Raw genomic sequence first — 288,358 nt, 5'->3', positions numbered from 1 at the left:
TTGAAATGACAGATATTAATTGGTCATAGGACAACCATGAGACACAGTGTAGTACAGCAATAAAAGAGGCATATGTAATCCTACAATATATCAAGCTAGATAGCAAAGTGTTAATATTATTGCAAAAGATACTGAAGAGACATTGCTTAAAATTTCTAGGGTCACTTCTGATCACTCACAATCAACAAAGATGTATTCAAACACGGGGAGATCATATGGGAAAGTGAATAATCTACTTAGTAGGAGCAACTAAGAAGCAAGGATAAAACTGCTGTTCACAGTCACATCATAAACATAGATACCATGTACGGAAAGATCCAACTAAGTTAATGGACAAAGTTAATACAGAAGAAATGCAAAGAAACTGGTACTGATAAGTAAGGGTTTAAAATTAGAGCAAGCTTCTAGAACACCCATCAGGGAGGACTCTTATAGGCAAACAACCTAATATTTTAAAAAGCTCAATATGTTTAAGAAAAGAATTGGAGATTGTAGCTTTTTTATAAGCCCCAAGATTGGATTCTGAGAGCTAGGAAGTCCTTTCCAACCCCCACACCATGTTGCTACACTGGGGTGGAAGAAGCAACATAAATTACACTAAATACAAAAGAATCTTATGTTATGTTAAAGAAACACTTAGCTTGTAAAATAAAATGAAGAAGTTCAAAAGTCAACATTCCTTCATGTGTATGTTTCCCAGTATGTTAATTGTGTTCTTTTTTAAGTTCATAAATGAAATAAAATTATGTATAAGTGTCATACCTTTGATTTTCTTTCCTAAGAATCAAAGACCAGGTCCGGGAAGATCATTTGCATGCCAGTGCAAGGCATAACAAGCCATAAAATAGTACCTACGCTGTATAAATAACCTCACCTGAAGCCCTTCACAGAACTCTGTATGCTTTACTTGTCCACCCAGGCTGGCCATACTGGTGTGAACTCCCCAGAAGAGCAGAGGGAAGGATACCCAGTTGGACTCAGCAGTAATGACGGTTCCCTAGGGTGCTCTAGGAGGGGCACCAAACTTCTGAAGAAGAAGTTTCATAGGGGAACAGTTTGTCCAAGTTTGGTGGCCACGGATGCCAAATTGTATTTTAAGACCAAGGGCTCCAATCTGTGTGCTCTCATAACAGAAAGCAGCAGTGGCTTCAACCTCTCCTGGACCTCTAAGCAGGAGGAAGAGGGTGCTGTGTCCTCTGCTTCCTCATCCTCTCTCCCTTCTCTGCTCCTGCCTCAAGCTAAACACACACAGGCACATTACGAGGTTTTGCGGTAGCAGTTCAGCATCCTGTCCAAACTTCTTGTTCCCAAAGTCCTTTCAGAAAACATCTTTCAGGCTAGTCAGAAATATTCCTGAGGCAGGATTCAGTCTGGTGGCTGCATCTTGGACCATGCACAACCAGATCATGTCAATCATTTAAAAAGCAGATCCTGAAGTCCATACTCATACCAAACATCTGCATGACCTAGTGAGAGCTCTAGGTGTCTGTAAAGATGCTGGAATCAGAGGGATGAAGGAAGATGTGACTGAAAGTTTTAACAGGATTATTTTACTTGCTGGCCAATTTTTTAAAGATATAAAAATTGGAAGTATAAAATCAGGGGTCTCATAACCACACGAGAAAAAGAAGAAGATATGTCCTATTAATTGCTGTTTCAATTAACAGTCTTCCTCATTTCACATGAGACAAGTTATAAAAACAAATAATTAACTCATAATAAATACTGAACTTTCAAAAAAGCACTTCAAGTCTGGGACTGCTCTTTTCCACCTCTGTAGCTTAATGATTTTTAAAATCTCCTAAAATAGAAACTGTACCTAACATAGCCAGGCTCTAATACAAGCTTTTGCAATATGATTTACTATGGAAATATTGTTGGTAGCATCCAACGGTCAGTCCCCTTACAAATGTCTTGTGTTCGTGTGTCTATGTCTTTGTCTTCTGCTTGTGTTCCTTGGTGTTGTGCTTCAGAGCTGTTCTATCTGCTGCCATCTCCTTTGTCTGTTGTTATCAAGAATCATTCATTAGTTTTAATTTTTTTGTACACTGTTCTGCTTTCACATGGTGTACAATCTTTATTTACGAAGAGATTTTACATAAAGTATATATGTGAAAACATCTCACCTTGCTGAGGACATAATTTAGTATTTTTTGCAATAATTTCCTTAGCTTATCAATTCCCATTCAGTGAGCAAGCTTTTGTCCCCCTGAAACTAATCAGAACTTTATGACTGAGCTCAGTGGGAACTTACTGTTGACCTAAATAGACACAGAATCATCCTCTGTAAAGGATAATTAGTCAAGGTAAGTGTACGAGACCAAGCACTACTACGTGATTTCTTCTACCAAGTGTGAGTAGTGTGTTTCAGTGTATTTGTTTCTAATATTCAGAAAGGACATTATTTTAGAATCATTGCGTAGGACAGGATCTGATTACAATAACTGTTTGGGCTGCCCAATGTACTATTTTACTGACACAGTATAATCATGCCACAAACTATTGTTAGAAACTTGTTAAATACAGTCCTCTACATTCAAATATCTTTTTCTTATGACATATTAGCATAATATTTATTCACTTAACTGTGGCAAAACCTTAAAATCCGATTCACAGACCAGGCCTCACTGGTTAAGCATTTTACATGGAATAAAAACATGATAGCTGACCCAAACACCTTATCAATTACATGGATGTTGCACAGGAGAAACTCATGGGAGAAAAAGGGACAAGGCTGATCAAAGGCATTTTTCCCAGCACACCAGATGCCTAACTATTCTTAACAGAATAACTTATTTTTCTGTTTCCTTGGTGTTAACTGATTTTTAACCATTTCCATTCTCACATATATGAAAAAAAATATGACTGTGTGGCTAATCAGGAGCCTACTAAAAATGTTTAATCAGAGCTCATGAATTATAGTGTTTCAAGAGTACTTCAGACAATTTCATATTTATGAATTCTCCTTTCTATTTTACTGTTTTCTGGGTTCATTATTATATTGCAGGTCACTTGCTAGTGGTGGCATAGAATAAGCATACTATAATGTCTAATTGTGGCTGTTCGTGCCTGACTGGCTTGGTTTGATATATCCATGATCTATCTATCATAATTTTGTGATGTGAGGCACAGAAGTATTATGCAACGTTGCTAGAGTCAGGCTGCATGTTAACGTTCGCTAAACATGACTGAGCACCCTTCCCTCACCTGTCCCGAGTTAAAATGGAATTGAGCTCGCTGATGTGCATTGGTTTCAGGGAACACCTTTTGCTTGTTTGTTCTTTCAGACGCTGCCACTCTTTACCACTCCAGCAATGCTCAGTGAAATACCTATCCTTTTATCTAGCTTTGATAAGTGGAAACTTATGCTAGCTGACATTCATTTGGCACTATAACATTCAGTTTCTTAGCCCACTGCATTTACTGAGGCCCCTTTGCAGCCACATCTCCAATAATTTTACCTCTCGCATAAAAGCAAATAGAAGGTTGGCTGCACTTCTTACAATCTACTCTAATTTTATTGACCTCTTTCATTCAACACTACAGTAACCAAATTCTGCCTTCAGTCAGGCCACTGTGTCTGCCCCCACCACACATTTGCTAAATTTTCAGATATGCACATCACGTTTTCTCCCTTCACGTTCATCCAGCGTGAGGAGAGCCTCCTATAAGTTTCATAAACTTGTTAGCCTCTTTACGTCCTTTCTCACGATACCTACAAAACACTTGGCAATCATCAGGCTGCTGACGGTTTAAGAATATAATTTTACCATTTTAGAGTATTCCCCTATCTGTCTGCATTTATTTGCAGTTTCCAAATTCACATAAGGCAGGAATCTCTTTTTTTCTTTTTTTTTTTTCCCCACCCAATGCTTACACAGCAAGTAGAACCATGAAGCTCTGGTTCAAAAAAAGCAGTAATATGCTGCTAAGCAAATAACTACTATTCAGAGGAAGACAAGAGGAGAGAGGCAGAGATAAGGAACTGGCAGAGATTTCTTCTTCTGAACTTCTTCCCCATTCGCCTAGGGAAGGAATAAGAGCATAAAACTGCATGCATTTATTAAATTAGAGCTGTGATTTCAATTAGGCCTGTGCAACTGAACCTACATGTAATTGCTTGCAATCAAACAATGTAAAGAACTGTACAAAAGTGCATTTTCTGTTCAGGTATGTGAGTTCATACATAAAGTGTTCAAATGGATATATTCATATGCAAGACCAGCATTTACTTGCATAAATACCTGACTCATAATCTATTTTACAAAGTACAAAAATTTAGGGTAAAATTTTTCAAGTAAACAGTTCTTGAGGCCTCTGAATAGGTCACCAGATGCTTGCAGAATAGGTTAAACAGTTTAAACAGTTAAACATCCTATTGGTAAAACTTGGTTCAAAAGTTGGCAAAACTACTTGCCTCTGCAATCTATGCTGAATTATCGTTATTTTAATAATTGTTGCAAACTACATATAGACTGCAGATCTCCTAGGAATCAAGTCTTGAACTATAAAAAAAAAATCAAAAGTTATAGTGAAATTGATTGCCCTTCTTTCCAATTGCTCCTATGGCTAACTTGGAAAAATATCTAGCTAACTACGTCAGTTCCCAGAGCTAATGTGCCTTATGTGAAAATGTCACACAAAACCCATCATCGCTGTCACAAACTGAATTTCTGGCTCAATAGATGCTCCCTCTATTAAGCATACGTTTTCTTTATATTTTAAGTCTTTTGAGGCACATTAAGCATTCACATACGCCAGACTAATTTTGATCACAAAATGCCAGCGGAACATCACTGTGCAGTCCTTTCCTTGTTTTCTGTCTGCTAGGTGCAAAAATGTTTGTATTTCTATGCCAAATTCTAATGGAATAGATGATACCGGGGGAAAGGGGCTTAGTAACGTAGCAGCTGTATTGGAAAAGAAAAAATCGTAATTTGCCTAACGCAGGCCGCTACGATGGTGCTACGCAAGTGCTGCAGGCACACAGGAGTTTTCAGGAAATCAAGTGACAGCGCATATTTTCGCTGCAGCGCAGCGCGGCGCCGAGCGGGCAGCGACAGAGCGGGACGGCGGCGGCCGCGCGCACCCGCTGCGCGCTCCCACGCGCGGCGTCCGCCCCCGTCAGCAGCGCGCCGCGGGGCCCGCGCCCGCCCTTACCTCAGGTGCAGGTAGTGCACCAGCCTCGCCACCACCGTCACCATCCTCCCGCCGCGCCAGGGCACCCGCGGCGAGGCGGGCGAGGACCCCGGGGCGGGGGCGAGGCCTCCTCCGCGGCTGCTCCTCCCTGCCTGCCGCCCTTGTGCCCGCAGGGCGGCAGCGGCGCCCTCGGCCCCGAGGCGAGCGCTGACCCGCCCGCGCCGCTCCGCGGAGGCGCCGCCGAGGCGGGAGACCCGCCCGGCCGAGGGCGGAGCCGCCGCCGCCCTCCCGCGGGGCCCGGCCGCGCTTCGACCCCTGCCCCGGCGGTGCCCGCCGCGTTTGGGGCGCATCTCTGTTGCGGGGAGCCCCCCCTTCCCCGGGGTGTCCCCCCCCCCCCCGGGAGCCGCGTCCCCCTCCGCCCTGTGCCCCCGGGGGCGGCGGCCGTTGGGTCCTGCTGGGCTCGGGGGCAGGCCAAGCCCCGCGGCGGCGGCCGTTGGCGCGTGGGGGCCGCAGGCCGCGGTGGGAATGGCCCACGCCGGTGGGGAGCCGTCACCGCTCCTGTGGGTGGCACAAGTGAAGCCGGCATCGCACCCGCGCTTCGCGGGGGCTGTCGAGCTGGCAAGAGTCCGGCCAAGAGCGGCGAGGGCGGCTCCAGGGCGGGAGAGCTGCTGCGCCGGGCGAGATCGCAGCCGTCAACCGGCTTGGCCGCCGTGGTGCGGTGGTTTGGCGGTGGCGCGAAGCGCCTGCACAGGAAGACCGGCGATGGCAAAGAGGGCTTTCATCTGCCAAAGACGGAGCAAGAGCCAAAGGACTGATGCAGAAGCTAGGCAAATTCAGACTGGGAACAGTAAAACATGTCTTTCTTACAACAATAAGGGTAATGAAACACTGAAACAATTCACATAAGGCAGTAACAGATTTTGTATCTCTTTAAATTTTAGATCAACAGTGGATGCCTTCCTAATTTAAATCATATGTAACTTATCTTTATATGTGTATAACTGGGGTTATTGAGAGCATTCAGTGGTCTTTATTACACTGAAGATCAGACCTGGTGATTACAGAGCAGGTGATCAAAATGGTAACTGCAGGTTCTCAAATCTATAAACTTTACTTGGTTCCTGCTGCTCTCCAAGTTAAGCATATCCCTTCAGCCTTACTCTCCCCTTCTTCTGCATCCATCCTAGGCGCTGAACCAGACAACTATCTTGAGAAAGTAGCGCGTGCCGGTGTAGTTCAAAGATGATCATAATGCGCATGTTAAGTAGTAAAAGGGAAGGTTGCAAACAACTACATGTTCCATATTTTCTGACTCAGAATGTTTGACTTAGAATAATGACTTATTCTAATGAAGCATTTCACTGTGTTGGTAACATTCAAATTACAGATATTCTAGAAACAGAGAAGCCTCAGAACATAAAATGTTACTAGTTCACCTGAAAGTAGTTTGGGACCATGGAGAGCTTAGAAATAAGTAGTCCCACAAAGACAAAACTGAAGTATTTGACATAAATTAGAAGACTGTACCTGCAAGTTGTTATTCACTCACAGTGCCCTTTTGAAGTAAAGTGGCTACTGTAAATTGCACTGCAATTTTGCTAGGAAGAACTAGTCTCAATAAGCAATAAGAATTTTAGCTCAGTTTGTGGTTTGTTGTGGTCTATAATCTCTTTTGTCTGTGCCTTTTTGACAATATCACACTTGAGAGAAAAGAGTATTTAGTCTATGTTCATAAATCGGAATATAAAGATTCTGTAAACATGTAAGAGTTCATGTAGATACAGTTATAATAGTTTCTTTTAATGGCTAATATTGTTGTTTGTAATATTTTTGGCCAATCCTGTATGCTTTATATCCCAGATCCTCAAGCTTGTTCTTTTCATTTATGTCACATTTTACTCTCTCTAATTCTTTCTATGCTTTCTGTATTTCTCAGTCTGTGAGAAAATATGTGCCCTTCATTATGCTAACTTCATTTGCTCTCATACTCTTTGCTGCTCTAAACTGCTCTAAACAATTCTTGTCCATCTGTGGAGCAAAGGTGGAGTTTCTCCTCTAGCAGGTCTAACGTAGCAGGTCTAACAAGGTCTTCTTTTTTCTACTCAGTCATCTTCCTTTTCATCTTCATATTTGTTCTTAAAATTTACCATTTCTCACTAGCTAATATTTACTTGCTAATCTGGGCTGCTATTTATTCACATAATAAATTTGTTCTACAAAAATCTTTAAAAATTACGAAGTAGATGTCATCTAACAAATCTATTATTATAAACTAAAGTACTTGTTCATAATACAGAAGAACATATGAATTGTCTTATTAGACTAAAAATTGATTTGACTTACTCAAAATTTTTGATTTTTTTTTCCCTGTAGAAATTTAAACATTGCATGAAACAAAAATCTGGAAAATCTGCTTTACAATTTCTAAATGGACTTATCAAAATGTTTTATTCTGGTACGGTCTGGTGGTTTTGTTTCATTGCATTGTTTGACTTTTTTTTTTTTTACATTATGTTTTGGTGTAATTGGCGGTAATTTGGTGTAATCAACAGGATAACATATGTGTTTTGATAATGTTCTGTCAACAAATCTCAACAAAAAGAATGTTTTTCCTTGAAACATTTAGGTTTTGTGCAATCAGCTTTTTCTGGCAGAAAGCTATCCATCAGAAAGTTTTTACTCATTCTAAGAACTGAAAATTTAGCCCACTATTTTCACCATGCTAGTGATAAAAGCAAACCTTTTCAGAATAAGGTACTTGGTCACAAATAGTGGACAAATGAGGAAAAAGCTGCTGGAAAGGGGAAATTAATTCTTAATCCTATTAGTTAATAGATGGCTTATTCCCTACTGTATCATTGTATGTTCTTTTTTTTTTTTTTTACAGTATTTGATTGATTTAATATAATTGTATGTTTTCACATTCTTACATTTTCAGCATGCAGTCTTCCCTGTGGTGTATACAAATTGGCAAACTATCACTAAAGTCAGGAGTAGTGTAGTTAAAACAGAAGAAGATCAGTGTAATTGGTGTAATTATTGGTAAAGAATTTGAGAATGAGCCACTGTCTTTTGAAGTCACAGCTTTGGCTGCACAGGATAGCCTCAGGAAAGGATTCGAATAGGCTCCACGGAGTGAAGAGTGAAGAGGTACAGTCCATATAAATATATTCTTCATCAAAATATCCTGTAGTATCGTCGGAAGAGTTCACTGTCTCTAAAATGGATCATGTGATTAAGTGTCAGGAGAATATATGAGCTATCAAATGTCTTGAGCATATCATGTTCTAATACATGAAGGAATCCAGTTCCGGCTAGAGAATTGTGTTCATAATTTAACACAATCTGTAGACAGAACTCTAGAGACTGGGCAAAAGAAGAGTCCAGTGACACACCGAGTTGTGTTCTGTAGCTTGAAACAATGTGCATTTAGAGGCTTGTGGTCTGTAGCAACAGTTTTCATTATGAGCTCTAGCATTTATGTGAGATTTAGTCTCAATATTTTTGAAATATACAGATTTTTTTGATGGAGAAAGCAGATTTGAGAACAGAAGCACATGACAAATTAATAATATTAGCAAGTTTCTCACTGCAACCTCAGAAAGAACAATTATGGTTGCAATCAAATCATGGATCTATGGCATTTCTACTGATGGCAGGAGATACATAATCTAGTAAAGGTAGCAACAGTTAAATGGCAAGTTTTTTAATCTGTTCATACATTGGTCAGTATCATGGACAATATTTATGCATATTCAGTCATATGTTAAATGTATGTTAGATGCATTTTATAATTTGCTTTCCTTAATTAATTTCCTTAATTATTTCACATTTTAAAAGGAGATTACTATTCTAAAGATATGCGCCTTTCTAATATTCTCACCAGCTCTGCATGTGTTTTAGTTAAGAATATGTGGAACAATATATTTCCTGTACTGTTTCTATACAAACTATGATTGTTTGAAATGTGTTAGTCTGTCGTTTCTTTGTTGGTTGTTAGTTGTTATTTTTGTCTTATTTACCTCCAAAGCCAACCAGAATCAATATGAAAAGGACACTCTTAACGCTTACCCATAACATTTATTTTCATAGAAAAAGGTACTTTGCATTAAAAAAAAGTGCAGCTTCAAGGTAACAGCAAGACATCAATTTTCTGTGTTAGAAATTAACATAATGTTTTACATAATGATCCTCTTTGCTGATCATTAAAATAACATAGTTACCTCGGCAACTGGAACATTTTGCAAATGTTATCTAGTGATGCATAACATATTCTAAAAATATATACAACAATATAAGGTATGAAACATCATTGTTTGGGGAAAAATTTAAATATTTTTTCAATTAAAATACCTTCTTATCTAAGCAGATTTTTATGAGAAAATTTCGGTTTCATCCAACTTTCAGTTTTTAATCAAAACTGATTTTATTTGCTCAAAACCTGAAGACCTCATATTGTTTCATTTCCTGACGATAGAAAACAGTAGTTGGTTTTCAATTGCAGCTTGAATTTTTCTTTAAATGTTTCCCTGGAAAATGGTTGGGAAATAGAATGTATTTCTAAATCAAGGTTAATGATTGCATGCTTAAAAACCTTCTGGAAAATGGGGCACACCAAATATTTGACTAATGAATTAGATCTAGAGAGTTCACTGCTTTAAATCTGAATATAACCATTATCATTACAGCTCTCTCATCCTCTTCATGTTGGTACTCTTATGAGTCTAACCTAGATAACTGAAATGTAATGTAACTGAAATGAACAGTCATCAAGACTCTTGACCTTTTTTCTTTTTTCAAGGAAAACTCATTTAACCATGTTCACAGTTCGTTTTGGCTGCCTTCAAGCTAGTTTTTCTGTGTAAATGATTTACTGATTTTTTTTTCCAGGACCTAGTTACCAACACAGCATCTCCCGTCAGAGAGGAAGATAGCTCCCAGCTAGGTAAGTTGGTTCATATCCTACAAACTCTTTTTCATTCTTCCTGGAACACATTCTTCCATCTGCCTTTGCCACTTGCTGGCTGCCCTTCCTTCTCTTGGGACTGTACTAAGGAATACTCCCCTGTATTCGCTACAAGTTACAGTGAAGTGGTGTTAAAACAACTCCTTAGAATTCAGCTTAATTTTAAATGCTAGATGCAAATTAATACAAGTGATTTCCTTTTGAATTTGCCTTTTTAATTTAACTGATATTTGCAATTTTTGCATTTACTACCATTTGAGATATCAAACACACCAATCTTATTCATCCTTCTTAAAGGTACATCTCTGTTCGGGTCCCCATCCCAACTCAAGGTTTCCAAAGTGAATCAAATCATACTTTTTCTATGTATTTTGAAAGCTGCTGATGTAGATTTAATTTCAGTGCAAAGGTATCCAAAGACTGCTATGAAAGTGGTAAGTCTTTATATAGTTGAGCATTTTTCCATCCCCCACATTTTATTTAAACACTTCTCCTTTTGCAGCTGAAAACCTGGTGACAAGTTAGCTCAGAAAGAGGGTCTGGGTACATTTGAATGGGCCTTGGATACAATATTCCTCCAGTAGAGATAATGGATCTTTGCTATGGGAAGCAGGGATGGACCTATGCTTGCAAACCATTTTGAAAAACAACAGAAAGTGTCTCACATTAGGATTTCTTTTCATTGGAAAACATGAAACAATGAAGTCTAGGCGGTGAATATCTTTGACTTAGGAGAGTGGCAGCAAGAGACTGAAAGTACCTCTGCATATTTCTCACAGGCTGCAGTTTCCATCACTGTGCTTGTATTTGATTGCAACTGTTTCTAGAAGCAGATAACCTTAAAAGATTGGGACCAGGGCCTTTCCTCAGGTTCTGGTTGTCCATCATTCGGGTCCTAGTATTGCATCCCAGATCCCCAGTCCAAGTCAATGCCAGCTACAGCTGCATGTCAGGATGACATCCATACTTACATCTTTCCCACCTTTTATCCTTGTTTGTTAGCAGAGGAAACCCAAGCATATGAGCAGGAAGACAACTGCAAGGTAGTCATTTGGCCCCCTGAATTGGAGAATTGATGGGGTAGGGTTTAAGTCAGTCACTTAGCCTGCCTGCCCTACAACACAGCTATAATTATCCAGGTGTGTCTGAAGAGGGACTCGCCATTCTAAGAGGATCCATATTCTTTTTCCTGAGCAGAGGAGAGGCTGGGACACAGGGCTGTGTCTTAAAATCATAGTCTAGCACTAAAAGGTTTAAAGCCAATAATAAAGGTATTAATTACATCATCAAATTTTATAGCCATTGCTAAGACCTTTATCCTCTCTGACATCTAATGAAAGAGTGCATGCTGTCTGGGGCTGCGATTAGCTCACAGAAAGGAGAGATTAGAGTATTAGCCATTACTGGGCGGATGGATCATTACATGGGATCTTGAGCCAAGAAATATTCTAAGTAAGGTTCATTTGGAAGATACAAAATATTTAAATAAAGCTTTAAATACCTGTGGAGATTAACAAGGACCTAACTTTATGGTGTGGCAGCATACATACCAGACAGTGGAATGAAGAATGCGTAGGGCATTCACATCTTTCCTCTGTTTAACAAACCTCACTTGGTCAGGATGGCTATTTCCAGACAAGAGTCTGTGGACCACAGAAATCCTGTGCATAAATATCCAGTTAGGGGACTGCAAACTCAGGTGACTCATCTGCTTGTTGCTGTTTATCTAGTATTATTCATACTGTTTTCCATATTTATTGGTGCAGCAGTTGTTGGTATTTTTAGCAGTACAGAAATAACAAGTACTGTAGGTTTTTTGTTTTGCTTGCTTTTTTAAATTTGGATACAAAGCTAAAGTCTTAAATATTGGAGCTGGAAATGTTGGTCTAGCAGTTTAAAGAGGTGGACAAATGATGGGTTTAGTCTGAATAACCTGTTCTTTACTTCACTAGGAAATTATAAGTATTTAAGTTTATATTTTCAGGAAAATTCCAACTAAAAATTGTTACATTGTCTGTACTGCATCGTTTGATATTTGGCTGTTTTTTTACATGGTTGAGTCAGTTTGTTGGTTGCAGAACACATTTCTGAAGTGATTTGCACTTTGACATTACATTGAAGGTAGCGCCGCTAGTATAGGGATCTATACTTAGAGTCTTCAAAAAATGTATTTCACTCACATTCTTTATTGTGAGTAAGACACTACACCATTTGGAAAAAGAATGAACACAGAGCCATTTAGAGAGAGTGCTGAATTGAGAACTATAATCTGCCCCAGTAAATGGCTGGATATGATGAAAGGGAATGCAGGTCTCTGAAAAGAAGGTTTAAAATGACTCTAAATATGGTATTGTTATGGTATGACATTTGTGTACTGTTCCATTGATTTCTATACCTAATGTTTGCAACTTCTAAATTTCTGCCTGTCAGAGCTGAAGTGGGTAAATATCTGCCTGTAATAAAGGTTTTCTAGACCCTCTATGCTCCCAGTGATACCTGTGCAAACTCGTGACTGCTAAACTGTGTCAAAAGGGATTAGATAATTTAACACCGAACCCACACCAACTCGTCTAGGCAGTATTCCTATACCTGCTTGAGTCAGAAAGCAAACAATTCTGAAAGTCCTGGTCTGGGACTGCAGGCATAAAGTTGCAAATTACAGAGATCACCTTTCCCTGAATCATATATACATGTGCGGGCTTAGATAAAAACATAGCAGGACCAAGAAAAATAGATCATGACGTATAACTTGCACTCAAGTTGTGTGCTTCCAGCATGACAGATTCAGTCTGCAGGTGTTTTTCTTCTTTCACTGGTCTTGTCTGTCCCTGTCTTCTCCTTTCCTGCTTTCACTGTTCCTTTCTTCAAACACGCTTTTTTATGTCCCAGTTGTTACTTCCCCATTTGCTTTTTACCTTCAGTAGTGGTCTTTCCTTGTAGTCTTTGGCAATTCTGTTGTGAAACATACAGAATGTTCTTCTTTGCCTCCTGCAGCTCTTCTTTCCCACTTGTGTCTTGACTATTGCCAATTGATCACATCCAGCTTGCTCAAGTGGATCACTTATTGTTCCAGAAATAGGCAGGTTTATAATTTTGAAAGGTACCATTTGGGTGTATTACATAGAAATCAGTCAGCACTGGATATTACCTCTTAGGCCTTCTAACCAAGTAAAGCCCATGTAGATATGGCTTAAATTGCTTACATGATGTAAATGTATTTGTATAATATGAAATTTGGCCACACTTTAAACATTATTTTTAATATTTGTCATTGATGCTCAACATAAAAGTAAGGGAAAAGATGAAAAAACAGAAATAATGCTGAAACTGTCACATCATTTCTTATCTGAAAGTTTGCGTTAAAAGTCTAATGACTTTTTATCAGAATGACTAAGGTTTTTCATCCTCCACAGAGTTCTTACTGTGATTGTTTTTCTAGCACTGGCCTAGTTGTACATGCTTTAGAGAAATCCTGGGGATAAAGAACACTTCATATTAGTTTAAAAGTATTTCTTACTGCTGATTTAAGATTGTAAATAGACAACAAAAGTTAAAAATGTCAGGACTGGACAACAGAACTATTGCAAGCTGCAGCTAGGCTGACACCCTTAGTATAAAAGCCTGTCATTTCCAAAATAGAAACTTGTTCCACCTATGGATTAACTTTGTATCTAATCCACTAATGTTCTGTGCCACATGGCACACTACCCACACACAAATTACATATGGACTAATAGATACATGAATTAACTTTAAACGGTATTTATTTCCCATGCATTTTTAACATAGTTCTGAACTGAAACAAATCCGGAAGAAATATGCAAACATCTTTCAAACACATAATATCAGTCAATTATTTGCACGCTAATATTTATGGAGATACAAATCCAGCAAACTAAAAATTGTCCATGGTTCAATCCAATGATCAGTGCGGGTCAGTTAATTGATTCTGCAGAATTGCCTCTGTTGACTTCAGTAGACAATGTATTATACTTCATTTGCTTTTATTGAACTTAAAGTCTCAGTCTATTCAATGTTTTTGATTTACATGCCCAATTTGTCTCTAAAATTACTTATCTAACATTCATGAGAGACAAACTCATACTTTAAGGAGTCTTCTGAAATGCGCTTCTCACTGTGTATTTTAAGTATTGGAACTTACATGAAATTATAAAAAGTTGCAATTAATTTTGAAATCTTTGATTAGATCAATAGGAGACAGATTCTTCAGAGGCATTATCTGTTGAGTAAGAATAAGGCAAATCCAATGTTTAGCACTCTTGTGCAAACATCAATCCAGTCTTGCTCTTCCACACAAACTACAGCTGAAATCCAATCGCTAGCATTGTATTTAAGATGAAATTGCTGTCTAGCAATTTTGCTATTTATTATAGTTAAATAGATAAAGAGGCGCTTCAAGTCACTAGTGTGTGTGTGCGTGTGTTTTTAATTACCACAATCTATAGACTAGCTCTTTGGGATTGACCATATGCAGCTGGGGGAGAAAGAAAGGGATATGTGAAAAAGTGTCTGTAAGCAACATTTGCACTTCCTCATTCTGGCACAGTCAGATCATAAATGGATCATTAATGAACATTAGAATAGCCTGAAGCTATTGTAGCAAAAAACTTGTCTGTACCATCCCTGGAAGCTGGGGGAATCAACCAAACATTGCTGATTGTTAGTCTGCCTGCTCTTGTCTTAGGCATCTTCTAGGTTGGGAGCTTTAAGATGGAGAGACATAGAGAGCTACACAGTATTCAAGGATTCTTCTTTGCTGGGGGTTGCTAGTAAAAACTGCTTTAAAGCTACAGTGATTTATACCAGCTAGGGTGACTTTAAAGTTTCTTTTTGCAGCCCTTGTGAGAGACCAGATTCCAGCTAAAGTTACAGTCAGCAGCTCATAAAGTACAATAGTTAAAAAGCACTCTGAAATCACTAACTTCAAACCTGTTTTTTCTCTTCCTTTTAGGTTTTTGCAAGAGTGCTGCATCATTGCTCTTGTCCTTATGGCTTACTTGTTTTTAAGAAACAGACAGTATATGTAGTTATTTGCTTAATGGAAAATGTACATGCAAACAGCTAAAAGTGATTACATTGATTTTATAAGCAAATGTAAGCTACAAAAGGTCCAGTAAGCTAAATATTACTCTTACAGTTAGACAGTGGCTTGCTTTGTTTCAATTATGTTGTTAATTAAATCATAGAAATGATATAAATATAAATGCAAGTTCAAATTGTGCTTTTTCAAAAATCATCAAGAACCGGGTAAATGAAGTTGTCTTTGAACAAACAGTATGCCAAAATCTGTCCTCCACAAATCATTGAAATTACGCCAGATCCTGAAAGGAAATACATGACTGTTCTGTATTAAGTTATATAGTGGAATACAAATGTTATGGTAATTTAAGCAGTACTTCTTTTCTATGAAACTTTAAGCAGTACTTCTTTTTATCTTTGATTTTTAAAAAGTAGCCTGTCTCCTTATACTTTTTGCCCCAGCCTTTAGCCAGTTATGAAAGTATAGGTTCCAATTCATGCAAAACCACTTTCAGGACAGGGAATTTGTTTGCCTGTCTCCATCATTTAGGAATTTACTACAGCTGGCAATCCTTGTTATTCGCCATAAAAGAAAGAATGACATCATTTTCTCCTTTAACTATTTCCCAAGATAATATATTCCAGCACAGGGACATACTTTTAATTTTACAGAAAATTAAACATTCAAAAGTATAGGTTTGCCATTCACTCAAAAGGATATATGATGGCTAGGATTTATCTCATCTGTCATAGATGGCTGCATATAATGTTGACACAAATTGCCTCTGAAGGTGCCTATTTCTCTCCATTGATTATAAAGGGTACCGAGGATGACTGGTTTGGACAACTGTCTTTTTGATACCTGAATTAGGTGAGACAGATAGTTTGATTAGGCAGGACTTAAATGTGGCTTATTTCAACTACATAAGCAAATCTGCTTTTTGTTAGGAAAATTAACATGAGTAAATTGAGTACATTCTGGTCCTAAAATAGAAGAATGATTAAGGCAAGTCAAATGTTAGCCCTGACTTACTGGCCTGTGCCCTTAAAAGAAGGATAACTCAAAAGCATATATTTCTTCTTTAAATATTGACAATTCTCAAAGTATTGAGACTAGAGACTAATTTTATACATAGTCTAACAATTTAAATTTTAAAGAATTTGATTATACCTAATGCCAGCCACCAATGTAACATCAGAGGGAATTCAGACATAACTGGAAGGAGAGGAAAAGAACTGTTAAGTTTTTAAACATTAAGAAGGAATATATGCAAACATTACATTACATTGTAAAATATCTACTTGGTTATACTTTATAAATTATGTACTTTATGTTTACTGAAATTACAAACTCATATTTAGGTCCTGAGCTTTCATAAGAAATTGTGCTCTTTACTGTCTCTGGCATAACTTCTCATGGGAACTGGGGAATCCCTTTCTACCTAAACTGCTAAAACAGAAATGGACAAAGCATTAAAAAAGAAAGATGAATTATTATGTAGTAGGGAGGTAGCCCTAATTTGTTAGTGGTGTCTTTCCTATTCCTGAATTCTAGAATAAGATTACTAATGTTACTCTTATAGGAGAAAAAGATCCCCACACAGCTCTGGCAGGAATAGGGTTAAAATATATTTCCTAATCAGCCATAGCAGCATTCTGTTAAACAGCATGAGAGGAGGGGGAAGGTTACCAGGTGCTGACAAAAACTGATGATGAGATTTGTTTACAGCAGCCAAAAAATTTTTTTTCTCCTTTGGGCAAAGGGGAAGAGTTTCAGAAAAAAAGTACTTCAATAGATAAAATGCTTTATTTTCCTCAATGAGGTTTAGTTGGAGTGATCTAACTTAAACAGTTTGAATGGGCTTTGCTGAAGCAAGTCTCATTTTTACTCCGAACTACAGCTGAGGTATTATGAGTGGGCATTAAAGTGTCAGGACATGGACAACTATTAATTTCTTGTTTTAGAGAAGAACATGCCTCTCAAATGTTGAAGTTGTATCTAGGCTGGATCTTTTAGACATTTACTGTCTTATTACAAACTAAAACTCTTAAATTTTTATAAGAAAATTATATTTTTTTAATTCTACAACAGAGTAGTGTTTTACATGGCAGAATTTAAACATGTGCATGAGTCAAATGGATGAAAAATTGAGATACATTAAGTTTATTTGAGAAAAATGGTAAGGTTAGTCCAGTAATATAGTAGATGAATTATAGGTGATTGGTCTCTTTAATTTACAGTACTGTACATATATTTAGCAGTAAACCTACTTACCAACTGAAGTTATGATGATATGAATAATAGTAACTGTTACAGCATAATCCCAAACCCACTCTTCCACAACCAGGGCAAACAGCAGACCACAGATGAAGAAAGTTATTTCCAATGATATTAGAAGAACTGTAAATGAAAATAGGGTATTCATACCAAGCACAGATTCATGATGCTTATTCTCATATTCAGAAGTAATGGCAATAGGAAGTTAAAATCTCTTGAGGTAAAGTAGGTTATTTTTGACAAGATCAAATATTGCACTAACGTTTTCATTATAAAGCTGGTTTCTAATTTTACTGCAGAAATCTGCATGGGTTGTATCCTGATTTGTTTATAGCTTTAAAATATTCCATATTTTATGCAAAAACATGAAGATTACCAGGATGATGCCCAGTGCTATATATATAACCTAGAGGAGAAATGTCATGGAAATTTTACATAAGAGCCTGTCCATGCTCTTTGCATATGACATTAAACAGGCATGGCTGATCAAACCTAGATCAGTTTTTTTTCTTCCAAAATGTAATTGTGTGGTTAAGGGGTTATGTCCAAAAAAAATTTATCATGTTCTCCCTGCCCTTTTCATTGCATCATATGTATTTATATATGTATGTATGTATGTATGTATGTGTCTATTCTGGAAGGAGAGGGGGATGAGGAAACGATGTAAAGGAGTGAGTGCAGAAAAGACATGCATGGAGAAATGGAGCAGAGAACCTACAAGGAGAGCTTATGTCATCCATATGGATATCGTTATGTAAAAAAGAAGTCTGGCTTTTCTCAGCGCTGATAGCATAGCTAGCACAACTGCTGTACTGTCACTGTCATGTGCCTGACATTTAGCCACTATCTCTGTGTTATGTTAAACCATGAATGGGGACTACCTGCAAAGTGATAATACCTAAATTACACTTCCAGAAGAGACTATGACTATGTATAAGGTATCTGGTCAACCAAGTTCCTCCTCTTAGCGATGAAAGAGCCCATTTCTATCCCCACTACCGCACCGTCTCTGGAACATAATGATCCCTACTGTGCCATCAGCCTGTAATGACAGCCTCCCACTGATGCTGGGCATAATTCTGGAAAAGTTATGGCACAGTCAAGCCATGCCTCCTAGTGAAAACAGTCTAGAAAGGCATAGAGCAGCTAAACTGGGAAGGGTGAGGAACCTCATCGGGGTGTTTTATGAGGTGTATTCTTTGACAATGCGATAGACTGGTGCTTAGCTTTCAGCTTGTTTCCTTGCTAGTATGGATAATGGAATCAAACACTTTTAGGGTAAAGTTTGGTTATTTGGTCAAAAGTATTATACTATGTGGCTACCTGAGATAGCAGGGGCCTGAATGGAAGACACATAAGGTCCATTCTGTCTATAGTCCTGAATTCTTGTGATCAACAGCTTATATAACAGACCATAATTATGCCTTTGTAATTCATAGAATTTTCAATACAAATACATTTTGTTCTTCTTTTTAAAATAGAGGCATATAAAAGTTGCACACTGAATTATTTATTTTTCTACTGTTGCAGTAACATAATACCTAAGATTACCTCAGCTGAGAGTAGAGAGAACATTATTATTTTTTCACTGTATTTAATTTATACATCTGGCAGCAGTTTGTGCATTTAAAAGTTATTTTCTTTATAGAGTCAGTTAGTTAGTTCCCACTGTTCTTTATGTGGATCTTTCACCCAGCAGTTTGAAAAAAAATTTTAAAAAAAGAAACAGATAACTGTAAAACCACAGGAGGTTAGGAAATCAGAAGACACTTTAAAAAATGTAATGCTTGACAATGCATTTAATTAATTTTTTTAGTTTACTAGCTTTTGTGATGATAATATCCCTTTAAATTTTGCCAATAATTTTATAATTTAGTGAGTATGCTTAGTGTAGACAGATGGTCTACAATCTTTTCTACAAAATTGGGCCAGTAACAGAACCTCAATTCTGACCTGAGACTTCCATTTTTATGTTGAGGTCATCTTTTAAAGACATAATTCTATTTTTCACAGGCATGAATGAGACCCTTGAGTAAGCTAATTCTCATTTGCAGCGTATTGTAGAGATCTTACTTCTATCTTGGTGTCCACTGACTTTAAACAAACTTTTTCTAGTTCTGTATTTTATCTCTGAAAAGAGATGACTAGAATTGCAAACCAATTTTCTCATTTATTAACTGTTTTAAAATTTTGATGAGGTACATCAAAATGTGATTTTGATTTAGACTGAAAGTGGCCGTGGCAGTTTTGCGTTGTCTTAAGAACAATGTTATACTGCAATAGTGATCTAAGGGGAGCATAATTACTGTAATTCCATTATTAACTAAATATACTTGCACCTGCAAATATGGGTCCTACACCTGCAAATTTTTGTGTGCATCCTGCAAGATTCCATGCTGTATTTCCACTGAGATCAATGAAATTGAGCTGACTTTGATTGCATTTGAAGTCTTGATGTTTTACAGGACTTCTTGTCCATGTTTATCAAAAATAGGTTTAAAATGGAAAAATGAAGACTGAGATGATGAAATATTCAAAAAAAAATATATTAATTCGGAAACAAATTTATGAAAAGCAGCCCTGCATAAAAGGAGTTATAGAATATAGGGAACTGGGTACAATTTTTCACTGTATTAGGATGGCAAGCAGAAATTAAAGACTGCATATAGTGAAGCATTATATCAAAGCCAAAAAAGCCAGTGTTTGTTTCTTTGACTGGTGATACCATATTTGCAACTGGAATGAATTTAAGACAAAATAAGTAAGAACCGGTAGGACTGATTTCTGAAGAACAGTAAAAGGAATCACATATGTGTAAGTTGGTTACATGGACCAAGGTAGGGGAAATAACAATTGGATATTCATAACAAAAAAGGAAGAGGAAATATTTGGAGAACAATTAAAACTAATGGAAGGAAACAAGAAAAAACAATGTTTCAAAAATCATTTCTGTTTTGCAAAGTTTTAAAGAGATCTGATCTTTTTATTTATTTACTATTATTCAAGAATTCTTATCAAAATCCATTACTGAGTAGTTCCGTGCCCTCATCATGGTTGGGAATTTTGAGGATAAAGTTGGGTAATATTCTTGACAAATGATTCAAAGTTGCTGAATTTAAAAAAAAGAAAGTAAAGGTATAGAGTAAACTTAAAAAAAATCATCATTTTCAAATAAAACTAGGTTTCCAGCCAGGACTGGAGTAAAAAAGGTAACACTTAAGCCAGTTCTAAAGTGTAATTTCCGTTTTGATTTAGTTTGTTGTATACTGGTAAAAGCTGACCCACCAAACACTAATGAAAAAAAAAGAGCCTTTATTCAAGGATGCAGTGCCTGAAAAGGGCTATAGATGGACAACAACTCAGGCTAGCTCATTTTCATGAGCTGCTCTTGCAATGCTGTGATACACAATAAGCCCTTAAGGCTTTGATTTTTAAGGTGGAAGAATATGAATAGAAATAGGAAGTATTACCCCTAAATGCAGCATTGGGAAGATAAAGTGGCATCCAGTTTGAAGTCTTTTTTAGGTATGTTAAGAAACGAAGATGGTGCAGAGAAGAGCCGCAAAAGAGAGTTGCTGGCTAGAAGTTTCTTTTTTCACTAGCACTACAGCTCTAAAGAGGTCAATCGGTTTAGCTCTGAGGACTGATTTGATTATGATGGATAAGTACCTTCACAGGCAGAAAATACCAGGTACTTAAGGGCTCTTTAACCTATCAGAAAAGCCACAAGAGGTAAATGACTGGAAGCTATAGCTAGACAAATTCAAAAGATAAGTAAAGGACATTTTTAACAGTGAAGGCAATTACCCAATGGAACAAATTACCTTTGGAATTAACAGATTCTTCAAAGCAAGACCAGATGCCTCTCTGGATAAGGCTTCTCTCCAATGTATCTAATGCTCACTTCTGGTCTTGGTTCTTTGAATGGTTGGATGTAGATAATACATTTACAGAACAGTCCTACACTGACAGAAGCTAGCAAACTACTTTTCCGTAATTTTTATATTGCTGATTACTGATAAGTAAATGTGCATCACTACATCCATCTCCCACAACTGCCAGGGGCTTTGGTTTCTATCGCAATAGGAGAGAAATCCATCATGCCTGTACAAATTGATCTTTGTCAATAAGTAAATGTTCATCACAGTCTCCTATTCTGCTTTTCTTTCCCTACACCAAAACAAAGCAAAATAAAAAAACTAAGAATGATTAATCTCTCTTTGACCAGCTTGGTCTGAGGGGTAAATACAGCTTTTCCATTTCTACTTTTTTGTCTTATTCTAAATGAAGATTGGTCAAATAACCCATTTGATTGATTCTTTTCCATACTGTACCCAATGGCCACTTTAATGTTCATTGACTACAATGTCATGTGCAAGTCCAGTAGCCATGATACACTTCCTCCACCCCTCCTCCCCCCTGGCCCGGATGTACATCTAAACATTGCAAGTTTAATCTTTGGCACATTTTTGGTAAGAATCATTTTCTTTCAGTTTTTCCAAACAGATGCACATTTCATGGAACTCTCCTTTATCTGCTGCCCCTCCTTTAAGTCTTATCTACTCTAGATGTAGATTTGTACTGTAATTAAAAAAGATGAGAGGGGACCGAAGTGAAAATAACAGACCTGAAGGAAGGCTGTGAGCTGATGGCCTGCTGACCTTTAATTACAGTAGGTGAATTCCTGGCCTCCCTTGAAGTCAGTGACAAACTTTCATTAACTTCAAAGGACCAAGATTTTTCCCCTTGTACCCAGAATATTCTTAGGCCCTGTCTTAGGGATGTAGTGATGTATTAGCTATAACATACTTCGCTTAGTCAAGTAAGCTAAAGAAATGCATGCAACCCAGTGCTAAAAATATGCTGGTAAAAGAACAACATGAAAATTAAAAACCTTTGAAATTTTTCCGGTTGTATTCTACTTCATTTTCATTTGACCTTTCCCCTGAAATTTAAATGTATATTTTTTAAAATTTCAAAATACATTTAATTCTCCCTTCTTTTTCCTTTTTAACCCCTCAAAGATTTCAGTGTGAAAAACACAAGTTAAAAACTACAGGGTAATCTATTATATATTAAAATAAAGGAAGAATTTTAGGACTACACTGTTGTCCTCAAATTTAGGATTTTATTAGACACTTCTAAGGATTCAATCTCATAAATGGAACTACATTATATAGTTTGAAATCCTTTATATAAGATGTACTCTGCAGTACTTAACTACCAGCACTATAGTAAGAGGTGCCTTTTTATTTCATTATTTAGGAAGAGAACATAGAAGAATATTTTGTAAGAATGAATGCAACTGCTTTTTCAAGATCCACAGGAGCTGTCTAATACGCTAAATACTATCCAGTGACATACAGTGCTATACAAACTCAATTCCCTTTACCCTGGTTTCAGCAGTTTTGACCTTGAGAGCCATGGACACATGATGAGTAAAGGAAGTGATGTTGCTATATTCCTAATGCCAGTATCAGCAAGAAGAAGCAGCTGTTTTTCACCCCAAAAGTACCCTTATAGGTGAGTTTAGGACAGAGAGAGGCAAGTTTATTGGATTAAACTGAACTGAGACAGAAGCCTTCTGCAAGCCAACTGTAAGCTGCTGAAGACAAAATAGAAAATCCTACCAGCTCATTAAATGTTCATACTTGGGTTAACTACAGTCAGGCAAAGCATATCAATAATATAACTTGACCATTTAGAGACTATGAATAATATTTTCTGCCTTCCACTAACATAATCTGTGCAAGTATCATTAGTTTTTTATGTCTTTTTAATTGTACAAAATTAATGTTATCTGCTTTAAAACATAGTCTGTGCTCAGCAAACAAGAGTTTTGGCTCATGGATTGGATAATTCCAGATTGTAAATATTGTCAGGGAAATTAGTGGTAGTATTGTGTAAAATTCCTTCTTGTACAGAATGCTAGCACAAAAATTTGTGCATCAGTTAAGACCTATTCTGAGGGCTGTCTACCCCAAAATATCAGCTGAAAATAACCATGACCTAAAATTAATTCACATAAACTTTTTCAGTAACTACAAGTAGCAAGATAATTAGTAATGAATTGCATTAATCTAAGACCTTTGTTAAGCTTAGCAACAGTTTGCATTCACTAATTTGTTCACAAAGAGTCAATTTAACCAAAGTTAGAGGCCAGAACTAAAGTCACCACGTCTGACTGAAATGTAATGTAAACTGTAGGCATGGATTTATTGGAGAGACTAAGAGGTTCGTCCCATTTCTATTGCAAAGCTGTAAATTTTAAATATGCTAAGAAAAAGGATAATGCTTCTGTAGTATCCTTGCTTCCAGTATGAAAGCAACAGAATTGTGATAACAGGGATCAGGAGCAAATCAAAACTGGGAGGGGCGGAAACTGTGTGTGATCCAAAATACTGACTACATCACTTAGTAGTGAATGTTAGTGGAAGAGGTGTTGTGTTGCTGGTAGCAAAATATTGAGATAATGGAATAACCACTTTTGGTATCTCTTATTTTCTCTCTTTGAATTCTTCTCCACTAATTCAGCTATAGAATATATGACAACCACTGTTCAGCAGCAGAAGGCAGAAGACCTGTTTTAATTCACATTAAAATAAATGATCTATTTTGGTTTCAGCTAGCCCTAATTTTAAATATAGACTGTTTTCTGAAGCATTAGGCTACAGATTGTAAGGATATGAGGCAAAACTCCATTACTTTTGAACCCATAGAATGTGTGCTGTTCTGCTTTATGGAAACACCCAGGAAACAGTTACATTGGTAATATATAGATACCTTAACCTCACATGTTTGAGAATGGTTAATAAATACCTTTATTTGGGATGCAGCTGTACCTATGCATGTTCTTCATATCGTTATGTATATACAAGACTTAATAAATGGTGACAAAAGCACAGCTGCAGACAATTACATAAAAACAACTGGAATGGAGAACAGCCACAGAGGCCTTTGAAAGTGGAATTAAGGGCATTTGTATAGGGCAATATCTCTTTTAAGTAACTGATGTCCCATAATGGCACTTAGCACTACCCAGACACTAGCCAGTTCATATCTGCTGCCTGAACCAAAACAAAAAGTCAATTTGTAATAACGAACTATGAGAAATTTTAATGAAAGCTTCATGCTTAGTTTGCTACCTAAACTTATTACTTATGGGCTTTTTTTAGAATGTTCCCATTTAAGCCCACAATTTATGATGTAGTCTAATGGCATTACAAAAATAATTAATAATAATTTGTAGAACGATATTACATGAATATCTGTCATGGAAGATACTACATGATTTGTGTTGCTGTTATGCTGATTGTGTGCTCTCCAGCACACTATGCCCTAAGATAACCCCAGAGCCCCACATTTGTTAAGTAATTCTAAAAGACTTAAAAGACATAAAATCAGGGAAATGATTAAAACTCAAAATATATTGGTTCATTATCCTGGAATCTTTAAGAAAATAAAAAGATCAGCCGAATGGATGCAGTCTACATTCTGTGATGATAAATTCTTAGTTCACTGAAGGGTGATGACATCAAAACATGTGTACTCTGTCTCCATCTGCTGATAGGGAGGAACTATACTTAAATAGTGTACTAGCACAGAAGGGCTTGGAAAAAAAAATATTAGCCAATATTTTTGTTCTTTAACTACAGTGACTGTAAGCCTCTGTCAATGAAGTGGAGAGAACTTGATGAAAATGCATTTTTTTCAAAGAAAAAAGCATTACATTTTATTTGACTCTAGAATGCGTTATAACTTTAGCAAGTATAGCCTAACTGTAGCCTATGAAAGACACAGCCCATACATATTTTGATGCTGATCCTACATGCATTGTATATCCTTAATATGACAGCTTGGCTCTCATATAGGAGGAGACAGAATTCTGGTATGTCTGGCCTGTACCTCCATGAGAATTAAAGCAAGGAGGTTTTTTCCATCTTTAACCTGCATTGCAGGTGGATATATTTTAAGGGACTGGAAATCTGAGAATTAAGTGGAAGCAGGAATGTTCTTTTGATGAATCGATCTGCTAGTGCCAAGTTTTGTTGGATTGCTCTTAACAATTTGCTTTTGCCTCATTCCTGATAATATCATATAAAAGAGCTTTCAATATAATGGATTAAATAAGAGGTAAATTTTCTGAACTTTCAGCTCCTGAAAAGTTGTCTCCTTGGATTTTGATGTAAAAACTCATGAACTCTAAAATGTTCATGGTATTAAAAGAATTAAATTTAGCTCAAAAATGTTATCATTCTTTATCATTTGCAAATGGCATATGAATTGGATTCTTTTAGAGATAATTAACCCCAATAAGCTATTTGTATCTAAGGAGTTGGCTTAATTAATAGCAAAACCAGTAAACAACATCTTTTGTTTTGTTAACTGGCACTGCTGGTTTTGTGAACAATTTAAATGTAGAGCCTGAAAGTATTGGCAGAGGAACCAATTTAATAGGCTTTATTTATTTAAACATAGAAATTAATTTTATTGTTTGTGAATGGTGTGGGATTAATAGAACTGGAAATTAAGTCTTCTGTTTATCCAGAGAAAAGATATAACACAATTGCAGTAATGTAAACTTTCCACCCTGGCCTTACTATATGTCTAAAAACCAAGTTTAATTATCTGTATTTAAAAAATCAATATTTGGCCTTTCTGCTGAGAAGCCTAATGCACTAATTAGCACAAGCCCAAATTTTGAAGATATTCTGGCAACTCTGCTGGTGTTAGTGGGAATTTTTCATGACTGCAATAAAGCACTGAAAAAAATCTTTAAGTTTAGGCCCACAAAAACTGAGGAGTGGATTGCCAAATTGTTGCTACCAAACCTGTTTTTCTGTCATTTGAAAGAGTTTTTAAAAAAACAAAATCTAGCTGAGAGGACATAATGGGTGATTTTGGAATGGTCGAACAGTTTATGGGATTCTATTTTGTAACTGATTCAAGTATTAATTTTATGTTTATACATGTGCCCAGACACCTCTGAAGTAGACAAAGCTTTAAAGCAAACAAAATCAATATAAAGCCTTGAACATAAAGACGAAAAGTTCAAATCCATTCTGGGCTGGAAGAAATCCTCTGCAGTTGTCTCATGTTAAGTGAAAGCTGCTACCACGGGATAACAATATACTATGTGTATACTAGTAAAATAAGTGCTGGGAATGCTCCTGGGCCAAATGACATGAAATGATTAGTGTCTATTCTACAAAATTCTCTTAATCTCCAAAACAGGGTGGCCGCATGCAAACGGCCTATTAGGAATAATCTCTGGACTGTGCTAGCTCCTGTATCAGGCCTAAAAATTGTTTGAAATAGTGCTAGTTGGCATGGACAAGAATCTTTCTAGCAACTATTCTGTGGCTTAATTCTACATACAATCCCATTTCTGTGCCCAAGAATGTTCCCAGGCACTGCTGAATTTATTGGGATAGATGTAGCTGTAGAGTCTATATGAAATGACCTAAGGTCTCATCTTCGTTCGTAGCATGCAGGTGTCCCCAGCACAGTAGTACCTTGCACTAATTAACCACCTCTTCCTGGCACTCTCAGAAGAGATATCAGAATTTATTGGGCATGGAAGCTGAACTCCTTTCTCATTCCTAGAAGTGTATCTTCTGATTAAAGGGCTGATTCAAGCACTGGCAAGGTAATAGAAAGAAATTTGCACTGCCAATACCTATCATAAACGTGTTAATATAGTGCTGGGCGACTGCTGGAGGGAAGACTTTTTGGAAAGAATGCCAGGTGAGTTCCGTATTAACATGTTTCCCTTTGCTCTCCTAAGTGGGAATCTAAATAAACTGACCTAAGTTCTTTTAAATTGTGTTCTTAGGATTATGGAGAAGGTTATTGTGCATATGTTTTGTCCTGTTCATGTAGTATGCTTTTGCTGTTTATAGGTATTTAAGGAAAGTGATTGTTTTAAAAACAGCAAGACTGTGAGCAAAAGATGCCTCTGTAGAGGAGGCAGGATAAAGTATGTCTTTTCTTATTAGCTTGAAAAGTGTTACAATTAATGATTTTTGTTATTTATATTCTTTAGTTTGAACTCATTGTTTTAATGTGAGAAAATATAGAAATTATAAAACTGAACTGATATAGAATAAACCCCATCCAGGATGAATTCTCATCTACAAAGTTTTTTCATTTACATTTATTTTTTACATTCATAACTGCACTGCCTGTACCTAGAAAACAAAAATATGTGGTGTTGAAACAACAGTGTTATTTACATTCTTGGGTTCAGTGTGTTTGAAAATGATTGTAAAGATGGTGCAGGGACATTGTCCATTTTCCAGAGAAAAACCTCCTCCATTGACAAGTAAAGAGATATTTTTCCCAACTTTTCACTCCGAAAGCAATTTGGAAATTTAAAGTCAAGTACTGCAATACAACAGAGGGTGTCTGCTCTCAGTTACACCTGTTGCACTCCATTATCTTCTGTTCTGCCCTAATTACATGTATACAAACTCAGTCACTTGACCTTGTTGACCCTGTCATTAGAACTTTAATTAACTCTTGTGACCATGATTCATGGCCCAGAACAGAGTGTAGGTCACTGTATCATAGCTATGCTGGCAACAGGGACAAAAATCTATTTTTCATGGAATTAAGCCTTTGTCAGTGATCACCGAATAAGAGGCTGAATACAGACACATTCAGTAACTCAATGAAACCTCTACGTATATTTATGTTTTTGACTAATACAGTGTAAACACACATGTTATTAAGCTCAGAAACCTGACATATTCTCTCAGCTAAACAATTTTTTCTTTATTGCTCCTCTGACATTAGATCCAACTGATCTTTGTCAGGAAAACAAAAAAAATTTTTTTTATGATATCTCTAAAATGTATTTCAACAGCTCTTTAGTACAGCTCCAGTTTGATAGAATTCATTATTGACTGGCTTTCCACAGTAAAAAAGCTAATGACATCCTAATACGAATTTCAGCAACATAAATCTTCTCTGAATCCAATTTGTTACATCACATTGCTAAGTTTTCAGTTTCTCTGGGATTCCTCTGCCAAGTAAGGGTACTTCCAATATTGGTGGACCTGTGGTCCTTTCCGACCTTTTGTCACCCTTTGTTTCCTGTCATTCACTGAGATCAGCTACTGCTAGGTATTTGGCATGTCTTCTAGAGTAGTTGACATCCATTGGCTCTCAGGTATTTCATCTCCATGATTATGGAGTTGGCTCCCAGTAGAATTTAGACATGCAGGACTCGTTTCTTTTTACTGTTTTCGAAGTAGGACTAGGGACATTGTATCCTGACATTGGTTTTAATGTTTTCTAAACTTACTATGAAACTTACAGAGCTATTTGTGCAGAAGGGAGATCAGAAGTCCTTGCCACTTGGAATTTGAAGCTATGAGCCGTTTAGCTGTATTATAAGATAACAGCATTCCCCTACGTCAGATACATTTCCTATGTCATGACACATATGGTAATAATAGTGAAGCAATAAATACTATAGTAACAAAGATCATTTAAGTGCTATAAGTAGATAAGTCTCCAGTCACTCTTAAGAATAGCCAAATTAGCATTAAAAGTAGAGAAAAGAAACACAGTTACATAAGTGCATAAGTGCTACCAGGCTATCCATCACCAAAATACATCTTTTTTGCATTTGCTGAGCAGATCTAGTAGCTGCTTTGGGTTATGAAGTATGGAATGTGGTTGCTAGCTGTGACTGTTCTTTCTATTAGTAACTCATAACCTTAATACAAACAATCTGACTTGGCCATGTCTTTGCTTTTCCCACATGAGCTGCTTCTCTTGCAGTCATTGAGGCTACTCAGGTAGGGCCACAGTTCTGCCATGTAAAAATTTTCAGTGATGGAAGTGCTTTTCTGTTAATCCCAGAGAGACTGGCAGGACAGGGAGATGTGTGAATTAAAAGATAGGTAACCATCATTATTCTGGTCCATCTTCTTTGATGCAAAATGCTACAGGTGATATATATCCAGCCAGTCTGCACAGAAAGTGTTACCGCACAAATGTTTTTGTGTTAGATAGTCAGCTTGAGTCAAGAAACTTTTTCTGTTTGATTATACAATGCTGCTATGAAAATGCTGGGTAAACAAAGAAAGTTACTCTTGTAGGCTTTGAAATAATTTTTACATAATAGTCAATATCTTTATACACCTCAGATGATTGAATACACATTGATTTTTAAAATAACATACAGTTTCAAATTACTGTCTGTGTTCAAAATAGTTGCCACTAGATGGCAAACTGATTGTATGCAGACTTCTACACAAAGGAAATGTATCTACTGTTTGCTAGGTGACCAGCTGAAGATATTGCATCAAATTTATCCTTCCATGATTCCGTTGAAACCCATGGAATTATACCAGAGAAAGATATGGTTCTTCAACCTTAGGTACTGAAAGCACTTACAGTAAGTAAATATCATATTTATTGCTGTTTGCTTGTATAAATCGCATCTGTTATACTGAATCTTTTAACTTCACATCATATAGCAAAAATGCAAGATTTTAGGCCCGTCATTCAGCTTTAGGTACCAGATATGTTCCATGATACTTAAGAAGTAGTGAGAGACACATACTGACAAAGACAAAAGAGACTTGAAAATTCGAATCATATTTTACATGTGCCCGGTTCTACAGGGCGCATGTAAATGCACACATTTTACAGGGTCCAGTCCTTCAAGTGCCACAGATCTCTGATCTAGAGAGCTTTGCATCTGCCAGTCCACACAGAGCCTCAGCTATAGTCAGGACCTTTTATAATGTAATCCTTTCCTTTCCCTTCATAATTTGCAATAATGGATGGCTTTTCTAAGTAGATGCTGCAAATTTCCATTCAGAAGTGCTATTTGTGGTCACTTTTTAAAACACATTAATCTACTCAAGATCTTGTCTGTATCAGTTCCACAACAGTGCCACTTTACTGTTGTTACCAATACGCAAGAAAATATATTATGATCCTATATTAAAAATAATTGGCATAGGCCTTAGTTCCGGTAGTATAATTTTCTATTGTGCATTGGCTTGACAACACTGATAAGAAAAAATCAGAGATCCCTTTTAAAAGCAGAAGTAAGACATAAATAAATATCTTGCTTGCCGTAATTGTACTTTCTTACATTAACAGAGATACAGAAATGTAATGATATCTCTACTGTGACATTAACTACTGTTGATATCTATCTTTAATTAGTTTCCATTTGGGATCTGAGTTTTCACTTGAGTCCTAACCCTGGTTACTGTGTGAATTAGTGTGTTTCAGATTCAGCAGTTCTTGGAGGCAAAGGATCAGCAGTTGTGCCATCATTTTCTTATGGAAATAGGCTTGCAATTCTGTTATGGGATATATTTTTGACACTCTTTTAGCTTCCTGATAGTATGCCATCAAGAAGAAAATTGAGGTTCAGGTGCTGATTTAATTTCTATTGGTGTTGCAAACTGACAATGTTTAAATCTGTGCAGAAGACTTAAGACACTTATCAGAACTCCAAGCAAGATTCACTCTAAGATGATGTACTTTAATACAGCTCCTGAGAAAAAAAATATAGTAGGTCCATGGGGCTGTAGGTGTGCAGTTCCCTCTGGCTTTACTAAGTCTGTGTCTAGTGAACTACAGGTACTCTCTGTCCCCATCCTTCACAGGCGTCAAGCATATTGTAGGCCATGCCCTCAGCATGCTTATAAAACTTACCGCTGTGCAGTAAAACAATCATTACAATTAGATCTCATGTGTAGGGCCATTAGTTATTCACCAGCAAGAGTCAGTAAGGCTGTTTTCTGCCTCATGAGCAATTAGCAACATGTAAGCAAGTTATTCCAAGGTTTTTAATATTCCTCTGAAATACCAGAGACCAGGTACAGCTAGATAAGGGACCTCACACAGAATGAACTAATGCTTTCAGGTGGTGCAGAGGATCTTTCCTTTTAGATTCCCAATTAATGTGTCCTTCTCACATATTCAGATTTTCACTGATTGCCAGATTTGGGCATGGAAAGAAATTTTCTCCACATCAGATTTGCAAAGTACTTGCGAGGACTTTTCCTTCCTCTGTAGTGTAGTTCGTCTTCTAGGATGACATCACCAATTGACTCTTCTGCTCTGGTTGCGACCTTGGACGTGGGTGTCACCTTAGGTGTCCTGTTATCTGACACTGTGACTAAAGAATCTCTTATTCTTCTGTGCATTGAAACCTTATTCATCTAACTGAATAGCTTAATACTGAACGTAATACAGTAAGAAATCTGGGTAAAACCTAATAGTTTGTATTACACTGGAGATAAGACTGCAGGATCTAATAGCTCCTTTTGATTGCAGCCTGTGAAAACATAAAAAATTACACCTGTTAAAACTTGCATGTTTCCCTTATTAGAATGTTGAAACCAATGTTTTCAGATTTTTTGGCCAAAAATCTGGACCATGGATCTGAATAAACACTCATGGCTTTTTCCTTGAAAAGTGAACTACTCATAAAAATTCAGCCTCTTTATAGGTTTCTCTCTCATGCAGGAAGTAAGGGGATCCAGTTCTTACATTAAATTCTCTCGTTATGGTTTCAAGGGACTCTTTTAATTAAAATTAAACAAACATCTAAAAGATATTGAGTGTCTCAGTTTATAATATCTCCTGATCTTATTTTCAATACAAGACATGGTCCTGCTTACAGAATTGCTTACAGAAGACTTATGTAATATTTTGGATCAGTAATCTAAATGCAAAAACATTCTCATGGCCTGGAAGGCTGATGTCATTTTTCTGTAAAGAGTTGCTAACTTTTCCTATGACCAGAAAGTGTACATATATTGACATGTACATTTAAAATAGCAAAAAACAGTTATTATTAAATGAACTTTTTAGAAGGGAAAGAATTGTTGTGTTAAAAGTCATGTTAAAAGAACAGAACATGGGCTCTGGAGTTTGCTTGTTTCTCTGACAGACTTTATTTGTGGAATTCAGGAGGCCTCAACCTTCCTGTGCATCTGTAGGTAGTCTTCAGTTAAGAGGGGGAATAATACTCTCTCTATTCTCTCTCTGTCTACTACAAAGTGATTTGGAAGTTTGCTTCAGGGAGAATTGATATTAGACCCTTTAATGCAAGGTGCCAAAGTATGCATGTCTGAAACAGAAAAAAAAATAGCACATATTCAGCAAATGTAGGGATGGAACAGGTTCTAGTTTAAGTTTTCAGTTCTCAGTACTTTGAGAAAAACTACATTTAAATTTTGTTCTGCCATCTCCAGTCCTGACATTAGTGAATTTGATTATTTTCTTTTAATTATAAGATCATGAGCTGTAAACATCACTCCAAGATTAGGAGTGCCCTCTGAGTTTGATTTTAGCTGAACGAAGCATACTGATGTTTTTCCCTGTGTAACCCTTTGCTTTCGGCCTTTTAGCCTGGGAAGTGACATAGCGTTAGTGGCAAGGTGTTCTGCTATTAGGCTCTCAGATGAGTATGTACTACCTATCTGAGTCACTAAAAGATATAAAACACTCTTCTGAGCTTCATCCTCCTACACTACTACAGAAAAATCTTCCTTTTCTATCCCAGCTTTTTGGCTCTGTATCTTCCTACATTAGCTGTCATTTAATAAACTCTACTTGCGTATCTAAGAATCACAGTCTGGATTTTCTGAATTTGAAAATAAAATGAATGCAACACTTCAGACTATTATTCCACTGAAATTAATTTGTCTACAAGATATTTTACTGTAACTCCAAACTGTTCTTTGGTTTCTATCCAAAAGTGGAGGTTCTGTTTTAGTTACAAAGCTGACTACGTAGGATTTAATTCAGTAAATACAAGCTACAATGATTTTCTCATTCCATTACTATTGTTCTTTTCTCCTTATGCATTTAATTCAAGAACCTAGTTGACCCCTTGTGTGAGATGAATCACAAGCTAATCAGAAAAGTGCCAGAAGCCCTGTACAATTGAGCTGAATGTTCAAGTTAAAACAGACAAATAAGTGTAGTTTTGCTTAAATAACATAACTGTTTGTTGAGGTATTCAACTTGAAATGAAATAACCAACTTAAAATATGTTTCTCTATTTTGAGGGACACCTGGACCCAAAGAACAATTTGAGGTGAGAAACATTATCTGTGTTCTAGAATGGGAAAGCGATAGCTTAAAGTCAAAAATATTTTGAAATATTCAGTGTTCAGTTCAAGGTGCCAAGGACCTGGCTTTTCAAGTCACTGTGTCTGAAGCATAGTTCCAGCTGAATTCATATGCAGCTGTGATTAGTCAACACTATTTCAAAATAGATCTCAGATCTCAGGTAGGCACTTTGAAAAGATGTAATTAGTGACCATCTGGAAAAGTTAGATTAAAATTATTTGTTCAGTGTCATATGAGAACTCTTCCAAAGGCAAAGATAGAATCTAATTTTCAGCATCTCCATTCAACTAGCTTTCCTTCTGGCAATACATTGCTTAATACCTTTCACACCTTCTGATTGCTAGAGCCAATGAAGCAGAAGTTTTGTAATCTCCTTCAATTTATAATCCTGTGGAAACCCAGAGGAGATTTCTTAATGGGATTCACTGAGTAAGGGTGAGTTTCTGTAGAAGAAATAGTGTATTATCATGCCATAATAGTGTATCATCAGGCTTGTGCCCAAGGGTTCAGATTAGGGTTTCAAAGACAGTATTACTGTTGGCATTTCCTATGTGTTAAATGCTTGACATTGCAACTTTAAAATGTTGCTTTAATGTTCTGTTTGACTCTTATTCACAATCTTCTTTACCCCTTTTACCATATCCCCAATTCCTGACTTGTCACCTAACCAAATTCAGCTTCCACTTATCAGCTCCTAGACTTCCAGTTAGTCCTCTTGCACTATCTATAATCCCTGCTTTAGCTGGTCTTCAGTTTCAACCCCACTCCCTGAAATGCTCATCTAAACATCCTCTTTCTCTTCACAAGCCTATTTGTCCTGGTCTCTTTGCTCAGCTAATCTCAGTTCTCTTCCTTCGTCTGTTTTAATTGTTTGTCCTTCTCTAAGCCTGTTCTTTCACACAAGCTCTCAGTCCCTGTCTCTTGCATATACACATGGCAATTGACAGTCCCAATCTCTATCTCATCATATTTCTTCCATTTCTTTCTCCCTGTATATACTCACCAACTCCTAAATTAGTCCTTTGTCCACACTGCATTCAGATTAATTTGTTTTCACTTCTGCATTCTGTCAACAGAAAGGCCCCTGAGAAGTGCTGGAAGTACACTTTGTGGTGCTTGGCCTAACACAGTGTAGAGCTGTAATCAAAGGAAGAATTACATTTGTGTGGCCCTGAGTATGTCCATAGCAGACAAACTCTTCAGATTTCTCAGCTAAATCTCTAGCAAGTCTTTTATGAACACTTGCAAAATAGAATTTTTCAAATTTGGGTAGATTTTTAGAAGGACAGCAGAAATATTTCCCTAGCACAAAGCCCTCATTCCTGCCAAATTTAATATTTTTACTCCAATCATTGCAGGCAGTAAAACTTTTAAAATAAAAAAAACACAATGTTTTCAACATGGGCAACATAACACACTTTTTGTCTAGCCTTGTTCTTATAAAGGCCTAAATTATCTTATCTGTGAAATTAAAAAGCAAACAAGAAAATAATCAGTCTAAGGAAAGCATCTGGCAAGAAAATTTTCAGCCCAAAACCTATTTGGCAAAGTTACAAGCAACTGAAAGTAGGATCTTAGAGTGAGAAATGTTAGGACATCTTAATTATAGACTGTGCTATCATATCGAATCATAATATCTACAGTTACAAACACTGTGCGTTAATCTGTCTCTAGTGGAATAACTTCTAAGGTGCCAAACCTCAAGGAACTTCAAGCTTTGTGTTTATAAAGGTGAAGAGTATTCAAACAAAAGTGTATGCATAAAAATATTCTTTCAAATGTATATTGCCATTCTCACAGAATTGCTCAAGCCTAAGGCTTGCCTTTCCATTAGTTTGCAAAATTACAAAGCATATGCGATACATGGGAGAATACGTTATATATTCCATACTTATATACATAATAAGGTTGCCCTCTATTTTAATTTAGAGTGTTCTTCACTCACCCAACTCCATGTTCCTTTGCAGTTACTCAATTCCAGACAGGTCAGATTTCAGAGGTTTTTTCAGTTTTCAGTCTATAGATAAGAACAAAAAATTATCATCTTGATAAAATGTTACGTTTTCTCACCTTGAAGATCAGAATTGCCAATTGTTAAGCTATTTTTTAACTCAATATATCTGAACATGATAATTCAAAATTTCAAATAAGCTAATGACTCCCACCTCCAGTGTATGTTATTGTAAAATGTCCCACTTGACTCCTTCTCCTATGGTGCCACCGGAGAGCTAGCTGGAGGCTCACCAAGAAGAGCTCACTGCTCAGGGTCTGCTGAGTCCAAGAGCACCAAGACTTCATGTACCTTAGATCTGTGGACACTAATACTCTGTTTTACTTCTTGCTGGTAAGAGAACAAGTGATTCAAGTCCTCACAGTCAACACAGTGTGAGTTTGGATTGCCAGAGGGGAGAGGAGGATGTTCTGATTTCCCAGGAAGGAATTATTTTTGTCAGCTGGCATTTCAAGAACTATTTTTTTGTTCATCGCTCCACTTGCTGAGAATAATTACTTAGCAGATAATCTGCAGTGCAAAAGCTAGGCTCAGAAGTCAAAAAGAGAAGTCTTTGAAAGCATTACTTATTCCCCCAATTCCAGTGAGCTACTGGCCATTTGTGGCTCACAGGGGCTTTTATACATGAATGACAGAGACTTCTTAAATTTGCTATTTAAGACTATAGCTGCTATAAGTTCTCCTCCAGTTATGTCAGTATCAGAGTGAATGGGGTGTATGACTGGGGACAGGAGCTGTCACTGGAGCTCAAGAAATCTCCCAGCTGTGCATTCCAGAGGAACCTCAGCTGCTCTTATATGCTGCACAGTTGTGCAAAGTCACTGCAAGTTCAGTTGCCTAGGCTGGCATATCACTGTATTGCCAGCACTGGGTGTGCTTTTAAGGATGACAAGCAAAGGAACATTTGAGCTGACACAGAGCCCCAGAATGTTTGGAAGCTGAGAAAAGATAGGGCCAAGGAAATGAAATTTTATTTTGTGATCTGCAGCTGAATGTCCCTGCTGTTAAATGGCCATCTTTAAAGAAAAAAAAACTTTGCAAACATCTATCTGAGACCTTGATTAAGAACTGAGCAATTGAATTCCTCTCTTCTGCAATTGAAAACTGTGCTTTAGAACAAAATTTCCTCTGTTTTCCAGTTGCTAGATATAGGATTAATTGCAGGTAAATTTTAAATTAGTGCAGTGAACGTTATACCCTGGTAAACTGAATCTTCCAATAGAATTCTTACTTTGCTTACAGCTTACTTTTTGAAATATTTCCTTTTAGAAAGTTGTAAATTAAGACTTTGCAAAGCTTTTGAGTCCAGCAGGAAAGATATACATAAGAAGAGGTGAATCTGTACTGTTCACTGCAAGCATTCTATAGAGAGGGCTACACTCAGCAGACTAATTATTACTGTCACTTGTTTTAGATGCTTTAATTTACATAGCTTCCTTTTTGTCATATATATCAGTCTTTTCTGATGAAAAGTTGCCCAGTCTATGTGCAAAATGAAAAATATTACTTTTTCTTAACATTCATAATATTAGAGGCATTTTCACCTCCTGAAGTTCCAATGCATAAACACAAGATCCACTAATCGCAGTAAGTTTTCGCTCCAGAATCATTCGATTATTTTCAGAGATGGGCAAAATTTTCAAAATGGTCTAAAAGATTCACAAGCTTAGTTGCCACTGGGAATTAATGTCCTATTGGCTTCAGTGGGCTTTTGACTGACCAGTCATTGGGCTGGTTTGTATGTACATTTTATCTTCTAATTTTTAATTTCTCTTAACTTCAAACACATGTATAATGACCACAATGCTGCAATCGCACACAAAAACACGTAGAGAACAAAGCACATTGTTCAAGGCATTGATGTTCTCTTGTATATAGCATTACCCTTACTTCAGAAAGTCAAAATTGTTATCTGACACATTAGGGCATCTGAAATGCTGTGATGATTTACGGTTCTTTACAGGGATACGTGGACCATCTGATCATATGTGCTAGCTGGAGAACTCATCATTCATTATGCAGATTTCATCTCAAATTTCTATTGTAGATTTCTTGAATTCAGTCCATGTTAGAATAGCATCCAGCAAAAACTGCTTTGATGGTTCTTCAATAACCAGTGCAATATGACCTTGTAGTCTTGATTAACTTTCAGAGCACTGGACTCTATATCACAGAGAACACTTAGTTATTGCTCTTATTGACAGACTCAGCTGAGACACGCTTGAGTCAATGCTCCCTGAAATGGAGCTATCTTTCAGCTAAGCTCAAGTGGCAACTGGAACCTAAGTTTGCCTAAAGTGGCTACTTCTGCATCAGTGTTAAAGGTACAGTGGCTAACCAGGGCAAAAAATGTATTTGCCCTTTCTACACTGTACTTGATCTGTTAGATTTATATTTTGCCGGTTAAGCAGCCAGATCTATGTGTATATGTCTGCTTCAGAAACATACACCCATATCTTATAAACCGTATATGACAGCTGAACAGGTGGCAAATGCAACAAGGTTAGAAATGATTTTCATTCTAAAGCCCTATTTTCAGTCCTTCATTACTTATTGAAATATTTTAAGCTGAAATTTTCCATGCTTAGCTACTGTCAGCATTTATTTTTTCACCTATAAGAATATTAGAGAGATACAGTCTCTCTGTTACTAAAGAATTCTTGCCATATTTAAAAAAATCTAAAAAATAATGTTATAGACAATACAGCTAAGAATTAAAGGTAGAAATTGGCATGGAAATATTCATTACTTCGAAGTAGATCATGGTCTTATCTGGAGGAAAATTAATTCTGAATTAGCTAGCCTGTAAGCATTTGTAAGTTGGCTTTTGAGCACCAGGATTGGTAGCTAAAGAAAGGTGTTCTTATTATATATGTGCTATTGGTTTGGGAACTGATTTTGCATGGTAAAACTAGTCTGTGAGTATTGTGAAATATCAAATTTTCACAGTTGCTATCTCATACTTCTGGCTTTTAGCTTTAAAGAGAGCGAGAACTTCAATTATTTGGAGTATACAGTGGCAGGTCATGCATTTGTAAGCTGTGCAAGAGGGGTGGGGACAAGAGTTGTAAATGCACATTGGTTTGAATTCCAGCTGTGCACCTACCTTGTCTGTGATGCACATATGCATGCGTCTGCTTCTATAAGCGTGTCTTGACATATTAGCTATTACAGCTGGAGAAGCAGCATGTGCAGTAAGTTTATATAATGTTTCCTATCCTATTCAAATCTGCAGCTGCAGATTCCCTGATGTGTGCAGAACTGTGCTCACTACAGCTCTATTCTGATAGGTTGTAGTAATGTAAACAAAACTGTACAGTACTGTGGCCTATTTGAGAAATAATAAATCATGATTTTACTTAACACTATTTTTTTGTATGCAGCTACTTTTGCTCTGATTTTGCTCAGTCTTCTGGTGCAAATACAGATCATGATATTCAGAACTGGATATCCATCTTCTCTGCAGAATGGCATTGTACCAGAAAGGCAAAATATTCATATTCTGGCTCACATGCATGTAAACCACCACATTGCAGAGCTCCATGGAAGAATAATGTAGACCAAATATTATATGGCTTTGTTTGAATAAATGCATTTACATAGGTGCTTTCTACTTTAGGGAAATTATACAATAAATACCATTTTATTATAATGTGATCCTGTTGTTATAGATGTGGGTCAGTCTATTTTTATGGGTACTTATATAACTCAATTATTTGTTCCCAGCTGAAACTTGGCTTAGATTCCACAGAGAAGAGCAATCCTTGCAAAAGGATTGATTCAGTCTTTCAATACATGCGTGCGTGTCTGTGTCTGTGTCTGTGTGCGTGTCTGTGTATATATATATAAAACAACTATAATTTTAGACTCTTCTTCCTCATTCAGATATATTTAGGTAATAGCTCTTTTTCATTGGATGGATGCTCAGAGCTACCTCATCCTAGACAGGTAGAGTCAGAAATATTATGAATGGAAAGAGAACATCATCATCATGCAGGAGGCAGATTTTGCCAAAAGTTGCTAGACTGAAAACTGTAGTTCAGGTATTCACATAGTCTATAATGTTAGACATGTAGCTAAATTCACAGTGTAGTTAATTAAAAGCAATAAACTTCTCATTTATATGTTTGAATCCCACTCTAGAGAGCGTTCTTCACTTCACTGACGTTTATAAAAAGCCTCAGCTCCAAATTCTGCATGTAACAGAGATGCCTGAAGTTAGCTGTTGTGAATACATGAGGTCTGTGCAATAATGGTATCCTTGTACATCATTATCACAGGTGTCAATGTGATTACTTTTGTGAATAAAATAAGAATATGCATGGCGTTTTCAGGGCAATCAAATATTTATGAAATTACTAGTTACTTCTATGCTTGCCCAGATTAGTGATGAAAGGGGAAGATATTTTCTCCTTGGTGCCAGAAAAGTCCATTGCCCTTTTTTAGCCAAAAATCTTGAAGTTCTTCTGTGCTTTCTTGGATGCTTACAAATTTACCTGTTCCCTGAGAATTTGCCAACACCCCCAAATATAGTATTTGGGCACTGGAAATGCAAAAGTCTTTCAATTTTAACTTAAAATTTTCCAGTTTATATATTTGGATGTTAGGTAAATTAGGGTAGATATATAATGCTTTCTAGTATGGTATTATAATATTGTATGGTTGGTTTTCACATGCCACAACATCTTCTTTTTAAAATTTAAGCCACAGAGGTTTTTCAGCTTGCAAAGAATTCAGTGTGGGGTAAGAAGCTAGGAGTACTCAATGTAAGTGTTAAGTAAAGCTTGCCACAGAACATATGAAATTGAACTTGGTTAAGCAAAAGTGTCTTTACTAAAGTTCAGTTCCTCCTGAACACTTAGTATACACCAGTTCTCATATCACTGGACACTGTAATCAAATCATGTTGTGGCAAACTGTAAATGTAAACCAACGTAATGAGTGGATTCTTGCAGGAACAATGATGCCTGTACACACTGCTAACTACTACTACTAACATAACGGTTTTGTACTCGGAGCAAAAAGAATACCTTACCTGCTTTGTTCTGGTAGCCAGGAGACTGAATTCTCCATTCAGATGCATTTTTCAGACCTTGAAATCTATGGCAATAATTATTTTTCTAAGAATACTAGTTCACATTCTTCATTGTTTTCTAGATAATAAATGATATTTGGGCAAATTGATTTCATAGAATGACACATTGCTTAGAAGTCAAGAATGAAAACTCCCTTTTACTTAAGTGAGGCCATTATTTACATTCACATATTTCAATGCATGATAGCAGGTATATGGCAACAATGCACACTCTTCCAGCCTGGGAATTGTAAGAGTAGACTCCACAAGGTCTGATGACTCAGGACTGGTGACAATGGAATATGAATTTCTCTCATTCTGAGTAATCCATTCGTTGTCGGTCTCAGAAACAGGCCCCATCAATGTTTTCAAATTTGAAAACAGGCTGCATTAATGCGTAGCGGAATGCTATTGCTGCCTGTCCATGTCATATGACATCACTGGGAAAATGTTATAAAGGAAGTACTTCTTGTTGTTCTACTTTGGATGTTGGGTCTAACAGCTAACAGATGATGCTTTCTCTATCGCTTTTATTGCAATCACATTTTGCAGGTCCAGTGGATACCTGTTTTGCTGAAACCCTAACTCTGAAATCCCATGTAAGGAAAACCTCTTATCAATGTCCAAAAAAAGCTTAATCCAGTGTTTGCTACAGCCTAGCTGCACTTCTGTTTTCCTTCTACTGTTTTTGGTGTTTAGGCTTTTGCTTTACCCACTCTGAGGAGAAATCTGTTCACTTAGACTAAGACCTGTGATTTATCACATGTACATCAACCATTTATTGCCTTTTAGGTGTAATCTGTTTTACGTCATCAATACCTTTCTAAAACAGAGTAGTTTATTTACTAGTTGGAACAAACTATTAGGTAAAAAGGATTGAAAATAACAGGAAAAAAATCTGCATGTATACTTAAGGTCATCTGATCTTATGTCTAGTGCAAGTAAAATTCACGATCCTCTTTATCTACTGCTGGACCAATTTATATTTTTCTAGAAACGTCCACATGTGGTTGTGGGTCACTAAGTCATGTGTGTTAGAGTCATGTGGCTCTAAAAACTACTCTATTGCTCCCCACGGAGAGCAAGTTAGAGCTAATGCTCCCCTTGCCAACGTCTCAGACCCAGAGGGTGAGCCATTCATTTCTAGCTATTTTTCAGGAGCAGGGGTAGATCTAGAAGCTAACAACAATTATTAAAATAACCCCTTCATTTGTTGCATATTACAGCAGAATGTTTTCTGTGTAAGGACCGCAGGCTGCAACCCATACTCATTCAGCTTCTCTACCAAAGAATGCTGCTTGCTCCTGTGCTGCAGCAACTTTCCTTCCTTGCACATATTTAAAAATACAGTCTTAGTTCTCAAAGTGACTACTAATTTTTGCATGGCAAGTCTTGAGTATCCAGCTTGTGAACAGACTTGCCAGTGTAGTGTTCTGCTACAAAGCAGTTGTAATCTTATAGCTGGAGGCAAAGCTTTTTGCTAAAGGGAAACGATAGTGGCCCTTATAGGCAGCATGTGCCTGCTCACCTTAGAAAACAGCACACAGGAACAGAGCTCCACACTGAAAAGTGCCTTGTGGTGATCGCCCTCTTCCCCACCCAAAGTAGGATGTTGCTCATTACTGCCCCTTCAAACCTCATCTCCTAAACTGCATTTTTAAAGATCACAATTCTCCTGCTATTACAGATTTTCCTGACACAGGTTCCCCCCCTTCCTTCCCCCTTTCCTTTCTTGCCCCACACACTCTATTTGCCCCTTTCCCTACCACTTGTCCTCCTCTGTGTTAGGTTTCTCTTTTACTACTCCCCACCTATTCCCTTCTCACAGGACCTTTATTCTTACTGACTTCTTTTGGCCTGTCATCTATACTAAATTGTGCAATCTCTTTACTGTACCTTTGTACCCCTCCTCCCTACCACCCTAGACTATCCCTTCCTCAGGTCTACCTGCTCTCTTCTGCTTCCTTCTACTGATTCAAGCTTTTGCCAGCTCTTCAAGCCCTTGCTAAATGCCCAACCTGCGTGTCCAAGCTTCTTAACTTCAGCCTTCTCCTGGCTCAAGAGTCCTCATCAATATTCCTGTTGTAGGTCTAATTTCCATTTGACCAACTCTTGCAAAAGATTTTTTCTGCTTTTATATCTCATTAATCTAATCTAGTGCTTCCCAAACTTTTCAGAGGCAACACTGCTCTGGTGTCACTTCTGAACTCATGATTCCATAATTTCTGTATCTGCCTTTGAATTTCTTTGAACACCACTAGCAGAAATCTTTGCGATCTTTGCAGTCTTTGCAATCTTGATGAAATCAACACCTACTTTAGAATGTATTTAAACTCCTAGTCTCTAGACACTGGCTCTCCAAGGCTGCATCTAGAGTGAGTGCAGGTGCATATTGGGCTAAAACCTGGCTGGAGAACACTGCAGTTTCTTTTGAGTACTCATGCTCAAGTTTCCTTCCCAGGGAAAAAGACTGTTGCATGCCTGAGTCGCACTCTGCTATGGGATTGGCATTTGGCCAGGGCACACACTCAGATTTGGGAGATAGTAAGTACTACTAGTTCTCCACTTTAGTGTGGTTTCTGAATAACACTGAAAATTATTCTGGGATTAGTGGTAAAGAAAACAACCTACTGTCCTTGAATCTTCCACATCAGGTTTCTGTTGATAGTGGACCAGTCTTCATTTCTTCATGCCTGTGGGGCCACCAAGTGCCATGGAGAGGAGAGAGCACTTTTCAGCGGAACTGGAATTGCCAGGCATTGCAGTTTGCCTGTTTTTCTTAATAGAGAGGCAAGGCACATCACTGTCCCTCCTTATCCCCAATTTCTTAAAACTTCGGCACCTCTATTTTCCTGGCTTAAAGTTTTCCACAGTATAATATACAACAAGTTTTTGCCAGTGGTTATCCTCAAGCCTTCCTGGTTTGGGTCAGGAAAGAATCGTGTGGCAGACTGATGACTGTTTCACTGTTGAGAAAGGACACACAATGAGCTGCATGGGTTGCTAGAAGAAGGGCAATAAGAAAGCACGTGCTGACTATTTATGTAAAAAGAGGCCATCTTAAGGCATCTTAGTCTGCATTCCAAAGATCAAGACACCAAAAGTTGTAAGTAATTTGGTAAAATGTAAATAACGATCCTCTTTTTCTCAGTTCATTTTTAGATATTTGCTGAGGAGCCATTAGATCAGATGACAGTATAAGCCTTACGTGCAATTTTAATCTGTAATGTAAGTTTCTTTCCTTTCACCATCTTGAATGGTATTTAAGATTTTGGATTTGGAAGCCATGTGCATGGATGTTCATGCACATGCTCTTAGAAGAATAATCAGTATTTGGCTACAGCACAAACACCTATTCAATGAGTTACAAGAATATTCACAGAGAGACCAAATTTAGCTACTCCAAAAACTGTCATTAAACATACTGCCAAAATCATATTAAACGCCATACTTACATACAGAAAACAAGTGCTCAAAATTCTCTGTCTTTGGAATACAGATGGAATTCTTGTGTTATATAAAATGGTAACAGAAATATGTTCAACAAGCATATTTAAATAATGTTTAATGTATTTTTACTCAATAAATTTTTATTGACAAAATAATGGGTTTATTACACACCACGAGCTGCCAGAATACGATTAGGGCAAGGATCGAAGAAGAGATAGAGAACAGAAAGAATGTTTATTAATTTCCCAGGTCTTTTTACTTTAATCAGAGAGCCATCCATTTGAAACCACTGATCCAGTAAAATAGCTATGCTGCAGTTCAGATACTTGGTTTCAGTTCTGACTTCCAATACCTATCCTTCAAAGAGCTTTTTAACCTGTATAGTTAGTTTTTGTTAGGGGCTACACTCCTATGACTTCTGTAAATAGATTAGGTGGATTAGAATATAACAGTTTCTTACGAATTTTACGTTTCCCTTCAAGATTTTTGAAGGAAAAGGGACAAAACCTTCCAAGCATAAATAAAATATGGCAGATAACTCATCATTTGTATTCTTTGCATAGATTAGTTAGAAATGCATCATCCTAACAGACTATGTACACCCTCCCCCAAAACCTCAACGTCATCTGGAGAAATAAGCAGTACAGGTTCAGAGTCTTAAAGAGTGTTTTAAATACTACCAAATTCTGTCATTCTTTAAACACCTTCTGCAGAACCCAGCTAATTTAATGCTACAATAGAATAATCTAGTTATTTGGCAACTATCTGCATAAAAACATTTCAATAACATTGGGAAATGATTTTCAGAAAAGCACTGAATGACTTCAGTTGCAGTTTCTTCTTTGTTTCTAACCCATAAATTTCCTCAACTAAGACTTCACTGTATGAAAGTAGGAATTTTCTCATCCTTTACTATTTTTTGGATCTGTGTTTTAGAACAGTTTAAATGTATGTTATTGCTAATTATTACAATTAGGTTAATATTGTTTTCTGTAATTAGTTTGTCAGGAACATATGTTCATTGATGGAAACTGCTGCCTATATGCACTGACATTTGAGTTGAATGGGCGTAAGAAATGTTAATTGTAAAATAACTATTATGTTTTACACTTAGGCACCAATCCTGCAAACACATACACATGAGCTTGGTTTTACTGTTGTAAGAAAAACAAATTTAAATAAATAGAAATTCTCAAGAGAGTACAGTAAAAGTAAAGTCACGTCTAAACTATTTGAGCGTGTGCATGGCTTAAGGAATGAGAGTTGTCAAGTTTGATTCTTAAATATTTTAATACATATTCTTAAATAAAAACTTTAGTAAATGGAAGCTGAGACTGGGAAGTCCCCCTGTCAAACAAGGACTGCCTCTCTCTATAGTGTGTCTAGTATGACACTGTCCCAGCCATTGGGATACTACTGTAATACAATATATTCGCAATAGTAAAATGATTGTATTTGCTCTTTTGTATAAACATTTTCATTTTTCTGACTTTGTAGGTGAGCATTTTTGTCATGTATTTATTTCTGTTAAAATTTAGTGCTAATATTTATTCCTGGTTATATTTATTATTATTCCTTTCCAATAATTTGGGCCCTAAGTTTTCACTGTAATTGTAGAAGGCAATGCGTATAAAATCAAAGGAAAGTTTGGATGTTGATCAGTCACTGGGATTAACAACAGATAGATAAAATGTGAGGGTTATTTTAAGACATACATAGTAACATACCAAACTATTAACAATTGAAAATTCACTTTGCTAATTTTTGCCTTAAGGACAGAATCATCTTAGGGAGATATTCTTTGTTCTGAAAAAGTATTTATGGTTAGCATAATTAACATTATATTCTGTGTTTTTTTATATAAAGTGTATATTCAAGTGTTTATATATGTATGTTGAAAGTATCGCGTACCCTGTTGATTGCAATGCTCCTTCCTCCCTCGTGCCCAGTCTAGCTAGGCCTTGTGTATTTTGTTTAATGTTGTTCTGCATAGCAGACCTCCTTGTAGGTGAAGGAAGTCCACCCTAGTCAATCCCATAAAATAAGAAGGGCCTTCAGTTTTTATTATTTTCTGAAGTGAAAGAAAATAATTGCTAAAAATAGCTTTTTTCTTTGTGAATACAGAGGAACAACAGCAAGAACTTAGGCAGGTGGCACGTATGAAATTACTTGTAAATTGTAAACTGGCTAGGCTTTAAATTAGATGAGGAGGCCCACTGTAAGGAATATTTAAGTGCTGAATTAACCGTATTTTTCTCGAGTGCAGAATGAGCCTGGTTCTGCACTTGCCTCCGTCAGGTCTCAGACCTTACCAGTGTGCAAAATCTCACTGAAAGTTGCAAAGGTCCTCTCCTCTCAAGCAGCCTGCGAGATCAGCACTTTAATGACTGGCGCATACCTGTCATACTCTACTGTACTGAGGGCTATAGGGTTTTTATTTAATTGATGGGGGCCCACGGCCGTGCTTAGGATCCCCGCCAGTCTCCCAGTGCCCATCGCGCTGGTTTCACCTGGTGGGACTGCTTATGAGCAGACCCTTCACGCTGAGAGCGAAAAGCGCGACGTATTATTTTTGCGAGAAAAATAATAGATCCCCCCTCCCTAAAAAAAAAAAAAAAAAAAAGCGCGAGGCTGCTGCATACGTCTTCCTTATTATTCCTCCAGCGTCGGCACGAAATCGGGGGGAGATGCTGCACCTCCGACGGAGCTGTTGTTGGCGGGTGTGTTTTTTGGTAGCGGCGGCGATGGGGATTATTATTATTGCCGCCGCCGCCGCCGCCGCCGCCGCCGCGGCCGGTTCCCAGCGGCAGCGCGGGCGCGGGGGGGAAGAGCGAGACGCGGCGGCGGCGGCGGCGGCGGCGGCGGCAGCAGTTTCCCCTTTCCCCAGCCCTGCCTCGGCGGGCGCATGCTCACTTGTGCCCGCAGCCCTGGACCATATTTGTCAGGACTACTCGAGAGACGGAGAAAAAGAGAGAGAGGATTTTGGGGGGGTAAGGAGCGGCTGGTTCCGATCTGATCCGCAACCCGCTTAGGGAGCTGCCATGGGAAAGGCTGGTGATGGTTTTTGGTCCCCCCCCCCCGCTAGGTGCAGATGAAAGTTAGGGAGAGCGCGAGAGATAAAGGGAGAGACGCACCTCCTCTCCCTCCCTTACGAAACAGGGCTGGGGAAGAGGAGGGGGGCTTCTCCCCCACCACCTCTCGCAGCAAGGATGGAAGTTAATGCTGGGGAAAGTGGGCAAGTGACTCGCAAGTGGCTGGGGAGCGGCTGGGGCACCGGGTAGCGCACTAAATAATAAGTGCATGAGTGTGAAAGAGGAACAAAAGAAAGAGAGAGGTGCCTCGTATTTCTTTTCCTCTTCCCAAACACATGAAGGGAGTACATGTATATATATATGTTGTATATATATTTATACACGCACGCACGTATGTGTATATACATATATATATATATGGGGGAGGGAGCTGTGGAAATGTGTGTTTTGGCGGGGGAGGGGGGGTGCCGGCTATTTTTTTGGGGAGGGGGTTCCGCAGGGAGGGGGAGGGGAAGGGGAGAGACATTTTGCAGACTTGCCCCACCAACGAGCTTGTCAGTTGGCTCCATTTAATGACACTTACGGGGCACCGCCGCGCCGCTGGGAACAATGTGAATGTGGGTGCCGCCGCCGGGGCTCGGAGCGGCGGCGGGCGTGTGTGTGTGCATGAATGTGCGTGTGTGCATGTGTGTGTGTGTGCGAGAGAGAGAGACGGAGGGAGGGGGGGGCTTGCCGCGATCAGTGTCCCCCTTCCCCAGCCCCTGCTCTTTGTTCCGCGCACGCTAAAGCAGAGGAGAGAAGTGCGGGCAATGCGCAGCGGAGAGGGGTGTGAAAAAAAAAAGAGCCCCGTTTTGTTTTTTTTTTGCCTCTTTTTTTTTTTCAGTCGGAAGCGGCGAGAGGTGGCGGCTGCCGGGATATACCGGTTGAATGTGCCGTGTAGTCAGTCAGCCCCCTTGTGCGAAGGCCTATGCAAACGCGCAGCGGAGAGAGTTTGTATTTTCCGTCGCTCCTCCACTTTGTGTGATCGTGTGCGAGAGATATTTAAAATATAATCATCTCCCAATTTCCGCCATTTTGGGGAAAGTTTGCACACACATACTAAAAAAAAAAACCCTCATAGATTTTTTTTTTTTTAAGAGGCGAAAAAGTCTTTTGCTTGAGTGCTCAGTTCCTGCCTGTGTATGGTGTGTGCGCCTCACTCTGCGGTAGACATGTGAGGAGGGTGGGGAATGGCTCCTGCCGGCTGCGCGGGTGCGTGCGGCCGGCGGCGGGGCCGGCTCCCGTCACGCCGCAGGTCCGCGAGGGTCGGGCGCGCCGGGGACGGCTCCGGGTTCCCGGGATGGGCGTTAAGTGCGCATACACGTGTATGCATATTTTGCGGAGCGGGGGGTGGGGAGAGAGGGAGAGGCGAGGAAGGGAGGTTTGGATACGGCTTTTCTCCAAGTTGCGCGCTCCCGCCTGAACTACAGATTTGGGGGGGAGGGAGGGGGTGCCCCCTCCCCGCACACGCGCGAGTCCTCCCGGCTCTGTGCAGCCGGTGCACGGCAACAACAGGATATGGACACACTTGTTCTCGCTAACGTGCGCGAGGCGGTGTGTTTTTGGCGGGGGAGGGGAGCGGCGCGGGGGGGGGGGGGGGAAGGCGCTCCTGCCGCGCGAGCGCCCGTCCGTCCGTCCGTCCGCCCGCGCGCGCGCGCCCGCCGCGGGAGCCCACGAGCGTTGCACAAAGTCGGTTGGGGCGGGGGGCGCCGGCGTCGCGCGGCCCCGCTCAAGCCCTCCTCCCCACCCCCCTCTTTTTTATTTTATTTTAATTTATTTTTTTTTTCGTACTCGTCGGAGCGGACGCGCACGAGAGCGTGAGAGAAAAAGTTGTAGAGCGGGGCTGGGTGCTGCCGTGCCGGCGCTGGAGGCTGAGGCGGTGGGTAGGCGCTGCCGAGCGGGGACGGGCGGGGGTGAGCCTCGGGGGAAGCCGAAATTACCTCCCCCCCAGCGAAGGGCGGGGGGGGGGGGGGCGGTCATTTCTCTGCCGGCGGATGCCTGGAGATGGGCGGCGAGCGGCCGAGGAGTAAATCCCCGCAGTCCCCTAGAAAATAATAAAAAAAGAGAGAGCTCGCCCCCTCCCCTCGCTGGGGGAGGGGATGAGGGAGGCGAAGGTATTAAAAAAAATTTATTTTTTTTCCCTTCCACTCGGAGACAGCCTCCCTTTCCCGGATCCCGTCCCCGTCTCCAGGAGGGTGGGAAAAAAAAAATAATAATAAGAAAGGACCCGGTAAACAAGCAGAGTCCCTCTCTAGTTGTGCAACTTCCTCAGGAACACTTAACACCCAGTTCCTTTCCCACCCCCCCACTCACACGGCGCGCACACGCGCAGCCACCGCTGCGCGCCCGCTCCGCCCGGCCCCTCCGCCCGGCCGCGCTGAGAGCGACAGAGCTTCATTCCCCCCTCCCCGCCCCCCCAATCCGCTGGATTTAATTGCTTAAAAAAAAAAAAATCAGGAGTGAAATGGAACCAACTTGAGAACCGCTTTTCTCTGCCTTCCCCCCCCCCCCCCCGGGGGAGAGCCTCTGTCAGGGCTGGCTGGCCTGCGGCTGCCGGGACACCGGGAAGGTGCCCGCGGACGCTTTTGTCCTCTTGGTTTCTGCCCTTGTTTCCCGAAGATACGGACCTGAGCTCGGTATTTCTCTAGAAAGTTTCAAGTGCAGCAAAACACGCCACAAAACTGGCCAAGGAGGGACCTCTGCTGGTAGGCCGCGGGCAGCCGGCGCCGGGCGGCGCCCGCCTCCCGCCCGGCCTCACCTCGGGCGCCCCTCGCCTGCCGCTGCCGCTGCCGCTGCCGAGCCGAGCCGAGCCGCGGCAGGCGCCTCTGTGCAGCGCCGTGTGCCTCCCGCTCCTCGGTGCGCAGCTCAACGCCTGCCTCGTGAGCGGTGGCCTCTGGCTTCTGTGATCTGCCCAACTTGGACAGAGAGCATGATTTTGAGGCCCGTGAGTAATACTTCCTGGAAATTAGGCCCTTCGGGATGCACTAGTCTCTTCTGATAGCTTTTTTTCATAACTTTTTTTTTTTAATTGCCTGTGCTTAACGGTATATTGTGGATGAGCCATATAATTAAATATAGCATGAGTTATATTTTCGACTTGCATAAAGTTTATTTTCTGTATTCTGTACTTCCCTTGGATAGTTAGTTAGATCCCTTGGATCGTTTCTGCTTTTGGTTTCTACTCAAGAATCAACACTTGTAGTGAGTGCTAAAAATAAGGTGGTAAGTGTATAAATAAAACAAAGATACGAACATTTCAATTTCTGTTGCTTTAGGAAATTGTCCGTATTCAAAATCATTACAGAATTTTCGTAATGCAAATTTAAAAGCTGTTTAGGAAACTGGTTCTTTTTACCAAGGGAATTATCTCATTCCCAGAAGCTTATATGATTAACATCTGTAAGAGAGAACCTCACTGAAACTAGTGGTTGAGGACAGTAAAGCACTCTATTTAGATCTTGATGGTGCAAGGTAATCGGTTTTCCTTAGTGTGATGTCAGCAGCTTTGACTATGGTCTAGTTGATGTTCTAATGAAGGAAGCTGACAGATAAGTATTAGAAACAATTGTTTTATTGGATGATTTTTGCTGTGAATTGCATGATTGTTAATTTTTCTTCAATTTGTTTTCTCAGAATATATTTCATGTTATTTCATTTTAGTAAATTTGTCTAGAGTGTTGCTCTTAAGAGTTCTAATAACTTATGATTACATGATGAATGCTCATCCTCTGACTCGTTCAGTTTTACTGAGCATCACCTCTTCTGTGAAGAGAGAACAGAAGGGTTGTTGACCTTTTGTGTGTTATTCCATTTACTCTTCATCTTTTTTAATACTGCTGCCAAGTAGGATGATGGAATTTAAGTGATGGGTGTGAGGAACCAGTGATTATGTAGTATGATTATACAGTACTGAAGACGAGTGATAGTGTGTATGCAGTCATAGCTTATTACCACTGGAAGAGTAGGACTGCTCATCACTATGGGAAATACGAGCTCTTTATGAATTGGAAAGAGGGAAAAGTCTGTAAATGCTGTAACCTGCTGAGCATACTTAGCTATAAAAACTTGAATTAATTGTTTGAAGACAGAGGAGCACATGGAAGTTGGTAAGACCAGGCAGAAGAGAAGGAGGAAGGTACGATGAATCAAAGAAAAGTAATATTTAGATGTACAGTGAATTAACCTAGGAGCTAACTTCTCTTTAAAAATGATGATTCCAAATAGGTGAGGTGAAATTCAGTGTGAAGATTGGCGCAGCACAGTTCCTTGAGGAGAGGTGTCTGCAGAGGGGACGGCTAGAGGCACAAATGGAAAAAAAAAGGGAGAAGTTTTCTGTGACTTTCTATGGCTGGTTCAAAGCATTAAGAGAAACCACGAAATGGGATTTCAGAGTTGTTTTACTCAGGTCTTACTGTCTGATTAACTTAAACCTGCATTCAGAACTGCACAGGCAGTAACAATACACAAGTCTTTAAAGTGTTTCAGAGGAAATATTTTTGGTAAGTGAGATACAAGTTCTTTATAACAAAATGAAAGTTGTCAGTGATAAATTTCATTAGATGAGTTGGATAGCTTTGGAATTGGATAAATATTGTTATTAGAGTGTTCTCTGGATATTTGAAAATGACATAGTAGGTGAAGGCCGTGGGTAACTTTGTTACCCAGTTTCTAGCAGTGGTCCAGCAATACCAGTGTTAGCTCACTGGCAGAGACCAGATTCAGGTGAAAACATCATAAACCTTCTATAGCTATAGCAATAGTGTGGAATTACTGTTATCAGAGAGCAGACAGTGCATTTTGTAATGTGCGCGTGGCCAAGTTCTTTCTGTGAGGAAGAAGACTTTAAGCTGATCTATTGGAAAGCAGGAACAGACATATGCAGTGCCCCTGGGGAATCTAGCAGAGAAAAAAGTAGCAACAGCTAAAATAAGAAGAAATAATATTAAAGGGATATCATCAATAGGAAGTCTGGTTCATTTACTGCTACCAGTGTTAAGAACGGCAAAGAATTTTAAATTTAGGTCCTTTGTGACTACAATGCCAACCTATATATCTCATCTTTAAAATTACTTCTTTGTAATAAACTCATGAGTAACAGACAAAATAGTGAAATTTACATTGCTCAAACAGCTCCCGAATGCACAGAATAGAAAAATGGCAAAACTAGTACAATATTTTTTTAAACTACAGTATGAAAAATGAGATTTAAAAGGAAATGTGTAATCAGCACATACTTCTTACAATAAAGATATATTAAATAGGTATAAAACAAAGTGCATATTAAAATGTGGTGGATGGCTTCAAAGCATTTTACTATTTTCTGCACTGTGATTGTTTTTAAGTAAAGAATCAGCTGCAAAAAGATTAAGTGGAGGAGAGAGACAAGTATGCCGTATACCCAGCTCAAACCAGATGATTGTGGGAAGGAAAGCTGGACTGAACCATGATAGGTTTACAGTGAATAGGAAGTAAGTCTTTCTTCTTGTACTGCAGTTCTGCACAACAGTTGGTTGAAGTTTTGCTTTGCCTTCAGTGTCATTATGAAGCTAGCTTAATACAAAGTCTATCTAAAATAGAAAAGGGAGCTTAGGTTGTGAAGGGTAATTCTCCTTTGTGTGATTTAGGGAGGTATAATGATTCAGCCCTGATAGTTTTCGCTTTCTTCTATGGTAAAGAGAATAAAGATGAGTATCCGTCTGCTGAGTACTCATCCTCTACTGTCTAGAAGTTAGAGTACTGCATTTGCTGCTCTGATAGACTGAATTGCCCCCATCTGATCCACTTCATTTTCTGTGTGTGTTATAAATGTCCCACCTATCTGTGTCGCTTTAGCCTGCAAATACTACACTAAGCAGTCTCCTCCTTGGACCTGACCAAAATCTTTATCTGCAATATTAGGACAACAGGCTTATCTGGGGCCTACTTCTGTTCCTTTGTTTCTGAACCTCTGTCAGCACTGGCATCTCCCAGCTCCATGCGTGTCTTTGAGGAACAGGGAACATTGCCAGGATCTCTGAGGACATCACCTCCTGTATTTGTCTCTCTGACCTCACACTTCGTACCATTTGTTTAGACCGCTTCTGGCTCTGTTTGCCCTGTTTTTCTCTTTGCTAGCGGGAGTTTGTTAGTTGGGAACAGGAGCAGGCACAGGCCTGTACTCTCCTGGAATGAATCTACTGGGCACTCCTGTCACGGTGGTTTCAGAAATCCTAAAAAGTAAAATAAAAGTACACAAGAGTGCGAAAAAGAATACACATGCTTATTCACAGGCAGGTTCTGCTGGTTTAGTAGTACTGTGTGATGGCTTTACTTCTGAAATCTTTTCTCTTTGCTGTCAAGTGACCCCATATTGAACTGGGCCCACTCTGGTGAGAAATTGTGTGTACTACTACATTGTGCATTTCACAGATGGCATCTTAGATTTTCAAAACTTGGGTAGGTGTCAGGTAATTTTTTAAAGCACTAACTGAAAGAAAAAATCCTTCTTATTACTTTTTGACATACTCAGTACATAACCCTGTAATTATTTCAAAAAATACTTGTAGGTTTAATTGGCGTATTCTCTCCTATTTCTTAGCTTTAAATCTTTAAATAGAGAATCTTCCACCTGATGAAACTATCTAATTTTTAATGCTGTTATTCTCATTAAGTATCAGATCTGTGAGGGATTCATTTATTGTTGAGCCAGTTGGTAAAAATGAATGTTTTTCTAAAGGATGTGTCTAATCTTATTTTATGTGCTTGTTTATTTTAATACAGTTATTAAATATGTCTAAAACAAACTTAATGTTGAAATATGAAAATGCAGCACACAGCTTTAAAACACCCCTCTATATATGTTACAGCTTATGGCTGTGAAGACTGAGATACAGTTATGTCCCTAATAGTGGATTTTGGATAAGGCTTTTGGAATATGAATGTTCCATCTTCTTATTTTGTGTCCTTACCTTCACATCAGATGGCATTCAGTGATAGGCATAGGCACAGTACTGAAGTTGTTTGGCCCCATATTCATTTAGCATTTTTACTGCATTTCTAGAATTGTGTATGATAGCAAAAGGCATTGTTATAAAAGGAGTTATACCAGTTCAAAGAACCACAGCAGAGCTTTAAAGATGAAAATGAAAATGAGTAGATAAAACATTCAGTAGTTTTCTTTGTTCTGTGATTTAGATGTAGATACTCTAATGATTTCCTCCTTTTTTAATTCCTCATTGCTATAATGATTTAACTGGTCTGTTTCTTCCTCCTTACTGTCATTAGCAGTGGGATATAGACTTATCAACCTTGATCTTTCATCTGTTCAAACTCAGCAAAGCTGAAAACCAATACTTTGTTAAATGTAGCTGCTTTTGGTAAATTCATTTCAATCTGTATTGCCCCATTACCTTTTCATCCCCACACAGAACAGTTCGGAAGGCTGCAGAAGAGGACCAGTAGGTGAAAGTACAGATTGTACCTTTGATGTTCAGTTAATTTTGGAAAGAAAACAAGAATACCTTATCAAACAACAGAATACACCATTGCTACTCATTATTACCTGATGAAAGCTTTGTTAGGTGCAATTAAGTTAAAATTTGTATGGTTTTCTTGAGAGAAATGTGCACCATACTGTTCTGTTATCAGTATTTTATTTTGACTTCCACAGTTTACATCCTGCATAAGTAGTCTAGGCTGCAAGTTTCCCCCACCTCCCCATCATTTTTTTTTGCAAGTGATTCTGTTACAAAATGTTTATATAATGAGAAAAGCACTATCAGAAACTCCAGAATGTGATATAGCGGATGTCTGCTGCTTCTCACTCTGTGGGACAGCGACCACTGCAAGGAAGCATTTCCCCACAGCCTTCAAAGTCTCTTCCCATTTTTTTGTCATTCTTTCTGCAGAAGCCATTAAAACATGTTTTTTCTAATAAATAAACCACAGAATGGTTGAGTGCAGTGTCCCCTAACTGGGGTGATTAATTTAAGATTGCTTAGAAACTTTGGTTAATACAGAATGCCGCTTTGTATTTGCTTAGCCAGACTAATCATGGGGAACACATTACACCAGTGTGCTTAAACAGCATCTTCTGTGTCCTTAAAATTTCACAGATTTCTGGGTAAATCCAAATTTTCAGCTAGTCCTTAGCAGTTTAAGTAAGTCTTGTGTTTTTGAGAGGATGCCTACATCTCTGCCATGATGTTACGGTTAAGTTCAGTGTAAGCCTACTTATGTTGGTATATTGTGGTGTTGAAGATTGGATTCTTAGGAGGTTCTAGAGCTCAAGTCCACTACATTCTTGAGTCAAATAGAGATTGTCCAGGTTGAATTTCAGGAGGTGCTGTAAGGTGGATTGATGGATTTTGCTTGGGAGAGATTTTAGAAGGTAAGTTTTATGGGTTTGGGAATTCCTCAGTTTGCACTAAATTTGTTTAGTTTTATTGGTGTATTAAAAGTGAATTTTTGTGCATTGGCAGTAGGGTTTTCAATACGTTTACATAGAGAAATGCTAAAATTAGGGAAAGAAAAGACACATTCAGTTTTGTTCTTATTACTTCAAATTTGTTTTGTGAAGTATATAAGTTTTGTCAAAAAACCTTCTGTAGGCGCAGATAGCTATTTCTCCCATCTCTGAACCCCACCTGTCATATGAAATGAAACGGAATGCAGAAGCCTTCACCATCAGCAGTGGTTACTGATTGAGGTTCTGCTTCTGTGTTGTTGACAATGTATAGTAATTACAATTGTGTTGTAACAAAAGTACTAATGGATTAAGGTGTTGCTCAGGGTAGTGAGGACTTTAGAATTCTGCTACAAATGAGGAAGAAGTCATGCAGAAAGAAAAAGGAGTTCACACTGCAAACACAAAATCAGAGTAATGGCTGTCTATAATGGAAGTGTTCAACTGATCGGTATAATTTTTCTAATGAAAAAATAGAAAGTTGAATATTTTTTTACACAGCAGAGTTAATTAAGCATTTTCTTCTTAAACTGTAAGTCAAAAACCTTTGGTAGATCTGAGTTTACTTCTGCTTGGGTTGCATCTTTTTCTGTCATCTGTGGGTGATACAATGAACACATTTCACTCAATCTTTTTTGCAAAAATCCCAGATATTCAGAGAATATTAACAAATATTTGCAGAGAGCAGGTTTTGCGGGTGGAACTTTTAGAGATAAAAAAAATAAGATTTTAGAAAACAGGGTCAAACAACTGGGGAGACTACCTGCCTGTTTGAATTTCAAATCCTGATACTTGCAGCCAAAGTTTGCAAGCAGTGTGCAAGCTGAATATGAGTCTTGGAAAGTATTTGTTAAAAAAGTTCAAAGAGAGTGTAAATTTGAAAAGAAATAAGCTTTTGGTGATAGTTCATAAACTGAAGGCAATGTTATTTTGCTACAAATGGTTTTAACTGTTAGGCATAGTACAGCAGTCCTTAACAAGGAAAATAATTGAGTCAGACTTCATGTTGAACAAATATTAAATTAGGTGCCAGCCCACAAATTTAAAGATTAACTGGGTTTGTAAAAAGTAGGAAGGAAGAACTTGGTGATAGTCACAAACGGCTGCTAAAAACATTTACAGTTCAGCACAACTGATGTCATCTTTGTGATAGTGACAGGATTTGGGTCACAGCCAGTAAACAGTGGTAAGCGTTGTATAATTTTGTTGCTTGTGCAAGTAATTGGAGATAAATTCTTACAACAGAGAAGGATGTCCAAATCCGCTATTTCTAATGGTAAACAAATGTTTTCTCCTCTGCTTTCACTGCAGTGAAACAGAAGGACTGGTAAAATAAAGTCTTTCAAAACAGCTTTCTCTTGAGTGTATATGCTTGTCTACATGTAAATACATTTTACAAATAAATAGCAAATATTTGGTGAAACTATATGGTGACAGACAAGGAATATTTGTGTGTTCTGAGTCAGACAGTGAAAAAGAAAGACTTTCAAACTCAGTTTGAAATTGTAATTTGAACTGGAATGAAGCATGTTACCAGATTTTAAGGAAAACCAGTTATTTTAATCAGTTTTTAACGTAGTTATTATAGGCATGTGTTCATGTCTTGCATTCCCCAGAACATACGTTTTTCTTATGTGTATCTAGGATGTGTTTGCCCAATGTCAATCTATTTGCAGTTTGGTATTTTTTATTTCTCTCCAGTTCAGCCTCATTAATGAGTAGTGTATAAAGTAGATACTATTTTCTAAGTTTTTCAAAAGATTTGCTGTTGTTTTTATTCCATTAGTTTTTAATATCAGCATTCTGATTAGTTGTATACATTGTCAGTGTGTTGAGGGATTTGATACTATTCTGTGCATTTCAAAGTGCATTTGAAGAAATGTCCAGTGATTTGAGCATTAAACCACTTCAATTTTCAGATAAAGCCACTGTATTTTTTATCTTTTTTAGTACATGCATCATGAATGAATCTGCCTCTAGTGGGAATGGACAAGAGTTTGATGTATTTAGTGCTATGGATTGGAAAGATGGGATAGGTACTTTGCCAGGAAGTGATCTAAAGGTAAGATATGTAATTTTTTAATAAGTGAAATAAAAACTTTAAATGCGAAAAGAATGTATTTCACAAGTTGGTGTGTAGGTATCTGTAGCCTGAAGACTGTAGCCTGTTAGCTTTTAGCTCTGGAGTTTCTTGATTCAGTTTCTGGTGCTGGCAAAGACAACAGTCATCCCCGTAGGAAGGCATAAATTAGCACTGCCTCACCATAAAGACAGAAGTAATCAAGTGCACAAAATCCAAGACGTCTCAGAAGTTAAGTTTGAAAAATCAGTCCTCTTAAAGTATAATACTCTCACTAAAAATCTTTTACCATCACTGACACTTATGGTCTTATAGTCATAGCTCTTTTTTTTCCTAAAAATAATTTATTTTTCTGCACCTTTGTCACGTGAGTGCCTTGAAATATGAATAATGTGAGTGCTTCTGAGGTTGGCATATTTTAGAAATTGGAATAATATTGGGATAATACTTTTACTTATATTTTTCAAACCGGATATCTCATGACTGAAGTAAATTACAACAGTTTTTATTTTCAAAATATTTTATGTATTATTTCTGTATTGTATTTTAATAATACATATTATTAAATATATGAAAATAATATATATATTTTAATGTATTAAAATAAAATGTTTATTTATCTGATACTTTTTTACAGTGTCCTCAGAAGGTATTCAGCTGTTTCAACTAGAAATACAGCTTTGATAGTAGAGACTTTCTTGCACTTATTTCCCGTTGGTTAAAGTCAGTATTTTCATATAATTCCATTTATACTAACACTGATGAGGTCTTCTCATAGTTTAATTTTTAAATAAAATCTCACAAATTCATTTAAAAAGAATTGTGGTTTTTAAGGAACTGCTATATACCCTGGTGCCTAATACAATTTATGTTGCTGAGGTGAAGAATCAAAAAACTGATTCAGGGCAGATTCATATCTGTCCTTCAGGACAGATATGTTGCAAGTGTCTTTTTTAGAATCACAGAATCATAGAATAGAATCACAGAATAATTTTTTTTGGAAAGGACATGAGGAGACCATCTAGTCCGACCCCTCACTTAGAACAGGGCTAATTTAGATCAGGTTGCTCAGGGCCCATGTCCTGTAAGGGTTTGGTTTTCTCCAGGGATAGAGATTGCACAAACTCTCTGGGCAACCTGTTCCAGAGTTTGACCAATCTCATAGTGAAATTCTTCTTTCTATTGTTACTTAATTGGAATGTCTCCTTTTGCAACTTGTGCCTGTTGCCTCTTGTCCTTTTACATTGCACCTCCAAGAATCTGGCTCCATCCTCTTTATATCCTACCATTAAGTAGTTGAAGACAGCAGTAAGATTTCTCTTTATGTTCTTAAGACTGAGCAAACCCAGTTCCCTTAGTCTCTCCTTGTATGTCATGTGCTGCAGCCCCAAATTGTTTTGATGGCCATCCACTGGTCTTGCTCCAGAATGTCTGTGTCTTTCTTGGACTGGAAACAGCACTCTATATATAGTCTCACTGGTGCTGAATAGAGGGGAATAGTGACTTCCCTTGAAGTGCTGGCTAGCCTCTTGCTAGTACAGGCCAGGATGCATTTTGCCTTCTTTGCCACAAGGGCACATTGCTGGCTCATGTTCATCTTGCCCACGAGGATCTCCAGGTGTGTTCCTGCAAAGCCACTTTCAGCTAGTCAGCCTTCAGCTTGTAGTGTTGCATGGGACTATTCCGTCCCAGCTGCAGGACTTCACATTTGCTTTTGTTGAACTTCATGAGGTCTTGTTAGCCCATTTCTTCAACCTGTCAAGGACCCTCTGAATATCAGCCCTGCCCTCCAGTCTATCAGTCACTCCTTCCAGTTTGGTATCATTGATAAATTTGCTTTTGCTGCTGGTGTAGATATAGAAGCCATTCTCATTGCCCTCCCCTTGTGTCAACTCCAGCTGAGCTTTGGGTTTCCTAATTTCATCACTGTATTCTTGGTGGGCAATGTTTCTATATACCTTCTCTCTATTGCCATTCCCCGCTTTTACGTTCTGCATACTTCCTATTCCATTTGAACTAGAAGTTCCCTGTTCATCCATGCTGACCTTCATCCACATTTGCTTGACTTCTTGCTCGTTGGTGTGGACCATTTTTGTGCTGTGAGGAGGTTGTGCCTGGAGATAACCAGATCTCTGGGTCCCTTTACCCTTTAGGGCAGCCTCCTATGTGATACTGCCAAACAGATCTCTGAACAAGTCAAAATCTGTTCTCCTGAAGTTCAGTGTTGTTGTTCAGGTATTCATCTTGCTCACTTCTCTCAGGATTTTAAACTTCACCATATCATGGTTGCTGCTACAAAGGCTGGCATCACACTTCACATCCCTGTCCATTTCTTCTGTGTCTTTTAATAAGTTCAGGCTTTTAAAATTCCTTTTTATTTTAATAAGCCACATTGTGGGAAAGGCAAACATAATATTGAAATGTTTGAGGAATATAGAAGGGAGCAATGCAAGAAAATATAATATCATAAATCACTGGTACATGCTTTGTTCAATTCTGGTTGCCTATGTCAAAAGAAAAAGAAAAGAAGCAAAGGGTGGGCTATAAACTCTTAGAGGAATGGGGAAGCTTCCATATGAAGAGAGTGAAAGGACTGGGAGGTGCAGCTCAGGGTAACTTAAAGAAATCACATAGGAAGATTCTTAACTATGTCCTGTTTAGGAAAGCATGAGCTTTATTTTAAGGTTGTTCTTATGGCCAACTGATTTTTATTTGGACACAAACAGGTATTTCTCTGCTTTTTGGACAGTCTTTCTTTGGTCCAGGCATTAGAAAGGAGACAGTCAGAGGTGAGATGATAATGTGTACAGAATAATGAAAGATACAAAGAGAGTCCAGGTAGCTCTTTCTGTTATTTTTTATAATAATGCAAGACTAAAGAGATGCTCAATGAAATTGAAATGGAACCATTCTAAAACCGATTCAAGGAAAAATATTTTCTAACAATGCAGAATTAACCTACTGGACCAGGGAATATCAGGAGTCAGTGAAAGACTGGACACAGATATAGATCACAGAATTACAGAATTGTTGAGGTTGGAAGGGACCTCTGGAGATCATCCGATCCAATCCCCCTGCTTCGAGCAGGATCAGCTAGAGGAGATTGCCCAGGACCATGTTCAGTTGGGTTTTGAATGTCTCCAAGGATGGAGACTCCACAACCTCTCTGGGCAATCTGCTGCAGTGTTCAACCACCCTCACAGTGAAAAACTTTTTTCTTCTGTTCAGATGGAATTTCGTGTGTTTCAGTTTGTGCCCGTTGCCTCTCGTCCTGTCACTGTACACCACTGAGAAGAGTCTGGCCCCATCCTGTTTGCACCCTCCCTTCAGATACTTACACACATTGATAAGATCCCCCTGAGCCATCTCCCTCCAGGCTGAACAATCTCAGTTCTCTCAGCCTTTCCTCATATGACAAATGCTTCATTCCCTTAATCGTCTTGTGGCCCTTTGCTGGACTTGCTTCAGTAGGTCCTTGTCTTGTACTGGGGAGGAGTCAGAGTCAGGTGTCAAGCTTCTGTTCTTAGCCATGCCATGAGCTTTTATGTCTGCATAGTCAAAAAGTCTTAAAATAATTAATATTCCTTGCATGCTGCTTTGAGCATACAGTATGCCAGATAAATATTGAGTATTTATGGAAAATGCTAGAACTTCAAATTATACAGGGGATAGGGAGAATTAGAAATTGTACATGTACAGTATGATGCATCCAAGACTGAAAAAGAAAATGTTAGTATTGTGTATTAGGAGTTCTCACAAGATGTTTAAACAAAACAGAAAACTTGAATTCCAGTAGAGTTTAAAATAGTTCACAAGTTACAGAATACCGTTATGTGGTAGACTAAATAATACATACTCATCTGAAATACATCAGTGCTTACGAGTTACTTCTGCATGGTGTGAATATAAATGTGAAATACTCTGGTGTTTTTTTTCTTCTTTTTTTCTCAAAATGCCTGTGCTGATTTCAGGCAGAAACACCATCACTTCAAGATTTAAATGTGTTCATTAAATTGGAAAAGCTGTAGTAATTTATGATCACTTCCTACCATAGTGACAGAAGGTTATGAAATACTTCTGAATGAACTTGTTTTCTAGTCCTGGTGTTTTGAAAGTGAACTGTCATATACTGCATGGACAGAATTTTGCTCATTGTTTCCATCTTGCAAATTGTGATTAAACTGAGAAAAAGATATAAATAAATTTGATGATAAAGAAATTAAGCTGAAAATAAAGTTGGGCAGCTACTATAGTAGAAAACCAAATATAATAGTAGAACATAAACTGTAGAAAATGGTCAGTTAAAGAAGAGCAGTGCTAAGTATTTCCATTCAAGTTGTAAAGAAGGTGACTGTGATTCAGAGTGCTATGTTTTTGAATGCGCATGTGCAACAACCCAAAACAGTAAAGTGCATCTTTTCCCTGGTCTCCTGAAATTCAATGCAAGTTAGCTTGAGATAATTAACATTTTGAAAACAACTTATTTTTTCTCACATGGTTATACAGCAGAAATATTGGTGGAGTTTCAGGTGATAACTAAATACAATACTTCTTCAGTGTAAAGCGAATCCTGTTGTCATGCAGTAGCAGGTGCTACACTTGTAATCTGGAGAGCCATTTCTCTCCTGAGGGAGAGGCCCTGAGAGTTTCCTGAGGAAACATCATCTACCAGGAAGCAGTTAAATTGCTACCTTCACCAGGAAGGCATTATTTAGGAGAGAAGCTTGATTCCCTCCAGGGAAGCTGGGGAGAGGGAATGCAGAGAAGCAAAGCAGAATAGATATTGTCTGACCACATGCAAGCTCCAGCAGATGAACCTACTGGCTCAGTCTTTTTTCACATAGAACACTAACTTTCTTCTGTTGCAGTCTAATCTTCATTGCCATAGATGTTTGGTTAAAACCTTGCATTGTAATAAAGTATGATTTTACCTTTTTATTAAAAAAAAGAAAAAGAAAATTTTATTTAAAATGATAAGACTACAGAGTCAAGTTAAGAAATAACAGAATTAAGTTTGCCTTTGGTCTTTAATTGGGCATCCTCATGTGTGTGAATGATACAGTCTAATTACGTGATCATGTACTATTTTACCACAGAAGAAATAGGACTGAAACGTGATTATTTAGTAGATGATAGTGGTTATCTCTGGCCTGATTTGCTCTAGATGGTGGAAGCCTTGTAAAGATCTGGGCAGCGGTTTTCAGGAAGAAAAAGAATAGTTTTGTGGTTAATGCAGGTAAATCCCACACAGGAAAGCTTAGTTCTACACTTCCTTCTACCACAGTCTTCCTGTGTGGTGCTGAACAAGTCACTTAAACCAGAATGTTGGCAGGTAGCCATTCCTTTTTTATTTGTTGTTTGTTTGGGTTTCCCTTTGAGATATTAGTGTCTGGTATTTAGAAATAATCTGGTTGAAATAATTAGGAGCCAGAGATGCTCTATAGGTAAGGTTCTGGATCAATAAGCATAGTCTTGGCAGTTGGGAGAGGAGATCTTGACTTCTGACTCTTGCCACTGATTTCTGTGTTACTTTATGGAAGTGTCTTTGCTTCTAGTCAAATGGGAATAGTAAGGCAGACTGAGTTTGCAGTGGAGAGAGATTTACTGAGAAGTCCTCAGGTACTAAGATAGTTCTTGAGCACTCTGAGGAGGGGAAAATTGAAAGAGACTGGGGAACGTCTAAGGATGAAGTACCTAAAGTTTAATCTAGAGAAGACTTGAGGTTATCAGTGATTTGTTGGGGAAATATCAGTCTCTCTTACTGAGGGAATGTTTGCTGATGATACCTAAGCTTTCAGTTTAGAAGAGACTCTTCCTTTTTCTGCTTATTTTGGAAGGTTGTAATTTGATAGTAATCCTTTCAGACTTTTCCTAATTGTGCCTATCCAGGTAGCAAAAACCTTTCCTTTTGGGTACAAATTGTTATCTGCTCTTTGTTACTTCAGGATTAGCCTATTGCAATGTTACTGAAGCATCTTAAAATCAGTTGAAGATTGATTGAAGTATTTGACTTTCTTGTTGAGAGCATCCTGCCAGAAGGAAATGTTTCAAGTGATAGGGGATCTGGGCTGCCCATTGATCTTGGTTTGAAATTTAATCTCTGTTGATTATGATTCAGGGAGCCCTAAATAGCCTTGGATCCTAATTAAGTTGTTTGTCTTTTGCCATACTTGTCAGAGCGGGAATGTGCCTGCTGGATCCTTTCTCATAGTTACAGAAAGGGAATAACTAGATACAGGGACTCATTTTCTTAACCTTATTTATTATATGTGAAAGAATCAAAGTTTTGTGACCAGGCAAGCTTCAGAGTTTGCATGCTTGCTGAGTTCTTTGAAATAAACTGGGAGGAGACTTCTCAGAATGATTAAGAGCTAGAAAAATACATTTTTATTGTCTTTTGTAAAAGACTGAGAACAGAGGTTTTGTTTCAGGAGCTATTTTGCACTGCTTTGTAACAGTAATTGTTAGAGTGCCTAGAGCTTTTTCAGATACGTGTGCTTTGTTATTTTGTTTTTTTCAAATAAAGAAAATAAACAGTCATTCTGTTTTCGGATAGCGCAGAGTAAATAAGACAGGCTCTACTGGTTGAAGAGAGAGTATAAAAATACCCAACAGCTGCCTCTTTTTCTGAATGCTATCCAGCCCATGCCTGAGGCAGGGGTTCTGTGGAAAAAATAGTATCTGATCTGACGTAAAGACTGTATCACACACACAAAAAGCAGAATGGTTGAATGGACAAGTTCTGGCATTTACAAACTTATTCAACTTAAATAGTATTTGAAAAAATAGTTTGGCATGTAGTAGAATGTGGTTGGACGTACAATGTCTACAGGTGATTCCTTTGCTCTAAAGAGAGAAGTAACTGTAAGATGCCTAAACAGGCTTTAATTGGTATGAACAGTCCCACTGAAATCATTAGGGTTTGTGATTAAAATCAAGAATGATAATATTTGTTTGCTAGCCAGAGATCTGAGTATAGTTCTTTGGATTGCATTCCTGGATTCCCAGGTCTGGGCCCTTTGACAGATTGCTGTGTAAGTTTAAGTTAAGTTAAGTTTAATTACCTCATATGCATGAAGAACATACCTGTCTTTTGGATCATGTTAATATTGCTGGTTCATCTGAACTAGTCCACATTCATACTGTTGTGTGGTCAAGATAAGTTTTATTCCTAAAGGTATTGTCAGAGTGCAATAACAATTGTGTTTATTGCTATAGACTCTTTGTCCTAATCCTGACCAGTAGATGGTACTGTTGGCTGTATTTTGTAATATATTTTAAAGTTGTGCATTAAGATACTTTTTTTCTCTCTTTTTTTCTTTTTGCATTTCAACTATATTTTCTTTTTCTTCCTTTTAGTTTCTACCTTCTCTCTTAAATAAAATTCTTACCTTGTGGAAAACAATGGTAGCCTTTATTCTGATTTGATCTCTGTGGATACTGATGAAATCTTGTACACTCTTAAAAGGGCAGAAGTAATACTAAACTGAAATAGTCTGATCTTTGTTCCTCTGAATTAGACACTTGCAGCAGTGGGGACTTAATTTAAAACTAGATCACATGTATTTTTTCCCTATAGGTTTGAGTTTCTAAGAATTAATCTGCAATATGGTAGAATCTTCTCATGTTTACAAATTTATTTTTATCTCACATTGAGTCACAAATGCACTGAATATTTTTATGAACTGTTGAGCAAGATAACTGAAAGTCTTTTTAACATATAAGTTCCCTAAATAAAACTACAGAATGCCTCCCAAGCTTCATGGTAAAGCAAAGGACTTTCATTAGAAGTAAAATTGTATTAAAGCCCCTGGAGAAGGGATGGGGGAAGTCCACCTGCATTGTTATGCTTACTCAGGTTCTGGTCCCTTTTGTTGAGAGAAGGTGAATTTCCACAGTTGAGCACAACCTGTGGTGGGCAGAGAATGACAGGCTAATCAAGAGAATGGAGCACCATTTTCATTAGAGGAAGCAGAAGGAGCTTGTTGTGTAAAATGAAGACTGAGGGTGCATAACTCCTTGCTTCAGATATATACCCAGAGAGTAAGCACTAGGGTAAAGAAAGCTATTTAATCTACAGAACAATGTTGGTTTAAGAACAAGTGGGCATAAACTGACTATGAATAAATGTAAATGGGAAGTTAGAAGAAAGTTTTTCAAGAAAGATTCTGGAATGGGCTTTCAGCAGAAGTACTGGTAATAAAAAATCTGACTACTTCTGACTTGCAGCTGAAACATTTATGAAATAGTTCATCTGCTACAGGTGCCTGCAGTAAACAAAGGTTTGCTCTCAATGATTTATCATACCTATTTCAGTCCTGTGTAAATTTTAATCCATTTTAATTATTTAAAAATTTTTACTGATAGTAATTCTGATGTCTGAAGAAGAATTTAGCTTGTAGACAGATAGAAATGGTTCAGGAAGTATTTGGAGTGTTTGATCTTTCTTTATTTAAACCTTGATTTTTCTCAGTTTGTTCTTGGTTTGTTTGTTGAGTGGACACTGAAATGTTCGTGGGGTTAAATTGACACTCATAAAAGCTGAAGTCCTGGTATATCAGGGCATTGTTTCCAGGGGATGTGAAAATGTATCTCAACTCTGAGTGGAAGGAATCTAGTAATGCTGAGATGGAAGTTGCGGTTTAATTTCCTCTTGATCCTTGTTGAAACGGCTAAACATGGCAGTTCAGTAAGTTTTATGTTGTATACTGTTGTATACACAGGAAGTTCCATCTGAATATGAGGAAAAACTTCTTTACTGTGAGGGTGACAGAGCACTGGAACAGGTTGCCCAGAGAGGTTGTGGAGTCTCCTTCTCTGGAGATATTCAAAACACGCCTGGATGCAATCCTGTGCAACGTGCTCTAGGTGACCCTGCTTGAGCAGGGGGGTTGGACTAGATGATCTCCAGAGGTCCCTTCCAACCTCAACCATTCTGTGATTCTATGATTCTGTGATACTTAACCACTAAGAATTATGCTCATCTTCCCAACTCAGTTTATGATATTTTTGTGCTAAACTAAAAGAACTTTAATAACCTGAAAATGTGTATTTTTGCCATTGCGGCTCACTGCTACATAACTTTGAAAGTGAAATTTTTTATCTAAATGTTATTTTTATTTTTGTTTATCTTACTGTAAATTTGCTCGTGAAAGCTGTTGAGATTGCTTTCTCTTCTTCCTTGCCTTCTTTTAGGACCTTCAACTCCATTGGATGGGATAGAGCATCATCTTCATAACAGGTCACTTAAACTTTGCAAACAGGTGTTTGGCAAAAGTCAAGTGGATTAAATTCATACTCAACAACCTTTATAATTTTTTCCCTTTTAAACATGGAAGAGACGAAAATTAAGCTTCTTCATGAGATTATTTAAAAGTACTTGGAAATGGCCTGACTTTATTTCTAGCAACAGGAATTTTACTGTTTGCTTTAATGAGGACAGGTTAGGCCAAAGATAATGCTGAAAATCTCTTCCTTCATCCAATGCATATTTGTATATGTATTTATATATTTTCTTAAAGAATCTCCTGACAAAGAAACAATTTTTTGCATCTTTCAAAGCTGCTGGTAGGTCTTCAGAGTTTAGCTAAATGGTACCATCTCCTTGTCTGTATTACCTGCTTGGAACTTCCAGACTGCCAGGACACCTAGAGAAATATATGAAGGTTATAGGAAGGATTGATCTTGTTATATTTTGGCTTGGATTGACAAAAATAGAGGAAATCTTGTGAGAGAACTTTTTGCTTATTTTTTTAAATTCTTGGTCAAGCAGATTTATATAAATACTGAAAATTTTCATTGACACATAAAAAAAATACCATTCATCTAAATCCTTTTTTATCATGCTTCCCCTAGTGGGTGGTAGTAGGCACATTGTTCTGGCAGCTCTTATTCTGTAATGCCTTTGTGCAGCATGTCGCTCTATACTTTTATTTATTTCATTTTTAGGCAGTTGTGTCGTAAGTTTTTGGTTGCTTTGCCTCCCCAACTAAACCAGAGTATGACTGCTCTAACTTCTGCATTCTCCAGTCACCTTCTGAGAACTTACCGTTTACTGTAATGCTGGAGTTCTAGTTTGGGAAACGGCAAGCAAAAGTAGTCCTATCTGTTACAAATTCACAGCTGAATAGGACCTGGAGGCCCTTGATGCTCACAGATGCAAGGCTGTAAGTAAAAACAGGAGTTAGGGAAGTCAGACTTAGCGGTTAGCCTAAAAGTGTTGTCACACTCTTCTGGGTGCTTAGACAGCAGAAAGTGGTCCGGCATCATGACCTGTTAAAGAGCTGTTTCCTTGGCAGTTAGGCCATCTCTGCCATGAACAGCCTCAGGTAAAAGGGCTGTCAGGAGCAGTGATCTCTTCAGTCATCTGTCTATGAGTCAGCTTGCTGGAGTTAGGTGGCCTGGTTGGTCAAAAGGCAAGTCAGGCCACTAGCAGAGCTGGCTAGAGTTACATTCTTGTGTATTACAGGAGGTCCTAGTGAAGAATGAATGTGTGTTTAGTGTAAGAGCTTAGCACTGATCAGATCATTCAAAAATATTTCAGGTGTTCATTGGACTGTTCAAAAATATGTTGGTGTATGCTTGTTCTGGCTGATGTAATATAAAGGTACAGGACTGTTCCAACAAACTGGTTAATAACCTCCATGTACACCTGTCAGTTGGTGTGTCACCAGATGCAGCACAGTATTTTAGTGTGTACTCACAGTCTACTTACTGAACCAGCTGTTGTAGAATTAGATCTCTTAAAAAACAACACAGACTTTGTCTCTAGCACCCACCTATTTCAGAGGCAGCAGACCAAGCACAAATAGCAAAAAGCAGTTTAACAAAAAGAGGAGCCTGATTGGGTATGTAACAGTCAATTTTAAGAGGCAGGGATTCTCTTCTGAATGATATCTCCGCTTCTTTTCTTTGCATGGAACAGTGTTAATAACCGTCTGCAAACCTGAATCTGAGCACGTGTTGCATTTGGTTGCCTTTCAAAGCTGAACTCATGGTCTTTCAGTCTAGATGGATAGATTGTCAGTTTGTCCGCACTTGCAGATCTGTTGTAAGTGTAATAGATTATAAATAAAAATCTTGGCTTCAGGAATCATATGACTGTGTGAGGTCCTCCTCTTCTTCCTCTTCCTCCTCTCAGTTTATTATTTCTTAACTACTAGGATTTCTTAGGACTTGGTGAAACTTTCTGAATGCTGAGATTGGAAGGACTGTATTAGTGAAAACCCACTGCTAACTGTGATACATAAGTAATGAAGCTCACCCTTGCACACACTGAGGGTGGTTTATTTTCCGTACCATAGCACAGTAGTCCAAAGTGAGTGGAAATGCTTCATCCTAGAATCTCCTGAGGCACAGAGAAGATGAATATAATGTCAGGCAATTGTTCCCCCTCTCATTTTCCCAATTTAAAATTGCCTGATTAGAGAAACAGAAATATTCTTCATGCTGCTGCCACCAAAGAATATTCTGGCAGGTGCGTACAGGGAAGCTTTGAAAGGCTCTATCTGACATAATTTTTCCTGTTGATCTCCTTTAGTCATAGCAACTCACTACCAGAGAACTGTCCTCTGTGATAAAGCTCTAAGAGTTACACCACTTTGCTTTAAAGTAGAATATCGTGGACAGAATACTGCCTTTAGTTCAACCCATATAACCAGCTGGGCCTACAAAAGTAGTGACTGGGAAGCTGAAGTTTATTTTCATCTGGTAGCACTGTAATTATTACGGCATTTGGAAGATGCTTTGCTGCTGGCAGCAGGATGGATATAACTCACAGTGATCCTGTGTAAGCACAGCATGTGGGATATTGTTGAGCCTTGCTTCTGGCTGACAGTAATATCACATTCAGCCTGTAATTAAACAGTTCATAAACTGCCTTGAGATGTTTGTTTATGTGCACTTTACAGCAGAGGAATACTGTGCTTTTGGGGGATGCTGAAATTTCTGTATTCTGTGAAACGCTTGTATTTGCCTTTCAGTTCCCTTTTCTTTGTCAAAAGTACTCAGTGATGGGAGTGCATTATTTTGCTGGCAATGAAAAGCATACTGTTAGTTGTTTTTCCCAGAAATTTGTTATTAATTTTTCTATTCTTGTGTTAAAGGTGGATATTGATCTGTGTATGTGTGTGGATGCATCTATATCAATATCTATTAAAAATAATATTTTTAGATAACAAAATGAGCTTGTGTTTTGCTTTACAGAAACAAGAAAGGCTTGTTTCCTATTCCTTGGGGATGAGCAGAAGCACTAAGCAATTGGATAATACAGTGAGGATACCGTGTAAAAACTACCTAGGTTTATAGAAGAAGAGGTCCTGAGAGAGCATTAGGAAATTTTTACTGTACTTTATGCCATTTGTTTTGTTTTCTCAGTTTAGAGTGAATGAATTTGGAGCCCTGGAAGTGATTACAGATGAAACTGAGATGGAAAGTGTTAAGAAGGCAACTGCTACTACAACTTGGATGGTGCCAACTGCTCAAGAAGGTCAGTTAAGAGACTTGGCATTTTCTGTGGTAGACTGTTTTTTGTTTGATATATCAATTTCTCTTAAAGATTGCCCCCCCAAATTTAAAAAACTTACTTACTTAATACACAGAGTATTTCTGATGATGTTATTTGTTTTTTAGGGTGTGAATAAGTATCAGAATAAATGTGCTTTAACTTAAAGGGAATACTTCCACTGTTAAACATCTGAAGTTGAATTATAGCCATTTTCTTCTAACACTAACAGTAAAGTTTTCTAAGTTTAGGTTTCATATTTTCCTGTTATGCTTTATTTAATTTGAAGAGTAGCCAATTTCTTACTCTACTTTAAATTATTCCTATATTTTAGACATTGTTTTTGTTGAGTTGGTTCTCCAGACTGCCCACAGACTTTGCTAGCTGCCTACAGTTAATTTATGCCCAAAGCACTGTGGATTGTAGACAGCCTTCACATAAAATATTATGTGAATATTATGTGAAAGCAAACAATAGTTTGCTTCTCAACTGCTGTCATCAATGTCAATGTAGGTCTGCACTGTTCCCTTGCTCATGCTGACTATGCTTTTTTACAGTGATAAAAATAAAAAATTAATAGCCACATACATTTATCTTGAATGGTAAAATTCAAATAGTTATGTAGTATCTGTCTACGAAGCAACATGCTACATGAGATGCTGTGTTTCCCGGATGTATATTACTGATGTAAGAAAACACCTTTTTTGTCCAGGGAAAGTTGGTTTGCATGGTCATAAATTCTGAAAAATATTTTTGATACAATGACTCCAGCAATGGTGGAGTAGCATGCAAGAGAATATAACAGCTGTTTTTGTGACTGTGCGCGGCTACCTAGTTTTTGTCTTTGTTGATGTTAGATTTTATCAATCTTATTTTTAAATATGCATTCTAAAACTTCTTTGAAAAACAGGCTCTCAGAATTTCAGTTGAATAACTATCAGTAACTTTCCACAAAAAAAGATAAGCAAAGTCAATGGAAAATTTTCTTTGCTACTGCCCCACCATTAAGCCTTAATTTTCATGTTAATTTTATGAATGAGTAAAAAGTTTCTACCAGTGGGAAGGTAGTTTGGACTCACCTGTGAGGTCTAAGACTTTAGACTACAGCTACTCTGTTCTGTAGGTCTCCAGGTCACTGATAGTTTTTCCAAAGATTCAAGATCCAAATCTGGGACAAGAATGTGAACAATGTAATCGTAGAATATGCTTCAGAGTAGATGCTCTCTTTAATTTGTGAGATCACAGTTTCCTGCAATAAAACAGATAGTTTCATCCCCTGAGTGTGGTAAACCTAAAAAAATTATGCTACTGAATTAATGTGTTTTTAGTATCTTTTGAATTAATTAATCACCACATGTCTTACACTGCCCTTGATTACTTTATGGGTCCCCAAAGATATAAATTTGCTAGAAGTATCAGTTGTGAGAGGAAATAGTTGTTTTGAACCATTCACAACACTGGACTGTAAAATGTAACACACAAACAATGGATTCTCCTAGCGGAAATATTCTGCAAACAGAAAAGTTTATTTGACTCCATTTTGAAGGACAGTTCAGCACTCAAGCAAAAGAAATAGTCTGTGACTGGAAATTTGCCTTTCTGGGGGGAATCAAATTGAATTTAAAAGTATACAGCAAACTAGAGAACTTTATGGTGCTACATACTTCCCTGTGAGGGAAAGAAACAGAATTCTCTCCTCAGCTACATGCTGCTTGTAGGGAGTCCTAGGTTGGGATGAGTGAGTAACTTAGTCTAGTATTTGGAAATCTACTTGCTACCAGTTAGTGATTTTTATTTATAATAGATTTCAGGCGTGTTGAACATTAGCTACTGAAGTAAAAGACAATAGAATGCAATCAAGGATTTACTTCCAGAAATAAGTTCACCTATTAAAAGATAAGTCCTGCAAAACCTTTTTCCCAAATGACTCTTAATATGGGTCAAAAATCAAGCATGTCAGCAGGACATGAGGTGATAAAGTCCATGCCTTTGACAAAATTCGCTCCTTCCATGATTAGCAACATCAAACTGTTAATATCCTCTCCGTTCCAGTGGTGACAGAAGCATGAAATCAACAGATTATTTTCTGTAGTACTGCAATATGAACGTGACTTATTTGTGGAATACTGACCCCATACAGGCAATGAGTCTCATTCTTCATTCTGGCAAGAATGGCATGAGTTCAGCTTTCTATTTGTTTGGCAAGGCCTACTAGGGATGGTTGGAAATGTATCGCCTCTACCTAAGTGAAGTTACTTTTTTCATTGTTCAGCCTTTTCAGAAAAGACAGGGATCCCCACAAAGTTGAAGGAAACTGCAAAAGTGGATGGACTTGTTTTCTGTGAAAACTGTTATCGCTATGGTACCATAGAAGAATTTGTTCCTGAAGGGAAATTTTGCAGCCAGAAATGTGCCCAGCAAGTAAAAAACAAGTAGGTGCAATTATAAAGCATAGATACAAAGAATTTGGCATAAATGCAGCATGAGATAAACATGGTGGGATAAAACAGTAATGGTGGGGCAAAGGGAGATACTAAGCAGCCACGTTTTCATGAGTCTACACCAGTTTATAATGTTCTTTCACTGTTTTTGGAGCGAATGTATTACAGAATATGAAACCTTTGTTTTTTGTCTAACACTGATGTTGAAGGCGGTCTGTTTTGCACAGAAAGCGCTATGTTCTACTGTCAAATGCAAGCAATGAAACACTTAGTCTATGGGATGCATGAATCAGTGGCAGACTCCCACCCTGTTTCATAATCATTGGAATTAAGATAATCAGTAATGAGATGGTTGGTGTGGTAAGTTAATTATAATTAAGTATAAAAGCTGTATTATAGATGACAGTGAGTGGAAACATGAACATGCTGTAGTTTCTCAGTTGCTTTTCTTTCAGCTAGTGCAGTTCATCTCACCACAAATGAAGATTTGTGTTCGTGTGTACATTCTGTATAGTATATTGCATTATGGCAGTTTTTAACATCTATGGCTTTGTGCATTTGCCTTATTTTTAGTTAATTGCTTTGAAGCTGTCTGTTGTGGTTCCTTGTTTAGCAATTTACAGTCACATACCAGCTTTCTCCAATTGGATTTCTCAGTCTTAATAACTACTTCTTCTTTCCTTTCTTTAAACTGCCCTGCAGTCCTAAATATTTCTCAGTTTGCTTCTCCATGAGGTTTGATGGTACATGGGAAAGACACATGGTTTAAAACATGCAGAACTTGTTCAGTGTAGGCTGACAGCTTTCCTCTTGCAGTTGCTGTTGTATGTCTTCCAGACTAATTGTTTTGACAGATGTCATTTTCAGTAGTATTTCTAAGACTATATTTTGAATGATACCCTGGGACCTACAGACACTTGACCTTCAGATTTACTTGTTTTTTTACTTGTTCTGTGGATGTAAGAAGTGAAATGATATTGGCTTTATGTCATTGTGTTATTCTTGTAGTAGAGAACCAAAGGAGGAAAAGTCCAACGTGGAATGCAGTGGCGAAGATGATTCCAAAGGCGTTCGGAAGAGAAAAACAAAGTTGCCTTTCAAAGAAGAGTCCAAGGATAATGGAGAGAAGAAAGAGAAGCCTGATGAAACTGTTAGTATGCATCATAAACCCATTCCTGCAGATATGTTTAGTGTGAGTTTTGCCTTTTATTGCCATGTCGGTGGCACTCACACATCACTCTACAAAAGTGATGAAGTAACTGCATTTAACAAAGCCACAATAAACAGTCGGTTCACTTACCAGTTTAGTTATCCCTTATTGCTAAATAATAATTATTGATAATAACTCATCTGAGCTGCTTTTTACCTTTTGTCTTTTTTTAAGAAGAGAGCAAAAGGAGTTTAATGGAAAGATGATACTAACCTAGACTTGTTATGACTTGAACACAGAAAAATAAATACATATTTCCTTACAATTGTTACTTTGTCAGGCTGCACATTGATAAATGATTATAGGCCAATAATTGATTTGCAAAGAAAACTAAATTTAAGTTAGAGCATAAATTTGATTTTCTTAATTTAAATTGCTTTAAAGAAAACAGCCAAAGATCTGCATTGGTTTTCATCCTTTCAGTTAACAGGACTTTCTTTGATTCAGGAGGGAGTGTAACTAAATTGCTTTCTTTCTGGTCTTCTAGCAAGCAATGATTACCGCATTTGCCATGGGTAATTATAGAGATATCAAAACACATAAAATTAAAAAAAGCATCCAGGTGTTAAAGATAACAGATTTAGCCCAAAGCCTTCCTTGTGCAATGAACGATAGGTGAACTTGTCTGACAGTATCTGAAAAACATGCATATTTTTAAAATGCGTTTTTAAATGATGGTTTAACATACCGATAGAAACAACAATAAAAGTGTCCATTATTTCCTGTCTTGATCTCCACTACTGTACCTCAGTCACTTAAAACTCAATATTTACTTTTTCTTAAAACTATGTCAGATTTTCTTTGTTGCTATGGCACTTTCTTGATATGCCCCATATCACTGACCTTCTTTTTGATCTGATGGTCCTGCATTGATACAAGCTTGGCCTTTTCAATTTCTCGATGCTTGAACTATGTCAGTGTGATACAGTTTGAACTGAGCGTGTTTACAAAGAGGAATAACCTAATTTTCAAGGTTTTTCTTTCTCACTTTAAGAAAATACATGTGGCTCTTGCTGTCATTGCCCTGCTTGCTCTGTAATGCTTTTGGCATATTCCAGTTTCTGATGACAGTTGCTACCTAGAACTGTTTGCTGGCATTTGGGAGAAAAATTTCATCTGAGCTTGACCCATCTTTGCTGGAGCACTGCACAGTTATTTATTTTTCTCATCCAGAAGCAGCATATACAGTGTCAAAGGCTTTGTTTTTTTTTTAATTTTGCAGAATACTGTAGGTGTTTTGGCCCCTTATAAACCTCTAGCTGGCTACCAGTTTATACAGGTGTTTTCTTAGGGCTGTTGTAGGACATGCATGCAGAGATGTATCACTGTGAAAGGTGGCTATGGAGTATTTATTAAAGGAGTGAAAATGAAAACTGAAAAAATGAGAAATGGACGGTGGTTTAGTTTTGTTTTATGTTGAAATGTAATGTGCTTTGGAGTACATTTTGTTTTTTCCTTTTGGAATTATACTTCATTTTAGGACAACAAATAAACCTATCATTGTACCTTCCCATTATACTTTTTTTCCCTGAAGGTGTCAAAGCTATTGGGAGAAGCACAGGAAGAAGGGGAGAGCACTGCAGTTATAGAAATGTGCAAGACAGAAGACACACGAGTTGTTAGAAGGGAATTCATAGTTGTCCAAATAACAGTGTCTTAGGCAAAAGCTGGGGAACAGCTTCTTTGCTTTTGCACCTTTGCCCTCCCAAATGAGTACCTGTTCTATTCGTTAGTGCTAACAAAACTGTTAATGAACAACCAATAAGAAGGATCGATGTCATTTTATATTTAATAAAGCAGTTGTACATTTAAAAAAAGACTAAAACTGCGAGAGATTTTCTTTTAAATTATTTTGAAAGCATGAATACATCAAAGATGCTGCTAGTTATCTCCAGCTCACCCTTGCCTGCTGAAGGCTTCATGATTTGCATGCCCTGGCTTAGACAAGGCTGGCTTGCTGAGTGCCAGGTGTTGAGAATCCTTGTTTGTCATTTTCGCCATGTTGGGAGTGATTTGTCATTGATTGATTTCTGTATTTACTATTAGACATCTACAGCTTATTTGAGGTACTGGAGAGCTGTGTCAGTAGCCATTTAAATGAAGACAGAGTTAAACCTTGGGCATCTCCATTTTAACTGTATTAGACTTCTGAACTAAGGAGATTATTGTACTCTTCTTTTAATTTAGGAGGACAAACATGAAGGAAGGATCTTGAGAGTCTCACAGCGAACCAGAAGAAAAAGAAAAGGGGAAATAACAGTTTTGAAACAAAGTAAGTTAGGTTATGAAACGAAATCTCAGTATTGCTTATTTATGTGTGCGGCTATCCATCTTTTACTGTGAATTGCCAGCATTATTTCACTGAATCTGTAACCTCTATTGATTAAATTTTAGTCAATTCTGTAAAAATATTCTACTGGTACTCTTTATGGCAATTATGTGTAGTGGATTGAAGAACTGAGGGAGCCAAGTGAAAACTTCTGGGGGAAAAAACCCATCACTTGGAGATTGATTACCTTTACAAAAAGCCAGCTTATATGCCTCTGGCAGTGTAGAGAAGCTTGTGGTAAGTGTAAATGTAATTGATGTACATTTTAGGCTTTTTTCACCCCTCCAAAGAGTCCTGGTATTAGAGCAAATCAGGCCCATTGAGTTCCCAGCTTTTGAAAGACATGTATTAAGCAGAAATGAAAGTTTACTTTTGTTTCCTTAGGGATCAATTTTGTATCTACAGTATGTGCTGGAAATAGATACTTTTATGGAACTGTTTAGGAATAATTGCTATTATCAGTCCAAAGAGAAATATGCTGCATGAAGCAACATAATAAAACATATTTTAAATGAGTGCTGTTTTTTCAAGCTATTTGTATGATAGATACTTTTAGGAAGATTCAGAGAATCAGCAGCTATTATTCCTCAGTGATACACCAACCATAACCTACATATGGCCCTCTAAGATACTTCTTATGGTAGACTGGGAGCCATTACTGCTAACCTCCTCTAGTAGCAGTTGCCTGGCCACTAAGCAGCACAGATCCAAGTAGCTCTGCTACATGATAGGCAGATGAAATGCTGACTGAAGATGCAGTACTTCAAATGTTATGGAAGATGCCCCACCTGACACAGAATTACTCCTGAAATTTAAGTATTATTTCTACAGTTGTTTGTTTCCAAAGCTGAGACAGTGTGAAGCATGTGTGATACAAACATACTGCTGATGCTCTGTGGGAATTGCTGCTGTCCACTGACAGAATATCTGTACAGATTTCTATTTCTTTCATTTATTGGGGAAAGTGTCATTTCAGCAGAAGAGATTTGATGTAAAAGACTCATTTATATTCAGAAGCAAGCACATCAGTGCATATTATTGTGCTGAGCAACATATCTCTTAAATAGTATAGCTCAAAACTGGGTAAATCACAAGCAAAATGAATGTTTTAATAGTATTAAGTGATCCCTGTGATTTATTAGATTTATTATCTTTTGGTTAAATTACCAGCTTTTTTCAGGAGGGTCTGGCATGACTGTTGGTATGGTGCATGTTTAAGTCAGAAATGCTTAGATAGCCAGGGTGTTACGTAAGTGGTTTATTTCTCTTGTGAATAGCTTTCAGTTGGGATCAGGTCAGCATCATACTGTGCATTGTGAGAACTCAGCCTGACTGCACGAGCTCACAGTCTGAAACGGTGACATACGTGTACAGAGGAGAAATTTTAGGCAAAGATCAGTAAAGAAGAGTTGAGCTGTATGAAAGCAAATAGATACATGGACAACCTCACAAAAAGCCTACATGGGCTTTTGCTAGTGCAGTTAGTACCTTGTTTTCAAGGTGTAAAAACTGTTACTCACCAATATCTCCTTAAGATGGATTACAGTCAATATTATAATTAGTGTGCAACTGTAGAGTTTGATATTACACGAACAAACCTGAAATCAGAGGTTTCCATGTTACAATATTGAAATAATGGAAAAAGAAAGTGCTGGTGTCAATTTGGAGGTTTGGAGAAATTATTGTTAAATCTCTGCCTTTCCATCTGAAAGCAACAAAGTATGAAGTGATGGATTTGGTTAGAAACATTCTGAATACTGTCAAAGAATAGAGTATTGCAACTGTGATTAAAGAATCTCCTAAACCCATCCCAGCTGCTATCTGATTGAAAACACTTTCCTGAATTGGAATTCATTTTTTTTCTGAAGAAACTTCTTAAAATATTGAGTTACTTTATGTGATTTGGACTGATCTTCTGTTTACACTTGTTTTCAAATCATACATGTAAGATCTTAATGTTTTTTTGGAGCAGTAAGGGAAAAGGGGTAGAGGGCAAGGTCTCATAAGTTGTTCTGGTCACCTAAAAGAGCCTTTTTTGTTACTAATCAAGAAATGAACTGATATAAACCATCCTATACAAACCTTCATGTTTGTGGTGCCATTAAACCTATAGACCTATTACTTTTCTGAAATAAATCCTGAGAAATACCATGAATGCATTTAATAAAATGTATATTTGAGATAGGTATGTTATAAACTTTAAAATGTTTATTTTGATTGCTGGAGAAATCGACAATTAGAGAATTCTTTTGATATTATATGCTTCTTTACAGCTGTACCCTCTAAAGGAAAGCAAGCATGGTGTTGGGCATCCTATCTGGAGGAAGAAAAGGCCACTGCAGTACCAACTAAGCTTTTTAAAGAGGTATGACTTCTGAAGTTGAAATCAGTCAACCATGTGAGATAATGGAATTTCTAGGGAAATTAATTTAAAAAATAATATTGGAGATTTTACACTTGAGGAGAACCCATCTGATTAAAATAATGCTATCCAGCAGTAGTCATCAAGATATGAAGAATATGTATGAAACAAGTTATCTTTCTTCACTTTTTTAATGAATTCTGTGGCTGCAGATGAATACTGTGAATTGAGACTACAGAAAGCAGCTGCTTTTACAAAATCTGCAAGTTCTAGCCTTTCCTTCTAATCTCTGCAGCCAGAAGTCTGATACATAGCCTCAGTTCCTATGCCATCTTGTTCTCTTTAAATATGTTTAGAAAGGCGATGCAGAGGTCATCTTTTGGCTTGTTGCTTTGATTTTATTACCTGTCTTTTCGCAGCTCTTGTTAATGTTACATTTTTTTGCTACATCGGATCCTAATTTGGCTTGCTCCCATATTACCTGTCATCTGATTGGATGTCAGATCGTCGGCTCTCGCTTGTCCTTTTTCTGCTATGGTAGCCTTTGCCGTTTGTCATTTCAGTGCTTTCTCTTGTGCTTTCTGTCTTGCTTGGAAGAGAGCTCTATATGCAAATCCACAAAGCTTTCATGCTGTCTTCTTCTCTTGTAAAACCTGGCAAAACATGCGAACGTCTTAGCTGCTATATGTCTGCTATGTATCGTTCTAACAGTATTTGCATTAGTTTTTGATAAATCTGTCCTTACGTGGAGTCTGTTTCTTGCATCCATTTTGTTTTTGTTTGCTTTATACTTAAACTGTTAAAACTTTCATGCAGGGATTAGTTTTTCAGATTACATGTATGAGTGATGCTGACCTCTAATTGGTGCTTCTAGACATTACTGAGATACAAAACTAATTAAAAAACAAAGTAAAGGACTAAGACTGCAATGTCCATAATCCAAAAAAATTTTTAAGTGAAAGAAAGGTAGATACCTGACCATTATTTATTATATCCCCTCTGCTATACATGGTTGAAAATTTGTCAAGAAAAAAATCCTGCTAAGTAGTGTCTCTATCTGGAATGTAGATTTAACAACTGTAGCTATGCCTGTCTGAAGTTCCATAATAGGTCCAGCCTATAGGTACAGGCAGGATCTTAGAGGTGTGGTTACACATCTAATAGCAAGCCATTTTAAGCCGATTTCAACTGGTCTAGTTTTCCATTTCCCTTTCTCTTGTCTGCATATTCCTGCCTATGTGCTATGCCCTGTGGTTTTTTTCCTTGGGTTTATTTTGCTGTTAGATCAGTTGCAGCCGAAGCTACCAAAGAGAGAGTTTTCTTCCTTTTGAAAGTCTGAGCCCTGTCTAGGTACCTTTCTCTTTTCATTGACTACAGAGTTAGTGCAGGTGACTGGATAGCATGTATAACTTTTAGGTAGCGAAAGTTAGGTAAAATACATCCGCTCTTTGGGTTTTTCTGTATTAGTTTCCGAGCAGAATTTCAGATATTTAGGCACAAATTTCCTTATATTTATTTCTCATCCAAATTTTTGGTGGGGGGGTTGTATATTGTTGTAACTATAATTATAATCTCATTTTATTAGCTAATGCATATAGTCTTTTTGTTTAAAACCTTATTGTTAAAGCCTTCTGTCTAAATTTAGACAAAAACTATGACTAAATTATTGGGGTCACTGGCATCAGAAGCATAAAAAATGGTTTCAGCATTTAATTCTCTTTATAAATACACAAGAGGGTTAGACCAGTATTCTGTATCTCACTGCCCAAAAACAGGGGCATAAGGGGGACATAAGGGTAGGAGGAGCATATATGATGCTTCTCCCATGTTTTATTTGTAACTGTTTGAGATGTATAAACTGTCTAAACGCACTGTGAATTTAGTAATACCCAGAGAACCCTCTTTAGCTTTATTGAATTATTTTGCTAATTTTTTTCCCCCTTGAAGACAGGGAACAGGATACATGGGTAGCTGATGCCTTATGTTTGAAAACACCCTGTTTTCACTTTTTCACTTTTTTAATTATTTTTTGAAAGATGCTGTTATGGGTTCAATGTCGTGTGACACAAGGGTAATAATGTTTCAGTGATGCAAAAATATTTCTGGAGAAAATAGCTAATCTTGAGCCAACATATGAAGGAGAAAATGGTGTTAAAGAGGCCATCCTTATATATAAAGAATCTTGTTTTTCTACTTTGCAGTTCATCTTTGGTGGCCTATGAAGTAGAAGTGAAAATGCAAAATGCAGCATTTTTGTCTGATCATTATAGTAATGATGACCACTAAGAAGGTGTCATGGTGCCCCTGTACAGACTGAAAAAAAATAATTACGTTGTTAAAATATTTTATTGGTAATTAGTGGAAAAAGTTGAGGGCAAATCATGTTTTCTGCTTTCCATGGGTAACTTTTTTCTTAATTCTTTGTAATTTTCTTTGGCACCCTGAAGTTCTAAGTCATTCTAGTATCTATCTGTTTTTCAAACAGTCATGAAGTTCTCTTTTACTGTTTTTAAAAGTGTGGAAGTTATTTATTTATTTAGTGATTTACTAGTTCTTTCAGAAATATGAATAGTCAATAATCATTGCTATTTACCTTATAGAAGTAGTTTGTCTTTCTTGGGTATACTCTCAAAAGCATTGAAGCTGTTCTTTTCCATTCCAGTATCAGTCTTTCCCATACAACAAAAATGGATTCAAAGTAGGAATGAAACTGGAAGGTGTGGATCCAGAGCACCAGTCAATATACTGTATTCTAACGGTGGCTGAGGTAAGCTGCGGGAGTGTGAAGCTGAGAACAGATGTGGTGTAAGATTACAGAAGAAATTAAACTGGAACAGCAACAGTTGAGGGTGTTGTGTATTCCGTAACAAGTAGAGAGAAATTCTGTCTAGGAAGATGTCTGCCTCAGAAACATACAAAGATTTTGTCTAGTACCATATAGCAGTGACTATTTACATACATTTAATGTAGGCAACTAGAGAAAACAGTATTACACAAGTTAGATGATGTGTGTTTTTCTGTAATCCTGTAGTTTTGATTAAATCTATATTTAAAAGAGAAAATAAGTAGGAAGACTGTAACTATGACAACCTATAGTTTGTATAGAGTTTATTTAGTTTTATTATAATATTTACAGGTACTCCATTTATTGATACAAATACCTAACACTTTATTTTGTTGCAAATGTGTTACAATTTTTTCAGACTCGTTGCCTCAGAAATTGTCTGTATTGGCAAGTTCTACAAGTTAGTATACAACGTAAACTCAGTTTATCTTTGTGCTGCAGTTTATGAAGTAATTTATTGCATGACTAGTTTCTTTGCTTTTAATAATTGAGAACTCAGTTTCTAGTTGCATTTTGCATGTCTTTTAAACATACCTTACATTAGTTTTTATATAGGTTTACTGAGGATCTTTTTTTGGTTTTGTTGGTTTTGTTTTATAAATTAAAATGGGGAAACAGGAATAGGTACTCTGCTCTATATTGTTGTTATTCTAGACAGCTGTAATTTCATAGTTTTGTATTTTAATAGTCTAAGTTTTTGCCTTCCCATTTCTGAATTTCTTCATGGCCTCTAGTCACATCCCCTTTATGTGTATATCTGTTTCACTTTTTTGAGGATAGTATGTCAGTAGATTAGTATTTCCTGTGTACTTTGTGCTTGGCACTAAGTGACAGCTCATATTTTATGGCAGGATGGCCTGAACTCCACATAATTCTGAGGAGGTAAACTGAAAGTTATGTCAAAGTGTCAGTTAAGTATGAAATACGGTGAGTTTTTGATGTCAGGAGGTTTTCACTGCTGAAAGTTATGGCATTTACTACTCAGGAAGATGTGGAGAACTTTTATACAGTAGTGAGGGATTGTTTTTCCCTTCCTTTTGGTAGTTAACTTGCTACTTCATGGAGAATGAAGTTTTGGAGGATATCTCCATTCTCCACTAGCATTTAATCTTAAATAACGGCTCTCATTATCTCTCTGGAGAGCTTGTTGAACACAGTCTGTTTTGGAGTTCTAGCAGTGCTCTCTTGCATATTGATTAATCAGTATAGGTTGAAAGTCTCATCATCTGTGCCTTCTCTATGATTGTATCTGATGTATCCATGCTCTTCCTTAGGGTTTCTGTTTTATTCTGATGTTGGGTTAAACAGTTCTCAAGTTTTTGAACACTAATGGCAATATCCAACTCTTATTTAATGCTTTTCACCAGAAGAGGAGGCACTCAGATTGAGAATTACTTAGCATTTTATTCTTCCCCCTTTATCATGTGAATGTGTTCATCCAGTGTTGGCAGAAGCAAAAGTAAAAGGCTGACTGAATGAAAGCACACTGTTAATGTATGTAATACCTAACAGAAACTCTTATGTGTAGGGAGAACATCTTAAAACTTAGTATTGTATTTTGTACATTCTTGCATTTAGGTTTGTGGCTACAGAATACGACTCCATTTTGATGGATACCCAGATTGTTATGATTTCTGGGTGAATGCTGATTCTTCAGATATTCATCCTGTTGGATGGTGTGAGAAAACAGGTCACAAACTTCATCCACCTAAAGGTATTGCTTAGTCTGAGATGTGCGCATTTTTCATAGCTCTGAAATGGAGACTGTATATGTAATGCTGTGATTTCTTTCTGTTTTGGCAGAAACTTTTTTCTTAATTGAGTCAGAACACTTGAACATCCCATATTATACTCTCCTTTAAGTCTTGCTAAAATCTGGAGATTGAAATCCTGCCTTTTCTATTCAGCAGAAATTCACAGAATGCAGGACAACAAATTAACCAGAAGAATCATTCATAAGGCATTATGAAAAAAAGTTAAGCAACAAACCTAGACCCCAAATAAATCCTTCTTTGCAATAAAACAGTAATGTACTGGTGAAATGTATGCTCAAACTGAGGTCTCACAGTCAGCTCAGAATCCCTTAGTGGGCGGGCTGAGGACATTTTCATTATTACATGTTAACCAACATTATTATTAATGTGTTGACACAGACTAATAAAGATGGTGCTCTTGCCACAAAGAGTAAGCTTGGAATAGGGACAAAAAGAGGAACTAACAGATAAGGAGGGACAATAAGGGATAAAATTACAAGCCTGGAAGCATAATCTGTTCATAGTCTATGTAAATAATGTAAGTGTTGAAATATGTGTAATTTGCTTGTTTAATTATTCTGTTTCAGACTAGGTAACTATTTTATTTCAGCAGATAGAGGGAGAGCACCTGTGTGAAACTCTACCATTTCAGAAGGGATAAACGGGCTCCCTTTTTGGGTAGGAAGGGAGTATACAGGGATGAAGGGGTCAAATCAGACAGGAGATGGAGAAATAAATGGATGTGGTATTTTGACTTATACAATAAGAGTAGGATAATATGATTTAAAAAGGCTGCAAAAAGATGAATGTACAGAGAGTCAGAGACTGATTTATGGAGAATTATAAAACTGTGGATATAGGTGCTTGGTTGTGGAAAATGAAAGTAAAGCCACTGAAAAGTGTATCGGCAGCAGGTCTGTCAGTTGGGGGGAGGATGGCATTTTTGCAGTTGAACCTTGTGGGAATATGACAGAGCACGTGTTCCTCTTCTGAGTACTCCACACGTTCCACTCTGGCTACAGGGCAAGAGTGCTCTGTGCCACTGCTGCAATATGTGACGTTTCATTGGAACATAGTTCTGAGTAATTGGTTGTGTAGAAGTAGTAATTTCTTGAACATAAATCAGAGTTTCTCAGAAGGTTGCCCTCTCCTGAAGTAGTGACTTATATATGGTAAATGAATAGTCCCCAGTTTATATAGAATTATTGATGTTATTGCAGCATGCTTAGGAAGTTTTGTACCTGTGGTGCAGGTTTGTTGTCTTTTTTTTCATCTTAAATGGCTGTTTTAAAAAGCTTAGACTTTTGTTAACCATAAATTACTGCTGCTGGAGGAAAGTTAAAATCTTTCTCCAAGTCACTTTTATGAAAATGTTCTTCTCTTCTAGTTTTAAATTGGTGAGAAAACTGTTCTTCAGTTCATTTTTTCACCACCCTGGAGCAGTGGGTGGATCTGTTTCTTAGGAAAGTCACGGAGTCAATCAGAGGTTTTGAGGAAGAAAATTTATAAGGTTGTATAAAGGTAATCATCAGAAATCTGGTTGTCATTTCTGCACAGCTGTGTAATCCCACTACCCCCAAGACATACGAATAGCAAGATTGTTCCCTGGTATTTTTCTCCAAATCCAGCAAAATGCTCTGCCCTCTGTATAGATTGGCTCCTTCACTTCAGTGTTAACCGGTTTCATCATCGATGTAGTATGGTGGGATTGCTGAAACCTACTTGTGTACTCATGGGACTTTTTCCACTGTCCCGGTGAAACCTTAGCTGACACATGAGATGGAAGAGAAATAAGAATCAGTAATGGAGACTCGTACATTGATTGGAAGGAGGCTGAGAGGAATTGTTCTTTCACCAGTTAAAGATATTTCTTCTAGTTTTGCAACAGTAGGTTTTCACTACTTAGATTAACTGATATTTGCAGAGTTACATTATTCCAAGGGGAGGGAGAAGAAGTCAGTCTTAGATTGTCAGGGTTTTTTGCAGGATTTTATTGCGTTTTGAGGGGGAAAAAAATTTTTTTTTTAATATACAGTACATTTTTGTGTCCACAGAATTTTTTTTATGTCTAGTGGATCAACATATAGGTGGACTGACAGCTTACATTTTGCTGTGGTATTACATTTTGATAATGCTTTCTCTGTAGTACCCATTGCAAACCATATGGGTACTAAAGCTGGTTCCAGTTACAACAGTTTGCTTAGGGTATAGCATTGTATATAAAATACCACCTCACAGCAGAAATTAGAGGTTTGCATTAGTAGCCCTTCGTTTTCCAGATATGATTCAAACTGGTGATCTTTACACTGTAACCAATAAACAACTTGGGACCTGGTTGCTGGAGATATGAACAGATGCTACTGCAGTCTTTCTGCGCAGTGCTGACGTCGTTGATTATGCAAGCTTGGGCAGAAGTGTCCTGGTTTTACAAGAGAGGGTTATGGGCAGGATACTCTCCAGAGGACTTCTGGGCTCAGTAATGGACTCCCTGTTTTCTGAGAAGGCTGAAAGAGGGAAACTTCCTGAGCATGTGCCTGAATTAATCTTTTTTGTTAGGTACGGAGGTTCTGGAGGGAAGGGAGGCTCTGGTAAAACCGACTGGTGTATCTTGGGGGTTGGCAGGGGAGGGCAAGGGAAGTGAGAGAGGAAGAGGAAGAATATTGTTAGAAGTGCTTTCTGCTCCCTACTTGTATCCTTATTTATTAAAATGGAAGGGACAGGTTATTCTCAGTCCCTCCCTGTCGGACAGGCCTCACAGTGGCCTTCCCACCCCCATGGCAACAGAGGCACCAGCCTGCAACTTGGTCTCCAGCAGACACGTGGGCGAGGTCACCGGGAGAGAGCGGAGCTGCAAAACAAAATTGTTTCGCAGAAGAAAAAAAAAAAAAAGTGTTTCAGAAACTGTATTCATTCTGCATGCAAAGGAGGTTATCTTTCATCTCTTATAAATGAAATGTGCAGAGAGAGGATGGATGTGTGTGCATGCTTGTAAAGGCGTTATGGGCTTGAAAATAGTTTTGACACTCCACTGGGATATGGGAGACTGAGGTTTTAGTTGCTACTCTGCCTTGCAAAAGAATATCATAACAATATGAATATATTGTAAACTGAGTATAGATTCTTGCATCATGCCAAACATCAGAGTGAAATTAGCTGAAGTAAAGGAACTTCAAGTTTTGCTGTTTTTTAAGACACCTTGCCCAAAGGGATGGTCGGTAATGTCTAACAGACTGGGGCAAGGACCGCAGGAGTATCACACTTCTATAATAATGGATTCAGCTGGTCTACAGCAACAGTGTATCAAGACAAGAGGTACTGGAGTACAAAGAAAAGTATATTTATTAGGACTTGGGGATTAATTTGTATTAGCTAATATTTAGAATGAAAACCAAGAAAGGCAGATGTAGAAAGAGTGAAGTAAAAGCTTCTTTACTTATGATGCCTAAGAAAACATAAGATTCTCAGAAGGTTAAACAGAGCTGTTGTCCGTGGCATATTTGAATAGCACTTCAAATAGTCAAGAGGTAACATAATTCAGTATTTAAGGAGATCACTCACTGGAATTGGTAGTATTTTTGATCTTGTTTTACTGGATTGTAACATAGGGACTAAAATAGATATTCTTATAACTATTATTTAAGGGGAGAATAAAGGAAGAAGACTACATGCTTGCATCTCTTAGCATTGCTTTAATGATCAGAAGTATAAGTGGTTTGATGTGAATTATTTTATGTAATTCACTATATTATGATTTTTTTCCCTGAAGAACCTAGTAGTAAAAAGAAATCCAGACTTTTTTCCGAGTGTTGTATGAATACATAGAATAAAAAATATGGAAAGTCTATGTAGGGAATAGTTTACAGTGTAAATATGTTATGCATACAGGGTATATTTTGCATAAGGGAGTCTGGGACATAGATAGTGTAAACAATTTTGATACCACCTGGGAAGTTTGTTTTCAAGCTAGTGATGCTGTATTGGTGATAGCCTGAGGATGTAGCAGGGCGAAGTTTGTAGGAAGAGGGAATTTCTTGTGTTAGACTGATTGGCATAGTTGGAAAAGCTTTCAGGCCTGTAGACCCTTTGTTGCTTGTGAAACAGAAGCAACAGGCTGGAAAGCTGCTTGAGAGCAGTTGTTTTGAGTTTATTCATTGTTCTCTGTCACTCAGACCATCAGAGAAAGGATAGTCGGGTCCCTGTGAGGTAGAGGGGAGAGGGATGGTAAGGTGTGATTTTCCTGGGAAAGAGACATATGAATTGTAGCTTGTGCAGCTTGTTTGCTGGGAGGGAGGGAGGTTATAACATAAAACTGATATCTTATTGAGACTGTGATTTTTGATATCTGGTAGAATTATGGATTTCGGTTTCCAGGCTTTCCCTTGAAGGTGTTTTGCTCCTTGAGGACCTTCAGGTCCCTTGAGGGTCAGGACTGTGAGATCAGAGATCAAGGATAGAATAATAATTTTGTAAGAAACATTCCCCAGCTTGTTTTGAAGCTAACATTGAAACTGAGCTGAAATCTCCTGAGGTCCTGCCTAGTACTTTATTCATATGACTACTATTCTTCCTCCTAGATGAAGATTAGGAACAGTCCAAATTTCAGTCCTAGACAAGTATGAAAAGCTAATAATCTGTAGCTCAGGAAAGCATAGTATTTTGTAAAAAAAAAACTTTTACATTTTGGTAAGGAAGCTCAACAAGCCCTAAATAAAGAACATGATTCCTTATCAAATATCAAATGCCCAAATAAAAATAGAAGTTTCATCAACTTTCTTTTGAACTCTGTAAGCTACTTTACAGTGTGCCTTGTTTCCTCAGTGTTTCCTCAAAGTCTCCTTGAGTTTATATTGGGGTAAAATTAGTAATTAAAGTGAATTTTCCCTATGTAGTTTATATGAAATTAAAATACTAATTGACAGTGTATGATGCTTTTCAGTTTTGAAATTGTAAAAAATAGTTCAGAACTAGATGGAAAAATAATTTTATTAATTATGATCAACACACTTACATGCACCTTGTGTCTCATGCCTATTTTATTGTTTGTCCTTCTTTTATGGCCCTCATTTAGGATACAAGGAAGAGGAGTTCAGCTGGCCCGCATATCTAAAGGCATGCAAGGCTCAAGCTGCTCCTAAATCTCTATTTGAAAACCAGAATGTGGTAAGTACTCACTTGTTACTGATAGTGTGGAAAGTTGCAAGTGGGCTCACATTTAGGGTAATGAACTTAAAATAGATTTCAGTGATTGCAGACTTGAAACCCTGTAAACGTTTTTATCTTAAACTACAATAAATTCATTAATAATCTTTGTATCAGTTCACCTCTGAAATTCTGATCCACTGATTTGTTTTGCTAATCTGTTTAAAAATCTGACACATCCAGAAACAGTATATTAAATGAACTTTAGTAATTTTTATTATTACTGTGTCTCACACCATAATGCTGTAGAACAGGTACAGTCTTTCAGGAGGAGCATCTGAGACAGAGTCAAAACCAACACTTTTCAATTTTAGCAGCATGTTCAAGGCTTTTTTATTTCATAAACCATGAGTCTGTCTCTGTGGTTGAGCATCTCTCATGTCAACTAATTAGGCTGCTGCCATTCTGTTGGGGCAGCTAATTGGGAAATTTAGAAATGATGTGAATGTATTGATTGTGGACACTAAGGAGATTTCTGGTTTTATAGTATTTATCCTTAATTAAATGTCTTTCTCTATGTAGACAGTGATTCCATCGGGATTTCGAGTGGGAATGAAACTTGAAGCTGTAGACAAAAAGAACCCTACTTTCATTTGTGTTGCTACGGTAACAGACATGGTGGACAATCGTTTTCTGGTTCATTTTGACAACTGGGATGAGAGTTACGACTATTGGTACGACATTTTTGTTTTGTATTCTAGTGAACTGTATCAGAAGTGTATTAGCTTTAAAGCAGTGTTTTCGGTGATACTTTACATACTGTGCATACAGTCACCATATCACCTTTTGCTAGATTTATAAGCATGGCCACCAGAGTGTGTCTTGATGGCAGACTGGAGGAATCTGGTATGTATGTCAGGCTTCACATAAAAAATTTCCAGAGGTTGTCATGAATAAGTGTTTTCTTTGCATGTGATCCTAAATCTGGAGTTGTGGAGTAATTTCTCACTTTAATTATGCAGTATCTCTGAGACTGATATCTTTAGTGAAGAATATGCACCATGACAATGACTGTGGTTATAATTAGACTTGCATTTAGTTTTGGATTTAAAGAAAGGCTGCATTTTTTCATCCTCAGGATCCATTCTCTTGGTCCATCAGGTTGTTTAGACTGAACTTTAGCTGCCTTCTGTAAGGCTTTAGCAAAACTTGGTGTTAGTCTTTTGTGTTCAGTGTTCCTCAGTATACCCTGGTACCCTGACCTGTATTGGAGATGGCCTTCCTGCATGTTGTAAGGTGGGGGCACTTTGTGTACCTATTTGAAAAGTCAGTGAATGGAGCAGGACACATTATGAGCATAAAGATCCTGAAGGACATTCAGGCTTTGGATATCACAGTGCAGGTCTGATTTTGCACCTGCACCTTGTATTGACAAATCATTTAGAGCAAGGTAATATATTCTTTGAAGAGTAAGTTATTGCAGAATAGCTAAAACGTTGTAAGTCTATGTCTTGGGTCCCATCATGGCAAATTAATTATATAACTCTGCCTGTAAAAAGAAATGATAAAGTGTTCTTTATGTATATTTGAATTCTTAGGTATGTGTTAATGATCATGGTGTGAACCTGTCATGTAACTTTAAAACTTTGTGAGTCCATCTCTGGAGATAATAATTGTAAGGGCCTTATGACAAATAAGCTGTAGGAAAAATAAATTATTGAAACAGTGGTGAGCAGGCATTTCAGTGAGGTTGAGATTTGAGTAACAAGGTGATAGGTCATACAAAACAAAGACTAGAAGGATTAGTGATTATTTCCGTGATGAAATTATTAATACAGAGCTTGTTTCCTCTACAGATCAGCAAGACTGGAAACTGTTAAAAGATATTCTGAATTTCCTGATATTTAAATACTAACTTAAATAACAGCTATGCTTTTAGTTAATAATGAAAACAGCATTTATGCAAGTCTTTTCATGCAAATGAATGCCATGTGATACAACCTGTAGTTAGTTTGTTCAGAGGTACCGTACCTCTGCAAAACATTGCACTGTGTATAGCAGCCATATGCTGAATTTCAGCTATGTTAATATGCCCATGTCAACAGGAATTCTGCCCACCAGTCTTTTCAGAGGAGGGAAAAGCAGTCTATAAGTACATAATCAGGCTTTACATTTTTACTCTCATATTATTCTGAAACAGGATTTCTGAATTTCATATGTAAAATAAGCAAAATAACACCTTTCCAAAAGATAAGGGAAAATTGAAGTGAAAAATATTTAGGTCTTTGAAAAATCACTGGAGCTGTGCATATATTGAAGCCAAGCTGAAGCTTTGTTCTCATAGTGAATTCTAAAAATACCTTTTCGGAAGGAAAAAGAAGATGCTGCTAGAAATACTGTGTATGAAAATTAAATTCTGAGTCATGTGGCCTACCTCTCTATATTGTCATAATTGAGAACAGAATTGAATAGAGGAGGAAGGAAAGAAAGTGGGAGAAAAGAATAGGAAACAAAAATAGTAGTGAAATGTCCTACCAAAAGAGAGCCTGAATATACTCTTGTCCCGGAGGCATCCCACTTACTTTTTAAATTTTAGATACCAGGCTTGTAGGGCCCTGAAAATACCTTGGGTGCATAAGTTTTACACCTACCAGTTGCTGTCTGAAACTAAGACTGAAAAGTTCTGTTGGGATTGCACAGAGTGGTTGGCCTTCCATTTTCCCTGCACCTGTGAGTGAGTGTCACTCTCCGGATTATGATGAATTCAATAAAGAAAAGTGATATATTTAGTGTATGTAGTTGTTTATTTTCAAACAAATACCTTCCTTTATATACCTTTTGTGATTTAGCCAAGTTGGGTAGATTGAACTTTTTTTGTTGTCTTTCCAGTATGTGAATGACTGAAAGACAGTGGACTAATTTTACTGAATTTGAAGCGGCAGGAATAAATTACCATCACCTAAGCTTTTTTAAACTTCATGCTTTCAACCTAAAGGTATATTTCCTGACTTCCCTGAGCATTAGAAGATACATTAATGGTTGAAAATAAGTACCCTAGCTAGAATTAGTCATTACTAGAGATCTTTAACGTATAGTGATGATAGGTTCAGTGTATTATAAATCCCATTAAATTTTCCATTGGCAATGGCTTTTAGGGGGAAGAAAAGTGAACAAAATTGCCAAATTTAAGACTTTTGTTTGGGAAGGAGAATTTTGGGCTGTACTCTACAAGCCTTCTGGTCCTTTCCCTCTGTCCCATCATTTTTGATGGAACAATTAATGCTTCTTTGAGAACCACAGATATTCCCTCTGAGTGGAGTTTCCAAATGTGCTTAAAATTGGACTAAATCTGGAAATCAGCAATAACATTTGAGAATGTGACTTTAGAATGTTTTTTGAATGAGCAGTCTCACTTATCATATGTTGAGATAGACAAAGATTAATACTACAAATTCTTTGGGTATGTCTACACTATGAATTAACTGTAGGTCCAAGCTGGCTTTCAATTTTACTTTCTCTTAAATCTGTTTTGTTTAGATGCAGGCCTGTTTAAGACACAGACTTTGCCTGAGCTTCCTAATTTTTTGTGGCAAAACTCAAACACACTCAGGCGAAGCTTTGCTACCTTGCTGTCACTGGCCGTCAGGAACAGTTGAGTGGTGGCAGTGCTGAGCATGCTGCAGCCCAGTCTGCTGCCTGTTATCCCAAACTCACCAGGTCAGAAGGCTGTGCCCTAATCCACTGCTTGATCTGAACTTCACCTGCGGAAAATGTGCTACAGTCAGCTTTTGGGACCAGCTTACCAGGAGTGGGAGAAAATACAATATCCCATGCTTCACTCAGCATTCTGTAATGTCTACCTTGCATAGAAAAATGGTTTCTGAAGCTCCTTGTGAAGACAAATCAGCTTCTGATTATCTGAATCATTTCTTTCCTGTATGAGTTTTGGAACAGACTGCATGTTGGTGTAAGTGTAAATAAGAGGTCAACTCTCCTCTCCACTATCATCTGTTACTTTGCTAATGCCAAAGTCTTTACAAGTTGTGCACTGCTTGTTTCTTTTTTGAGATAATTAACTTTGCTCCACTCTCTCTTTGAAAAGGAATGGTCTTTTTGAAGGGGCTACATTATACCAAAAAAGAAGATAAAACAATCTAAAAGAAGCATGAATCATAGCACGTGCTAGTTTTAACTAGGCTAAACAGATAATGGACCAACGTGTGACTCTAAACCTCTAAAATTTCTTGAAAACTGCTGTGCACCTGTCTTACCATCAGACTTCAAATAGAAAGTACGGTAATGCGGTTTGGTAGATCAGCTGTGGACACATACCATGACCTCGTGCATCATGATTTTTAGGAAGTCCTGACCTAGGGAATTACCAGCTTTATACTTAGTAATGATGAAGTATTCTCACTCATGCACTAGATGGGGCTGTAGGATGATTTCTGTATTTTTCTTCTTTTTCTTTCTTTTTTTCTTCTTTTTTTGTGCACAACTAGATAGACTTACATGTACTCACAATCAGTAAGTTGTACAAGTAGCATTTCTGAGGGCATAAGTATTATTTACTTGTATAATGCATGTGTTTTTTGATAGATAACATTTTCATTACAGATTGTATCAACATTTAATAAAGTGATAATCAGGAATATCAAAATAAATTGTTTCCTCAAGAGGGAGAAATTAGAAATTATTTTAAAACATAAAATGAGTATAACACATTTAGCTTGTTTGGAAAAAAATCCTGGTTACTAAATCAAAATTCTGTTCAAATCTTCAGAGGGAGACCTAGTTGGGGAAACATTTTTCTAAAAGAATTGAATATTCATTCTTTTAACAACTAGCATTCTCATCTGTCTCTCCTGATAATCTGAATTTAATTAATGAGCTATGTATATGAAACAGAGATTTGGGGGGAAAATTAACAGGCAGCTGAAACTGAGCAACAGAAAAATTATTAATTCTTCTTTCCTAGCTGACTCTCTCAGTTGAACATGCTCTCCGGCCATGAGTTAAGAATTGTTTAACGGCACATGTGTTCCTTTCCTGTAGGGTGGTGCACACCCCAGGGGAGTCACAGTTCCAGCTGCCCTCAGCTTTTTTCATTGTGGAAAGCTGTGAACAGTGGAACTTCATCCTGGCCTTTACCTCACGTCGTTCTTTTCTGCTTTGATAGCTTTTCTAAGCTGTTGTTAAGCTGTCCTTAACTTAGCAGAGCTGGATTTTCATCTGTCCCTCTGTGTGGTACTGTTATGGGTTCAACTGTCTCTTTGCTGTTTTTCGCTCCATTTAAGCTTCTTGGTTTAGCCTCAGTTTCCAGTATGGATAACAGATGTCTTTTTGTGTCTGGAGTGCTCTCACATGACGGATAGAGTGGTTTGTAAGTGAAATAAATCGTGTGACTTTTACAGTCTTGCTCTTTAAGTTGAGAGTGTCTGTGTCACAACTCCACTACTTTACAAAATGTAGTGTTGCTCCACTGTATGCTAGAGGTAAGCAGATTTGTAGATGCAAAATTCTTCAGCTCCTGATGAAGCTCCTAGTGAATAACCTTTCTTGGCCTGTAAGCATCTTCAGAATTCATTATTCATCATATTTTCTGAAGTGTGTGAACTGGTTAATCTCTGTTCTATTTTGGAGTAAGTAAAATTCAGAGCTGTGGAACAATGCAAACTGATTGTGAAAGGTAAGACTAGGCTTTAACATTCCAGCTTACAAGTTTTAGGCTTAGTCTAACAGATTATAGTTGTTCCTCAAAACTAGATATAATTGTCCATGAAAGAACACAAACTAAAGCATGATAGTTTTAGTTTAAATTGTGCATGATTTATACTGGTCTCTACTTTTTATTGTTAAATGGACTGTTAGAAGCTCAAAGGCTGTACAAATCAGTAGGTAAAGATTGACTATCTCACCTGGTTTTGCTGGAACAGGGCCATTTTTTTCATGAGGGCCCCATGGTGCAGAGGCTTCTTATGAACCCGTCTGTAATGACCGGGGTTTTCTTTTAAAGTTCATCAAAATGTTAGAGGTGTTTTACAGTGTTATTTTGCAGTGCTGTTCCATGTAGCATTCATTGCTGCATGTTGCATGTATAGCTCAGTACTGTAATGTCTGAGCATCTTCCAGTAGTGCATCTTTGATTGTGACAGACTTGGATCACCTGTTTCTTCTTGACTCTTTCCTTCAAGAACAGAAGTGTGTGCAGGGCATTTACTGTTCAGAATTTTATAAAAATATATGTTCAAATTATGTGCTTCAAAAAGCAAAACAAAAGAAATACACTCAAGTGGTTTGTCCTGACAAGCATTTTTCACTTCTCCCTTGTTATGCAAGCAGAATACTGGTTAACAACATGCTGACTCATGGGCTTGAGTCTTGTTCCCAAATGTAACTTGCGAGTCTTTTGAAAATGATTTGTGGACTTTACTCCAAAACATTTCAGAAAGTAAGAGGACATCCTTCCAGTGAGGAAGGGTACTTCGTCCATGTAAAACCCTCTCATGTAAAAGTCTAATTTTGAGATGGATAGAGAAGAGAAATGCCTATACAGTCTGCTGCCCCCCTTGCTCTTCAGCTTCTATTCACAGTTGCTGTAAAGAGAAAGGAAAAGGAAGGAGGGAGCATGAAGCATTCACCTTTTCTCTGATATATTTGGGGCAAAGCTGTTCTAGGAGTCAGAATGCTGAGTTTTAACAATGTAAAATTATCTCAGAAGTCCTTTTGGTTCCTTTTATTAATGGTAATTTCAGGGGTTTAGAAAGTACCTGGTGTGATACTGTATAAATAAAAGATACGTACAATATATTTTTATATATTGTAGTAGAACAAAAGGATGATATCCCTATTGTGAGTTGGATCCTTAGCTATTGTCACAGCCCTTAGAGAGTCTGTCAAGGGTAGGCTTTGTCCCTCAGAAATCGATCTGTTTGGTATTATTAAAAAGAAACACTGGCACAGCTGTTCCTAATATATAAAGCCACAAAATAATTGCACTAGACTGGCTAATATTTTTCAGCATTAGTGTTTGACTCCTTTTAAGTACAAGGCTGGAAAAGTGCTTGCTGTGAGACAACGGTTCTGAGACACCCAGCTTGCATTTTTGTTGTTTAAATATGTCTATACTGAATTTCAGATGTTGTATAAAATTGATTCTCAGATATTTTTAAAGTTCAGTATTATTTTATGAATTCTGTGTATGAAGTGCTTCTTTATTTTTCCTTTATGTAGCACAGGTTCAAAACTGCAATGTGATAGCAGCCCAGGATTCATTTTACAGTCTTTTATGTGCTATGTTCCTTTTGCAATTCTTAAAATCATTTTTGTGTTCAAGGTTTGATTTGAGCATTAAGACATCAGAATGCCTGCTAATTTGCTTTCACCTTGTTGTTTTTCTCTCATGCACAATTCTTTGTCCTCTCCTAGATATTACAGATTATCAACCTGTGATGTTTTTAAAATATAAAATAATACTGCTAATTAAGGGAGCTAATGGCATATGAACCTCTGGCAAGCATGCTACTACTTTCCAGATAGATACAGATACTGATTCTGTTATAACTATCAGGGTGAGCAGACCTGCTGTTCAGGTATTTTATGTTAGCAACTCCTGGACTGGAGAAAAGGGGAGAAAATATGTATACATCTTCAGTCTAATGGTTTAGACATTGGCTTCAGAGCAGGATTAAATAGAAACTGGATGACAGTGAGTGTTTCAGTAATTTGTTCAATGATTATTGAATATAAAGTATATAATCAGAGTAGAGACCAGAGTCCATGGATCCTTCCCAGGTGACCCAACCAATAGGATATGGTTATATGCCTTATGTATCGATAGGTGTCATGTGATGTGCTGTGGTCTTTTAGCCACATCAAAGCATCATGACATTGATTAAGATTGACTTCCTCCCTGTGTGGTTTGTTGGCCTCAGTGCGGCCTTGGAATGAGTAAGCACCAGGCTCCTTACAATCATTAAGTATCAATGAAGACACAGGAATAGTGCATGTGTCATGATGGAACCTGAGTGCTTTTCCCTTTTTCTGTAGAGCGGTCTTACTTTTTGCATTTTCTGAATGTTTAAACAGTTTTTCCCTCATATGTTTTTATACCAACTACATTTTTGCTGTATTTGGGATTTTTTTGTGCGCTGCTAACAGAACTTGATAGCTAGCATCCAGTGCTGCTTTCTTCTAAGCAGAACATAACTAAACCACTGAGCTTAGAGAAAGTGATCTCTTCTTATTTCAGACAGATGCCAGCACATGCCAACTTCAGCTCACCCAGCGTCCTTTAGTCTTCTGTGGTTCTTGTTGCATACCATAGGCAACAGTATTTAGTGCGAAATTTGATGCACATGACTCAGAAAATACTGCAGGAAGTTGTTACTCCCATGCATTGAGAGAGTTCGATCCGTCTTTATAGGGCAGTTTACACTCCTGGATCACTAGTTAGTCCTGGACTCTTGCAGGCAGTTTGGGGCCTAAAATGCCATTTTGTTCCTTTTCATGGGGTACAGTGACTATTTCACTCTGATTTGTGCTTTGATTATGTGCTGCTGGGGTTGTGGTAACATATCTACAACTCCATTCAAACCTCTCAGAATCTGGTTTTGAATTTTTGCTTGTTATTGAGAGTGTATTGCATGAATTTCTAATCTGCCTCTAGGTGCAACTCAGATCACTAATCTAGGTCTTTAAATTTTCAGTTCCAAATGTGGGTCTTGGCATTGCAAAACCCCAGCTCTCCTTGGTCAGATTATTGTGTTTTTATGACCAGTTGACATGTTTCTACTAAGAATTTCTAAATCTGATTTTTTCAGGTCCAGCATTAGAGCTTCTCAGTGGAGATCTATCTATTACTGACTTAATAGACTTGATTTATTGATCTTCTAGTGAAATTGTAAAAAAGCTTTATGCTTGTTCAGGTGGTAATAAGTCTCTGTTAAATGTGCTCAAATGTTCAGATTACATTTACAGTTTATGTCTAAGATGAAGATGTCATAGGTTATTTTGCAGTTTGTTAAATATTTTGTGTTTTTTTTTTTTTAAGAAAAGCAGGATGCCTGAAGAAGTGCATTTTCAGTCCCTTTTTTTCTTCCTCCACCAGGTGTGAGGCAGCTAGCCCACATATTCATCCTGTTGGATGGTGTAAAGAGCATAAAAGAACTCTCATCACCCCACCAGGTTTGTACCATACTGCACATCTGAAAGAATTAAGGAAATTGTAGCCAGCTAGCAGCACTGACTAAAACTTAACAATGAGCTTTATGTTACCCTTCCTGAATTTTTCTTTCTGTAATTAAGATTTGGTATTTGGAGAGTACTAGATTGTTTTCAAGACTTAATACAGTGAAATTAGAGGTACAATAGGCATTAGATTTTAAGTGTGCACAGGTATGTTGCTTTAGTAACGAGACATCTACTGATGAAAGATACCCCTTGAAATCTGAAAAAGTCTGTATTTTGGACCGAATATATCCATGTATTCTAGGACTTACATCATGAAAATGCTGATAGAATAAATTCCAGGCTTGTGAAGCTGTTGCATAAGAAAAACACCTTCCTGTGAACAAAATATGCAAGATAATGGGTAAATGAGAAGATTGCCTTATGTGATCAAGGAATCAAATTTGTAAAGGCGCTTAGGAAGGGAGGGAATCAAAATGAGAGAGAGATGATACAGAAAAATGAGACTGTACTAATTGTAAGAATACCACCATTTTTTCAGGAGTGTTGTGTGTAACTGGATTAACTGAATGCTCTCCGTGGCGAGGGAAAAGGAAGACAGTTACATGGAAATAGTATAGAACATAGCTATATGAAAGTATCTCTTGCCTGACTTTATAACTGTTGGGCCTTTATTGCTCGTAGAACTTTCAGACATAAGTAAATTACTTTTAAAAGAACAATAGAACCAGGTGAGAGGCTAGTGAGAAAACTTGGGAATGTTGTATAGTACCTATGCCACCTGATGGTGATCAGGCTGGCTGTCATAGTATTGCCTTAGTAATTGTTTGTCCTTCAGATCAGAACATTTGTGTGCTGAAGTTTACAATATTTTGTTCCCCAGAGGATGGATATGGTTTACATAAGGTTTGAGATGATATAAGTGGACACTGATGCCAAAGTTTTTGTGTGTGCTTTTTTTTTTCCTGAATTAATTTTTAGCCAAATAAGTTTCCTGACTGAATCACTGCATGACCACACAAATACTTCTATCACAGTGAGCAGGAACAAATGGTTGGGAAGCACAACTGTTTCTCTTAGAAATGCAGGCTTATGCTACCTTAAAATACTTTTGAAACTATAAATAGCTGTTTTATTTGCGTTCATTTTCTTGTCATTTTCCATATCTAGTTGAAATAATTTAGTTGCATAAGCACAATTGGAGCTTGAAAGACAGGCACACACACATAAGAAATAGACAATTTTGATACAGCGGGGCATGCAATAGTAAAGCAAAATGCCTTTTGAAAGGAAAAAAATGTAAAACTATTGTTTTATGAAGAGAAAAAAAAAGCATTGACTGATCAAAGTTATATGGGACTGAAATTCATATTCAAAGTCTTCATCAGTGTTTTCATGCTGACAGCAGTGAAGACTTTCAAAGGAAACAATCCATTCTTCAACTCTGTGTGTAAGAGACATTTGTATTCCACAAAGAATCTGTTTACTGCAAAGACTGATACATATTATTCATCATGAAGACTTGGCTAGTGGTTTAAAAATAGTATGTTCACCAAAATAACTTCTTAGGTAAAGATAGGAATTTCACCAGGAAACAATAATAAATTAAAAAGGAATTTCCACTTGACTTTCTAGATAGTTTTGAAGTACATATGCAACCAGTCAGTTTGGTTAGCATCTAAGAAAAACCCTTGACTTACTTGAGAAAGAACATAAGGAAAGCTGCTGAGGTTTGTTTTACATAACAACAGTTCAGTCTGCATGGTGATTTAGGGATAGCTTTGACTTGTATTGGATGAGGAGATGTTTAGAAAAGAAAGACTGGCCCATGTGGGGAGGCCACCACTAAATTGGAAGAGTCTGCATCTTCACTGGATGGGGCAATGAGGGAGTCTGAGCAATGCTCCTGCATAAAGAAGCAGAGGTGTGTAATCTCCTGTGGCCTGTTTGCAGTTATGCACCACTAACAGAAATAACTGAAAATAAGTCAGTTTTGTTTATTAGCATAAAATACTACTCTGTCTGTATGACTGTGTAGGGCTCCATTAAGATGTTTATAGGGAGATGTAAAGGGAAATGGTTTGTGAAGTCTGCCATTGCTCAGAAGGTACAAGCTTGCTTTCTTCCCTTCCCTACTACTTTATTATTTCCAGGATTTTAAATGAGAAAAGTACTTCTTGTTGCATTTTTAAGTGCCAATAATATGATTTCATTTTGAGAGCTTCAGCTTTATTTAAAAGTAAATCTGAGTCTGCATTTTAGCTGAGGCATGCGAGGACTGTATTGAAAGCCCCTCCATGTCATGTCATAAGGAAAAATGGACTCTGCTGTGTAGTCCCTGCCCTGTTATCAATATCACAGCTACACATTCCTATTAAAGCTGTAGATATCTGAAATAGATAAAAGACAAGTTGGTCAACTCTACAGTTTGACCAAACTGGTCAACAGCTTAATGATGAAAGTGAAGATTTAAGGTGAAGACTGTAAGCTCTGGAACTGTTGCAGAAACTGCTGTCTAATGCCTTGACAACATGGAAAATTTAAATGGGTTGAAAGCAACTTTGACAGAAATTCTAGTGCCCAGCAATCTTGGGAAGTCATGAAACATCTTGAGGCCATTGACTTATAGAGCACATGTGCAGTCTATCTGTCAGCAAGTTAATTACAGCCTGTTATTCAGCAAAATCCCTTTTGATAGCTATAAGAATTGTTGTCATTCAATTCTAAATTATAAATCACAGGCACTGTCTACTCTTCAAAAGCGAAGCTGTCGTTGTGTTTCTTGCATAAGATGTTTGTATGCATGACACTGGTGAATTCATTTTCTGAGAATGGCAGCACTTTCTTTGATGGTGTGTGTAAATTATTATAAATGTCCAGACTATTTTTAGAAATTTGGTTAAAATGAATTCACTAAAATATTAGCAGATAGTCAGGTGTGCTTTAAGGTGGTACAAACTTATCATTGATTAGATTGTGTTTGCCACTAAATTACTGTCTATAAAATAGAGGATTGGAGTTATAACACTTGAATGAATTTCTTGAATGAAGTGGACAGATTTTGCAAGTCCACATTACTTACATTCTCAAATCCAAAGCAGTCATGGCTTTTTTTTTTCTGCTTGCTACTCCGTATTGTATATGAGAAGATTATTGTATTTTTTTTAACTTACATGGTGGATATGCCAGAGAATTTAAAATAGCATATCTTGTAATTATTTTATAAATCTGAAGCACAAATCAGTACAGTATTATAAAAGCGTAAGTCATATTGTGAATTATTTATTACTTTTTTTATCACATTGTTTAATTTTACTAATATTTCTTTTGTGCCAGATTACCCACATGCTAAACATTTTTCTTGGGAGAAATATTTGGAAGAAACCAGTTCCTTACCTGCACCTGCAAGAGCTTTTAAAGTGGTGAGAAAGTGCTTATATTTTTCTCATGGTGTTTAAGTGCATGTGATTAATTAGTTTAATAAGAGAATGCGTATACAGTTTTCTTATGATTCCAAATGTATTCAGTTAAATAGTTGCATAATAGGTGGTTTATTTTTATGCGTCTGCAGTTCACTGTTAGAAATTAGATTATTATTATTATAAATTACTATTATTATTTTAATTGTTATAAATGGAATTAAATGCTATGAAATATTACTAATTAATGTAATTGCTCTGGGAAATTATTGCCTAGTTATTAGAAATAATGAGGTAGCTGCTGAGTCACGGTAACTTACCTTAAACATAAGTATTTCTATCCCTGCTTTTTAAATGGTGCCACAAATGCTGTGAGAATGTGAAAATGACTGTAGATGGTCTGGCTGGTTGTCCATGTAGTCCATTGCCTCTGGCAGTATCCAAGAGAGGGTTTGTGTTTAATACCCTTTAGCAGACTACTTCTTCTGTGAGCTTCTGAACAGGGTATGTGGATAGCACCCCGAGACAGCTCCCCAGCTGAACTGTGAGCTGGGTGAGGAACAATCCTCTTCTGTTAATTTCCTACCTGCTAGTTTCTTTCAGAGACTTTTCTGACAGTGAGCTCTTAGGATTTCAGCTAGGAAAGTGGATCGATCAATAACACCGAAAGTGTCACTGGTAGAAGCCAGCACCAGACAGCAGTAGCTCTGAGTCCCTTGCTGTAGAGCGTTCTAAGTTGGTTTGTGTGAGCTTTTTAGATTAGGGTTACTCATTCTAAATAGCACTTTGCTAAGAGCTGGATTAGCGAAAGCAGAAATATGGTGCTTGTTGCAATCCAGGGTCAGTAACTCACTGAACTTTATTATTGACCTAGAGTTTACAGTTCCAAAATGCTTCCTATTTAAGAACATGTCTCAGTGTTATGTTCTCAGCTAGAATACTCAAAGCAAGGACTAGGAAGGCATTTGGGTATATGAGAGGTGTATAGTCCTTGGCAAAACAGTGGAGGGTTGTGACCTTGAACTAGAAAACTAGATAGCTAGAAACAAATCTTCTGTTTTTCTCTGAGAGCATCCATGTTTTAATTTCTCCCTGTGCTGTTCGGGGGATTCCTACCCCGCAGGGCGCAGGGGTGGGGATACCTCACCAGCTGACCCACAGGCTCTTCCATGCAGCAAAGCCTGGCTGGCTGTGTCTGTGCTGGGAGACCAAATGGGGACGTGACACAGGCATTGGTGCTGTGAAACTGGCGGAGTGCTAGCTGGCATGGCTCATCGAAACTGTTCCAGAAACCATTCTAACAGACCATGACTGGGTGCAGTTTAGGGATTAGTATGATCCTGGGACCATTCCCAAAAGGTAGCTTTAACAAGGCCATCTGGTTTTGAGAGGGGAGGGGTAGAAGAGCTTAACTGTACGGGGGCCAGCTGTGCTCTGCCATTTGGTTTCACAGCCAGGGAACCGTCCCTTAGCTACTTTCTTTACTAATATAGTTGTAACCATAATAATGCTAATTAGATAATGTAACAAATTTAACTGGAATAAAATGCTAATGCATTGTGTTGGACTTTTGGGTGAAGTATTCCTGAAAGAGTCGCAGTATCTTATATTTTATTGTGAGAGAAATTAAGAGCTCTTACAAGGCAGCTGAGGAGAAGGCATTGGTGTTCTGGAACATTACGATACAAAGTCTTAGAGGGACAGAAAGGTTATTTTCTTAGAAGTCTAAAATCAGAAAGATCACTTTTATTACATGTATGTTCCTTTGAAATGAAATGAAATTTTGCCTTTGATTTTATAGCTGTATATAGCAAAGATAAAAAGTGATTCTCCTAACATAGCCGTCTTTTTGGCAAAACAGTATTACAAAACAGATATTAGATCCTTGTTGTTCTAAATGAATATTAAGGCTATATGACAGTTCTATAAAATGCTGTTATATTGTGAATTAGTTATGTTTTCAGTAGGAGACTGAAAAAGGGTGTATAATCCAGAATGAGAAAACACACACTAAGAACACTGATGCATTTCCTATTAACAATTTCATATAGATTTCAGGCTGCTGGTACTTAATGCTTCATTCAGTACTGCATTGACACTGTCAGCAAAAGACAAAAATCCCCAGAAAAACTTTTCTAGAGGATTTAGAAAAAAAACAACTGTTTTAAAATAAAGAGCCTGCTTTACTTACTTGCATGAAAGACTTGAAGCTGGAATCCCAAACTAGTTACTTATTTCTCTAGTTTAATAACAGTGGTTTTACTTATCTTTTTGTTTTGATTTGTTGGGGAAGGAGGGCAGCTCTGAGAAAGTGAAGGCAGGAAATTTTGTATGGAATTTATATACTATACAATTGGGGGGATTAGGTTTTCTTTTGTTTCACTTAGTTGTTCTTATTCTTCTCTTCTAGAAATCTTCCCATGGCTTTCAGAAAAGTATGAAACTTGAAGTGGTTGACAAGAGAAATCCAGTATTTATCAGAGTAGCAACTATTGTAGATACAGATGACCACAGAATAAAAGTAAGTTTTTCTGGTTTTTTGAACTGTCTTGTGTGAGTGCCTGATGAGTACTTTTTAAAAACAAAATCCTATAGTTGCAGAATTAAGTTTTCCAAGCCTAAGCACAGGAAGAAATGAGTCACATTGCTGTGCTCTGCTAAGCTTATGCTCATCCTTTTCACTGATTAATATCCATATAATTCTTTGGAAGGGGTCCCTCTATTCTCTTAGTCTGTAACATGTGCTGATGTAGGTCATTAGAGAGCAGAGAGTCGAATATGTTGGGAAATTGTTTTGGGAATAGTTGAAATAAAACAGCTGTCTATTTGATTGAAAAATGTGATGATTTAACACCAAGTGTCAGAGAGCTCCAGTGATTTTTGTATTAGGGCCCATAAAATTTTGGGATTGGATTAATGGAATAGAATCTGTCACTATGATTTCCACTACAAAAACCCAAGGGAGATACAAAAACATTTTTTGTACCTTGTCAGTGACTTCTGCAATTCTGAAGTTTATATTAATTCTGGACTTTAGATTAGATTAATTTCAGATAATGTATTTTTAAGAAATTGCAGTCTTCCAGAAGTCATTCACTTGAATTATTTTTGTTTTATTTTACAAATACTCTTTGAAGTTTACTCTTTGAAGCCCTTAACTGTTAGAAGGCGGGTATGTTCCAGGTATCCAGTTAAATGGATATGAAGGATATTTATGTTTGCAGTTTGTAAAGGTTTATTAGTGTACCTGATATTTCAAGCAGCAAATGCGGCTGACATTTCATTTTGAATCTGAATTAGCCAGTGGTAGGGAGTGATCTGAAGTAATAACTTCACACCTACACATTTTCTACCTAAACATTAAGTTGGCCATGTCAAGAAAACACTCCAGTCTAATTTATTAAAATTACATGATTTGTGGCTTTTTGGGTAGTAGTTTAATTGACTTTATAGTGTATGTTGAAAGAGCTCTGTTTGTATATGTGTGTGTGTGTACATTTATACATGCACGCCTGAAAGATCTTAGCTATTTACAAGCACAGAGATTGAGTAAAAGCTGAAGATCTTCAGCCTTGGCCTGAAAAAAAAGATGCATAGCACAAACTGGTTGCTTTCTGTGAAGTTATGTAGTTCATTTTCTCTTCAGTTGCAACTCCTTATCCCCTATTATCCTTATCCTGATTTTAGTAAGATTGTTACTAATGTGTTGGGGTTTTTTTTTGTTTTTTGGATAAATGCTATTTTTTAGGCCTTTGCTTACTATTACGCTACTGTTAAATCCTGTTTAAACAGGAGATTCTAAAATGCTTAAGTTTCTTTGAGAGGAAGAAAAGCAGAATTTCATGCTTAATTTAAGGGTTACTGTTAATATGTGAACACTGAAGTTGTCCTGCTTTATTCCTGGGATTTCAGCCTTACGATGTAAGACACATTAAAGAACAAGATGACACTTAAGTTTTGACTTCGATGAGAGTGTGCCTGGGCCCAGAATCTAATTTGTATGTATTTTCTGTGTAACATCCATAGTTTTCTTAAAGTGACTTCTCTGAAGGAGATGGCATTAGAGTCTATAATTTCTAGAGATTACTCAGGGAAAATGATTTTATAGAGAATTTTTCTGAGCTAAAATGCATTATTCTCTTTTTTTAATTTTAGGTCCATTTTGATGGCTGGGATAGTATTTATGATTATTGGACTGATGTAGATAGTCCTGATATCCATCCTGCAGGCTGGTGTGCAAAAACTGGACACCTTCTTCAGCCCCCACTTAGTAAGAGAAATCATATTATAATGTAATGATGTTAAAAGGCATATGTACTTTGTTTAGTTTTTTTTTTCCCTGATAGTGCTGTCCAAGGAAAAGTAGCAATTAGTATATGCAAGATAATGTAAACATGACATTTAGCACAAGGTCTACATAATTTGAAATTCACCAGTTAATCACTTTTTAGTAGATAGATTTATTGACCCCACTGTAATTGAAATACAATGTTTGTCTGTATGTATATAAACCTGAGGTGATGATAAAGATCTGTTCTGTGAAATCCTGGCCTTGTTGAAGCCAATGATGAAACTCCTGTGAAATTTCAATAGGGCTAAGTATCGCGAGGAGTATCTTCTGTCCGCATTCTTGAAGGTTAGTGTGCTTTTTTTAGCGCAAAGGAGCCCAGACTGCACCGGGAAGACACTCCTTTCAGCTAGCGTCAAATCCTTGGAAGCAGCTAAGTTCCTTTTCCTCTTCAGTTGAGCAAAGAGGAGTTAATGCTGCCCATGTTGAAGATAAATCTAATAGAAGCCAGTGTACCAATACTAGTATTGTCTTTATCAGCTTGCTGTCTCTGGGGATTTGTTTTATTCGTTGAAGTGGGAGGTCTGTCATAAATGAGACCTGAGATTGCAGGGAGAAGAGACTATTTCACGGTCAAGATATCCCTGTCTGTGCTGCTGTGCTTCTAGATAATGTTAGTGAAATCACTTTAGCCAAACTTTGAACAAGTGATTTTTTTAATTGAGTGCTGGTTTGAGGTTTATTTTAGGGCTTGAGACTCTAAGGTATGGTTTGCACAAGTACTGAGTATTCACAGCTGTGACTGTGGTCAGAAGGAGTTGTGCTTAGAAAGTACAAAATTCTGAGTAATGCTAAATACTCTGAAAAATTAAATATAAAATAACTCAGATAAGGCACATACAAAAAGTGTGAATGGGTTACCTGAAAGTCTCTGTACCTCAGTTCAGCATCTATAAAATGACAAGAAAAAAGTGTTTCTTCTCAAGAATGTGATCAGTGTATATTCATTAGTTTTCTGAGTGCTCCAATAGTACAGTGATGACTGCCCATTTGGAATTTAATCATTCTGCCTTCAAAGCAGAGTCTGAATAGGGTACTGTAAGTGCCAAAGCACAGAGTGAATAATGAGGAGGAAACAGAATGCTGAATACCTGTGTCTTAAATTAAGATGTGCATTCTGTGTACCGAACGAGGGAAGAGTCCAGTGGGAAAAAGTAGTATATGATGACATAACTAAAAATGGTATCATAAGGCTAAAAACTGAATTAAGGTTCTGATATTTCTATCTTCTATGATTGAAAAAAAAAATTATTTTAACATAGGTGTGAGTGTAAAATGTATAACTTCATTTGTTGGAGGTGTTAAAAGAAAAAAACTATGGGTGTTCATCACGCACAGTGTGTCAGCTCCTCTAGGTGATGGCATAGGAACCACTGTTCATCTCTTTCAGAAAGTGCCTGGGAACACAGGTGGAAGTGATATTGTGATACTGGTTTAGCTAGAAAAAGGAAAATTGACAACATGACATGAGAGAAAGTGACCATTTTCTAAATAGAAAAAGAATTATTCAGTGCAGGAATTCTATTAAAATTGGTTTATTACTGAATACTATATTCTTCCAACAGTATGGCTTTGTATAATTACTGTAGAATATAGTATACCTGACAGAATATAGAATACTGTAAAAATATTAATATTGTTTACAAGGAAGTTAAAGGTCATTTGATGTCTTCTGAAAGGATATCAGAAAGAAGGAAGAAAATACTTCGCAATTTTTTTCTTCAGTCAATAAAACAGTCTTTTTAATGATGTGGTCCAGATCCCTGTCTTTAATACCAATGCTTTGTGTAAACTGCACAGTGTTAGTAGTATTTATCTACAGCATTCATCATAATGTTCTTATGTTTCCAATATTTATGTATTCATAGTATTTTATTGTAAGATGTAGTGAAGTGGTTGTGATGGATTACGACCTTTTTGAGAACAGGGAATTAAGAGCCAGGTATTAGTGTTGATTTTAATGCCATTTCTCAGGGACATTAACAGCAGCTTTGGTGCTTAAAGATGGACAGCCAGTTCAAGCCAGTATAGTGTCTTTAAAATTACATTTTTAGAAGGCTTGTTTGAATTTGTTAAGTAAAGAGATAACATTTGTAGTGAGCTAGTTTTTGCAAAACTAGAGCATCTGTGGACTAGGTTATTTTGCTTCTAGCACATGCCTTCCAATTACATTTATTTTCTTTTTATTTTTAAATGATTCTTTACCAAAAGTTTTAGCTCTTTTTTACAGAATTGGAGGGAAGTTGTGCTACTCATTTAAGGGTTTGCACAAGTGTGACTATTTATCAGACTTTTTTTTTCTATGTTGTTCATAGTGTGGGTACATAGCATTATAAATGGAAATGAGCAAATGGGAAAATTTTGATTTAATACTGATCTCTTTAAAAAAAAAAGATGAAAAATCTTTTTCCCTACTTTAAGCTAAATTTAATCTTGCCTTGAATATTTCTAAATTATATGAAAGGCTTCTTTTTTTCTTGCTGGTGAAGACTGTGTGAAGGAATACGTGATTGTATGAAGTAATATTTTGGTAATGAAGTCACTGTATCCATTTCTTTCTATATCTGCAGGCTGTTTGGCTTGATAGGCCAAAGTACCTCAGTAAGATCCTTGTGAAAGCAGAGGTACTTTGTAATTTGGATGTGCAAGTAGGAATGGAGGAATTACGATACTAGTGTTGAACAGTCAACAGATGTATTTTTCAGTCTTACAGTGAGCAATAAAATGAACTTTCAAATAAGAACACTGTTGTTTGATTTCACAAATTTGCACAGGATCCCAAGTGCATCCAGTTGTAAGTTGGTCTGCCAGTAAACTGGGATCACGGAAATATAATACAATGCTACGTCTCATTATTGACAAAACAATGTACAAGCTACTTGTGGTAGCTTGTTTGTTTGAACCTTCCTGTTTTTCCAGATATTTCATGTTAAACTACTCTGTTTCTAGATTAAAGTGTCCTACCTTACTTAGTCATTCCTTGTAAGGAAGTTATTTCATATCTGGATAGAGAGAAGGTCAACAAGGACAAACATTTTCCAGTTATGCTATATTGAGATACAGCGACCAGAGATGCAAGGAGTACTTAAGAGATTTATGGACACAGAAAGTGGAATAATGACATTCTCTTTTGTTCTCTGGTCACTTACACTGTAACTCCTAACATTTTATTTGCTTTTCTAACTGTTACTGATCACTGAGTAATGTTTTCAGGGAACTATCTATTACAACCCAGGGATTTTGATCTTCCACATACTGGTCGCCCCCTTCAGAGAACTGTGCTAGGTTGGTGAGGCAAGACTTCCACAAAAGTGGCTGTGTTAAATTCCTTCTTCCTCTGAGTCCGTTAACTTGTTATATTCTAGGCACAGATTTTGTATTAAAGATAGAAAAGTTACCAGTTATCTAGTCCGTTACAGCATTTTAAAGCCTTTAGAAGTCTGTAGACTTTAGTGTAGTCGTTGTGTTGTAGCATTAGCATAGGTGGAACATCTGTTTAAAAAGGCTTTTGGAATATCTTAAGAACATGTAGTAATTCTCCAGCTTTCATTACCCACCTTTGAGCAAGAATGTATCTTTCATCTAGCAAAATTTATTTGTATATATCTTTTTATGTCAATATTATTATGTGTATGGGGAGATGCAAGTTTATGTACTTTTCAAGTAAAACCAGGACTAGAGACCCTGTGCATGTGCAGATGTGCAGGAGATGTGCTTTTCAATTTCATACACTGTCTCTCACTTCCTGTGAAGCAATGGATTGTGTTTGCTTGAGTGTCGAATCTAATTTTGGCAGTTACGTGCCTAATGTCTCTACAGTGGTCATTGTTATCAGCTGATGAAAATTAGATAGACACATAAATTTAGAGGAGTAAAAATGTCAAAAATCTCCTGATGGCTTGTTCTTATTAATATTATTTTCAACCTCTTGTTTATTGGAAAATTCAAGCTAAGAACACAGAAGGTCAATACCAATTAAAAACAGATCCCTGTTTTCAGGCACAGCAGGTCTATGCTCTTGCAAAACAACCTGGTTCCAGCTACAGATCAGTTAATATGAGAGAAATTCTAAGTAATACAGTTCCTCTAAGATACACATTCTCTATATAGACATAGCTTTCCTGTGTAGGTTCACTCAGAATAGTTGTATTTCTCCAGGGGATTAGGTTGTATTAATCTGCATCATGCCTTTGCAGAATGCATTTTTTAAGTACTTTTAAATTAGGTTTTGTTTACTTATTTCTTCTTCATGTTTAATATGATGCTCTGGTATATCTGCGTATTTATATAACTTTTAAAATGTTGGTATCTTTTTTAATTTCATATGTAATTTCCCCTGACATGCAGGTCCCTTGGAATTAGTGGAAGCTTTAGAGCATGGAGGGTGTCCCACAGCAGGATGTAAAGGAATTGGCCATATTAAAAGAGCAAGACATATCGGCCATCATAGGTATGTGCTATGAAACTGTGGTTTTGTTCTTTCGGTTGAGTGATGTGTGCATATCTTTGTTTAATTGTGGTTTCAAGAAAACAGATCCAAGATGGAAAAAAATAAAAATCTTCTAAACCTAAATATACCATGATTTCAGTTGCCATGGTGAGCATGCTGAAATAAACATAAGCAATCTCTAACTTCATTTCACCATGGTGTGTCCAGATAAGGTGTGTCAAACATCATTTTTTGTTACAATCAATAGATTCAGCTACTCTGTATTTTGTTCCTGTGGGGATTGCTCAGCTTGCTGTTTGGATTGGAAAGTGACACAGACAAATATGTGTAATGCGATAACTTTTGTACCTTTTGAAATGTTGAGGGTGCTAATTTTATTACAGCTTAGATATTTTTCTTTTATTTTGTTGGTGATGGTAGAGATTTGTTTGTTGGCTTGAAAAAGTGTTAAAAAGAAAATTCCAGTTCATGTGTTCCTGAATGACAGCCTGAACGACTTGTTCAGTTCCTGAATGACTTGTATGTTGCTAAATATGCTTTTGTTGAACACCTTTCTGAAATATAATACAGAAACATGGACGGCCCAGCCTCTGCTCGAGGGGAGTTGACATAGGAAGAGCAGTAGCATGGGAGAATGGAATGGGGGGAGGGAGAGAGAGTGAGAGAACAAGTGGGGAACATTTACTAAGCTTTATATTTTATTACTTTTCAAATATTTACAGTGTGAGATGAATCCTGAATGTTCCAGTAAAGGAAATACAATTAATGCAACATGTTAGGTTGAGAATTAAATACCATAAATATCATCCTATAACCCTTTTGCAAATTACAGCTTTCAGAAGTTTTCTTGGAATTTTTCCATTAAACAGTTATAGGATCCACTAATGTTATAGCACTTTGTGCCTTCTGCTCTCACATGGCTGAAGTCTTGCTCTTTAGTAGAGAATTTTCCTATTCATTTTTTTAAAGTATATTGTTAAGCAGGTAACACTGCAATCTTTTAACATTTTTGGGTGGCAGGATTATTTCCTGTTGGCCAGAATTATGTTATAAAGTTTTGCTGGCATGTCAGCATTAGTTAAAGTCATTACGCATCCCTAACGAAGGTAACTGCCAGCAAAACTGTGTATATATGTTTAACGTGCAAAAGGCTTTTATTACTGCAAGAAGTTCTTTCCTACGTATAGCTTAAGGCACTTAAAGTATTTGTGTTATTATGTGGCAGAAGAACTCCTGATGCTAGTACAAGCTTTATCTCCAGGAGAGGATGTGGCTAGGATAGCTCCAGTGACAAAACCTGGTGTCGTGTGGACTGTGTTGTTACTTCTTTCTATCATGACGCAGTATGCCGCCTTGCCTTCTTTCTGATTATTCTCACCTATTTCCTTCTGCCTTTTTCCATCCATGTTTTTTTTTTCTTTTGAATATTTTTTTCAGTTTTTCTGTCTTCCCCTTTGAGAAGTTTCGTTGTACTTAATATTAGTTGGTAGGGTAACTCCTTAAGCAGTCAAGTTAGTACTTATGGTAACCTGCTGCATTCATGGTCTTAGTCCACTGCAAATGTGAAGTAAAACAGACTTGCCTAAAAAGCTTCCTGGTTGGTTAGCTGAAATCCATTTTACTTCATACTCCGGTAGACTGAGTCTTGTCTGATTTATTAATACATCTGATCCATAAGGTAATAACTTCCAGTTCAGGGCATTAATTTCTTAACACTTGCTATCTCAATTACCTGTAATCATGTGAACATACCCCATTCTTAGCCCAAGGCTGGAACTTAAAAGATTAAAAGAAAATGTAAGTAAATGTGTCAGAAAAGTTTTTCATTTACATTCTTACCTATAAATAAATTTGGCACTAAAAATTTTAATGTTTTGCAGTGAAAGGATGAGTAAGAGATAGATGTCTAGTTAGTTCATGTATCCTCTGCTTTTATAACTAGATTTTTCCATGCTATTTAAAGCTACTATAATTACTAATCCTGAATACTGAGAAAAGAAACTCATTGCAATCATCTATTGTGTTTTATTTTTACTTTAGTCTTAGCAATCCTATTATTTACACATTGACTTATAGTTCTAGGGTATAAAAATATAACCGTAGAGATTTTGTTGATCGTAAGACAGAGGAATTTGCTGTTTCATAGCAGATATATTAACACTGTAAATATCTTATTCACTAACTATATTGGTTTTCTCTCTGTGCTGATACTGTTTTCTTTCTTGAATAGTTCGAGGAAGATAATGAGATTTGTTACTTATCTGGAGTCTACAGGTCTGAGGGTCCAGGTTATCCAAAAATTTCTGAAATTTTACCATCCCTTTCCTTCTAAATGAGCAAAGACATTTTGAAATTGCTGTAATTATCGACGTCAGGTTGCGGTCTTTTGGCTCTTTTATTTTGGCAACCTTGAAATGTATTTATCCATGCTTATCTCTTTTTCTTTTTTTCCATGATGAGATACAATGTCTATCTACAGCATAAAGGCCTGTGTGCCAGCAAGATGGTAATTTACTATGCTAAACAGTTCTGAAATAATTTTGAAAGCTTGTTCGCTAGGAACCAGATGAAGGCCTTGGGTGATTAATTATGTGATGGGGTTAAAGCATTTACTTTTTGGAAAAGTTAATGATGTTAATGATGTCTTGCCATCATCACTTGATATAGGATTTTGTGCTGGGCAGTTGAAACTATGAGACTGGTGTGTGGGTAGGTAGCATTATGCAGATTACCTGCATATTTATGATAGATGGTGAATTTTATGCTGTCTGATACTTAATACATGCAATAATTTTCAAATCCTAGCAGTCATGCAAAGTGGTCAGTTGTAAAGTTTGTTAGCGTTTTGAGTTAACTCTCCATGAATAAACATCAAAGCTGCTTTACTCCTGCAGTTCTCAACTGTTGCAATTTCCAGGTAATTAGAGTGTGTGTATGGTATTGTAGTCAATAAATAATAGTGTAAAAGCTGAGAAAGAATACAAGCTAAAATTTGTGTGGTACCACGTTCTTACTAGTGACTCTGTAGTTCTGTATTAATTGGAGACCTGCTACTGCCATCAAATAAACATGGCAAGAAATAAATGATATACTGAATTTAGGCAGCAAAGTGTAAGGTCAGAGGTCATTTTACCAGAAACTTTCCATGTGTTATGTAGCTGAATAAGTTAGTGTCTGCTGAAGATCTGAGTGTGCCAAGGTAGAAGCTATATTCTAAGAGCAGGGTGTCGTAGAAGCGCTGGAAGCCTTAGGTCCACAGTATGTTCCACTAGTTGGTTCAGTGTTTGCTAAAGTGATTCACGTCTTGAGAGTAATGGAAGGGCAATTGCAGAGGAACCACAAATGGGATATGCTATCTCTATGCATTTTTCCATCAGGCAGTTCTGGAAAGGGCTGATTATATAAAACTTGACTCGAAAGTGCTAGGCCCATGATCGCAGGAACTCTCTGGAATGTTATATAAAAAGTAGTAATCAGTGTATTGGCTTTACATTCCTGGTTCCTCAAGAACAGTTTTTTTTAATGTAATTTTTTACTCAACCTGCAAAGGAGTCTGGAAAGAGTAGCTCTCTTTCCACAGAAAATTGCAATATGAGCACATGTATTGCAAGCTTTCACTCTGCTGCCGTTTCAGTAGGATGCAAAGTGTATGGCAGAGAGCGTAATTGCCATGCCGCACTGATTATCCAGCACTTAGCTGATTACTCGCCTGTGTGGGGGCTTTTGTTAATGTGGATATTTGTTTACTTAAACAAGGGCTGAGCCTGCTGAAGCAGCTCAGGTGACAATTGAGTATCTCTATCACATTGGACTGAATTCAAAGCTGCAAAGCAGGGCTGGAAGGTTTATAGCTCTGTTGGACATATAGGAGAGGTTTCAAACTGGGTATCTGCTGCTGTTTCCTCCTCTTGCCATACTTCCTGTTTCTCTGACAGACCTTGGCACCTCTAAGTCAAGGATATCTGATCATTTTGAAAACTGGCTTCTGAGTCTCTGCAGTTTTCAACATCGTGCGTTAAGGCAAACTGAAATCTGGAGCAAAAATCCAGTTTCAAGTTGAGAGAATAGTTAAAAACCGTAATGTAATTTTTAAAGAACCTACGCATCAAGACTTTTGAGCCCTTGAGATAAGTTGTCTCTAAAACTTACACCCCTGTATAAATCAAACACTTCTATTATGTAGGAGTAACAAGATAAATTTTTTATTCTTTGTAGTAGACAAGTTAAACTGAATTGAAGGCTGGAGGCATTGAGGTTCAGGATTTACTGACTGATCTGAACCACCAGCTCATACACAAGTTCATACATGCTGGTTTTTGTTGAAGCAAAACTGACAGTGGAAATCATGAGGGTTTTTTTTGTTGCCCTAAGTAATAGTAACATCAAAGGACTGTTATGGAGATTTTTAAACAAGATACAGTAACTTGAGTGATTAATTACAAAGAAAAACTCATATGAGTCTAGTGCTCTAAAGCATCGTTAATATTATAGCTGTTATTGTCTGATATTGACTGTCATTCAACATCTGTTTTTTCAAAAAAATACTAAAGAAAAAGTCAGTATATAAACAAGGAAGTTCCAGCGAAGGACTGAATTTTGAGGCTTTTTCTTATTTTGTAATTTAAAACATATTAATGGTATTGGTAAACAGAAGACTTCAGCTAGGAGCTGAAATTGTATTGTCAGTTTTCATTGTAATGTAAGGCTTGTTTATTAATACACACCTGAAGTTAAATATGACATTATTTTGTAGTGTTTTCTTGAGAGAGCCTCTAACTGTGAGCATAGAAATCCAAAAGAAGATTGCATGTTTTGCCTGTAGCAATAGCAAAACTGGTATTAAACAATATATTCCTGAGTTTCTGATAACTTTGTTTTATCACAATGGTACTAGCTTGTCAAAGCAAGTACTTAAATCTCGTTGGCATAGCCCTCTTGAATCCTTTTTCTGAACAGGAGCCTGTATCTTTCAGCTGTTAGTTCATGTGAAAGGGAAAAGAGACATCATTGTGATAGATCCAGCAATATAAAGAGTCGAGACTACAGAACAACTTTCTGTCTTTCCTAGTCTCCCTCTTTTCTTCCCATGCATCAATTCATGTTCTTTTGTTCTTTTAAAATGTCTCACAGACACTATCTTAAGACAAACAAACCCAGTAGGTAGAAAAAGAAATGTAAGTAGAAGTATATAAACAAATCTAAAAATGAAAAATTCTGTTTAATAGAAATAAGAAATGAAAATTAAATGCTCCAGATTACTTTTTTTTTGTATATTCTGTTTCAAATCTTTAAAACTATTTTGTAAACAAGAAATACTATATTTCAAGCATAGTGCTTTACACTCCAGACACACTTTTGGCTATATCTTATGCTGCTGTTTAAACTTCTGCTATGAATGTTTTTGTGCCAAAAGACTTCAGTGCCTAAAGAATTCAGAGGAGGTGCTGGGACTGCTGTTCAGTTCCTCAGAAAAAGGCAAAGATAGCTGTCCTGTTTTTCAGTAGGTTGCTTGGGGAAGGTTCTGTGTCACTTGAGAACACTGTACAGACTGCTGTGGAATGCCATCTGCTTGGAATGGCATTAAATAGGGTTCTAACCTTGATTAGAAAAGCAGAAATAGTGTTCTTCCTCTGTAATTCAAGTTCAACAAAGCCATTTTTTAAAAAATGTTGGTGTTGTTATGTTTTCAGATGAACCAGCTGAAAAAAAGTCAGACATGCTATTTGAATCTTCTCTAGATAACCCCAGGCAAGGACAGACTGACTTGGTTCATATAGCCTTAAGGAATTTTCTCCTATTATGCTAGTGCTGAGGTATATCTAATTTTCTACCAACTTACTACTTATATTAGTAGAACCAAAATTAGGTTACTGTTACTGGTCCAACTTCATGGTATGAGTTGATTCATACTCACTGTGATTCCAAAGGTTCAAGGGTAAATGAGAAGGCAAATGTGCACTATATTTGTATAAAAGGCCTTGTTTTTATGCTGTGCTTTGTAAAATGAACACAATAATGAAAGTTGTTTTTCCATTTTTTGTAAATTGGAGGTGGCAAGGAATATTGCTGGCAAGGTAGATTGCTGTTTATATTAGATAGTTTGGGGAAAACGGGGTGTGTAACAATCAGTGAAGCAGATGAAATATTACAATGGTTTGTGGAAAGGCAGATAATTATATTTTTGAAAAGAGAATGAGCAAAATCCCAGTTGGTGTTTTCTTATATTTTACCATTGTAGAGGTCCTTGTAATAATACACATGCCTAGGAAAGCATAATTTTTATATTATAGCTGGTGTCATAGCTGATTAGCTACAAATAGAGCATCATGCTTAATACAGCTTCTCCTATATCTTAAATAGAGATTTGAAAATTTGGTAATTTGTTGTTCACTGTCATGGGATATATATACCTTTCAGAATTTGGGGCATTATCTTAAAAGTATGAGTATTTAGCCTGACTAATCAGCTGGACATTGCATAGTGTTCTTTTAAAGACAGAATGCTCGTTCAGTCCCACGTGTTTTGGGTTGCTGTCATTCTCTGTCCTAGCTTGTGGAAGGACAGGTTTTCTGACTTTGGGAGGTACAACTTCCACATTTATTAGAATAATATTTACCAGCCATTCTTAAAGCACTGTGTCAAATTCTCTCCTTCACTAACTGGAGTTCAGTGAAGTAGGGAGCATAGGAAAGAGTGTGAAAAGCACACATTTAATGCAATATTGCAAAATCTCATTTGCAAAGAAGCGTTCACTGCAGTAAGAAGTCCACCATACCTCATACTGCGCCCTTGCAACACAGTACAGTTTCTTTGTGGACATTACATAATAGAAATATCTTCCTTTGAAGGACAAATAACGACAGGAGTGTGATTTGGTTATTTAAAGGGAGGTGGGTATAGTCAAAGGCACCCTGTATATTATGTGTAAAATACATGATCACAGAATAGTTGCTGTGGGAAGGGACTTCTGAAGATCATCTGGTCCAGCCCTCAAGCAGGGTCAGCTAGAGCAGGTTGCCCAGGACCATGTTCAGTTGGGTTTTGAATGTCTCCAAGGATGGAGACTCCACAGCCTCTCTGGGCAACCTGCTCCAGTGTTCAACCACCCTCACAGTGAAAAACGTTTTTCTTATGTTCAGACGAAATTTCTTGTGTTTCGGTTTGTGGCCATTGATTGTTTCTTGAAATTCTGTCAGTGTATGAGAGAGCACACATGCATCTTAACAAGTATGTTACCGAACATTCATCAAGCAATTTTCCAGAATGTATACTGTAATAGAAATTAATATAATTTATGTTATGTAAGTTGCTGCAAAAGAAAATATGAAAAAACATTCAGGTTGAGGATTTTCATCAGTGTATTTCATAACACTTTTATGTATGACAACACTATTGCATATTTTCTTATTTTATATATGTTAACTGCTTCTATAAAACTGATTTCTAATGTACTTTCATTGAACTGAGTGAAGTCTGTAAAATGACTGAAAATAAGAAGACATTTCTGTACCTCAAATTCCAGTGCAGTCAGCTGTCCATATTCTGAGATCAATTTGAACAAAGAGAGCCTCTTACCTGATCGGTTAAGTGGGGAGATGCCTGCAACCAATCCTGGCCCCAGAAACAGAAAAGTGGAAGCTAGTGAAAGATCCACCTCTCCTGTAATCAGGTAATTACAATCAAAGCAGTATCTGTGCTAACAGCAATACAGCTGTTTATTTCAGTGTTCTGTAAAATAATTTATAGGTGTGTAAGGGTTGTATAGTTTCAGAAACACCTGTCTATTTATCTGAATTTTCATTTATGGGGAAGGAATGGTTTTGTCAGTGCTCATGGAAAAGGTCACTGAACTGACAAAGATTGATACTGATCTTATTACGTATGATTTAACAAGAATTCACTTTCATTTCTCTTAACTATGTGGACTGCTAGGTGGTAAATTACAATTTCAAATGGATTTTTTGCTGGTTAATTTCACTTAAGAAAATGATTTGTTTGTGTTTCTGTTGTTTGCTGGGGCAGCCTTACTGACATGAATATACATGAGTGTTGCTCTTCGAAGAATAGCCACTGTAAATTTTGTTGTTATTGTGGGAGCAGGGAGTGAAATTACCGGAAATGAGTTTTGCAAGAACAGTACTGTAACAGTCTGTAACTAATGCTTTTAGAAGGAACACTAGTACAAAAAAATGGATGTGATACCAAGAGGCTTTTCAGAGATGATTTTCTATCAAAAATTATAGATACCGACTTCTGTGCTTATTTTGGGTTGGGAGGGGATACACAGAGAATTTAAGAAGAAAAGGAAGTGAAGAGAAGCTTTCCATTCTTTTCAAGGCGTACATTAATATATGCCATAATGTGAGTGCTTATATTGAAGATGTTGCGCAGTTTTCACTGTAATGACCATGTATTTTCTATATTGTTAATATTTTCAGTATTTTAAATTACAGTCTTGGAGAGAATTTCAGCTCTGTGCTTTAGAAATAAAATATTCAGCTATTAAAGAGCACTGCCTGGTTTGATTTTTCCTGTAAGTGTAGAACTGTAGAAATCAAAAGTGAATTAATCATCCTCTAACAATTAACCTGAATACACTCCCAATGAAGCCAGAAGCAGTTTCACCAGTATTCTCTGTGATGGGGACAATGTCAATTACTATTTTTTTCCTTGTCCAAATTGAGAGATTGCATAACATTTTTAAAGGGTCCTAGCTGCATGGGAGTATATTTTGAAAAGGAGAGAAGGGATGGGAGGGAAATGATACTACAAATTTTTGGGTGTTACAAACATTTGAAGTGGATAGTTTATTATCAAAAATAATATTAGGCAAATTCTGTTCCTTTTGAATCGTCTAAAAGTTTTACCTTTGACTTCAAGAGAAACAGGAGTTCTATACTGTGATTTCTGAAAATCCCTGGTATGCAATTTTGTTTGTGGAAGGTGAGAAGCTTTTATGTAACTTTAAAAGAAAATTCTAACAGCTTGTATTTCTTTAATTACACTAATAAATCTTTAGCCATAGAGAAAATAAGTTGAACAACAACTCAGCTGCTCTCAGCTTTAAACATGGTGTTCATTTGTTTTAAACAGCGATAGAAAATGCCCTAGTCCTGGTCATATAGGCATGAAATCTCCAGCTCATAATCGATCATCTGGGAAGTCTGTATCAGAAATGATTAAGCAGGAAGATCCAGAAAGTAAATCTCCTTGCAGGAAGCCTCTATTATGTGATGTGAAAGAAAAGAAGCCATCTGGGTAACTATCAGTTCCTTTCAAAGTATGGGTTGTTCGGAGACTGTCAACATAAAATGCAACTTACCACACAATACAGCGCAATGATCTATTGGTGGAACTCTTGGAAGCAGTGAGGAAAGACATGAAGTTCTTCAGTTGTCTTTATATTAGAAATAGGAAGAGAAATGGTGTCACAGTGTATTGCAAGAAATAAGTAATGCAAATCAGAGAGAAAAAGAAAAATACTCCAAGATAGAGAAATTACCGGAAGTTTAGACCTGTGGGATTTCCCTATGTCTCCTTACAGATGTGTCAGTGTATATGTACAGGTATGTACATACATTTAAAATGAGAAGTAATTCCTTAACTCTCAGGTTTTGGTATATATTTTTAATAGAAGAATGACATGGGATAGTTTCCAGGCTAGTATTGGAAAGTTGTCTTTGTGGTATAGAAAGGCTGTCTTTGAAATTAGCAGATACACTTCACTGTTTTCAGGGGCATATGTGAGGGAATAGGATTGCCTACATTTTTAATTAGTTGCAGTATCAGTGCATTATTTTATTGGTTGTTTTCTTACAGAAATAGAAGTAAGGCACCCTAGAACAAGAAGTGTAATTCATTATATATTTACATTAACAATACTATCATATGTTCATAATACACAAACTGTAAGCATTAGTATTAATAATAATTGCCTTGAGAGACTTTGGAGAGTTAAATTTTGATGGCAAATAACTCACAGTAAAGTTCAGAGGATTGAAACTTGCTGTTTAATTAAGAAGCAATTAAATCTCCTGAAACTTTGATCTAGTCAGCAATTCCTTTCTTCAGTAAAAAATCTGTCCCTAAAAAAATCTCAGAAGCTGTGTAGCAGTAACTGAAAATCTGTTCTTTATTTTCCCATCAGTTTCAGTGAAAAAATATTAATTACATAAGCACACTGTATAAATAATTTGTTCAGTAAGAGATGATAGTTTTATATCATTCAAGTAGCATTTTGTCTCTGTGAGATGCACAAAGCTGTGTGTGCATTTCTGTCTTCTGTTGAAGAAGCGTCCCCTGGATGCTTAACCTTTCATTTAAGAAAGGAAATGTAGTCTGACATGTGACCCTGCATTATATTACCTGAATTGACTGCTCTTTAGTCTGGTAGTTAAATCTCACACAGTTACCTTTCTGTTGGTCCTAATAACTTCTGCATAAAAGCATTTAAAATATATGGATAATCCACTACTCTTCTTCATGGTGTGTTCCAATAAATTGTTAAAAACATATACCTGATTCTTCATTTGAATAGGTTTGGCATCCAGCTTTTAGCCGCTCGATAATTTCTCTGCTTTTTCCATATACAGGAAAGGATACTTAAGCACCTGATACTTTCTTCCAGAACGGAAGCCTGTATTTAGCCTTTAGATGACCTTTGTGTACCTATTACAAATTTTTTTAATACTCCTTTTTAGAATCTGGACATTAGAATTGTACTTATTGGTCCGTATCTGTCTCTGAAGTGCCATGGACAGAAAGAAAATGTCTTCTATGCCGCTACTCTTTTTGTAGCGCTTACGGTCACATTAGTTCTTTTGAAATAGCTGAACTGGAAGCTCAAATCTGGCAGTTAATGTGTTGTTAGTTCCAAATACTGTTTCAGTATTCTTGCTGCCCAGAATAGGATCCTTACAGACATCCCACATTTCTTGTGTGTGTATAACTGTAGTTGTCTTCAAGCAATTTCTTTGAGTCAGACGAATTAGATCACCCTGGATCTTTTAAGATTGTAGATGATCCTGCTACAAGGGGCATGAGCAGAAAAGCCTACCAAATTCAAGCATTATGTGGTACAAGGAGTCATGGTAGGCTGGTCTCAGCTTTGAATGTAAGACTTCCCAGAAATCACCTGCTTCATTTGTGAATACTGAAAAATCTGTGATTCTAAAATAGAAGGAAATTTCCTGCAAGTATGAGCTTCTATGTCTACAGAGAACTTAAGTAAGAAGGTCTTCAATCTTATCATTTTCTGTGACGATCAGTATCACTGTGACTAGAGAGGATCTGTATGGCATATAACAAAAAATCTACAACAGGCCTGACTGGATATAAAGAATGGTTAACTTTTCCAGTTAATTCTAGATTATTTGGTAGTAGAAGTCCCTTAGGATTTATGTTTTATAATTTGCATTACAGTAATAACTGATAACTATAATAGTCACTCATTGTGTAGCCATTACACAAAGATATGGAAGACTGTTTTACAGTTAATGGCATCAGCTTAAACTAGACTTGGAACAGGTGCAGAGCTTATGCTTGTACAGCAGATTTTTAAAAAGTTGAAGTATCTCAAGATTAAGCCTAGGTTATCCAGGACTAATTCAGGAAAAAATAAACAGTATCTGCCACTTTCAGATATGTCCACACACTGATTTCATATTTCGTAATGGTCAGATTTGTCATCACCTAATACTGCATCTCATCCAAATATGTCAGATAAGGAGGCCCTAAATTTAAGATTGGCCTTTATCCAAGCTTAAAAAAAAAAAAAAAAACCAAAAAAACTGCCCTGGAAGAAAAGAGAGGGATAGAACAAATATAGTCTTACCATATCCTCCCCATCCAAAACTCTTTTCTGCAACTAAACTACTTGTCGCTTATTTGGGATTACAGAGGTACAAAAGATAACATCCGGTATTATCAGAACTGGATACAAAATCACATCCTCAAGTGGTCGTGGATCTTGAACAATTTATCTGCCTTATAGTCAGGCACTTTCCTGGAGAAATTTATAGCCAGGTTCAATGCTAGTCCCAGATTTTACTGAGCAGATTCTTTTAGGGAGTGTGGATCAGACTGGTGAGTCCTCCTGCACATGACAGAAAGAGCAAGCTTTCCTAAGGAAGAGGTGAAACTGAATTAATTTGTAGTTCCTCAGCAGAAATAATATCTTCAGGGAATATTTCAGGCACTGGTATTGCGAATCCTTTGGAGAATGTTCTGCTGTGTGATAGGAGTGTCTTCCTGTAGGCTAGAACTGTTATCAGTGAAGATTTTTAGATTCACATGGTTCAGATTAGCCAGTGGTTTACAAAGAAGACCAGCAAGCTTTTTCAGCTTTAAAAATGTTTTTTCATACTTCACATTTATATAGTCATAATCATGATGGAGGAAGCTATATCATAGTTCAGAAGAGAAACAAACTAATTCTGTATCTTCTTAAGAAGTTAAATAGTAATAAAGAATAAAGAATACAAACAGTATATTTTTTACCCCTTGTTTTTCCCAATATCAGTAATTAGCTCTGGGGAAAAAGTAGTACATATTTCTGTAATGTACTGCATGTAGAGCTGGAATGTCTAGCAGCTTCTTTTCATGATATCTAGCAATTGAAGAACTACAAACAATTTTTAGTTTGCAAAATTGTAAAACAAAATTTTTCTTTATTTGGGAAGAATATTTTTAAAAGAAATTTAAATTACAAAAGAAGCATGAAAATTTAGCCTGAGACTAAACTTACCTTATTTGTTTTCAGACAGTGTCTGAATTTGTGGAGTCAATAGAATAAGAATGTATTTTTTGAAGTGGTTACTGTAACTTGTCCAGAGAAAATAATATGAAGGATATCAAATGGAATTAATATTTTATCAGTAATAATCAATATTTTAAATCTCAGATATGAGTCTTCATAGTAAATCATGCAGCCAGTGAAATTATATGTGCAAATTCTCCTTAAGCTGAAATTGCATTTAAGAAGTATAGAATATAGCTAAGAAAAAAAAAAATACAAGCTTTTAATATTAGTTTAAAATAGCTGCTTCTGAAGAAGTAGAAACTTTTCCTTTCCCAGCATGTTTATGAACATAACTTAATAAAAAATCTGAAAACTCCTCTATGATTTATTCTCACTGTGGTCTGAAAATAATTTCCGTGTCACAAATAACATTCATTAGTCACATTCAAGTGAATTTAAACAGGAAAAAAAAAGACAAGACGGTTTCATAGGTAGTTCTTAAATGACCTGTGTTAAATAATAGTTGTCTTTCATCATTTTAATCATAGTTCTAGTAAATTCACCTTTTTTAGAAATAAACACTAACTTTACAGAATCTCTCTTAAAACTTAATTAAAGAACAATTTATTTGATCATTCATTTTTTAGAGTGTTATTTTTATGACACCCTGAAATAGCAAATTATCTGTTCACTGTGTTCAGTCAATCTCAATCAGATAGTAACAACCTCCTGCCAACTTTGAACTACCTGGAGGCTCTGCAGTTTGTGTTTGATCTGTTTGACTGCACTGATGCCTATCTGAATTTCATACTCTGGCTTTCACATTCTTTGTGTAATCCAACATAGTCAGAGAGAACTTTTAGCTGAATAAAATTCCTTTTAAAAAGGCATGAAACATGGGCTTCACAACATTTGGTGTATATGAGCTACTGGAGTTATTAAATATTGAGCATCTGGTTATTGCAATACCCAGTGGATCTTTTTAGATGTGTATTCAAAGTACACATGCATAATTGAAGTCATAGATATGCTTACTTGTGTGCACTTTAGCTGCTGAGCTCCTAGTATGGATTTAATTATGTTTGGCTTTAATACAGTGTGTATGTCTTCATGTTCCAGGTAACCTTTTGTTTCACAGAAGTACTTGGTTGAGGAACCAACTACATATACAATCAACTACAAGATTTAATGTGTTGTCTAAGTGGTACTTAGAAAACTAATTTATGGTTCTCCTTCGCCTTCTCATTCCTTTTCCCCTTACTCTTCCCACCAGTAACAGATATGTATGCCTGCAAACGATTATTCATACTAGAAAATCGGTTTGCAAAAGTGTGTAAAATGTGCGTAAAAACTGCAGCCTGTTCCTGAGATTAAAATTCAAGATGCTGTGTATCTTCATAGTGGCAAAGGAATTTCACTGTAATAGATATTCCACTCTGGAAATACTTACAATTAAGGAGGATGGACACAGTCTTGGGGATCAAATGGTGCTAGCTCATAAAAGAAAAATCAATTTATCTTCCCATTCATCCCCTAAACCTTTCAATTTGTGATATAATCCTATATTTAACTAGTGAGACAAAATTGCTGGATGTATATTTCTATGAAAATTGTCCTCAAGAAAATAAGAAGATGGGTGTTTCCTCACAGCTTTTTTTATGTTGAATTGCATTTGTCATTTACTTTGGCTCCAGAATTAATTGCACACATCATACTTTAAAAGATTTCGTATTTGTGGGTTAGAAAAATAATTTTTCAGTAAATAAATACAGGTGGTATTTCTGAGAAGGATACTGTGAAGAAGTCGTTTGTGCCAAAAAAAGGCAAACTTGTTATAGTTATTCTATTGGCTCTGCCTGTCATACCATTTTTGTTGTGTCAAATACTACAGAGGCTAGATTTCTGATCTGTGGTGTTCATTTTGCACCATTTATAGTGTATCGAATATACTTATGTTGATGTCAGGGAATCTGCAGTTCCTATCTATCTGATTTATTACCTAAATGTTTACTCATATTTAATAGGTACATATAAATAAATAATAGAATTAAACAGGTCTGTTTCTTCTGTGGGTTTGTGTTATGAGGTTGGCTAATCTTGTCTAAAAGGCGGTTAGCTCTAGTTCAGGCTTTTTGTCTGTGTTTGGGGCATTTTTAAAGGTGTTCTTGTTGATAGCTTCTCTGGTATCTAATAAAGCGTGAGTTCATGTAGCAGACTTTCTTTCAGTGTTGACTTTAAGGTCTTCGTGTCTGGTGGGTTTTTTTACAAAATGCGTATTACGTACCTAGTACCTTTGAGACCTACATCTGTGATGGTGTAGTCAGAATTGGCCAAAGTGTTCTCAAGGTATTAAGGAGAGAAGGAAATAAATACACACGTAATGTCAGCAAGTTTACAGAAGCTTCATTTTTCTAAGAAGCCAGTTTGGAAATACTTTCTGAAGACAGAGTTTGAAAAGGAACTTCCCATGGGCTAGCGTTAGGATGAAAATACCCTTTTCCTTTAGAAGTTTCCTTCTTCCCATTTCTCTTCCCTATTAAGAGGGAGGGTCTTCCCTCAGTGCAAACATTTCATCTGGCAAAGCTGAGGGAGCAGCCACAGTAAGCAGGCAAGGACAACTACTTTTTCAACTAGGTAAGAAGTAATGCAACAACAATAACAAAAGAAAACAGTTATTTTTCAGTGGGACCACTAAAAGCTGTACACCAGTGTGCTGGTACAGTGCAGGAGTTGGATTGGGGTGGAGATGAAGAGTGGGCAATGAAAAAGAAATAGATGCTGCTTAAGACGGCTCCTGAAACATGCCTGGTTAACCAGTGAGCTTTCGTGGAAAATGCAGCATATATGTTTTTTTTCAGTCTTTCCATCCTCTGCTGCTGGACTCATCCACTGCCTTTATATATATTTTCCACCTATGAAGTCAAGTGTGTTGATCTGACTCATGTTTAATTTATACTACTTTTGAACCTTTATTATAAAATTCATGTCAAGAGGTGTGTTGCCATCTGTGTAAGTTAGAAATTAGATCCTCTAATTTTTTTTTTTTTATGATGATACAGCCTTCTTTGTGTGGGAATGTGGGAATCCTGGAGTGTTAGTAACAGTCTCGCATAATTAGTAAGAGACTTTATCATGCTTAGTGATTTTTATGATATAATAAAAAATGAACATCTTGTTTTCCTCAGTGGATTGCAACAAGCAAACGACTCCATAAAGAACAAAGAGTATGAAGAAGAGGAGACAGAAAATAAGCTGCTCATTTCAAATGAAATTAAAGGTAACTTGACAATACTTCATTTGTCTGATACTAAAATCTACAGAACCAAAGGAGTATGATATTCTTTTTAATTCTTTGTGGAAACTGCACTGCAGATTATTTTCCACATTCACTATTTGCCTCCAAAAACCTTTTGACAGAAGCACTTTTACCCCTTTGTTTCTTTATCTTGTAATCAAAAAAGGATTTGCTAAGAACTTTTTACTGTAAAGATGAGTGCAGATCGAATGCTGGTATAAAAAGTTTAATTTCAAGATTATTTTTTCCCCTGGCTTTAAAAACAGGTGATTAATCCAGTCAGAGTTGTACAGGTATAAAATTAATATATTGCTTCAAAAGCTTCATTGAAAGAAAAATTAAAGATGCAGAGTTTATCATTTACACACTGCAGTCATAATGCAAAGTTGAGGTGGCTTATTCTGCCCAAACTCAGTTGTTGAAAAAATTGATATATGAAGAAAGGTTGGAAATTTGTTTTGTTCAGCCTAGAGAAGAGAAAGCTTGGGAGGATCTACTCACAGTCTTCTGATAACTCAGAGGTATTTATAGAGAAGATGGAGGTGCTCTTTTCTCAAGGATGCATGGTGACAGGACAAGGGGCAATGGGCACAAGTTGCTTCAGTGGAAATTCTGTCTGGATATGAGAAAAAAATTCTTCACCACATGAACAGTTGGAAGAGACTGCCCAGAGAAGTGGTGGATAGATCCTGCTGGAAATATTTAGGACTTGATTTGACAAGATAACTTGTCAAGATATCCAGGTTATCCAGATAACCCTTGACAAGTTAATCTAATGCCTGCTCTAACAGAAGGTTGCCCCAAATGATCTCCAGAGGTCTCTTTCCAACCTAGACTTTTCTTTGGTTCTGTGATTCTGTATGATTATGTTATTGCTGTGTCAAAACTCTTGACTGGTCACTGACCTAGTTTGATAGATTGAGGTAGCTGTTCATTATTCATTTTTGTCTTTGTTATTCCAAAACAATACAGAACAAAAACAGAACATCACAGTCTCACTTCTGTTTTCCATGCGTGAGACTTAGTATGTCAGACTACTTAGTTACTGGACTGAATCAGTGCATTGTTTCAGTGCAGCTTTTGATGCAATAATTCAGTAAAATAGGCTTTTCATTCAGCATGTCTGCTGCCTCATGGCTTTTTTTTGTCATTGAGAATTTTAGAAGTAGTAAAAGCTATAAGGAACTTTTGAAGGACAACAGTGAAGTGCAGACATTTAAGGGAATCTGTTCTGAGAATAAGAGTATGACATTGGGAAAAAAATAAGGATTTTATTTAAAAATCTAATCAGTAGGCTGACAATCCTGATTAAATGGATTAGGAGTCAACTTCTGAATAATGGATGTTGGATATAAAGTGAGGCTAGATCTTGAAAATAACAAAAATTTAAGATGGAGGAACAGAAGAACCCAAGAGAAAGGGAGATCAAAGTTGCCAGGTTTGGAAAGAGTTGTACTGCAGCATTTTGGAGAGACTATACTTGTGTAGGCTAGAGAACAGGATGTTGCGGTAATTGTTATGTGCCATTACATCCTGGAGGAGAGTTACAGCTACACAGATGAAGAAGAAAGTTAGCCAATGAAGATTCAGAAAGAACAACCATAGCTTGTGTGTGAGCCTTGAGTGAGGTCTGATTTGAAGAAAACATAGAGGTCATGAGTGATCAAGAGAAGACACGGGACAGGATGCAATGCAGAGGACTGAGTTCTGGTTTTGTACTCTGGAGTTTGGAGTGATGGGGACTTTGGTCTAGCTGAAAGAAGATAGGTCTGGGACAGAGATTTGGAAGTTGTCTAAAGTAGAGAGATAAGTGTTTGAATTAAGAGAATCTGGCGGTAAAGCTGTCAGAGATAAGGTTGAGATCATTAGACTTTGTGGAGCCCCTACTAATGCAGGCTGGGTCAGGGGAGGAAGATTTTTTCAAAGGCAATGCCATAGGACCATTTAGAGGTGTAGACTAGAATGAGGTGAATCACAGAAACTGGGTAATGACAAGACTTCAAAAAGGAATTTTGAGATGTAAAAAAAAAAAGGTCTGATAAATCAGGATGGAAAAAGATCAATATTTGAGTCAGAAGAACTCAGTACGGACTTAGATAAGAGTAGTTTCAAGTGAAAAGGGCAGAAGCTAGAGCGGAACTAGAGGAGAAATCCCGTGCTCATTTGATGATGATATATAGAGGTGAATGGGAGAAAGGAAGTAATAGTACAAAAATTGAAGAGGCAAATAAACTCAAGAATATTTTTTAATGATGGGAGAGACTAAAGTACATTGGTTTGATGAGCTTGGAGAGAACCTTAAGTAAGGTTTGAATTGAGATGATGCTGAGGGTTATAGGTTGGAGTAACAGGCATGATAGTGGGAAAAGATTGGTGGGAAAGACTGGAGGGAAGGAGCTAGAGAAGAATGAGAGTTAAAGGTAGTTAGTTACAAGAAGGAGTTAGATTGAATGGGATCCTTGGAGCAAGGTTGGGGGAAGAGATGAGGTCAAAAATCTTGGGCATATGGAAGAGCGGAGAAGGATAGGGTTAATGAAGTGAAATGGGAAGTGATGAAGTGATGGGAAAAGGCAGATCAAACTAAGAGGGAATTGCATTTTTTCATTTTTCTCTTGGGAAAAATCAGCAAGATTGTCTGGAGAGAGGGGTAGGGGCTGGAGCGGAAGAGTTTGAGGAGTGAAAAAGACATGCTGCAGAGTGGTGTGAGCTTGAGTTGAAGTAGATTGGTTCAGATAAGATGACAGAACTATTGTAGAAGAGTACAGACTCATAGTGAAGAAAGTTGGTTTGTTGCAGGATTTCTGCGAGACATTTCTCAGCTTTACAAGTAGGAGCAAAGGAAGCAGGTTTGCAGATGCTGGAACTAGATGGTTGAAACTAGTTTCAGGATGGTTTTACATCATGGAGTAACCTATATATTGTAGTAGCAGAGTAATTTCCTAGAACCTGCTGTGCCTGCAGAGCTGGTGTTTTTACCAGAGCATCACTTTCCTTCCTCTTCTCTCCCCTAACACAAAAGAAACTTTATGCTTAATGCACAAAAATGCAGTTCTGCTGTTCTACCTGAGTCTACCATAGCAGACTGCTGTGCTGCATTAGCTGCTTCTGCATTAGCAAGTAGTACGACCCAGTAGAAACAGATTTGTGGAGTGAAATATGTAGTGCTGAGGACCAGTGTGCATATTATCTGCATTTCAGGCGGTTTACTTTTTGAGCTTTACTGTTGCCATGCACTGAATGCCCGTTAGTGATTGGAGCACATTAGGCGTGCTCCTGGAACTTATCTTCTGGTTTGATTTCATCCCAGATAAATCCAGGCTGCATTCTCAAACTGCTTCATGCAATGAACCAAAGTGTGGTAAGTGGGGAAGATGAGGAGAGTCACTTCAAATACTCCTAACTTGAACTAAACCACAAATGTAGACACATCCTGTATTTGGCAACATTGGGTATTCCAGACTGGTCCCCCTGAGCTGGCAGAAATCTGTAATATGAATTTGTGCTCTAGTTGTTGAGCACAAACATATAAAGACTACAACAGTAAGAAGAGAGAGAACAATGAATAGCAATTTCCCAAAAATGAAAATAGAATGGAGCTATAATAGAAGTAAGCAATCCAAACAAGAATAGCACAGAGAGTGATTATGTGGAGTCATGTTAGAAAGGAGTATTAGATACAGATTCTGTGTAGGCTGTTATCATTCAGAAATGAACTCCAGAGGTTTTCATAATTTTACTCAACAATTGGGAAACATTCAAGTCTGTGAGATCATAGCAGGCATGTTGCTTTTGCATTTGTAGTGGAAATGCAGACCTGCTCTAAATGAACGTAGATGTCTTATGCAGGTTGACATCATTCAAGACATGCTTCTTCACACTTTCCTCCTACACACATCCGCAACTGCTACAGCTCTCCAGACAGTAGCAGCAACAGCTGTAGCTATCCTCCCACCTGTACATTACATTTGAGGCAGGTGGGATGAGAGCCTCCTTCCTGGCGTTATGGATAAGTGTGCTAAAACAGAGAGTGGCCTGGCAGAAAGCCCAGTAGCAGCAGGGAAGAGTTAAATGTTATTTTCCATCTAAAACATTCATTTAAAGTGGGAGCAGGGAATTTGCAGACATTTGTGTTTTTTCCTCAGAAGTACTGAAAAATGTCTTGTTATGGATGAGGCATAAATGTTGTGTGGGCTGTACAACTGATTCACCCTTGGAATTTTGTAGCAGTGCAGTGCTAGTTTTGATGAAGTTATATTAGCTCAACCCTGGAATTAAGTTAGTTTTTGTTCTACTGTGTAACTATTAGCTGTGGGTGTGATTTATTTTACCAAAATATTTAAAATTATATGACCTATGATGTGGACACGGTTGTGTTGGCATTGAATTGTGTTGTGTTGGAAGAGTTTTTCCATCCAAGAACAGTTACATTTGTATAGAGCCAGTATATTCACAGTCATACTAGTGGAAGAGGAATCACACTACTCTAATTCTGGTGTAAGCAAAGTTGTACAACTTCTGTTGGGAGGCCTGAATATATCAACAGAAATGAAAGTGATTTTACTGCAACTGATCTTGTCACTGACTGAGGGATTTAATGCTTATTTTAACTTTCTGCAGATGTTGAAGAACCCAGTACCCAGAGGCTTCTTCCTCAACCAGTTGTGTCTTCCAAGTTGCAAATCCCTGGTCTACCCTTGCGCTGGGAACAACAGAGCAAGCTCCTTCCGAGTGTTGCTGGGATCCCAGCCAGTAAAGTTTCTAAGTGGAGTACAGATGAGGTGGGTTCCCCCGTATCTTCTGTCTCACTCCCACTGCCCTTGAATTTTCATGGTTGATTCAGAGCTTTAGATTAACCCCATAAGTAGTAATACCAATGATGCACAGGTACTCAGAGGGTTAGAGTCAGCCAGACTTAATGTAACTAATCCTCAAAATCCCTTTTTGGCTGCCATCCAGCCCTGGAAGCGGTAAGTATTCATTCATAGATAGATAGATAGACATAGATAAATGTATGTATATATACATATATATACATATTCATTGGGATTAGAGAGGGGAAAAAAAGTGGTAAACCCAGCAGATTAGATGCTCAGGGTATGTCTACACTAGTAACATCTAGCATCCTCACAAACATTTCCCAGGTATGGTTTAGGAGCTAGACCCTGCTAGCCTTATTCGCCATACATAGTTTGGATGTGCACACTGTTTTGGAGGGTGAGAGTATAGTATGAAGAGGAATAGTATGGGTATGGCCAGACCATGACACCTAATTTCAAGATCAGAGACTTGTAACTGATCACAGAATCACAAGATTCTGCAGGGAGGAAGCAGGATAATAAGTAGGATCGTAACCCTGGACTTCAGGAGAGCAAACTTCAGCCTCTTCAGGGACTTACTTGGAGGAATTCCCTGGCTTAGGGCCCTAGAAGGAAAGGGTGTTCAAGAGAGCTGGTTAATATTCAAGCATCACTTCCTTCAGGCTCAAGACCGGTGCATCCCTATGAGTAGGAAGTCAAGCAAAGGGGGCAGGAGACCTGTGTGGATGAGCAAGAAGCTCCTGGCAAAACTCAAAGAGAAGAGGAAGTATACAGAATGTGGAAAGGGGAACAGGCCACTTGGGAGGAATATAGGAACGTTGTCAGAGTATGCAGGGATGCGACGAGGAAGGCTAAGGCCCATTTGGAATTAAATCTGGCTAGAGATGTCAAGGACAAGAAGAAGGACTTCTTCAGTAGCAAAAGGAAGACAAGGGAAAATGTGGGCCTGCTGCTGAGTGGGGTGGGTGCCCTGGTGACAAAGGATACAGAGAAGGCAGAGTTACTGAATGCCTGCTATGCTTCAGTCTTTACTGCTCAGGCCAGCCCTCAGGAATCCCAGATCCTGGAGGCAAGAGAGAAAGTCTGGAGGAAGGAAGACTTTCCCTTGGTGGAGGAGGATCGGGTTAGAGATCATTTAAGCAAACTTGACACCCACAAATCCATGGGCCCTGATGGGATGCACCCACGAGTGCTGAGGGAGCTGGCAGATGTTATTGCTAGGCCACTCTCCATCATCTTTGAAAGGTCATGGAGGACAGGAGAGGTGCCTGAGGACTAGAAGAAAGCCAGTGTCACTCCAGTCTTCAAAAAGGGCAAGAAGGAGGACCCAGGGAACTACAGGCCAGTCAGCCTCACCTCCATCCCTGGAAAGGTGATGGAGCAGCTCATGCTGGAAGCCATCTCTAAGCATGTGGAGGAAGACAAGGTGATCAGGAGTAGTCAGCATGGCTTCACCAAGGGGAAATCATGCCTAACCAATCTGATAGCCTTCTATGATGGGATGACTGGCTGGGTAGATGAGGGGAGAGCAGTGGATGTTGTCTACCTTGACTTCAGCAAGGCTTTTGACACTGTCTCCCAAAACATCCTCATAGGTAAGCTCAGGAAGTGTGGGCTAGATGAGTGGACAGTGAGGTGGATTGAGAACTGGCTGAATGGCAGAGCTCAGAGAGTTGTGATCAGCGGCGCAGAGTCTAGTTGGAGGCCTGTAGCTAGCGGTGTCCCCCCGGGGTCAGTACTGGGTCCAGTCTTGTTCCACTTCTTCATCAGTGACCTGGATGAAGGGACAGAGTGCACCCTCAGCAAGTTTGCTGACGATACAAAACTGGGAGGAGTGGCGGATACCCCAGAGGGCTGTGCTGCCATTCAGAGAGACCTGGAGAGGCTGGAGAGGTGGGCGGAGAGGAACCTCCTGAAGTTCAACAAAGGGAAGTGCAGGGTCCTGCACCTAGGGAGGAATAACCCCAGTCACCAGTACAGGTTGGGGGTTGACCTGCTGGAAAGCAGCTCTGCCGAGAAGGACCTGGGAGTGCTGGTGGACACCAAGTTAAGTATGAGGCAGCAATGTGCCCTTGTGGCCAAGAAGGCCAATGGTATGCTGGGGTGCATCAGGAAGAGTGTTGCCAGCAGGTCGAGGGAGGTGATTCTCCCCCTCTACTCAGCCCTGGTGAGGCCACATCTGGAGTACTGCGTCCAGTTCTGGGCTCCCCAGTACAAGAGGGATGTGGCACTACTGGAGCGAGTCCAGCGGAGGGCTACAAAGATGATTGGGGGACTGGAGCATCTCTCTTATGAGGAAAGGCTGAGAGAGCTGGGCCTGTTTATCCTGGAGAAGAGAAGGCTGAGGGGGGATCTTATCAATGTATACAAATATCTAAAGGGAAGGTGTCAAAAGGATGGGGCCAGACTCTTTTTGGTGGTGCCCAGTGACAGGACACGAGGCAACGGGCACAAACTGAAACACAGGAAGTTCCATCTGAATATGGGGAAAAACTTCTTTACTCTGAGGGTGACAGAGCACTGGAACAGGTTGCCCAGAGAGGTTGTGGAGTCTCCTTGTCTGGAGATATTCAAAAGCCGCCTGGATGTGATCCTGTGCAACGTGCTCTAGGTGACCCTGCTTGAGCAGGGGGGTTGGACTAGATGATCTCCAGAGGTCCCTTCCAACCTCAACCATTCTGTGATTCTGTGATTCTGTAACTGTTTAGGTGTAGTAATGCTTGGACAGTCAGGGTCTAATCCCTGGTCAGAAGTACCTATGATTAAGGCACTTTTCTGCAGATGTGACAGTCAGAGCTCCTCTAAAGAGAAAAGAAACATGAACTTTGAAAAATGATTTGCTAATCTCTGTGCTGTAAGGAATAAAGGAGAGGAAGCCAGTAACCATTTCTGTTTGTGAGAAGTGACTCACCAAGAGAGGATTCATGGCTCTAGATCTGAAATGGATAGAAGAAAGAGTGTTTTTGAGGGAGTTAGCTGTATCCCACTCTTAGGTGTCATGTGGACTAGGATGGCATGTGCTCCTTCAGTTTGCTGATTCTGTGAATCTTGTCCTTGATAAAAGGACATTGATAGAAGAGGGTGGAACACCTAATTTGAGGTTGCAAAAACAAGAGCTAAAAACCTTTGCCTTAATGCTTGCCAGTCTTTCTTAAGACTATTTTGAGAAAACACTGGTCTTACGAAAGCTTTCACTGTATTCCTTGGTGGCAGGTGTCTGAATTCATACGGAGTTTACCAGGATGTGAAGAGCATGGCAAGGTGTTTAAAGACGAGGTGGGTGAATTTTATTAAAAACAGACACAGAATACAAAGCTTAGTGGAAAATTAATTTTATTTTATCATTGAAAATACATATAAATTAAGTATGTGCATGAAGCATATGCTTAAAGTCAGAAAAAAATGTCTGGAAGGTTAGGTTACTTTGCATGTCAGGGAGTGTGTAACATAAAACTAGCTAAGTGTCAACCAGCTCTCTTGCGTGTTTATCTAACTTTGTTACTGTAATTTAAATTACTTAGAAATAATGGTAGAAGAGGAGGAACTTCATCACAGACTAATGCTCTTTCTTAATCTGGTTTGAGGAAATTTATTTTTATAAGTACATGGTTTATGTTTTATAGGATGTTCATAAGAGGAAAAAAAAAAAAAAGCAGAAAGCAGAACAGTAGTTGAAGTCAGCCACCTGAGATGCAAAGTTAAAACTCTGCATCTTCTCTAATCACCCTTAACTCTTGAAGTTCCTCCTCCTGCTATAGCCAGTCTGCAAGTATGATTTGAATGAGCAGGAAATAAGAATATCTGAATACTTCTGACTAGATTCAAGGGAGTATATACTCACTTTGGGAACACCCCAAGCATGCATTTCTGGTATCTGTAAAGCTTGTTGTGCCAAAATTGTCACTGGGAAGTGATAGGGATTTTAAGTATAATAGGTCTTTTTAAGCTGGGTTGTTTTTTGTTGATGGTGTTTTTTTTCCCTCTCAAAGGCTTCTTAGTTTCAGGAGGGCTATTTGATCAGAAATTGTCAAAGCGGCGAGTTTGCCTGCCTATCCCAGCCAGACCATCTGAGCGGGCAGAATATGATCCTGAAATAGCCCAAGTCAACCAGCCTTTCAAGTGTAGAATAATTGTGGTACTTAGACTTGAGGAGGTAGATGCACCTCCTGAGGAAAAAGTGTACAGATGATAGAGAGCCAGGTAACCCTCTCATGTGACAAAGGTTTTCAGGCTGTGCTTAGACTTTGTAATGACTATTACAGTGGTGTATCAAAGGATTGACAGTCTGCATCTCTGGGCATTTTGCACTTGCTCAGTTTTTAGGTGTTTCGCAATTGTAGCAAGATCCAGGCCTAGCTCAGTCCCTGTGTCATTTAGGGAGTCTCTCCAGTGAATATAAAGATTAATAAAAGCTGGCATGCTGCTAAGCAATTCAGCAGATGGGAAGTGCTGCAGAGATGGATGAATCTTAAACCCTTCCATAATCAGAGATCCAAGAAAATACTTCCTCTCTAAGATTCAGCCTCTCAGGTTTTGTCTATGACTAGCAAATTAAATCTACCCATGATCATTCTCTCACAGTGAGGCCAGCTGGCATGGACTGGCCAACATCCATATGTTTACCATACATACAGACTACCTATTGGAAATGGTTTCTTACCCATGCTAGCTTCCTCAAACAGGCCTAGAAATTGTTTCGGAGAGGATCAATTGGCCTGTGCCAAAACCGTCCCAGGGACCCTTCTCTGACACTGTTTACTAATATAAGCATTGTTTATTACTATAGACATAGCCTAAGAATTGTAGGTGCCTAATCTCTTAATAATAGATAAAAAAAATCTATCTGGCTGTTAGGTATTTCTTGTCTTTTACTTTACAGCTCAGTGACTGTAGGCAAGGAAGCAGGAGGGAGTACAGCTAGGGGGTTCCCCTTCATTTCCCAATTAATATTTAGATGTACATTAACCTAGTCATTGAAGCATCGATTTAGTTCTCCACAGTTATCGGTAAATGCCTTAACCATTAGGCTGTGGAGTCATGGTCATTTTTGCATTAATGCTCTCTTTCTTATGTGCAGTACTTATACCGTTATTCTAACTCTGACAAAGGGGCCTGAAAGACTTTTGTTCTGGAATACCCTATCTGGCTTGTAATGAAGGGTCTTTCAGTAAGTGGAAGATATTGGTTCAAACTTCTCCTGCTGTAGAATTGAACCCTGGTCCTTCTGCTTGTATTAAGATGTTTCAAAAAGATGGGCACCCCCACATTACCATACTTTTGGTTTTGAGCCCACCCAGTTGGGCTTTGTGCACAAATGAATAGAAAGTAATTGTGGTAGCTCTGTGATCCTGTTCTCACTGCAATGTTTCTCAAGAGTGCTGTGGTGTACTTTGTATCTTCCTTCGCAGCACATCCGATTCAGAAAGTCTGTATGCCAGTCTTACAGGAAATTAATTACACTGTTTAGATCTCAAATTAGTTTCTTTAAGCCTAAGCAGTGCACCTAATTTAACCACAGTTGGCTTTCAGGCCAAGCTGTCTTGCCTGTGTTACGGTGAAAACTTACTACAGATACCTAAGTGACCTGACATTTACACAGAATTGTTTGCCCCAGTAAAATGAAAATCCTTTTCAGTTAGGGCTTTGCCTTGTGGCTCTTCATGTTTATGCTTTACACTGTCTCCTGCCAACACAGTGATTTGTTTACAAGAAAATATTCACTAGCTATGTTTAGTAAAATAACACTAGTAGAAAATAACACTAGAAAAATGTTTAGTGTTTTTAAAAGTTTTGTCTGTGTTTAAGAGGCAGTTTTACCTACCCAGTTCCTTGTTTACATCAGGGACCAAATTAATTTTAATTCTTTGTTATTTTATGAAGGAAAGGAGTAGGTTGAAGAGAGCTTCAATTCTTTGGTTATGAGTGAAACGCGGAAGCTTTCCTCTGAAGGCTTGGATAAAAGGAGTAACTGAGAGGTTAAAAAGAATGATTGTGTTGCAGTACAGCTGAATTCTACTTCATGTACCCATTTTACTTTCTAGTAGCTTTTACTTCATATGGTCAGTATGAAAATAAAAGGTGGTTAGCCAAAAATTAGCCAAACAGTTGTTTTCAAACAGAGAGGATTGTCAGCCTGTTGTTTTGAACTGGCTCATCTGCCTAAAAGGTTCAAAGCAAAACTATCCTGAAGTTTGAAAGCATTTGTATTCAGCCATTCCTTTATACCTTGTCTGAAATTGCTTGAAATTTCCTTTCATATTACCTGAAACATCTCTGTTGCTGCACTGCGAGTTCTATTAATAGCTGTATTTGTTTTTCTTTTAAAGCAAATTGATGGAGAAGCATTTCTGCTAATGACCCAATCAGACATAGTCAAAATAATGAGCATTAAATTGGGACCAGCCCTAAAAATCTTCAATTCCATTCTGATGTTCAAAGCTGCAGAGAAAAACTCACACAATGAACTTTGAAGATAATGAAAAATGTGTACAAGCCAGCTTTCTCCACTGGAGCTCATGTTTTATTCAAAGCACAAAGACTCACTAGAATTGTTGAATAAGGACTCTCGGAAAAGAAGAAAAGTATGTTCAGTGCTGGTGGACTATTTATATTCTCATAGAGCCAGTACACATCTGAATCCTTCTGGGAAGTGCTCAAGGTTTTAAGAAGTTACTGTATAACAACCGAGTCAGCTAATCTTATTTACCAAACTAATGGCGCTAATTTTCCATGGATGGTTAGGATTCCTGACTTTCTCTGGACATCAAAAAAACCTTCATTAATTATTTATGCTGTATTATATGAGGGAATGTTAATATTTTCTAAGAATTCTTGAATTCTACTTCATGTACCTATTTTACTTTTCTGTAGCTTTTACTTCGTACTATCAAAATACAAACTAGTTAGCCAAAAATGAGGCTACAGGTAGCCAGATGAGACTGTTATGGCTAATATGAATTTGTGCCATAATTTAAAAATGAAACACTTAATGTTACATACGTGACACTTTATGCTACAGCATATAACTTTACAGATTATAAAACTGTGTTTGCTTGTAACAAAACAAAACAAAAACCTTGTTGGGGGTTGAAATTATAATGCATTTTTGATAACTGAATGTTTTTACTTTTGCACGATTACAAAAACGTTATGTGAGTTTTTCCACCAGCATCTTTAATGTATTCTACCAAAAGATCAGTATAGAGAAGGCTGCAACTGAAAAATAAAGTTTGACTTCATAGAAGAGTTTTGTTCATGCTGCACAACAGAGTCCCAGCCTTTTAATATGGGAGCCTCCTACAGTCCTTCAGCACATGAAGGAAAATACATATATTCTGAGGTAAGAATATTAACAAGAGTTACTGCAACAGTAGAGAAAAACGGTGTGCTAAACCTTGGACAGCTGCTCTGGCTTCATGCTCAACATATGCTTGTTTTCCCAAAGGTGGGAGAATTATTTAATGCTCTGCTTCCTAGACTGAAAGTCTGTGATACATAAATGAATAAGGCATAGGGGGAAAGACAAAACAAGGAGGAAAAGGTTACTTAAATGCATATGGTGCATAAGCACATCCTAGGTAAAAGGTGTGAACCTCACCAGTTCATCAGCAACGTTGCAAGTTTCACCAGCAGGTACTTAGTTGAGGCACCCTTCGTTCTTTATAATGATTTGTCAGGGAAAGTTGCTGCACTTGGTATATATACATAAGATGTAAACCGGATGCACTTTAAATTGGAGAAAGCCTAGCTACCTGTATACTGAGGATTGTTCCAGAATTTTACTTTTGCAAGAAGAGGGAGAAGAGTTGGATCAGGTTTTCTGGAAACCCTCTTCTTAGTGCTGAGGTGGGCAATTGCTCGGCCTTAAGAGTTAAGAACGAACAGAGCATTTCTGTTGCACAGAGCTCAGAGAATTTTAAATCTTCCCACAGTTTTTGCTAGTTTCTTCTTTGGCTGGAGTTCCTTAGGATTTCAAGAACTCTGTGTGCCCCTTCCAGATCACTTGGGTGACTGGTACCTGCCATAATATGAGGTAAAACAGGGTCAGTATGAAGTAAGTTGCATTGCTCTGTTAATTTCCTTCCATAGCATTACATAAATAATATTTTTACATTTTGTTTAAAATTTGTACATTTAAATTGCACTCTTATTGTATGACAATACAAATAAAACTGAATTGGAGATGTCTGTTACATTTGTGTATGCCTAGGGTTCTCACAGATGAACCCCCCTGTTTGAGAGGGTGGTGTGGAGTAATTCCTCACTGTAGTTCAATGTGACCATGTTTTTAAGAGCAACTTAGCTATTGCTGTCTGCCCTCTCCCAAAACACTTCTAAGGTTCACAGGCCCCTTGCTGTCACAGTCAGAATCCCTCTTATGGTCCTGGATTTTGTCACTGGAGACAGCTGAAGTTGCTCATGCAGGAAGTAAAATGTTAAATTCTCCGTCTTTTTCCTTCAAAGTAGTTCACTTCCCTGAACCCTCACCTCCTGTGTGTCTCCCTCCTGTGTGCTGGCTCTGTAGCCACAGGTGTCTCTTCCCCATGCTCTCCCTCTCATGTGCAGTCATGCTTCCATGGGGTCTCCTTTGTGGATCAGTGAACCCTGGGGGATGCGTCTGTCCAGTGAAGAGCCTGGGCACCCCTGCCAAACTGGAAAACAGGAGCCTGAACCAGCCCTTCAGTGAGAACCGAAGAAGAGATTTGCTGCTCCAATTACTTTTTATATACCTACTTACAAAGTACTGTGGTTTAAGAAATGAGTTCCAATTAATACTGTTTACAAGATGCAGAATAAACCTCTATTAAATGATACAGAGCCCAATTTTTTTTATTCATACAGCTATTACAACAGTGAGGACATGCAGAATCATTTACTCTACTGGATTCCTCTTTCGTATTGTGTTGAGGTAACAATATAGCAGCTTCTGTTACAGAGATTACACCTAACAAATTGAATTAGAAACTAAAAGTACTCAGAAAACCTACTGAATCTTTAAAGTGGCAGCTGGCTGGGTTTTGAATCTTGTGTTGGACATGGCCCAGCAATTACATCTTAAGGATGTACTGTGATTTGCATAGGAGCCAAGTGAAAATGCTAAGACTTTAGCAAGAGAGTCTCACCATTAAACACAGCATTATCTCCTCATACTCCCACTGTAATCTCTGCACTGGACTGAGCCCTGCACAGCCAGGGTTTAACAAAACTTCTGCAATCTTGCAAGATATGTGTTTGAGTGTTTAAAAGAGTAGTGGTGACCACAGATGTTGCTTTGCCTACATGGACATTTTTGGAACTGGTAAGAGATTGATCTCTGTAGTAGAACAGACTGTTTAAATAAAAAGTCCTTTTCACTTCTGCATAGAGTAATTAATGCAATAGTTCAAGTAAAGTTTGCTGGCTGCTTCTACTGCCCATCACTACCAAACTTGTTTTGAAGCCCTTCCTTATCAGGCTGTAACCCCTGGGACCTCCAGCTCTCAAGGCTTAAGGAGTTAAAAGGGCTGTGTTAGGGAGAAGAGGCAGCTATGGAAGAGGGGAGGACGTGGCCTCTGTTCCGGGGGGCAGATAGGAAGTTGACCATGCGGATGCCACTTTAACAAATTCAGAAAGAGGAATGAGCAGTTCTGCCCCCAGTGCCAAAGCTGCAGTTACAAGGCACATGGCAGCATCCCAGATAACTCAATCTTGCTGCTTTGAGAGCTCATCTTAGAATTCTTACTTAGTAAATTCAAGATATTAATAAATAAATAAATAATGTTTCGTGCATGGGGAAAATAGCAAAAGCTCATCATCCTGCAAATTAAAAAGCAGGCCTACCACTTTAAAATGCAAGAAATTATTACGCTGCACTTTCAATGATCATAATATAGTGAAATGGTGGCAACATGCAAATCTTTGTGTCACTTCAAAAAATTAAATGTATTAACATCTGAAGTAGCAAAATGCTTAAATTAATTCACAAGTGTGATTATTTTTTAACTCTGACAGTCAAACATGATCTGAATTTGGAAAATGCTCCATTTGGAAAAATAATACAAAACTCATGCAGTAAACTATAAAGTTTTATTCTAATGCTAAAACTGCTCTAGAATTTCCATTTAAAATAATGAAAATGCTCAGGTTTTAAATTAAAAAAAAGCCATTACAATAAAAAACAGGCATTATAAAGCACAACTGAGTTATATTCATCCATTTTCACTAGAAAGAATGAGTGATTTATCTTCACAACAATGGTTACTTGTGACAGAATGTCAAATGCTCCTGCGACAGGTGTTGTGTACACTAACAAATATTGGGATGTTTAGGTAGCTCCAGTCCTCTCTTCACCTGGGCCGGGAGGGATGGTGAACCTCTCATCTCAAAGACCAGAGACTCCACAAAGTTCAGCGTTCTGTGGATTCTCTTTGGACATGGGATATCAAACACGTGAAATGCAGCCACCAAAGCTGCCAGAGCCATGGTGCAGTCGTCGAGCTGTGTTAGCTCTTCTCTTTCTATGTACAGAGCAAAGTCACATGAGTTCACATTGAAGGGATTCTTTACTTTCAGCACTGGTGTTAGCACCTTCACCTGCAATTGGGGAAAAAAAAAAATTCAAATGATGCCACAGCATCACTTTGGTGAACTGGATTATAAATTGCAACAACAGTTCAGAGAACTAAGTAGGTTTAGTAACACTGCTTTGAATTAATTTCTATGAATATTTTATGCAAAATGCAGGCTAATGTCACCCCTTTTCCAGAAACTAAACTGAACCACCAAAAGGCCAAGTGATGTGCCCAAGCAACTCATATGAGGAAGAGAGACCAGGGTTGCTGGTGCTCTGTCTCCTACCTCCTCATTCACTGCAGCAAACAGACTGGAATCATCTCCAAAGACATCTGGCAGAAGTAAACATGCAGCAGTCATCTTCATATCTGTCAAAGGCAAGGGTTTCTACTAAATTACAAATGAAACCATTCTGACACTACAGTATCGGCCTGGAAAAAAAAAAAAAACAGGTGGAGGCTTATGGAATAGTTAACAGCTCAGCAGCAGAACTGTTTTTCAATCTATGTGGAAGAGCAGATTGTACTGTAAGTAAAAGTTTAGGCGCCCCAGCTTGTGATGGGCAGTAGCATTCAAATCATTCATGACACTCTGCTACCCAGTACTGTGATTAAATTTGTCTCAGAAGAAGTAGGCCTTTGGGTGGTTTCTAGTGGAGTTTGCTTGCTGGGTTCCCATGCCCCCAAACCCCCCTCTCCCCTATAATCTCTGGGGAGCCCTGTTGCCAGAGGGCATCACTCCACGTGAGGCTGCAGTACAAGCTGGTGCTGTAGGACCTCCCAGGATGTGGTACCTGCTACCCCTCACAGGACAGTCTCTTGCATACCAGAAACCAGTGGTGCCACTGAAGCAGCAGGCGTCCACTGCTCCAGCATTAGCTGTGGAAACACCAGCTGCTGCTGGGGGGAGAAGGGAGAGGCCAACCTGCCTGCAGGCCTCCCCCTGCAGATGAAGGAAGATGAAGGCAAAGGGGAAGTCAGTGGTGCAGAAGGAAAGCTGAGCTAGGGGGGGCAGGATGGCTTTGGAATAACTTAGTGTCACATAGACTTAAGAGTCATGAAGCTATTAAGAGTACTTGTATGTAACCTATCATCCTTTCATTAACAGTGCATATATTCAAAGCCAAGTTGTTTATCAGAAAACCCAACAAATTAATGACCTTGTGACTTACTAAAAGTATGAGTTCTTAAGATCTTTGTGGGCATATTATATAAGAAAAGAAAACATGAAAAACTGTATACAACATCCATTGCTTTCTAAGGCCAAAAGTACAAACAGTCCAAAAAGGTTTTCTAAACAGATCAGGGTATTCACTGGCACTTTTTATCTATCATGCGCTACTGAGTACTCATCTTTGTAAGTTTAAAAGAAAAAACCCAGTATCAAACACAGGCTCATCACATCATTAAGAAACAGCTTGGTAATATGGGTGAAATTCCTATGGGAAATGCACATATTCACAGTGTATTACCCTTGATTTGACATCCTGGTGTTATGATTGTTCTGGGAGAAAGTGGCAGTCTAAGGAGTAATTTTCACAGAGCTTAGCTCTTGAGCAGGGATCCAGAGCAGCAATTCAGGAAGAACTCAGGAAGACAACTGTCCCTGCAGGACTGCACTCCCCAGGTTTTTCAGCCTGAAAGCAGTTGAGTGGCAGCAGGTGCATGTGCCCTCTCACAACCAGAGAGCCAAATGCGACACAGGCACCTCTTTGCATGACTGAGATACCTGCTTTCGAGAGGTTTTATGCTTTCAATAATACTTTGTGCACTTATTCTTGAAATATGTCTCTGCAGAGACACGGTACTTCAAATACAGTTAGCAGTAAGTAACTACTTCTTCCAATATTTCACTGGGATCAAGATTTTAACCTTAGGAACAGTACTTCTCTTTCTAAAGGAAATAGTCTCTTTTTTCAGGACTGTTTCTCTTTCTGAAACAAAAGATGAGTTTTCTCCATGGATTTTCTGAAAATAATAAGCAAAATTTTGCATACTCAGAAATAAATAATTCTGTTCATTTAGCAATACTTATTTTAGGGCAGTTGTTAACTTTATCAAACCTGCATTTTTATTTATTCAATAGAAAGAAATACTTTCAATATCTAACTTACTCAGTTAATTTCCCCTCTAATTTATTAGCTTTTATTCTTAATGCTTTCCTGTCAGTATATATTTTTCAAGCAACTGTGAAATGTTAAAATGTTTCTGCAGTAAAATTGGAGCTGGTTTAGTTACAATAGTAAGAGCAATTAGCTACTACAAAACTCAGACATACAGTGCATAGAAGATTTGTACTGACATTTCAGAATGTCTTCCTCTGTGTGCAGTTTCAGATTTTCTTGCAGCATAATGTTAATTGGATTATTCCTCACCACATACAAAGATAATATGTTTTCTGAATAAGTCTCCAAAATGTCAACTGTTTTCTTATAAATGTCCATGTGTGTGAGAAGCTGGAACTCCCTAAAAAGCTAACAGAAAAAGAAAAAATTGGTATTATTGCACTCCTCAAACCAAAACTGAAAACAGCAAATGAGATGCATGCTTTGAAGACAGGATAAGACTAGCTGAGTAAAGTAAGATTATAAACTGGATGAGATGGTTTTGTTTCTTTTCAAAATGGGGAAGAAATGCATCAAGTATCATCAAAGTATTTTAAATAACCCACTCCTGTTGTGTGTGATATATTTAATACAGGATTGTTGAATCTTCTGAAGTGGGATTAGCAGCAGAAATTCAGGTTACATTAAAAAGAACAATGTTGATGGATACTTCACTACAAACTTACAGTAAAATAGGCACCCAGAGTTGTGCCACACCTAGATCATAAAATTCAATGCCATTATTAAAACTAGCTCTGTTACCTGATAAGGGCATCTTAAGAAAGGAAACAGTCTGAGAATCTCTTTTAAAGGTGCCTTATCACTGATCATCTTCCTCCGTATTTCTATTGTCGCATTCATTCTGTTAGCCACTTCTTTCCAGTTCCTCTGTGTTTTCATGTATTCTTGCTTAAGCCAGTTAATGTGTACATCCATCACTCTGCCATCAAGATAAATAGGTTCTTCCTATCAACAAATCAAGGATAGAATGTAACAAATCAGCTTTTTTTGTCTGATGTAGGACCTGTGTGATCTGATACGGATGTTTAATACTTACTGTACTTCACTTGTGTAGTAGTAGACCAAATGCAGTCAAGTTCAGCAAAAGGGACCTGTAGCGTAGCCTCAGTACCAGCTTTGGGAACTCACCTGATATTCTAATAGCTACACAAAGCTGTTTTCATATACTGCCATACCTGTCAGTGAAGTCTCCCAAGTTCAGACTACATACTTGAGGATATTTGTGAAATTCCCATGCCTGTGTCTGGCTTCCTAATTGTGGTTTATTGGAAATTTGTAGGCAGTTCTAATGATGATTCACTATTACTCCTTTAGCAGTATTACCTCTGTATTGCTAAGAGAAATAGTATTTTCTTCTTACTCATACAGGTTGTCTCACAGTATGACAACTAACTCTCACATTCATGCAGCTGAAGTATACCCCAAGGAGACTAGTTGAATTAAGAGACATTTTCAAGTTGGAAGTGAAAGAAAACTCTTAATGAAAAGCATTATTTAAGTTAATTTTGCCGTTGGTGTCTTCAAAAAGTTATTTCATACCTGAAGATGCAACTAATAATTCTGCTTGAAATTATCATTGTTGTCCCTTCTAGAATTCTGAAAACAGTAATTACTAAGAGGGGCTGCCATCCAAAGCACTACATCTGGGGCAGTACCCTGGCACTGCTTAGTTTCTGTCAGAGGAAGCAGGGAATTTGTCCGTTGAAATAAGCTGAGAAAATATACAGAAGCAGCATTAATCAAATTACCACTCTCAGGCTGCATTTACACTTGCACTTCCCATGACTATGTCACTGATGCAGTGACATCTATGCCAGTGGTGGCCTGAGGGCCAAAGTCAGAGCCTGCTGAGAGACTCCTTTCTGTTTCCCAGAATGCTTAGACAATATAGCCGCAAAACACACAATGTCTAAAACTGCTTCGCAGTGTCCTATGTGCAGTAAGATTTTCAAGTTTAATTAACCTGTCCTTATTAAAATTGTGGATGCAGTATTCCAAAAATGGTTGTACCAGGTACACAATTTAAAAAACTGTCTTTCTCTTACTACATATCCATGGATTTCAAGTCATTGGTACCACAGAAGAAAATCAACCCTGAATGCAGGACAGTTCCCTACCATGACCCCCACAGGTTTTGTTTTCACTTCCTGGGATGGTGTTGTATCAGCACAGTCTGCAATCTTTTTAACAGAGGATTTTTAGACTTAATTGTATTACAACAGCAATGTTTGCTTGGGCCTGACTTTAGTAGGCATTCCTGTCTTCTTTCTCATTACACAAGAATGGATGTAGTGGGTCAGGGGATTTAGTCCAATACCCTGCTGTAACTGGCTGATGGCAGGTGCCTTGGAAAAGTACAAAAACAGGACTAGCGTGTAGTTAGTACGTACTGTCAAGACTCCACTGAACCAGGCTGATGGACTTCCTAGACCAGGGGTTATATTCTTATATTTAATAGCCTTCAGAAGATTTTCTTCTTTCATTATTTCTTTCAGTCACTTTGAACCCACATAATATTTTATCTTTTACAACATTCTGCATTAGTTCAACACTTTAACTATGCATTGTCTGAAGAAGTGCACTGCAAACACTAGCCAAGATCCTGGGACACCCCAAGCACATACAGTGGAAAAATGTGCTCTCTGAAAGTTTCTTTCCCAAATAATTCTGAACTTTCAGTATGCTTTTTTGGACTGCTGCAAAGCACTGTGCCAAATTTTCTTTGGCATGATACAAAGATCTCAGTTGTGAATGGTAATATTTAGCTCAGAGCCCATCACTGTAAATGTTGTCAGAATTGGGTCTTCCCCTTCTGCCTTAGTTTACATCTATCAACACTGAATTTTATCCGCTGTTTTTTTTGCCCTGTCACTCAGTAGCATGAGGTCCTTCTGCAATTCCTCAGTAAGCCTTTGTTTTTATTACCCTTAGCTCCATCAGCAAACATGGTCAGCAGACTATTTGCCTTCTTCACCATCATTTAAAAATACACTGAACTGCGTAAACTAAGCACTAATAATCTCTTCCACTGTAAAAACTAACCATTTCTGCCCACCCCTTTTTCCTATCTTTTAACTATTTATCCATGCAAGGACCTTCCTTCTTATCCTGTCAGATTATATCCTTTAAGAGCCTTTGAAAGGCATGTGGTGAAATCTCTTCTGAAGTTCCGGTAAACAGTATCAGCTGGATTTCCCATATCCTCAGGGTTGCTGAATACTTCAAAGAACTAATAAATTTATGAAGCATGACTTTTGTTTACAGAAACTTTGTTGGTTTTTTTCCCAATATATTCATCTCTTGGGGCTGCATTACAGTTCTTGCCAATTTGGCCAGTAAAGATAGTAGTTTTTTTGGTCAATATGTTCCCTAGCTCTCTCCTGAAACTTTTTAAAAACTGGCATGAAATTAGCTACCTCCACTTTTCTAGTATCATGTTTTATGAGAAGTTACACATCACAGTTAGAAATTTGGCTACTTTATCCTTCAACTCGTCTGGAAATCCTCCACAAATATCATTTGGTCCTGGGAATTTGTTACTGTTCATTCTAGTGATTTATTCTGCAGCCTCTTCACTGACACTTCAGTCTGAGAAAGATCCCCTGACATTGCCTCTAAAGAAAGGTTCCAGCAAGGTCTTCTGAACTCATTTGAGAACCCATGCAAAAATCTGTCTAGTTTTTCTCACGTAGCCTTTATTCTCTGAGCACTCCTATACTTAAAGAGTTACCTTGAGCCTTCCTGTCCCTTAGCTGTGGCAGGCATCCTGCTTCTCATGTGTCTGAAAAAGCCTTTATAACCAGCTTTAAGATTCCTTTGTAAATAGTTCCTCAAACTGTTTTGGGCCTCCTTTCTTGTATTTTTGCATTTAGTTTCCCCAGATTTATCTATTTTATTCCTATTTGCCTCCTTTGGACGCAGGTTCAACTTTTTGAAGGATGCCTCTTTTTTATTCCCCCTGCTGTTTAGGTTTGCCCAGCTTTCTTGTCTTGCCTAATCTGTTATCATCTATAAACTTTATCAAATAATGATTTTCTATTTTATTCCACAATGTTAGATGGCAGAGATCATACAGCTAATATTCAAGGAAACCACTAGAAGGATATATGCTTCATGATAATTCTCTGGTAACACTTGCATTCATCTATCCAGTGTGTGCAATTGTTGATATTCTGACATTCCATTTTTTATCAAAATATTGATCAAATAAAAATGCTTTGCAAAGTCCATTACATCAAGCAAACTTTTTTCAAATGAGGTTACAAGGTAGTCTTGACAGGTTCTATTTTCCATGAGCCCAAGCAGATTGATGTTAATTACCTTCCATTAATTCTTGAATAAGATTCCCATATAAACTCTTCCATTATTACTGAGAATCACTACCAGGTTGACAGGCTTATCAAATTACTCTACTCACCCTTTTTAAGTAATGTAACCTTAGTCTTCCAATTTTGGGGAATGTCCACAACTGTTCAAAGAAAAACTTGTCTACCCATAGAATAATTAAGAAATCAGTTCTGCATTTTAACTTGACATGCTTCCTTAATCCAGATTCATATTCCAATATGCCCTTACTCAACATATTTTAATAGCCATAAGAATTTGAAGGCTAGCTTTTTTAAATATGCTGTGGCCTCATAATTTGACTTTGTTTGCCAAGTCAAGAATGTGTGCAGAACATGCAAAGGAAGAAGCAATTCTGCTATTCTGCTAAATCTGCAGCAGAGCAGTAACAGTCTGAACTTGGAGTTCTGTTTCGCTGCTAGCATATTGTCATCGCCACTAGCTCCCTGCATCAGTGTTTGGTATTTTCTACTACCTAATTTATGTTGGTTACTGACTGCTTGCCATAGCAATAGTCACACATCTATGAATGGGCCCTTTTGCTGTTTCTTAACCTGTTAACTTGCACTAAGTTGGTTCGACTGTCTCTTGCTTCAGCATGACCACTGCACAAAAACAATGGTTGGTCCATTCTTGTCAGTCTTAAGATGCTCATGTTTTTTCCTCCCTCCCTCCTTCTCCCTCTCCTTCTCTCTCTCTCTCTCTCTCTCTCTCACCCACACACACACACAAACTTGGGTGGATATTTTTTTATTAGATTTATGTTTTCTACTCTGGGCAACAGCCAGTTTGAAGTCTCCAACTCCAAACAGCTTTATTGCTACTGACTTCTCTCTCTTCTGTGGGTCTGCTTCCAAGACTCCTGCCTGTAGAGCAGGAGTTTGTTTAGCCACCTGACCTGGAGCACGATGGCTCATTTCCAGAGAGGCAGTCACCTTCAGTTACTCACCTGCAGAGGCAGCAAAGCAAAACAAACTCAATATGATGCAGTATAACCATAGACAAACTGACTGTTGCTTGGAAACAAATGCCGAGGAGACTAAGTTGTGACCTTTACTCCATCTTACCTTCACCTCCCTCGTCAAGGCAAACACAGATACAGGGTCGATGGATTTTCCAGGCAGTCTGCTCTGTCCTCAAGAGCTAGTTTAGTTAATGACATTATTAATTAGCTGAATGACTCTATATGACATTTTTGTAAGCATTAATAGCAAGCTACAAACAGAAATATGGCAGTGGTATAAGAAAGAACTGCTGTCATACTTATTATCTACTAGAAAGAAATGTGATGAAAAGCCAAATTTTGTTATGTAAATTACCCACTATATGAGAGTAACACAAGCAGAAGTCAGTGTTAGGACTGGTTTTCTTCCAGTGTTCTTCTACCTGCTTAAAACAATCATCATCTGTAAACTTTTAATCAGCAGTTGCACTTCCAGGCTGATGAAAGGTTTTGGTAGTTATGGACTTAAAGCTCTTTAACATAGCTTGTTTAAACTAGTAGTCTATATAGACATACATACACACCCAGCCATTAAAGACATCTTAACACTTCAGTACAATAACAGGAATCTACCAAGTCTGTGCTTTTGGATACCAATTAACGAGAGTTTTCTGCTAGCCTCAGTAAAGTAGCTGTTTCAGAGATTACTTCTTGTTTACTTAAGTGCTATAGAAGCTTAACAAATATTTTCAAGTTTATGCATTTTGCAGAAAGGGGATGGTTAAGTAAGATGTAAAACACTAAAAGGGTGCAGATTATTTCTTGCAACAAAAGATCAAAAGAATGCAGAGTTCTAGGGTTAGCACTAAAGACCAAAGTTGCTATGCTTTCAGGGACTCCTTGTCCCTGTATACAGTGGCTTTAATACAGTGACAGGTCCGTGCCTTTTATATCTAAGCACTTAGTTTCATTTTGTCTCTGGACAGGTTCATTATTACTGTAGTATTATGCAAACAATATACTGGAATAACAGTGCTACATATATTTATGCAACACTGTAGTATGCAGTGCTACATAAATACAGATTAGCTGATAATCGAGAGGATAGACTTACTGCATCATTACATGTTTTTAATTCCAATTGATTTAATGCAAGCAGCACATGTCTATCAGTCAAGAACAGAACAGAGCAATGGGATCTCACTGGTACATTAAGTCTAATGGCAGGCATTGTCTTTGGCAGAAAACCAGTGTGGAGTAAAAGAACACTATATTTACAGATGTTTGTGGGTGAGCAGATGTTTTCATATTCAACCTTGCTGAAAATCTAAAGGGAAAACGCTTTCTGATATGTTTCTCATTATTTCTAAGTATAGTTTTACTCAAATACAATCAGGTTTTTGACAGAACTGGAAAATTTGGTATCACTTGAATTTTACAGAAATAATTTCTGACCTGAGGATTTATTAGACTTTAACATCAAAAGAAGGTTTTGCTTTTATTAAAAAATTACAAAATACCATGCTTGCAGGAAAATGTGTTCTGTGCACAACTGTTCTATAACTGAGTTTTCACCCTCAAACCTTCTTCCTATTCTGCAAATTTGCCTTTTTTTCCAGTGAAGTGCAATAAATGAACATTAACCTAACTGCATGATTCACTTAGAATGCTTTCAGTTTTTTTCTTTTAGTTTTTAGTTTGCAAACAAGGTGATTTTTAAGGTAAAAAAAAAAAGGGTGGCCTTCTTTTAGGGGAAAGAAATTCTCTCTGTGAGACACCATTTTGCCACATATTTTAAATCTTGTTGGAAAATGATTTCGAACGCAATTTAGAATCTTTTACAGTTAACTTTTGACATTGCTGGTGTGAACAGGAACAAACAGGGTACGGAGAGCTCATTACAGAACTAGTATATCAGCCTACCACATTCTGATTTAGGGAGGACTCTAGATCCCTTCTGTGTTAACCATCAAATCAAGAAAGCTAGTTACAGCACAGCAATATTCCAGTAAAATTGTGAAAATCAGGCTGAACCTCAGTTATTTCAATATACTGTGGAAAAGCAATCCTGTCTAGACTGAAGCCAGATCATCACTAAAGATCTCCTATCCCAACATCCAAAAAAAAAGGTAAAGCTAACAAATCAACATGTGTGCAGGAGGGAACTAAAAAAATTGCCTAACTCTTTAAATGAGGAATCCTTCATTCTTGAGGTCACCCAATCTCCTCTGGCCAGACTTCAATAATGTAGCAAGTAACATCCATTTGCCCTGTAGTGGTAAGGAGAACATTAATTAGCGATCTTTAACTGTTCTTCTACTTCTCCTATTTGACAACGGGCATCCCAAGTGAATAATTTAATGAGTTTCCTTTCTTAATAATGAAGGTTTGATTTTTAAAAAAGTCTCCTGTCTGGAGCAAACACGAGAATTTACCTCAACTCCTTTAAAAAACAAGCTGCTGAGGACAGTCCAGAGTGTCTGTTCTTTACCACAGTACAGGAGCCTGTTTCCTCACTCGTAGGGTTCTAAGGTGAAGCCAGAAGTTTGCTTTTTGTCACAAGCTCATGAGAAATATTGCAGAATAGAGGGAAAAAAAGTCAAAAGGTTGTGGAAAGAAAATTAATTAGGTAAGCAGAAGATATCTTGCACTGTAGGTCAGTGTAATCTAGACCATGCCTGAGGGATGGTCCTGATGAGGCTCTTAGCCCTCCTGATGGGTTCACATGCAATAGACGACAGCAACAGGGGGCACATCCCTGAGTGAAAATGCCCAGTGAAATGCAGCGACTTTCTTTGCCTTTGCATTGGTAGGATGTGATCTTTCCAACTACAAATAACCCACAGCTCTTTCAAGTTTTGGAAACAAGCATTTTCTAGTTGCTTAACAGCTGTGTTTTCTGAAAGTTAAGTCCTCCACATCATCCGTAGCTTTCTTGCATCTGATATCTGTGACTAAAGCAAATAGATCTAGGAACCACAGAGATTATAGGGCTCTTTGCCCATCATCCAGATGCCTTTGAAAGTGACCCCTAGTTGCTCTTCACAGCTCTACTTGGAACCATGCTCAAGTACATTGTTATCTCTGTTCACATTAAAGCAAGAAAACATATATACATAAAACAACTACACTCCAAATCCCTCATGTCTCCATCTCCTGCACAAGGAGATGGCCATTTGGTGGGAGACAGGCTTTTAAATATAAAGATGCAATTCCTTACTGTCCTTTTTGTGGATTCTGTCCTAAGATACAGCTAGAGATTATAGTGCCAGATTCTCATAAAAAGATCCAGCTAGTACTCTGTAGCACCTTATTAATCAGTGCCACAGCCAATGAAGTGAAGCTGCTACATTTCTTTAGGGGGAGGAGAGAGCAATTCTTATGCATGATGTGTATCACCAAGGTCCAGGTCTTCAGATTCTGTTCAAAGCCAGCATCACAAATCCTAAAATCCACTAACATCAACACCAAAGTGACATGACCACTTAATCATAGAGTGATGAAAGTTCCTCTAATGAGGACAGCAGGTGCCACTTGCTCCTTACAAGGGTTTATACCAGTTCCTGACTGGTAAATGTAGCTTAGCTATTGCTAATGACAATCAAGTCTTTTTCAAAGAATGCCAACATGACCTACTTACTCCTCAGTTTGAGAGAAGTGAATTCAAATAGGACCAGTACAATTAAAGCGAGAGATATGAGGACACTGCCCTGCATGCTGCTGGTTTGTTCACTGCCAAGCAAGCATTCAGGTCCCTCGCCTGGGATGCTTTGGAAATATCCCTTTGAGGATCCTCATAAATCTCCTTCTCTTACTTGATGTCGGAAAGGGTAAAAACCATTAGATGGTAGTGATAAACATCTCCAGCAACAGCAGTGCCACCATGAGCAGGTTCAGTTGTGCCAGCACTGTCACTTCTCCAGCTCCTCTTTTATACCACGCATTGGTGTTGGGACAGGGTTGCTGATGAGTAGCAGTGTTGGTAGAGCTGCTGCATTACCATTCATTATTGCTGCTCTCGGTGTCTTGTCAGCTCCCAGCAGCGGTAGCTAAGAATACTTCTTTGGAAAAACATTTCAAATTTTCCATGCTAGATGTCACTACATACTCCTAGCCATGTTATTGCTTAAAGCATTGCTGCTGCTTGACACTTTTTGATTGCTGAGTCTACCTGTGTTAGACATCAATGCTCAAGATATTTCTGCAGACAAGCCTAACAGTAGCGGTTTTTGTGTCGTTTTCTTGCTGCTTCAACAAAGAATATGATGCTTGTATATTCAAACCAGGAGTGTGGTAGGACCCTTGCTTGGGATAATCTTCTCCACTAATTGGGTTTCCTAACCTCTTCAGGATGGGAAGCAACTTTCATAGGTAGTTAAGTGAGTGTAATCTGAATCTTCCATCCTGATTTCAGTGGCCTTGCTCTTTTGTTTGGAATATGTCCAGATACAAGGCATCATAAGAATAGGTCTTAATAACACTATTGTAAGGGACAGCACTTTTTATACAGTGGCTTTCAAGTTCACCATAATGATGTTTAATATGAAGTATTTCTCTTCTGGATACTGGGGGAAATTAGAGGGGGAGGAATGCTCAAACTAGATTTTGTGATCATTAGGAACTGAAGATTTGTTCTAAAAATCAGACTAAATTGGAACAAGCTTGAACCTGAAAGACAAGCAGTAAGCTGAACACACCTCAGGACCCACCTTCTTGCCATAGGGGGTTGAGGAGAACTGAGGAGAAGGTATCACAATTGCACCATCTGTCACATCCAAACACTAAACACAAAGACACATGAAACACACAGCTCAGGCAGACTGTTCTCATGCAATATGAGCATGTAACATACAGCAGGATCCACACTGACATGTACTCAGATGAGACATTTAATTAAAGCAGGCTCTTGCCTGCTTTAATCACAAATAATTACTCTTTTGAGCCAGGCAGATACTTTCAGAGCTAGACTTACATGTCAATGCTAATTGCAAACTTTCAAAACCACATGAGTCAATTTATTTCTGACCCCAACTGCTTCCTGATCTGCAAACTGCGAAACTAACAGCATACGCAAAACGGGTCTGTTTTCCTCTATTAAAGGACAAGCCATATTTCACCCTTAATATTAACACACAGGACAATGAAAATACTGAATTTGACATACATAAGAAGGTGAAGCTTAACATGAACAGCAGGGATTTGTCTTTAAAGCTTTTGGTTTGATTCAAAAAGCATTTTAAAATACTAGCTAAACACCACCACAACACTTACTACATATAGTAAGTAGCATTCCACAGCTGGAGTGCTGCAATGGATGGCTACAGACTCTTCAGGAAGGACAGGACAGGAAGATAAGGGGCAGGGGAGTTGCCCTTATCATGACAAGACAGCAGTAACACAAAGAGGAGCTCTGCCTAGGGATGATGATATACCAGCTGAGAGCCTATGGCTCAGGATTAGAGGGCAGACCACCGTGGGTGACATTATAGTGGATGTCTCCTACAGACCACCTGATCAGGAAGAAGCAGTAGATGAGAAGCTTCTTCAGACAACTGGAAGAAGCTGCAGGTTTGCAGGCCCTGGTCCTCATGGGGGACTTTAACTTCCTCGATATCTGCTGGAAGGGCAACATAGCAGGGCACAAATATCCGGGAGGTTTCTGGAGTGCACCGATGACAACTTCTTAATACAGGTGACTGAGGAGCTGACAAGGAGAGGTGCTCTGCTGAACCTCATGCTTAGAAACAAGGGAGGCCTGGTTAGGAGTGTGAAGGTCGGGAGCAGGCTTGGCTGCACGTGAGATGGTGGAGTTTAGTTAGGATCCTGCAAGGTGAGAGTGAGACAAAAGGCACGATCACAATTCTGGTCTTCAGGAGAGCAAACTTTGGCCTGTTCATAGATCTGCTTGGAAGAATCCCATAGGATACAGCCCTGAATCCAAGAGAGCTGGCTGATGTTCAAGGATTATCTCCTCCAAGCAGTGGTCCATCCAAACGAGCAGGAAATGAACCAAAGAAAGGTGGCAGGAGGCCTGCATGGATGAACAAGGAACTCCTGACAAAACTAAAACATAAAAAAGAAGTGTACGAGAGCTGGAAGCAGAGACAGGGCACCCAGGAGGAATACAGAGACACTAGCAAAGCATGTAGGGATGGGGTTAGGAAAGCCAAAGGCCATCTGGCGAAGGACGTGAAGGGCACCAAGAAGGGCTTCTACAAGTACATAAGCAGCAAAAGAAGAGTAGGGAAAATGTGGGCCCACTGCTGAATGGGGCAGGGGCCCTGGTGACAAAGGACACAAAAGGCAGAGGCAAACAATCCTTTCTTTGCCTTAGTCTTTCCTGGTAAGACCAGCCTTCAGAAATCCCAGGCTCCTGAGACTACAGGGAAGGTCAGGAGCAAAGACAACTTACCCTTGGTGGAGGAGAATCAGGTTAGGGAACATTTAAACAAACTAGAAAAACCCAAGTCCATGGGACTGGATAGGGTGCTGAGAGAGCTGGCCACTGGCATTGTGAGGCCACTCTCAACTATCTTTGAAAGGTCATGGTGACTGGGGAAGGTTCCTGAGGACTGGAAGAAAGCAAATGTCACCCCTGTCTTCAACTAGAGGCCAGTCAGCCTCACCTCAATCCCTGGGAAGGTGACAGAACAACTGGATACCTGGATAATCCTGGATACCATTTCAAGACCTGATACCTGGATAATCCTGGATACCATTTCCAGTCACATGAAGAACAAGAAGGTAACTGGGAGTAGTCAGCATGGATTTACAAGGTGAAATCATGCTTAACCAACCTGGTAGTCTTCTATGATGAGATAACAGGATTGGTGGATAAGGGGACAGCAGTGGATGCTGGCTATCTCAACTACAATAAGGCTTTTGACGTCTCCCATAACATCCTCATAGACAAGCTAATGAAGTATGAGCTAGATAAGTGGACAGTGCAGTGGACTGAAAACTGGCCGAACTGCCAGGCTTAGAGGGTTGAGATCAGTGGCACAAAGTCCAGCTGAAGGCCAGTCACTATGATATCCCCCCAAGGGTCGATACTGGGGCCTAATTAATACTAACTAATATTATAAAAAGTTTAATTAATGACCTGGATGACGGGACTGAGTGCACCCTCAGCAAGTTTGCAGATAATACAAAACTGGGAGGACAGGCTGATAGATCAGATGGTTGCACTGCCATTCAGAGTGGCCTTGACAGGCTGGAGAAATGGACAGAGAGAAACCTCATGAAGTTCAGCAAAGGCACAAAGTCTTGCACCTAGGGAGGAATAACCCCATGCACTAACACAGGCTGTGGGCCAACCAGCTGGAAATCAGTTCTGCAGAGAAGACCTGGGGGTCCTGGTGGACAACAAATTTAATACGGGACAGCACTGTGCTCTTGTGGCCAAGGAGGCCAACAGTATACTGGGCTGCATTAGGCAGAGCATTGCCAGCAGGTTGAGGGAGGTGATCCTTTCCCTCTACTCAGCACTGGTGAGGCCACTTCTGGAGTGCTGGTTCCAATTCTCGGCTGCCCAATACAGGAGATATGGATCTGCTGGAGCAAGTCCAGTGAAAGACCATGATGATGATTAAGGGCCTGAAGGATCTGATGTACAGGGAGAGACTGAAGAGAGCTGGGACTGTTCAGCCTGGAGAAGGCTCAGGGGGATCTTATCAATGTGTATAAATATCTGAGCGGAGGGTAAAAAGAAGATGAGGCCAGACTCTTTTCAGTGGTGCCCAGTGACAGGATAAGAGGCAATGGGCATAAAATGATCCACAGGAAATTCCATCTGAACATAAGAAAAAACTTTTTCACTGTGAGGGTGGTCAAACACTGGAACAGATTGCCCAGAAACACTGTGGAGTTTCCATCCTTGGAGATCCATATTCTAGCTGTGCATATACCCAAGCACCCTATTTGGAGACTTTTAACCTTCACAGCATTAGAGGAAAGGGGGATATTGCTCCTGTTTCCTCTGTGCACAGCATGCACAGTACAGATGGGTGCTAATGCTGTACCTGTTAATAGCACCCCTCAACCACATAGCTGAGCCAACAGAATTTCTGTATCTCATGCCTAAGTTCATCCTTTGAGATTTTTACGGACATTTGGTTTCCTTTTTCCCTTGTTGATGCACATTTTTTTCTTTTTCCCTACCTGTCACCTCCCAACTCCATTTTCTTCTGCCTTTTCTGAAAGTTTGCTACAAGTTTCTAACTCCTGTACATTAAGTAATATCATGTTAGTTGTCTTTACTACTTTTAAGAAAAGCATATTCCTAGGAAGCATCTAATTTGCAAGGGCTTCAAACCTAAAGCTCTAGTGAGGTAAAAGAAGCTCCAGCTCTCACGCTGGATATCATTCAGTCCCAATTCCTTCGTCAGAAAAGACACAATTTCCAGATCACAGTGAGCGTGGTCTGCCCACAGGGCAGACATCTTCGAACCACCAAAAAGCAGCAATTTTTCCATCACCATTTGCCTCCTCACACTCAGCCCTAAGACCACCTCCAGAAGTTCAAGCAGACTCCCAGCTTGATTTTAGTCTAACCATAGCACTAGGTTACACAGACTGTTTGAAGAAGGGTAAAGGCAAGAGAAAGCATCTGTTCTGGATCAGGTACTTTGTGCAACTAAGTGTTTCAGGCCTCATTGTTGATTCTGCCTCTGCCTTCAGTCACCCAAGGTGATCTTAATGTGTATTTTGGCCAAACTCAGGAAGTCCATCATGCTATCTTTCTAGAACCCTACTCCATTTGATTGTTTAAGCCAGAAGGCCCACTCATTCTCTCTGAGGCAGGTTTTATCCTAGATTCTCATCAGTCAAAGCGAAACCTCAGCATTAGGCAAGAGTGGTCACATCAGCTTCACCACTCTTGCACTGCATGTTAGCACCAAAAGAAGCACACATGGTGCCACATGTCTCAGCTCCCACCTAGACAGCTATTGGGCCAAAGGTCTTCTCCAGTTCTCATCTGTTCCTCTTGGCAGAGGATTTGCACCTTCACCTCTTTCAACATCCTGGGTTATCTTCCCTGTACAGGAATAACATCAGCAGATGTCCAACTTTATGAGTTTAAGTTTCTGGAGAATTCTCCAGCTTCTCTCAACCCAAGTACTCATCAGAATATTTCTTATCTATATCCCACAGACACAGAAAGAAGATGGCCTGCTGGCACCCCTTTTGTAAGTTTTCATGATGTTATTCCCAGCTCTGCTGCATGTGCCAATATGACCGATTACTTGCAAATATCTACTGCTATCTTAAGCAATATCTTGTCAGAGCCTATTCCTCCTTTTCACACCTAACTCCAAATTTACCTGTCGGATGACAGCTTCAGAGAAGCCCTGATGACCTCACAAACTGGCTGTCATGGGATATAAGAAATTGGAGGCATTAGAAGAGGGACTGTACTCACCTGCTATGTTTCTGTTTAAGATCATGAACTACTATGGCTTTCCTAGCCTGCTACACCCACTTCAAATTCACATACCTTAAGACATCCTTACATAGTCCCTCTGCTGACGATTTTTTTCATACAGCAGCCAGGATGGATAGAAGGAGCTTGATACAGTTACATAGGTACAGATATTTAGTGACATTTGAGATGTCATAAGGGTATCCCAAACATCTCTGGAAGTAGCAGAGGTGACACAGAACCTATGGAAGAAGACTCATACTCTTCTGGATTGGCAGGTCAAGGCCACACAGGATATTTTAGGGCATCTTAAAGTCTATCTTTAGCTAACTGAATTGATCATGAAATTACACTTTCCATGGACAACACTGTTAGCCTAGTTACATCACCCATCATGTTACAGATGCATCTGCCCACTTCATCCAGTATTCTGAGCTTCCAACAGGGAAAAACAAACAAACAAAATACAACTGTGAGTAATCTTCATTTCTTCTTCTTCATTCACTTTGAAGTTTTTAAAGGGACCCTGCTCTTTGGTCACCACTTCTGTAGAAACTAAACTAGTATTTGAACCACATACCCTCATCTTATGGAGGCCAGTCATCAGTTCTCACTTACTTCCCTCTCCATCACTGCCTGTTGATAATCCTCTGGCCAAACATGCATATGAAGAGTATCCGATCATCACATTCCTTCTGTCTTCCTCCCTCATGATCCTCCTAGTCTAGGGTTTCTCCTATGACAACTGGCAGGAGATGGTTTCTCTAGTAGTCTGAGGGACTGTAAGTCCGACAATTCCTTAGGGCAGAGGAAGGGTTTTATCCTGCCTTTTTGACGCTAAAAAAGGAACAAGGAAATTAATCACTGGGTGGCAGCCTGGGCAGTAATCAGGCCATGGCTGCAGTGGGGAGACTGGTTTGCATTTCTTGTTTATTTTCATAGTGTAATCACCCCCTCTCATAGAAAATACCTCCCCCATTTGCAGCAGATCAAGATTATCATCATTACAAAGTGCTCTCTTCTGTATTACCGCAGATCCAGGGTAATTGCCTGACTGTGGGAAATGACTGAGGAGGATCTTCCTTCCCCAACCAGACAATTTGTTAATTAAGGAGGCTTTCCTAATCAAGTTTTGAATATCCCTGAGCCATGGAGGCTCACATTAATGTCTGTGCCAGGCACAGTCCAGGCTTCTTTCCAATCCTGTCTCAACTTGATAAATATTTGTAAAGAGCATCATTCCAAGCTATTCCTTCTTCAGGACTCCAGTGACAGCACCTTCAGCATGGGTCTATGTGCCAATGGCCCTGGGCATTGCACTTGCTCAAGAACTTTCTTGCAATGCTAGCCACTTTGAAATGAGTCTCATTAATCTTGCTTGAATGTAGTGCTCTGTAACGAGCAACACATCAACAAATGTTTTACAGGAAGAGAAAGCTGGATGCTGTGTCTGGTAGTAGTTCTCTGGAAGTCCTGTGGGGGAGGGCCAGGTAGCACTTGTGCTACATTTGGAGGAGACATGCCTGCTGGCAGGTAAGAGGGCCTGAAATGGCTAAGGGGCAGATATCATCTGTGGTCCTGGGAACATCCCAAAACATCACAGTTAGCAAGCAACTGTTTTTTTACATGATGGTCAAGAATTTTGTTAGCAGTATTTGCATTATTATTATGTAAAAACAAATGCCAGCTATACTAGTGAGGCATTTCCTATCAGTAAAAAAAACAAAAAAACCCAAAAACCCTTATAATAAGTCTCATAACATTAACAAATCAAGATTACACTAACACAAAGCATGTTACATGAGTTACAACTGTTCAGAAACTAGACCTCAATACAGAAATCAGTTATGTAGCTGGTAAGTAGGTCATCTATTTGGAACAGATGTGCTCTTTTGTCTGCACTGCTTGCCAGTTGGCTTTGACCTGTAATGCCCTAAATGTTCTATGTCTGCCTGTCTAAGGGAGAATCTCTCTCACTACATGCAGAGATGCAAAGGAGCTAGGAGTCCTTGACTGATTCTTTGAGGGTCTCAACTTGGAGATCATTTCCCACTCTTTTACCTTAAATAACCTTAATGGGCTGGCTTCCAGCCCACACAAGACTGATCTGTTCTTCCAGCCTTTGCAAAGGGATGAAGGCAAAGGGATCTGGCTAATGATAATTTGAGTGTCATTTGATTTTGCCTCTGGTTTTGGCTTCTAGACCAAATATTTATTTTCTGAGGTTAAGACTCTTTGTTTAGCAGTCTAAATTTATCACAAGGTAGTCAGTGCCAAGGACGAGCAGAAAAGTGCCTTTCTGTTTGTTCCTAAAAATACAAAACAGAAAACCCCACACTAAACAAACCCCATGCTAAACAAACAACTTGTTCAACTGTGCACATTTGCAGTTTTTAGTGACAAAACTTAGGATCTCAGAGCAACTCATCCAGTTTCAATGTAGTAACACATTTAAAGCTAAGTGAGACAAAGTTCCCTCAGTTTTGTGGGAATCATTCCTAAGCCTTCCTTAACAGGCTCCACAAGTGTTAATTCTTGCATTTATATCTCCCTGCTGTTCAGTATACAGGAAAAATGAGAGAAGAGAAGTAAAGTTTATTCAAGAGAGAACGCAGCATTCCCTCACCTCCTTCTAGCTTGAGTTATTCACTTATAACATTAAGGCCAGCAGGAAATGCTTAGGACTTTAGAGATGGAATGTACTTCCTTTTTCAGTTTCTTAAACAAGCAAGAGATGGCTGGTAACGGCCTTGGCAATGTAGTAAAAAGAATGGTGATTCCTAATTTACAGTGCCGACACACAATGCTTTCCAAGCATTAGCAAATAAATGATGGGTGACTCAATGCATGCATGGAAAGAGCAGCCTATGGTTTCTCCTTTACTGCATGTTATTGTTTTGCACCCAAATTAAACATTTCTTCATGCATTTCATAAACCTTTCAATTAAAGCAGGCAAAAAGAGGGAAGTGTTTATTCCTACATACATTAATAACAAGGGGATAAACAGAATTTGCTGAAGCTTTTAAAAAACTGTATGCTTTTTTGATAGAAAACTACTTTGCTACCTGCAAACACAAGAGTATGACTTAGACAGAAATGCATTAAGCAGAAAAGGACTTTTGCTCCCCTAAAAACAGCCACATATTTTGTAAACAGAAGGACAGAAATATGTAAACTGACATTGAATACGTGATTAAATATCACATTCTTAAAATTGCTTAAATTGCACCATATTTTAATTGCAGCACTGAAACAAGTAGAAGGAGAGTTGGTAAAGCATAATTGAAACCTCAATGCATTTATGAAAATGTATAAATTAATTAGTATGTTTCAAAACACTCACCGGACAGTAACAGCTCTTCTGAGTTCTCTAACTAAAGGAAAATACACAGGGATGCTGGAGAATGTATGAATGTCCTCGCTGTATAACATACATCAACACAAACTGCTTTTATATACAAAAAAAAGCAATGTGACAGTAGAATATGGCTATTTTTTACCAGCTCAAATATGACTTTGGGTTGTTATTTGTTCAGAGATTTCATCCCTTAGATGTAGTTCTCTATTTTTCATTCTAATTGGAGGTGTATAACCTAAAGTAAAATAAGTATACTGCATTTAAAAAAAAAAACAGAATTTTACGTCCGACTGGCAACAAGCACAAATGACAATAAATGTGTAAGGCATCACATTATCATGTTTAGCTCCACTGTTGACATTTGATTCTCCAGAATGGAAAAGGTCTAGGGCCTGGCCTCTTTCCTTCTAATAGGACAAACCCTTAAGCTTAAATGGGATTAGATCACTTCATGCTCCCTTTTACTGGGTAGTAACTTACTGCCAACAGCGAAGCTGGAAGACATGGAATTCAAACAAGCACCAGAAATCTTACCTCTATCTGTAGTTGGATGTCAACATGTTTGTTTTCAGCAGATAAAGATTTCCTGGTCTGTCCTCGCCTGTGGCCAAATTTGCATTTGTTCCTCAGAACTTGTTCATCATCTTCAATGGGTCTCCGCACGTATTTGAAGCGATCTTTAAGGGCTCGTTTCCATAGCAACTGCATGGAAAAAGAATCCTGTCATTACCAGTACCTTCCAAAATTTGCCCCATTCCTAAGGCAGGTCACTTCCTTTTATCTAACTCTAACTTTAAAAAGAAGTGTTTTTCCACTTGGTGGGAAACAACCTGTTGGATGGCTCACTGGTAGCTTCAGGTCAGATGGAAACATAGGCACCCATGGTTGTATCATTCTGTGGCAATTAAAGAGAGGGACTAGTGGCACCCGCATGGTTAAGTAAGGACTAAGGTAATTGAATGTAAAGGTTAGAAGTATCCAGTCTAACTAGGGCTGTCAGTGAAACTGCTGTTTACTTTTGTTTTCTCTGCCCTTAGTTTTGGATACTCCCTTCATGACATCAGGTCATGCAACTACACGGTGAATCAGACCAGCTCACTGATGCCACAGAAAATTAATGCTTTTTAGTGGATTATTATTCCCCTCCATCAGTGACAGGATCTGACTGGTTGTGCAGTTTTACAGTTATTAGATCTAATACAAAGAAGTGGGAAAGACGCAAGGGGACTCTCCCTTTCATTGGGAGCCTGCAGTTACACTAGATCAAGCGTATTATTAAACTGAACTTAAAGCTGCTGAATTAAGAGAATCAGTTAAGTAGGTTCTAGTATTTGTGAGACTCCTCAAGGAGCGTAAACTGTAACTTAAAGGCAGTTCTACAGTACAAGTGGATGCAGTCCCTATTGAATGGACCACTCATCACCATGTGGTAGCCAAGAGCTGGAGTTTATATGATCCCACTGCTTCTGTTACACTTGTATCTTTTCCACCTGGAAACTGAAAAAATCAGGGTGCTACTTCTGACAGCTGAGTGGATGGGTAGTGATCCTCTTGTACAACCTTACAGACAGAATGGCTTTCACCAGCAGGTCCCAGCTGTGTATCCCATGGAGGGACCCAACAGAGGTAACTACAGTCACACTAGGAAGCAGTTACTAAGCAAATGCTGTTAAACGGTTTTGCAGGCAAAACCATTTAATTGTGAATATTGAAAATGTTTTGTCAGATCCTTAAAAGCAACCAATTATTTCAGTTATTGAGGGTTTTTCAACACAGGGGGAAAAAATACATTAAACAGAAAAGTGACTGTAAATGACAGGAACTAGCAAGAGTTATTCAAATAGCTGTTACCTCATTTTCTAAAATTGACTCCCATCCAAGCTGAGCCTATACTTACTAACATACTAACCTAAACCACAATATAAACAGAATAATTACTCTAAATTTTGTACTGAAATGGCATCCTTTATTAGTCACAGTTGTATTATTTCAAGTGTTAACTTCCATCTATTTTTACTAAACCCTCTTTTACATCAATCAGTACAGTATCTTTCTTTGTAGCGATCAGTCTTTCTTTGTATCTTTCAGTCTGCCATGCCAGCCTTCCTCACCCATGGGATAGGGATGGGAGGTTTGCTCCAAAGAAAACGGTTAACACAGTGTGGCCTTGCCATTCCCCTGCTGAAACTACCACTGCTCCCACCTTCCAAGGGTACTAGTCAACTTAGTAAAACTGGTCCTTGGTCCTAGGAGTAAGAGCTACATTAATGGTGAAGAGTCACAGCTGAAGGTATATGAGAATATAGTTCCTGCAGCTTTCGCCTCAGCTTTTCTTGGGCAGACTTGGGCCAGCCAAGGCAGATGTGCCCTTCCCAGTGTGGCACCTTCTGCCACCTACCTATGGTCTTTTACAGAACTATCCTCTCACCAGCAATGATATTTGAACATCTGAGAACTGCAAAGAAAACAAGCCCACCTGTATTTCTAGTACATAAACTTCTGACTTAGGATTCTGCCAGAATGAAAGTCACAGACTCACCAATCTGAACTTAAAGATTAGAAATAAAAGAACAACTGCTCACTCAGTCTTCTAGCAATGGTATTTACAGCCCTGACGTGAGTGTTAGGGCCAGACATGCCTAGTAGTATTTTCAAAAGCAGTCAAGTGACAACATATTTTGAAAATCCCACCTGATATCTGCTTGAATCACTGGGTTCCTAAATACCTTTAAAATTCTGACCCTAAGTATTTACATTTTGATGCAAATACCCCAGCATTATATGCCTAGAAAAAATAATATTTGGAACATCTTTATTCTTTAAAGCAGTTAAACAAAAAACCTTAGCTTAACGCTTCTCTGAAATGTTCAGCAAATGTTAAAATATTGTAAGACATGATCATCCCATTTACAGCTGACAATTTAATATTCTTTTGGTCGGGCTTTGTACTGTTTTTATTCTTTTGAAAACCTTATCTTTGTTTGCCTAGGAGACATTTTAGTTTGTTCTTCCACATGAAAGAATATGCTGACACCTATACAGAGCTATAAATCTCTCTCAAAGTTCAAAACTATTTAGCTGTTTCATCCTCCCATCCTCATACAAATTAAGAGTTTTAACTAAATTTATTTCTGTAATAGGATTCTCATCAGCTTATCCAAGTCCCTTCTCACATACTTATTGCAAGAGTGAGACTACTAGTACATACATTATCTGGTTTCCCTAGCAGGTAATGCATCTTCTAAAAGGATGCTTGCTAAGATTTTATTGCTATTTTTGAGCTGATAACTTTATTGTCTATGAATACTAAAAAAATAGAAAGATTTAAAATGCTTATAAAGTGGAGGACAAGGATTAGTCCATGTGTATCTGACACAGGGAGGGAAAGGATTACAGGCAGATTAAAACCAGTAACTTACTAGAGAATAATCATTTTGTATGCAACACATAATCAAGAATGTCAACAACGTGATTCCGGGTTTCATGGCATTAACACTGTGCAGTAACACTGAACTCTATGGAATGGCTTATACAGGAGCAAGAACTTGCCAGACCCCTCTCTTTACCTTCCTTATAAAACTGCTTCTTGAAATTCTACAATTTTCTACATGTTGGATGAAATGAAATGAAATAAGGTCAGTGACTGTTTTCAAATAGTTGTAACCCTTGTAAAGTGGGTAATACAAATAAAATAGTATCTTGCAAATGGTCAAGAAACACACTGTCATGTCAATTCTATTGTGACTGCTGCAACCATGAGGAAGGAGTCGCACTTTGCCTTCTACCTGTACCTTTCCTTTGAGTCTCACTTCAAGTGTGGCAGTGCCTCCAAACAGAGATCAGCTTTGAAAGTAAAAGATCATTTAACAATTATCCACTTAGGAAAAAAGACAAAAAGTCTACTCTTCTTTCAGATTAAATCTTCCAAAATTTTAATTTCTGAACCACAGCAACTTTAAAAACAACATTAGCACTTTCTCGATCTATTATTGTAGCAGAACCACCTTCGGAAATGCGTATTTTACCCACTAGGAATGCCACAGATTTTAAGTCCACTTGTATCCTCACATTGTCATCTCCACAAATTATTCAAATGAAAAGAAATATGTTTTAAGGCTTTTTCATAGCTTTCTTTTGCTCTTACTCTCTCTCTACATATAGACAAAGAGAACATGTGTGTGTGTGTGTGTGTGTGTGTGTGTGTGTGTATAGATATACATAGAGAGAGAGAGAGAGAGAGAGAGAGAGAAAATAAGCTATAACATAATTTTATATATATGAAGATTTCAAATATACATGAAGATTTATTTTCTGATTAGACAAAGACAAAAATTTGTTCCAGGCAACCACCAATAAAATTAGAACTCTCAGTTCCAGACTTACATGTATCAGCTGTTACTGTGACTTCAGTTATATTTATTTTAATTTCCTTACTAGATTATCAATGCTACCTTTTTTGGGTGTTTTTTTTTGTTTGTTTGTTTTTGGTTTTTTACTGGTTTTGCACCATACTGATTTTCCACTGTACTGACTTCTTTCTATAGCCACTATATATATAAAATGGCTATATATATATATATGGCTATATAATGACTGAAAAATACTTTACCTAGCAATGAATTACAATGAATGAAAATATAAAGGCCACCTGAGACAAATGTAAATATTCCTTATCAAAAGTTCAGTATGTTTCAAGCATATGAATTTTTTTTTTCAATATCTAAGCCTCCCTTTATGACCTTTGCTCTTTATAAAAAATCTGTTTTTCTGTAACTACTTATAGCTATTTTACTGGTTACATTATAGACCAGAAAATCTAATGATCTATTCCATGACTAAACAGATTTATTTTTTTTTTAAATGCTGGGCATGTTACTTAGCATAACATTGTTTTTCAAGTAGAAGGAAATACTATGGGAAAAATTCGTTAAGTAATAACTTTAAAGCACTTCTTTCCAAAAGCTAATCTTGGAAGGGGGTGGGGAGATTCATTTCATTCCGAGTGCTTTTGATTGAGGCAAAGTTTTGCATTTAGTATAAACTGATTTTTTTATTATTTAGGTTTTCAAATAATTCCTTCATAATTCCTGCTACTAGAATGACCTAGTAAATAACCTCATTTTAAATTTTATAGTACATAAGTATCTTATTAGTAACCTTATTTTAAACCTATTTGTTTAGGATCATTATTATCATCCAGACTGTATTGCATTAGATATCCTTTTTAAAGGGGCGATAGCACAGAACCCTATTTTTCCCTACTGCAAAATTAAACCGGAAATCTTTTAACAAAGAAAATAGAATTACGGCTAATCTACCAATAAATCTTGAAACACCAGACTTTTAATCACATCTCCTTGCAACAGTATGAGACTGGTAACATGAGACTAAGCTTCTACACAATATATATATTGTTCATTTACTTAAAAGAGTTTGGAGTTCTAAAGTGCCTATTATTTTGAAAAAACTGGAATGTTCAAAAAGTTTTGCAATGGAATGTGTTCCTGGCACAAAAACACAGTTTCACTGGTATGAATTTAGGGGCACTGACGTTGTGGTTTTTTTTTTTTTTTTCTCTAAGTTTCTGAGCAGATCTTTTCTCCTTTCCAGATTTCCATGATATTTCATTTCCATGAAAATATTGCAACAAAAGTGCAAAAGTTCACTCCTGGTGAGAGGCTCCAAACTATGAGGCTTGTGAGTTAAAAAACAAAGAAACAAAAAACCCATGGACAAACCTTCTCAGTGTGTTGCATTAAGAAGTACTGCTTCAGCCTTCTGCAGATTCCAGCAGACATTATGGCTGCACTTACAGAGTCTGGTTTCCAGAATTACCTCTTCCACCTCAAAGGCTAAGCACTTGCTTTCATTTTAAGAGTGGATGCAGAGTTTAACTGAATTTAGGAGCCGCAACATAGCAGAGTTTTACAAGAGCAATAAATTAATCTAAGTAACAATACAATAAAGCATTTTGTGCAGCGGAAGGGAAAAATACCCAAGGACTCCAGCATGCCAGAGAGAACACAAGGCTGTAATTACTTCAAACTATGTTGAGTCCTTTTGTTTTTGTACAGTTTTCTGAAATGCACAACTTTATTTTTCTCCTGTACCTTTGCCAAGAAATTAAGTCAGAATTCTTGAAAACGTGTTTGTCAGTACTCTAAATGGACAGAAACAACTTCGTTAATCTACCAGTCCTGTTGTCCATTTTTCCCTGAGGCCCGCCCCACTGAATTGCCATGTTTAGTGCATTCCTTTATCCGGCCTTCTAACATGCCAAAAGGAGGGGTTCATCTTATCAAATACAGACATCTACTGTGCACAGCTGGTCACCCCAGGCTCTGTTTGTAGTCCACAAAAAGAAACAAGAACTTTCAGAGTTCTATTCCTCTCTTCCTAAGGTAGACACCTAAACCAGATTACACAAATTGCATTTCTAGAAGTTTATATCTTCCATTAAGTATACTAGAAGTTCAGAAAAGCAACTCAGGTGCAGATATCTGAAGCTCAACAAGATGGATGTAACCAGCAGTGTGGTATAAACAGACAGCATACGCTCTCTATAGCCCAAGGGTTCAAATGCTAATATAACTAGCACTGTCCCTTAAAATATCACTCTCATTTTGCAGTTTTCCTCTTCTAATTTTAGCTATCATTCCTCAAATAATCAACTTTCTGTTTCACCTCTGAATTATTTTATTGACTATGTTTTTCTTAGATTCTTCCAATGTACTTTTCAGAAATTGTAGTAATCAGTAACTATTCAAGGATTATAGATAAACAAGTCTAAGGCATTCAGAACTCGTAATAAGTATTATTTTACATGTCTTACAAGATCTGTGATTCAATACTGTTACTAGGAACAGCAAGCAGCAATTCTTATATTCCTATGTTAGTCCTAGGCAATTTTAAAAGAAGTGCCTGCAAAAATTTCACTTTTTTGGGCTGCTGAAGACAGTTCTTCTGAGAAAAGATGAAAGAAGGGTGGTTGGCTATTGCATTTTTTGTTTGTTTCTTTCTTTCTTAAAGGTATTATGAATCCAGGATTGCCAATTCAGTCTTACAGCAAGTCTCATGCTAAGTAGATAGGCATGTGTTATTGGTTTTGATGTAAGCCTCAGCTGTTGTGACATACAAGTATTTCATATCTGAAAAATAAAAATGTATTCCAGCCTTCATGATTGTCAAGGAAGAAAGGAATGTCTAACACAAGGTCCAATAAAAATAATAATGAATCCTCCCCCCTCTTTCAAAGGGAAGTATACAGACATGCACCTTTAGTATAATTGTTCCTACCTCAATCCAGGTAATGGAGAGAGACTAGCTCATGAACATATCAGACTAGCAATATGACAAACTGCTAATTCCAGCTTCCTTGCTTACTTATGGTGGTTTCTTCCAGATATCCCTTCCAGTAAGTGTGAATGAAATATCAGAAGACAAAGGAAACAATTCTGAAGTCTCTGCCCCATCATATGACTTCTCAGATAATTTTTGCCAGTACCACTTCCTGGACCAGTTTGGAAAGCGATGAACTATTTCCCAAAGAATGGTTTTATAAGAAGTTCCAATAAGTCTATGTTTTTGCTGCAATGAAAACCTATTGAAAAGCTCTTAAGAACTTCTGTTTAAAAACAGTTTTTAAAACTGAAAGGCTGTAAAAAGGTCTTCGGAAACACCCAGAACTGCACTCCAGCTAGTCTTCACAAATGAAGCCAAATAACGCCAAAACATTACCCAAGACCCAGGCATGGGACTCCCACTGGGATATTCAGAAAGGAATTCCGAAGGAAAATAAGCACGGACAGTAGCTCTCTGATCCTTGTTTTCTTTCCCCTTTTCTGAGATGTGTTTGCTTTTTTCATTCGCTACAATGCCTGGACTCAAAGGAGAACTGGAATATCCACCACTTAATCCTCATTTTTTTTTATTCTCAAAATCATTTTGCTTTCTGTAGTAACTGTACACAAGATGTATACTTATATATGTTTAAAGCTAACACTCCCCTCTCTCACAAGCTTTTACAAGATGCTAAAAAGCTTCACATGACAAAGCAGTGATGTGAAGTCAAAAGGTAAACACTATCCTCTGAGACCACACATATGTATTCTAGGTCACAGGACGGAAAAATTTAGTTCAAATATAAGAGTCAACTCCTTCCACTGCTTTCTGATATGTCCCCACCGAGATCCCAACCAGACCTTTCCAATAGCATTTTTATTAGGTCCTAGATTCCTGACATACCTAAAACAGCAGTATTACTACATGATGTAGCTACATAGCAAATCTAACACACAAGTGATCATAATGCACTGCAGGAACATCAGTCATATGTTAGTACTCATTCCTTCCTCACACAGTTTTCTACAGACTTTTCTTTCTTCCTTTCTTCTTCTTTCTCTCTAACAATCACATTTACTCAACTTTATCCAGGGGAGGAGTGTGGGGGTGGAAATCAAGCCAGAGAGAAACTGTACCCAATGAACAACCAGGAACATTTTCAAAAGTATTTTGTATGGGCTTGCATGATCTCACAGTGACTCTGAGGAGGGGGATTAATCCTCAATTAATATAATGAAATAAGAATGTGATTTGGCAAACTGTTCAGAGTGAAGCTTACAGCTCTGAATAAAGCCTGAATATAAAAACTAATACTGATTTCCTCTGAACTAAGTTACCTTCTTGCGATCAATTATGTGGAAAAAAAAAATTTCAGGAACTTTCAAGATAAGGTACTATTTATAATACTTACAAAGCCATTTCCATCTTCATCAAGGAACGGGTATGCCTGCAGCAAAGCACTGACAACGATGTTATACTGTTGACTGTTTGGATACCTGTACAAACAAGACGGAGATGTAAAAAAGTAGTTGATATTCTAGACAATATCTGCCATTGTTTGGAGTCTATATTGATATACACTAAACTGACAAAATCTCTCTGAGAAATATTTCTAAGATAACTGATTCCCCTCCAAATAGCAAAGGGAACAGCTTCAAGGTTTGCATGTCTTCCTATTGACTTAACAGGTTTCAGGCTTTTAGCCTCTTCTATTTAAGTAAGCATGTTAGAGAGAATTGTTTTATAGTCATTTGAAAAATTCTGCAGCCAATCAGAATACCCCCCGCAAATAAATCTAACACTGTTTACTTACAGAGATCCTTCTAAGTATTTTGTCATGTCTGCTTGCAAAAAATCAATAATCCTTATTCTCATACTGTGATCAGGGCATTTTTTTTCTGCTAATATACACTTGACATCATAAGGAAAGTCTGGCAAAGCATAAGAACTTGTCCACTGTAATGTCTTATATCTTCTAAAAAATGATTTCATATTTTTTCTGTAAAAGAAAAATTACACAATCAGTGATCACATCCTTCTTGTATGGGAATGCAAACAAGACAGAAAAAACTATAAGCAAAAATGTAACATACAGGAAAGTTACTGCTATATGGATTCAAGGGACTGGTGTTTTGGGGCTTGCTCTCTTGGTTTGTATGTAAAAATATCACAAAGGCTGCAATCAGAAAATATGGGGTTAAAAACAGATGTCAAATGTGAAATGTTATAATCAGTGGACTTTACAAAGTGCTAAAAGGTGGTCACTAGGTGAAAACAGAAGGCAGAACAGAGGAAGCCACTGGGGACTTGATGTCATTGCAAAACAACTGTTTCTTTTTTCTTTTTTCTTTTTTTTTTTTACAAGGTGTTTCCTAGGGGTTCTGCTAATTTACCAGTGATAGTGAGTTTAACAGCTTACATAATAAAATATTATACAAGACATTAGTATAAGACTGTCCCCCCCACAGGGGATGGTAACAAATGGAAAAGGAGTTAATCAACACAATGACTGGAAACAAAGCAGAAATAGCCTCTCAGTACCCACAGCTCCAGCCCCAAGACCAGCCATCATCAGTATTTACAAGTGTCACACCCTGGCTGGTGTGAAGAGACAGGAAATCACCACTAACTATCCAAGTGCCTCTCTCCTCCTGAGAGCCAGCCAAACCCTAATTCTGAAGAAGAACAAGGAAAAGCAGGGGTAAAGTGACCTGTAAGTCAATCAAGAGCCACCTAAAGGGTGGAGTGGCTCTGGGAGTTCCGGCCAGCTTCCCAGTCAATAGTAGCCTAGACACGCTAAAGAAATTTCAAATGAGCAATGCCAAAGACAGCTAAACAGAAGTCCTGTTATGCATATGCTATCACGGCAATTTATGTTTAATCTGAATTGCAGAGAGCAATTTGGAAATGATGGGCAGCCTTTTAAAAAGGTAATTTTTATTATAACACTATCTTTATAGATGAAAAATGCAGACGCTTATGCTGTATAGATACACAGATACCTATATCTGAATTAATCATCTGGACTCCCTTTACATTCACTGAGGAGACATAAGCACTACTGAAGGATGGTAGAACCAGAAGACATCTAAATTAGACCAGATGTCCAGATCTATTTCTCTCCAATAACTATGAAGAAAATTAAGACAGTTACTAACTTTAGACATACACTCTGTAGATGTCAACAACTATGGCAAATGCCCTATTGGTTGGGGGAAGTTCCCACACAAAGATATGTGGTTGGACCAGACAACCTCCACAGTCCCTTCAAAGCTGAACTAGCCTTTGATTCTACAAAAGTTTTGGAGAGAAATACTGCCATACTTCAGTCCAGTCAACACACACAAGTTTTCACTCCCAAAGCTCTCTACAGTAGACTAGATTATAAAGAGTTTCACATAGCTTTAGCAAGGTCCTCATTGAGAAGTTTTGCTGTCTTACCTCTTCAGATAAGGGTGTAAAAAAAAAAAAAAACCCACCCATGGTAGCCAAAAGCTTTAGGCTGGAAAAAATCCACTGCAACACCAACGGGAAAAGGAGCATTTGTTATAGCTTGGTTTACACCATTTGAAAGACTGCTATATATCTTGGAGACAGCATCTTTGGGGCCCATATAACCATAGTTATAGCCTCAGTTTCTTCTTGCGCAGATTAGCCTATAACTCCTAACCTTGTTGACCTGGTTATGCCTGCCACATCACCTTGGTGTCTTTTATGTAGCTTGCAGGCTAGTAAAAGCCATGATATAACTGCACCAACCCCAGCAACTACTGCCAGTTGTGATGCTGTGCTGAAAAAACCTTTAGGTACTCTCACCTGATTCTCATATATACTAACAGTAGCAGCAGTACTCACAGCACTGTAGTTTCCCCATGCAAAACAGGTACAAAAAGTCAGGGCTGGTGTCTCTCCAAGCTCAACATATTTTATGGGACAGAGATGATTAATAGTAGATGCATACTGCAATCAGCTTTTATTAATATTCAGCAGTATCAGAAGAAGGAAAAATTATACTAGGATTACACACATACACACAGACACATTCTCATGTGCTTTTTGGACAATAAATTAATACATAAGTGGAAAAAACAATTCTGAAATCACTTGGAAATCCCTCCTATACAAATAAAGTGCAGATCTTCAATGTAGCATTAATAAGGAGCAGTGCAGTCTAACAGTTTGAATCCCTTGCTTTCACCACCTTTACTGATTAAAGTGATGTAGTAGACAGGCTTCCAATTACTGCATAGGATTTTCAATAAGCCATCATTTAACTAGCTTGAAAATGGACAGTAGTTTAAAATGTACAATAATTTGTAGCAGAGCAGCAGAAATTCCTATTCTTGCTAATACCAGTGAAGCTGAATTGCCACTTTGAAAAGTGGCAAGGTTTGGTAGGTTCGGTTTCAACAAACCTTAGACTTACAGGACACTCCACAGTTTCCCTCTACTGCCTCAACTACAAGTAAAGTTTCCAAACAAGTACAGTCAGTTACTTGAAGAAAATAAAATTTTCTTACGGCTAGGATGGCTAATAGCCATGATGACATGGAAATTCTCCCCTCGAGCAGTCCCTTCATATTTGCCTGTACAAAACAGTACTCCAAATTCCATTTCACTCTTCAAGTTTCTCTTTAACCTTACCCAATAGAGAAAGTATTTCCTTACTATCCAAACAAGATCTGAAAATTCCTTTAATCTCCATGGAGATCAAATATTTTACTAGGTTTTGCTGAAATCACTGTTGGGTGGTAATGTTAAATGTGAGCAATAATATTTTAAAATGAAATAAAAGTTTGTTTGAAGAGAGACAACTCCATGCTAAACTTTATCTCCAGAAATGCTCATGTGCAAACTTGTTTAACTAAGAGAACAGTTTAGTCAAACTGTACATTCACCACAATATATGCATATAGTCAAGACTTTCCTTGCTTGTGGAAAACAATATTACCGTTAGAGATTTGGGTCCAAAAAATATAGCCTGCTTCTAACCATCCCTCTCCTGTCTTCTAACCTAGAATACAAAGAAAAGATTAAGATTCCAGAAGGCAGATTACTAAACCTTTTCTCCCAGTTAGAGTGATACTTGATGCTGCTGCTAAATCAACTGAATGGCTGCTTCCAAATATCGCAGTCCCAGCCTGCCCCATTGCCACATGTTTCTGCCCCTTTCTTACTGGTACTGCAAATCCTCTAATCCTGCAACAAGTTACTTGGAGGAGCCATGATGACAAAACTCCTCATTTTCCTTCTAGGTTTAATCTTCTTACCGTTTAGTTCCCCAAACTGGCTCACCGTGAGGCCAGACAAATACCAATGCAAAGGAAGGATGGTCTCTTTTGCTGCCATATGCAACTGCACCCTAAGAAGCATCTCACCAGTAAGGACACAACCAATTATGGAACTTCTGACCATTCAGCTCCTGTAGTTGACCACTTTACTCCCTGTACTAAGTCACAGCACTGTTTCACACAGCTGTAGCTTTCTTTGGCTCCACCAAGCCTGACACTGTTCATGCACAGTGTGTTTACTGAGACACAGAACCACAAAATAATGCCATTATGGACTGAGCTATTTGTCTTCTTTAGTTGGACAAAATAAAGCAATAACAACAAAAACAAAACAACTCCCCCCAAAACAAACAAACAAACAAACAAATCCCAAACTTATCTGAATTATATAACCCCTGAAATCCTTAGGGATATCTTGTCTTATGGCAAAAAGAGGCAGAGTTTACACAGTTGTGGTGTCACCCAGACCTTTTAATAAAGGTTTTAGACTGCACTGGAGATGAATGGTGAGTAAACACAGCAACAAAGTCTCCACACTCAGTTTCCTGTGTAACTTGGTTCAGAGGGCTGACTGAATTAGCTGTAACAAATCAGTAAACATAATCTTGGCATCAGTACAGGTAGCTCCATTAAGATAGCTGTGCAAAGTGCAGTAGGGACTTAGAAACAAGTTCAAATATGAGATTATAAGAATTTGTCATTTTTAAGCCTCTGATCATGCTCATTTTCCTGCATCAATTTTGTTCATATGTTGCTCTTAAAAAATAAAATAAAATTGTGACCTAAAGGTCAATTGAACATACATATAAACAAGCTTTGTGTCACATGCTTTTCTCACTTTTTGTTCACTTTAGTAAAGTCCATGAGTTTATGGCATCCTTTGCTGCATCTTGTATCAGTTCAAGTCCCAGTTACTCAAAGGACATCAGAACTAAGCAGAACCATGCTGACATCAATGGGTACCCATGTTCAGCCTGTCCAGATAAAAAACTCAGCGCGCAAGTGGAACCTCAATAGATTCATGTTCATCTGGTCTTTCATGTAGTAACACCATCAGCAAGAGATACCCAATAGCACTATCAGCTTGATTACTGTCATTATACATGTAACATTCCTGTTGGAAGTTTTGTAAACTGGAAAAACGTCCACTCCGACAGATCCAAGAAAGAATGGCTTTATTGCCATTTCCTACTTTCCAGCTCAAATGCAGTTTTTCCCAGTTACACCCCAGACCTTGGATTTGCAGTCTACCTACTGTTTGATAATGCCTTCTACTTTTTTCAGTTACCACTGAACATAAGGGCAGATAACCTTTAGACTGAACAAAAAGCTGCATGCAGCAGCTTTAACTTCACCAAGACCTAGGATACGGGAGTTGAAAAATGTAATGTAACTATGCTTTTCTCAGAGCAGTTTCAGTTTTAGCTTTTCCTGCAACATCCTTGCTATAGATTTCATCACGCTCAGTATGAACACAAACTTATGGACAAAATTAATCAGTTTTAAAGAAAGTTTGTGACATGCTACTCAGATGCAAACACACCCTTCTAGAGACAGTCAAGACTTTTGACAGTTTACATTCTTAGGAGTTACATTACATAAGCTAAGACTCTGCACTTCAGTTTCATGTGAGTACAGCAGCTGTAGATTACAGAGAGGGGAGAAAAAATGCTCCCTGTGGAATCTGCCTGACAGAATTGCCATCTAAATCAGGCCATTTTATAGAAACAGAGTTTATTTGCATTCACCCATGTAAAATATGTTACACTGGATCCAAAGAATTTTATGTATTTTTTGTTTTTTTGCGACTTTGCTAGACCTTAACAATACAATGTAGTTAGTATCTCCTGCAGGTCATTTGGAGATTTGACTTATTTCTGTTAGGGAAAAAAAAGAGATTTAGGCAGCAATTTCAGAATTTTTTTCTTCAAACTTCTGTGAAAGACTCACAGCATCATATAGGTAAATTCAGCACTACTGACCTCAAGCATTCAAAAACCATGAGTCAAGTTGTCTTGACTTCCTAAATACTGAGGCAACAAGCACAGAGAAAAGATTACTGTAAGCCTTCTAGTTTTTCAGTATTGGAAGTTAGTATTTTCAAGCTTCATGCTGCTATAAGAGACATGAAGTTCTCACTTAAAGAAAAAAAAAAAAGCAACTACATAAATCCAAAACCAGAATTAAAAAAAAAAAAAACAACCCCCCCCCCCACAGATCTATCTGTAGATGTAACTGTTTCTGTGAACATGGAAGAGCAAATGAAGTTAAATGATCAGGAATCATGTTAAAACAATCAAAAAGAAATTATTTTTCCATTATGATACACAATCCAATTGTGGAATCTACTACTGAAACAATAAACAGCTTCAAAAATATTTAGACAAACTCATGGAAGAAAAATTAATCAAGCACTGTGAAAAATGATGGGTCGAATACAATTTAGGGTTCTAGAATCCCTAAACATTAGCTGCTGGAAGGGTGTATCAGAGGAAGCGGCTGATGTCTGTACTTTTATACACAACAGAAAGACGGTGCTCCTTTTCTTCCACTACTGATCACAGTCAGAAACTTAGCATGGTTTATATGAACTAGCTGGAAGGAAAAAAAAAAAAAAAAAAAAAAGGTGGTCATCACATCTATTAGAAATAATTCTGATGATATCAACAATAAAAGTTCTGCATAGAAATGAAGAAACTCTTAAGTTATATGAGCAGAGGCACAGTCCAGCAGACATTTTCTTTCCAGACTGTTGTTGCACATGTGTCTGTATATATGTGTGTGTGTGTGTGTGTGTGTACACACATATAAAAGCAATACTTACTATTTTGCATAAAAGGAACAAAGTCATCTGAAATAACTGACCAAGAGACAATTTTTCAGCACAAGCATAAATGTGTTTCTGATACAACACATTAAACAGACCAACAGTGCATGTATGTCTATGTATGGGTAATGTAGAAGTGAAGGAAGAAGCTCTGTAAACATCATTAGCGGAATGACATGTTAATACTATGACACATTTAAGGTATAGCTACATAATAGGCAGTTGGGTTCTCTCAGTTGTACAGACTGCAGCCTGGCCAAATCTGATGCAAGACAGCCCTAGCTAAAGAGGTGTATAGCATCGTTAATGCAGTGCTGTGCTCCGCTTACCTACAGTTCCTATCAGCCAGGCATTACGAGTTCAAGCGTTGCACTGGTGCACACTGGTGAGCGTCTGGCCTCAAGAGGGCTTGCAGCAGATGAGCCATCTCCAATAAGCAAATGAATGAATGACAGTATTCAAACCAAGTAGGTCAGCAGTGGCAAATCTTTTTGGAGACTAGAACCAAATTTATTTTAAAGTATTGCAATGCACTGTTCTTGGTATCAGCCCAGATCTGTGTGGGTACCAGTGCTAATATATTGTGAATGCCGGCAAAGGCTTAACTCACAAATATCTACCCTTAGCAGGCCCAGGTTTACCTGAACGCTGACGACATCTCCCAGATTCACAGCAAATAGACCAGTAGAAAGTTGTCAAGGCTAGACAGAAGGTCTGCTGTCCTGCTTGTGCACATAAACCTGCCCTAAACAAATTACTTCAAGGCATTCAGACAGTGAGTCTGTTACACAACACTGAAAAACTACGGAACACATTTTTATGGAAAGAATAAATTTACAAATAAATCTGCATCAGGACATCATTCCTGAAGGAAGATAGCTGGACTAACATCTTGAAAACACTGAGAAAGGGATATGTTATTCATGCCATCTGATAAACAAACACCTTGAGAAAATGCAGACAGAACATATATACCAATAAAAAGGTTGGGTTTTCACAGCAGCATCAGGTATTTACAAGTAATGACAGCTGCTGTCTTAGCAAGAAGATAAACATAAGGCTGCCAGGAGCCATGAAACTGCTAGTACTTTGTTATAGAAAAACAGGTATGGGGAAAGGTGTTAAACTGTCCTTGTACGCTATATTGTTGTTTTCACAGAAAAGCACTGCTACAAGATTTACTTTTATTTGGGGAGATTAACAAAAAGACTGCCACTTTTACTTCTATACCTGTTAGTAAAAAATTATTCTATTGAGGTAACATCCAAACCTCATCTCCTTATTCATATGCACAATGCAATTTGGTGACCTTTCAAAATAATAAAAATAAAATCATATGATTGCTACATTCACTTACTCTTCATTTTTGTGTTTAAACAATCTTCTCTGATCTCTCTGTAATACTGTAATACTCAGTAATATTGAAGAGTGTATTTTTAAGACAGTTATTAAGGACTATCTGCACAGGTAAGTTACAGAACAAATGCAACCCAATTAGCCAGCAATAATAATCCATAAAAGCACCCATTAATTCATTCCAAACAAAACCATACCAGTTATTGAAGCTGCAGTTACAGCTGAAGCTGTAAGGTCTTTTCACAAGGGTCTTTGATGGCGTCATTTTTCAGATGGGGGAAACAGAGGCTACAAGTGTAACCACAGTCACAGATCAATAATTTGAACTGTAAATTTAAACTAATCCCACTGACTGGCCAGAATTGTCTTAAGAAGTGCTTATATGATTCTTATCCATAATTAGAGTCCAAGTAACTTTTTCTATTCCCATAATCAAATTTCTAAAACAAACATCTTGTTCAGTCCTTGGCAACTTGCTTATAGCCAACATAAACTCCTCAAGCACATATAATATTAAATTTTCCATTAGTTGTCAAAAATGCAATAAATGAGTATTGTTGGGGGGGGGGGGAATCTAACCTAAACATTTTAACACAGCTTTTATCAATGGGCCAAGTCACAGCTATTTCTAAACAACAGCATTCATCTCCAAAAATAGTACTTAACTAGAGATAACCTAGTGCAGCAATTAACAGATGCAAGGGATGTTCAGATCCATTTTCAGTCTTAATCAGTTAGTTAAAACAGCTATTTCAGAGAAAGACATTTGCCAGCTTCTCATCTGACCTTTAAAGAGAAGCCCTCATAAAATTTGCTCAGGTCTTCAGGACTGTAAATCATCTCAGCTCCACAGACTGTCAGGGCACCTACTTCTTCACAGAGAAGGGGCACTTCCATTTACAGAAAACTTGTCTCCTCTTATGCTTCTTTGCCCCAAGGTGAATTTGCATTTCTCCTTTACAGTCCCTTTCCCTTAACAGGCCATTATGGGCCTTTGAAAGCTAGGTACTGAGAACATTTCCTAAAGCCAGTCTATTCTGGGTTATGCTGATTCACACAACCCATTTAAAACTCTTTATACAGCACAAGGCAAATTACTCATCATTAATTAAAAATAAGCATCTGTTAGAAGTACAGGCTAGAAACCATCACTGCAAGAACATTTTAATGGTTTATTCCAAGGGTTTCAACGCTTTAGGCTCATTTCATAGGTAGCAACGCTGACAGAATGTGGGGGGTTGGGGTTTTATTTTATTTTGTTCTTCTCTAAAAGAAAGTCATAGCAGAACTTTATTTAAAAAAAAATGTTAACTATGTGATTCACTATGCCCTCTTCTCTGCTCCAAGACAGTTTAATCCCTACCTCTTTTTTTAAAAAAATGATATAATACATGTTTCACAGAAAGACTTCCCTTTATCTGAGAATAGTGAAGCCATCAGTCGCGTGGGGCAGGGGGGAAATGATAAGCAAAGCTTCACAACAACAAAACAATTGCCTTGAAAGAAGAGAAACAGGACTCTCCCCCAACACCAGCACTTACTGCCCAGCTTTAAAATAGAAAAGTTAAACTTTGTCTTGTCTCCAGCTTTTAAAGAGATTCATTTTGATACACAGGGAAAACATAAGTGTGCAAAGGGAATCAGCATGCCTACCTTCTTAAGTGCTGTATTTAAAGTGCCTCAAGCACACAATTTGTTAAAGTGCCATGTTCCACTCTTTAATGATTAATTTGTCAGATTGATACTGAAAAAATCACGTGTAAAAAAAAAAGATTTTTAAAAAACTTGACCAGTAAGGACAAACCTGTATCTTACCCTCTACACAAGGCAACAAATGAGGACTGGGGACTCTGCTCTGACCATTGATTCAGTTGAATCCTACTACATTTTAACTCTCGCTGTTTTCTAATTACACCTGCATCCAGAGCTCGGTCTCCAATGTTTAGGCATGGATCAGATCACTTTTTTGACAGAATACAAATTAGTTCTGGCAACGTAAAATATCTGATAAGTCTTAGCAGAGGAAAAACAAATGTTATGTCCTTTTCAAAATGTAAATAGAACTTCATAAGCATATTATGAACTCACTTCTGCTTTAATACTCTTCGATCAATTAGTTCTTCCTCATTTTTTCTTGAAGAAAGATACTTTTTCTGCTCCACAGGACCAAAAGAACTGAACATCTGTTTGTCAGTAATCCTGAAAAAAAGAAGGATTTTCATTTGGAAGTTTTGTGCAGCTTATACAAAAGAGATGTTTTAAGATTCTAAAAATACCAGTAGCAGAAATAGAAAAGGTAATACAAAATAACATATTGAATAGTCATGATTTTACGTGATGCTGATGTATCTTTACTTAATGAATCTCTCAGTTCAATTATCAAACTCAGACAAGATGAAAAGTACAAATAACACTGCCTAGTGATATTTTAATTACTACACAGTTACAAAACCCAAGAAAATAAGTATTTGGCAGTTTCTTGAGGGTGTGGCATAACTGCCATCTTTACTGCCTGGCATCTTATAATGTCCAGAAATAACTAACCATTACAATATACAACAGGGAAAAAAAAAGATTTACAGGGTATTGTAAGGCAGCTTCTATTCAGCCAGAGCTATGAACACTCTTTTTTTTAAAATGGAGGCCAAGCCCATTTTGCACCTTCGAGTCAACTTTGCATTCCTGGCACTGGTACTCACAGCGTGGGCTAGTTTTGGGAACTGACCCACTGAAGAAAAATTCTGCCAAAACAGAAAAGGTTTCAGCTGGATTCACATGCAGCAGGAGAAGGGTTAGGAACATGCAGCTGAAGGCAAGAACTTTGGCAGCAGTCATCTTGCACTGCTGTGGGACCACACAACCAGCTAGGGATGCTACTAACAGTAAACCTTAGTGTGGGGAATTTGCTCATTCAAAGATCACAATTCAGCCTAACAACAGTAAGGAACAGTAAAAATGTGAACTCACTTAACCAAAAATTCATAGATTCACAATATATGTTATGTCACATACTCCGGTCCTCTGTCACAAGCAACTTACCAAAAAAAAAAAAAAAAAAAAAAAAATTACATTGCTTCAAAACAACATGTCATACTTATTCCTCTAGTCACAAGACCCTGAATTAGGTCAAAAGAAATTATTCCTAAAGGATTTTGTTCAAGATAAAGAGGTACTGTACAGACAAAACCACTTTCAGAGGACATCATTAAGACAAGCACTCCAGAGTTAGAAAATGACAATTACAGCTGTTGGCATATTTGGATATAGCCTTTAGCTTCCTAATGAAATACTATTTTTACCGTGGGAGCTTTGCCTCATTCTATGGAGAAACCAGCTATTCAATATCTTGATTTTTTCTCATCCTAAAGTATGTGACCATATGGATTTCTTAAACATGCTTAAGAGTTTTATTATGTGGTTTTTAACTCTGCCACAGAAAATGTTTCACAAACAGCAGCTTATTTACCTAAATTCCCTGTAAATAGAGGAATATTAGTACCTACTTTTTAGGCAGAAAGACTAGCAAAGGAAAGATTTTAAGGTAAATTATATTGATTAACATTTGAAATTTCCAGCATTTGATATTTTTGGAATCTGCAGAAACTCCCAGAAAAGCTGTGCCCTCAACACACAACTGCAATTGAACGCTCTTTATGAGACAATAAGGCCTGCCTTGTAGGATATGAGCGGTGCATGGTGAGCAATCATATCTGAGAAGCAGTCTAGCCAGACATCCCTGACAAAGCCAAGGACGAAATCCAAACACTCAAAGCAGCATTCAAACTGCCTTAACTATAAGAACATGTTTTCTTGTTCTGAAATCCCTTGCTGCAACCACTATGCACCTGCTGTACTTCAGATGAAGTAGGGGGCCAGAAACAGTAGTGTCCTTTACAGAAGAGTCCTGCTCTACCTCCAAAGAACAAGCTTCTTATAAATCAAGTGAGGAAGGACCCCTGTGCAAAGAACCAGGACTGGTTGTGATTGCATAATTAAAGTCTGTGATAAAACATACATTCAGTGACATCATCTTCTTCCTGGCCTCTCCTTCCTCCATCAGTGCAAGATCATTTTCTGAGTGGGTTTCATAAACACTTCTGAGACTCAAAGACAACAGGATGTGTCTATTTAAGTATTTTAGTTCTTCTCATTTGTGCACATTGGAAGGGAATAACCCAATCACCACCATTTACAATTCTTTGGCTGGCACTGTGGAGTCATCTCAGAGCAAACAAACTGGACTCCTTTTGGATGAAAGTAAATGCTATAGTAAATGCTCTACAGATCTACAGATCTACTTCTGTTGGGCTGTTACTACATACTAACACAGGCTTAATGTTATATTCTCTTCCTTCAAAATTGGGAGGGAAATGTGCCCTCATATAAAAATGGCATTTTGCACCCATTGCAGGCTATCTCTAGGTTTCTTGGGCCTAGAAGAGAACTTGGTGAGAACAGAGGTCCTGGGCTCTCACTAAGATGTCCAAAACAAAATCCAGCATAGTTTATAATAGATCAGAATGGAAAAAGTAAGAAAAAAACCCTGCTCAACCAAGAGCTGGAGCATGCTCAATAAAGACAGTCTCTGTGGAATTTGTTTTCTAAAAAATCTATCTAGTCCCTGGTTGAGCAGCCGACACTGCGGTTATTAAATGCTTACACCTTGATTAAATTCAGAAAGTTTCCTTTGGGAGATTAAATTTAAATACATCGGTGCCACAAACACCATCTCTAGCTAAATCATGATTTTACTCCAAGGTTTGTGATGTTACAGCATTTAAAAGTAAATACCTCAAAACCTTAATACAGTAAATGCAGAACATTTCAGTCATAGTGATGAAAAGTCTGATGATGCTTCATACAAACTAAAACTAGGTCCTAGAATTGGAAGTGTAGTTTAAGTTAACAGTACTGTTCAGAAATGTTGATGCTGTATTCAAAACCACAAGGTAATAACCATATTTTGCATTTAAAATGTTGTTAGAGATCATTCTTCATGATTTAGAGATCAAGTGTAAAAACAGTTACTAGCTCTACTGTTTTAAGTTGTAAACACCAGTTTTAAAATGCTAAGAAAAGAATACAGCTATACTCAGACTGATATTTTCTGTACCAGGTACAGACTCACCCACTGATTGCTGCTGGGAATTTTGGAGAAGCTGTTTCACAATAGCAGGTAAGGGATTCTAGCCCATTTTTTTGTTGTTGGTATTTATTAATCAGATCCATTAGCACTGCCTGGTGCCCAATCTTCTTTACCAGCTGCTGCACCATACGATCATTAAGAGCCAGAAGAGCTGCTCCACTTACTTCTTCTTCTGAAGATTGAAGGGGATAAGATTATAACTACAGTAAGATAACTTTATAGCTATAGCTATATGATGATGAAGGGCAGGTCAAAGGTAAAAAGATGCTTTCTACTGCTGATGTTCTTCTTCAACTGTTAAAAAAGATCATTTCTTTTAGCTACTGTCCTTTCTAAACCAGTGTCAGAAGTTTCAGTCACTGGCCAGATACCTTCCAGTAACAAAATGACAGGTATGAAACACACAGAAGCACTGAAGTGACAATTTTAATGCTTTAAATCAGACTTTGCTCAGACCACAGCATACTGCTGTTTTGTTAATGAAGGAAAGCAAGCTTTTTAAGAGAATGCATAGCATACCATGTTCACATAACAGTTTCTCATGTACTTTTTTGTAGAGTGTTTATATATTCAGACAGAAAACATTTACATACTACAGTTGCATTATTTCAAAAGATGTATACAATATAAAATAGGCCCAGTCACAGCCTGTTAAACTGCCAGTTCTGTTTCTAGAAAGTGTACCTATTAACATACCGGCTTAATCTTCCCCTCAGCATTTCTCATAGACTTCGTAATAAATCTGCACACTTATTTTGATTTATCAGGTCTGTCAGTTCTCTCCCTAAGAAATTCCTATTTAAGTTGGAAATTTGTCTATATATACATACCCCAAAACAATGTAGGTGATGCCAATTAGAATCATAGAAAGAAATGTTTTTAAAAATATACATGAACAACAAAAATGCTTACCACGAAACTTAGGAACTAATTCTCCTAAATTTCTCTGTCTCAACCAGTTGCAGACTTGATCAACCGACCAACTTTCCATCTTCAGGCGTTGCAAAGATAAATTTCACTGTGAAATGAAGACAGAGGGTTATTTTTATGCTGAGCTCTAAACTGAACTTGAACATCTTGTAGAAAAAAAATACTCTTGCAAACAGTGTTATACTTACATGCTCTGAATAAAATTAATGAGAAATAATCAAACTAATGTCTTTTGCAAGTAGCAGTTTTCTTAGACCCCTCTTTCTTCACCTCCTCTCCTTTCCCTGCTTTCCCTCTGTTCTAAGAGACAGCCTCATTCTTTATAAAACACGACCTGCTCCAGTACCATTAACACCCAGGTTTCCACACAGAGAAGAAAAAGGTGTGAAATTCACCACCACCACCCTCCTCAGGAAATGGTTGACATTTTACAGAAAGAAAAAAAGAAAAAGATCAGAGTCTGTCACATATATGTTTATAGTAAATCAAGCACATTAACCCTCTCTGCACCACCAAGCAGCTAGTCAAGCAAATGCTTAACACTCAATTACAAACAATTAGGGGCAACAAAAGCTTCTGGAAAAGGGAGGGGAGGGAACAACCTACGCTAGTCACATCCTTCAGGCTCAAATCATCCCTGGAAAGATATGCCAGACCCCATGGAAGGACATGAGTGGATGGAGATGGTCCCCACCGGACGTCTCAGCTCCGGGTGCTGGTGCTGAAGGAACTCAGCACCTCATGTGATGTAGCTCAGACAGAGGCCCCCGGTCAATCTGCCAAATCCCTTCAGCTCCAGGTGTCACAGACTCCTTCCCTGAAGGACTTAAATCGAACTGTGAGGAGAGTAAATCACATACCACTCAATGCCTGCTTAAATCCATTTCACCATATTCATCTCCTCCCCACCTCATGCTGCTTCAAATTTAGTAGACAGTACAGGCAATACAGAAAGCAGGGCATTTCACTTTCCTGCAGGCCCTAAATAGCTACAAGTCTGATACCGAGATAAAAATTCACCCTTACTGTTAACAGAATCCTAACCTTTTTTCAGGCTGGGAAGTAACCAAAAAATCCCAACAAGCAAAATCAGCAACAACTTCATAAAGAGAGGATTGCTTGTAAACAGAAAGGTCCTCCTACTCTACCAACTCCTTTACAGCAGAAAACTCTTCCCACGAGTGATTTTCATATTAATGTGATTCAGCTCTAGTATATAAATGAGCTAAAGGAGCATCAAGTACTCCTGTGCTGGCAATCCACAGCAAACATGAGAGAAAATGATTCAAGCAAGTTTCTCAGATGAGAGCATGACTGTCTGGCGTTGTTGGCCAAGCATTTCCTTGTTCAAGATACATCCACACACATACCCCGAGCCAGCAGTGAACTCCAAGTGAGCGTGTGAATTCACCCACTCAACGCTCATCAGGAGCTGATCCACTGCAATACAAAAAAAAAGTGCACCATCCGCATACAAAACTATTTCTGTTTTTCACCCTTCAATAACACAGACCACCAAAATAGATGCACTTCAGATTGTGCTCTTGTGCCAATACACTTCAGCAACTTAAAAGGGTTAAAGGAAGAGGCATGTCTTTCTGAATTACATGAGTGGATTTAATTTGATATGACAACAGTAGCCATACAACTCCTCCTCCAGGCTAAGCAGCAATAACGGGGTGTGAAAAGTCATTATTTGCTGACAACTCTGGTGTAAATTAAAAATCACACCTTCCCGTCACACTTCTTACTTCCTTGCGAAGAGTAGGACAAAAAGATGCTCAAAAAACTTGAAAGATAAAACAGGATGCAAAGCAAAAAGATACTTGCCTTATCAACCAAGCAGTGTACAAGTAAAGAAAGATACATTAAAACGGCGGAAAGGTCACTGCTTCATCCTATAAGAAGACTTGAATCCTAGACTAGGTCATGCTAAAGCAGTCGTGTAGATATCAACATTTTAAATGCTGTCAAGCAAACTATAGTCACACAAAACAATATGGATATGCATATCACCACTGTGTCACTAACTCTGCAGCAAAACGTCCATTTGCACATAGAAATGCAGGCAGTACACTTCAGAGGGAGGGAAGCGATGGCAGTTTGGAGTGGAGGCTGCTGCAGAAAAACAGATGATATATATTAAGGTCACTACACACAAATACTTCAAAGCACTTCTCAGAAGTTATTTCACTTACTTGCAAATACTCTGGGCAAAGGAGCTGGGGAGAGAGCCCACCAGTCTTGTACCAGCATTACTGAGACAACTAGAAAGACTGAGCATGGATACCGATGTTGGTATTTATTATTAATCCTATTTATTATAGTAGTATCAAAAAATTACCCAGTGTGGTCACTGTGTTTGGCATGGTGTAAGCACAAGAATATTTATATTCTTCAATCAACTCTTAAAAGGCAGAACAAAATAAACAGTAAAGGCAACATTTTAAAAACAGGCAGTATTTTAGCAATTTACAGCATGACTTCAAGTCAAATTCAGAATAGTTCTAAGTGTGAGCAATCGCTGCCTGCTAATAAATACAGCAAATCACTAGGACCCATTTCTTCAAACACCTATTATTAGGACTATTATTAGGACTTCACCAATATTTCATCAATGTGCCTAGGATGAGTCAGGACAACTCTTGTTTTTAGTGTAAAATCCTTCAACGCTGAAGGATTAAAAGCTTGTTTTTTTAATCAGATCAAGCTAAAGACCCATCTACGCTACAGATTTCTGCTGATGTAGTTGGTTAAACAGTATATGGAGATGAGATTCTTGACCAGCATAGTTCCATAGTGCGGGTGCACTAATTTCCCATACAGCTTGTTTTAGTAGAAGATATAATGAGCTGTCATCAATATGAAGTGACACTTCTTCTAAATGAAGGATGCTATACGTCAAAACACTTTATACAGGGAAAGTGAGTTATTATATCTACTTCACACACTCACTTGTGAGAAAGGGCCTATGGCATCAAAGCATACAGATAGATCGGCCTCTGCGCTGTCACTGAGGTCAGAATTAAGGTTTACTGCAGTCTAGTACCAAGGTGAGGAATGTGATGTGTGCACATCCATATGTTACAGCTACATGGCACGTTTTGTACGGGGCCAGGTCTCAAAGTTGCAAGGGTGATAAGTAGGAATTAGGACATACTACAGATATAACCAAAGTATCCTCTATATAAGCTTTTAATGCTATCATAACTTGTCTTTATCTTTGTAGGCATCACAGAGACTTTAGCATTTTCTTTCCACTTACTACCTATCTTTTAAAAAATTTAAAATATACTCAAACTACTTTATAGAAGGTAGAACTCTGCCATCCTGAATATAGTGCTGAGTTACCATGAAAAGGACATCAGTTATCCACCAATCTTTTCAATAATGCATAGGGAAATAATCAAAGAGAAATCCACCCTCCCCCTCACCCCACCCCCCACACACAGAAAAGAAAACGCCAACAACTGCTGACATTTTTCAGGCCCGCACTAGCACAAAGCATTCCTCTGAATGCTCACAAACACTGTCGAATGAAGCAACATGAGGGAAGGGAAAGAAAATTCCAATATCAATGCAGGAGTAAATCTCAAAGTTTATGTTTCAGTTCTCATTTCCATGCTACTTGTAGAGTAAGACCGAGGCAGCTGCAAGATCAGGAGAAATGTATAACCACACAAAGCAACAGTAAGGCTACATAGAAAGATCAGAGAAGAAAACATGCACACACAATAGTCAGAAGTAGATAAAGGGGAACAAGTCCCACATTAAAAGAAGTTGTTTCAAGAAGAACAAACCAGACTGCCCTTTTAAATCTTGATCAAAGTTAGGGAGAATATCAATGCTACTGAACATGTCAGTCTATTGAGCTTATCAAGCAGACAAATTCCATTGCTGCAGGATTAACTCTGAAGGTTATTACATAAAAATCGACTCTTTCCCTAAAACATTTGCTTCTGATTATACATGGAGTTTCTAGTATCTGTGCTTTTACCATATGAGCTTCTTTAAAAACATTTTAATGTGTACAATTTAAAGTGCTACTGGAAAGAAAGCTGTCCCACTTCAGAGACAAGATTTCACCCAAATGCCAATTTCTGTTACAACTCTACAGACTTTTTGGTAATTTGAAAGCAAGAAAAGAAACTTAGTTTGACTCTGTTTTGAAGCAATGAAATACTCACGCAGACCAGATTCTGTCCTTGCTGTCATTGGTAACAGTAAACAAGCCATGCAATAACACAATAATACTAATAACAGTGAGTTATAAAAGAAAGTTCTCTTATTTTCTAAGAACACAACTTCTGGAAATTAAGCCACTGTGAAATCAAACACTTTTATATTTAACTTGAATAAAACTGCACCAAATTAAAAACACAAGGTTACTGGATATAGAGAAGGGGAAAAAAAAAATCAAAGATTAAAAATTCATGAACCATAAAAATAAAATCTCATATATACCACAGAGAAAGCAATCAGGCTGAAGGTCTTCAGTACAACACCGGGACTGCTTCAGAAAGCTAAGGAAGCAAGTAATTTCTTCTTGTGAGATCACAGTGACTTTTCTTTCTCCCCAAACAGAAGTAGGAACCTCTCACCAGGACCAGCACTACTTCTGATCATTTCCCTATTTATTGGCTTAGCAAACGACTCCAGCTCCTGTCACTGTGCAGTGCAGACACCTCTGAGACTTAGAAGCCTTCCAGGGTGCTTCCACAGCAGCCCAGAACAGCTGTCGTAGTCTCCCTTTGCACCTGGCCATGTGGCTGTGCAATCAGCAGTTCAGGGAGCTGAATAAGCTGAAAACATAATTTTTGGTATGGGTGTTTTTTGACAGACCAGCCTCTTTTAACCACCTCCCGGGGCAGTTGGGTAAAAATAGATAGTGGAACCATATCCCAAGACCAATCTAGCAGGTGTACAGATAAAGAACACATTATAACAATGAAGATCTCTATCTTAATGGAGCATTTGTTTGTAAAGCTAGGCCAGAAACCCAAACTGTGAGAAGCAATTATTCCGTCTCCAAAAAAATGGCAAGTGCACCCATCTCCCTTCCAAATCATTTTGCGTGAATTCTACTGGCTCTGCTTCCTGCAAGGTTACTCTCATTCCCATTAAAGCCCATTCAAGCTTTCCTGGTGAATAAAACTGAAAAATAAAGCCTGACGCATACCGTATTGAGCCCAAATTTTCGCATGCTGATAAGATACAGAATACTCATAACAATCAAACCAATTACTTAGAAGAAGGATTGATGCGAAATTCTGAATTGCTCCATTACTGATTTAAAATCATAAACCAGTTCAGAAAGCCGAACCAGCAGACAATTACAGCGACCTTACAAAAACAGTTAAGGTTAGCTTAAAATAACTACTTACCAAGTCTATTCTGATGAGAAAGGGTTGGGGGCAATTTATGACTAGTTCAGTTAGCAGATCCTCAAAGGTGCTAATACTTGTCAAAGCTGCTCTCTGTTGCTCCTAAAGCAAAGGCTGGAGACAGAAATCTTTTTAGCCGCTGCAGTAACATCCAGAAAATGCTGCATATTCTCAAGTAAGCTTTTGTAGCTGATATATGACCTAAGTTCGGGCTACCATGTGGAACCACATGATACACTGTATTTACATGGTCTCCAAGCAAATAACTGATCTACACAGCACTTAAGGATTTGGTAAAAATATGCAGAAGAGATATTCTAGATATAGCACCTGAATTTTGTTCACTTGCTTTAATTGTTCTTATTCTGTATTACACTCTGCACTCATCACAGTAAGGTTTCCCACCCATGTTTAAACAGTTAAGCCAGAGACCGAACAAGAAAGAAACACAACGTGCCAAATACGGTTCATATACACTTTAAAGTGGAGAAAAAATCTAGGAGGATTTGTCCCTCAGAACTCCTTACTTATGCTATCCTTCTGTCACCCTTTTGGTAACACTTCCAGATTCACGGAGATTGCACCAAACAGTTGAGCATCTATTGTAAGCAAGGAGTCTTATATCATGCAAGAATTTACCAATCAGCAATCCAATCCTGCCCAAAGTCAGGATTTGAGCCTTCACTCGGAGTCTCCACTAACCTCTCTGAAACATACCATCATCAGGCACGGCCCCAATCAGTCTTAAAAAGAACCATTAGCTAGATTCAGAAAAGCTTACCAGGCAGCAAAGACAGAAGACCAACCCCAACAATCTTCTGAATTCACCTGGCATTTGACCATGTGAATGACTTGGCAGGACAGAGAAGGGAAGACAGAGGAGAAGACTAAACTGAACAGGAGCCGTTGGTAAAGGCAGGCAACTGTAAACACGATCAGCATGGCCAGTCAGTAAGAACCCATCTACAGGGGCCTTTTTAGGTGATCACTGCATAACTGGGAAATATAAAGACTGCTACAGATTTGAAATAACAGGTTTGTTAATTCCTACTTCAGACTATATCACAATTTGAATAAAGTTTTCAATTATAAAGCTAGCGTAATGTGATTATCAAATCTCTGCAGAGGACTACGCCTCCACATGTTTTTGAACAAAGACAAAAGAATCTTCTGACAGAGGCTACCCCAAAACGTTCTCAGCTCAAAGCCCTCTACAGAAAGCAATTAGTGCCACAATGGAGTATTCCCGGGTACTGCCCTTCCACAGTGCCAACACAACTCTTTGTGTGGTTGTGCTGTGAAGGGCATCAGAGAACCGTCTGGGTTACCAAAATATATACTATTTTATATACAAACACACTTTTTTTTATTCCTCCTCTTCCTCTGTTTTTTTAAAACTGAAACGAGTGCCCTCTTTGGCAGAGAGCTCTACTACATTAGTAACGCTAGTAAATCCTACAGCGCGGAAACAAGTACCTAGAGGCAGGAACTTCCCAACCTTGATCTTCTCAGGTTTTCTACAGTGGGACTAAGATCATGCAAAATGTCCCAGGTAGGTCTACAACACTATATCACACTTCTGAACTCCCACCAAAATTCAGGCAATGCTCTACATCGCTCACCTCTCCCATCATTAATGTCCTGGTCCAACCTGCCTCAAGCGCTACCTTACAGATGTGCGCAGGTTTTTGCATGGACTTTGCAACTTAAGCCAGCGTGACTATAGCACTGGAGAATCTACTCCTGAATTTCTTGATGGGCATTCCCAAGTGAATCCGGAGGCAGTCCAGATTTTTAATTTGTAGAACTAAATTAAATCCGGGTAGCAATTAACCAGCTATCACCGACTGTCAATCTTTCTTGCAGTGTAAGGAAAGCAAATCTAATCAACTCATCACATCAATTTGTAGTACGCCAACAGAGACCTTTTCCCTTCTTAAAGCAGCGACATTTTACTTCCGTCGGCGCCTCCGGCTCGTTTTGGCATCACTGTAACTACATACCTTCAGTTGTGCCACAGGCGTGCTGACCGGTATAAAACACGCTTAATTTGGCCCGACTTCTTCCTCCAGCTCTATAAAATGGTTACAAACGGTTTGGGAAGGCAGACACGAGCATTACTGACTCCTCACCACGGAGGCGGCAGCCCCCGGCCCAGCCCAGCGCGCAGCTCATGGCCGCTCCGGCGGGTGAGGCCGGCGACGGAGCCTGAGGCGCCGGGGGGGGCGGGGCTGCAGGCGCCTCCAGCAGGTCGGGGGCGGGGCGGGGCGGGGCGGGGCGGCCCGGCCCGGCCGCCCAGCAGCGCTTCCCCCTCCCCGCCTGCAGGGGGCAGCGAGGCGGCGGCCGCCCCAGGCCCGTGGGGGCGTTTGCCGCCGCCGCCGAGGCCCCTTCCCGTGCTGCCCCGCGGAGGGGGAGGGGCGGGCTTTGTGCCATTGGTCGGCTGGTGTTTTGGAGGTCTAAACCTTCAACGGTAGGCGGTAGCTGCTCGGCCCGTGGCCCTTTGTGTGCGCTCATAAATTGAAGTTTGCTATCGTGGTACTTAAGTGTTTACTCCTGCTCTCCCCCCTCCCCCCGGGAACAGCCAAAAGACACTGCTCTATGTTTAGTTTGTGGTCTTAAGAGCCACTGCAAGCTACCTTCTTTCCCTCTTCTACCGACCTCAGGAATTACAGAGTGGAAGAAGGGAATCCCGCTCCTAACCAGCACACCTCGCTTCCCGCCGTTGCTGGATTACTGTTTTGGTGTAACGGAGTGTTACATTATATTGATTAGAATAGGTTATACTTGGTAGACTAGATGAAGGTATAATCGCAGGTGTTGGGTACAGTACGGTCTGATGAACTAGGTACAGTACAGTCTGATGAACTAGGTAAATGATAAGCAAATCTTGGCAACAGTAACTGAAGAAACTATAAATGGGAAACAATCATGTAGCTTAGCAATTCTGTTGATTATGTTACGTAACCGAACACTATAAATGTTAACCAAGTTAACCGGGGATTTGGGATTCTCAGCTTTGGACATGAGTCCCTGAGACCCCGGGCCCTGAATAAAGCACCGCATATAACTGCTTTCGTAGTTATGTGTTTCTTTACGGGCAACAGGAGGAGTGCTGAATTACATGGTTACTAACCGCTGACAGCACTCCTCTTCCGGTTTATCCGTCGCAAGTGTACGGAGACTATGAGGAATAATTAAATTTTAATGCGTTTCGTGATGCACGTTTTGTGTTTTGTACTAGGCATAATAACTGATCCAGTCAGTCACAGACTATTATGTTAGAGAGTTGTGTTGGCATGTTAAGCCAGGTGAGCCATGTAGGATTAATCCGCATGGTAGAAATAAAATTGGCTGTCTCCTAAGCCTATTTTATACACTGGAAGCAGCAGTTTAACTGATTTGGCTTACATTGTCACAAACTCTGTGTGTGCAGGCTTTTATTAAGGAAGAAGTAAGTAATGCATTATTAATCCAAAATCCCACAGCGTAATTGCATTTATTTAACTCATTGAGGTTTAGGGCACACACAGGCAGTTTATCCGGATGTAGCCATTACAGTTAACAACATTATCACATCAAACCGTTCATTACTGCCCACTGCCTGTGTGTTACCACCTTCACATCTCATCCAGTTTAAAAAGTCATGTTAAACACCCCATACCCGGTACAATAAGTTTAGTCTAAACCACTGTTACCAAAAGGCCCAGACAAGAAAGAGTCTCAAAGGGGGGGGGGGGGGGGGGAATGGGGGAACTGTTACCAGCTCGGACAAGAAGGAGTCTCAACAGGAGCCTCAGACAAACATACCCAAGGACACCAGTACAGCTGGGACTGATACATCCTGAGAAAGTACAGATAAACCAGCAGAAGCCAGTTGGAGCCAAGATTAGGACCAAGACAGCTTTTCTCAAACAAGGAAGCAGGCCAAGTTGAGACCATGTATGGAAAACTAGAGCAAAGTTCATGGCAAGATGCTGAGTGACACCTCTTCTGACACCACTAGAGACCACCAGAGACCCCCACAGAAGACCCCCAGAGACTCAGACCGCATGCGTAATGATTATGTAAATGTAGTAATTAGTTCTAGGAAATAGAATGAATATGTATAATCATTCCTGGAAATTTAATGCATATGCATATGATAGAGCAATATAAACTTTAGGTGATGCGACACATGGTGTGCACGTTGGGTGGAGCTATCCCCCGTGTACCCAGCGCCCTAATAAAGAGAATGCCTGCTTCTTAATGCTACATTGGTGTTAAGGAGTTTTTCTCCCAATTTTGGTGACACCACCAGTGGAAAGATAATCAATAAGCTCTGTCTGCGGATGGAAATAGGGGGCTGGGAAGTTTCAACATCTGCAAGCTCCTGCTGCTGTTTTTGTTGTGATAGTGTAACCATGACATAGGTAAATGGGTTCACACAGCCATTTCAGAGGACTGCTTCACCCTGCTTTTTGTCCCTTTTTCAGCTACGGCTAATTTATGGTGCTTCAAAAAAAACCCCAACTCATAAGGACCTACATATATATAAAATAATTTGTTCTAGGGACCATGGTATAACTTTCCAAATCTAAGAATATACTGACATTATATCCTTAGATTGGCTATCTATCAGTTAGTTATCCTACATTCCAGTTGATTGCCGTAATCTGTATTTTTCTGCATCACTGAATTATTTATGTAAAGTGGAGCTCCTCAGACTGAGAGACTCACTTCAGATTGCCACAGCGCCTCTTGTTTAGCACATAGGATACAGGAAAGCTGCACATAAATCCTTGCTTCAAATCAGGCTGAACAGGGATTTGGGAATATGCTTTATGACTGTAGGATTACAGAATGGACCGGGATAGTGGTAGGGGGTGTGGGTGTGGGTGTGATTGTGTCTGTCTTAAAAGCCTTTTTCCAGAAGAGTTTCCAGGCATGAGAATCTCAGGAGAAAGTAAACGCCTCTCTCCAGGGCAAAGATTGGTAGAAATAGTGTGCAGAAAACGACCACGTAGTGTTAAGTTTTTCAAAATAGCTAAAAAATCAGTTTCATGATTCAGTTACAGGCGGTTATGGTGTATGTGAGAAAATGTAAGGGTTCACTGACTGAGCTTTGTTTCACTCATTCTGTGCCTCCTAAACCTATGCATTTTATAAATAGATCTTTCTTTTCTGACTGTGGTCTTGTCTGAATTGCAGACTGAAGCAATACAGCACCAAGAAGGGTGTGAAATTCTTCTGAATGTGTCTTAAGTGGAGTGTTAATGTCAAAACATCATTTCACTATTAAAATGCTAATAAATTTAAGTAAATGCATACCCCAAACAGCAACACCCACTCCAAGTCATTTGTATTTAGTTATACTCACTGGCCAAACACAAAAAAAACAGGCTTTTTGTCTTGAAAATACAAAATACAAAGTATTGCAACTTTAGCTGATACACTGGCATATCAGTATTGAGATGGGTAAATTTCACATTGCCACAGTTTAAAAAAAATGGTAGATGTTCCTTTATTTCATTTCTTCATATCTGTATAATTCACTACAAAGCAGACCCTATTTTTTTAAACGGTAGTGTTAATTATTATTATGGAGAAAAAACTTTTTCCAAAGTTTTACGAGATTTAACTGGCTGCTTTGTTGTGATCCCTAAACTGGCTGTGCTTGCATGGTTCAGCAATCAAGGATAAGCAATATATCAAAATCTCCCCTTCCCCCCCACCCCTCCCAAAATATCTGCAACATTGGCTGGCTCTACCAAAACCAAGAATTTAAAAAATCAGAATAATAACAACCTGCTCCCAGGCACTTTTCTATCCGGCATACAGCACTGAAGTGCTTCTGTGACATAAGGTCAGTGTTGCCATATTCTGAATTTAATCTTTCTCTGACAGAAAGCATAAATATACATTCTATAAATTCCTTCCATAAGTGTACAACAGCATTGTTGTATTGATATTCTCAGCCATTGTTTTCACATTTGCATTATCCTTGGGATCGTACCAAAACGGAGTCACACACAGCCAGTGCATTTAGTTGCCAGAAAAATATATTAATAAACTTTTATGGATGCAGTAGTATAAAAATAGGCATGCAGGCTTAAACAGGTATTTATGGACACCATGAAATCATAGCGTTTGTGATCAGAATGCAACAAAACCTATTACAATGACTTTGTTTTTCTATTTGAATGAAAGAGTAGAGCAAACATTTCCCTGAACATCCAAAATACAATGAAAAAACCATAACTTTTCTAACTTTATGTAAGTAAACTAGCTGGGCTTTGTTACTGCTGTGTTTCACTGTATTGATTACTAAATATATTATTATTCAGGGATATATTGTAAGATGTTACTAAATGTAGCTATTAAATACAGTCTAGGTTAATGTTTTAAATTGGTTTTAGCATTTATGACACTGTGATGTGCCCATCCTTATGCCAGCGCAAGTGCTCTGTGGCCGTGTGAGCCAGATCAGGGGATTGACACTAAAACCAGAGAACATGGTTAGTCCTCTGTGAGGTCTGGTCCCTGTCTGGTTCATCATACAACCACACAAAAACATGTGCTGGCAAAAGGGAGGGGATGATGCAAAGATGGAAATAAGCTACTAGAGGTTTACCTAGGAAGACTTCTTTTTGGTATCGGTGTTAGCTTAAAATACCTATTGAACTACTGCCTGATTTAAATAAGGATGTAGACAAACATTCATTTGGGGAAAAGCTGCCATCAGGTGAAATGTTACCTTCAGCTGCTTATTGTTTCTGCATGTGAAAGCTGTTTAACCCAAGCTGTTTGGTTGTGTCCTGACACAGATGAAGAAGGTGTTTGGGTGCTCCCTGGCTTCAGTTTAGCTATGAGGCAGGGACTTGGCAGCACGCTAGGTGTGATAGCCTAAATCCCCACAGCTGATTTTACAGTGCATCTGACCCCAGTGTTAGAGGCCAGGTGAGTTCCAGATCATATTGGCAGGAGCGTTTGGCAAGGGGAGAAGGAGGAAAAGGAGGGCATCCTGCAGGTTAGGGCCTGGCGTGGCTCCAGCATCCTCTGACATTTCGTCTGGTCCATCCTGTGCTGCTCCAGGAGTCCTGGGCACTGTCTGGCACCGTGGCTTATCCCCTTTTCTGATGGTGACATTGCTGCTGTTGTTTGCTCAGGCTCAGTCTTCTGAAAACTGGTTGTTCATCAAATTCAGATTCAGTGTGGAACAAATCCAGTCTTTAAGCTGAACGTAGGGTGTTGGGGCTACATTTACACTTACACGTTTGCAACAGAAATGGCTAGGGCAGTCATTTAGGAAGTTACTGCTTCAGCTGTGCGTTGCTGCCGCTTAGCAGCTTATTTCTCCCAACCTCAGAGTCAATGGAAGAAAACACATTCATTTTCCTTGGCCACTTTAATACAAATTCAGGAGCTTAAATCCCCTTTGTTAGTAGTTTAAGCTAAGCTGTTGGACACTACTGATGTGCTAAAGGTGGGCACACAGGTTTCATTACTATTTTGATGCAGATGAGATAATCTTTAACAGTAGGTGAGGGGGGAAGAGGGAAATCAGCATTACCAGGCAACCTGAATTCTTTAAGACCGCTGGTATTTAGAATTCCTCATATTACACTTGCAAATCTTATATTGCTTTTAAGGCAGACAGATGTTTCTTTTTTTTTTTAATATATCTTCCTGCCTAAATATAGTTGGGAGTTTAGGCTCTTTAATAAGAGCCACAAAATCTTCTTGTATCTTCCTCCTGCCGCAGCGTGAGGGCTGGGGTGCTGCAGTGACAGGGCTCAGCTGCACTGGCCCGTGGCTCTGTGCCGGGGCTGTGCAGCGCAGGGGTGCAGCGCGGGATGGGTTTTCTGTGCCTGTAAAAGGGTCTGTTCCTCTGCAGAATATGGGGCTGGGTTGCTCTTCATCCAGCACGGTCTGTGGGTGCCACAGTTTGCCCCATAGCTGGCGTGCTGAGGTCCCCTGAACGTGGGAGAGCTCAGCAGTGCCTTCATCCCGCAGGCTGGGGCTGAGCGGGGAAGGCACAGCTGGGCCAGCAGCCTTCAACGGCATCATGAGAATTTGTCACGGCCTCTATTTTCACGTTGAAAATCTGGCAACTCTAGGATTGCCTTATCTTTTAAATTGCGTCATCCCAGGTCAGCTAAAAGGTGTCCATGTTCTTAACTGCCAGTGACATACAGATGTTACAATTAGATGGCTGAATGTATCCTTCTAGCCTTAAAGTTTTTGAAGTATCTAAAAGTCAGCTATACCTTAAAGGGCTTAAAATAATCAATGCTGACTGTTGTTACTTAGGTAATTAAAAAGTGTAATTAAGGCAATCAAAGAATAGCACAGTGATTGCTAAATGAGGTTTCAAATGCTACCCTACAGCAATGTTTCTGTCACATTTATTCTATCATTTTTATAAATGCTCATAAAGATATGAGGCATAGTTTCAATTCTGCTTTGTGAAGTTGTCTGCAACTTCAGTTTTATTCAGAGAAAATAATTAACTACATTCCAGATTTTGACTCTTAGGATGTCATGACATTAAAGAATTACACCAAACTTCCCAAAAGATGAACAACTTTTCATTAATATTTTTATAAGGCATGTTCCTCTTAGGATTCTGAGTATGAAAGTAAGTTCACTGCTAATTCTGTATTACTTTAAAATACTGAGCTATAAACTGGGTTAGTTTAGGAACTCCTCCCCAACTACCTCAGCTTTCTTGCTGCACAGACAGCAAAGTTTAGGAAAGGGACAGCTGAACATCCACCCCACTGCCTTTGTCTCTGTTTGTTTATGTAATATTGTTACATAATCTTATTTACAGTAAGAATTTTTAGAAGTAACTGCCTATTGTTCCATATTTGGAAGGATAAAGTAAAACAGTTGAAGTCAAAGGGTGTTTGGGGTGAGTGAAAACATGGAATTTGACCCTAATCCATGGACTGAAATAACACAAACAAAAATGCTAGTGGCTGGTGACTAAAAGGAACTAAAAGAACAACTCATAATGTTCAGAAGATACAAGAACAAAGCACAACAAAACCTTTTTTAAAAAGCTGTGTTATATCCAAGAATGTTGACGTACTCATTTGTCCCAAGCATGTCTTAAATGTATTATTAGTTTTGACCAAACAGCTATCAAATTTTATGGAATTCCAGCATAATAGAAAGTATCACAGAGCATCATAAAGTGTTGGAGCTAACAGCCTTATTCAACATAAGCAGGAGGTAACAGATTTTTTATTACAGTTTTTATTGTTAGTGAACAGTGCTAGCTGTTTTCCTCCAGTTCTGATATTGTAGAGACAAAATATGGTTGAAGGGAACCCTTATGTCTTTTGAAAGTGACAGCAATAATAAACTGTTGGGCTCCACAGACCTGAGAGTAAAAAAAAATAGACTAGTTTCTTGTACCTGCCTGCTGGATCCTCTCCTGGCAGAAAATCACCCTTTATTTTATAAATAGCGCATAAAATAGAATGTGTAATAGCTCTGATGAAGTCTTCCCTGCTACTGCCACTGCCAATTAGCAAAAATACATGCTCCTCATGCAGCCTTGCTGAAGCGGGAGATGAAGCCAAACTCTGCTATGCTGGTTTCAGGCAGGTTTGTGTTAGAGAAGGAAGCAAAGGACAGGATGTGTCATGGTAGCCCAGATATTGTTTGTAGCTGACTAGTCTTACCTCTTAAAAAGTACTATCATGAGCTATTTTTTATTACAGCTGGGACTTTGGATTCTAATGTGGCAACACTGAAGTAAAACCATATAACCTCCACAGCACAAATAAGACTAAATCTACATTTCTGTCCCCACGGCCGTGCCTTGTGCCCCTTGTGGAATAGCTCTGTATTGCCGTTGCTCTGATTTGGCTTCTCACAGCTCCTGCTCTGCAGGCTTATGCAGCCTGGCCGTGGGCCGCAGTGACGCCTGCTCAGAAATGGCCGGGCTGTTTTTTGCTGTTTGGTGGGAGAGGCAGTGGGTCTGAGCAGGTAATAGTTGTGCATGGTAGTTGATGACGAATACAAGGACATCAGTCTTGCCTACACAGGTAACTCTGGGTGTTAAGGCATGTTGTCCATGGCTCTGATGTTCGTAGTTGCTAGGAAAATTGGCAGTCCCAGTTTTGGTCTTGGCATGCACTTGCCTAGGGCCCCAAGACACCTCTAGAGAGGTATGTTTAGATGACATTGATCTGGAGCAAGTGGAGAAGAGATGGGAAGGCTGTGGATGCATACTGGTCAAACTGTAGGGTCTGTCTACCTGTCACAGAGGCCAGCTTTGATTCCCATCATTGACCCATGCATTGTCCTTCCCCAAGGAGACTTTGGTGTGGGCTTCTCTGGAGTTGTAGGGAAGATCTCACTACGAGCAGGGTAGCGGTGCATGTATGTGGGCTCTGCCGTGACAGACTGGAGTGGCTCTCCGGGCCAGGAGATGACTAAACTGCTTGAGGGGACATTCTGGGTGGGATATCCCAGTCTGGCCAGGAGCAGTATGAAGACCAGAAGAAGGGATCAAGGGAATGGGAGCACAGTATTGCTTCTTTCAGCAGCAACGCCAGTTTCTGCTTGTTTTAATCTTGCTGACAGTGGTCCATGCAGATCCTATCTTTCAATACCCAACACAATATATTCACTGTATAGGAATCCTGGGTTCCTGTCTCAAAACTAGGGATTTTATGCCACAATAATTTGTCTGGGAGTTAAGAGTGTAACACCTTGAAGTGCTGGTGAAGTGGTTCACCTCTGTGTGAGATCATGGCAGTTGCTATCAACATTTCTATGAGGAAAGATTTTCTCCCTTACGTTTGTTTGAAAAGTTCAACCCACACTAGAATAATCTGCATCAGAGCAAATCTAATCTGGCAGTAACATAAATCTGGCACCCCTGTATCTGCAGGGTTGCCCTGATAATTACACTACTGAGTAAGCAGAGAAGATCTAATTTTTAAAATACAGAAGCTTTGAATATTCCCAGATCAGAGCTTTCTTTTAATTTATGCTCCTCCAATAAAAGAAATATAAGCTGTTGCTTAAAAGAATGGAAATTAGTTCTATAGTTATATCAGTAGTTATAGTTAAAGCTATATCTGTAGCAATAGCTTTAGCTATATTTATTCATAACATACTACTGGTGGGTCATGGGAACTGGTCCAGTAGACTGGTAAAAGAAAATGTTAACTAAGCCATCTGTCAGCTTGTTAAAGCTTTGAATGCAGGACACTTGCCAGTTATCATCTCTATGACTGACATTTTCCTAATTCCATGCAAAGTTATGCATTAACTATGTTTGATATAATCTCAGTGGGCTGCTATTATTCATTTATTTATTTATATGCATACTGAGACATCAACTTCAGTCAAAACAATATGTTGTTACTAGATCATACTTCTTAATGCTCATGGGTTTTTACAGTTTTGAGTTACTAGCTTCACAGAATTTCTGATTCACCTTCAGCTGAAGGATAGCATATTTAAAAACATTTCTCAAACATATTCTAGTAATTCTATGTGCGGAAAAATTGTACATATATAATGTTTAGCCCAAAATACACGTTACGTTAAAATCAGCTGAAGGAGGAATTAAATTTATTCCAAGTCAAAAAATACATATAACTGTAAAACCCTGATGACTACTTCAGAAAATAAACTTGCAATGAAGTAGTCATTAAAAGAAGATGATATGAAATTTGGCAGGATGATAGTCTTGGTATTTAAGATGTGCCTTTTCTGTCTCAATGACAGAATGTCTAAATTGGCAAAGTTATAAATTGCCTACAAACCTCTGCTCTTTTTTTTTCCCCTGCAGGTAGTTTAGTTAATGTTGATGGTAATCCCCTTAACATATGCATATTAAGAAATTCATTACTAAATTTAAAGCAAAAATTGTCATGAGATAAGTTGTTTTAAGCCTTGATGTTTAAGTTTGCATACAGGGTATTCTCTCAAATCAAACCCAGCCAGTACAGAGATACTGGGAGAGTAAATGTTTAAACCAATAGCTTATTCTTTTCTTTGTCTTTTGCTAGAGACAACCGTAACTATGCCACTTTTACAAATATTTTATTACAAACAGGTTTCTAAGTTTACCACTTGCTTTCATAGACAATTTATCATTCTTTTGAGTTTTATTATCAGGTTTTGCCATCTCCACTTATTGAGTTATTACCAATCTCTTGTTCAAAGTCTAAAAACTATAGTTACAAAATATTAACCAGTCAAAGATTTCCACTAGTCTCACATCTCGGAAACAATTTCTGCTATTTAATATATGAGCTATGACATAATTTTATAGCAAAATAGAATAGGAAAGATCTTTAGAATGTAAGGCTTTGTTGGTTTTTTAAATCATTTTTCATGGTTTAAATGTTCTTTAACCCATGAAGTTCAGTTCTCCCGGGCAGAGCAGAAGCAAGTATTGTTGTCCTTTGATCTGTAGAGTACAGTCAACTTCACTATTGGATATGACAGGAGCAGCAGTGAAAATTGTAACACGTCAGGAAGAAAATCTTTTTGTTAAAAGACAAAAAACAAGCTACTGCTTCCAGATGCTTATAAACATTCTGGTCAGTATGCTCTTAAAAATCTTTTTGATAGTTTGAACCCTCTAATTCTGTGGCACTAGTTAAGTTTATATGGCTTTTAAAATGTGGTGGTGATTTTTAAGGACAACTCTTTCACTTGAACTAGACCAATTTATGAAGACTAACAGCAGTGAGCACAATCCCTTTGCAAGTACATTTTACCACTCTTGGTCAATAGCTGCAAGCAACTTGCAAGAAATAAATCTGTCCAAATTAATATACTGTGGAGGAAAAACTTCATAAATAGAACCCACAACTTTCTTTCCAGGGCTCATTCATGTGAGATTGTTCAGGATATAGGTCTATGGCAGCTTAAGCTGATCAGCTCCTGGATGTTTTTCTTCCCATTGCCCCTGCTGTGTGTTCATACTCCCTCCCATGTGTCATCATTCATTCTCTTGTAAACATGCTTTGAACCTTTTCAGGAACCTGATCCAGCTAAAATCTGGCAAGAAAGTGATCATTTTTTACTTCTCCCCCTTAAATGAGCTTAGCGTGTAGTTGCATGAATGGTAGTGATGATGCAAGGAAGGCGGTGGGAATATTTGTGGGGGTAGGGAGAACCAGCTTAAACTGATTGGGAACAGTATCATTAGTTGCACTAAGCTCTGATTCTGCACACTGCTCATATGACACATTTGTTAGCATCTGGGAAGGAAATACAAATTCTGTAATGTCTGTCTGAAGGAATACCAAGTTCACAGTGTTCTAAGTTCACGTGCACTTCTGATGATTTGCAGTGCCTGCTGTTTTGGCAGTCTTTCAGCTGTTGTGCCGTCACTGCCTTGCATCCTCACAGGACTGGCTGGTTAGTTTATCCATGTGGCCTCTACTGTCCTGGGGTCGACTAGATGTCACCTCCTGTTAAAATGCTTTGTCTGCAGTTGAAAGTACTCTCAGTTTGAAGGTATAACACATGGACCAGCAGCACAGCTTATATAGAGCCCACCACCTCCTTGCCTTCTGGGAAGAGGTGAGTGTTTGTTCTTTTGAACAAACTTCATAACAATGGTCTTTAAAAAGCTGTCACTATAGTGTTGGCTTAGTCAAGTCATGTCTACCTTGTAGTATACCTTGCAATGTGGGATCACAAGAAAAGATCCAATCTAGTCTTCTAAGAATGTCCAGCATTGGTTGCCTTTTATTTATTATTATGTGGTACTGGAGCAGGTTTTATTTGTCAGACACTTCTGCCTGCCTGTGGTTTGGAGAAAATAAGAGTACTGAGGTGCTGCACTATGGAGATGATTCCAAGATCAGCATGGACTCTGATAACAGTCACCTAAGAGCCAGAGCCTCTTTGCTATGCAAAGCTCTGAGAAGATTACAGACAAGAATCCCTGGTCTGCCCGATTTCTGGATGGGACTCCTTCCTTTTGGGATGGGAATCTCTCTTTTGACTGGATCAGATTTGTTTTTTGTTATAAGTATTTGGTTTACTTTCTATGATAGACCCTGGGTCTTTTTTATCCCTACCTAAAATATCGCTTACATCAGAGGAGGGATTGGTCTTGCCCTGTCCATTTAAAGATTTTCTATACCTAACCAGGTCACCACTGAGAAACCATTCTTTCTTGTTCTTTTTTTTTTTTCTTTAACATCATGCTTATGAGGAGCTGGATGTAGGGGTGCTCTGTACTCACAACCATGACCCCTTCTTCCTGTCTGCCCTACGTACAGTGCAAACTTAGAATTATGATAATTATTGTATTTATCTCAAAACTTGGTCAATGCTCTTTTAAGATCATATATACAAGAATGTTACAGACTGCATTGTAAAACTCTGTGAAATAGTGTGGTGAGAGCCCTTTAAGGCTTTGCAGCACAAAAACATAGTATTTCAGCAGGACAAATGGATGGCTTTGTGTGTGTGCAGGGGCTGGTGGGTTACAAAAGTAAGAAATTCAGTAGTACTGTGCTTAGTGAATGCATAAAATTGTGCACAAATACTAAGGCACTTGTAAGGTGAAAGACTCAGGTCACTGCTACCCTGTAAGATTTTCAAAAGTTGTTGTAACTCCATTCATTTCACTGCTAACTTTGTGCAAGTCTGCAGGTAGTACAAAATGAAGCTTTTGTGCATAAAAGTGCTCTATCGTAATTCTAGCATCAGGAGAAGAGTAACTACCTTTTTCATTTCAAAATGGGTAGCTTTGACCTTTTATCCTTGAAGAATGTCAGGTGGGACTGTCCTGGTGAATGACGTCAGTGCTGTGCTCCCTTTCAACCTTTTGAAATAGGCATTTGCTCTGATTCTTGATCAGTGACGTGTCTTCTGACATAAGGACTGCCTGCAGAGGTGCAAAAATGTAGCGGCTAAATGCTTCTCACTCCCACTTCACTGCCCGTCCTTTGTGATGATAACGTGACCCTTATCAGGCATCCAGCATCTGGCAAATTATAGGATAAGAATATAAAAAGAATATTTGCTGAGCTACTGAAAGCAAGACTGGGTAGCACAGCAGTAGCTGAGGGTTCTGGAGAATGAGAAGAGTGCAGAGGCAAAGTGACCATGTTGCTTGCAGGATGCAATGTCCAAGGAGACTGTGGCACAGGACAGAGAAGTGTGGTTAGGCTATGGAGAAATGTAATTTATGGAAACTGGGGGTAGTCTGAGAACCTTCTGAAAAGCATGTAATGCTTCCCCATTTTTTCCTCTGGAACAGCTCCCCTGCCTTATGTGGCTGCATCTGATGTGGCATTCATCTTACCTGTGTAAGATGCAAGTTTTGCTAACCACAGCTCTTTCTAACCACAATTTTCGCTTAGATAATACCATATCAGAGCTGCCAGAGCTGCTGGTTTCTGCCATGGCTTTCCAACTCTCAAGTATAATCAGGGAGAAAACTTGCAATGATACCTCCCTAATCTGAATGGCCCAATGACCTTCTCACTTTTTTTCTCTCAGGTAGCAGTTTCATTGGACCCACATTATCAGGTACTCCTGCTGGCAAAAGTTGCTTTTAGGGACTCTAGCTGGGCTATTTAGAAATAGCAATATGTCCTGGATTCAGATTACATGCTTTCAGCAGAGAAGGAATAGCATTCTGTCTGCCTCAGTTTACCTGCACAGAGGCCTGCTCTGTGCATTTTCAGTGTAGAAAGGATTCTGTGAGGTTCAACTGACTGAGAAAATTGTTCTCCCTTTTCTTTCCTCTGGAGGAGCATCTGGATCTGTGCAAATATCACCCAAATGTTGTCAGTACCTAGCTATATGACTCGCATCTGCAGGGTGACAAGCATGTCACTCTACTGTACTAGAATCCCCATCAAATCCTCACTGAACCTTCACCACCACCAATCCAAATATTTCACTGAGACAAGACTCATCTTCCTCCAGGACTTTATACTTGCAGGACTTCCCAGCAGTCACCTGCTGCTGCTACCAGGCTACCCAATGTTGCCCAAATGTTGTTGATTCTGGTGCTGGATCCCCACATCCGGCCTCTGAAGAACAGCCAGCAGTCTTTTAAGATACAATTTGATCATGTTTTTGAAAGATTAAAAAAGAGAAGATATCAGCTTTATGCAGCAGTGTGGCTCTATTCTGTGAGAGCAAAATCACTATATATGTATCACTATATATATTTCAAGGACAACAATGATAATGGGGTCAGGTGTCCAATGTATTTAGGAGTTATGGCACTTAGGACATGCAGAACTGGATCTGTCCAGGGAAATATCTGTATAAGACATGGCTGTTAATAAAGCATCATTTTACTGTGGAAGCACTCTGAAGTAAACCATAGTCAATTGAGATATCAGTGAATGTGGAATAACTTAGGCTTTGTGCCTGGCTACTGCTGCTAATTAATAGCTTTTTGAAGTACAAAAGTGTTTCTAAAATCTCTCTGAAGTAGGAAATGAATGTCATATTGTATGGGATTATTATAAACCATTTATTTGGCTCACAGGATGTCATATAATCCTACATTTAGGATTACATACCACATTCTGCTACTGACTTACCAGAAATAAAAGCAGATAATTGCCTATTGGAAAGTGGCAGGACTGGAAGAGCTTACATTGTGTACTGAAGGTTCCCAGAGTGTTTGACAAACTACACAAGAATTGTTAATTCTCCTAGGCCTGCTTTTAGCTAACTTGAATAGACGAAAGTAGTCTTTGTTCACAAGAGTCTTTCTTCAATATTTCTTAATACCACAGATATTTTTAAACAGAGATAAGGTGAAAAATAATTCTTCCAATTGAAACTTTTGGTAAGGATAAATTCTAGGATATAATGATTAGTAATGTAACTCTTGTAACGCTTGCAAAAAGGAACTGCAAAGGATTTTAAAGACTACAGGTACCCATGATCTCCATTGTACATCTGATCCAGAAAATGAAATGCTCTTCAGGCTTAGGGAGATATAGGTGCAGTTTCCCCTTAAGATTAATTCTAACCTTAAAGTTTTCTTTCTGTTGAGGTTTCACAGTGATCTTAGCCTGATCTAAATATAGACCAACCAGAACAGGGCATTGCTTTTCCCCTCTAAATTCTCACCTTTGTAGTGTTGCCCTCCTCCCCACTTGTGCTGGATCTCGTAACAGTGAACAGGGAGTCGAGCCTTTGCTGTTGGGTTATGTGGTGGAAAGCTGGTCCCTGCACACCCCGAGGAGCCCCAAGGAGCAATGGCAGGTGGGGGGACCCCAGCTGCTCCCAGGTCTGTCACTGGGGTGGGCTCAGCCTGAAAAGGCTCCTCTCTGCACCTGCGGGGCCCCAATGCCCCATAGGAGCAGCGGGGTCCTGCCCAGTCCCCCAGGGCGTCCCAGGGGACGGGAGAAGCTCTGTGGCACTGTCTGGACAGTGTCATCCCTGTGGGGACAGGGCTCGGTGCGGGGTGTGGGGGAGCGATTTGGGGTGCCAGGCTTATTATGGGATATTTTGGGGGGGAACCAAAGGGGGAAAGGTGGGTCTGGGGAACCAGCGTGGGAAAGGAGAAGGACAAGGGGAGAAAAGGGGCCAGTGGTGTGTCACCGGGCCTGGTGAGCGCCTGCATCCAGCCCTGCCTGTGCCTGACTTCAGCATCCAAAATAGTCTATTCCTCTAAAAATCGGAACGTAATGGAAAGATGTAAGTATTAAGAATTTAGGCCAGTAGGGCTACCTGCAGATAATAGAGCCCTGAAACTAAACAAACATCTTTGCTAATGTGGAAATATTTAGTTTGGTATGATGATAATTTATCTGGAAATAAACTGTAGAAGGTGAAAAGTTTTGGGTCAGATTCTCTCCATCTGAATTCCATAAAAATTCCCATCTTTTGTAGGCTTCAGACTTAAATATCAGGCTGACTTTTATTCCCCTGTTCCCAAGTGCTAACTTACTGCAAACACACTTAAAATCAATCTTCCATTACTTACAGAAAGTATACATCCAATACAAAATGCTTTTATTGTGAGCCACAGATCTCCCTGTGCATCTATGCAGAAGCATGCTTTGATGACGCTTGGTCTGGGGAGCTAGGCACCTAACTCTACCAGGTTTATGAGCAGGGCAAAAGACATCCAAATTTGGATTAACCTCCTGGCAGTTTAGGCCTGCTCAGCCCATTCCTTGTTCATTCTGACTGTTTTTAATTAAATGAAAAGCTCAGGTCGGCAGTGTGCAGACTTATGCAGGAAATAGATGACCTGGGTTTTAGACTTTCCTCAGTCTGAAGGGAGTGGGAACTTAACTACCAGGTTGGGGAATATCCTGGTTTGAGGCCAGACTCTGCCTCAGCTGTTGAAGCTGACTCCCTGCTGCAAAAGGGGGATGCACAGAAAAAGAGCAAGCAAGAGGCAACCCTAACTGCAGGCTGGGAACGCAAAAACTGGCTCTGAAACAAATGCATGTTATACAACCGAATGTCTTCATTTTTCTAGGCTTATTTTGATATTGCATAGGGAGGGTAAGTGTATAGGATGAGGAGTTTCAGGAAATAGTTCTAGTATTTGAATAGGGCATTAAGATGGCACAGGTGCTATGTAATTATTCACTTGTCTGGGAAGGACTCTAAATGTTAGATGACAAGCGGCTATGCCAAGGATTTCCTTATGGAATGCTAATTACTGTTAGTAAGATTGATTTCACTGTGGATTAGCAGCTGTTGTTTCTGAGTATTACTCATCGTTACTCCAATCTCAAAACACTAGCATTTTACAATAGTTTTATTTGCTATTCTAAACCAATTTTAAAAGAAAACTGTAATGTATTTCATACATTTCAAACCTCTTATCTTACTGAAACACCTCTCAAAACAAAGCTTTTTCTACCCTCAAAGCAAAAGGAAAAAAGGAGTTAGATCTCTTTATGAACAAAGATGAACTGTCAGAGACAGTACAGATTCACTAGGTGGCAGCATAGTTAGTAATTTTCTGAAAATCTACCTCATATTCCAAGTATGTTTTACATACATTTCCACCACGTTGGATGTGAAAACAACAAGCAGAAAAACAGCCTTCTAGAAAGCTAATATTAAAATAAAATTATTCTTAGTATCACATTGTTTCAGAACAGGTGTTAACTTAAGGATATTCTCTGTATCTGAGGTAAATTACGTATGTGTTATGGTGTGGTAAAGATCCAGAATATAACAGGGAAAAAGAAATTCCTCAAAAGGACTTCTAGGCACCAGAGATCTTAATTGAGTCTGTTGCAGGTGAAAGCTGAATTGCAGCTTTAGAATGCTAAAAAAAAAGAAAAAGAAAAAGTAATATTCAACTGTTAAAAGACATTAGAGGTAATATGAGTTGGCCTTAATCAAGGGAGAAATTTAGTCAGGATTGCACCTCAGGATATATAACCACTGCCTGTGCTCTGCAGAAGCTGGTACAGGGCAAACAGCACAGAGCCAAAGTGAGCAGAAGGGAAGCTGACCTCCTTGGCAGGCCATTTCCCAAGCTACACGGTCCTGGGAGCTTGGAGCTGCAGTTGCCTTGTTGAGTGGGAGACTGATAACGGATCTTATCTGGTTGTAAGATCTTCACTGATTTCATGGCTTTACTGTAAATGACAGACTTGTTTTCTTCTCTTTAGAGGAGAAACTAGGTTAAAGCCTTCCCAGGAGGGAAAATGGATATGAAAATACATTGGTAAATGAACTGAAATAATTCAGTCTGCTTAACTTCCCCGATTCCGGTGAATTGATTGGCCTTTCTCGTTTCCATATACACCTTATGATCAACAACTGTAACTTCTGAATAGATAATGGTGATTTATTAAAATGTTCTGTGAGCAAGCTCTTTCCTGGTACAAATCAAGATAATTATCTAATAATCTCTGTTCTCCAATGCTTTTTTTCAGTCAGTGATTCGTAATGCTTTTCAAGCATGTTTGCACCACTGCTGCTGCTAAGTGATTTGGAACCCAGTCGTGCAGTGCTTAGTCAGGCAGCGTTTTTATTGTCTGTCTAATTTCTCCTCATTAGTGACTGCAAGATCAGTTACTTTGTATTTCAAACTTTAGGGCTAATCCTTGTGCTGCTAAATCACGTGTTCTTTGTTACCAGTTTTTCCAAGGTAACTTTGCAGTGTACGTCAGTGCTGTTTCTTGCGCCTTTGACAACTCTCCTCTTGTTTTAAAAGGAAGAGGTTTGGTGGATGACAGATAACAACACAGTCCTGAACTGAATTTCAGTCCTGGTATTTAATCACAGGGACTGGCTACCATTCACAGACTGCTTGAGCTGTGCACTTGCTGTTTATGATTTCAGCATTATCCCCAATGAAATTACAGTTGTGTTTAATCAGGATTGATGTGTACTTTCATACTTTTGGCAAGCAGAAAACCTATGACTCAGAAATTAGGTGTAATACATTGTAAACGTTATTGTTTATAATGAAATGGAATAGATTTAGTACCTTTATTGTACTTGTATATTTTTCAGGGGGTAGAAGTAATGGAAACTCTAGTAACTTTAATTCAAATTAAGCATAATACAGTTTAGTAATTAGTATCATAATTTCTGAAAGAGTCCAGTAGACTATAAATAAAATATAAGACCTAAATATATGTATTTATTTTTATAAACTATACATATTATAATATGATACATAAATAGTTATCATTTATTCAATTCAGTTTTCTTAAGCAAAATTGTTACTGTCTTCAACTTTTTTTCCTGAATATGGACCAGATCAACTGTTAAAATTTCAAGCCTTGATGACAGTCTCACTGAAGCACCTGAGAGCCTTGCTACTGCTGCCACACTGGAATGAAGTTTGTCCAGCTTCTTTGTCTCTTCTCTCAGTAGTCAGGACTTGGACACCACGTTGCCTTCTGTGGCTCACAAGCCAGTATGTTGAGGTGTCAGAGTATTACCCATGGGACTCATGTCGCCTTTCCAGCAAGGGTAACAGGAATTAGCACAGGGCGAGTGGTGCACTAAGGCCATTCCCTGTCATGCCAGGCATCAAAACTACATGTGCATCAAGTCAGCAGAAGCGAGCGTGCATTGACAACTGGAAGGAACTGTACTGAAGTCTTTTGTGATGAAGAAGGGAGTAGGAAGGAAACAGTTCCTCTCTCAGCTATTGCGAAAGCGTGATGACTGCACACCATCCAGCCTTGCAAAAGGCTTGCCAAAAGGTACAGATCTCTAAATCTCTACAAACAATTTGGATTAAGAGACATTAAACACATTCACACCTGCTTTCAAGCTCTGAAACTGGAGCCCTGCAAAATGTCAGCTATTTACAATAAAAGCAGCTTTTTTTGTTTTGGTAAACATCTGTTTGGAAATGATAAACTTCTTTTCTGTTAGGAACTTTCGTGTCTCCTTTATCCATTTATCTTCCTATTAGTTGAAATATACATCATTGATTACCACTGTACAATATCCATAAATTATGATATTAAGTTATTTCATTCTTAGCCTTCTCTCCTTGGCCTACAAACTGAAGGTTTTTCAAACAGCTCTAAATACAATCGCTGAACTTTAAAATACAAACAAACTGAAAACCAACAAGAACCTGCTAACAGGAGCTGAGAGCTGGGAAAGTATCATTTTGCTTTACCATTAAATACAAGAGACTCTTTCATTTTCAGTGGAAAGCAGGCAAATTGAAAAATGTGAATGAAAGACAAATCCCTGTTTAAGTATCTTGCATAATTCAGAGACCAGTGAAAAGCAATCCACTGGTCAAGAGTCCTTGAAGTGAGATTTGATTTTATGAGATATGCAGCTATGGGTAAAGTATTATATGTGCTTGATTTGGATCAATCCGTAAATTAGAAGTCCCAAAGATTAGGAAAAAACAGTGTAATTCAATCAAACATTCAGACTGGGAAACTACCAGGTGTTTCTTTAGAAAACGGTGAACAGGAAATCAATGAGGCATTTACCAGTATAAACACATGTTAATATTTGATGTGTACTTCAAACATAAGGTTATGATCCTGGCAACCAGTTCCAATTCAAGTGATATTTCTGAGTCAAGGGAATTATTTGTATAAACAAAGGTACTTGATTGTGTCTTAGGTTCTGTATTGTTGTATATAAAACCAATGTGATTGAAAACTACACTCAAACTTTTGTAAGGTATATTTAATGGAACATAGAATTTTCCCATGAAGTTGCTGCAAAATCATCAATGGTGTAGAAAGTGCTGTTTAGCGTTTCAGATTCATTCTTACACAACTGCAGTAAGCCCTTTTACCACACAGTGAAAGTGATGAAGATGTTTTGAGGGAACCTGAGAAAACAATAAAGGCAGAGATTATAGAAGATAACAAAAATACAATATTTACATTTAGAAACCAAAGGAAAGTCAAATGGGCATATCAGTATGGTGCTTGCAGCTGTATTGTTATAAACACATTTTATATTGATAAAGTTCACTTGGGAAATTTGGTGTATCCATTGTGAGTACTTGCAATTAACTTAAAGTAATATAAAAATGTGTCTAGGCTAGCCTGTAGGAAAACAGACCAAGATTAACTTCAATTTACCTTCAGTGTTTTTCCATAGCTTTCACGAAGGATAAACTCTGGCTTGCTAACTCAAGATGAAAAGTGTTAGCTAACATCTAAGTTAGGAAAAGTACCAGCCTTGTTCTGTAATGTGCACAAAACCTAATTCTACCCTGCCCTTCTCTCAGTAATCCTCCTGTGATGAGTAAAACAAAGTTTACTAAAAGTCATAGCTCTAAAGGCACTGAATATCTGTTTAGCAGTAGCTCTCCATGTTGACATATTACAATAGTCAGAATTACAAAAGTCAGAATATCCTTGTGCCATTCTTTTGGAATTGGATTAAGCTAAACTACATAAAAATCCCAAATCAAAATAAATGTATCTATGTACAGACTGTCTGTAAAACAGCAAATAAACCTAAAACTCATGTCCTACCTTATTTCACAAAAGCTTTTCTATGCAAATATGCCCCAAGACTGGACTCTTAGCAAGTTATCTTCATACTATGGAGATAAGGCTTCAGCTGTCTCCAAAGGTCAACAAACCAGAGCTGTTTAAGGGAGTCCAGTGGTTTAAACATCTTCCAGAATGTCTTGTAACAAAAAGGCTTTCAGATCTGCAGAGTTCACACATTTGTAGATTTTACATACATCATTCCAGGATTAAATGTAGGTAGTTTGTCAGTACTCCTAACATCCCCTCTCAGTATATCATGGGCCTAGTGTAAAGTCTGAAAAAGATATCTGTGAATATTTGTTATTTTTTCTAAAAATTCGAGTCAGAACCATTGCTAGTAAAAGCAGGTACAAATGATAATAGTAGTATTTTGCACAGCTGTGAGAGATTAAGTAAGACTGAGGGTAGTGGAATATCAAGTTTCTGTTGCCTATAGAGTTATATTGTACAGACACAGAATAGCTCTTCTGTGCAACTGGTGTTCCAGCAAATCCCTTTTCTGCACTGCACAGCTATTTCTTATCTAAATTTGCACTGAGAATGTCATGGGAGGCTCATTTCCCTTAAATAAATGAGTCTATATTTATAGAGTAATTTCTACTCTAATGCACTTTCAAAGCACTTCATAAAATTGGGAGATTCCTATACCAGCACACCTCTAACAATCCACATTGTTCCCTATTATCCAAGAAATGGCTACTCAGAACAACTGAGGACAAATACCATTCTGCTGCTCCTGATGCCATTGCTATTGCAATATTTTTATGTTTAGTACCTCCATTTTTGAGTATTGTCTTTTCATCCTTTTTTATGCCACAATGCTCATTTTCAACCCAAACCCCTCTGCTCAATAGTATGTGTGAAGACTTGGACTAACAAACCTCTGTATTTGATAATGAAAATTCATTCCTCAGTATGGTCCTGAGGAATTCTGATAAGGGAGATTCCTCTGTGAACCGATAATAAACAGCTCTAATAAAACTCATGCAAATGCATCAGGCAAGCATGAACATGGCTCTTAAGAACAGGCAAAATCATCGCTTGTTACTAATATCAATATTGCACCCATGCGCTCCTATCATGGAGCCGGACCCTCTGTGCCATTGGTGTGTGTCACATAAACACAGGAGAAAAAGGTGCTCCTTGCGGTGGGCTCTTGTGTCCCAACAGTGCTGTCTGCAGTGTCCCTGCTGCTCAGTCTTCCATCCATCGCAGTCCCCCACTCTGCAAGATCACAGTCCAAGCTTATGGCAAGAAACAACGAACAAGGAAACCATAGGGAATGGGCCTGGTGAGCCAGACTGGCACCAGTCTCAGCACCGTCAAGTGTTTAAAGACATCACATCACTACTGAGAGGATTTTAGTTTAATTTAACTGGTTCACCTTATTTTACCAGCAAAGTTAGTATTATTATCTGGATGGATTTTAAAATTCATTATAAATAAGAAGCAATTTTTTACTAAAGCTATGGGTTTAGGCTTCCCTCAGTGGGAGAAACTCCATGCGAATAGTGAGATGCTTCAGATCCCCTGGCAAATAAACTGTACAGCTGAAACATAACTGATGACTGAGTGAAAACCGGAGGCTCTCATGTTTTGGTCAGCAGTGTACAGCTATGCTATATAACATCTATTGGTGAGAATAGGAGTGCTGTGACAATTGGAAACTGCAGAAGGAATTTAAGTAGATAAAATGAAATTATTCATGCTGGAATTTAACTAGGAGAGCAAGGTTAACATCAGTAGTTTTCTGTGTCGGAAAAAATGCTAGAAAAGGAATGTCATTATCCCAAGCATTTACATGAAGGCTTTCATTGACAGATAAAATGAGAATAAGTACTAGTCAGTACCTCCCTCTGTCATCCTGTGCACTAAATTCACACTGAAGTCAATGAGAATTTGGGTGCACATGGGTGCATAATAAACTGTCTGGTTGTGTATAAATTACTGTAATAGAACTGCTCTCCTGAGGAAGATGCTATCCAGCTTTGGTCAATCTGTGAAGAAAAAAGATATTTTCAGAAGAGATGTTTAAAGAAACAAACAGATACTGACAAAGTTCCTTGTGCTTCGTTTCAACACAAAGAATGAATTGATATTTTGGCAAACTTCTTCAATGGAGGCTGCAGCCAGCCTGCTGCATGCTCATCTGCAGATGTGCTGAAGCAATTAACCATATGCTAAGGTAGTCAAGCTCATTCTGCACAGCATTTTGTTTCAGAGTCTCTCCCTTACATGTTAGGAAAATTGATCTTTAGAATACGAGTTTTTCTGAAGCACTTTTCTCCTAGCATCAGATTAACATGTTTTGATAAGATCCCTTTCCATCTCCAGCAGTTCAGCCAGTGAAAGTATCAATACTTTCCAGAAAATAATTCCTCTCTACTTAGGATGTCAATAAAATAAATCCTGGGAGACGTATGGAAATTATGGATATCGGGCTCCTCCTTATCAAATTTATATGCTAATAGCCATTTACACCAACTTAATATTCATAAATGAATATTCATAAACAAAACCATTCATAAATGGGATTTGAATATTTTGTTAAAATATGTTGACTAGTAGATTGATATGATTATTATATAATAATTAATAATGGCAATTAAAAATTAATTAATGGGCCCACTGTTATTTTTCCTTAATACCTCATAAGCATCTTATGCTAATAATTTTACTGGAAATAGGCAACAGATTACATGTTCATATGTAATCATCCTTAACAAATATTTACATTACCTCCAGCAGAACAGAGAGGAATTTTTTATTTAAAAAAATTCCTTCAATGGCATCTTTATATAAAAGTTTGCCTTATCCCCCAATTTTTCATTTTACATTTTAGCATAGTAGGTACCTCCACAGTCTCTTCTAAGACAATTTTCTGATACAAACTATGCTGATAATCTGCTGTGTTCTGGGTTATTGGTTCAGAAATTAAAATGCTGTTTAAGGGCTTCTCACTTACAATTACAAAAATGACAGACAGTAGAATGCATTTTTAAACTGGGCTAAAAATTTCAAGGGTTTCTTTCTATTTAGTTTTTCAGCTAGGACATATCTTTCAGTTTGATTTGCATTAGTATACAATCCTCTAGAAGTAACACTATTATACCTTTACAGTATGTCTCACTTGGTTCCTGTGGGGAAACTTAATAGCTTAAGCATTGCAAACATTCTTACCACCAATGTTCCTTCAACAAAACTTTAGTATAAAATCAAGGAAAAATTTAGGTTGGAAGGGACCTCTGGAGGTCATTTAGCGCAACCCTTTGCTCAAAAGGCTTCAAATAAAGTTGAGTTTTGAAAATTTCCAAGGATGGAGAGCCTACAACCTCTCTGGGCACCTGTTTCAGTGCTCAGCCACCTTGGAAAATGTATTCCAGGTTCTTATTTTTAATAATAACAACAAAGCTACATAATAATAACAGCTTATCTTTTCCCTTACTATCAATAACAACAATAGCTTCAGAATACATTACTTTTCAGAACTGTTTGTTGTTCTGGACTCAAACATTAGCATGATTTTAATGTTTCTAGACACAAAGTGCAAACATATACACATTTCCCTTTAAATTATACACAAGTACTGTAAGTATATCGGATGCATGTTTGCTGCAAAACACCTGCTACACATGAGGTCTGAATGTCCACCTTCACCATATGAATCTGACACTTCCCCAATCATTAATTACCTTTAAGATATATTTTAGTAGTAAAAGCTGAGTTCCCACTATTTGCTTTCTGGTTTTGAGTCTGTAGAGTTATTGAAGTCACAACTTCAGGCTTTTCTTTGCAACAGTGAAGACAATGAAGAAACAGATTTGTTCTCATCTTAAGGCTATATAATCATACAGTCTTTTAATTCAAGCAGCTGGACTTTCAAGAACTAGAGCAAAAGTCATGAAACTGGTCCCAGAACTGCAAAGGTTGGCAACACTGAATCTGTGACTCATAAAATGGTAGACAATTTTCAAGCATGTCAGATTGATTAGAAATGTAAAGACAAATAGCAGAGGCAAGCAGTTATGTATCTGAGGCAAACACTTTAAGTAATATTTAAGACCCTTATTTTGACCACGCTGTATATTCTCCTATCAGTAAAATTAGACTGTCTCTGTTAGCTTGGGCAAATTCCACACTGTAACCTACGCCCATCTTTGGTAACTCCCAAGAGATGCACAACAGCTCTAGAAGAGAGCTCCATCAAGTTCATCGCTCTGTTTCTCAGGAAGAAGACAACTAAGACATTTTAATAAACTATTTTAAAATTACCCTTTCCCCTCCCCCCACAAATATGGCAATAAATTTGACATTCAGTATGCTGGCAATGTCTGAGATGACACAAAGTACCATGTCTCTTTGAATAGTCAGGAAACTTTTTCTGAGAAGCAACTATTCTGCTTACAGTCCTCCAGCACTGTGGAGTATTGGACCTTAAACAAATTTCTGGCAGAGCATTGACTAAATATCACTCACTCAGGATAAATGTATATAAGAAAATTGCTGGGGAATGAGGAAAACCCAAATGTAATGCAGACAGTATAAAACTGGATGATTATCAGAAATACTTACAGACTTTAAATAAATAGATTAATTTGAGGATGGAATATAAATGAAATTGTCAGAATTACGATAACTACTTTTTTCAAGCAGTAATTATTATATGTATAAAAAATCCACTCTTTATATATAAAACCCTTATCAGAAAAAACAAGAAAACATTTTCTAACAAACTGGGAAAAAAGTAAGCTATTACAGCATATTGCCCTGCATGTGTTGGCAAGGCATGTGAGTACATAAATCTCTCTCATTTAGATCCAAATGAAAGGGTTGGCATGAAGTCACTCTGTCTTCTTTCCTTTAGGGCTTAGCATATTTCTGCCCTGGTTTGGAGCACCTCCTGAGGAGGGCACAACAGAACGTCTGCAGACCTTACTGCTGAGCTAAACCCCATTCTGAAAATTACAAAATTGCAATTTTTATGTAATGTTTATATTTTAGTAGAGCTCTAATAAGGATTAAGACTCCAATGTTATTATTTATATAGCACTAAGATCACGTAATCTTCATTGAGTCAGTTTAGCAGGACACTGAGAACGCTGCCCAAAAGCAAACTCATCAATATAAAATTGAGTACATGGGTTTTTCAGTTGCATTATTCACATGTTTAAAGCTACGTATGTCTTGAAATGTCTTACTTAGTGATAGAAAACTCAGCATTTTTAGGAGGCTCAAACAATACATGAGTAAGCCAAGAAATATTTGGGATACTGAATTTAAAGGGATTATTGCTGTTGATATCAGCAGGAATGGGACCTAATTAAGAACATTGCTCTCTGATTCCATACACTAGTTTCAAAACCACTGAAATTTAAAAAACCAAAAACATAGTAATCCCTCTTCTCCAAAAATGTAATTCAGGAATTAAGCAGTAAACTGTCAGTACCTTCTCAAATCTTCACTGGAATAAAAAAAGGGAGAGAACAGCAGCAAAAACTGGACAGTAAGAGGACTGCTGAGATAAAATCTGCAGGGACTGATCTTTTATACAGGATTAAGTCCCTGAAATACCAAGTAAAATTGACTGTAGATTTGTTTGTGTTGGAATCAAAATGTTGGATAAGGTATAAATACAGTTCTCATAATTATTCTCATAGTAAATGTTAATTTCCTGATGTCATCAATTATTCTGCTATAATATCACATTTGGCAGTCTTTGTTATGGAATTATTCATAGTTTTGCATTTCAGAAACAGGCATGGAAAGTAATAGAATAACAAATCACAACAATTTCTTCACAGAGCTCAGAAATTATGATTGACTTCTTACAATACATTTCCATGAAGACCTGATGTTTAGGATTTTGCACACCTTATTTAACTGTTTGAATAAAAGCTAATGCTTGTCTAGATCCTCAGTGGGACTCAGTTACTTGGGGGACCTGCATCATCACATTACACAGGCAGACCCTTGAAACACCAGACTAGACTTAATATAAACACATATTTTTTTCCTCTAGAATACATTCCAGTACTCCACTAACTATTATGTGGCATCCTTAAAATCTACCTTGACAATCTTTAAGCATAATGGGAATCTAGAAAGATGACTTACTTTGTGCCAGTTTCCTATGTTGAAGCTGTTTCAGCAATTTTTCCTGGAACATCAATATTTTTTCTGAAGTACTTTCTATAGAGCAAGCATTAAGATATAGCTCTTGAATCAAGGATGGGCAGTAATGGTACATAATCACAGTGGATAAAACACTAATCACTATAGGAGAGGTGCACCTTCTTTGAGGCACTAGTCACATTGTAAATTCATGTTTTAGCAAAAGATGTATAGCTGGTCATGTCACAAAAGGCTTTTAAAACGCTCGCTTTTCTTAATGAAGCAGAACTATTGTTCAGTTCTGGTGTCTTTTTTGTCTAGAAACAATAATATTTAGGAAGCTAATGGGTAGCCCTTGAAGGAAATTAATTAGATCTTTACCATAGTAAGATTTAATTTATTACATGGGCATGGCTTTTTTTCTATGTAAGTGGGAGACAGAAGGATTAATTGATACTTCCCTTAATGATGCATTTCGGTAGTGGTATAAATATTCATATGAGAGGCATCTTAGTGCTTTTTTTCTAAGTGTCTTAGTGCTTCATGTTTTTTTCCATAATGGTAAAGAGGAGAATTTAAGATGGCATGAAATGGCATGAAGTCTGAACTCACTGTCTATCACCACAACTAAAATGAGCACTGATAATTACAATATATCACATATAGAATACTTCTGTGACATAATTTAAAATTGTGAAGAAATGCTAAATTTTCTGTTATTGGGATTTTCCCTCAGAACAGCAACAATACTTTTCCCAAATATAATTCTGCTTCACTTGCTTCTAATTTCATTGGCTGATCTGTAAGTCCCCAGTGAATTTTATACAGAGACAATATGAGTAGTGCCCATGACAGCACTTGTATGTGAAACTTGTTATGGAACTAGGGTGGTAAATCACACTGTACATTGTTTTTCTTTTTTCTTCTTGGAAATATATGATGAAAAGATGGCAGTTCTGCAAGCCATTTTGTCTTTTACCGGCACTACTTCTGGCATTTAAAATGTTAAAGGAACATACAAATGTACTAAATGCAGAGACAAGTCCTCATGCAAACAAGGAAGTATGCTACCTCTAGTACCACCTACTTGTCTTGAAAGAGCCCAAAAAGAAGAGCTGTGGTTTTGATTCATGATAAAGTACCAGGAAAACTTTCAATGCACTTAAAAGCAAAGAAGAAAAATTGTTTTCTGCAAACAATTCAGTAACTGAATCATCTGAGAAAAGATTATGTCTTCTATATATTTGCACATTTAAAAAAATTATTCCACCAGGACTTTATTTGTTGAAGGTTTCTGCTATAATGGACATAAAAGCTTCAGCCTTGATTTCTTGCAAAGTTTATGTACGTATTCCTGCTAAGTGTTATATCCAATGTAGGAAGCATAATCCAATATGCATATCTGAAAAATAAAATCAGACTCAAGTAGGTGCTTGCTTTCTGGTTTTCCTTTCTCCCTCCTGTTATGCTATATATATGTCAGCTTAATTCCAGAAATATGTGGGCTTTCAAAATTTACCAGCACTAAGGAATTCAGCTGTTGCCATCAAAGTCTGTCTTGGCCTATAAACTACCAGATATTATGTAGTTTGATAATACCTCAAGTATAACCTTGATATTGTCTTGTGAAAGTTGAGTTCTCCACTCAGCCCTTGATTGGATCTATACTTGATTTGAACTCTCCAAGTGGATTTCTCATCAGGCAAACACGCTCTAGGATCAATGAAACATTGATTATCATGACTTCCTTACCACTCCATGACTTGATACCACTTGATACCAGTGCTTTACCAAAGACATAGATAGGATGGGTTGAGGGGCTTAGTGTGCCCTGCAGCTGTATAGTAAAAAGGAACAATAATCATTCAATAAGCAGTATTTTTCCTTTACATGTTAATCTCCATCTTCCTTTCAAGATGGTACTGCAATTTAAAGACTCTAATTCAAGAAAGTCTCCTAAACTTTTGGCTAAACCTAAGCCAAAGCTCTTAAATTGCACTGAGTTAAATGATAAATTGAAAAGAAAAAACTTTACGGAAGACTTTTTTCTTCACTATCCCATATATTAAACAAGAGTTCTAGTTATTATATATGTAATTTTCTTCACTTTATTCAGTCTCTTCATCTCTGTGTACATAATAAATAAGTGCTGTATTCTAGATTGAGGATTTCTATGTTTTTATTAGTTACTGGCATTATGTTGGTTATTCCAACATATCCAGGTATTCATAATATATAATAACACTTCTGTTCAGACAAACACTTCAAACAAAGGCATAATGAAATTTTATTACTCCAGTAGAACACATGTTTAAGAAAGCCTTATTTCTGATATTGCTTCAGGACAGATTAAAAACCTGGTAAACTCAAAACCTTGTTTTATATTTATATTGTTAACAAGACAATAGATAGTCCAGCACATTCTTATGTACAAAATGCCATACAAACTCTCAGTGCTGAACAGAGAGAAAAAATTGACTTTTCTATATACAGAAACTACCAACATAAGATCTTAAAAGGTTTATTTTTAATGCAAATACATTTTCATCACACTTGGAGAGCTGAATGTTGAATTCTGCGTGTCTATTCATTTTAAAAAGGCTAGACCATACTAAAGTATGAAAGAATTAAGTTAAATTAGAATTCTAAATCATTACTGACAGCTCACAAATCATTTGGAAGCAGAGATTTCTATCCGCAGTCTCATTAGTTTCAGAAACTGTTCAAGATAAAGCTCAAACCAACAGATAGTAAATTACATAGCATTCAATGCTATTTAATTTCTGTTAATATAGATAGCAACAAATGCCAAAATCCTTTAATATGACTCTGAAAACATTTTCTTGGCCCTCTGTTTCTTGACTTACATTGCTATTGCCAAATATTTGCACTATAATTCTGCCAAACAGGATCTCATTGTATTGGATGTTGTACAGATGCAAACCAAAAAGACATTGTCTGCCATGAAGAGCTTCCAGCGGAGTAAAGACAGATGAATACCAGAAATCAGTACTGGTAAACCTGAACAGTAAATGGTTTGAGCACTGCAGCAACCCAGCAGCTTTCAAAAATTTTCTAGACACTATAGAAAGAGATTTTACATGGGTCTTGAAAGGAGACCAATGAAGTAGCTTTACTAATATTTATGATGAGATCCTGGTAGTATTAGTGTACAAGGCATTGTGGAAAAAAAGAATTAGGTACTTGTTAAACATCTTAGCAGTCAGCTAACGGATGCTGGCCTCAGGGGCCAGGAGCTGACATACCAGTATTGCATGTGACAAGAGAAGCATGGCAAGACATCTCCTCTAAACCTCTGAGAGTGAGGAAAGGTGTTTTTTGTTTGAAGTGACAGAGAGGGGGAGGCAGTGATAAAGTCACAAGTTAAAACAACAGCTATGCTGCATCATGCCTGTTTAATAATAATTTTACTATCTCAGTTCAAGGGAAAATACAATAAAACATATCAGGTCTTTTTGTGTGTTCTAGAATTATACTATAGAAATATCTACACTGTTAACTTCATTTCCTGCTGGAAAACACTGAGATGATTCACATCTTTTATGACTGAATTTTAGTTACTGGCTCATATCTTCTGATTACATGCAACAAGTTTGTGATTTAATCTTAAGCCACTATCTCTTTGTACTCTAAGTATATCTCTGAGTACTTGCTTAGGTACAGATATGAGTTCTTAGATTTTGTATTTTTCTGGGCAAGAATCCAGAGCCAGAGATCTAGACATACTTTGCAGCAGAGTGTACATTCCATGTTTATTATTTATTGAATAACATGTCAATTATTATTACCAAGGAAATCTTGACATCCTTCCTCCCTGCTTAAGAAAGCCAAAGTCACACTGGGTACACTGAGCAAAATTGGAGTTTTGCTTCATTATGAACAAATGACAGATTCAAGATTTACTTTATGCCTCAGAATTAAAGGGATAACTGTTTTAGACTAATCTTTTGGTCTAACATAATGTGGAAGGTAAGCTGTGTAACATGAATGGTTCACAATATTATATTAAGCCTTAGCAAAGTTAAAAACTTATGACGTGGTTTGTTTTCACTCTGATGGCTCAGGTTTGACTGCAGTCCTTCACCTCTGGTGGGGATCCTTTCAACCTTCAATTACATTCAAGTTCCAAACTCACAATATTTCAAGTTTGTCACCCTTAATAGCATGGGACAGTTAAATGGCACTGTTCTGTAGACAAATTTCTAGCCAAAGTCAAAGTAGAAATGAGCCTGGATCTTAGAAAAGCTTCCTATCCAAAGGGGAGAACTAAAAAATGCCAGCCTTCTCTGTAATTGCATAAAATTTACAGAAGATATGCTTATAGTTTAATCCACTCAGTGCCTTGTTCATTATAACAAATGAATGACTTTTCATATTATGGACTGAAAGATGTAGGTTGGAAATAAAACTGCAATAGTATGGCTAATATCCCTACTTTCAAATAAAAGTATTCCTTGCCTTTAAGTAAATTAAAAGGGAGGATCTTACTCATGAGGCTAATTACTGATTCTTGCTATAATCTCAGAAGCAACTACCTTCATAATTAATACACTACAATGTTTTACTGGGCACTAGCAATATCAGTGTTGACTTTTAAAGCCTGGAATATTGGTCTTGATGTTGGCTAACTCTCGAGAGACTTGCAGATGACTGAAATTTGAAGAGCCTCTGGGCCTTATTCTCTTCTTTCTTTTCCACCATAAATCAGGAGTAAATCTCTTAAATCAATGGACTTCCATCAGTATAAAACTGGTGTAAGTAGGAAAAGGAGCTGGCACGCTCTCTAAGAATGCACTAATAGCATTTCCAAAGAATCTAGGCAACACATGTAAGAAGCAAAGCCATATGTCACCTGTTTGCAAGACATGTCTCCCAACTGTCTGTCGCCAGGATGGGCAGCTCTTGTTGTACATAATCCACAGCCATTTCCCACAGATTGTGTTGCCCACACTTTTTAAACCATGGTTGTCATATTTTTATAATTGTAACTCATGGCTCATGTGTAAAAATAATAAAATCCTGTATTTCAATAGCAGTGTGGGCTGTGTGCACGTATAGCAAATAAAAGCGAAAGTCTATCCCAGAGATTCTTCTCATCCAGTAGCGCTCCTGAAATGAATTCCCCAGCCTATTTTCTCTATCCCCCAAACCATTTTGGCTCTGATTGTCACCTGCCTAGGATCTTATTGTGTGGGGCTATTTGAGTGCATAAGTCATCTGAGAACCTCTTTTAAATGCCAGCACTTCCAAAGGGACACAAGGGTACCTGAGAAACATCTTACAGCATGACAATATGATTGGAAAAGAAAGTGTTGGAGAGAAAACGAACAGAGATCACTCTAGTGAGAACTGGACAGATCATTTTCCTTGAAGTGTGGTGAACATAAGGATATTACCTTTCCAGGGAGAGTGCCAAAGCAGTGGTGAAACTGGCCTTGGTCCACACCGTGCCCTCAGTCCACATTCCAGCTCAGGAGGATGAAGTTACCACATCTCTTTCAACCTGACATTTTCCACAAATTCTAGAGAAAATTCCTGAATTCTTATTTCATAGACATTGACTATTACAGGGTTTTGGTGGGAATATATATCATCCTTTTCTTCACCTCCACTGTGATGCACAGCTGGGTTTTATGTACTCTGTGGACCCTGAAGTGCACATCTGTCTTCAGAACAGCCTCTCACTAGCTGGTATCAAATAAATGTTACGTGTTGGCTAGATCAAATTACAAATCTAGTAATGTCTGAATGAACAGACACAAACTTTCCACTGGAAAGTGATTCTGTGCTCCTTGAATCAAAACATGCTGAACAGCTGGAAATGCAATGTTCAAACTTCTGAAGAATATTACTTTTGCTATTTGCTATCCTGGCTTGCTGGCATGTACATCTTGTTATTAGAAAAAGGTGATATCTGAGGATATATTTAATGGAGAAGCCACTGAAGCCATCAGGCAGGAATATAATCATTAAAACATATTCACTGACACCTGACAGCATGCTCTACACTGCACAACCACACAGAAAGAAACTGCAGGCACTTAGCATTTGAAGCCCTATCGCAAGAGGGATGGAAACTTCGAAGTCACTACAATCCTGTAAAAATGTTAGTCATGGTGCCTGTCTCAAGGGGAGCACAACCTGAGATAAATTCAGACATGCAAATGCAAATTTCAGCATTTTTTCTGTCTTTTCAGGTGATATATTAGGTAAAATGTTGTAGTATAAAAATAGTATAAAAAGGCAATGGCAACTCTGAAGTCTAATCAATTTTGAAAAAGGAAATAAAAACAGCATCCAACTCAAAACTTGCTTCTGAGTTGCTTTTCTGTTTTTATTGGTGTTTTACAGTTACATTTCCTCTACCATATTTTTTCCGCCACCTTTGCTGTGATCAGTAACAAGTGATATTCGCTAAATGACATCAAAGAAAGCTGATGATTCTCAGGTAAGTATTTTCTCATTCTCAGGTAAAAACAAGCAGAAAACCAAGGGCAATAGAAAGGCAGAATAGATCACTTGCACTCTAATTTTCAGTCACAGTGATCCCAGCTGCTTTGAGTGTGTGTAACAACAGCAGATAACAGACGTCAAGGCAGATGTGTGTTTTTCTTTTTTTTCTTTTTTGTCAAAAGATATGCCCGACTCTCAAGTCTGGCGAGCTCCGCGCAGGCAGGAGTCTGCCGCTGTCCCGAGCCCATCGCCGGTTTCCCTCGCCCGACGGGAGGCTACACGGGGCTGTCCCTGGCCACGGCAACAAAACAAAAAAAGCCCCTCCCCCCCCCCAAAAAAAAAATCCCCCAAAAGCTGAATCATAAAAGTGCAATTGCACTGAGTCAAAAATCATTACGGTGAATCACTGCACGCTCCCACGGCTCCCGTTTAGCTCTCACACGAGGGAAGCGAGGCTGCCCCACATTTAGGGCCGAAGCGGAGCCCCCCCCCCACCTCCCCGCCGCCCACAGCCCCCCGGCAGGCGGCTGCCCCGGGCGGGGGGGGGCCCAGCCTCGTCCCCGGCGCCGCCGACTCCTCCTCCGCGCCCGCCCCGCCGCCCGCCGGGGCGGGACCGGGACCGGGCGCCGAGCGGCGCGGGCGGGGGGGCGCCCTACAAATCTCCCGCCCGCTGAGCGCCGGCGGCAGAGCGGGCGTGGGGAGGTGCCGCCGCCGCCGCTGCTGCTGCCGCCTCGCGCTCTGCTCTGGCGGAGCGGGGAAACTTCCTCTGCCCCGAGGTAGGAAGCGGCCGCGTCCCCTCCGCGGGGCCCGCCTGGTGCCGCCCCCCCGGGGCAGCGGGGCGGTTTCTATGGCGACCGGGCGGCGGTCGTTAGGTTTCGGAGTGAAACTTTGCCGGCGCGTGGCGGGCGGGCGTTGGGGCGGGGGTGTCGCCGGCGCGGCGCGGCCGGGGGGACACCGCGGCGAGGAGCCGGGAAAGTTTTTTTGCGCCGAGAAGCTGCTGGGCGCCCACGCCCCCTCGGCGGCTGCCTGACGGCCCGTCTCCCCTCCGCAGCTCCCGGCCGAGCGCGCTGCTATGGCACCCGCCCGTCGCCTCGGGGCGAGCCGGGGGAGGCCGCCCCCGGCCGGCGGTGACTGCCCCGGCCGCCTCGCCGTTCTTCCCCCCGCCCGAGCCTCGCCGCGGACGGAGCTGGAGAAGGGCGAGGGGGGCCGCTGCCCGGGCACCGCCTGAGCCAGCCGCCGCCTCGCCGCCGGAGCCCCATGCCCGGCCGGCGCCGTGCAGCCCCGCGGCTCCCTCCGCCCAGAAGCGGCTGAGACCTCGCACCTCGCCACAGGTAAGCGGTGTGTGTGGGGGGGTGTCTGCCTGCCGCCCTGGGCTCCCGCCCGGCCCGGGAGCCGTTGCCCCCCCGAGCGGCGGCTGGCGCAGCGCAGCGCAGCGCCGGGCCCCTCGCCGGCGGCGGCGGCGGAGGGCGCGCCCGGCCTCGCGGCGGCGTTTGGGAGGGGGCCGGGCGGCCCCTCGGCGGCCGGGGCAGGGGGCGAGCAGCGGCCGATAGATGTGTGTGTGTGTGTACAGATACATATTTCTATTTTCTTCCAGAAATAGACTTTCTGCCTCCCGAGCGGAGCCAGTTGGCATGTGTAGAGGCTGCGTGCAGCTGCTACACCCTCTTTTGTCTGCTCTCGGGTCTGAAATACTTTCTGTGCTGCCGCCGCCCGCCTGCCGCTGGCCGGGAGTCCTGCCGCGGCTTTGCCCCACTCGCCTCTGCTGCCCCCCAGGAGTACCCTCTTTGCCCTTATTTCCGCAGAACTTCTTCGTTTCTTTTTTTTTTCTTTTTTCTCAAGCTTTGTGTTTGCTCTGAGGAAAAATGGTGGTGTGCTGATTCTTGAAGGATGAGAGGCAGATGGGGAGGATGAGAAGGATGTACTACTCCCTTGCATGCAAACATAACTCACTGCCAAATAAACCGCTCATCGGGTAGGCATAAGCTTGCTGGTAAGGTATACTCTGAAACAAAAGTACTGCGGGCAGCTTAGGTGTGTAGTAGGTACTCCTAATTTCTTTTTAATGTAGCCATTGTTAGTGTTTGCACTTGAATTCCGTATGTATGCAGCTCTGCCGATCTGGAATTGCAATACCTATATCTAGTTGATCCTTCAGAGTAATTGTCATTAACCATTGCTAGTCTATTTTATGCAGTGGTTATAAAAATAAGTGTCTTCACTGCTTAAAGACAAAGGTATTCAGATAAAAGTATTCCTTTAATATATCGTTTTGTGTAAAACAAACTACAATAACACATAGTAATGTAGTGGACCTGCACTTTATCATGCTTGTAGGACATGAGGACTATATTGTTCAGTAAAACTCTACCAACAAAGACTTTTGTGTTTTCTGGCTTACCTTGGTTCTAGATCAACACTGGCAACTATTCTGTTATTTCTCTGTAGCAAGTAGATGGCTCTTCCAATCTACATGATGGAAATCAAATAAGTATCTAGATAGAAATAAATAGTGCATTTTTCTTTTAATTGTTTCTATAATGCTCTGTAGAAAGCAGAAGATTATATTTCCATTGAATGGAACTTAAATTATTTAGTAATGAAGCTAAACAGTCTTTTAAGTTTGGAACATTTTAATGTGCTTCTCGTGTTGCCAGTAAATGTATTTCTAGCAAAATACTTGTTAGAATATAATTATAAGACAATTTTTAGTAATTGGAATCATGGGTTATAATTAGATTTTTGTCTTGAGCACAACAAAGCACCCTTATGGGAAAAAGCTATGCTGTGTATAATTAAATTAAAATTAATTAAAATTAAAAGATATTAATCAAAAGATATGTTAAATAATGATTTGGAAAATAAAAATCATATATAATCTGTATTTTATTGGCATAGAAACATATTTTACTTGTTGCTCTTTTGTTGAATTGCAACAATTATCCAAATGGAAAGTTGGAAAAGAAATAATGTTGCAAGAGTTCAGCATACTAGGATTATTTTATTCCATGTATAGAAGTGATTTTCTCCAATATAGCCTCACAGGAATTGGAACAGAACTTCATTTTTATGGAAGCTCTATAATCAGATTGTAAGAGGTGGTCTGTCTGATTATGATCCTGCAAATTGCAGGATAAACAAGCCCTGCTCTGACAAAGCACTGAAATGTATGCTGACCCTTCAGCAGGTAAGTAGTTCCAACCTTCATCCCTAGTGATCACCTATGGTGTGAGTTTATTGCATATAATAATAGTGCCATTAACTTCAGTGAAACTGTTTACTGGCTTAACTGCATTACTGGACCAAGCTCTATTTCAATGTGTTCTGCTTCCATTTCCTTCAATGCTGGGCATATGACACAAGATAAATGCCTGTGCCATACACAGGTATTTACATCAACCACAACTTATGTTCTTGATTCATTCATACCCCTCTGGGGACAAATGAGGGAAATAAAAGGTGAAAATTGCTTAAGAAGTAAAATAGCAGTCTCCTCTTGCTGTTTCATGTATTTATCATAGCTTGTTCAGTTCCTTCACCAGTCAAAACTCCAACTAAAATTACTGAAATTAGACAAAGGTATGGTGTTTTTTAAAAAAAAAAAAAAAAGTGAAACCTTAGGTTGACATCATGAAGAGTGTGTGTGTGGTGGTTTTTTTTTTTTAACACAAGAACGCTGGCAGCCTTGTCTGTGATAGTTGTAGAAAGTGCAATGGAAATAAGAGCTTGGAAAATCCTGGCTAGTGATGATTTCTACACTTGATCTGGTGCCATTGTGTTTTATGAACAGCTCAATTACTTTTAGTCTACAGGTGTTCAACCTTGTGACACTGAAACAAAGGGAGAATTGCAAATCACTGGCCAGTCTGCGAGATCAGACACTAAAAGTAGGATTCACTTGTGAAAACATAGGCGTCTTTGCCAGTTTAGACACCATACAGTGTCTGAGACATCTGCATGAGGCTGGCAAACAGGGTCTAAGGAGAACCTGATCGCTTCTAGAATGGCAGCTGAAGGCTAGGTAGAATATCCTATGAGATAATGTTTATATTACAGTTCTACACAGAAGCCCTTAAAAAGACTTGAGTCTGTTTGCCAGAGACCTTGTAATGAAGATCTCTGATGCCGCAATCGGAGGATGTGGGAAGACCTCCAAATAAGGCCTTAATACCAGGATTGAAGGAGGTTCATACTTGCTGCCCCTTTACCGGCAGAATCTCTGTAGTACTTCCTGTGCTGCTACCTGGATGATTGCCTTTAATAACTCATAATGATATTAATCAATAGCTTAAGAATTGGAAGTATCTCTAGAAGGCTGATACATATTTTAAAACAGATGTGTGCATTTTCCAAGCCCACTTGAAGTAAAAGGGATTTGCAGACAGTAGTTGAATTAGACTGTTTTTGTTGTAAAACAAGAATACTTATAAGGAAACATTTCTAGTCTCTTCCCGTATTATCACATCACCCAGACAATCTTTGAGTATTCAGGTTCTTAACAACTGGACTGTAGATTGCATGGAAAGGTGAAATGCTGACAACAGGAGTGAATGAAACTACTGAACAGATGTTTAGCACAGCTGTTATCCCACCCACTGGTTTTACTAGCTCTTGGGTGTCCACCTTTTGTGGAGTTTGAGAATAAGCACTGTTTCAAACTTCTATATTGGGACTTCAGTCTAACTGTACAGCAATAGATCATTATTCTAGTGCACCATTAACCATTTTCTCATGACACATTTCAGTAACTGGACTATATGCATAACTCTTTTTCACATAAGTGAATCTTGTTGGGAGCAGCTCAGGTAGACCTGATGGCTGAATTCAGTACCAAAATACTCAGATTATATTGCTCTCTTAGTATAAATTAAACTAACTTCTCCTACTAGAAGATTATTACAGGATCAAAGAATTTAAACTTCATGACTTTGCCTGGATACTTTTCCTTAAAGATTAAGTATTCCTTTTTTGCACAGCTAGCCAAATGAGATGGATATCCTATAACAAAGAACTACCTGTAACCTTTTATCTGCACCAGTGACAGAACACATTTGTATCACTCTTTTGAATTCTTATTTTGGTCTTTTCAGGATAGAAATATTGCAAAGAGTATTTGGTGTATTTTAAAAATAATTCAATGGCCAGAAGAGAGGAGAAGGAAGGATGTCTTTTCTCAGAGTCATCTCCTCTGCTCTTCCCTGTTTCATGTTGGGGAAGGTTATTGTTCCTTTTCTCCATGTTCCAGTGCTTGAAACATGTCAGAGAGGAGCAGAGCTGAGCAGAGTTACCTATCCAAAATTAGGCATCTATGGAACAGCAGCAATGAGATGTAATGATGTAGCAGAGGTTTCAGGAAACACAGTACCAAACTAGACTGAGCAAAAAATGAATGACCTTTTTGTGTATTCAGTTTTTGAAAATTCTTACGAAGACTGCAAGACAGCTGTCAGTTCGCTCTCTTGTATCCATTTATATCAACATTTCATTATTATTTATATCCCACTGGAATTTTAGTCGATTGTTCCCTTCATTGGATGTATGACCATTTTCTTCAAATTAAGTAGAAGCAAAGGACATACTTTTCTGCATTGTTTTTTAATTGTGACTCTAAATCTAACTCTAGCTTAATGATGCTCTAACTCTAGCTAAATGCTGAAACTCTCACTGAATCAGAGAAACTAGGATTTCATCTCTTCAACTTTAGATGTACTAACTAAATAGGTTTTAAAAATCAAAGATGTAAAATATAATTTAAATCACTTTTGCACCCAGTTTAGTGACACAGAATAGAAAAATCTTTTTATATAAATTTGCTTTTTTTTCATCTTAGCTTGTTTCACAAACAGAGTTGCTGACTGAGCATCCTAGTGTTACTTTTCTGAAATCCATCAATAGAAAAAGCATCAAAATTTGAGCTTGTAGAAGCTGCATATTTACATGAAGTCATTCTGTCTGTTAAGCAGGGAGGACATTTCCACCGAGGAGTTGATACAGTTTGAGCGCTAATAGCCTATTACTCCTAGAAATTAATTAGTGGCACTTAATTCTTTAACTCAAAGTAGCAGAGGTTTGTGCTTTGATGCCTGTGACAATGCTGGGATCTGTTGCACTAGCTCAGAGAGTGGATATGAAATCAAACAGGCTTTTTAGAGCTTCACAATGATAGTCACAGTACTTTCTTCCACTAAAGGGAATTCTGAAAGTCATTTTAATTTTTGAAAATTCAAACCACCATCAAAGCAGATTAATTAGGAGGCAATTAAAAAAAACTTCACTTATTCTATTGAATTGGGTGTGATAGTGATAACATTAATAAAATTTGATTTTTTTTTTCCATTCTCCATCTCAATGTGTTTGAATAAATGGCTCTGCTTATCTGTAATCAGTTGCCTATTGTTGAAGAACAAGTTTGGATCCAATTTATTAATCACTTACTTACATTTTGTTAAATGTTGAATTAAAAAAAAGTGCCATTACTTGTGCCATTGACTTGCCCATCCATCTAGTTGAACATATTGAAATTGCAGCCCAAAACAGTGTTTTCTCTCTTCTGCTTTGTGTAATACAACACAACAAGGACATCATGTATCAAAGTACATAAGAAATATACCGAAAGGTATGCTATAATAAAGTTCCACTTGCTAACTTTTTGTATGCTATTGTCAAAAAGCATCTGTTTATGATTTGTTAGGATTCAGTGTGTGAGGAACTGCAGATAAATGAATAGCTCTAAACCTTTTTAGTAGGATATTAAGCCATCTTCCCATGCACTGGAAAATTCATAATCAACTACTTTGTAGTGATAATACTTGCTCTCCCTCATGCAAGTTTGCAGGATTCTTAGGCAAGAGTATACTAGCCTAGTCATCAACTTGATTCCATTACCTTTCTCTGCATAGACACACAGGCACATGCGTGCACACACACACACAGTCTTATCTGTCCATCCTTTTTCTCATGCTCAGATATGAAATCCATCATGTGTTGACACTGTAATGAGATGTACATCTGATGCATTATGTCACGGAGAAGGCTGAGAGTGGTGTCATGTTGGGGCAGCATTTTGCTGGAGCTTCCCTATGGAAGTGTTCCTTGGAGCACACACGAGGGGCTCTACCACAAGATGTGCGCAATTTAGCATCTTTAGCTTCTGTCTTTTGCATGATCTTGTGCTAGGCATCCTTAGTATACAAGGTGTCAGGCAGCCTGGTGGACTGAGAAGAAGAGATGCTCTGTGGAACTGTGCTGTCCTTGAGACATGGATATCACAGTAGGGTTGTTTGAGGTGAGAGTCAAATGAATAAGCTTGACACAATGTGTGAGACCTGGCAGGTGTGTACTTCTTGCTATAAATTACTGTCTATTTAATAGTTGTCTTGTTTTCACCTGAGGTATAGCTGTATTTCTGTAGAAAGGAGAAGTTAAATGACAGATAACAGGCAAAGAGGAATAAGGAGGAAGGCAGGGAAGAAGGGAAAAAGTGAAGAAGAAAGAAGAAAGAATAGATGACAAAAGAGAAACATTAAAGAAAAAAACAAAGGCAGAAAAAATAAGATACAGTAAGTAAGTTTTTAGAGCTGAATGATATTACATTCAATTATTTAAACCATATAAACTCAAATAATAAATTGAATGTTCTGACTGAAATACATGTGATTCTTCTTTTTCCAGATATTCCCATCCTTTGACTCTGGAAAATGAACTGGAAAATGAAGAGATTAATTCTTGTTTCCTTGATATGCATTTTAAATGGTTTGGCTTTATGATGTATCAGAATACACTGACTGGCAAAAATGATATTTAGCAGTTCTTACAGAAGATATCCTGTAAACAAATGAGTTCAAACACTGACATAGAAAGAAAGGGAGCTGGGGAGTATACTTTGCTCCCCAACATAGAAACTAGTAAAAGCGTGTGTTTTATTGCCTTCTGAAGTACTTTCAAGTTAGGTGAGCTATTGTTTCCTTTTACAAACAAACTAATAATCCGAAGCCAAAGGTTACCACTACACAGATCTATCTAATCTGTTGTCTCATGGAGGACTAATAAGCACAATAAGCGGAAGGTGAACTGTTCCTTCAAAATGGTGGATAATTGATACTTGATTCTGTTCAAGTGAATACTTAGCTACCATACCTGCACAGATTTTTATTTCTGGTATGTTTTTGCTATATCAGTATTAGTAACCTAATGAGGTGAAGGCCTGTTCTGTGGCCCTGATGCCAGCTGGAATGGTCTGGCTATGTTCATATTTTAAACTCTCCTAGCGAGAGATGGTCACATCTAAAGTGCCTGGCTAGAAGTATTTCCTGGGCTGAACTAGCCCCCCTGTCATGCCTGGGAGTTGCTTGAGAGGATGTTTGCTGACCTGGCCACAAATGTCCCAGGGATCATTCAAATAATGTAAAAGAAAAATGATAAGCGTTCCACAACCTGGGTCTATGCCCTGGCACTACAGCCAGTGTTGGGGATCCATAACTTGTTGCAATCTTTTTCCATCAGCCAAAATGATCTTATTAAAACTGTACTGATAGATGTGGAATTGAAATAGAAGTAAGATATTAAAGTTATCTTTGGCAGCCATAGTCTGTTTTAATTACATTTATTATGTTTGGTCTCAGTTCACTATCAATCACAATGGTAACTTTGGTATTACAGTAACCAGAATCTGGGTCATTCTGTTTAGTTACACCAAATATGTGGAATCAGTGGAATGTACTGAGGCACCATACTCCCAAATGGATTACAGGAGATTTACTAAACAATTGCAAACTCAGACACAAAATAAAACTCTAGCTGACAGTTCTTTAATGTTAAATTTATTGGCAATGTAATAGTAGCCTGGTACAAAAATCGCTAGCAAATGTTAATAATAGAAATCCAGAGGCCTAACTGACTCTCCTGCAGAAGTAAAGGCTTGGCCATTATTATAGTTTACAGACTTTAGAGCAGTAAAGTCACTTCACTGCCAAACTGCTTTCCCCAAGCCCTTCATGACCCTACAAAGTATTTGCTCTGTGCTTTGCCAGGAAGAAAAGAAAATTATTTTCAAATTACTTTGCAGACTCCTATTCTGAGTTTATTTCCATTCTTTTCCTAATTCAATTTTATTCTAGGACATGGCCTCGTTAGCTGGTGCCCATGGTAGAATATCTACAAGGTCCTACATAACGTTGCTGAAATATAGTTCAATAGGCTATATTATATTAGAAAGATACAAGTTACTGTTTTCCAATCCAAGTCTGCAAACAATATACATACTAATAATATTACACGCAGAAGCATTTACTAGTTAAGAACAAGCAATATCGTGTTTTACAGAATTCTGGTTTGTAGTTTTGCATTATCTTAGTTATTGGCTTTAGAGTTGAAATGGTAATATGGAAAACAGATCAGAGCTAAAATTGTGGTTCTTTTTCATTTTAGTCCTTAATGTTGTTAATTTTATCATATTTGGTTAGATTTTTTTCCTGTAGCATCTGGAGATTATGACTAGATACCATTGTATACATATCTAATCCTTGTAAAAGAGGTGCGTTTACCACAGAATCAGAATTGGAATATGAGGGGCTGAGCCTGAACAGAATAGTATAGCTTTCTGTTAATATTTTCTACATATTTTTACCAATATAAAAGGTTCTTAGGCTGCCTTTATAGCATGCAAATGCATTATCATTGTGTATTGTGACATGACTTCATGACTATGACGTTCATTGTTTTTCTTATCCTCTCCAAAGAATTTTGAGAATAGTTAACAGTTGTTTTTGTGGCCATTTTTGTCAGTTTGCATGTTAGTAGGTATTTGCTCCATGTTAGAGAAGGCAAAGTCCAAAAAGGGAGCATCTGTAGCAGAAAATGAGTAAAGTCTATGTGATCCTTAGTTTCTGCTGTCATTACTTCCAGAATTTTGACCTAGTCCCAGAGAAAACTCTTGTGTGGGAATATTCTTAATTGTTACTGAAGAAGTTGCATTTTGAACAAGGCTTGTAATCTTTTTCGGGTTTAAGCCTGGGAAGAAACTTTTGGTTATTTTCAGCCCAGAATATTGAGTGCTTTGAAAATAAGGCCTGACACATTGCTTATTATTCCTTGGGAAGCCAATATCAGCACAGAGCTCAGATTACATATATGTAGTTTTTGTTAAACCTTATATTTGAGGATATGGACTTCAGAATTCAGTTCCAGGCTTCCTTTCCTAATCCAATAATTCTTGTTGCACAGTTGAAGAAGCATCTACCAGGGAAAATGGGGAAGAAAAATTAGGAAAGAAAAAGGTCCAGTGCAGCAAGATATGGAATCAGATGGAGAGAGAGAGAGGCTGGTTAAAAACTGAGTCTGGAAGAGTGATGGCCCTCAGAGAGGGTGCTGATGTTATGGAAAATTTGGATTGGAAGATTTTTGTGGTGAGTCATTTGCTCTGGAATTAGTTGAGGATGCTGTCCTTCACACAGTGAGACTGTGTTTGGGAATACCCATATTCCTAAGAGTGTGTGGCTGAAAATCTTGCATTTAGGAGTTTGGAGATTTTTAGACTGGACCACTTACTTGGAGGTCTTAGTAATGTTATTATGCAGATTCTTCCATTGCTTTATATTAATGATCTTGTTACTGAGTTGTACCTGACTTCCTGGATTCAATGCAGTTGCACACATTCAGTGGTTCTGTGCTGTACAGAAAACTGACAGAAACTCTGATAGAGTTTATTACACTTTCTTTGGCTTATTTAAAAATTTATGTGGGCAAACATGGATCATTTCTTGACTACTCCAGGACTGCAAATATGATCATTCTATGAAGACAAAACATAGAGAAGAAGATAGGTCAGTACTATAGCAGCAACCGCAGACATCAATTATTATATATGTGCAAGCACCACACTTCTGCAAATAATGTCTTAGATGAGAAGTAGGGAGATGTATCTCATGTAAATAGTAGGAAGTATGACAAGTGGATCTTACTAGGAGCACATGTGACATTGACCTCATAAACCTGTGTGTTTTCTTTCCCACCTTCCACTAAATCCACAGGAAATGATGAGGCCAGCTGTTGACATTTGCCATGGCTACCAGTTTAGCAGAGAAGGAAGTGGCACTGGTAACAGTAAAGGCTTCAGCAGTGACAGGAAAGACTTTAAAGTACAGCATCGGAAGGGCCCCAGAGAATGGGTCTGGTCTGCTTTTGTGCCTCCTGTTTTCCAAGAATTTGTATCTTTTGATACTCTTTGCAAACACTCAGCTGAAAGACTTCTCTATCAACAGCTTCTTTGCACTGAAAGATTGCCCTTGGCATGGTCACATGCCTGTGTGTACTACTTCTTGCCAGCCTGCATTTTGGCCTTGCTTCTGCCTTGAAGATAGCTTTTAAACTGTAATGTACTTGGTGATGTGCTAACAGGGTGGATTGCCCTGGGAGTATGTTCCAGCCAAGCTCCAGCCCACATATGCTGGTTCACAATATGGAAGATAGACGGGAGGAAGGGATAGTAGCAGAGGTTGTTGACATGGACACTAAGATCAGGTTTTCAAGGTCTTTGTTAAAGATCTTAAAGCAGTTAGAATATCAGCTTTTAAAAACGGAACATGTCATCACATGATTGATTGACCTCAACCTTGAAGTTAAGGTTCTGGGCATGTTTCTCTGATTCCTTGTGCCTAAAATCCCATCTTGGTAGGAAATCAGCCTCTCAGACAGGAGCATCAGTAAGACGAATGTGATTATGAAATGCCTACAGATTCTACCTGATACATATCTAACTGTGTTGAATGCAGTGAGGTTTTCTTTGAGAAATATAATTTGAGACCATAGATTTGTTCAAAACAATAGAAATGGTATTTAAAATCACTTACACACACATCATGTGTAAAGTCATGGGGCTGGGATTAAGCAGGCTCATTGTGTGCAAAAGCTAGAGGATAAATTTTGTTGAGTATGACTTGCTTTATACAGATTTTTTAGGAGAACTATCAATCATGGTGACCAAACTGTAAAAACACATAGTAAGAGCCACAGCAGAGATCTGAAAAACAGCCAAAGAACCCATCCTGGATTTTGTCACCTGAAAAAACAAAAGATTATAGGAATTAATGTCATGGCTTGGGAAGAATGATAAAATTGAAGCTGATGAATGGCTTGTGTTAATCATTTTATATTTGGCTTATGTTTTAGTTTCCAGTGTACTTTATTGTCAAACTGTTTTTATTGCTCATTCTCAGCGTAGGTTTTATTTGTTTTTACTAAGACAGACACTACATTTTTATAGTGCGGAAACTCTCCCCCTTATGTCCAGATAGTTCATGAAGAAGGAGCATGGAAAAAAACGTGGCTACATAGCCAAGCTAGTATTGCATAATTTGGATGTTTATCTGAATCTACTATGGCTCTTCTGGCTGGTCTGACGGTCATTTCTGTTTTCCTCAGGCAAACCTGTCTTTTCCCTAAATATTATCTTGGGAGGAGAGTAGGTAATTTATGGAACTGTTTCCCCTCTTTGTGTACAAAATATGGGGTAGTGGATTTGCCTTGTATGTAGATTTCTAGGCCCTAGTTGTGTCCAGTGCTCCAGTGAATATTACTAGAAGCACCTTCATGCTGTGGCCCTACTTTATGATGTGAACACAAGGCATCCCTTTATCATATAGATACAGACAAGATACCGGTATGTATTCCCACATTAAGAATCTTATGGAGATGATGTTACCTGAAAGGTCTGGGTAACAGCTCATGTATTCAATTCCTCTCTGAAATAGTCTTTTAAATCCTTGAGGGCTTTTTGTGTCCTTACAATGCTCTCTTCCCTCTTTTTCCATATTCTAGGAGATCTGTCCTCTCCTCCTGTGCTTGATTTCTCCCTTTTTGCTCTTTTCCTGCATCAGAGAAGTAAATGCTTAGGAAAGTAAATACTATTTAGTTTAGCTTCTCTCTGGGGTTCACACAGCCAGGAACTGTGCTGACTGGCTCCTACAAAATTATTTTCAAAAACTGTTTAACTTAAGCAAGTCAGCAAAGACATAAGGGCTTGGATTCTCTGCTGTCATTGCTTGCATTTTGCATCAGTATAACTCCTTGATTTCAATGGAGTTTTAATATATATCATAAAGCTGGTGGAGGGTTAGATATTACAGACTAATAATTAGATGATGCAAGCCAAAAATTCTCTTCCTACTGTAATCTCAAAAACATTTTAAATAGAGACTTTCTGTTTGCTGACTGTTGCTTTTGGAAGTGTGTTGAGATCCTGACCACGGAGAAATCAAAGGCGAATTCCCATTTATTTCAACAAGATTAGGATTTCATTCAGTATGCTAGCTAGTCATGGACCTAGCAAATACAATGTGCTGGCTTTTACATGGCCACAAAATGTCAAAGATGTTTTCTGTGAATCATGTCTTTATTACACAAACAGGGCAAAACACTCACAGGAGCTAAACGAGTTTTGGTTCAAAGCCATGACAATCAGTTTCAGTTAATAAGATGCCATCCTGCAAACCCCCAAAACTTTCTGGAATGTATTTTCTCCAAAAGAGACATTCTAGTTTATCTAAGCCCTATTAAAGTGTTTTTTTGTTGTTGTTGTTTTAATGTCCTTAAACTTATGCTTTTTATCATTTGGATTTTAAAATGTCTGTTAGATAATTTCTAAATGATATATCTAACATGTCTGACTAGAATGAACTTTGAGAGCAGGAGAGATTTTTTCCATCTAATTTCTTTGATTATATTTTAATATAATGTTACAAAAGCATATGATAGGTTAATCAAGTTAATCAAGATATGAAATAGAAGTTCAGTTTTTTTATTTGTGGTATTCAAACTCATAATGGGAACATAATGGGGAACATGTCTCTTCCAGTCCAGGATAAATATTTTTTAAATGAAATGACTCAACACAGATATGAAAGGCTTTCTGAAGCCAGTAAATCTCAGAAGGTCAGTTGTTCATTCTGCAAAAAGCTGACCATTCATGAAAGCCCTATCTCTCACTTCAAATAATAATAGTAAAATCTCAATAACCTTTACATCCCAGTGTGCTTGAGCAATAAGCTGGGAGAGGTAGCAAAGGTTATATAAATGTGCTGAGAATTTACTTTTTCCCTTTTCTGGTTGTTCAATCCCTTCTGCTGGGATGGGAAACACTGTAATTTTCTGCCACTTTATATGGCCTGACCTGCTCATTCAAATGAGGGTAAGAGGTCTGTGCCTAATAAGGCTTCCCTCAGAATATGCTCTGATAGTTATTAGGTCCGTTTTGAAGAAAACCTGTTAAGTTCTTTCATCTACTTGGTAATGGTCAGTGATCCAGAAAAAAAAAACCAAAACCAAACTTCCTCCCAAGTTCAGATGTGGAAAAAAATAACGGAGCATGCACACTTCCACTGACCTGGTGTCACTGGGTACTGAATTGCTTGTGTGAGCTTATTGCTGTCTATGCCGTAGGTAAGAATTTCAGTAGCTGACAAGGTGAATTTGGGCTTTCTTAAAGTGTCTTACTGTATGAAATGGGGTGAGAAAAGCAAGTTGTTTAAGCAGTATAAAGACTTGCATTCCTGTGCTGGACAGTTTTTACTGTTAAGGTAATAGAAATATGATAAGTTTGTAGGGCATTTCTTAGGTGTGTTGATGAGACTTGTATGCCTAAACCTAATACAACAGTATCTAGATATAATATATTCAATCATAGTGGTCTTCTTATAGAAACACAGGCATAAAAACCTGGTGATGAAGGTTTTGTTCTTGGCTCTGCCACAAATACCGTGTGACTTTGGAGAGCTTTCCTGATTCTGCCTTTCCCAAAATGCCTAGGCACCTCATTGCAGTATTATTTTCATCCCATTGAAGGATATGTTCTTTAGTCTCTTTTCCCTCAGTTTGCTTATCTGCAAAGTAGAGATAATTTCATATGAGGCTTAACACTCGTACATACTCGCAAGGGTTTTCTGAGATCTTTGAATGAAAGATTCTACACAAAACCAAATCAGTATTATATACCCTGAGTAAAAGAGTTTTGTGAATGTTGGCGCCTGAACCAAATTCGATGGCAGAAGACACTTTAATACACCAAAGTGTATTAGAAATTGAACTAGTTGAGCTGAAAATAAAATAACAATTAAACTTGGACATATTTTAACAGTGGGAAGAATTAATTCTTAGAGCAGCTTTTAAGAGCTGAATTGTCTCTCTTTTACTTAAAATCAAGACTATCTTTCTAAAATACCTACTCTAACTCTGGGAGAAGTTACAGGCTTAATGCAGAAATTAGAGGTGAGTTTCTGTGGTTATGTATGTAGCATTCAGACTACAAAGGTCTTTTCTGGCCTAAAATGTCTTTTTTTTTTTTTGGTGGAACAGTCATATGTTTGCAGCTAAATAGTGCTTTTCTCTAGAGGGATTTAAATTCCATCAAAGCTATTACTTTGAAATGTATAATGTAAGCTCGTTATTTTGACAAACATAATGGGCTACATGTTTATTTTAGCCAAGTATCTCCAGCTGCATTGATAAATAGATGTTGGAAAGATTGGTGCTGAAGGGAGAATGCTGTTCCCAGCATGCAACTCCTTGGATAAAATTTAGATTGCGCATGATCAGTGTAGTGAATGGAACAAATGTATCTAAGTAGGTGTAAAATTCCAGAGACACTCTGTGCCTTCAGTGCAATATTTGTGCATGGCAAAATAGGGTTAATATCAGTGAGTTTGCCTAACAAAATTCAGTATGTGAGCTCATATGGGCACCATGGATGGCTGCATTTATGTGACACTCTCAGTGGGACTGATTAGCCTGGGCAGAACCTCATGCTACTACAAGTGTAGTCTGGATGAGCTGGTCCAGATGTCTCTCTGTGGGACTGCATAATTTAGACAAATCCTGTGAATTTAGAAGCAATTGACATGCCACCAGTTGTCATGAGCAAGGTTTCATGTACAATGCTGCATACAAACACTTTGGTAATATTTTTGATGGCTTGAACAATGATTTGAATTGTGTGTCTCATATGACACACAACTGGATCATTTCAGCACTTTCTGAACTATTTCTAAATTGGAATAACAGTCTTTCTTCTTTTGTCTTCCTCTGCAGATTATAATAAATTAACCTGAATTACATACTTGATCTAACTTCAGACTTAGCCCTGCACTGAGCAAGAGTTTGGACTAGATGACCTCCAGAGGTCTCTTCCCATGTAAATCATTCTATAATTCTGTGATTTAAAAATAAGTGTTTTTGATTTCCCTATAGGAATGAGTTTGCATGCTTCAGGGCCACATAGTGGGAGAGAGAGAATTAGCATGTCATTCCAAATGCAGAAGAGTCTGTAAACTCTCTTAACTGACTAGAGGTGAGGTTCCTTGTCTATGTCTCACTTCTGTGAAGGTTGTGACTTCCGCTCTGTGAAAGGGAGCTGCTGCCTGAGTTCCTTGTTCTCAGCAGTTCATCTGGAAAGATGGATCCTGACTCCTCCTTGGAACTGCAGGAACAATAGCCCAAAGGTGGGCACTTCTTTTGTGTCTTAAAACCTCTTGCAAGTGGAAGAAGAGTATTTTCATGCCTAGTGTTATCTAATATTGCAGGAAGTCCATCAGGACTACCTTACTCATAGCTTTTGATAGATGGAGCATCATGTGTGGTGTTTCTATTACATACCCTGGCTTGCTGTTTGACTGAAAAGGAAAGAGGTTGATATCAGGAGACACCTGCCAATAAGAGGTAATAGCTACTTGCTCAGCTTGTTTAGAAAAATAATATTGGTCAGGAAAAGAGTTGGTTACTAGTGCTGGAACCACTGCATGACTAACTGCCAGACTCACCTTTCATGAATAAATCTGTGGTAAAATACTGTAGAGTATATTTTATCATCACAGTGTCAAGCATCAGAGATTTTGTATGATGAGGTTCAGTACTTCCATGAAACCTTGGGGACAAGTCCGACTGGGAAGGCAGGGAGACACTCCGCGTGCTGTAGGGCTGGTTCGGCCTAATGGCAGAGGCAGAGCAGTCAACGAGGGAGCTTTCCTGCCACAGGGAGATCTCCCTCTGAGCTGGCTGCCTTGCAGGTGGTGAGCAGGCTAGCACCCTTGGTAGCTCTGTGCCTGGAGGGGCGCCCTGGAGGAAGGAGTGTCACCCTAAGGGACTGTCTTTCCCCCTGCCCATGCTTCTTACAGGCTGCCTTGGTGGGCTGAGTAGTTATGGCTGGTTTTGTCTCCTGGTAAGCCTCAGATGTGAAGTTTGGAGATTCTGTCCCAGGCAGTAATGACTATGGATCGTATTTTTGGAGGAAAGGCATTTATAACTTCTTGGAAGAAGGGCATTATGACGTATATGTTTTGTTCATGGTGATTTACTGGGCTATTCCAAATGCAAGTATTCTGCTTTGTGAAATTGGAAGACTTAGGAGAAGAAAGGTTAGACCTGACAGTTGTCTAAAAAGGTCCAAATTAGCTGATGATGTGATCTGGATAACTATGAATGAAGTCTTATTTTTAAACATATTCAATCTCATATAAATACTATCTTAAAAAATATTCGGTTTAAACAGAAATACATACTTTTTTTAAGCAAACTAATGCTTTGGCTATTTTAACAATGAACATATGAAGTACAAGCCAATGTTGTGATAAAATTGTTTTGGCATGTTTATGGGATAATTAGCCAGTTGAAAAAGTCTGCAGCTAGCACCTGCTGACAGTACTAAGAAAGAGAATTACTATGTTGCTTACTTGTTTGGTAGGTTGCTAGGTTAGGCTAAAGTGGAGGTAGTATCTCTTACTTCATATTCATTCAGGTCACAAAATACGACATAACATGGTGGTCTCAAAGAATCATTGAAAGTTTGGCTGTTAATATCAATGGGACCAGAATTTCGTGTATGTAATTAATTGAGATAAATTAAATGTTCATCCTGCACTCCCCTTGCTCCCCAAAACTGTCAGGGGCTTTACCAAAGCCTATGTATTCACAAAGAGTCCAGGATCAGGCCTGGAGTCTGAACTGCATGGTTTAACATGAAGCAAACTTTGCTATTTTTCAGATTCACAGCTCAGTATGATTGAACAGTTCTTTTTCTGACATATCTTTTTTTAGAAGATAAATCTTTTGTATGGGAAATATTCACAGAATATTGTGTGAAACACTCAGAATTATCCCCATTCTTTTTTAGGTGGGTGGTTAATAATGGAGAACTTATGTGTTAGTCTGCAAAATCTGTATTGTGTAAAGAAAGATTTTGTGATCTATTTTTTCTTCTTTAAATGATAGTTTAAAATTTGGGGCAGAACAGATAATTATTCTTTTTTTGTGTGTATCCTGTTCGCTCATGTTATTGCAGAGTCTGAACAAAAATTGTCATCACAGAACTCATGTCCCAGTTATACTGACAGTGTGCATAGAATATATATGTATATAAGGACTTGTAGATTTTCAAGTAACAAGTTAAAAATATTAATATCAACACTGCTAGATATTTCTCCTGAACCTCATTCAGAGGTCAGCCAACCTGTTTCTGGTGAAATTTTCACACAATCTTCAGGCACAGGAATGTCTCGTTCAATTTAAGCCCTAAGTTATTCCATTCTGGCAAAATTGCAAACAAGAATTTACGAAGGAAATAACAAGGCAACTGTACCTGTCAGCATTTTAAATGGACTTTGGAAAAGAATCCTTTTCCTTTGTAATGATACAAAATACTATTGTGAATTGTAGAAAATCAAACAGGAAGGGACTTCAAGGGGTCATTCAGTCATTCCTGTGGCCCATGGCAGAATAAGCTATACTCATTACTGGATCAGATACTGTCAAGTTGTCATGTTTTTCTCATATCCAACACATAGTTAAAAGATCAGAGCAGTTTTAAGCTTTAAAAGTTGTAGTTCAAGATATTTTTTAAAGCAAAATACTTTAAAACAGTTTAGATCTACAGCTGCTTAGGTAGATCTAGATTTCATCTTTCCTGTGAACTAAAGGTATCAGTAATGCCATGCAGGCTGAGGTTTCAGAAAAAATCTGAAGAAGCAAAATATCTTTGGTGGGTAATCTTGAAAAATATCAGCAGGGAGAAGACAATAATTGCTGAAGAATGACAAATTTTCATAACTGTTTCTTCATTATAATGCTCAGGGAAAGGAAGGCAAGTTATATTCTGTGTGCATTTTTTTTCAATGAACTATGGGAGATTTTATCATGCTCAGTTTGACTTTAACTGCAAAAGCTGTTCTTCTGGAGTATGTCTAACTGTAGCTGAGTGATAACAATGGTTACATTTTAAATTAAAATGCTAATGGCACAGAAAGCAGCAGATTTTACAGAGAGGACAGCAAGCAGCCTTAATTATGGAGACTGCCAAAATTTTCACAGTGATTTAAAAATAGACATTCAAGGTTCATACTTCTGTGTAGTTTTCCTGAAAACCTAAGAATTTACATTTAATGCACATAATTTAAATGAAGGAACAGAGTCTACAGATTTCAAAATATTTATTTCTTAGTGAATTACTAGGCTTTGCAGTTAAGATACTTTGACTTAATACACTGCCCCAAAATCTAAGCTAATGTCAAAGCAGTACCAAATAGTAAGCGGCCTGCAGTGGATCTGCCTCTAAAACTGTTTGTATCATATTCAACTTAATACCACATGTATTTATAAGGAAGTAGTCTGTCAGTCACACAGAGCTATGCTAAAAGACAACTCCCTTTGGGTGAGTGTGGAGAAGCACTGGGTCTCAAAATGTGAGGCCAGACATAGGGAGTAATTTTCTCTTGCACTTTCTTTAGGATGCAGCTTCCTCAGACAAATGGCAAACCCTGATGCCAATGCACGAAGGGCAGGGCTGTTAGTTTTCATGAGAGCCCTTCAGCTAGTAGCTGTTCAAAACATAGCTGGTTTTGTCTACGCATTGCAATGACACAAATTCCAGTAAGTTGGTTAATCAGCATCATGCCATCTGGAGAAACTAGCACCTGTGCAAAAAGAAATATAAAAGTGATGTTGCATCCAAGCCAATAGGATCTGCTGCTGCGCTTTCAAGGCCCTTACTAGAGAATTCAGCTTTTCACTAATTTTAACATCAGGAAGAACTTCTCAGGATAATCAATACACTGTAGTAGAAAGTGAAAATTCGGAGTGAATTCAGGGGAACTACATTAAGATTCCATTGTGGTAGAAGTTTATACAGAGATGGGCCTTGAGGAGGAAAGCGGTTTGGTCTCTATGGAATATCCAAAGCTTGGTGAGCTAACAGCAATGGAAAGGTTCTTTTCATTGAACTGGTTAGGAAAATAAAACAAAGAAAAGTAAAGAAGTGAGGAAAATTAATGAGTTTAAGGTGTAAGAAACAAATACTTCTCTTTGAGACGGGGACTGTTTTGTTTTGTATAGCATCTGGTGCTGTGAAAGGTCCTGACTGATGAATGAGCAAATAGGTACTATTGTTACTGTATGTTACCTGCTGCTAATAATTTATTAGCTATTTCCAAAAGTTAAAGATAGAAGAAACTTTACACAGAAAGGCTACTTTAAAAAATAACTTTACAATTTCTTGGTCCTGTGTCTCCTGTGGATTGATTCTGAGTGATCAAAGTGTTGATCCTGCAAAAAAACCCTAAAATACAGGCTTAGAAGTAATCATAGAGCTCAACTGTTACATTGCTAAGTAAAACTGTATGAAATTACATATAAGATTAGTTGTGTCAGCTTCTGTGGAATGACAGAATTTTTCCCTACATGACAAATATCCAGGTGAAAAGCTGTAGTAATCTGGGCTTAGTCCTATGAATTCTTGCCAGTTTTAGCAGCCTTTAGTCACATGAAAAATCCCATTGGTTTTAATGGAGGGAATTCCAGGAACTTAGATTCACTAAAGGCATTCCCTTGCTGTCAGTGATGGACAAGTTCTGCATTCAATTTTCAAGACTGTAGTTTTGCTCTACATGCAAGGTGCAGGATATCTGAAAAACTTACTGTAATAGTTCTGTGACCCTTAAAATGAAGAGGAAAGTTTATGCAGATAAGTAGATGTTTACAAATTGGGCTCTCCATAGAAGGTTTATGCTAGATTTGCGAACATAGTATGTACTTGTATCACTATAGAAATAAGAATTTAAGTTGCTGTAATTCCTATGGGTACACTAAAATGAGCCTTTTATTTTTTTTCAGGTTTATGAAAGGATCAACATTTTAAAGTTCTATAGTAATCACCACCATATTGTTTAATAAGCCAATTTAATGCTGAACTGTGAATGTTTAAGAATGAATAATGAGAACAAATCTCTTAAGATTTGAAATGGACAGCCTCCAAAGACTCCTCTAAGCACATAAATAATAAACCATGGTAGTAATTATTTTGAAATGGCAGCAAGACACACATCAAGTATTACTGATGAGGAAAAAAAGTTTGAATTGCATATAACATTCTGATCCCATTTAAATTGATGGCAACCTCCTGTTGCTTGAACATAAGATTTAACCTCTTATTATGCACTTTCAAAGCACATATGTGGGCATTTAGATATCTAACTGGTAAGACAGATGACCATGAAAGTTATGCTGAGCTTGAGGAAATGTAGATGAAGAATAGATAGAAAACCTGGAGAAGAAAATTAACCCTAGGACTTGCTGGCTTCAATACTTCTTCCTCACTGAACTTTTTTACCAGATAAACATTATTGCATATGATAGTCCAAAACTAGTTCGCTAAACAAAGTGTGGGCTTATCTTCAACATGATGACATTCCTTTATGTACCTCTGTCTGTCTTCTTATGATAAGATGGATTGCTTCTGTATGTCAAATGAAACCTATTCCAAAATTCTAGGTAGTGTTCCAGGGATCACTGGGCTAAGATAATTTTTTTTTTCAAATGGGAGTTATAGTATAGGACACATAAGAAGACCTTGGCATTGTGTAAGCGGTATTGGTATGACCATAGGATTGAAGGCATATCTATGTCAGCTTTAAGCAAACAGGCTCTAGTATTGATAGTGATGGCAATTTGAACTCAGCAGCTGCCACTCAGTCTTCCCCAAGGTTGTGTAGATATCTGGCCAATTAGCCAGTGCTTCTGGTTTCAGACCCCAGATCAGTGGTGGGTTTAGCTGTGATGGTTTAAGATGTTAGTTCTGCAACGGTCTGTCCCTGTCCTTATCAAAGGTCTTCTCCTTTGCTGGAGCAGCAGGTACATGAAGACATGACAACTTCTCAGTTGCTACAGTTTATATTTTAGCATATTAGCATAAATCATTAATGAAGATAAATGAAGTGTTCATATATTCCATTACAGCCTGCAGAATCTTTGGCCAAAGCACATTTGATTCTGCTGTTTTGCTGATTCTGTTCTGTTCTGGTGCTACAAGGCTGCTCTGAGACGTTCTGGAATTGGACACAACAGATAAAGCATTTAATCCACTGGAATTCATGCATCAGGCACTTCCCCTGATAGCAACACTCAACCTAGTTGAGCTGAATCTGGACCGGCTAAATCTATAAGAGCTCCAGTCACTGCTCTGGTAGCCTTGTGGATATACCCTACATATCAGTGTTTCTTAATCTTCTTTATAGTTATATTCGGTTTTATTTTTGATGTTTTTAATGTTCTTTTTTTTAATGAATCTCCACTTGATGTCTTACAGCTTATCCATCACGCACAGATCACAGCGTGGGAAACATTACAGTAGTTCAAAGAGCTGGTTGATGCCAGCTCCTAACATTTTTGGCGTGACAAACCTCTATCTCAGATCTTATAATCCTTCTAGTAAAACTGACATCCTAAATGGTTCATTTCCTAGATATGAAAGAATGAGGAAGACTGAATAAAATGAATCAAGAAAGCATGTAGCGCAGATAGGCTCACAAGAGTTAGAGGTACACACACCCAAGTACGCAGTTACAGGAAAAGGGGAAGGGAAATGTGTAGACCTCCACCTCTGCCCCAGGGAGAGGACAAGGAACCTTGGCAATACAATTTCAGGGATCCTTGGTGACCACGTAAGAGACAGTCAGATCCTGCTTGAGGAAGGAGGGAGATGCTGGCAGGTCCTAATGGGAAGGTGACACCTGGGGAGATTAAAAGCCGGGAGTAGAGTGAGGAGACACCTTGTTCTACAGAAGCAACAAAAGCCATTCAAAGGAAACACCTGAAAATGTGCTATTTATATGACCCATTCTTAAGTCTCCTCAAGGATTTGATATTCTGCAAGTATAATCTGTATCATACCACATGTTGTAAAATGTATTTTTCTTAAGAAACTTAAGAGCACACTTCTTGCATCCTTACCCACAGTAAATAGAATCTTACTCAAGTGAGTAGCCTCACTCAGTTCCGCTTGAACTGTGTAATAGAAGTAGTAAGGCACTGCCTGATATCTGTAAGGGCCACAGAATGATTTTCTGTGAACTATTGTAATACTTCTACATGGAACAGAATGTAGATCACAGCAGGATTTCTCCTGCAGTGTGGTTACATCCCATGTGAGTCACAGCAACAGAACTGAGTCAGCTGAACCAGCAAAGTACTGATTATGTCAAAGAATGGCTGCAACTGTTTGAGACAAAGAAAGATAAAATCACATTCTGAGTTACATAGGTGGCAAATCTATCCCGTGTTGAAGAATGTGTCAAAATTTCAGTTCTGTATTGATGCCATGTCTGTATTAATACCTTTATTATAGGGAAGATTTGTTTAGCACCTTCTTCTTTGCTGGGTTAGGGTTTTTTTTTCCATCTCAATAGATGTCCAGAGAGAATGTATGTGGTCTGTAATGCAGCTGTGGATTTTTAAGAAGACAGGGCTGCAGATGTTCTATTTTGAATTCATCTTCAGATGTTACTATTTTGATAAACAGCATACAGACACTTTTTATATTGTTGCCTAAGTGTTTTTCCATTCAACTTTTGCGGAATCTTGAATTCTGAGACATTATTGAAGACAATAAATCAGGTATTATGGCTTAATCACTAACATAGATGCAACCAGTGAGAATATTTGTACAAAAGACACACTGTATATATATGTATATATATATATACACGTGTGTGTGTACGTATATGTACATATATATATATAAGATTTCAGAAATTCCATGAACATCAGGAAAACCATTCTTTTCTTAGAAACAGACATCATCTCAGTTTTTTCCATTTTTTTATATGGAAAAGTCAATCCAAGACTAGTGTATAGGTATTTTATTCCTGTGAGTAAAAGCTGCATACCAAGCTTTCCATTTCTTCTGATTAGGAATACTTATTCTGACTTTGCAGAGAATTTATCTTAATTTGTGATAATATAATATTACCTGTTAATTATATGTTTAAAAGGTAGTTTCTGCTGCTGCCTTAAGTGAATCCTATGGCCCAAATGAGATTTAGAGAGTTGCTCAACTTCCAGAATCCTGCAGAATCAGGAATTGCAACTTTAAAGCATTAAGCACAGTTTAAATGTTCTGTGTTAAACAATAGTAAGGACTCCAGTAGATGCTTCTCTACCATCAAAAGTAATGAGCAGGCTAACATGAAGGTAGAACTTTGGTTTTCTTCTGTGCACATGATTTAAAGGGCCAGATGGTGTCTAGGCTGTGGAGGAAAATGTATGCACCTGTGCACCCTTGTGACTTGTTCTGCTGTGCACTGTTCTGCCCACAGATGTAATTCTTTCACTCGGTTTATAAATCTGCACAAATTACATTCTGGCCCAAATCTGGGGTGAAACAGACCTATGGACCACAACTGCCTTTCTTCTGTAAGGGTGTAAAGAGTGGCCTTCTAAGAAGACCTAAGTCTTCTCCATTGCAATTCATTGAACCCTCATAAAGCTCTGTGGGTTATTTTTTTGTTTTGTTTTGTTTTTTAAAGATAGGCCAAACAGGAGATGTCAAGGTGCAGAGAGTTCTCTACTTCTAAATTGCACTGAAAAACAACCTGAACTCCAGACTTTCTGATTCTTCACACCAAATGTCCCCTGAGATAATAACTGATAAGGAAAAAAACCCAATTTATTCATACTATCTGACTAGAAAAACCTGTGAGGAATGCACTGGGAGAAATAAGAAGGGAAGGGAGAGAAGCCTTGGTCTGGTGACTGAAAACTGGGGTGTAGACTGACACTTGTATGTAGGATGTGGCTTTGTTGGCCATCTGCACTCTGCCCAAGAGGGGTGATTTCTCCTGGCATTTCATGGGGTGACGATTGCTGTCTCAAGTTTTCCACAATTATTTTGAACTGTGTAAAGACAAAATTCTACCTTTTTGGCCAAGCGATTCTCTGCTATGGTGAGGCCACTGCCATCTTAATATTCCCCACGTTTACATGAGTATGAAACATGTCCTGGCTGAAGGAAATCAGCTACCCCAGAAACTGCTAAGGGATTCCTAGCCAAGGGTGCAGGGAGTGCATGATTCAGGCAATGTCAACGTGGAGGACTTGGACCTGTCTCTGCAGAAGATCTGCTTCACAGATCAAGTGTGACTTTTTAATTCATCTGGCTGTTAAAATAACAGTTTACCATGAAGACTAAAGCATTTCTCAGTAGAGACATAAAAGGCATGGAGAGAGATTTGGTAACTCCGTATTCCCCATTTCTGCACTCTAGAAGTCAATGAATGTGAGACTTGGCCATTGACTTTCAGTAGCAGTCCACTAAGGCTCTAACAGTTTTGGAGATCTGAACTTACTGTTAGATGAGGACAATAGGGCTTGGCCACAAGAAGTTAGGAAGTTGGGGGAATTTGCTAAAATACCTGGACACAGCTAAGCAATGTTTCTGGCATACAAACCAGAGTTTATATATATATATATGTATAAAATATATATGTAGACATACACACACACACGTACATATATATATTTTTTCCTTCCTGTAATTTTTCCTCACAGAACTGACTTCTAAAAATGTAATCATTTTTATTTTTAAAAGACAATCCATTTGGTTTCTGAATTTCTAATTGTGGTTTTCAGCATGTGATCTTTGGACACAAGGGGATTGGAAAGGGAGAGTCTGTGAACAACTTCTAAGAGACCCATGAAAGATGACTAAGGAAAAAAAGTTTATATGTGTTAATTCTACAGGAGGTTTTACTGGAAGAATTTTAGATGTCTAGAAACTGTAGAAGTTTGAAAATAATTGATCTATAATACAGACTAATAAGAATATTTTGGTAGCTGAATAACAGGTGCTAAGACTTGCTCTTTTCTTTGCTTTTAATTTTTCCAAGTCATTTTGGCTCTGGAAATGGAAATTTGATCTTTACCTTTTGGCTGGCAGTTCAATAGACTAATACTGCATCATGGAGTTACTTTAAGGTCTTTTCCTGGAAGACAAATACACTTTGTTTTTCCATTGGAAGTTTTATGGCTGGATGTTAGGACTAGAGCAAATAGTTCTAAAGTGCTTCTAACTTAAATACATATTTTCTGTGTACTTCAGAATATATCAGGAGACAACACGTATTAAAAATCTATACATAATGTAGTAAGTTTCAAATGGTGGGTTTTTGAGTGCTGCTGAAAACATTTATTCTTGTCTTTATTTTCTGTTTTTTCTTTTTTTATGTGGCAAACACAAATGACAGAGTCTGAATGACCACATTGGAAACAGAGAAACTTGTTATACAAAAAATATTGGCAAATATGCAAGATCCACAAAGTTAAGAAAAAGTCAAGTGTGTCCCTTTTCTAATTCTTCCCAGTTGTTACAGCAACAAGTAAAATAAGCAGAAGATATTTAAAGAGAAATTTTTTTTTAATTAGTTATGTTTAATTTTTAAGAGTGGAATTAAGGCCTCATCAAAGCCTTCATCTTGCTCTGAGTTAGAGGATTCTCGTGCACTTGTATAGGTCTGAGGATTCAGTGTAGCCAACTTCCTCTCCTGATGATGTGTCTCAGGCTAAAAATTTATTTCAGAGCACTTAGAGCCAGAGTGCTCAACACCTTGCAGTATTGATTCCTGGCAATTTATAGGCTGATTCTGCAGCAATGAATACAATAATTTTGCTACTGCTTTCACTTGGAGGTCATATGAGGTCCTTAGCAGTGAATGATACTGACCTCAATTCTAAATGGTATTTTATATGTTAACATGTAGCAGATGCCAAGTATATGCAATTACACACATGATATTTTATGCAAATTGAATAAAAATAATTTTAATCTGGACATTTATCACAAAGCTGAATATTGCAGCCAGTGTCAGGGTTGGGAAATGGGACTGCATGAAAGTTAACAGTTACGGCTTGGATAGGTATAGAGAACTACTGCCAGTGCCAAGGGGTATTTGTGACGATATTTAGGGGTGGCTGAGGGAAAGATGGGAGTTGTAGGATCATGAATTTAAGCATGGCCCTTCACCTCTGTCTAGAGATGGCATCTGTTGTCACCATCTGTTCTGCTTCTCTGCTGATTTTCCCCAGGTGTGATCCCAGCCTGGGAGCCCAAAAAAGGGGGAGAGAGAGGGCATTTTCATAAGAGTTGCAAGAATGTTTTTCTAATGGCCCCAGGTAGGAGTGGGAGCTTCACATGTGTGTGATCTTATGACTGCCCAGGAGGAAGATGCAACAGGGCTGCCACGTACATGATTAATGTCCTGTGAGGAAGTTTTCCTGGCTGGGCCTTTATCTAGGATAAAAAATATCTTTCTGACATAAAGTTGCATTGAAGCTGAAGTATAAAAAATAAATCACCCCTAGAGAATGTCCTTTTAAAGCATTGCTGTAGCTACTGTTTGAAAGTCCGTTCTTCATAAAACCCAGCAAATAGGAATATGCAAAAATTTTGGCAACCAGGAGTAACTTTCAATGAGAGAACAATGGGCTACATTAAGGGAAAATAACTGGTCATTGCCATAAATATCTTCAGCTCTTCTAATATATCTGCTGTACTTGGGCAGCAAATTTCCAGCTCTTGGCAAGCTTATAGGACGTTCCTCAGCAAAGAGAAGAATTTGGAAAACCTCAGGGGGCAAGCTTGGCTGCAGCTCTGTGACAGCTAGTAATATATGCATCTGAAAATGGAATTGTTTACATGTTGTATGAAAGGTGCTTATGAGCAGTATGATCTGTGGAGATCAAAATCATGTTTCATAAAAACAGTTAATACTCTTTAACCAGAAGAATGTCATTCCTCTGCAAAGTTTTTTTTTTCTTTTGACAGCAGTTGTGTTATTTATAACGAGTCATTCTGTACATGCAATATTTTGGTTAAAAAAAATCACTTTTACGTGTGAAACACTTCACTCGACTCAGTGTTGACAATAATATGAAAGAGCTGCTGCACAGTTTCTTGTTCATCATTTTTTATATATAACGACTGACAAAAATTTGAAGCAGGACTGAGCTAAAATTGGGGGCACATTACATGTGTGTCAGAAAAACATTTTCCTAATGAATATTGTTTGCCAAAAATGCAGTTTAGACTCAGAAAAACAGTTTGGGAATCCTTACTAAATTCAGCAAGTGGTTTTGGCTTAAAATAATAATAATAACAACAACAATTGAAAAACAAAAGTTGAAGCAGCCCAAGCAGTTTGTTTTGGTGTTTTTGAAATGAAACCTCTTGATTTTTTCCGCTCAAAAGGATGTTTTTACTCCAAACTTGCCCTGCAGAGGCCCTAAAAATAAATATTTTGAAGCTGGTAATATCACACAGAGAAAAATCTTTTGCTTGACCTAGAACTAATTTTGCTTGGTTATGATTTTGCTAAGAAAACAAGAAGTTATTTATGTTCAAGACCAAGCAATTTTCCTTATCATTCAATTTTTAGTATCACTGCAGGGGTACTGGGCATAAGATTTCCTAGCATGGGGGCAACTAAAGATTATGAATGCTGAGTTTACACATATGTTACTGAATGTCCTCTAGAGAACAGTTATGATTTTGAATAACTGTCGTATTATTACAAAAAAGTCATTGTTGCATTCTAAGTGTCTTCTTTTCCTGTGCGGAGGTGTCCACTTTTGTATAACTTCCATGTGTGCAAAGAAATTGCGCAAATTCCAAATGTTCACAAAATAAACTTCCCTTTCACAAGTGAACTTCCAGCTTGTTAAAGTCAATGTTAAATTTGGCAATTGATGTTAATAATGAGGGTTTTACCCTACAGTCTCATGGCCATCCTGCTTTTTGTGATTAAGCATCATACCTAATTTATTACTATCAATAATGTTTAAGAATTCAGGATTCCATTCCATGTTTGTGGAATGTCTGAAAAACACCCAGGCAGCAATGTGAAAAGTGAATGCTGTTTAAAACAATTAAGAAATTGAACTAAAAAAAATAAATTTGTTGTACACTAGGAGAGAACATTTGCAAATTTATATTCTCAAAATTCAAGAGATCTCACCACGTGTCCTTTGACCACAGTGAAGTTACTCAGTATTCGTAATCCTATTTCATGATAGATGAACAACTTGATGTCCTTTAATCTCATTTTATATTCCTTGCACATTCAAAACTTCCATAAAAGCCAATCATAATTTTATATGCACTTAGAAAAGTAGGACCAGGCCTCTAATTGTGCATGAATATTTTTTCTAATTTAGTTTAAATAAATGATAGTAGACATAATCCTAATAGACATTTCCAGATCAGATTTTACTTGCCTTACTAATGCAAAGTTCCTGTTGAGAATTGTGCACTAATAAGAGTAGCATTTACTTACCCATAAATCTTTGAAAAATCTTCTGATACATGACAGGTAATTTCAGAAATAAAGAAAGAGAAAGAGAGAAAAATCGTATCTATTTACTCTGCCTTCTATTTGGAGTAAATTAAGTTCAAAGGTTCTGAGACAATATTGACTGTGTTACAGGATGTCCTCCACACCAGAAGATGAGATTAATCAGTCATTGCTGCATTAAATGAAAATGAATTAGTTGCAGGCAAAACACTGTGCTTTCGTTAGTAATGTCAGATTGAAATGTGAAGATATATATCTTCACCTAAATGTTCACAGATAAACAAAATAATTAAATTCCCTGTTGTGCAACAGATACTCTCTTAAGTACATGATATTTGATTTACAAGAGTACACAGTAGATTCTTTATCTGTATTTTGTCTGCGATGACAGGAGAATTTCATTTTTGCTAATCTGGGGCATCTGGATTCAGACAGTGATTTGAGAAAACATTCGTGTTTATGCTTAGAACGAAGAGTCCATTTAAGTGTCACTGGCTGCAAGTCTATCTTACTTTTAAGAACGTTCCCCTGAGGAGTACAGTACACAATCTGATCTCAAAATTTGGTTAGTGTCAGTCAGCATGCTTCCACTGAGGTCACTTCTGTTCAGTCACTAGAACTGAAAGAAAAGCTTTGCTTTGTGTTTTCAAATGAATTCACTAATTAGTTTCAAAGCAAACTGAGTTCTGAGTATTTGCTTTAATTTCTGAAATGTTTTTAGCAACAGAAAGCATTTAAAAATATCTGTTAATTCAAAATGCTTCAAAATTTAATTGACTTAGTTCTTTGCTATCAACTTGAGGAAATGCAAAGTGTGAGGGAATGCCCTACCACATTAGAACAGTAGTTAGTGAAATATATACCCTGCTGTGCATAGGTGCCAGCTCCCGCACAGCTTGCGAGGCAATAGGGATGTATCTGCCCTGCTGTGCGTGGGTGTCATCTGCCGCACAGTGTGGAAGACAACGAAGAATCGTGTTCGATGTGTCTGCCCCATAGAATTTACAGTCTAACATATAGATCTTCAGCTACTCTTAATTCATGCTGATGGCAGCTGGGAGTGGAGGAGACAAAAGACTATGAGAAACAGAATCTGGAGTGGCAAAAGGAAAGTTTTGGTGAGAATTGTTCTCACAAAGAACAGATTTCTTAGAAGAAGCTAGTCTGAAAGGATTGAACCTCAGATAAGGGATAGATGATGGGAGATGGGATGAAGACAAATCACCGAGTATAACGAGAAGGCATGGGGGCCTTTCTCTTCATCCACATGAGAACCAAGCTGTATTAAACAAATAAATTAAAACTAATCAAAGGAAACAAGATTTCACATTTCATATTAGAAATGAAAAACTTTGTGTACTTCAAAAGATTAGATATTTACTGACAGTATTTCTAGCTGTAATAGCGGAAAACTAAAGCAGTCACTTTTTGTTATGGAAGAGGTATTTAGGGAGGACTTTGTTTTCTGTGGTTGGTTTGCCTTGTAATTGACAACACAAGGCTTCTTGCGTGTGTTACCAGTCAGAGGGAAGATAACAGGCTAGGCGTAGCACTGCCTTCATTCACCAGTGCAACAAATACAAAAAAGATTAACGTTCTGCTTGCTTTATAACCAAGTTGGACAATTACTACTGGCTTAATTCTCACAACTGGATAATTGTTCTGAAGCCAAATTTTGAAACAGTGTTCTTCCTGTTACACAGTGGAGCACTTGTATTTATGCTTTCATAGTATTGTTATTATTGACTGACAGTCTAGAACATAAGATGTTGCATATTCTCTGTTACTATGGAATTACCCCTTTATGGGTAGAAAAAGACTTTGAGCCTTTCAGTGTTTGCTGAAGACATCTGTATATTCTCCCTCTTACTGTGTTAGCTGTTAGTACACAGTGTCTTCAGTATTTGGGAAGAACAATCTAAAACATTTTTTTTGCATTGTTTTTTACAGTTGTCAGACATGTAAAGAGTTTAAGAAAATCAATTGAGATGAAAGTGAGGAAAAAATAGGGCAGCTTGGGAAAAAAATCTCAACCCCCCAAACAACCCAGAAGCAAGCACAGGGATAAAAAGTATGAAGAATGTAAGCCTTTTTCAACTGTTTGCAGGATCAAAAACAGTGATTTGCAGAAATGTCCTTTTATGGATGAAAATCACCTCTCAGTAAAAAGTGAATTGTGGATCCTTCTGAAACTGCTAAAAAGCGGAAGACAATAACAGTGCTGGACTATAGAAATCTTAAAACCTGCAGTCCATTTAAAAGAATCAGCCTGATCCTGCAATACTTACTTATGTGAGCTCCTCAGTGTCTCTGTGTGAATCTTTTACAAAGGAATTTCAGCAGGATTACATTTCAGGAAAGACCTGCATGAATAGGAGATTATTAGGATCCAATCCCAGGCCATGCATCTGAGAAACATTCACCCCCTTGTAACACTGAGTATTTGATTCTTCACTTGTTTGTCAAAACTTTAATTCAGTTTCCATGTTTCCTTGCAACTCTTGATGGGACCAAAGGCTGCAACCCACCTCTTGTTCCCATTACTATCATTATTTCAGAAACAGGGAAACGTATATTTAGAATTTGGGAAAGGAGGAGCAGAAGAAATAGCATGATACTTGAATATTTGCTTTGTGTTGCATGAATGCATAAATGGAGTTTAATATTCAAGTGTACACTATAGGATAGGGCATTTTTTTCAGCCTGTAATATCTGATGATGTTTCACAAATAATATTTTTGCATTTATTCATTGTAATAGACTTCAGCTTAAAAATAACATTGTTTGAAACAATTTAGATACTTTGCAAAGAGCAAAACCCTCAATTATTGATTGATACCAGGTACAGTGATTTTCTCTTTTTTGATTTCTAATCATCAAATGCATTGTATGTGAACATGATGTACATGATCATTAGAGTCGTCTTAAGAAATAAGAATTTCTATATTGAAAGTGAGCTTCAAACAAAAAGAATAGTTTGCCCTAGGTTATTCCTTCCTGTTCCTTGTCCTCATTGTACCTGCTCTTGTGCTTGTTATTTGTATTGGCCACATCAGATCCTGATTTCCAGCTCTGTTGGTCCCAGTCTGCAATTTGCGGTGCATATTGCTTCAACTGAACAATGTGTGGAGCTTAACAAATTTTAGCTTAGCAAGTGTTAAGCACATAAGTAATGCTGTCAAGGCCAACTGCAGTATTCATGTTCTGAAAGTTCAGCATGCATTTAATGCACTGGTGAATCAAACAAGTACTCAGAGAATAGAAGAAGTGTAGAATCTGGGCTGCTTAATACTACTAAGAATTCTGGAAGTACCTTTACAAATTATTTCATTAGAAAGAGAAACAACAATGGGTTGTTTCAACATCACAAATACAGCTTGAATCAAAAATACTTCAACTATTTTGGAAAACTTGGCTTGTTTAGCTCAACAAAATGAAAGCTCAGAAGATAAATATGTCAGCTGAAGGACAAAGTTTGCACAAAAACGTGTGAGACAAATGAACCTAAACTATCCAGGAATAAAACGGAGCTGGAAGTGAGAAAAAGATTTCTAGGGCATAGTGATCCCAATGGGGGGATGGGAACAAAACATTTCACCTTTAAAACAGGGGCAGTAGATTTACTGATAGAGAGTATAAAAGGGTTTGATTGTAAAGTAATGAACCAGATACCCCTTCCAGTCTTGTATTTTTAAAACAATAAATTATGCTACCTTTACCGCTGCTAAAGGGATGAAACCACATTTCCCCCCTAGATTTTAGTTTGATTGTAAGAACAGCATTGATGAGAGAGTATTTAAAAAAAAATCCAGAGAGACATTTTCACCTAATTGCCAAGAATTTGTATTTGTAGAAGTTATTTTGAATGTTAAAATGCTCTACTTGACATGGTAAAAGAATGGGTTTCATTTTCATTTTGAATGGAGAAAAATCACAATTAATGCTGAACAGTAGAATATTAAATTTAAAACATGAAGTGATACTTGTGGTAGAAGATGTTGTTTAAAGGCCAGCTTTAACGTTTAAGCAAGGCAGCCTGTATAAAGAAAAACAAACAAAACCATGTATAATTTGTTTATACTATTTATTTATTTATGTGTAAACAAATAAGTGTGTGGTATATGCAATAATGTACCTCTTGTGTAATCCTTCATATAACAATAGAAAGACATACAACTTGTCATCCCTTTGAATATACATCCATATATCTGCGTTCTTGTTACTAAACATATTAATAATACTGATGCTAAGTCACCAGGTTAAATACTCAGCTGACAGAGAGCTTTTGGAAAAACTATTGATGTTGCCCATATGTCACTCTACTATTTTATGTTAAAGAATGTTTTGCATGAACGTTTAATATATATTATTCTTTTTCCCCTCCCCTGTAATTTACTACAGGAGAGTTCTTCAGATTTAAGGTGTGCTGTGAACTTCAAAGAAACGTTTTTTAAAGAAAGAAATTGAAAGACTTTATAATTAGAAAAGCCCCTCAGCAAAAGACTGATCTATCTTTAATAGTAAGTTTGCTAACCATTTCTAAATTAATAGTGTTCTTTTACACACACAAACACACATCATATGTTTCATTGTTATATAAATCCTACTATAATTTAAAGGAGTAATTCCTGAACTTGGGCATCATTTAACATAATTTAAGCCTGCTTTTTGTATGCAGTTCAACATCTCAAACAGACTGGACTGCTGAAATAAAGAGTGAAAAATGCCAAAGATTATGTCTCAAAATGACAGGCGTCACCCTAAAAACAGATTAGAAAAGCCAGTAGTATGGCTTCCATATTTTTGTTTAAAGTGGTTTTCCTTGTTTTCCCATTAACAAAGACTGACAGATGGTAAAGCCTTACAGAATAGTTCTATAGATAGCAAGATCTGAATTCATCAGTTGAAAGCTTGCCTGAAGTTTGTAAAAACCAATTCTTTGTAAAATTCATGTATGCAGAGAATAAGGCAGGTATGAGGAAGGAATAGTTGTCTACTGTGGAAGGGCAACAGTTGTAACTTAATTATGTTGTGATTAGTAAATATGGATCTGAAGAGGGTATTGGGATATTGTAGCATCAGAGCCAAACAGCCCTGGCCCAATTAATAGCTGGAAACTGGGAAGCTCTAATGCTTAAATGCTTAAAGCTAAACTCTGTTTAATTGCAGGTTCAGGGCCTAAGGGTAAAAGTGTCAGAAACTTCTAAGTAATTTGGGAGCTCAAGCTTGATTTTGAATGAAAGTTCCAGGTAACTTCTGAAAAAAGTACTGAATCACTCTTTAAAATTTTGCCCTAAGCTTTTTTTATGCATCAATTATTCCATGTAGGGGAAATGGTTATTCAACTTTTTAAAGTCTTTTTAAACTCTACTGATAATAATCTCCTGATGACATAATTTTTATAGCTATTTTCCGGACATCCTGGAACATGACTTTATTGTGATATTGACTAAGAGCAGGTTCTGGTATATTGGAGTCTACTCATGATTTTATGGGTAAGAAACATGAATCAGGAGTTCTTAGCTTTAACTAGCATCTCTTACTGATCCTTTCCCTTAGCCAGTGGAGTAAATAAATATTTGTCATTAATCCACAGCTAACATCAGTCCTCAGAGTTGGCACTGCATGAATGTAACCTAGTTACATTATCAGTGAAATAAAGGTTCTTAAAAATTGAGGTTTAATAGCACCACATATGTTGTCAAAGGGAAAGGACAGGAATAAAAACATAGATGAATAAAGTTGTTCTGAATAACATATTCCTAATGCATCCTATAAAAATCTAAATCTGTAAATCCCTCCCCAGTACACATGCTAAGTTCCTACGTGCCCTTCCTTCATCTTGTTCTTATTTTCTGTGTCTTTTTTAAAGCAATATGTTTCTGTGATAACTGATTCAAAGAAGTAGAAGAAGCTGATGTGGGGTGTGTGGTTAGGCAGTGCTGAATCAGGAATGCAAATGGAGGACAGCATTCAGTATGAAGGAATGGGGAAGATTAAATGTATCCTGCACTGCAGAAAATAAGAACAAGGCTGGATTAATCAGTACAGTGTGTATTAGGAGGAGGCCAGGGCAAGCCCAATTCAATTGAATTTCAGCATGTCACAGCTCTCCAAGCCAGAGTGTCTGTAATTAAATTCAAAAATCAATGTTAATGCTCTGCTGGGTCACACAGCTCAAATCAGAAGATAATCAGGAAGTGCTAGAAAATTGAAGGTTTCATAGAAATACTCTGTTGGCTGTATTGCACTTCATCAATGTTCTTCAGTAATGCCTTTTCAGAACAAGTACTACACTGTGGTATGATGCAAGTAGGATCATATGACACTCACCAAGGACAGATGTCACTACGCTTCTTCATGAGTATAACAACAGTAGAATAGAATAGGGAAGGAGTAGGGTGCTGCATCGTGTATGGATTGTGAATTGCAAAGGTAGAGTAAGATGCCGCATTCATATCTCTGCTTCTGGCCACCTCTGCTGTCTAGCTGACAGGTCTCAGGACTTGAGACTTGAATGTCCTAGCAGTTCTGAAAGCACTTCAGGTGACATCATGGTCCTGCTTTAGGAATTACATGATTTATGTTATACTTCAAGTAGAAAGAAAATTAGAATCTCCTCACATATGCTGATCCTCTGAGAGCAGGGTCATACAGTATAGTATTTAAGGCACCAGTGGATCATGGTGTCATGAACACTATTACTCCTTCCTGATGTTTCTGTAATGATTTTAGTATAAATGGGAATTTTTTGTCGAGAAGGTTCTGTATGCATGGGAGTCTTGTTTGGTATGATGTAGAGGATGGAGAAGTAATAATTCCTTCTAGGCAGATTTAAGGATTATTTAGGAATCTGTCCCACTGATCCCAAAGCAAGCTGACTCATTTTTCCTGTTACAGAATCCACTAAGATTCTGATCTACCTCCATTATCTCAGGAATACACAAAGACACTTCCTATAAAATTGATCATATTTTTGCTTCTCGAGTGTGAGGGTTTCTGGCTGAATTTGTGGGTCTGTATATGGATCATGATCTGAAAAGTTAAGATGAGACAGCACGGTTGAGTATCTGTTTTCTGATTCCAGTCAGCTTAAATAAAGCAGACAAATATCAATCACTATGGTTCTAATTCTGTGTCCCTGCTTTTAGCATGCCTGGCAGTGATGAACTGACTGTTGTGCTACTCTCATGGCAAAGGCACGTAGTGGCAGCACTTCTCTTCAGAGACCAGCAGGCTCGGTATTGACATTGACTTTTCCTACATATATGAAAGGCTTTTTCTGTGCAAGGGCTGCAAAAGACTGCCACAAGTTATCAGTAAGCAGCTAACAGAGCTCTACTGTATCTTTCCATGACTTGGAGAAGTGTGATATGGAACTGTATGGAGATGAACTGTTCAAACGAAATATCTAAACACAGCTTTAAGTTGATCTGCAATGCTAGGGATATTCATGTTCACAATCTGCCAGTGACCGGAAGTCTTCTAAAGGTACTCGATAAAGCATGATAACAAATAAGGATTTACTGCAGCAACAAAAATATCCACATGTTCTATCTTATTTTCTGACAGCATTGCAACTATATTTCTGGTATGTGGTAAGTATCTTATCTTTGGATCTTTCTGTTCCAAATTTAGCTTTCAAGGGCTACAGCAGCATGTCCTTTATTCTGACCCATTCTTTCACCCACTCAGCAACTCAGCTGTGAAAAATTGCAAAAAACGTGTGGTAAACATTTTCTCAAATTCACAGCTATTTGAAAGGCAAAAGCATCCGAGCTGGCTGGAATTTGGAACGCTCCCAGTTTGGACGTGCCTGGCGTATAACCACAGCCTGTGATATCAAGAAAGAGCAAGAGAAGCAGCATGCATATACTAGGGTAACCCAGTCTCTTTTTCAAGGGAGCCAGCTTACGTAGCTGTCTGAGGCTTAGGTGCTTATGGACAGTTCTGAGCGCTATGTACTTCTTTCACCAATTACTGGTTATACTGAATCATTACAGAGCACTCCATGACTTCTGCGAGGACTGTAGCAAGCTCTGTATTGTTGTTTTCTTGTTGGTGTCTTAGTGATGTTCCAGGCTAATGAAAACTGAGGAAGAAATGCGAAGCCTGAAAGAAGCATCTGGTAAGAGGTCATTTCAGCCTCTGTACAAATGATAGTTGTTCCTTCCTATGAAAGAAAAACAATGTGATGTGAAAGGAAAAGGAGGTTCTTGTTCTGTAAAATCTTACTCTCCAGCTGAAACAGGAGGATACAATCAGCTTCCAAATCTGCCAGCAGCTGCAAGTGTATCTGACTAGTTAACTCCCACAGACCCTACATATTTCCTGCAAATCAAAGAATTCTCATGACGAGATGCTTCTTTTACCTTTCCTTCTGGTTTCATTCTCATCTGTCATGTTTCTTTCTCATTTGTTTAGGTCATTTGGTTCATTTGATTTTTGCTTGCCTCCTAGCCTGCTCTCAATTGTTATCTTCATTTTTTGGCATTTGCATTGGTTAAATTACATTCTATCTCTGACATTCCAGGCTGTTTGCACATAGTTGCCTGATCTGGTTCATCTCTCTGCATGCTCTTCTGCCTCTTTATTCACTCTGGGTGGTCCTTCATGTTTGCAGCTCTATCAGCCACTATTTCAAATGTCAAGCTCCCTTCATGTTGCATGGAACTTTCTCCTTGTAATATTTGCTCTGCTAATTCTTCGGCACATTTTTGAAAAAATAATGTTTGTTCTTTTACTATCTCATATATCTGGCTTCCTGTGGCTGGATGTTGTTGCTGCAGTACTTTCATTGCCTTGAACAAGCACTAACTCTTTTCTTCACATTTTAGTCCTTTAATGAACTCACTTACATATAAATAAATACTAATCCGATTACCTAACCCATTGACTTTGCTCATGATTTTCCAGCAAGCACCTCTTCTGCAGATTTAAGACCCTCAAGGTTTCTGCAAGGATATGAATAAGCTGACTTAGTATCTGTATTCAGAATTGGCCTGGGTTAGGACAGTATCTTGCAACACTGGAGAATGGTTATACTACAGACGTGCACTGGTTGTTAACTACAGTAATCCTGATGATCTCAACTATTCTGTAATACCTCTTGTATTTATCTATTGCCTCTTATTTTATACTTACATTGGCATTGGTACTGTCTTTTCACTGGGTGGAACAGGCATTGATTGGTTTAAACACAAGTGTGAGACAAGTAGAATCATAAATAGGTATTTGTTGAAAAATAATTTTTTTTATAAATTCTAATAAATGTCCTCAACTATGCATGGATGTTTTTCATTTTGTTTTCAGTTTTTGTTTTAGCTGTCTAAATAAATGTATTTAAAGTAATTCAGTAAAACATTGCTAGCCTTCTATTGAAAAATAATTAACTGGTGACATAGTATTTTACCCTTTACCCTGTACTCTGAAGTGAAAGCTGTATGGTGGACTGCTGGAAACTTCTTACTGCTCAATCTATAGCTACATTTTCAATTTATGTCCCTTTTCCTATTTCTTCTTCCTGCTTTTTTTACACATAGTGGATAATTTTCCAGTAGGTAAGTAGGTAACCCACAATATATCTGTTGCTACTCAGTAGTCTGATGAGAGAGTTTTACTGACCTTCTTTTCTCATCAGCAATATGTCTAGAAATTGGGTTAAAGATTTAGACACAACAAACTGACCGATACCAGCAAGTGCTCTGTGATGGGCTGAAAAGACCCTAAAGCAATAAGACCTAAATATAAATTTTACATTAACTGGAAAATATTTGGCTCTGTATTTTCTCTTTTTTTGACTTTTAACTCTATATACAAACCATCTGTTGGTTGTTTATGCTGTCTGTATTTGCATCACAGATCAACCAAAGTTTTAAATGGGTGCCTTAAATAACTTCAGTCATGCATATTTAACATGCTTTATTCTGAATGTTACGCTGGCTTTGTGCGAGTCAGGAGGATTTCCATTAAAACAAAACTGACATATATCTTTGTAATTAACAGTGACCAGACCTAGGCTAAAGAAAAGTAAGTAAAATATTAATAGCATAAGGTAATGTAGCAATAGCATTTTAAATGAGGATCTCAAAGATCTTAAAAAAAAAAAAAGATTTTGCAAGTAATTTGTGAATAAATTACAGCATATAATACTTGCTAATAAAAGTTGACATCCCCTGTTTAAATTAAAATATTATCTAATATCAATCAATGTTAACACCTGTTCCGATGATAGTGGCCAAATGGGATCTTGTTTTAAATTACACAGAGTAGTGCAAGTATGTTAAAACAAGTGTGTAGACTTCATGAATGGAGAGCATTAAAACTGAGCAGCACACTAGATAAGCTAACACGCTATGCACAACACATCCATTAATAGATCTATAACTAGGTCATCAGTTTTTGGCTAGCAGTACCATTTGCCATTCCTCATGTATTAGGAATATTCTCATTTTTCTCAGGCCTGCCAGCCTACTGTTCCACTAACTTTCTATTATGGAATCAATGTGTCATGGACATAACTGGAATAACTGAATGGAGCTGGTTTTCTGCAAACAGCAGGACAGGCACATGCTGATTCATAGATGCATAATGAAGTAATAGCAGCTCTGTCATATTTCAGTGGCCTTGAAGGCCACTCCCAGGGCCAAGCTGTGTATATTTGAAATTTAGGCCAATAGGATGGAGTGTAGATGTCTGAGGTGAGGGAGACAGACCTTGTATGAAAGCAAGACCTTATGAAAGAAAGTTTTGTGATGAATGCGGTCTTCTGTGCGAACAAAACATGGATATTCTGGAAGCAAGTAGAAGTAAGGAGGTAGCATAGGAAGCAGTTCTTTTGCTCTGTTTTATTGGCTTTATGTACAAACCAGGAATTTTTTGGTTTTAGAAGAAAGGGAACTCCCACAATATGGGAAACGGGATAAAAGCATGGGACACTTTGCTGGTCTCCTTTGCTTTCAAAGCTTCCACATTCCAGATTTCTGTTGCCGCTGATACTTTTTCTAACAATTCAAGCAGAAAGATGCTAAATGTTTAGGGATAGACTTTACTGACCTGTAAACCACTTCAGCCAATAGCTTTCCCTCCACCTTCTGTTTAAGCATAGGTTGGGTTGTTCAGGGTAAAAGAAAAAAAGAAAATTGCTAAGCAAATCATGTATCTGTGCAAGTAAATTCTGCTACTAAAGCTCCAGATACAATTCTGTAAATGTAATCCACAGTGTTTCAGTGTGCCATTCTCTTAGCATCGCATTATTGATAAGTTACTTGGCTCCCTGTAGATTCTTACTGTTTGCAGTATCTCTAGTTTTGGGCATTATAGCGCAAAGAGAGTGGTTATTATATGTCGCTATAACGCAAATGGTAATGGGGACAGTTAAAGAAGAAATTGTTTGTGAGGGATAATTTACACACCAGAAATGAATTTAAGCCTTGATTTTGACATTTCCATAATTTTATACATGTGCAGTATTGATTTGTTGTTTTTCATGACTTGAAACTGCTTCCTTTATGTGTACTTTGTAACTTGTGATTACCTGTCAACAAACTGAGTAGCAGTATGAATGCTTGTAAGTTCTAACGATGCCCCCATGTGGATGTCTTACTAGTTCACTCTAATGTGCTATTGAAGGCATGGTGGAGTTTTCCTGTATATTTAATAGTGATTTATTTCTATGGCATCTATCAGTGGGCAAAAAAATTGACTATTTTTGCTAAATGTGGTATTTTGTGAACGATGTTTTCCATTCTCTATGAAACAGTGCTTCACTACACTTTGTTTTTCAAGAGGCAGTTCCCATATCTAGCATTTGAAACTATTGCTGACATATTGGAGATACCATCACTAACCAGTTTACTTCTTTTTGTGGGATTCCTGAGACTCAAGAGGATTTTCATTCCGTTATCAATAATGCCCTAATAATAACTATGATGTATCCTGATTTAATAGGTTTGCTAACACAGAGTAACCTAAACATTGTGCACAGTTACACTATTTATTCTTGCCCCTGTGGGTGAAAATAGTTTTATAATTGTCTGAGAGTCCACCTGCACTACTGAATCACTGAAAGTTAGTGTAGAGGTGCTGGAACTGTCTTTAAATGAGAAAGCACAGATATTTTGTTGTTGCTAGTTGTGGCAACATAGACCTTAGAAGAGGGCTAACTTATCTTGGTTTTTGGCAGAATAAGTTAACTTGCACAAAGATCTTCAGTGTAAAAAACACCCTAAAACAGACCCATGGTTTTTTAGTGCTCTTTTGAACATGGTTGTCAAAGAAGATTTCAAAAGGCAATGATAAACCAGACAAGCATGACTATAACATAAGGCCACAACTGTACTGAAGCAGTTATTGCCATTGGCCATATAAACACTCTCACATTATGGCTGGGAGCACTCAGGGAGTCTAAATTCCAGTTCTTATTCCAAGAACTCCTTTTGTTTACTTTTCAAATGACTGTTCCGTGAAAAAGTCTCCTGCTGATTGAGGGACCTGGAACCCAGGATGTACCACTTCCTGGGCAGGTGTCTTGGCCACTAATTTAAAGCCATGCTTTCAGGGTCAGGTGACAGTGGAGGCCTTCACAGTCACGTTTTTGGTCCTAGGTGCTTAAGTTCTGCCAAGTCAGGCACTTTTAACATCTTTTTTGTACCTCTGGCATCTGCTGAGACTTTCAAATAGGACTGCATGGTGTAGGTACCTAAGTGCTCTTCAGAGTTAGGCTGTCGTATCAGTTGGCTGTATATGAAAACTTGGTCCTAGGTCTCCAATGCAGAGAATGCTGCAATTTCGAAGATACATTTTTTACAGAACAAGAAGTATTTTCTGGGTCAGAAAGAAAGTTTTGCTGGGGCACCTTAGTTGTGGAGCAAATAGCTTTGATTTCATATCTCATATATAAATTATTTAAGCCTTCTTTTAGCTATCTGTGTCACTTTGTTCCTGATATTATTTGATCTTACAATTATTGGACTGTTATGCACTGGGAAATAGTACTTGTTAGAACATGCTAATTAACATGATTAATTAAGCATGTAATGTAGATAAGGACATTTGTTTTATGTCATGACAGCTGGTCACTGCCTACATTAAGTGTATGTCTAAGCTGGAGAATTTGCTTCTGACTATCTCAAGCTAAGAGATTGCTAGTTGAGCTAGATAATGTGAGTATAAATGGTAGCCCAAGCATTGCACCATTGTTTGTGCTATTATACCTCCACACCAAGTGCCTACCACTGCTTTGCTCAAAAGTCATTTGGGATTTTGCATGCAAGACCTGAAGAACAAGCAAGTTCTAGTGCTTGTAAATGAACATTTTGAACTATGTTTCATACTTGTTTTTTATTAGGAAACTGAATTTATCCATCTTCTGGCACACTGAGCCCCACAGTGTTTAGTCATGCCTTTCTTTTGCAATGGACGACACAGAACAAACTATTTATTCTGCTTTTACACATTCTACCCTTCAGAAACATCTAGAGTCCTTTATAATATTTATTTCATGACTTCTGGTTGATGCTTGATCTATATTCTGATCTGCATTGTGTAAGCTTGGCTCTTAATTCCTATTAGTTTTGTGCATTTTGTATTTTAGTTCTAGGGTTACTGGGCTATAGTATTATCTTGCAGCTTTCATTTTCTTGCTCCTGAAAGAAACTCCTTTTCCACATTCTTTGTAATGTCTAAAATACAAAAAAACAAAAAAAAAATGCAAACTGAAATAAATACTTACATACCCACATCCCTCTTTTACATATTTTAAATTAGATTGTGCTGCTAAAGTGATTATTTTCAATACAGAGGTTTTCTTTCAGTTCATACTGCAAGCAGATAGATTGTATGGCGTAAAAGATTTAAAATAGTCTGTTTCATCTATAAACATAAATAACCCAGCAGTCTTTTCTGATTACTAAATATGAACTCTAATAATGTGAATGGACAAATGTGTCTAAAATAATTTTGAATATTTGGTTAAATAGGCAGTGTCTATTTCCAGTTGCAGTACTGGTTTTCACTAGAAAATGGATTTATGCAAACTAAAGTGCTAAAATAGCTTAGAAACAGATTTTGTCACTTTAGTCATAAAGGACAGCTATCACCTTACTCAAATTAGGATAAAAAAAAGGCTGGCTGTTTTTTTAGTAGAAGAACTCAAACAAAATGGAAAATGCAAGCAACTATAAGCAAATACATAAGTATATCCAGGTTTATTTTTCTGTGTGCATATTCTATTGTTTTCAATGGAATTCCAAGAAAACAATGCAAGAGCTTTATTAGTTATTCCCCTTCTAAAGCACCTTTTCTTGAAATCTTATAAAGCTTCTTCTCCTTTTTCTTCTCTCAGTCTTTTCTTAGCTCGCTTTTGATTTTTGTTCCAGTTCTATAATGTATTTTGAAATAAGACATGGCACATGAGTGCATAAGAAAAGAAAATTGTATGCACAAGTTGAAAAGTTCTCAATGTACATTTCTGAAAACAGGTTACAATTCTCAATTTATTGATAATTAATTACAGTGAATTCAGAAGTTTCAGTAATTATTCCAAAAATATATATCCCATGCCTGAGAACTTGTACTTCCTTAGTGTCTCATCTAGGACATGAGCTAAGCTGATACAGCTACTTAGAGCAGAGTAGCTACAAATTTTAGAAATCAGATGCAAAGATGATGAGGCAGGTAGGTTTATGCTGGTCATGCATGAGACAGGCCCATCTCTCAAAAAAAAACCTCATAAAGTTTGACAAAGGGAAGTTCAAAGTCCTTCACATAGGGAGGAATAACCCCATACACAAGTACAGGCTGGGGGCTGACCTGCTGAAAATCAGCTCTGTGGAGAAGGACCTGGGGGTCCTAGTAGACAACAAGTTAACCATGAGGCAGCCATGTGCCCTTGTGGCCAAGAAGGCCAATGGCATCCTGGGGTGCATCAGGAAGAGTGTTGCCAGCAGGTCAAGGTAGGTGACCCTCCCCCTCTACTCAGCCCTGGTGAGGCCACATCTGGAGAACTGTGTCCAGTTGTGGGCTCCCCAGTACAAGAGGGATGTGGCACTACTGGAGTGAGTCCAGTGTAGGGCTACAAAGATGATTAAGGGGCTGGAACATCTGTCATATGAGGAAAGGCTGAGAGAGCTGGGACTATTCAGCCTGGAGAAGAGAAGGCTGAGAGGGGATCTTATCAGTGCTTATAAGTATCTGAAGGGAGGATGTAGAGAGGATGGAGCCAGACTGTTTTCAGTGGTGCTCAGCAATAGGATGAGGGGCAATGGGCACGAACTGAAACACAAGAAGTTCCATCTGAACATGAGAAAAAACTTCTTCACTGTGAGGATAACAAAGCACTGGAACAGGTTGCTCAGAGAGGTTGTGGAGTCTCTTTCCTTGGAGATATTAAAAAGTCGCCTGGACACAATCCTTGGAAACGTGCTCTAGGTGACCCTGCTTGAGCAAGGGGATTGGACTAGATGAACTGCAGAGGTCCCTTCCAAACTCAACCCTTCTGTGATTCTGTGATTCTGATTGTGGCGGGTGAAGAGAACATGTTTGGTTCATTGGATGATGACTGAGAAGTTGTTCTAGGCATAAGATCAGGTGCCAACCTCCTATTACATCAGTTTTACCTTGGTAAGATTCAGGAACTCCTGTAGACTTGCACCAAATTTACTGGAGCATATCAACAGATGTAGTTGAAGGAGGCACAAATTTATAAGTGAGTGCAACTGGGCCAGGCACAAGCTTGTAGAACAAATCTAGGCCAAGTCATGGAGCAATGTGTTGAAAGCATAATACAGAAACTCAGGTTGCTTTCTTCACTCTTTGATGTGTGCTCTGTGCTTTTGTGAGTGGCTAATGAGCTCTGTGTAATGCTGCCAATATTGAAAGTTGCTGATTTTGCACAGAATTACAGACCCACTGGAAGAATCAGGCTGAAGAAGAAATAACAGTAAAGAGAGTAAGCAGTTCAGACATTCATCTTTATGCAGTACTGCTCAGTGTTCACCTAGCTTTTGACCCTGGCATACTAGTTGAAATAATTGATGTGTATTGCAACTTGAAGTGATGAAAGCATTCAAAAGGGATTTTTGGTTTGTGTAATTGAAAGAATGCAATCATGGCATTCCACAAATGTTAGTAACAGGCATCCTCACTTAACTTATTATGATATTTATCAATATTCATGAGTTCGCAATTTTTAGTTCAAATTCCATAGTTAGTTATTGGTTCACAATTTCAAGTTATTTTAGAGCCAAATAAAATCGCAGGTGATTTCAGAACAGAATTTCACATTAGTAAAATGGTAGGATCAGATCTCTTGTGGCTTGCTTCCAGTTTTGGCTACTCTCAGTACAAGAAAAAAATTGACAGACTGGAACAAGTTCTGTGGAGGTGGTTGGAGGCTGGAGCACTCGCCACATGAGGAGAGGCTCAGGGACTAGGGCTGGTTCAGCCTGGAGAATAGATGGCTTTGTGGGGCCTAACAGCAACCCCCAGGATCTATGAGGAGGTCATCAAGAATTTGGAGACAAGCTCTTCACAGTGGGGCATGTTGGGAGATTGAGAGACAACAGGCATAAGTTGCAACAAGAGAGGTTCAGACTGGGTATAAGGAGAAACCTTCTACCCATGACGACAGACAGGCAGAGGAGCAGGTTGCCTGGTGAGGTTTTGCTAGCTCTGTCCTTGGAGGTATTCTAGACTTGACTAGAAAAAGCCCTGAGCAACCTGGTCTGATAGGGCTGACCCACCTTGGAGCAGGAGGTTGAACCAGAGATCTCCTGAGGCCCCTTCCAGCCTGAATTATCAAGTGATCTTATGATCTCATGTCCACATTGCATAAATGAACCAGGGCTCTGACCTGCTGAGACAGCTGTCATGGAAAGTATATTCCAAATTTTCTTTTAAAGTATCTAATGGCACTCTACAAGCTCATTCTGTATGCTTTCCAAAGGAAGGAGAGGCTTGCATTGCTGTGGATGCAAACTGATCAGCTGTGAAAGTTCAGGTAGTGATACTAAGTCCTATTCCTCCTTGGAATAAGTCCTACTCCTTCTTAAGAGGTTCACGTAACAGTAATAAAGTGTAATTTTATAAGACTGGTGTGTTTACTGGGATTTTTTTTGTTAATAATAGTAGAGGATTAGAGGTTTTTTTAACTGTAATTTTTGTGAACTGGAGTAATTTGGTAACCTGTCTACTGAGTCACTATGCAGACACTTAGTATATCAGCTTGGGGAAGGCTAGATTAGGAAGCTGGCTTATTCGCAATCATACTTGAACTTTCCAAGCTGTGAAAGTCCTGCTTTAACACAAGGAAGTAGACAGTCATAAAGCTCAGAACAGAAAGTGCCATGGCCCAGGCTTGCTAATTAAATTTGGTAAATGTGATCCCAAACAGAGATTTGATATATTCAGTGTGAATATAGCAAATACATGAAAATAATCACTTGATACTGTTTTTGCCAACTAGGTGTCCCTACTTATAGTAAAAGAAGGGAGCTCCAACAGCTACTTGCCACTTCTGAAAGTTGAGTCAAAGTCGCTTTCATGAAAGGGATCTGTGGCTCTTTATACAAAATAAAAGTACCTCTTTGCATATGCTCCAAGCCAATGTGATGGTACAGTTACAGAAATACCTATCAAAATGAGAGCTGTTGACTTATATAACTCTCATAAGAGCCTGGATTTGTTTTTTAAAAATTCATTTTCTCTTCTTAGTTTATGTATCAATATTCAACTTTTTATAGTGGAACAATAAGCTCCTTCCCTTTTGTTCCCAATGTGTATTCAGTTCATACTCCAGATCCATTCTAGTTCAGTGGTTTTCTGTCCTTTACAATTTGCAGACCCCTGGATTCCTCAAAGCAGTAAAAACTAACTTCATATAGAAGTGTCTATATGTAATGTGCTGACATGCCTGTCCTAGTTATCTTTCCTAGATTCTTTAGAGGTAACTAATGGACCCCTGCGGCTTTGCTTGGACCAGTACAGTACAGATTTGAAAACCACTGCCAGACCAAGGTGCTTAGATTTTTTAGATTAATGGATCACAGTCAGACCACAAATTTCCTCAAAGATTTTGATATATCCTTAATACCAAGCTTTTGTTTTCCACTTATGAGTGCAAAGTTTTTACTGTTTAATATGCTACTGTAAAGCAACTACAGACCATTCGATACAGCTGCATGATCCACCAGTATCCAGGAAACCTCAGTTTTTAATCTCTGCTATGGACCTTCTGCTACTGCTGTCACAAGAAACCCTGGTATTCTTGCACTGCATGACCCATGTGCCGCCTGCCTTTTCCTTTTTGTGCTGTGAAACTGTTTGCATGATTTGTCCTACTTCCATAACCTGACTAGCAACCAGGAGGTTAAGAGGACATGATTAGTTCCTAAGCTTATCCTTTCACAGTCTAAAAGAGGCAACATTAAAGGGAATTTGAACCCAAAGGGTTTGTTTCAGCTGGAAATTTCAAAGCCTTAATGTTTTAAACAGGCACTCAATTTTCTATCCTTGGCTTTTGCTAACATGACTTTAAAATCTCAGCTGAGGTTATGAAGATTTTTAGTACCACATTTCATGTGCTTTCATCTTGCCTATTGTCAATTAAAGGTACACTCAAAATATCTGTAATCATGAATACAAAAGATGCCTCTCAGTTGCTTTTCCTTTTTAATCTGTCCAAGTCAGCTTATTTTTTGAGAAATAGATATGAGGAGAGAGATGCGTGATAAGATAGTGCCATTGATGTGTTAGGCACCTGGGGACTGCTTGTGAAACTACTACTAAACAGAAATGTAATTTGGGATGATCTTTCTGCTTCTTGTGGAACTACCCTCTCTTTGGCTGTTGCTGTGTTACCTCTACCAGAAAGATTAATCCCTTGGGGCCTATAAAATTGGTCTAAAAGAGCAAATTTTTGCCTTTGAGAAGGACTAAATTGCATGAAAAGGCAACCTCTATGCAGAGATAACACATAGATAAACATCATTCAGCAGCAAAATATAGATGTATTCTGTCAAATACAGCTTAGTATTGATTTGTTTGCCCTGTTGTGTTGCCAGTTCTCTTACTATGTTATCATTTGCATTCTGGATTTTGAGAAATATTTTATGGGTAAACAGTCTCTCTTATACATCTTTCATTCCTAGGACTCCGGGTTTGTCAAAGGTAAAGGAAACTTTCCCTGATGTTAAAATTTGTCCTCTCGTTAAAATTTGGAATTGAATCTCTTAAACTATAATGAATACTAGCAGGAATGAATACTAGCAGGAAATAAACTTCCTAATCAGCTGAAATAATAATACAGGAGATGCTGTGGTAGTATAACCCAGGTTCTGTTACACTTTATTTCTTACTGCACTTAACTTTAATTCTTTGCTGAAACACAAGATTTGATCTTTGCAGGAAGTTTTATATAAAACTAAAGTACAGGGATATAGTATGTACAGTCCTGATAATTCCATGTAAATAAATTTCAGTCATTTTTCAAGCACTAAATGTTCCACATTTTTTTAGTAAAAGAAGTAAAAGAAGTCTTCATGCAAACAACAAAGTTCATAAGTCATAAGAGACACTGAAATCTATCTGGAATAAAACAATATTATAGAAATACTATTCTAGTATTCTTCAGGCTGTTTCCTGTCTTTGCTGCTGGTACACATTTAAAATTAAATGTACGATCTCAGTATAATTCAAATCACTATATTTGTCTTCAAAGGACTAAGTTGTAGGTGGAAGTAATATCTGCAAAATACTGTATGAAAATAGTTGAAAAAATCAAATAAGGTTTCAGGCACCTGAAATAGAAGCATCACGCTTCAAAGCTAACTGCAAGTTGAGAACAGTTGCTGAGAGCTTAATTGGATGTTTATTAGTTAGACAGTCTCTGAAAAAAAAAAATTTAGTTTATACCAGTACAGTTAAGGTGATGCTAGTGATTTGAGAGAAGAGAGAGGTATTAAGGTGGTGCGCTGCTAAGGAGAAGAGAGAAATCACAGAATCACAGAGGTTGGAAGGGACCTCTGGAGATCATCTAGTCCAACCCCCCTGCTCAAGCAGGGTCACCTAGAGCACATTGCACAGGATTGCATCCAGGCGCGTTTTGAATATCTCCAGAGAAGGAGACTCCACCACCTCTCTGGGCAACCTGTTCCAGTGCTCTGTCACCCTCACAGTGAAAAAGTTTTTCCTCATGTTAAGATGGAAGTGTCTGTGTTTCAGTTTGTGCCCATTGCCTCGCGTCCTGTCGCTGGGCACCACTGAAAAGAGTCTGGTCCCATCCTCTCGACACCCTCCCTTCAGATACTTGTACACGTTGATAAGATCTCCTCTCAGCCTTCTCTTCTCCAAGCTAAACAGGCCAAGCTCTCTCAGCCTTTCCTCATAAGAGAGATGCTCCAGTCCCCTAAACATCTTTGTAGCCCTTCGCTGGACTTGCTCCAGTAGTGCCACATCCCTCTTGTACTGGGGAGCCCAGAACTGGACACAGTACTCCAGATGCGGCCTCACCAGGGCTGAGTAGAGGGGGAGAATCGCCTCCCTCCACCTGCTGGCAACACTCTTCCTGATGCACCCCAGCATACCATTGGCCTTCTTGGCCACAAGGGCACATTGCTGCCTCATGCTTAACTTGGTGTCCACCAGCACTCCCAGGTCCTTCTCGGCAGAGCTGCTTTCCAGCAGGTCAACCCCCAACCTGTCCTGGTGCCTGGGGTTATTCCTCCCCAGGTGCAGGACCCTGCACTTCCCTTTGTTGAACTTCATGAGGTTCCTCTCTGCCCACCTCTCCAGCCTGTCCAAGTCTCTTTGAATGGCAGCACAGCCCTCTGGTGTATCAGCCACTCCTCCCAGTTTTGTATCGTCAGCAAACTTGCTGAGGGTGCACTCTGTGCCTTCATCCAGGTCATTGATGAAGAAGTTGAACAAGACTGGACCCAGTACTGACCCCTGGGGGACACCGCTAGCTACAGGCCTCCAACTAGACTCTGCACCGCTGATCACAACTCTCTGAGCTCTGCCATTCAGCCAGGTCTCAATCCACCTCACTGTCCACTCATCTAACCCACACTTCCTGAGCTTGTCTATGAGGATGCTATGGGAGACAGTGTCAAAAGCCTTGCTGAAGTCTAGGTAGACAACATCCACTGCTCTCCCCTCATCTACCCAGCCAGTCATTCCATCATAGAAGGCTATCAGATTGGTTAGGCATGATTTCCCCTTGGTGAAGCCATGCTGACTACTCCTGATCACCTTCTTTTCCTCCACATGCGTGGAGATGGCTTCCAGGATGAGCTGCTCCATCACCTTTCCAGGGATGGAGGTGAGGCTGACTGGCCTGTAGTTCCCTGGGTCCTCCTTCTTGCCCTTTTTGAAGACTGGAGTGACATTGGCTTTCTTCCAGTCCTCGGGCACCTCTCCTGTTCTCCATGACCTTTCAAAGATGATGGAGAGTGGCTTAGCAATAACATCCGCTAGCTCCCTCAGCACTCGTGGGTGCATCCCATCAGGGCCCATGGATTTGTGGGTGTCAAGTTTGCTTAAATGATCTCTAACCCAATCCTCCTCCACCAAGGGAAAGTCTTCCTCTCTCCAGACTTTCTCTCTTGCCTCCGGGGTCTGGGGTTCCTGAGGGCTGGCCTGAGCAGTAAAGACTGAAGCAAAGAAGGCATTCAGTAACTCTGCCTTCTCTGCATCCTTCGTCACCAGGGCACCCACCCCATTCAGCAAAGGGCCCACATTTTCCCTAGTCTTCCTCTTACTGCTGATGTATTTGAAGAAGCCCTTCTTGCTGTCCTTGACATCTCTAGCCAGATTTAATTCCAAACGGGCCTTAGCCTTCCTCGTCGCATCCCTGCATACTCTGACAACGTTCCTATATTCCTCCCAAGTGGCCTGTCCCCCTTTCCACTTGCTGTATACTTCCTTCTTCTGCTTGAGTTTTGCCAGGAGCTCCTTGCTCATCCATGCAGGTCTCCTGCCTCCTTTGCTTGACTTCCTACTCATAGGGATGCACTGCTCTTGAGCCTGGAGGAAGTGATGTTTGAATATTAACCAGCTCTCTTGAACACTCCTTCCTTCTAGGGCCCTCACCCATGGGATTCCTCCAAGTAGGTCCCTGAAGAGGCCAAAGTTTGCTCTCCTGAAGTCCAGGGTTGCGATCCTACTTGGTGCCCTGCTGCTTCCTCGCAGGATCCTGAACTCCACCATCTCATGGTCACTGCAGCCAAGGCAGCCCCCAACCTTCACATCTTCCACCAGTCCTTCTTTGTTTGTTAGTACGAGGTCCAGCAGCACACCTCTTCTTGTTGGCTCCTCCAGCACCTGTGTCAAGTTGTCACCAATGCTCTGCAGGAACCTCCAGGACTGTTTGTGCCTAGCTGTGTTGTCTTTCCAGCAGATATCAGGGTGGTTGAAGTCCCCCATGAGAACCAGGGCCTGTGATTGTGAGGCTACTTCCAGCTGTCTGTAGAAGGCCTCATCAACTTCCTCATCCTGATCAGGTGGCCTGTAGTAAACACCCACAACAGTGTCACCTCTGTTAGCCTGCCCTTTGATCCTTACCCATAAGCTCTTGACTCGCTCTTCATCCACCCCTAGGCACAGCTCATTACATTCCAGTTGCTCTCTCACATAAAGAGCAACTCCACCACCTCGCTTTCCTGGCCTGTCTTTCCTAAAAAGCACGTAGCCATCCATGACAGCACTCCAGTCATGCGAGCTATCCCACCATGTCTCTGTAATGGCAATGAGATCATGGCCCTGCGACCGCACACATATCTCTAGTTCTTCCTGTTTGTTCCCCAAGCTGCGTGCATTGGTGTACAGGCATTTCAGGGAGGTGATCGAGCATGCAGGTTTCCCAGGAGGGGTACAAGAGGGTCCTCCATAGCCACATCCCATGTGCACTTCCCTGGCTGCATTCACCTGCTGGAGGCATCCTGACTTGAGCAGTCTTTTGCCAACTACCCTGTCACTATAACTCTCCCCTTCCCCCATCATACCTAGTTTAAAGCCCTCCTTACCAGGTTGGCCAACCTGTTGGCAAAGACCCGCGTGCCCCGCTTAGTGAGGTGGATCCCATCTCTCGCCATCAGTTGTCGATCTTCAAACAGGGTTCCATGGTCGTAGAAAACAAAACCCTGTTGCCAACACCAGCGGCGCAGCCAGTCGTTAACCTGGAAAGTCTGTCTCCTCCTCCTCTCATCCATCCCCCTCACTGGCAGGATTGAGGAGAAGATGACCTGGGCTCCCAGACCCTTGACCACCATCCCCAGAGCTCTGAAATCCTGCTTGATGGTCTCCAGTTTGCCCTTGGTGTCATTGGCACCCACATGAAAGAGCAGCAGTGGGTAATAGTCCGAAGAATGGACGAGCCTTGGCAGTCTTTGCATGACATCTCTCACACGAGCCCCCGGCAGGCCACAAACCTCTCTAGACATGAGGTCAGGTCGGCAGATAGGTGCCTCCGTCCCCTGCAGCAGGGAGTCCCCCACAACAATCACCCGCCGCTTCTTCCGGGCGTTCCGGCAGGGCACAGGGTCTGTTGTCCCAGGTACTTCCCTGGCAGCCATGCCCATCTCCTCCTCATCCTGGAGGGCACTAAACCTGTTCTTCAGCTTCAGGTCTTCAGGAGGAGTAGGAGCCTTTCTCCTCCCACGAGCAGTGACCAGTTTCCAGCCTTCTTCTATGATGTTATGATGTACCGTTTCACACGGCACAGAGCCCTCTGGCAACTCCACTGCTGTGGGGGGTTGGGACTCCTGGAGCTGTACAGTCTCCGAGAATACCCTGTCTATCTCCTGCTCTGCTTCTCGGATGCTGCGCAGCCTACTGACCTCCTCCCGTAACTCCCTTACCTGACGACACAACTCGCCAACAGCAGCACACCTCCTGCAGGAGAGCTGGCTGCCAGCCCAGGCCTCCCGGAGAGGCCCCAAGCACTCCCTGCAGCCTGAGACCTGTAGGGCTGCATCTACTGTCAGAGGGTCGGTCTGGGTCCAAGCCTCTGACACAGCAACTCCAACAGCCGCTGGGGAACGCGCTGTGCGGCGTGTCATGACCATACTTGAGGAAATGTACACCACAGGGAACAGAAACAAAGATCCCTCCTGCACAAACTACTGCCTCTGTTCACTGCACTCTAGGCCTGGCTCTTATATAGGCCTCTCCCTAGCACTGACTCACAGGGTGCTTGACCGCCCAATCAAGGGCCACTGGGATCAAAGGCCCCAACCCCCTCTGGTCAGGGGCAACCCAGAGAGCTCGTTAGCAGCAGCCACTCCTAGCTGGAGCTTTTCCCACGAGCTTTTCCCAGGAGAAGTCAAGGCCTCCTGCAGTTGTCCTTGCCTAGCTTCCCCTTTCCTGTTCACAGCGATCACCTTCTAGGTCCTCGGGGGTCCTCAGAAAGCCCACAACTTCCACAAGATCCTCAAGTTCTAGTCAGAGCCCAACCACTGCTGCGCAAACTGCTGCGTCTGTAGTAGTAGTTTGTAGCTTGTGGAACCAGGAGAAATTAGTGGGAGCCATTATAAGATGCTGTAAAGCCAATTCCTTCCCCTGAATCTTTGCTCCTGCGCACACATCTTTGATTCTCTAGGCTGCCTAGATTACAGACCTTGTGTTAAGAGCTGATGTTGTCTGAGTTACTGTTAAGATGGAAATCTGAAGTCTGTTATAGGTTCTTGCAGTTGACACATCTCTTATACCTGGACTAATCACTGAGTGAGGCCACGGGGCCATTTTTCAGATCCCATTGTGGTACCTGCCACCCACGCTGCATCTGCTTAGCCTGAGTGGGTGGTTCCTACCTTTGAAAGGCCTCTGAGTGAGTCCTCTTATCTGCCATACCTACCTGCAGATGTTTCTAGGCTGTTCAAGTTGCCTTGTACTCTGCAGCTGTCTGGAGATAGCAGCTGCTGTAGCAGGTCCCCAGTTCACCTGCCTACTGCCTCTTTTCCTTTCTCTAGACTGGCAAAGTCAGACAGAGGTAATGTTAGTAGCATAAATACACCATGTTTATGTCTGAACATCAGCAGTAGCCTGACATACTGATGCAAATACAGAAAATAGAAAAGAGCGATTATGATCCACATGTGCTAAATTACACAGTTTGTCTATGATAATTTACCTCTGCCTTACCTTTGTATCACAGAACAAATCGAATGCCTCTGTTTCTTTGTTGATATGTGAGTTGTTTGACCTCCTGACTTGGTTAGGAAAACACTTCATTTCTTTCTGGGTAAACGCACATCTAGTGGTTACTCACAACAAACTCATTTCTGAAAGCTGTTTTTACCTTCTCTTTTAAGTTTCTTTCATGACAGCCTTTCCTTGGGCATTTGGGCAACATCTCCCCATATGGAAAAGTGGTAAAGGAGAATCCCTTCCACTCTCCCTGGCAGCCTTGGCTTGGGTGGCCAGTGTAATACAAAGAAGGAGGCAGGTTTCACTCCAGATCCCAGACTGATTCTTCTTTTATCATTATCTGTTTTACATCCAGGCTTCACACTCTTTCCTGCATGACTTTTTTCCTCTGGCTCCAGTATTATCTTCTTAAATGGGTACCAGCTCATCTAAGCCTCTCATGGCTCTGTACCCCCCCATATTTTTCCAGGTCTCATCCAAATCCTTTCCTCAGGCTCCTTTTCTTTGTCTTTGCCTACTTGTCTACTGTCCTCTGCAGGCCCTGCCAAGGCTCCTGTCAGACAAATCTGTCTGTGTAGTAGCGGCTGCTGATGGGTCCTTTCCATCTTTGTATTAAGGGGCACGTAACAACCTGTTGCTCCATCTTTTCTTGTTTTTTTGTATGGCAGCTCCTAGAAAGCCTTCCAGATGTACAGGACTGTGCTTAGCCTACAGCCTGGATTAAAGGTGAAGCACATCTTGCTGAAGGCTATTAAAGAAGTTAGAAGTTAGGCATCGAGAGCCTGAGTCATTCTCTCTGTGCTAGCAATGAGGAGAGGAAGCAGTGGAAAGTGTGAGTAGGAGCTACTTTACTGGGTCTATACCGAGATAGACTTTTCTTGGTGATCTTTGAGTGGTTGACAGAGCTAGTGTCACGGCCACTTTGTAACAACAGCCCAACACAAAGCAATGTTAATGCAGAGGTAAATCTGGGCCACTGTCTTTTTCAAGACTAAAACCATAAACTATCTAGGCTTTTGGAACTGGTGTTCTTGTTGAAGGTGAAACAAATAGAACAGCTATAAGGTTAGAGAGTCAGAAGCTTTAAATAAAACACTCAACATTTGTTCTTTAAAAGAAGCTTTACAACTGTGGTGCCTTTGTGTCAGCAAGATAATTATGTTTTATAAAATGAATTACAGGCCTGTGCCTTCCTTTTTTCCTGTATTCCACATCCATTTTACCACTATTTGATTCATTTTACAGCAAGTGTGTGTCATTCACAGTGCCACTAAAAAGGATTGTGCCTGAGCTCTTAACATAATCTTTCCTTACTTCTGAGTCAAAATCTTCCAAGGTTTGTTTGTTCAGATGTTTGAGTTCAGACTTTTTAGTAATACTATGTGCAATTGTTACATTAAGTTCATTACTGAGAATCGACATTTGTCACTGGTACTCATTATGGCTGTTGTATGGTGAAAATGAACAGATTTGCAAAATAATTCAGGTGTATCTACAATGTCACTTTAAACACAATATTTTCTGGAAAAAGGTTCCCCATCTTAAATGCATTTCACTGTAATGAGTTTCTGAAAAGTTGTCTGTATGAAATCATCTTATACAAATATGTCTGTATGAATTCCATTGATTGTATTAGATGTAAAAGGGATCAAAATTCAGCTGTTAACTGAAGCTGTAAGGAAAGGAGATGCAATAATGTTGATGTGACCTCCACAAATACAATAGAGACGCTTTCTATGTATAAAATACAGTCGCATCTTGTTGCAGCCAGCTTCTCTCGCCTAGGTCTAAGTTCTGCTACAGGTGAAGTGGGTAGGGGAACAGTGGGCTAGGGGAACGATCTGTTGTTCGCTTGAAATACTAGAAGGAGCCAGGTGACTTAAGGGAGCTCACTTTTGCTCCCACTTTCACTTTAAGAGATCTCAATTCCTCTCCATCCTTAAAGTTACTGGAGAACAGTTATTAATGAAACTGAGATGTGTTTCTCCTGCAGTCTTTGTAAAGTCTGTAAATGAGAAGAATTTGCTGTAGAAACATACCTCAAAATGTAATTTTTAGGAATTTTTTTTTATCTGTACTTTCAGAGTTAGAGGGGAATTCATCCTAGAGGAATGTTTAAAATATTTAGCAAGTGGATGTGAGCTCACTGTGCTTACCCTTTGCATCAGCTGGTGCAATCCAGGGAGCTGTGATAAGCATAGTGCTGACAGGCAGAGCTGGGCTTCATTACCTGACATACCTGTGCAGCTTCTTGGCAGCACTGAGAATGGACAGAGTGGGTTTATGCCCGCCCATAAAATACCACGTGAGCAGGGAAACTTCTTATCCCACAAAGATCTAGAATCTGCAAAAGAATAAGGGAGCAAACTAGATTATATGGTAAATGGTCTATTCATTTAAGTAAAGTGATGCTTTAATTCTGTTAATTTATTTTGTAGAGAAAATTAATTACTTTTAATTGAATCATAAAAAAATACAACAGCTTTTATGGTGGATAATTCCTATTTCTGCCTGGGGGTTCAAAACATTGTTTTACAGAAGAATGATCTTTTGTTTTGGCAGAAACCCTTAAACACATAGGCATGAGAAACTTTTGTTTTCATTTTTAAAAAATACCAAACTCACATAACCTTCTTTAGTGCATTTTCAAGCTTTTGTATTTAAAAAAGTTGTCCTGAACTATTGAAATTCCCCAGACTGCATAAAAATGAAAGTTAATTACAAAGGCTGAGATTTACCAAAGAGTTTAGGAATACAAACCCCCAAACTACAACTGAAGTTTCTAAGATTTTGGAATAATCCTGTGAATTTTCCTTTCAGAAATTCAGAAGATAATGTATGCATCAATACCTGAGCTCTTTACTCAGGTCTTTCCTTTGTATCAAAAAGGTTTCTCACAGAAAGAGGGGGAACATTCTGTCCTTTAATTAGGATGATGCAGGGAGGGAATTCGGGTTGCCGCTCTTTCTGTCTGTCATCTGAATTGCTGCTTAACAGATAGTAATGAACACTGGATACATTTTTTCTGGATTAGTACTTCTACTTGGCCACATGTCTCAAACTCTATTAATTTCATAATGAAGTTCACAACCGGCAGGTTTGACCAATTCTGTTCTTAGCTGTGTCATGTGGCACCTGCATCATTGGGAATTTATGATAATGTCCAAATACACAACCCGTCTGTTTGTTTCTCAGACCATAATATAGCTCATCTTTTTTGCATGTGTGTGCTGTTAGAATTTTTTAAAGACATAAATATTTTAAGATAACTGATGCAAATTACTGCCTGTAATTTGCAGGCAATCACCAGTTTGCTTTGCCTCTGCTTTTCTGCCTCTCACTTTATTCACCCTGTCCAACTTGGCTTTGTCTCCCTGTAAAACCATCTCCATCTTTGAAGTAGAGCCCTTTTATCTGCAACAGATTGTAAACCATTCTTTCTTTCTGAGTCTAGTAAGGCCACCAAAGAGAATGTAATTTTTTCATACCTTGCTTATAGTATCTTAACTATACTCTGTAACATTATACAGCATCCATTCTAATAATCATTAATAAAGCTCAGAAACTCTTTTGGAGTCTGATTATAAGATGCTGTATAAAATAAAATTTAATAATCCTGAATTTTGTTGTTTCATTTGTTAATCCTGCTCATAGCAAACTATCAGATATGACTTCCTCTTTTTAAACTCATGCTGGTTAATGTTTCCCATATAGTAGACACCAAGTTATGAAAATAAGTCTAAAATGAAATTTTTTTTCTCATAAGATGATGAAGCTTTGAATTGATGAACTTGAAATTGGTGAAAAATTGTTATCTGGTAAACTAAGCTGAGCTACGATGTTTTATAGTCCATGAGAAACCAAGTGGGGAGAAGAAGGATCTAGATTTACGTAAAGAAAGGATCAGCTTTATTAGGAAATGCAAGTAGGTGGGACTCAGATGAACTGAATAGGCTTAATAAAAGCTGCTTTAAATGATGAAATAAATATATATTAATGTATGCTGAAATCTACAAGGAAAAATCTCTTAAAGAGGATATGTAGAATGATCTGTATTCATCATAATTATATGTCATAGAAGTTTTTAATTAAAAAGTGCTACTAGCTAAAGTGCCTAAATAACCTAAAGCTTATACAAGGCAATAATGTTATTGACTTTCTTGGAGACCTGTTTAGAAGTAAGCTAGATACAATGACTTTCGAATATTTTCATCTCTAATCCTGACATACCACCACTAAGATTACTGCTTTTCTGCTAATATCTGTATCATTTATGGAAGATTTATTACCTATATTTACAGTGCTAAAAGACTCCTGGCTGATTTTTACAAAAGCTTTATGAAAATTGCCATTATGTGGAACAGTTAAAATGTGATAGCTTTTTAAAAGTCATGAATATTTTACTTATCAAGAAATATCTACAGATTAACAAAGTGTTATTCATATGTCCACACACAAGTTTGCATAAGTATTTCTGCTTTTTTCTTTTTTTTTCCAGGGCACAGTATAGAGCTATGATAGCAACTGGAGGAGTAATAACAGGACTGGCTGCCTTAAAAAGGCAAGACTCTGCCAGATCTCAGCAGCATGTAAATCTTGCCACGTCACCAGCTTCTGAGGAGAAGAAACCAGTTAGATGCCGGCCCAGAGCAGATGTAGTAATTGTCAGAGGCAAAATCCGACTTTATTCCCCATCAGGGTTCTTCCTTGTTTTAGGAGTGCTTATTGCATTCTTGGGAATTGCAATGGCCATCCTTGGATACTGGCCACAAAAGGAACAGCTTTTAGGATCTGAAGATAATCTATCAGTAAATGAAACTCAGGTTCTAAGAAGCCAAGGAAGCATTTTACTTCGTTTCTTTGAACAGCATGTGCACTCAGATAAGATGAAAATGTTGGGTCCTTTTACTATGGGCATTGGAATCTTCATTTTTATTTGCGCAAATGCCATTCTACATGAAAACCGTGACAAGGAAACAAAAATCGTACACATGAGAGACATATACTCCACTGTAATAGACATCCACACCCTGAGAATCAAGGAACAAAAGCAGCTGAGTGGTACCTTCAGTGGCTTGTTGGGGGAAGGAGAACTCAGGCCCAGTGGGAGCTCGTGTGCATCACGGCTAGCTGCAAACACAATTGCGTCTTTCTCTGACTTCAGGAGTAATTTTAGAATGGATAGTTCTGCCGAAGAAGATGAGATTATCCTAAATGAAGATAGGACCACCACTAGCCTTCTACCACCTTTGCTGACTGAGCAATCTGGTTCTGTCTTTGGACTTTGCCCTCACTCCAGCAAGGCTTCAGATGACAAAAACACTAGCTCTATAAAGTGTGAGACAAAATCCATCGTATCATCTTCTATTAGTGCTTTCACACTGCCAGTAATTAAGCTGAATAACTGTGTTATTGATGAACCCAGTATAGATAACATAACTGAGGACTCAGAGATCACTAGAAGTTGGTCTAGAAATCTGTCAATGGATTCTCTGGCCATTCCATTAACTGATACCAATGAATCCTACAAACCAGTCACCACCATGCTACCACGACATAACTCATTTGTGGACACTCCATCTGATCAGTTCAAATCTTCTATGATTCTTGGATCAAGCACAGGAAAGCTTTTATCGCCTGGTGCTGCCAGAAAACAGTTTGGGTCCAACACATCTTTGCATCTTCTGTCTTCACATTCAAAGTCCCTGGACCTGGACAGAGGTCCATCTACACTCACTGTCCAAGCTGAACAAAGGAAACATCCCAGCTGGCCCAGATTGGATCGAAGTAACAGTAAAGGATATATGAAACTAGAAAACAAAGAGGACCCAATGGATAGGTTACTTGTGCCACAAGCAGCAGTCAAAAAAGACTTTACTAATAAGGAAAAGCTTCTTATGATATCAAGATCTCATAATAATTTGAGTTTTGAACATGATGAGTTTTTGAGTAACAATCTAAAGCGGGGAACTTCTGAAACAAGGTTTTAATATTTAAATTACAATTTACATGATATCATAGCATTTTGACAAGTGTTTCCTTTTCAGTGAAACTAGTACAAGCCTAATTTTAACTAAATGCTTGATAACACATTAAAATTGGCTTGTGTGAACAGAGATCTTCATCTTCACAATGCCAAGAGTTTTTTGTCTTAGTAACATACAGCTGCAATACTGTACATTATCATTGCTCAGAGAGTTTTGGTACCACTGATTCCATTTTTTTCCAAGTCACTATTCTTTCTGTCTATATAAGCATGTTACTTTTTATCAATTTGGTTCCAGAAGCCTGCATTAGAATAAAAGCTCTGTTTACCTGTAATTTCTGTTTATTCAATGACTGCAAGATTCTAAAAATGGTGCTTGCAGTCTAGAATGGAAAATGAGCAGGAGTACATACTGGAATTGTCAAATTCAGGCCCGTATCCTAGCTGTTGTCTTTTACCTATGATACATCTTGGTAACTACCAACTTGCCATTATCATTGTGAGAAACTTGTTTACATATTGGGTGGGTGGATAGAAAAGAGTAGGCATAATTAAAACCATTTTTGTAAATTCATTGTAACTGGTCAAGTTGAATACCAGTGTTGTGAATTATTAAGTATGCTTTGTATGATAATCTTTCTACATTCATTATAATTTAATCTTGTAATTCCAGCAAATCATATATAAAATAGTCATGGATAAGAAACCTGAAAATTCTTCTGGGATTAGTTATCTAAAGCATTTTGATTGGCAGCAATTTTAAAATCTAAATATACAAATTCAATTAAAATCATAGGCACAAGATGAGTGTCAACATGATTTTAGAAACATGGTGAATAGTAAAATGACATTATGACATGAATCTGAAGAGAATAATGGAAAATTAATATATTGCCTCTTATTAAAATAGCCAGAAGTTATATAATTAGATCTCTGTTTTTGAAATAATGAAACAAAGCATATGATTCAATATTTATACTAACACAGTATGAAAGCCCCTTGACTAAATTTTGACTTAGATATTTCACATAATTATTAGCATGAGGGCTTACTGGAGGCTTAGCTATGGAAATTTACATTACAAGACTTTGTAAAAGGAAGTGACATTTAACACTCTTTTCTCAGTGAAGCAAGCTTTGCAGTTGGCAGTTGTAGGGTATTGCTGAAGAAAATAAGAATCTGAATATGTGTACCAGAAAGTTTTCCTGTGTTTCATTAAGGCATTTAGGCTGTTATACTGCCATAACAGCCATGCTGGAGAATGTGACTTCTAGTTGCATGGCTCACCTACCAGGATATTGGTCTTAATTTGTCATCTCTGAGTCAGTTAACCTAAATATTCAGGAATTATTTTAATAGCTTTTCCCCAAAAGAATCAAACATGTTAAAATGTTATGGTACTTCAGTTGATCATGAAAGATCAAAGATAAAAATACTCTCTCTATTTTTTTTTAAATATATTCAGCTCCACATTTCAACTGTGTGATGTTTGTGTGTCAGGAGCATTACCTGCTCTGTGAATTGAGGCATAGTGTTACTTATTAGAACCTCAAGCCCATATATTTAAACAGAGTTGGCTAAATATTTTGCTATGAAGCTTTTAATAACTTTCTGGTTTGTGTTCTTAAGACATTTGCTATTTTTTGAAATAAAATAAAATGTGTATCTATTTAACTTTTGTAAGACATGTTTTTCCTCTATAATCTCAAATCCTCCATATCAGAACGTAGTTAGGTATCATAACATTATGTTTTTACTTTTAACATTGTGTTTAACATACTAGCTTGCCGCTAGATATTTGGTTATGACTAATGGATTTCAATGACATTGATATACATGTAAAGGCTGATTTTAACATATTTCTAATATTAAATTTTTTGTATGTAATATGAAGTATATTCAGAAATGGTTTTGATATACAGAAACCTGCCATCCTGTTCTTCTTAGTTTTGGTGGTAAGTATGCTTACAAAAATGGGGAACGCTATTAAAAATGAGTAATGTAAGTTTTTCTTTCCTGAATAACTAAACTGAATCTTAGCTTAAAAGACTGTTTTTTTGGATACTATCATATCTGAGAGCAGTAGTCCTTTTGTAAGTATAGCAGGGCATGAGTTTTTAATTTTAACATAGATATGTGGTAGCTAAAAATGTACTCACTTTAGAAAAATTTATTATCCACTTGGGAGACCAAGGTAAAGCTACTGACTCAGAGCAAAAAATCAGAATAGCACAATTCAATGAAATTCTGTGGTTGACAGACTGGCTACAAAAACCTTCCCAAGGTAGCTCAGAATGGAGTGTTTCATTCAGATAATAGTATTCACTGTATGTTCTGGAAATAATACATTCATCTATTACATTTAAAAACTGTATTAAGTAACATGATAAAATTAAAAGTGATAACCTTGCTTCCAGTAATTTTCAGATCTCAAAACTTAAAAAATGTGTGTCAAATGGTTCATAAGGCAGAAAGTCTAAGCTGCTAAGTCCAGCCAGTGGTTCAATATTAAAAAAAAGTCGGCTATGACTTAATTTCTG

At 38.4% G+C, this 288,358-nt stretch overlaps 3 protein-coding genes across 12 annotated transcripts; 2 read left to right on the top strand and 1 right to left on the bottom strand.

Moving 5' to 3' along the window:
* The first annotated feature begins 48,976 nt into the window (after positions 1-48,976).
* Positions 48,977-140,261, top strand: L3MBTL3 (L3MBTL histone methyl-lysine binding protein 3). 2 transcript variants are annotated; one of them, XM_067293736.1, is made up of 22 exons: positions 48,977-49,027; positions 57,542-57,653; positions 70,047-70,158; positions 72,446-72,605; positions 73,623-73,764; positions 76,012-76,096; positions 78,427-78,518; positions 81,178-81,282; positions 82,939-83,074; positions 88,183-88,274; positions 88,836-88,987; positions 97,363-97,439; positions 100,779-100,864; positions 103,272-103,382; positions 105,017-105,131; positions 109,557-109,659; positions 117,182-117,328; positions 118,753-118,917; positions 125,584-125,675; positions 130,311-130,471; positions 133,724-133,786; positions 136,837-138,693. In XM_067293736.1, exons 2-22 carry the CDS (start codon positions 57,552-57,554, stop codon positions 136,978-136,980), a joined length of 2,442 nt encoding a protein of 813 aa, XP_067149837.1. In that variant the 5' UTR covers positions 48,977-49,027; positions 57,542-57,551; the 3' UTR covers positions 136,981-138,693. The 2 variants fall into 2 exon arrangements, with proteins under 2 accessions (XP_067149837.1, XP_067149836.1); XM_067293735.1 differs by lacking the exon at positions 136,837-138,693 and adding an exon at positions 139,076-140,261 and having other exon boundaries at positions 48,986-49,027.
* SAMD3 (sterile alpha motif domain containing 3) lies at positions 140,254-191,710 on the bottom strand. 6 transcript variants are annotated; one of them, XM_067293737.1, is made up of 12 exons: positions 191,532-191,710; positions 189,529-189,642; positions 184,127-184,232; positions 183,197-183,386; positions 180,157-180,267; positions 170,408-170,593; positions 170,006-170,090; positions 161,788-161,955; positions 143,928-144,131; positions 143,339-143,534; positions 141,347-141,429; positions 140,254-141,082 (listed from the first exon to the last, which is right to left on the bottom strand). In XM_067293737.1, exons 3-12 carry the CDS (start codon positions 184,203-184,205, stop codon positions 140,795-140,797), a joined length of 1,590 nt encoding a protein of 529 aa, XP_067149838.1. In that variant the 5' UTR covers positions 184,206-184,232; positions 189,529-189,642; positions 191,532-191,710; the 3' UTR covers positions 140,254-140,794. The 6 variants fall into 6 exon arrangements, with proteins under 6 accessions (XP_067149838.1, XP_067149839.1, XP_013814506.2 ...); XM_067293738.1 differs by lacking the exon at positions 189,529-189,642; XM_013959052.2 differs by lacking the exons at positions 189,529-189,642; positions 191,532-191,710 and adding an exon at positions 184,751-184,968.
* Positions 191,711-225,729: 34,019 nt separating this feature from the next.
* Positions 225,730-287,492, top strand: TMEM200A (transmembrane protein 200A). Of its 4 annotated transcripts, none has more exons than XR_010883753.1 (3): positions 225,730-225,817; positions 226,093-226,372; positions 226,636-227,315. XR_010883753.1 is itself a non-coding variant. In XM_067293734.1 (3 exons), exon 3 carries the CDS (start codon positions 284,347-284,349, stop codon positions 285,820-285,822), a length of 1,476 nt encoding a protein of 491 aa, XP_067149835.1. In that variant the 5' UTR covers positions 225,730-225,817; positions 226,093-226,372; positions 284,331-284,346; the 3' UTR covers positions 285,823-287,492. The 4 variants fall into 4 exon arrangements, 3 of the variants coding, with proteins under 3 accessions (XP_067149835.1, XP_013814598.2, XP_013814597.2); XM_067293734.1 differs by lacking the exon at positions 226,636-227,315 and adding an exon at positions 284,331-287,492; XM_013959144.2 differs by lacking the exons at positions 225,730-225,817; positions 226,093-226,372; positions 226,636-227,315 and adding exons at positions 259,189-259,209; positions 284,331-287,492.
* The last annotated feature ends 866 nt before the right edge of the window (positions 287,493-288,358 follow it).

The sequence above is a fragment of the Apteryx mantelli genome, chromosome 3 (genome assembly GCF_036417845.1).
Source record: "Apteryx mantelli isolate bAptMan1 chromosome 3, bAptMan1.hap1, whole genome shotgun sequence".
NCBI classification, from domain to species: Eukaryota; Metazoa; Chordata; class Aves; order Apterygiformes; family Apterygidae; genus Apteryx; species Apteryx mantelli.
Note: the sequence above shows the minus strand (reverse complement) of the source record. Positions and strands in the feature narration are given on the sequence as shown.

What these genes read in the sequence shown, in the direction of transcription:
- L3MBTL3 (XM_067293736.1), top strand. Translation starts at nt 57,552, where the DNA reads ATGAATGAATCTGCCTCTAGTGGGAATGGACAAGAGTTTGATGTATTT. An exon ending in GGTGCCAACTGCTCAAGAAG is followed by an intron (nt 70,159 to 72,445) that starts GTCAGTTAAGAG and finishes TTCATTGTTCAG; the next exon opens with CCTTTTCAGAAAAGACAGGG. An exon ending in CAGATGACCACAGAATAAAA is followed by an intron (nt 103,383 to 105,016) that starts GTAAGTTTTTCT and finishes TTTTAATTTTAG; the next exon opens with GTCCATTTTGATGGCTGGGA.
- SAMD3 (XM_067293737.1), bottom strand. Translation starts at nt 184,205, where the DNA reads ATGGAAAGTTGGTCGGTTGATCAAGTCTGCAACTGGTTGAGACAGAGA. An exon ending in ATGAAGATGGAAATGGCTTT is followed by an intron (nt 161,956 to 170,005) that starts GTAAGTATTATA and finishes TTTTCCATGCAG; the next exon opens with TTGCTATGGAAACGAGCCCT. An exon ending in TCTTAAGATGCCCTTATCAG is followed by an intron (nt 143,535 to 143,927) that starts GTAACAGAGCTA and finishes TTTTTCTGTTAG; the next exon opens with CTTTTTAGGGAGTTCCAGCT.